Source organism: Apis laboriosa, unplaced genomic scaffold, assembly GCF_014066325.1.
Source record: "Apis laboriosa isolate Shangri-la unplaced genomic scaffold, ASM1406632v1 scaffold125_cov141, whole genome shotgun sequence".
NCBI lineage: Eukaryota > Metazoa > Arthropoda > Insecta > Hymenoptera > Apidae > Apis > Apis laboriosa.
In genome coordinates, this window is record NW_025221145.1 from 1377513 (window position 1) to 1657747 (window position 280235).

Here is a 280235-nt window from a genome sequence, read left to right on the forward strand (position 1 = left end):
GTAATCGAAATGATTTTTTTTAGTTTAATTAATGATAATTAATAAATAAAATGATAAATAAAATTTTTTATTAATTCTACTTATTTTTTAAAAATATTCAATAATATTAATTGTAGATTGATAATATTTTAAATATTATCAAAAAATATAAGAATTAGTAAAACAATTTTTACGATTAGTACCAGTATTATATATAATTAATATATATATAATTAAAAACAAAGTTTATTTTCAATTCAAATTAAATACTAATAAAGTAAATTTTCTTATAATATCTTGAGTATTTAGAAATTTTTCAAACATTTCTAAGATTTAAGTAAACTACTATGTGTAAAATATATCGAAACTTCGTAGCGCTCCCGTTGCATTACTTACACGTTTGTATGCATTCACCAGGTTCGTCGAACGTATATACTATCGTGTCCAGTGTATAGATAGGGTTAATTAGTCGGTCGGTGGTAGAGACTGAGCGAAAATTAGTTCGCGAGAAAAGCGTTGTGTCGCATGGCAACGTTTGCATTTTCCGCGTTGCCAGTAGCGCTGGTGAAACGACGATGCCGGTAGCTTTCGGGTGATTTCGGGCAGACGTGCAGCTTTCCGCTAGTAGTGGGGATAGTTACGCGGCGTACGACTTGAGTCGGGTGGGGCGACATCACGCCGGGACGGAGCAGCACGAGATTCTTGCAGTGTCGAATCCCGCCGGTTGTCTTGTTCTTTTCGTAATCGTCATTAACTTCCTTGATCATAAATCTCGAGCGTAAGTACGGCTCGTGTACATACGTGTCGTGTTAAAAAGTTTTCCCAATTTTCCCTTTACCGTGTGCGTATACATATATATGAACGTTTCATCTACTTGGCTCGATTTTCTTGCCTGTTCGACCACGTGATATTATAGTAAGTCCGAGTTTCAACGAGTTAAAAGTGTGAGTTCCAAGAGTATTCTGCTGTAAGAACATTCCGGAACCGTTTCTCAGTTCGAGAGTGAATCGATCGATCATCGCTTATTAACCTAGACTTCAGATACATTGCTCGCTTTTTTACGACAACACAAGAAGTGGTGAGATTATCAGCTTTCATTTTGCGAGATTATTATTTCTATCATGGAGGAAGTGAACCATAATGTTGAAAAGCAATTATCAGACCGAGAAACGGAAATGAAAATTGAGACAAAGGACGAGTCGACACCCAGAAAAGAAACAACGAACAGATCCGTCAATCTTGGCCAGGTTCTGCCTTTAATGCAGGTAAGCTTACGTAACTTGAAACTTGCATTTATGTGCAAATCATGCTGATTCATGTGTCGTTGGAGCTATTATATATATATATTATTCGATATAGTCTTTCGCACACGCGATTTCGAGCGTGCGCTGATGTCGTGGGTGTCATTAACCCAAAGAAAAAGGTTTAAAACGGAAGTCTCGAATCTTTTCGACAAGCGCGTACCTTCGATCGATTCCATCGAATTATGGCGAATTGACTAGTTCGTAGACAATTGTGTTATGAATCTAAATACCACGTGTAATGATGTCAATGTGCAAAATTTATTCGCAATAGAGTGTTCGGTAATGTAATGATTTTCAATACTCATTGTAATGTTGTAATGTAAAACTTGATCGATCATTGCCGATTTTGAAAATGTTGTGTTCTAATAAATGAACTATGTATGTTGGCTGTACCATAGTTGGTCAGTAAGAGTATAAAGTGCTTGTGATAAGCAGTGAATTTATACAAAATGATATATATTAAATTAGCATAACGGGTGTCCATATGTGATCTAGGGTGTTGGCCAATCACTATTCTGCAATATATTAATTTGCTGTATTTTTCCATTTAGAACGAAAGGTGTTTTCAAACATGTGATACATTTTTTTTCTTGAACACTATTACAACTCGTTGAATATTTCTAAAACAAATAACTGTTATTTCACCTTTATGTATTCGATATTCGCGAGCAATGTAATAAATTCATTTTTACAAAAGCTAATAAAAAAATATAATTAACAAGCATTGTATAAACAATATGTCATATAGAAGAATATTATATCTAAAAATATTATATCTTAAAGTCGATTTGTATATCGACTTGGAGATATTTCGTTGATTTTGAGTAAGATAGTAACAATATTAGTTGACTATGAAACATACTTCCTCTTTGAAGCTTTTTAATGCGCCCATGTTTCCATTATATACACCCACATGATAATTGTTCTCTTAATCTTATTTTGTTCGAAATGACGTCATTTTAACTGACCGTCTCGAATCAGAAGGATCACTTCCGGAGCAATGGCACGAGTATCGATTGGTCGACACGCCTGAGACAAGGTGCGGATTGTGTAGAATGCGACATTGTTCTCTCGATACCATGATGTACAAGGCTCGAATTCTGTTAGAATCTATTAGAATATGATATAAATACATAATTATATATGTATCTATGTTTGGCTTCGAATTTTAAATTGTTGGCATTGTGATATGACATCGAACATACGATAACTGTAAAAAACGAACTGTAAAAAAACAAACTGATATTGAACAAGTTATCTTTTTGTATTAAGTTTATGATAATATTAGTTGTTTATGACGTTAGAAATAATTTTCTTGATAATTGGCGAGTATGTGCAAAAGAAAGAAGATAATATCGCAAGTGTGTTTAACTTTTATTTTTACAATTTTTTTTTCCTTATTTCCTTTGCAATTTTTTTTAGCATTTATTAATCCACAATATTAAGAGATATTTATCTATATTGACAAATTGTTTTGTCAATGTTACATTTTTTTTCATGCATATAATGTTTATATTTTGAATTGATGGATATTCGATTTTAAATTTTCTAAATACTTACTTTTTGAATATATTTTTGATAACTAATTAATTGTGCGCAAAAGAAAATTTGTTTAAATACTATTGATAAGAAAATCACAATAAGGATTTTTTTTATAAATATCGAATAATATAATGACCTTTATCGAATAATATAATGAATTTTAATAAATAATAAATATGTATAATGTTGTATTATTTGTATATATGCAATTGTATACGTAATAATTGTATATATGTAATTGTATATGTAATTACATATATATCGATTATTCAAGAAAATGTAAGAAAAACTTACAAAGTCGATATCTTCATCTATATATTTATTATACACATTAATTTCTTTCTGGAAAAATTTCATATTGCAGCGTGTCAATATTTATTTTTGAAGTTATTTTTTAGTTTAGAGAAATTTTTTGCAATGTTTTGTACAATCATTGATCATTATGTTATGATCGCCTTAATTGTTCTAAATATTCAGAAACAGCATGTATGCGATGTTTATTGAAGTTAATACATCTTTACTTCAAATTATTGTATACATAGTGTTTCGAAATAAATAGTAATGAATAATAAAAAATATAAAAAAATGCAGGATTTGATTATTTTAAAATATAAATTTATTAAATATTTTAGTAAATGCTTAATGATTTTTTCAAGTTTAATAATATCATGCTAGTTTTTCTTTAAAAAAAACTTTATTTCATCATTAAGACAAAATTTCAATTGAGAAAACTTGAAAATATTATATTTTTTTTTATTATTTTTCCTATTATATATATTCCGAATAAAAATATATTTATTATTTTTAATTTTTTTATTATATAGTTGAATATATTTATATTATTTATCCTCTATAAAGTTGATTTGATTTATCATTATAAGATTTTTTAGATTGAAATATAAATTTGAAGTTATGAAGTTTATATTACTTATATTATATTACTTTTGATCACTTTTAACGATAAAAAAACAAAAGAAATTCATAAACATTCTGACTTATTTTTTCAAATAGGAAATTAAAAGAATGGAAATATAAAATGAAATTTTCAATAATAAATTTTATCCATAATAAAAATAACTTCAAAATGACATATTTTGATTTAAAAAATCTTATGATGATAAATTAAATTCGATTTTGTAAAAAAAAAAAAAGGGCAGTATTATACAGATAAAATTGATAAGAATATTATTAAGAAAAAAATTATTTTTTATATTTACTATTTTGTAAATATAGTAAAAAACGATATTTTATATTCATTTATTTTCTAAAGTGATTTTTAATTATTCAATGTTAAACATTCAATGTTAATATACAAAATATATAAGATAAATATTTATAAATAATAAATAATTCGTTTTTGTAAAAAAAAAGAGCAGTATTATATGATAAAGTTGATAAGAATATTAGAAAAAATTATTTTTTATATTTACTATTTCGTAAATATAATAAAAAATGATATTTTATAAATATTCATTTATTTCCTAAAGTGATTTTTACAGTTAATTATTCAATGTTAAACATTCAATGTTAATAAAATGTAAGATAAATGTTAATAAATAATAAATAATAATACTAGAATAATATTCTAATAAATATGATAAACAACAAACAAAGATATTTATATTCTATTATATTTATCATTATATTTATTCTATTATATTTATCATTAATATTTTCTTCATATTTATGGAAATATATTTTGTCATTTGAAAGTGCAAAAATTGTAAAAATATAATATTTTTTTCACCGATTGAAATCTTTTTTTAATAAAGATTTAAAAAAAAAAACTAGTGCGATATTAGGAGAAATTTTTTTATTAAATTAGAAATTATTAAATTTTATTAAATTTATTTATTAAATTAGAATTATCCACAATTTTTCAAAAAAATTAAAAATTATTTTTTAATTTTCAATTTAGATGCTGATTTAGAAAAATATTATTATATTTATTTTTTCTATCATAATATAATAAAAATGTAAGATTTTATCATGATTTTAATTTATATGTAGTAATATATGTAATACATATATTATATATATAGTACATGCTACATATATGTAATAAGATTTTTAATAGTAATTAAAAATTAAGTAAAATAAATATCAAAATAATCTTTTATAATAGTTGTGTTTTTTGTTTTTTATTATTATTTTTTTATTTAATAGATGTTTTATTTCTGCTGTGAAAGACATTTTTTGGATGTATATACTTCAATGAATTTAGTTTAAATTTTTTTGTAAATTTTACCTAAAGAATATATATTATTGTATAGTAATTATTATTTCAGAATAGTAATAGCGATTTAAATTATTTTGTATTTTTGATTATGATATATGATAGGAAATTATATATAATAATATAAAACGCTTGATATTTATTAATAAATAATTAAATAGATTTCAATTATTGGATTAGCCAAATATTAAAAAAAGAAATTTGCAATTTGAAACTATGAATCCAATACTTGTTTTAATTATGAGTTTTATTTATGAGTATGAATATTGCGATTCTGTAGAATGAAATTTTCATGATTATTAAAGAACAAATATTGTGAATATGTTGTAATATTTAAGAATTTTATGTTATTAAAAAATTTTATGTTATTGTTATTATTTATTAATAATTATATATATATTCATAATTTTATAATATAATTTCTCTATTATTCGAATTTCAAAATGTCTAATTTAAAAATAAAAAATATTTTAATTTAAAAACAATAAAAAATTTATATTTCTTATTTATAACATGTTTATGTAACATATTTTATTATAAAATTTTTTAAAGTTATTTGTTTGATTTATTTGTATATAGCTTTTTCAAAATTTCTAAATAAAGAAAACACAAAAACTATCTCATATTCTTTTTCTTTCTATTCAACTATAAATCGTTTCTATTAATTAATACTCGATAATTAAAAAATACCAAATAATTAAAAAAAAAAAAGATTATAAATTTTAATTTTTTTCTAAGAATATCAATTCACACATATTTTTTTATATGAAATGTTTAATAATGGAGAAAAATTCTTTTAAAAATCATCATTTTTTTATAGCAGGTACTTTTTAAACATATATGTATATCTATGATAATATATTCATGATAAGATATTTACAAGCGAGAGAACATAGTATTGAAAATATGTATATTTATGTAAACCGATAAAAACTTATTTACATTTAGGCATCATGTCGTTCGTATGTCTTGTTAGTTTACTTTCTAAATAATAGTTTCATTTATTTACCTAAAATTCAGAAGAAGGTTGCGATCGATATGTTTCACTACGGAAAAGGTTAAATTTTTTTTTTTATCTAAATATACTATACTACTTTTTTTATCTAATATACTTACTACTTATTATTTTCTGTGTGAAAATATAATCTCATAAAAAAATTTCATGAAATTTTTGGTCCGAGTTTCTTAATTTTTTAAATACTTCTCGTTTATTTTAAAATTTTATTAAAAATTTTTTAAACATTCATATTTTTTTGTATGCATTTAAAATTGATAATATAAAATTTGTTTATATCAAAACAACTTCTCTGTGTCATAGGTTATCAACAGCTTACATTGATCGATAGAAATAAAACTTCTTAAGTCAGCAAAAATATTATTTTCTGATTTATATTTATTCAAGAGAACATCAAAATATTCTTAATATAAAAAATATTTTTGAAATAAGCGAAATAATATTTGATTACGATACGATATTTTCTCTAAAAATTCTTTATTTATTTTTGAATCCATATCATTACTTAAAACTTATATTGTATGTCTTTTTATAATAATAAGCAAGAGACGTGTTTATTACGTCAAATTCTTAGAACAAATATTATAAAAAATAATTTTTATTCCAAGTCAAAAATGATATTCAAATCGCATATAGTTATACTTTTATTAAATACGCAAATAAAACGAAATAATATTAAAGAAAAAAAAATGTTTCTTTGTATTCGCAAACTTATATTCATAAATTCATAAATTCAATTTTTATATAATATTCTTTATATAATATTCATAATTTACCGAATGGTGAATTAAATCTCTTCTAATTTATATCATCTTCCAATTTATCAATAATTTGATTAATTCTGATAAATAACAACTCAGACGAACTCTCAAGGTGGATGTATCGGTTATAATTTATCACTAAACCGCTGCTAAAATGATCTTCACACATTTTCAATTACCGAGCAGAATACATAACACACACATGTTCATGTGTTTATTCAGAGAACAGCTGTTACGAACGATGCTTAACTAACTGGTCGTGTTTTTCGTGTTCATCGTATACTTATCAACTTTTATTAATAACGTTCGCGAATATTCCAACTTCTCTGAATCGTTGAATTAATTAACTTGAAACTACCGATCACGCCGTTGAACAATTACGTAACTGGCTTACTTTGAAATAACATTTTTATATCCTATACGATGTATGTATAACCTTTTATTGTTTTAACGTCTAAGAATATGTCATGTTCAGAGAACTTTACAAGATTATAATATTTTTCTGATTTTTCATCGAAGATTAACGAAGAATTTTTGATCGATTAATCGTTTTGCTCGATAGAATGAAATAATATGTTGTTTGTTACAATCTTCTATGTAATATATAGAAAAAAAGGAAAAGATAAATAATATTAATCGATTTCAATAACATATTTTATTATTTATTATTTACTTATTTTGTTATTTACTTTTTTCTGTATTCGTTAGGAATTATTTTTTTTTTATATAATATAATAAATTTAATTTTTTATGATTTTCTATGTTTTCAATCACGATAAAATTATAAAATATTTCATAATTATTTCCATCAAATTTCTTTTATTTTATTAGAAAGGTTCTGATTTTGCTTCTTTATAAATATATTTTTTTTATAAATAATATAAATCAAATTATATCAAAATGATAAAAAGACCAGATTTTCATAAAATTATTATAATTATACAGCTGCAAAAAAATAATTCAGATCTTACTGCGATTAAAAATTTTCCTCTTAAGACAAGTTATTTATATATGTTATTTATCTCGATTTACATTTATTACATGTAGTAATCAAAATTGCAAACAATTGCAAAAATATATCAATTCAGATGGTTTTTATTATGACTAAAAATTTTTATTCTACGTTAAAATAGATATTATATTTATTGGTACTGTCTATTTCGGGATAATACGTGTTATATCGCAATTTATCATTATATTGCAATAATTTCAAACTCGAATATTTATGCAAAAAAAATTATAATATATTTTTTATTAATTAATTAATAAAAGTATTTTCTTAAATTATTAAATTATTTAAAATTCGAAAATTATTAAAATTATTTAACTTCACCGCCACATTACATTCTATATTCTCTGTTAAACAAACTCTTTCGGATAAAGCAATAGTGAAATATCGAAATGCTAACAATTGTTGAACGATCCTGTTCAATCTGATGTTCAATGTACTGTATAGATTAATCACGCTACCGATAATTTGTCTTCCACGCATTAATTAATGTCCTGTCGTCCTCGACCACCGCCAATCGTTTATCACATATTACAAATTGTGTTCGTGCACTGTTTAAAACATCGAAAGTGCTTCGTTCTTTTGTTTAGTTTGCACTTGTTTAAAATTCCTCATGTACGTTGCACCGGAAACGCAAAGTTGGTCTTTCGATATATGCATACATTATACATTCAAGTAGAACGTACCGGTAAGAAAAAGTGTCACTGTGTTAACCGGAAGTTGAGAAGATCATCCAGTGAAAGCTTCTTCGATATTCCTTGCCTGATTACTATATAATTGGCATCGTGCATACAATAATGAGCGACTCCTGGTTAATGCTCGATTCTTCTTTCCGTAAGCCAAGATTGGAAAGAGACGTTCATTTTCTTGGCGTGAAAAAAAAGTAATGATTCGTCGAGGATGTTAGAGAAAGGATAAGTGACTATGAAAGGAAAAGAGAAACTTTATAATTATTATGGAATCAATATTTTCGTATTTAATTGAATATCTCGTTTAAATCTTGCGTAATATTTTTCTTAGCATACCTTTCTCATGTATATAAATGTATAATTTTTATAATTAAAAGTAAAGATAATCAAATAACAAGTAATCTGATTTTCGTTAAAGCGAATCATTCGTCTCATTTTGAATTTTTGTAATTATTTTTTTTATCGATTATCATATGATTATTAAATATTTTAAAAAATATTACCAGAATTGGATCAGATGAAAAAAATTCTAATAATCTATTTAATTATTTGATTATATTATATGTGTATAACTATAAGAAAGTCTACGGAATAAGAAAATTACAAAAGAATTACAAAATCAAATAAATAATAATACATTAAAGCTAAATTATTCTCAACATAAATATATTTTATATTTATATTCTTTTCTGTTCTTACATTTTCTAAAGAATGAAGAACGACTCTTTCTTTATAAAGTGATCGAAAGTTATCCATTTTTTTTTTTTTTAAACAACACATCTGTCACCTTTCTCTTCCATCCATCAATCGTTATCTTTACGAAGCGTTTATTTTAACAGGCACATTACGTCAATGCTTAATTCAACCACTTTGTTGCCACGTTGAAAAAACTTTTTTAAACCGCCCACGTGCAGACATTCTTCGATACAGTTACCCGTCTAGATCGATAACCGGACTGATCTTTAAATAGAATAACGTTTTGTCACCGAGAATGAGGGTCGGTGATCGTATGTGAAAGTAACGAGAATGAAGAAAAGGTTAAGCGAAAGGTAGAACCACTTTGGTTTACCTAAGCAACCACGACTCGCCGTTGCGAATTCAACGGGCTTTAAATGGAATTCAGCCTTATCAAGCGACGCGATTCCTTGGTATAATCCAACATCACAGTCTGTCCATTAATATCCACGATCGTTCCATCTTGTCGTTTCTCTTTCCCTGTTTCATTACTGTCGTATTCCTTTGATAGTCATGCCATGATAGCTTTGAATCATTAGTTTTAATTATCTGTTATACCGTCATTATTAGAGATCAATCAAAGAGTTTTCAGAAAAATGATTGTATTCCTGAAAATATCTAAAGGGTATCTTATTTAAATCTATAAATAAATACTTATTAATACTTATCGAATACTTATTAAATTATTGATAATATAAGAAAATATTTCAAATATTCAAAATTCAATATTTCAAGAGATACCCAATTTGATATAATTACTTTTTTGTGGATGGGATATACAAAGTATATTTTTATTTTTTCAAATTAAATAAATATTTTTGATTATTTATTTTTGATTATTGCTGTTGAATGTAGTCAACATTTTCTATAAAAAATATTGAAATCTTAGTATAAAACTATTTGATATTATTATTATTCAGGAATTATTTGGATCTGAATTTAAAATTATATTACTTTCTTAAAATAAATGTTCATATGTATATTCTTCAGCTTGGATATAGAGATTTATTCTATTTTTATTTTTAAACAATCAATTCTTTCTAATATTTTTGTGGAAATTTTTGTATTCTTAAGTGATCTTCTGTTTCAAATTTATTAAATATATATATTATACATTTTTTACATTTTATATTCTATATTTTTTAAATATTCATAAGAAAAAATATAAGATTGTCGGATCTGATAATCTTGGAGAAAATTCGATAGAATTTTTTCAAGAATTTCTTCTTATTCTGTAATTATAGCTATGTAAACTTGGAATTATATGATGATAATGAACGAATATACTATCATGATAATGAAATTACATAAATTACATTCATAATTTTGTTTAATAAATTTTGTTTAATATTTAAGGGAAATATTGGGAAATGTTACTAGATTTAAAATAATACATTTCTGTATCCAAACTGAAAAATATACATTTAAACATTAATTTCAATATATATATACAATATTGAAATTAAAATATCTTTTAAATTAATATTTTATAAATAAAATCTAAATTTATGTTATATATCAAGATCTTTTTCATAGAAATTGTCAAGCTGTATTCAACATAATAAGAAGAAATATAATTATATATATTTTATTATATATATATATATATATATATATATATATTTAATATATTTATAATATATATATATTATTATAAAGTTTAACAAAAACTTGTTCACAAAAAAATTATGTTAAATTATGCTTCTGAAATTATTAAACTTTTTGAAACATGTTTTTATATTATAAATAATTTGACAGATATTCGAGTGGATTGATTTAAATGAGACATTTCTGTTTAATTAATTATTTTTTTGTGATAAGATATATGAATCAACCAATTATTATATACATTTAAATGTAGGAGTTTTTTTAGATGAATTAAAATTTATTTGGCAAAATATATTAGTTTGATTTGAATCAATCTTTTTTCAAATCATAATCTTTCTCTTATATTAAAAATTATATCATATAAAAAAAAATAATATTATAATCATTATATAATTAATAATAACTTAAATATTGCGATGCATATTGAAATACATAGAAAAAAAATAAATTTTACAGATTATTATATTAATATAAGATTATGTTATATTTTGAAGAAGTAGCGTTATCAGCAATTTGTAATTGTAACATATGATTGTTATTGTAATGTAAACATTAAAATAGTGCTAAATAAAAAAATTTTCAAATTATGATATTAATATAAAATCATGCTGTGATATGCAAAATATTATTTCTTTTTTATAATATATCTTTATAGTATATCTTTTAATATATTTTTTTTCGCTTAATATATCTTTCTTTTAATAAATTCATTTACGAATAAAAATCATTCTATTTATATATTACTTTTTGTTAATTATTTTGGCATAATATATAAAGAATAGGAAAAAATAATATAATATTATATGGCAATCAGATTTTTCAATAACATTGAAAAAAAATTTTTTGCACGATATATGTATAATAAAAATTTAATAATTAATTACATTTCACAACAGGTTTTAAAAAATATAATTTAATTTATAAATAATATAAATTTATTTAATAATTATTTTTCTAGATTTTTATATGATTATTATTATATTAATACTTAATATTTTATATTAAGTTATATCATAAAATTTTATATTAATACTTAATATCTGTGTTTAATAATATTATATTTAAACTTATATATACCGTATAAAATTTTAGTATAGATATTCTATTTATAGGTTAAATAGATTTTCTTTTTTACTATTAAAGCGTAGAAAATTTAGTAATTCTAATGTTTTAATCTAGTGATTTTATAATTCTAAATTTCTAAATATTAGTGTCATGAATTTATATCTTTTTTACTGTTGTATGTTTTTTATGTGATATTTAAAACCATTGAGAAACATATATAATTGCTATAAAAAAGTACTTTATTGTTTTACAATCTTTTTCTATCTTTCTCATAAAGATAAAGTATGCAAAATTTTTGTGGTCCACTAAAATATATTTCGTAATCATTTTTTATTATATTAATATTGTCAAACATTCATCAGCTAATGTTGAAGCCAAATAATAATTTAAGAATGCAATATATGTATATCTAGAGAAAATGATAGGTACAATAATGTTTAATCAAAATTCATTAAAATTTAAATAATTTTATTTGTATATTTTGTGTATTTAATTTTCGATTTGCAAGATTTAGATATTATTACTTGTTTCTTTTAATCTATAATCTCTGTCCCAAATATAACAGCATATGTATGTCTAAATTAAAAATTTAATTAATAATATAAACAATTCAATATATAAAATTTTGTAAGATTTCGTGAAATAAACTTATGAAATGATCTAATATTAAAATTTGAAAAAAATTAATTTGTTTAAAAAAAATACATACATGTTGTATTATATGATTATGAAAACATTATTTTTTCTTAATTTTGATACATTTTGTTATTAACTTTTTTAATTAAGAACAATCACAAATTAATCCAATTAATCGTGTAAGAGAGCGATTAATGAAAAAAAATCTGTCCCAAATTGAAGTGAATCTTTATCAAACGCTTCATCTACGATTTGAATGAAGATTTGAATAAGTTAATTTCCTATTCCATTTCCATTGCATTTTCTTATACTATCCTTTTTAGCCTCATTCATTAATTAAATCATCGATTTTTATATTTTGAATTTATATTGAATCAATCATTAAACGGTCGATTTGTTTATCGTTCAATGACAACGCAATGAGAACGCCGATTTGCTTTCTAATTTTATCTTTTTAAGAAGAATGTCGAATCCAGTAGCGCTTTCACTTTCGTAGTTTGTTCGAAAATCGATCGAAATCGCCAAGTCGTTAAAGTGTCGACTCTCGTTTCTACAGTGGAATTAGTGTCGAGGAACGAGGCGATGCCACTCGTGTGACCGTTCGCGAAAATAGAAGCTCGCGGTCAAATGCGCGAAGAGGACCGCATAGAATAGCGCGTTAGTTAAGGTCAGGATATTTCTGGGCGTGGATGAAAGTAGTGTGCATCTCGCGAAAACGAGCATCGTTTCAAATGTTAATTGTGTTAGTAGGTGAAACTAATATCATTTTCGTGACGAACTTTCTTTCTTTCGATTCATTGCGATCGATTTCGTTAATTTGTTTCCGTCAAAAATCATAATTATTTTTAAAATCTTAATTTTAATTTTTCGCTTATTATATATGTGATTCTATTGCGATTTTATTCTTTTGATAATATCGAAATAGAAAAGACGCGATAAATTTTTTTTGTATATTTTATCCTTGATTTTTCTGTGTTAGTCGAATTGGAATATTATCGGAATTCTTTTTAATCATTCTATGTAAGACTTGTACTTGTAATTTCAGTGAAATTTGAACTGATTCGAGTATTTTTGATATTATATTTTATTAATATTAATATATTATGTTATTAAAATGATAATATTGCAATATTTTTGATATTGAAGAGCAAATTATAAAAAATAAATAAATAAAATAATTTTTTCAATAATTTAGAATAGTACAATAGAGAGTTGTTTATATCTAGAACAAATGATATTAATGATATTTATATAATTTATCATTTTATCTTTTAATCTTTCCACTTAAAACGTATATATATCATAAAATGATATATTTTATAAGGTAACTTTAAATATTTCATGAAATATATTAATTTTTCTCCTTTTTTCAATCTATTTTAAAACTGTTCAAATAATAGATTTACTATTTATAAATAATCTAGATCTAGATAGATAAATATGAGATCATATATACTAGATTGTAAATATATATAAATATAAAATTCTATAATTCATAATAAGTTCTAAACGTTTATTTAATTCATAAAATTATTTTAATGTAATGATACTTTAAAATATCTACAAAGCATAATTACCAATTATTTATATATATTATTATAAACTAATTAACAACTAATTTAAAAAAAGTATAAATATATAAATAAATAAATAATGATCTAATTATCAATATCCGAAATGATGAATAAATTTTTTTTTTTTACGGAAAATTTTTACATTATAGTTCATTTGAAATGCAAAATCTGCATTCTCATTTAAAGTAAAAAAAAAAAGTGATATTGTGCAATATCATTACATTATTTTTATTGCGATTCTTTTTATAAAATGTAGAAAATATAAAATATATGCTCATGAATAATAGATAGTTATAAAAAATTAAAAAGAAATAATTTGACCTTCTTTTTTTACAATGATTCCTCGTTACATAATTAATTTACGATTTACGTGCCACGAAGCACGGTTTCATTTATCGTGAAAAGATATCACGATAACCTTATTAATCGGTCATTTTATTATACCGGAAATGTGCTATTTAAAATTTTAATTCACCGATTTTATCTGATATTACAGTATTTTATAAATTCTATAAACAATTAAAAAGTACAACGGTGGTTTTTACATAAAGAATTCATGAATTGTCGTATAAGATAATTTTCATTTATTTTTACAAGAGAATGTAATAACGTGAAGCTTTTTTTTTTAAATATATAAAATTTTTTCTTTTCGTGAATTATAAAGAAATTATTTTTTGTAACTTAAAAATAGATTTAAAAAATGGAATTGCTTTTATAAAGAATTATTATTGGTTTCTATTTTTATGTCACAATTTATCAAATACTTCAATAAATACTTTATTTGTTTATTTATAGATATATTATTATAGATACATTTATTTTTATTTAAAATTAACGAGCTATATTCTCGAGTATAATTAAGATATATTTTTTTAGTTGTTTTACGTAACTTTATTGCGTAACCAAATAACTCTCTGATATAATTGAAACAAATCATCATTCCTGTTTAAAATTCAAAGAATTCTTTCGACGTTTTATGATTCAAAGATTATTAAGATTCAAAGATAATCATTATTAACGCTTTTAGTAAAATCTAAAATCTAGCATATAAAAAGCTAGCGCAAAATATTCATTCATTTATAAATTTATTTATAAATTATTTTTTGCTATTTCTTATGATATTTTCTTTTTAAATATATATCATTTTTTAAATATATGCCTAGAAGATATGTATTTGTATTATATTTATATCCGATGTTATATATGTTTACAGAAATATTTGTGATATATTTACATTAAAAATAACTTACTCGTTTTTCATTCGATTCCACAACAATTTGTTTTTAAAACAATTTGATTATTTAAGATGCATTATTCAGTTCGAATTATATATTTATATGAAAATAAAAACTTCATCATTTTATTTCATTTTACAATGGTATTCAATGTTATGCGATAATATTCAGCAAAATGATACAATTTTTAAAATATTTCCGATAATCTATAAAAAAAATTAATAAAAAAAATTGATTTATTTTGAACAACTACAAATTATAATAATTATTATAAAATTTTAAAAAAAATTTCTAGATATAAAAAATTAAAATTATCTTTTTTAAAATAACACGATATATTTTTGATTTTATAATTGCATGATTCCTAATTATATTCGTAGATGAGTTCGATCATCTATGATCTTAAAATAACATTAAATCTTAACGTAATTGATACATAGAAACATTAACATTTAGATTAACAGAATCAAATAATATTTGTGCTATCAATAAATTGTATAATAATAAAAATTATCAAAAATATTTAACAAAAAAATAAATCTTTATTTTTTTCATACAAAATTGTACATTAGACCTCTTATTTATGTATTTGTACTTATAATAAATATTTAAATTTTATGCCATTTTACTAAAAAGTTATAAAAAGCAATAAAAAGTTTCGCTTTTTTGAATAAATTTTAATATCTAGCAACAAATAAATTTTATGGATATTTTATAATGACTGTAAATAATTATTATTATAAAGATATAAATAAATTAATGAAGAGATAAAGATAATTTTATTTTCTTCTTGTTTGAAAGAAACAGCAAAAGTTTTTAGAGTTTTGAATATTTGAATTATTTTACGATCTTTTTACATCAAATTAATCACTTTTTCCCTCGATATGTTTTTTATTCAATTTTATTCAAATTAAAGCATAATTCACGTGAAATTGGAAGAACAAGCGAAAAGAAAGAGAAAGGAGAGATTAAGTCATTATTTTGTTGATTTCATATGAGTTTAAAAATTACAGGCTTTACTTCTTACCTCGAAAACTATTTCATTCCATTGATTTATTTTTCTTCCTTTTTTTCATTTTAACTAAAAAAAGAATAATCCTTTTAAATATATTTTTTTCATATAGTAAAATTATTTTTTTAATATTGAAAATTATAAATAAATTTTTATCTTTCAATTTTAAATCACGTTTTTAAAAAATCAAAAATAATACTATTATATATAAAAATAATATTATAAATAATAGTATATATATATATATATATATACTTAGTATATATATATATATATATATATACTATACTATATATATATATACTAATATATATATATATACACATATATATTCATATATTTATATATTATATGATAATATTATTATATACATACTTAATAATAATTTCTTTCCTACGAAATAGTTTAGTCTCATTTTGATAATTTGATAATTAATGAAATGTTTTATAAAAGTCTTCTAATCATTATTATTCTATATCTGCTGTTTTAGTACAATCTATAAAATTATATAGTTTTATTATCATTTCAATGTCATTTAAAATAAACGTGCAATTGTTTAAACTATTCGACATTGAAAAAAATGTTTCAAACAAAAATTACTTCATTTCAAAAGGAATATTGGTTCCTTAAAAAAAGTCATCTTAAAATCATGAGGGTATTCATTTAAATAAAATTTTTTATTACTACAAAATAATATCCCATAAAATGAGTTTATTTCAAATTATTTATTTTTTTCAATAATTTAGAAGATAATTATATAATTATAATTAATAATTGTATGATTAATTTCAAATGAGACATTTCGTATATTTATAGAAAAATTTTATTAAATCATTTTTAATTATTAATACATTTTAGTAATTAAATAATTAATGTTGTTTTTTTTATAACTGTCATTTATAAAATAAAATATCATTCAATGAAAACCGCAAAAAGGAAAAGAAAATATCAGAAAGCTGGACATGAATAGCAAAACTTCTGTAAATATTATGTTTTATTTTTTATTTAAATCTTTCTTTTAAATAAAAAATAAAAGATATGTTATATTCACAAGATATGTTTAAAATATTAAAAACTTACTTTTGAAAATAATTTTAATATTTATATTTTTTTTAAACAATCTAATAAATAGAATCAATTCTAAATTTACTTTTATTATTATATCATTCAAGCAAAGAAATTTCTTATTCCATCCTATTTTTTCAAGTACTATTCTTTCAGACTATACCATATTAAAATAATAAATGATATTCGAAGATATAATATTCGAAGAGTAGGTCGGTTGAAAATAAATATACTGTTTTGAATTTATTTCGTTTTAGTAGCATATAAGCGGGTATTATCATATCGTAAAATATCCATGAAATATAAATTTAGTGTAGACTATTATCATTAAATAATTCTCAGAAATTATTAGTATATTTCTATAGAAATAAAAGAACAAAATTACTAAATAAAAATATTCAATGTTTTCTCTTAAAAAAGATAAATTATTAAATAGAATAAAAATTGTATCAATGCTAATCAATATATAACATAAAATACACATAAAATAGAACATAAAATAGAAAATATGAAATCTTAAAATAGAAGATACTTGCAAAAAAGTATATAATACATCATCAGCATCATTTCTCAAGTATATAATTCATCATCTTTTTCTATCATGCGTATAAAACATAAATTATCTCCATTTCTATTATCAATGTAATGTTTAAATAATATAGGCCAAGATTTGCATCTAAAAATTCATGTAAAATCATTCGAGATGATTTTGAAGAACATGATAAATTTTTCGATCGATCTTAGTGTGATAAACGATATGTAAATTTGGAAAATGCAAATCGGAGTAATAGTTCACAAACTTAAAATCTGCAAATTAATTTCAAAAAAGAGTCTCATCTTCTGCTTAAGCAAATTTAAAAATCATGATTCTTGAAAGTTTATAATTTATTAGAATTATTGTACTTTTTTCTGTTTGTTTCATTGAGAAATTTTTTTTTTATTTTTGGAATTATTTGTGTAGAACTATTGTTTTCTTTTTTGATATTTTTTTCCTAACGAAATATTATAAAAATTTGATAATTTTAAAAGAAACTAAGTTTTTAAAAATTTTTCAAAATCATCGATTTTTTTTAAATAAAATTATGATTTTTTATTTATTATTTTCAGGTTAATAACTCAGGTCAAAACAAATCCAATTGTAATATTATAATATTATGATTTTCATATAACTTTGAATACAATTCATAAAACCCTTAATACAATTCATAAAAATAAAGTAATTGATGTATTAATGAAACAATTATTATGATGAAATTATTATTATGATTATTATGATTATTATTATGATAAAAAGATTATCTAAAGAAAAATTTATTTTAATAATAATAATTTATCTATAATTTTACTACATTTATTTATAGAAAATATTATAATAAACTATTATCTATTCTTAATATTAGTAAATACATTTCTTATAACCTCTATATAATGTTTCTTATAAATTGTAAACACTGACATAAATTTCGTTTCAAATTAAATATTCATTATAATTCGTTTGAATTAGATTGTATTATTTCTGTTAAACAATATTATTACATAATGAAACAGAAATAATTAAAATTAATTTGATTTGAATTTATCGTGATGCTATAAAGAATTCTGTATTCTATATACCATTATATTTAGAAAGATTCAGATTGTAAGAAAAATCATCTTCCTAAATAAAACTTTCAATGGTATAATTCGATAATTTTAAAATAGATAATATTAAGTCATTCAAAATAATCAAAATCAATTATTGAAGAAAATACAGAATGTATTGGAATCGATAAAAATTATTTTAAACATTTTTAAAATAAATTGTTTTCAATAATCTTTTTATTATAATTTGACCAATTTTTATGAATTTTCTTTTTACTCAAGATTATATTTTACATAAGTCATTGGATTCTGAATATTGCACTAATAAAAATATGTAATTCTATTTAAAAAATCATCAATGATTTTAAAAAGAATATTTTATCTATCATAATATTTGTTACTTCGAACCAAGTTTTTTTTTGACATTATTAAATATATATAGAAGCCGAAAGTTACATACAAATGGGCATAAGATAATTCTTTATGAAGAAATAAGAAAAAAATAAAATACAATTTTTTTGTCCGTTTGAAAAAAACCAAGTTTGAAAATTTTTTAAATACAAGCGAAATTGACTTTTCGATTGGAAACAAGTAAATTTCGATACAAAGTTATTATACACATAAAAAATAAGCAAAAAATATAAAATAAAATTTTATCGTTTAAATTATTATTTTTGAAAAAATTAAGATTGAACATATAGAGTCAAAGTTATATAATTTTATTAATATAAAATTCATATTTTTGAAAACTAATTTTTAAACATAATAAAATTAATTTTATATATAGTATAATCTCCTATTGATCATTCATTTATATCCAATTGAAAATTAGCCAATTTACAATTGAACAATTTTCAAATTCTATTTTTTCAAAAAATAGTGAATTTCTTTAGTGAAAAAATTTTATTCTATATTTTTTTCCTTCTATCATTTTACAAGAAATTATCTTTACATAACTTTACTCATCTCTGCTTACATAACTTTCGCCTCTATCCTGTATGTTCTGATAAAAACGCCGCCATAATTATTTACAAATACAAATTATCTATTGTATTAATGATATATAATCTTTGAAACATATCTATTGATCCGGAAACGTTTCTAGAATTTAATCAATATCTCCAATATCATTGTAGATCAATCGTTTTATTATTTCCTGTGTGTAAACGATTCATGTTGGTTATGGTATTCCATATTGTGAAAATTCAAATACATATGATTAAATTTTTATTTTTATATTTTTTTAATATAATATAATATTTTTAATTTCATACATAAATTTTTCTGTCAGTTAATTAATATAAATATTTAGAAATTTTTTTATATATAAAAAATTTATTATAGAAAAATATATATCATAGTTTTACTTAAAACTCATCATTAAATAAAAGTCTCAAAAATTTATTAAGCGTAAATCTTTCAAATAAAATCAATTAGACGTCATAAAAATTTATTTAATAAATGATTGTAAATTTTTATTTCTATATTATCTTTGTAGATTAAGATTGAATTTTACGTAAATTAGAAATGCGATCGAGATATATACGAATTAAAAAGGGATTTTCATATTTCACAATTTTATTTTACATGATTTTATTATATAGAAAAGGATGATTTCTCTCTCTCGTTGTTTGTGAAAAAAATCTTATTATTATTTATTATTTATTTCATGACAAGAATCAAGTAATACTTTCTATACCGGGTCATACAGTCCATACTATTTCCTGCTGACCAACACTGATGCTGTATTCATGGGGCAATGACCCATTGATCCCATGGGAGAGTTTGCATCGTCGTAACTCGCACATAGCTTAAACGGCATCGATTTGTGGAAATGATTAAGGGAGTTCGTGCGCTAGTTATTTCCATTTCCAGATAGAGAGTAATTAAATTCATAATGATAGACAAGAGTGTCGAAATTAATGATAAATATATATATATATATTTTTTTTTCTCTCATAAAGAGAGAATATAACCAAGATTTGTGCATAATATGTGAATAGAAATATGAATTAATTTAATATCTTCATGTTCAATTTTCTTTTGCTAAATTTTTTTGAAATATTATAATTTTTAATTTTTTTAATTATACATAAAAATAAAAGTAGATAAAATATTGTTGAAACATATAATGAATGGTATTATTTTTATAAATAAGTATTTAAAAGACTTTTAAATTATGTATTTAAAATATTTTAGTTTGATTGGAATGCAAACATGATCCTAATACTTGAAATGAAATTTTTCAACCTCGTGATTCTCAATTAACAGAAAATTCGTACGAAATTTGTGATAACTAAAAATATTTATAAAAAAAATAAAATGTATATAAACTAATTAAAAAAAGAAAAATTAGAATAAATTAGAATTTAAATTAATATATAATTAATATATTAATTAATATTTTTTAAATATCACAATATATTTTATATTTTAAATATTTTGCTTTTTTACATATGCATTCTATAGATTTTGATATATTTAAAATAAACACATAAATATCCGTGAATTTAATTGTTTTCCATTTTTCCAAAATTTATTAATTATATTTTTTGGAAATCTTCTTTAATTTTTTCACAAAGAATTTCAATATTATTAATAGCTATTTTCTATTCTGATATTGAATTTTGTTTCTAAAAAGCGAAATAAATTCAACTATTCTATTTTGTTCTAACATTGATTATAACTCGAAAACAAAATCAAATAAGACATGTATTCATATGAATTTTTTTTTATTGTTTTCATGTATAGAATTACTCACTGAAGTAATTCCTCGATCCGACAGAATATTTTATTTAATAATAGATTCAGAAATTGTTTTTAAATAATCTTGATTAATTTATAATTTTTCTTCATTTCTTCTTAGATAATAATGATAACAAATTATTCCAAAATGTTACAATCTCTATATGTAACAATATAACAATTTATTAAATATCTGCAAAAAATAATATTTTTTAGCACAAAAGATTTCAAAATTACCTTGCATACATCCATTAATTCTTGATTCTCACGGATGATCTGTAATCATCAAATCTAATTTTTCTAACATTAATCTTACCTCATAAAATTGTCTAGGAAGTAGAAAACTTAGTTTATAACTCAAACGCAAGAAGGAAAAACGTTTCTACCATTTAAGGGATCGTAACTGAACGCAATATTCACAGTTAATGATGTACCAACGAATAAAAACGAAAAGATGAAAAAAATCATAGATTTTATCCCATCGGAAAAAAGTGTGGAGAATAAGAGAGTGGAATAATATAAGCAGACTAGCCAGTTTTTTTTTTTTTTACAACCACTTAAGATTATGGATTGCAAACAAATTGTTGAATAAGCATGGTTCAGGTATAACGAGTGGATTTCATACAGGATGATTGGATAATAATTGGTTTACTTACCTAGTGGAACACATTGCTGAGGTTCGAGTCATTCGATATCCTGAAAGCATGTTTATTGGATGCAGTTAATAATGAAATCAGAGTGAAAGCGCGAAATAATTACATCACGATTCTTTCTTTTTTATATTTATAATTATATATATATATTTTCATTTTTTAAAATCCTTTCTCATCTTCGTGCGATTTACCTTTTTATAATATATGAGAAAATGTTATTTATATTATTTATATATATATATATATATATATATATATATATATATATATATATGGAAATAATATAAGGATAACATATTTTGAATAATGCATTACATGACTATTTTGTAATTTTGATATTAGTTATTCTATTTTTTAAAAATAATATTTCAAACGAAATGGAACTTATAATGTATATTTAAATAGATCTGGTTTCATTTATAAGTTTCTCTGGGAAAACGGGGCCTATGAACTTAAGGATGTTAAGCTACTTAAAAATCAGTCTTCATGGTAAATACTTTGCATAATTTAAGAAAGATGAAAATAGATGAAATTGTGAACTTTTAGTAAATACTGAGGAATTTTTTCTTCTTTACTGAAGATAATAAATATTTAAAGATAAAAAAAATCTTAATGTTCAGTAACTCGAAAAATTTAATAATTTTATTTATTCTTCTTTGCTCTGCTGTGAAAACATTTATAAATCAAAATATAGATTTTCTACAATTTTTTATTATGTATTTGAATGTATTATTTCATCTTTATAAATTGAATTCAGAGAAGCTCGACATCTATATATTTATTTCAATAATCGATTTATTTCAATAAATCAAATTTTTCTTATCAGTCTTTTTAAAACTTGTATTCTTTATAATTTCTTAATATTCGATATTCATTCTCTGTCTTTCAATTTTAGAATTGAAATTATTAGAGATTACTAGAATTATTAAAATTATTTCGATGTCTAAAAAAAAAATTTGTAAATTTAATTTGTAAATATTTGTAAATTTTTCTTTCTCTGAATTTTTACAGTTAAAAAAATATTAAATTATTATATATTATTAATATTATTAAAAATATTAAATTATACATAAATAATTATTATTAAATATTTCAATAACTTTCGTATGACAAATTTTTGTTTATTAAATTTGTAGAAAAGATAACATTTTTATAATTCAAAACTTTAAATATAGATTATATAATATAAATTTATATATTATTTTTATAAGATACATTTATATGATTAATTATAATCAGTTGCAAAAATATTTATATATGTATTTTTATAAGAAAAATTTAAAAAATAATTTAAAAAATCATTTAAATATATATTGATATATTTAAATATATATATATATTGAAAGATGTAATTTTAATAATAAAACTATTTATATATATAGAATAAATTATATGGATTATAGAATAATTTATTTTCTGTTGAAAAATTTCCTTAAATATATAAAATCAAATCTTAAATTTTTATATTTAATTTTTCATTTTTATTTTATTTTTTATTTTTTAATTTTTTTTTATATTTTATATATTTTTTCAACTGGAAATATTTTTATAGCAGGCTATTGAACATTAAAATTTATATAATTTATATATAATTTAATTTTATATTATTAATATTTATCTTGTATTACGAAATTATACTTAAAAAATGAAAATAATAGAATAAGCTGATACTTTAAAAATTGATTTTGTCTATTCAAAATGATATTTTATGAAATGAAGAAATATATATAGAAATATATATAGAAATATATAAGAAATTATGGTCTATAATCTATATATTTATAGTATTTTATGTAAACAGAATTATTATTGGTTTTGATTATAAAACTTGTTAATTGAGTTTACATGAAACGTATGAATACTTTTGCGATTATACAAGATGTTCCAAAAATATAAGAACTTTTGTTAAACTTTTGTTTGAAGATAATTTCAAACAACATTTTTTTTGTTACGATCTTGTTAACAAATTATTAAAAAAAACTCTAGCTAATTATAAAATGTGTAGTCGATTTAGTCAAAATGATGATAGCGTTGGCTACGTGCCATCGAGCGAACATGAACAAGTCAAAGCAATATGTCGAAAAAAATATATTGAATATTATAATTTATTTATTATTGGATATATAATTCGATATAATTTCTTTATCGATAAACAAATTCTTGTTATATTTATTTTTTTTTAACATACTTGGACTTGTTCATATTCGATCGGCGGTAACCAACATCACCGTCGTGATTAGGTGATTGATTATATATTCCATGATTGGCCAATGTTTTTTGTTAATAATTCAAACGTAGCGAAAGTTTTTGCAAAAGAAAATATTGCTTGAAAATTAAATTATTTCAAAAATCTTCAGTTAACACATTTTCCCACATTTTTTAAGGTAATTTATATGTATTATATATAATATAGATCTTAATATACATCTCTAATATACAGAAATGCAAGGATTAAGAATGTTATCTATTCGCATATATATGTATTATCATAAATCTTAAAATATAATATTATAATCTTTAAAATATAATAACAATAACCTATTATTGACCAAAAGCTTTTTTTATATATTATTATATTATATTATATTTTATATATTATATATTATTATGATATTAATTATATTTCTATAATGAAATATATTTTTAAAAAATGTAATTGTTATTTTCATGAATGTAATTTATAATTTTTATTAAACCATCCCATAAATATCATTTTGAAAGCCCAATTTTAATTGCAAAGAATTTATTATAAAATTTCAATTTAATTAACTTATCATTATTATTTTTATAGCAATTTATACTAAATTAAATTAGAAGATAAGATAAAACTTTAATAGATACATAAATGATTAACAATTTGTCAAAAATTTTTTTTTCATTATAATAATGCTCAATATTACATATAGTAAATATAATGACGGAATATAATAAATAATTAATTGATATTAATAATATTAATGTATTATCATTGTATTTTTGCAATCCAATTCTACCAATTTTTAATTGCGTAGCTTTTATAAATGAAAATCTTGTAAATTAACATTTAAAGCAGTATTTTTTAAATTAATATAAATATAAATAATTTTTTAAAAAAAATATTTATGAGAAAATATTAAGTAAATATTAAAATAAATTATATTAATAATAAATATAAGTAAATATTAATCAAATAAAATTTATTAATAAAATATTTTTTGAAAAAAAATAATATATAATTATATAATATAAATATATAATCTATAACTATATATCTGAAATACATTATATGTTAAAAATAAGTATAAATATTTATTATTTTTTTATTAAAATTAAATTCTAAAACAATATTATTCACAATATAACCCAATAAATTTAAAATTGAAAATAAAAATAAACATACGATTAATTTGCATATAATAATTGGATTTGTATTATTTTAGACTCATTGTAAATATTTTACCAAAAACTCCGTTTCCGTTGGAACTTGCTAAAGCGACTAATATTCCCTGTTTTGTCGACCTTGCTGGAGCCGGTTCGAGCCCATACTCATTATTTCCTGACTACAGATTTGCAAATATAGTTATCGTGATACAATAATGTTTCCAAACATCCAAATCACACGTGGCATACATTAGCATGAATCCTTATGTCGATGATTAAAATGAATATCTTATGAAATGAAAAATCTCATACAATTAACGCCTATGTCTTTTATCTTTGGAAGTATCTAGTATTTTTGTTATATTCATTTTTTTTATCTCTTTATTCTTTATCTCTATATCAAAGAATCAAGAAAACAATACATCCGATATTATTATTTATTTATGAAAAAAGATGATTTAGAATTATTTAATTTGTGAAAAACATTGTTTAACATTTATCAATTTAGCATTATCAAAGATTTTCAATAACAAATAATATTTTATCTTTATAAGAGATTATATCTAGAAACTATAATGATCTAGAAACTATAATATGTCTAGAAACTAGAATGACGCATTTTAATCTATAAATGAATTTTTTAAATTTTTCATTATCCGAAATATATTTTAAATGGAATTTAAAGAAAGAAATAATTTATTTTAAGAAAGAAATAACAAGTATTGCTTTTGCAAATAAGTGCATACCAAAAAGATCAAATTTTTTTTTTTTAATAGAATCATATATTTTTTAATTTATCTATCGATGTAAAAATATGTAAAATATTTATATTAACAAAATTATTTATTTATTTTAAAATTTATCGTATGAAAGATAAGAAAGATATTCTTGTATTTGTGGATTTTTGATTTTTTATAAGCTAAATTCTACAAAGTTAAAATATTTTAAACTAATAATTTTTTCACTTCTCTTTATATGATAGTCTCTTTTTATATGATATCTTTTTACAAAATTCATAGTTATATTTTTTAATACAATTAACACAAACACAACGTAACATAAACATTTTATTCACAATTTTGTTTATATTTTTTTATATATATTAAAAATACATGTTCTTATATGTATTTTCTTCACATGTTTTATTTATTTTAAATCTATTTTAAATATTCTTCTATTTTAAAAAAGATTGACAATGAATAAAATGTTAATGTTTTTTAAAAAAATTTTTTTTTTCATTTTTCGCATTATATTAACTTCTTTTTTATTTGTTTATTAAAACAAATAAAATATATTTATAAAACATTTTTTTCGAATGCATTCATTTTAAATTGATTTCTATTTAGTTTAACACAAATTTTGCTGTAAAAGAATTGTTATATGATTTTCTTTTACTTGATATGCTTTCACTATGTAAAAAAAGTATATAGTTAGTAGTATCGATTGATAAATTCAAATTATATGTGATTCTTTATTAAAAAATTTTTATATGTTTCTTACGCATATAATGTTTTTATTTATAAAAATAATTTATTTAAATTATTTATTTTTTGAAATAAAATAAATCTCATCTGAAGTATTTTTTTCGATATAATTATATATTATATGTATATTATAAATTAATCAGAAATTAAATTAATTAACTTTATTTATTTTTATATATTTATATATTTTTCATAATTTTTTTAATTTTTATCAAGATAAAAATGTTTTAAATGTATTTAGAAATTGAATGATTTAGCTTCTCATTACTTATTTATCATTTAAATTATCGATATTAAAATAGTTATCAGTAAAAATTATTTTATTATCGTGCCTCGGTTTTTAATCAAATTATATCATTATAAAAAAATGAATTTTTAATTATCAATTTAGCTTTCGTATTAATTATTTCTTGAATTAACAACAAAAATTATATTCTCATCATATTATATTATATTAATTATTTATAAAAATTATTCCATGTAGATTATTTTACAAATGAATTTTTAATTTAGATGAACAATATAATTAAATAATAAATATAATTAAAAAAAATCTTCAATATATTTAAGATAATTTTTTATAATTTTTTATTTTTATTATCAATTTATTTTATTTATATAAAACACAAAAAATGAGTATAACGCAGAAAATAAAGTTTTTTCAATTCATATTATGTTTTTATAACATAAAACATAAAACAATTCATTTTATAACATTTTAAAAAAAAATGTTTTGAAATTTTGAAAAGACAAAAATTATATGCATATTATTGATTATATAAATAATATTATATATTCTTAAACACGTTATTATATAATGTTTACTTGTATTTCATAAATAAATTAAATAATTATTATGGTTTAATTGATTACCATTAAAAGAAAAATTCGATCCATATATTCAAATAGTAAAAAGTGATTATGAAATAGTTAATAACAAATCGATCATTTTTTCATTTCACTTTCAAATTATACATGACTTCCAACTTTATTTTAAATGCACTTGTTCAATGATTCGATAATTTTCTTCTTCTTCACATTTTCACACTTTACCATTAACCAATATATATGCTCGATTGAACTCTATTCAGTTCATCATTTATTTAAATAGAAATTCATGACACAATATCGTGCAAATACAAAAGTGCAGTGACATCAGTGAAATCAAATATAATAATTAATAAATAAACTATTATGAAATAAAATGAATATATATGCTCTGTCGGTTGAAATTAATTTTAAAAGACGACATCAATATAGTTCATTAATATTATTCTTTTTTATTCATCACATCCTTTTTATCAATTTAATTCCTTTTTGATATCTATTAGAGATCTAATTTATCATCTTTTAATTATTTTGAATATTGAATAGGATATTATTTGAAATGTATATGTCTAATAATTTAATTAAATTAAATAATATATTTTAATAATAATAATAAATTAAATCGATATATAGAATTGATTAAATAATTTTGATGACTAGAAAATTATTTAAATATATAGCAATGTTTATTTATTAACCTTCGATATATTTATATAGTTAGAATTATCTATGAAAAGAAAATGTTATTCTTATCAGAAACTAATTATATAATAGAATTATAGACAAATTTTATTATAATATAAATTTAATATTTTATATATTAGTATGCATAATAAAAATTTATTAGTCAAAATCTATTTTTGTATACATCAAAACTTTTCATCAAAACTTTTTATATAAAATTTTTGTGACAAAAGAATTATTATTTTACAGTTTATCTATATTGAATTGCTCGTAATTTTTTTACACTTTCAGATTAATTTTAATATCGGAATATATGATCGGGATGTACATTCAATTCTTTTAAAAATCAATCGATTGAATCAATCAATTTTTCTTATATTTATCTCATTTATTCTCATTTTTATGTAAGTGCATTTTGCCATTAAATTCGTTTTTCTCTCAATCGTTTGATGTTACATAAGAATAACAGAGATCTTCGGTTTTCGTTTCGCATTATTATATAGTGTTACTATTTGTAGATCAAGGTTTTGTTCACGCGTTCCATAATGTCAACTTGATTTGTTGCCCTTGATAGACTCGTTAAAAATTTAGGCTCATAATTAACAAAGAATATATTATTTCCTACAATTATTGTTTTTTTCTGCAATTAATTAATAATTAAAAAAATAACGAAATATTGAAATATTATAATTTTTTATAAATAATCGGTAATTTAACAAAGATAAAAATTTATTAAATAAAAAAAAACATGTTTTCTTTTTTTAATATTTATATATAAGATATTGATAAGATATTTTTGAAGGATTCTAAAGACCAAAATAAATATAAAAATTGCTATACAAAAATATCGGTTAAGATTTTATTTATTGTATTATAAACTATTGAAGTTTGTATTAGATAAAGTAAAACACAAATAGTATGAATTCTTCGTTATACTCCGCCATCTTGTTATGTTAACCAACACTTATATATATATTAACTAATTAATCGATATTTTTATATTTGTTTTTAAAATCGATTTTCTAAAAATTTCATGAATATTCCATGAATATGTTAACATCGTATATATGATTTATATATGTACATATCTAATATAATTATATTAAATATATAAAAATATATATAATACATTTGTATAGAATGTTTACATATATATTCGTGCGACAACTTTGAAGTGTCGAAAACGAAGGTTGAAGGTTGTGGAAAAGTCAAAACAGACACAAAAGAACAATGTGATATTGAAACTTATGTATTAATTTATAGTTACAATTTAATAAAAATTCAATAAATTATGTAAGTAACTTAATTTTGCATTATAAAGCGTGATAAAATTATATGTATACACTATATATATTATATTATATTATATTAAATATATATAATACAATATATAAAGAATGTATAAAGGAAAAATAAAATATAGAAACAAATCCAATTTTATAACTTTTTCTGTAATGAATTATTTCTGTGAATTGTATTGTAATATACAAGTTTTATATTTCCTAATTTTTTTGATAAAAAACATTATTCAATTAAATTAAATAACAGTAAATAATTAAATTTGCACTGAATTTTATTTTAATATAAATTGAAAATATATTCCAAAGATTAAAAAATTATGTTTAATAATGTAAGGTTATTATATGTAATGAAAAGGTAATAATAATGTTTACTTATAATTTAATAATTTAAAAATGTTTTCGAAAGTTGCTATGAGGTTGTTTGAAAAGTTAATAAAAAGAAAAGGAAATAATGTTAACAGTGGAAATGTAAATGAAAGAGAATAAAAAAGTATTTAAAAGTAATTTACTGTATAAGAATAAATTAAATTAAATGAATGGTTATTAACAAATTAATAATATTTATTCTATAGGAATAAATTAAAAATAAATGAATGATAATAAATTAATAATAAATAATAGATAATAATTAAAAACTACTCAATAATAAATAACTACTCAATATAAAAATAATAATATAAAAATAATATAAATAATTATAATAATCTTTATTATTAATAAATAATATCTTTCAATGAATTGAATATATAAGAAGAAATATAGTAGATAATGCTAAAAAAAAAAATTTTTTTAAATTCTTTAAGTATAATCAAAACTTTTACTTTTATTATTCAAATTGAAATGAAAATTGATAATTCAATTTGATGATTAAATTTTATATATAAATATTATAAAATGATTAGATTCAAATCACTAAATTGACTCAATTTGCTGGAAAATGATTCTCAATGTAGAATTAGATAGTAATTATATATAAAAAATGATTCGAAAATCTTGAAAGTATACAAACGATTCAAGAAGTTCAAATTCCATGTTGAATATCGAAGATATTATTATATCTATCATAAATCATATGTCACTATTATTATGATTTCAGATTTTTTTTTTTTTTTTTATTAAATAGAAATTGATCATACATTTCAGTAAAATTTTCATTTCAGTGTAAATTTTTATCATTTCACTATTTATCATTATGATAAATCCTCATCAAAGTTTGATATATCGATATTGCGTAATCCGATATAAAGAACAATTTTATTGTTCATTATTTTTATCTTTTATTTGAAGAAACATTTGTTTTTCTAGAAGACACTGTTAATAATTTTTCATAAGTTAATAATTTTCAAATGACGAAAAGAGATGGATACATGAATGAAATTATAGAAAAATTTAAATTATTGTCAAATTATATTAATTCTTTATAATCGAAAAATGATTATCAGTTATCAATTAGTTTTTTACAGAAATTTGAATAAAAAATTAGAGTCAAAATTAATGCGTATACAGACTATTTTACGTAACAAGATCAAACCATAGTTTTAAAATTATATATTAAAATAGAATAAAATTTCATACAATAAAATTCAATTTCGAACAAGATTAAGAAAATTATAATTTAAAAAAAAATTAACATAAATATTTCTTTAAGCCATTTATAATATAATAATATTTTATAAATAAAGTTTTCTTTGATTTGAAATTACATACGTATATTTTAATAATAAATCATACAAATATTATTTTAAAATCATTAATTTCATTGAAATATAAGACAATGAAATTTTTAAATAATAAAGAAATAATGAAATTTGGATAACTTTCATTGAGAATCGAAATCGATTGATTAATCAAATATATGTATATAATCAAACATATGTATACACATATATCTAACAGAAGTTCAATAATAATCGCCTTATCGTATGCTTATCACTGTTCAATTAAAGCCAGTTTAATCACGACCAATGAAGCAAAGGTCAAACCGACGAATCTGATCGACATTTGGGGAACAAATATAAATTCACGTCACGTGTTAATTCGAAAACCATAAATAATTTAATTTTAACTAGTCAATGTTTTATTAAATAAAATTTTAATAAGTTAGTATATATGATTGTATTTATATTGACATATTTAGAATTTTATGATATTTATAATATAAAAGCAATGCATTAGACAAAAATATATTTACAAAATCATTTTATCTTGCTTTATTAAAGTTAAGTGAGTTAAATGAATTTAAACATGTAAATAATATATAATATATGAAATATATAAATAAGCTAATAAGTTTTTTAAAATCATCTTATAATCAATGAGATTAAAAAAATAACAACAAATGTAATGTTTGATATTTTCATAAATATAACTGATTTATCTTATTTAACAAATTTATTTTTATACAAATTTTTAAAAATTCTTTTTAAAATACTTTAAATTTTAATAATATCTTCATGATAAAGTTAATAAAACTAAAGAAAAATATTGAACATATGATATATGAATAATTAAGCATATTATAATTTCATTATGTTTTATCAATTTTTATTCTTCTAAAATCGAACTTTTCTTGGATTATGAAAAATGATTTTTTTCTTTTTTAAATTATTAAGAATAAAAAATATAATTTCAGATATATATATTTTTATTAAAGAAAAGATAGATTATTCAAAATGTATCTATCAAAAAGTTTCAAATAGATTCTTAAATCTTAAAACTTTTTATTATTTTTGAAATTTGAAACGTTTGAAAGTAAAAAATAATTTCTATAAATCTACAAAATGTTGTGTTTATAAAATTATTATTTTTTTCTAGATAATTCAATTATTGTAAGTTTAAGTTTTAAATTTTATTAAGTTTATTTTAATTATGATTTCATGAATTAAATTTTTTGTAAGCTAATAGTAATTATTATTATTAATTCATTATTTAGAAATTTTAGATTTTATTGAAGAAGAATAGGAAGGAAAAAATTTGTTAAAATTTTAATTCTTAACAAAATAAATAGATGTGATTTAGAAAAAACAAAACTATGATAAGAAAAAAAAAAGTATTCTGAGTTTCAAAAATTTTCAGAATTTTGAAACTTCACAAAATTTCGCAATCTAAAAATCAAATCTAAAAAAAAATCATTTCATCTCTATTACTTTAAACCAAACTTATAAAGAAAATCGGAAATTCAAAAAAGAGCATATATATAATATAAAATATGTACATATGTAATATAAAATATATAGTTTCTTTTTCTGCCAAGATTCATTATAAAGAAAAAATTATTGAAATCCTTGAAAATTCACTTTTCAATTTTATTTGGAACTTCCAAATTAATAAATAAAAAAATAAGTTTTATTTTATAATAAAAAAATTGTAAGATAAAAAATTATTTTTTCAAATTAATTATTATTAATTATTATAAATATCAAATGGTAAAAAACTAACAATTAAAAAATTAAAAGAAGTTATAAATAATAATAATAATTTATCGTAGAATTTATCTTTTTGAATGAAATCTTAATTAATTTGAAATAAATAAAAAATAGCATAATTCATTTGCTTTTAATATAAAAATTTGCTTTGATTAATAATTAAAGAATTTTTCTATCATATATATTATACATAAATTGTACAAAAAACAATAATCTTATAATATAATATATCATATTAGATTTTTATATATAATCTTATAATATATATTACTTTCTGATAACAAGAATTTAAATAATATATAATATAATAAAATATATGTAGAAATTATACATATATAACATATATAGAAATACATATAAAAATAAATTATGCCGTTATTATTAATTAATTTTTTGTACTTCGTCTAATTCTATTAATTCGATATTTATAATTTTACTATTATTTTAGAATATTTATGAAATTAATGTTCGTAGCAGTTTCGCTGATATTAATTATAATATTTTAAAGTAATGTAAGGAATTTAAATATAAAAAAATACATATTACATATAAAATATTAATATATTTGTGAAATAATTTTGAAGAATCGATTTTGAAACATAAAATTTGGTATAAGATTTATTTAATAAGTTATAAATAATTAAAAAATATGAAATATATAGAAATGAAAATATAATGAGAACGTTCTGTTTTCCATTTTATTGTTGTCAACAAACTGCAAACTTCAACTATTTGCTTATAAATGATTTAACAAATGAGCTTCGATCGACATTTTTTTCGACAATAACTTATATTTGATCATAGAATCGACTCTTCAAAGATATTTTATATCTTATACTTTAGATATATATTAACTCCATATTTATAATTTGTACTTACCTTATATAAAATATAGAATGTCACGTTTAAATAAATGGAAAACAGTGAAATATCTTGTAAAAAATTGAAATTATATATCTTATAAGATAAATATTCTTGCAACAGTTGTTTACTACAAAGTAATACATTATATGATAATAATAGTTTTTTTTGGATGTGTAGAGGTCATATGAAAGTTAGCGAACATCAAACTATGATACATCAAAATATGATTAACAAAAAATGAATTGATTTTCATGCGACTTTCATTCATATCTATAATAAAAATCGAATAATATTATTATTAATATCGAATAATATGTTTCTTTATACAAAATAATTTCTATAACATAATATTTTAACGAGTATGACTTCGATTTCATGTGAGATATTTCATACTTAAACAAAATATGAATTCTGTTTTACATAAGTCTCAAATTTCGAAATAATTTTCGAAATTTCTGTATTGAAAGGTTTCCCTTATTAGAAATTTTGAACTTATACATTACGTATATTTATTTCTCTGGAAAAGATATTTCGATTCATACAATCCGCTCGAAAATATCGTACGGGGACCTTTCAACCGGCAAATCGATCCGTCCAGGAATGGAAATGGCCGAGTGCAATGGTACTCGTTACGCCTGGAGGCTTTCGACGGCGAAATACCATGCAGAATTCCACGTGTCCCTTTCATCGAAGCTCCAATCATCTTCGTGTATGCGCGGACCGGTGTCGCGTGTAAAAGTGGACGCAAGAAAGCGGCGACGTTCTCTCTTCTTATTACTTCTCTTTTGTGTTATGTAACCGCGTTCGTTCGAACGTGGACAGAGGCTGGCATAATCTGACATCGCGAATAGATTAGGGGAATAGATTAGGGGACGGTGACATCGAGCGTTCGAATTGTTTATATATATATATACTGGCCAGAATTGTTTGCAAGTAGTGAAGTTATGAAGTGAAGTTGATGTTTGTATTTGAGGATTGTAGGGAAAAAAGACCAATAGAGAAAAAAAATTTTGTAAACTCTTAATATATATGTATGTAATTGATATATTATAGAATTCTGGTTTTTAGATACTAAATTTTGTAAGTATATTCTATAGGTTTTATTAAAAGGTTATATATATATATATATAAAAGAAACATGAAGAAATGATACTAATTAATTAACAATATTTACGTGTAATTTTTTATGTTTACTAGTTGTATTTAATATTATTTTTATTGTAAAAAATAACTTTCTATTTTAAAATGGCCATTGTTTTTGACAACATGAAATTGGTAATTAAAAATAAAATTTATTACTCTATGAAATATTGTATTTTATCTCAATGAATAAATTATTAACTTTTTCTATCAATTTATCAAAGATTACATTTTAATTACATTGTATTTATTCTTATTTAATATATTTTTTCTTTCAAAATTCTAGAAAAATATTAAACTCGCATAAATATATTTTCTATTTATTTTTATTACTTTTTAATAATTTTTAAACGACCTATGTTTATATAACATTTTTTTTTATTATTATTTAAACTTATACAGAATATACTGACATTTGACATTTAAAAAGTGATGATGAAATTTTGATTGATTATTCGAATCTAAAAGTGTTATTGAAGGAAACTAGGATAAAAGGGAAAGCGCGTAAAAAGAAGTATCATTATTTTTTGTAAGGTGCGATATGAAATTCGAATCAATTCCATAAATTCGTATAACATAAGTTTTCATTCGCGTGAATTTGTAAGAGAAATCGGAAACAATATCTTTGAGTTTAATTTTTATATTTAAATATATTACATAAGTATAATAGTTGATATTTCAATATAAGAAAAAAAGTGAAGATTTTATAATTGTAGTAAAATTTTGGATTTTTAAATAGTATAAGATAGGATAAGATAAGATAACGTAAGATAAGATCTTTTCTAATTGGGAGTAAAATATATATATTTTTTTTTTTTTTTTGAATAATGTTTTTATTAAATTTAAGATTTCCTTTTTTCTTTCTTTTCTTAATAAAATATCTATTGTATTTAATTTTCTTTTACTTTCCCTTAAATTTTATATTATATACATCTACAAAAATTTGTTTAATTATTGGTAACAATTCTTATATTTCTTCTATAATTCTTATATTTAGATATAAAAATTATATCCATTATTAAAATTGTTATGCAGATAATTATTCTTTATATTTTTATAAATTGATATAATTGAGAATATATTTTATATTTTTTACTTAATTTATTAAGCATTAAATAACTATGCTTGTAAAAAATTTTTCACATTTATAATATTTGATATTAGATATTTTGCATTTTAAAGAAAATGTTTCGTAATGTCATAGTGGAATCAACATAATTAGACTCATCTAATAGATTCATATAAATCAAATTTAATAAATAAAAAAGGATTAAAAAGTATTTATCGTAATTATTATTAATTATTAATATTACCATTTTATTAATAAAATTAATAAAGATATTGTAACAGTATCAAATAAAATTGTGAAACAGTAATTCTTTTATATCAGCATATCATAGCATGTACTTTTACCTAGCCATTGCGAAATGTATAACATGATTATAAGCAAGTTATAAGAAAATAACATGACTCACAAAACGTTTATGACACTTTGATCTTTGTTATCTTCAATCATCTAGACATTATTATTTCAACGGAAATCTAATGATTACAAAGAAATTATAAGAAAATATTGCAAAATAATAATTAGATTCCTTCTTTAAAATGCACTATCTATTTAAACATACTCTAAAATGAAAGAAGTAATATTTAGTTCGTTCATTTTTTACAAATTTTGTTTATCGTTAGCAAATAAATAAAAATTGGAAAAGAATTAAGAAACGTATCTCAGTATAAGTAAAAATTTAATCAGTAAATTCTAAATAGGAAGCTGGTTAAAAGATTCGCAAATATTCATGAACGACTCACGGAAGTCTATAATAGATTAGGATTCGAATGTGTAACGCGGTTGGAAGCCAGAGATCGACGACTCTGGAGGATTTCCAGACTCCGTTGGATTCATCATCGACTCGCACGTGGCAGCGTGTATAAGCCGCTTAGGCTCGTGAAAGGCCGCATGGATCGGTGGTTGGGTAATCGCAGACGATTTTTTCGCGCGACGGGTTTTGAAATAGGTAACGCCACGGGGCGAGCACAAAGAAAGCTGGCAAAAAAAAATCGAGGCCACAATCGAGATCCTTGTCTATCCTTCCTATTCGGGATCCTCTTGATCCTTTTGTTGAATTCTATATACTTTTTTTGTTTTTAACAAAAAAATTTGAAAATATTTTTATCGAAGTATATATTATCACGTGTCAGTTTAGATGTTCAATTATTAAATACAATATTGCCTAGGTTAACAGTATTGAAATATACATTATATTATCATAATTTCTTTCTTTAACTTTTCTTTCTTTAAGTGAATTCATGTAAATATAATAAATATATGCATAATAAATAAAATATCCAAAATTGATTTTGGAAAACCTAATATACATATAATAAGAAAATTGATATATGAAATTATTTTGTTCTTTTAATTTTTAAATCATATTACTTTGATCTAAAATACCGAGATCAGAAATCAAGATCAATAATAATTATGTTAAATAGGCATATAAATTTAAATGAGTTTTATAAATTATAAAAGTAAATTATAAAAGTATAATTATAAAAGTTATCTTGTAAATGTTTTCATGTTCAATTATTAAATAATTAAATAATAAATATATTTTATTAATTAGTAATTTATATTTAGTAATAGAATATATTATCTTATATTTACTAATATATTATTAAAATTATTGTAGTTTAATAAATTATTAAATAATAAATATATTTTTTTTAATGAAACAGATGTGGAATTTTAATACATTATATCTTCTTTAAAACATTGGAAAAAAATATAATATCTTTTATAAATGTATATCTAATTCTAAAAAAATTTAATTCTTTAAAAGATTTAAACAAACAAATTTAAGTATTTTTATAGAATAAATTTAGAATAAATTTATTGACTAGAAAAAATAATAAATATTGATATAATGATTTTAAATATTATTAAATGCTTTCATAGATTATTAGCATATTTTAGTAAAATAGCTTGATATTTATAATTGCATAATATACTAAATGTATTGGATAATATAAATAAATTTATCTATTTTTTAAAATTATTCTGCATAGTTTTTATGATTTTACATTTTTTTCCAATATTTTTTATCTTAAATTATTGACTTGTTTAAATGAGAATTGTGCATTCATGCATTTTATTTGAATTTAAAACAGCGTTAATCATTCATAAATCAAAATGTTTTAAGCAAATAAAATTCTTCGAAAAGATGATTGTTTAATAAATCAACTTATTTATTGATGTATATTATATTTCAAGAATTTATGAAAATATTTAATAATATAATAAAATTATATATATAAAATATATATATAATTAATATATAAACACTCTATTAAATGCTTTCATGTAATCATATTCATATTCGTATGTAATATTCGTATGTATATTCGAAAAAAGATTGACAGAAATTTTTCTCTCTTGGTACAAGATCGAGAAAGCGTTTTTTTATTATTGTAAGTGAATAACTTTATTTTTTATGTGAAAAATATCGTCAATGAAAAAGCAATGATTCCGTTAATGAAAAAATAAGTATGTTTCTTTTATGCTTTAAATTCATCCCACGTTTATGTCATATTCATATTTTATACAAGAAATAACGAGAAAAAAACTGGTTAATTTTTTTTTAATTTTATCAAGTTTAAATAATTTAATTTACTTCTATTAATAATCGTCACTTTTATTTAATAAATCTGGCATCTTTAATATATTAATATATTAAATATTTATCCATATTAAATGCAATTAAATGCATTTCTCAGTTTTACTTTTTATCTTTACAATGAAATGTTAGTTTATCAGATTATAAATGTTAGATAATTATTTATTGAAGCGATTATTGTTTCACGATTTTTTTAGAATCATATGAATCATATTTCTAGAATAAATAAAAACGATAAAAAAAGAAAGTTGTAAAAAAAAATTAACAAAAATTAATAAAGTCTTTGTTTTTAGAATTATATTAATCAATTATTAATCAATTTAAAATAAACACAATTCAAAATTTCTTTAATTTAAATCGTCTAAATAATACAATTTTCATAATCTCCATTAAATGTAGATCTATAGTCAATCATTTTATTTGTAAATTGGTTAATCGATGTGTTCATTATTTATTAATCTGAATAACGTATGGAATATTCTATATGAATATTCCAAATTCATCAGTATTTCGAATTACAACATTAAAACCAAAAATTTCGTATCACATTTTATATTCTCATGGGAACATTTGCAACATTCACATAAAATAATCATAAAATTGAAATGTAAATGAATAAATTAAATGATTTATTTTAAAATTTGAATTATATTTTTACTATGATTTTAATGATCAAATACTTGCTGAGAAACTTTTGGAAATTATTTTTTCTTCTTCTGTAAATCAAAAACATTAAAATTACAATTTTTACACAAATATCATTGATTAATAAATAATGTCATAATTAATAAATTGTTTGCTTTATTTATAATATTATAAAAAGTAATATTAATAGTTTAATATTATAATTAGATTTGATATTATCAAATTATCAACAGTATCTATGCCGCATTTTTCTTATAAAAAAAAATTAGTTTCACAATTTTAATTTTAATAATATTTCTTTAATACAAAAAAGACAATGCAGGAATGTGAAGAATTTCATTGTTGATCGTACAATTTAAAAGTATAAAATATTAAAGAATATTTGAGAATATTTGATTCTGTGTGATTCATAATCATCATAATTGATTATCGCTTACGCATTAATTTAAAAACTTTGTTGCTGATAAAATATCTTGTCCTACAACATATGGATCTGAAACGTTTTGTCAATCGGACAATTTATTTCTATCGATATTTTCATATAGATAAAACGGAAGAACTATTACTATTGTGTAAAAGTGGTAGAAAAGTGATATATATCGCGATCTTGTTTCTTGTGTACAATTTATGCATTCTTACAGTAAAAAAATTACTGTAAAATATTATAGATCATTTGATGTGTTTCTTTTTTATTTCTGAATTTATAATTGTTTTCTAAAAAATATTGATACATATATATATATTTAATAAGAATAATTTAAATAAAAATAATTTATAATATCAGAAAATAATTATACGGTACAATTTATTGAATTTATTGCTTGATTTTTTTACAGTTTATTTTTTTTTCCCTAACAATGAAAAAAAAAATATAATTGAACACGTTTCACGAATCGTGTAACTTATGATAAGTGTAACAAACATATTGCTTTATCATGTTCGATTCATGTTAACCTCATTTTTCTATAGTGAATTTTTATATTAAGTTTTCTTTTTTCCTTTTGCAATTACGTTAGATTTTTTTAATCGCTTCAAATTAATTTTATATATATAAATTCAATTTAATTTATTTTCAAAGCTTGTTTATCATTTTTTTTATTATTTTTGAAAAACATTTTTCTAAATTAATTTATTAACTGCAAATTTTTTTTATTTCAAAATTGTAATTAATAAATAAACTTCAAAAAATAAAATTTAAAGAATAGAATTAATCTTTATAAAATAATCAATATCTACAGTCAATATCGATATTATTAGATAAAATATCTAAATTTTTAAATTTGAATTTATATATCTTTTAAATTTTATAACGTTACGATTTTTTCAATCGTAAAGTTTTTTTTAATTATAGGTTTTATGTATCAAAAAGAGCAATTAATCTAAAAAACTCATTGTTGAGTTGTCACTATGGATATACAAATTTCCGCAGGCACGCACTCATGCGCACTGATCATTTCATTGCGTGCAGTATATTCACGTGCACTGCCGCGCATACTTAAACGCGTACGCTAACCGTAGAAAGGCAAGACCTTGATATTTCGTATAATATGCTTTGAAAATTATCCGCTGGGATTGGTGCAAGCCTGGTTTCAATTCTCTTTCTTTCTTTCTCATTCCTTCTTCTCAGTTTTTTTTTTTTCTCTATTTCATTGCAGTGGACAAATTCAAAGGCACATTCTGGCAGACAAAAGTATCACAATATAAGAAGCACTAGTATCCTGATTGAGACCGGACTCTACTAGTCGTGAAACAAGCGAATACAATGGACAAAAAATAGGACTAGCTCTGACGCAGCTAATTGTGTTCTTTCTCCGTGAAAAAGGAATATGTAAAAAAATATCGTATCTTACAGTTGACCAAATAATATTTCTAATTAATTTAGATTACCTTAATTTAGATTCATAGGAAATACTTATGTACTCACGGCGAGTTATTTGATCTTGAAATTTATCAAGATATCCTCGACCGTTCTGCTTTTCGAAGATTTTCTTATCGATTTCACGAGAATGGAGCGAAATCATTATTATTTGTTTCTTGGTTTAATTTCGATCGGGAGGATTACATTGTTTGTAAATGCTCGGTATTCGTATTTACGATGCTAGATTATTCGGATCCTAATTGTGTTAGATTATTTGGATTATTTCAATTTCCTTGTTAGATCTATTAATTAGATATTCTAAATTTTAGATTATCTAGATTCTCTCCATTATTACCAAGCGTAAAATTAATGTGAAAATGTTCGTTGCCAATGTTAATTGCATTTTTTATGCAACTTTTCTTTGAAAAATGCAGATAAAAATGTTTAATAATATTTATTTATATTTATGCGTAGATTGTTATGATTAATAGCATTTTAATTGAAGTTGTGTTTAATTCTACTTTCGGTAAATTTTAATTTTATGTATAAAAATTAATTTTGCAGAAAAATTGAAACTATTTCTATTTATGATTTGATTAATTAATTATATAACAATCTAACAGTAATATTTCATTTTTAACTGTTATGAATTATATACGTTTATTATAATCTAATTTCTACGATTAATCAGACACAATTTTCAATTTCATTTTGTTGTATCGTTTAACGATTACATTTATCAAATATATCATTAAAAAATTTTGCTATTGTCAAATCACTTTTTTATGAAAATATATTTTCTTTTTTCTTTTATGAAATGAATCTAATATTAATATTATTAATTGAAAAATAATTTATTTTTGTATATAAATATAATATATATATAATTAATTAATTACATTCGTTTTATAAGGATATTTGAAATTATAGATATAAAATTATTGAATAAAATAAAACATATAACAATAATTAAGATAATTATCGGGATACCTATTCTAGTCTGAAATGAATCAAATATAATTTTCTACATATTTTAAAATTTTTAATTATTCGTTCATAATTCGTAAGAAAAATTAGTATTTCCATACTATTTCCACACTATTTCTCACAAATATCCAATGTTCATTAACTTAGAATTTGAATGGATGAATTTCGCACGATTGCAGAAATATTTTTCTGATAAAGTACGATCCATTTGATAGAAATCGATCGCGAATAGTGGCCAGTTGAATTGGCTTGGTATCGACCACGATGGCGATTGAGCGGTTAAATCGAAAATCGCGTCGTTATGGCGGCCTTTTTCGAGATTCGGTCCAAATAGAGGCATAGTCGTGAACAGGGTGCACTTACGAGCGCGCACCCGCTCGACAAATTGATCATTGAACGGAATAACTTTGCTTGTCTCCACTCACTTACGCAACAAGGTGTCCACATGCGCTCGGTGAACCGATAAGTCGACGCACGCAACGACAGCTTCTTTTTTATTCCGTCTTTTTCGTCGATGTTTACTTAAATCTTACAGATAGAAGTTGCAAAAAAATTGGAGCAAAGACTAACGCTGGAAATTTTTTCTTTAAATTTTCGTTAAATTTCGTTAAAACGATAAAATTTTTAATTTTTATGTAATAAACCAGTATAAAAAATAGATATGATCTTGTGCGTCTTTTATAAACTATATATAAGATGATAATGATTTATGATTCTATAATGATTAATTACAAAAAAGTAAGTAAATTATTAAATAATCCGTTTGAGCATAGACATGGGCATTAAAGAGATTAAAAATAATGAATAAAGATTTGCATTATAAGAACAATTATTTTTTTTATCTTTAAAAATATAAATAATTTTTTTTCAGAAAGCGTTTCATTATTTATAGTACAATAATAGATATTCAAAAAAGATTTCTCAAAAAAGAAAGTCGAAAAAAAAATAAGTTTCATTTGAGACTTCGTTTTCGATTAAATCCAGTTTGAGAATTTTTCAAAATTAGCTATTTATATTTATCGTATGAATTATCGATAGATTATTATTTTGTATGTGAAAAAAAAAATCTAAAATAAAATTGCATGTTTAAGTACTTGTTTTTAAAAAACTCGAAATTGAATATACATTCAAGGAATTAAATAAATTCTGGGAATTTTTAAATTTAATTTTTTCGAAAATTAATTTTTAAATGAAAAAATTTATTATATTTTTTATATTTTTTCATATTTTTATATTTTTTTTATTATATTTTTTATTTATTTTCACTCATAAAATTATTTATTATTGATAATTCATTCGTACCTAATCGAGAAATAATCAATTTCATTTGAATTTGAAAATTAAAAATTTTTTTTTACTTATTTATTCAGAAATGAAATTTCAAATGAAAAAATTTGATTCTTTCAGTTCGATTTACTTTTTCATGAAGAATCATTTCTTGCTCTCAATTTGTATCATATTCGTCGAATATTGAAACATTCTCATTTGAAAAATATGTTAATTAACATCTTCTAATATTATATAGAATTAATTATATATTTAAAATTTTTAATTCTATTTAAAAAATAAAAAAAAGAAAAATGAAAATTTTATAATCAAAACTCGTTTTGTTTAGTAAATTTATAGTTTTTTGACAAATGTTATTTGCAAATAATATAGTGTTATATGTCAAATTAATGTAAATTATTTTATATATAATATTAATGTTAATTATAAATCATGAATATAATAAAAAATCTAAATAATTCAAATTAATAAAATTATATTCAGATATAACAAAATAAAAAAAATATATATATCAAAATCAATCAATATATTAATTAAAAACGAATATTATGTTATCATATTATGATATTATGTAATAACGAATATTATGTAAATCTGTTACAAAATTTTATATCAATATTTTATTGTGATGAAATCTAATGGGAGTTCTTTGCATAATTCCTGATTATTTGAAACATAAATCAGAAATGGAAAAAACGTATCTCGCGAACTATTTATCTGCTTTACAAATATTTTTCGAATCCACCGAATAAGTGATGAATGGTTGTTGGCGAATTCACGCATCGACTCCGCCCGATAAACGTTTGAAATCCCAAATTGCTCAGTTTTCGCGATTCGCAAGAAAATAAACGGTTGCGTCATTGCGAAAAATTTGCTTGTAAAACTTGACTATATTCGAGGAAAATTATTTTTACGTTCGTTTTTATCTCCCCTGCTCTTTTTTCTCTCTTTTTTTTTTTCTCTTTTTTTTATTCCTTTATTTTAGTTATAATATATTGTATGAATCATGCACATAACATTATTACATGATTTCGATATTACAGTTCGGTATTGTTAGTTTAGTGATGATGTAATGTATTTCTATGTAATATAAAAATAATGATTGAGATAAATATGTGCAAATTCATATGTGAGTTTTGAAGATTGCTTATAATTGCTTATAAATGATATTTAACTTTCATCAAGAATAATAGAAAATTAAAAATAAGAATTTCAGATACAATGATAAATTTTTTATTAAAAGCTTTCATTTTTAGTATCTTTATAATATTCTATATAAATGACTAAAATAAACTTAAATTAAAATTTTTTTTTTTTATGATTAAATTAATCTTAATTTTGTAGGATCTTCATTTTATACATATGTCTGCACTTATTTTTCTAATTTTTTATTTTTTATTTTAATATCAATTTAAAATATTTAAAAATGCTATGAGAAATGTTATTTTCAGATATTTTTCTTTGTAAATATTTCTGTAGAATAAAAATTAAATTAACTAAATTAAAAAAAAAAAAATTTTGGAATACAAAAAAGTTTTAATGCAGAATATTAAAATATTCGTGCAATACCTTTGGGGAATTGATTTTAGAGGCCAAAATAAAATTTAGTATACAAAAATATTAATTAAAACTTATTTATAATTAATATAATAATATAAGTAATTTAAGTTTATATTAATTGAGTTGAAACGGAAATGAAATAAGATCGATCCGATTTTATATTATTATGTCATTTTTATCTCTATCTTACTTTATCTAACGCAAAATTTTAAGCGATTTAAAATTTAATAAACAAGATTCAATTGACATTTTTTTTATATCTATTTAATGAATAGGAATATATCTATTTATTTATATTTTTTTATAATTTTGTTTTTTTAATTTTAAAAATTTTTTTATTCTCTGTGTGTTTGATACATTTAATCTTTTTTATATTCAACAATACTTTTTGAGATATAATCCAGAGATCGATATATAAATTCATATATATGATTTATCGATATATAAATTATTAAGTTGCATATGAAATATGATTTTAAAAGTGTTATATGATTTAGAATTCTATGAGTAAATATTATATAAATGTCGTATATATATAATGTCGATCAAACATTAATTGGAACATTCGTAAATAAAATATGAACTGTTTGTAGGTATTTCGATATAATTATAAAGATTTTAAATAAATTCGAATCTCTATTCATTCATTTATCCATTTAAAATTAATTTTCTTAATTATTTTGAAAATAAATATTGTAATTATCATAGGATATAATTATGTAATACATATTTAATTATATACATAATTAAATATAAGGTATACTTTTTCATTTTTTTAATTTTTTTTTTAAACATTCAATGAAATATATTTTTTTGATTTTCTTAATTCATTAACTACTTATAAAAAGTTTGATTTATTACAAATATTTATAAAATAATATTTATAAATTTTCAAAGTGTTCTAAAATTTTTTATTAGTCCGAATAATATAAACATAAATATAAGTCAAAATATAAACATGACCATAAATGAAAATATAATTTGCAAATCAATTCTTATTAATCATCAATTCTTATGAAATTAATCTTTTATATTGAATTTAATTTATATTTACATTTTGAACTTGATACTATCATTAATAATATAAGAAATATATAATTTTATTTCATGATATTATTTCCGAAAATTCAAAAATAAGAATATAATTTTGAACACATTATTTTATTCAGTCTTCAAAAATCACATTACATTTTTTAAATGGTAAATCTGGTATAAAAGCTATTTTGTTTCGTAAATAGTGATATTTTAATAACTCATCACGTACTTATATTTATAACAAAATATAAAACATAATTAATGATAAAATATATTAATAATTCATTCGTATTTGTAATTATTTATTTCTATTCTCTTTGTTATATTTTGATTGTAATAAATGAAACATAATATTAAACAATATCAAACAATTAAGTACAATAATATAATTAAACAAAATTGAACAAAATTCTAATCAAAGTAATAATTAAAGATTATGATTAATGTTAAATCACATTATTAATCGATAATTAATCAATAATCATTAATAAATAGGAAAAGTAATCAAGATAATTTGTAATAAAAAATCATAATTAATTTGATAATCATTCTTCATAAAATGATTATATTTTGATTATGATTTATATATATTGATACATATATTATATATATTGATTATTTTTTGATTTTTGAGTTTCATTTTTGATTGAATGAGTAATTTATTTGTAATAAATAATTATTGTATTGAATATATTTTTATCAATGAACTTTGATCGAGAACATTTAAAGTTTGTTTGTTCATGCATAAAATGCATGTAATATTGCTCATACATATTTTCAATTTTGCTTTATAAATATGATAGATAAACTTGTGGTTTGAATTGAGATATTCTTAAAATCGAAATCGTATGGAACAATTTTTTGTTATTTTGCAGAGTTTTGATTTGGAATTATTTCAACTATTATCTCCTCTTTGAGAAACTGCATTCGATATTCTTTCTTTTAATTTTATGTACATCATATGTAATAATTCTTCACTGCATATTTACTGATTAATAATTACAAATTATAAATTTTATGCATTATTATTAGATTTAATTCTCTCTGATGATTATTTAATTAATAATTATGATTATTAGAATTAATTTCACTAATCAAAATATAATCGTTTATTGCCAATAAATATAATCTATATAACAAATAAAATAAATATTAATAAAATTAAATAATTACAATAATGATTTTTTTTCAGGTGAGTGCAAGTGAATAAGTGGTAAATATCAGAATAGTGATCATCGATCTCAAGTTACGCTAAAAGTAAAAGTTGATTTTTTTTCACTAAAGGTAACAATAATAATTCACTAAAGGTATATAATAATAGTGCAATTTATTTATCAGATATATATTTATTTATTTGATGTATAAAATTTTATTATATACTAAAGTTCATATAGAGATTTAATTCAAATTCCAGTTTAATTTTAGAACTGTCGTAAATTTAATTTTTATGATTAATTGTAAAAACATAGATATTTTAACAAAATTAATTTTAACTTTTATTAGAATAGAAATATAATTACACATATATGTATATTCATCTATTTTCATTTTATATATATTACTTTATACCATTCTATTTAGATATAATTATCTATATATAATATATTTAGGCACATATTGCAGATAGGTAATTTTAGAATTAAATCTATTTCTATCAAGCAAACTATATGCAGGCATATAGTTATGATAAATTATAATTAATACATGTTGAGAAACAACAATTTATGCGTTTTTAAAATGAAATCCACATAAATTTATTTTCTTTCTATAGAATAATTTACAATTTATTTCGGAACTGAAAAAAATTTTAAAATATGAAAGAATATGATTTAACTTGATAACTTATAAAATAAAGAGGAAATAAAATATATTAAAAAAATTAATGCAAAATTTAAAATTTTTAATTTTACTATTTTTTTTAACATTATTTTTATTGGAATAAACATTTTTGTCTATCATTTTATTTTTTAATATATACAAAGTAAAATTTAATGTTTTTCTTATTAGTAATAGTAATAAAATATAATGATAATATTTCGCAAGTTTTTTTTTTCCTTCATATTTTATTATGTATAATAATATAATTAATAAAATAGTTATATAATGAAATAAATAAATAAATTTGATTTTCGTTATATTAAGTAATAAACAATCATGTGTATTGTTAATACAATTATGTTATTCATATAATAATATTTGTAATTTTATAATTCTATAGAATGTTTTTATTTTAGTTTTCTAATTGTGCTGAAAGTTATCATTAAAAGATTTATGTGAGATTCTGTCTTGTGTTTTTTTTTTTGTGAATAGCCTAATTTTTCCATCTTGAACAAAGGAATATGCACTTTATGGACTTGGTTATTTTTGACGTACTATGATGCATCTAATTCATTATTTTATTATTTTAATTTATAGAATGCGATTGGCTGTCATTCTCTACTAGATGCTAGACATTGATTTTGTTATGCTTTTTGTAGATTAATATATTTTTGTTTTTATTGAATTTAGATTTTCTAGAATTTTAGATTTATAAATTTGATTTTATAGATTGATTTTATAGATATATTATTTTTTTGTTTGATTGTTTGATGTATTGACTTCAAGTGAGTTTATTATTCGTATAATAATAATTTCTTGTGATAATAATGTTATGATTTAGCTTCAATTTACTTCTTTGCGAAGATATTTTTTATATAAAGATAATATATATTAATAGTTAATATATTTTCTTAATATTATTTTTTTTTTTTAACTTTATTGGATTCTAATCAGTTTTTAATGATACTTCCGTAAGTTATCTTTACTTATCTTGATATTTTCAAGTATTATATTATTGCGATATCATTTGCGAATGTTAACATTTGCATGTTTTGGTAGTTAAGAATATTGATTATATATATGATATAAAAAACACTTCCTTGTGCTACACCTGTTTCGATAAGATGGATATCAGATATGACGTTTTTAGCTTTTACGTAGAAGTATTTATTATTTATGTAAGATAAGATTAGCAGATGCAGTGAAGTGAACAAAATACATAGTTTATTATTTTTACTATTAATCTACTATTTTCTATTAGCAAATCCTATCAAAGATTTTTTTCATTAATAAAGAGTATAGAACAATATATATTTTCTTTTATTCTTTTCTTTTAATGTTCATAATATTTGTTCAATCATATGATGAATTTATTATTATTCATATTTGTTTATAATTAATAAATTAATTATAAATATAATAATTATATAAAAATTATATAAAAATTAATAATTAAAAATAATTTTACATAATAATAATTATATAAAAATTAGTGTGTGATCAGAACTTATTTCAAGGATTTCAGTAGTCTGAAAATTATTAGCATTAGATGATATTTAACAAATCGGATATTTTATTATGATTTAATAATTAATGAATCAAGCGAATTTTTCAATTGAAAGGATTATTAGTTGTATTTGTTATTAATTTGTTAGTTTTAAATTTTTACTGTTTATTATCCTTCAGTAATGATATTTGATATTAAAGTTTTCAGTTAAAAAAAATTATTCTCGAATAGATTGAAAAAATTATTGAATTCTTCTGCAGTTATTGAATAGTTATTGTTTAGCAGTTATTGTTTAAGAAGACAATATATTACTACTATAGTCCGTTTTTAATGTTTTAGTTTTATTTTTAGCTTATTTTTTATAGTTTTTTTTTGATTTGATGATATATGTGTCTACATTGTTTTTGATAAAAATTCCAATACCTTCATAATCTTTGCTACTATCGGATGGGGGACGTTGTAGTATATGTAATTTAGGATTTAAAATAACTAATTTATTTCATTTTCTACAAGATATTCATTCATTAATTCTGCAAGAAGAAAAATATCCGTTTTGTTCCTTGTTCCATTTTATTCTTAGGCATTCTTTGCTGAAATCATTGCAGTTCCATTCAGTGAATTTAAGATGATTATCATTTAAGTGATTAAATTTTATTATTTCATTGATTTTAAAGATATGAAAGGTTAATTTTTCTAATAAGTTTTAAAAAAATTTAGATTAGATTAGATTAGATTATTATTTTCTGTTACAATAATTTTTGATATGTGATTGACATCTCATGTACTATTTATATATTTTTCTGTTTTTATTTTCAGTGATTTTATAACTATTTTATATTACATGTTACATTGTTATTATATATTTGTTTGTTATTGCTGTTTTGTTTAATTCATTCAATTAAAAACATTGATAAGAAAGTTTTGACATTCCATTTTTTATTTATTTATTGTATTTATGATATCTAATAATTTTTTTTTTAAATCGTATTTTATTTTTTTTATATTTAATTTGGGATGTAATTATAATTACTTTGTATTCTCTATCGCTTTTTCCTAGAAAATGTATTAATTGACATTTTTTTTCTTTTGAATATTTATGAGTTTTTTATAATCTTCTGGATTAGTAATTTGTATTTTTTTTATATTTAGTTTTGATTATTTTTTAATATTTTGATGATATACATATAAATTTTGGTCCAATAACTACTAAAATAATTTTATTAATGGATTATTTGAGTGATTGAATATTGGTGGAAATTTGATTACTTTATTTGATGTTATTAATTCATAATTACGGTTTAATATTTCGTATGTTATTGTTGGAGTAGATTTTTCTAATCATTTTGTTTTCTTTTTTATTTTGTTTTTATTATTTAATTGATTTGTTGGATAATTTTTTTTTTTTTATTTCCAACTTCTTATTTGTATATAACTTGGATCTGTTTTGGTTCCATAAATGATTTTCTATTAAGTTCAAATGATGGATTTTACGTAATTTATTGTTGAGATTCCATTTGTGACTATTAATTTAGATTATATATATAAATTTAAAATTTTATATATAAATGAAGAAATAACTACAATTATCATTTCAGCAGCGAAAAACACAAATTATTAGTTTCTCTGGCTGATATTTAGTTGATGTGTCAACTAAATATATTATGTTTATCAATATATAACATCTTAGTTTTCGCTATCACACATCTGCAACGACAATTGTCGTTTCAATTGATACTTTGCAAGTGAAATATTTACAAAAAAACATTAACAATAACAAATAATAATGGAAAATGAATTTTATGAGCTAGTTAGTGTACTAAAAGACAAAAAACAAGTTATTGTGCATTAATTATTGCGTTATGGATACTATTTCTTATAAAAATTAAATATATATCACAAAGTTTTATATTTATTTCAATATCAAATAATTTTTCTCGAAAGATAAAGTAATTGACGATATTAGTATTAACGAAAAATTTGACTACTAATTATGTAATATGTAAATATATAATAAAAACAAAATTTTTAGTTCTAGTTATTAGATTATTTAAAAAAAAGATTTATTTCTAAATTACATGATTTTCAATAATTTAAATATATCTTGTATATACATAATATATACTTTTTATTTAATAAAAAACAAAAATTATTATATTTTATTTGAATGAATATTTTTTATTTGTTAGGCTTTTCTCAAGTTTTCTGAAAAGATTTATAGAAAAATTATATCAAATCTTGTATAATAAAATTTGAAAAATTGTTTTTGGAATTTAAAGAAAGATAAATTTAGATTTTTATTGGAATAAAAAATAAAATTTATTATTATTATTAACATTACATCGCATGAAAAAATAAGCCAGAATGATACAATCGATACAATCGATACAAATATCTTACTATTGATATTTTCTTTTCAATGAAAAATATCTCAGGATTTTCTAATTAATTTTTAGTAAGACTATAAAAAATTATAAATGAATTTCCTTTTTCAATTCATTATTCTATTTCCTATTCAAGAATCCAATTATAATAGAATAAAAAGTTGTGAAATTTAAAGATCAAGTTTCGTAATCGATTAATCATTAGTAAAGATATCATTATTATTTCGTTAATAATAGTGATCTGAACAAATAAAGTTTGTTCATCTATTGAAAAAAAACTGTTTCGTGAAAAATGACTCGCAGATAGGGTAATTCCTCGGCAATCGTTCTGTCAATAAATAATGGCAACACCATGGGTAAATAATGCAACGAAAGTTCACTAACTTAATTCAAATTAATTAAACGATAGGCTCGCAATAATTAGTTCATCGATAAGAAATATCGAAGTAATAATAACGTCCGAGCAAAAAGTTAGCAAATATATAATTAAATTTTTAGTTCTTGTCAATTATATCGGAATAATAAATAGATATATTTAATATCTAAATGTTCATATTAATCACAACAATATGGTAATTAATTAATTAAATTTATTTTAAATGTCCTTACAAAATTTATATAACTACTCTTCAAATAAATATGTTTTATATAGCTTTCAATATCATTTTAACGTGGATAAAACCGATATTTTCTAATTTTTTTTATTTGTTATTATTTTTTTCTATATACTTGTTTTATATAGGCTGCATGTATCTAATGGATTTTTTTTTTTATAACGTCTTAATATTACATTTTGAACTTTTTTTATCTCTTGAAATGCTTTTTTATAGATCATATCATGCACTTCTTATATAAGTTTTATCCATATTTTAAAAAAATAAAAGATATTAAAGAACGTGTTATCTTGACGAAATTCATACTATTTTTCATAAACGTAAACTATAAAAAAGTAAATAAATGAAGAGCATCGTTTACTTTTTTTAAATTTTATATTTTATTATTAAAAATTAAACATATTTATTTTTTTTAAAATTGTTTTTATATAAATTATATGTTAATTTACAAATGCATAATGCATGTATTAATTAAATAATAAATTATTTTTAAAAAAAAATAACACTTATGTAACTGAAATAAATATTTAAAAAATTTTTTCGAGTAAAAAAATTTAATGTCGACTAAAAAAATTTTTTTAGTTTTTAAATTTTTTCTAAACACATATAAATAAAATAATTGAAAAATAAATTTGAAAGTAAATTCAAATAGAAGATATAAATATAAACATTTTTTTTATTTATTTCATTCGAAGACGAATTAGTAAATGTGTTTTTTTTTTTTTGGTTTTGTATTGATCGTAATATACATTAAAAAAAAATCTTATAATTATAATATAAATCAAAAAAGTTGTAAATTTGTTGTAAATTTAAATTTGGAATTATGAAAAATATTATATTAATTATAAGTTTTCCTAATTAAATAATAAGATAAATTAGAAATATATTAACATTTATAGATAAATAAAACGTGTAGTATACAAACATATGTATAAAATAAAAGTATATAATAAAAGAAAAATATATTTGTATGTATATATTTGTATTTTATCATATCCTATCGCAATTTGAATTTTATAAATGATACAATGAATAAAAAAAAAAATGTTTAATATCCATCATTTAAATTGAGATTCAAATTTGTTCTTTATTTCAATTATTTTATTTGTACATATTTAGAAAAAAAACTCAAAAAATAAAAAAAAACAGGAAAAAATGAGTAAAGAATTTATATTTATTTTTGGAGTTATATAATGCCATTTTTTTAGCCAATATAAAATTTTCGACGAATAGTATTCATTTCAATTATTAAAAAATAGAGTTATATTTAATTTTCGAATGTTATTTTTTCTAAAACTCATTGATCATTGAAATTTAATGTTATTGCTTTGTAATATTTTTATTTTATATTTTTTCAATTTAAATTTTTTTTTTTTTGAAAAGCTCTTTTTAACTTGATATACATTGTTTTTTTGAATATATTAAATATGGATTAGCTATTAACTAAATTGCATAGAAAGATTATTCGTGCAAATTGTCAATTATCTTATAGATATGTTATCCAATTTTGATAATTTATTTTTCCCGAATAGAAGTAAATTTTTTTAAAAAAATATAAAAATTGTCACCAAGAAATTTTAAGCATTAAACATTTTTCAAAGCATTCAGTATAGAATTAAATTCATTTTAAAATGATTTAATTGTAATAAAAATTCCAAATACATCAAATATCTAATTTTATCTTATATTAAATTTTCATTATTAATATCAAAATCTCCTATGGAAAATTCTCTTTTTATTATTAATTTACAAAATTCTCAATTTCTTTCGTTCATATCTATATCAAAGTTCATTTAAAACTTGCTCGATCAATTTTTTCAATTCTAAATTGAAATATAATATACTATCTATAGTCTAATCACAATCTAATTTTTAAGCATGATATACACAATTAGCATTCTTTATTGTTGCTTCGTCTTATTTTTTGAGATAAAACAATTGTTTTTTTAATCCCTTTAACCAAAGATCCACAAATATATACATTTCACATGGATATATACATGAAAGAAATAGTGATTGAGATTAATTACAAAGAAACAATGTATACATACGGGCGTAGGGTTGGCCAGTGATTTGTGTCGTTAGTCGGAGGCGGAAACAAAATCATTGAGTGTTATCAGCTTCTTGAATAAGCGAACAAATAATTAGAACGAATTGTTTATCGAAAAGTCAATTGGATTATTACTGCGTAAAGAGTAATTATTGACAGATTCGAAATAATTGATTTTTGTTGCAATAAAATTGAATTTTATTTGTAAGGATTTAAATTTATTTTAAATCCTTGATTAGTTTATTGAGAATATTCTAATCAAATGTTATATATATATATATATATATATATGTAGTTATATATATATAACTATATATAGTATATAATATATAGTAGATTAAATAAACTATTCATATAACGGTTATTTAAATATAATATATTTTCAAATAATATGATAATATAATTTAATATTAAATTATAAAATATAATTTATTTGATGTAAAGATATTTAAACTATGATCAAGATAAAATTGATGAAGATAGTCTTTATTATTTTGATAATATTTGATAATTGATTGATAATTTTTTATTGTTATTTTAAAATCAATAGCTATTGTTTAAGAAATGATATATATTGGAAATTAAAAATACATATATAGTGATTGAATAAATATTTTATTGAAAATCACAATGAAAATTAGTTTAAATTATAATGATTCTTTTTCTTCAATTATATTCTTTTCCTACTGATTTTGTATGTATGGATACTTATGCACATAAATTAAATAAAACTAATAAATATTTATTGCTTTAAATAATTTAAAATATATTTTTATTTATAAACTGTTAATTAAATAAATAGATTTTGAAATTTTTTTTAAATTTAATGAAATTCTTTATTTCTTATAATTGTATGTTATTAATATATTATTAATATAATTAATATATTATTATATTATTATATATATATATTATATATTATTATATATATATTATTAATATATTATTAATATATTAATATATTATTAATGATTATGATATTATTATATGATATTAAATAATTATATTATAACTATATAATGTAGTTATTTAATGCATAATTGGAAATTCTATTTCTATTTCAGTGCAAAAATAAAAAAAAATAAAAAAAATATTATTTCTTTTGAAAAAAAGAAAAATCAAAAATCTATTTTTATTTACTTTTTTTCAGATTGACAAGAAAATATGTGTAATATATTTTTTATATCGTAAAATTTTAGTAATTTTTGTTCTGAAATAATGTGTCATGAAATAAAAAAATTGTTGGACAATTTTTATAACTAACTTTATGGTACACAATTTATTCAGTTTAATTATCATTAAAACTTTTTAAAAAAAATATTCCGCTTTTGAACAATGAAAACCATTCCTTTCTCTTCTCTAAATCCATATCTTGTTTAAAAAAATTAATTAATTAATTTCTGACAATGTATGTTGCAAAAAAATAGCAGTTCTAATGTTTTCTATCTTTTTTACATGTTTTATTTTGTGAATGCAAATAATTTACAATAATTTTTCTGTTAAAAGCAAATATTCTTTTAATTTTTTTGCATTAATTATATTTCAAAATGTCCCTTGAACTTGAGTAAACAATAAATAATCTAAAGTGAAAATTTTGTAGATATTTATCTCCGATTTTTTAATCGCGATCATTTTAAATTTTGCTTACACGATGATGGTCAAAAATAATGCTTGATAGATTATTTTGCTTGATAGATAATTACTTATTCATAATTAATGTTTGCATAATTGAATACACAATGGAATCTTTATATTCGTTATTAATCCATTCCTGAAAAATGAATATAGAATTAGGCGAATAACTTGATGTTAAACAATAAAAAAAAATTATATATTATATATTATATATTATAAATAAATATCAAAGATAAATATATTTTCTTGTCATGAAATTTAGATTGATAATCGAATCATTAATAGAATAGATTCCTTGCAAAACTTTGCAAATTTATAATATTCTTTCGTGAAAAACAGACTCTAGAAAGATCGTATATATTTGATACATGTATTGAAAATCTGTGAGAAAGAAAAAAAAAGATCATATTCGTTTTCAAGAAATAATATTGTGTTAGATCTAATTAGATAGATAAGTGAAGAATGTAAAAACCGTGTCGTGATAAGGGACAAATATAACTTTTTTCTCTTTTTTTTTCTTTTATCTTATTGACTGACACTTGTTGCTGAATGGAATAGTACAATAACCTTTGAATTACGCTTATTTATGCATCAAAAACTCTTTTGAATCCATTCCAAGTAAAAAAAATAGGTGCTTTTTTAAGCTAGTGAATCATACAGTAAATCATTCGAATATTTTGAATAATATTATATCACCATTTTAATCTATTTCCGATATTTATATAATTTTTATTGTTTGATTAATTATATATTTTTCTATTCAGATTTTTTGCTATTGGAACATTTTATTATTTGAACATTCTATTATCTCAATATATTATTTTTTAAAATTGAAAAAAAATATTTTATTAAAATTATTTTATTTAATATTTCTGTTGGAGTATATTACAAAATTAATATAGGAATAAAAAAAATGATTAAGAATAAATATATGATATCGTTTTATCTTTTGAAATATGATATCTTTTGATGAAAGATATTATTATTCAATTTTAAGTCATGTTTATTACGATATAATTTATTAAGATATAATACTTTCTTTTATTCGCAATCTTAATTTAAGAAATGATAAATTTAAATAAATGCATTACGTGACTATTTATCGATTAATCAAAAGTCAAATGATAAAATATGATAAAATAAAGTTTAAACAATATAAAATTATATTTAATTTTCTTATTTTTGAATTTAATTTTCTTTTTCTCTAGTATTTTTTTTTTTATTTTGATAATTAATTTTTTAAAGCCTTTGTCACGTTTAAAAATTAATCAGGAAATATGTAGCAATTATTATCTTATCAAGATTTCATTCAGATATAATATATACCAATAGTTTCTTTCTTATAATATACATTAAGTAATGAAGAATATATCTAATTGTGTAAATTAATTAAACTGATAATTTCAAAATATCAATATCAAAACATCTGAGAAATCTAAGATTTTATAATATTTTTTTGTCTTCTTACAAAACATTTAGTAAAATTTATATATATTTTACTATTACAGTGTAAGTCTAATAATCAGCTTAAATGAAAAATAAATAGCTAGAAATAATTAGGAATTGATTTTTTTTATACAAATTTTTTACTATAATTCATTTTTACATTTTGAATATTCATTTATAATTAAATTTAATATATATGCTACCATGATTGTCTAACAATTAGAGAGCAACAAACAGACAGAAATCTAATAAAAAAGAAAAATTAATTAAAATAAAAATAAAAGTTCGAAAGAAGAATATAAAATTGATACGAAGAGTACATTTAAAATAAAAATCTTGAAAACTATTATCAAGTTATTTTTCCATAATGAATTGTTAAGAACTTATGAAGCTATCGTAATCTGGCCTATGTTTTCAATATTTCGAGTACCGTCAATAGCCTGATAATAATTTATGAGCGGGCATGGTTTTCCTAACCTTTTCCAGATCTTTAATTTAAACAAAGGTGTCACAGCAACAGCCACTTCACGAGTTACATTTGCACGCCATGCAATGGATCACTATGGGAGTGAGCGCGAAGGTCCTGATCCCCATGCGCTGCGACGCGAGGGCCCATCCCTCGAGGCCGCCTTCCAGCACGACCATTGGTCCCTCCAACCGTCTCTCTATGTGTATTTTCCCAAAAGATAAGGATTGGAAAAACCAAGGGTCGCGACAGTCTTACGATAGAGTTGATATAAAAATAAAAACGAGAACAGATAGAATTCGATGACGATACAATGTATATCAAAATATAGTTAGAATCATCGCAGTTAACCGCAAAGAATTCGTTCATTACGAGCTCATAATATAAACGAATATAGAGTCCTACGATAGTAGGTTCTTCGAGCAGTAATATCAATTTAGGCACCCCATTTGCAATATTCAAAATCGTTCATCAGTTTTCGACTTTAATATGAATACTACATTATCATAAAACCATATTACATACGGATTAAAAATTATTATTGAATAATCATTCTCAATACAATTTTCTAACGAAAAATTTCTATAGCAACTTTCGAGAGTTTTATTTTCATATTCATACCTTAACCTTAAGAGAAGATATCGGATAATTCTCCATGATTAAAAAATTATTATTCGGATAATTTATTATTAATATTTTTATTAATATTTCATTACAGTTTATAATAAAATATTTTTGTTAGACTATAAGACAAATGAATCAAAGTATAATAATTTAATATATCATTTTATTATTTAATTTTCATATTTTCTATCCGTTTAAATGTCATGGAATTATTCCTATTAATTTCTATAATTCTATTTTTGAAACATTTATATATTTTTGGAAACATAAAATATATCGTAAAAAACATGAATACTATATTTATAAGAAATAGTTTTTTTTCTTTCTTCTTTCTTATGAACCAGTGAAACGAGCCAAGAAAAAATTAATATTAAATCTTAGAGCATCTATTTTTTAGACAATTGATAATTAATCAAATATTTAACACATTTATATAGGCTTTGTAATTTAATTTAACCTATAATAAATCATTCTAATTTTATTATATAAAATAGTGTTAATGTTATGAAATCTCAGAAATTCTTCCAAAAATTATCAAGCTTGAATTTGTTTCTAATATAAATTGTTCTAATATTAATTGAAAATGTTCGCTACACATTTGAGAAAATAGTTTTACATCTCTTATTCAAAAATATTTAATAATTTATTATTATATTTATCATTTATGATATGTAAATAACTTTTAATAGTATGTAAACTTCCATAATAATAAACTACATATTTAAGAATTATACAAAAAATTAAATGTATGGACATCTCTCAAACTCCATGACACTGGTTACGGTTAAAAAATAATATGAATATAGTTAAAAATACATATGAAACGTCAAATATTTCAATATATTTTGAAAAATAAAAAATCGTAGACAGAATATTTTGATTAAGATTTTAATTGAAATTATTAACAAAATAAATCTTTTTACTTTTGAAATATGATTTATATAATTACATGATATATTTATAAATACATTTATAAATAATATGGTTTACTAAAATAGAATCATCATATATAAATTTGAAAAAAAAAATTATAGAAAGATTATATAATAAATTTTATTGATACTCTTTTTTGATCTAATATTGCGAATATCTTTTTTTTCCATCACGAATAAAAATATATAATATAATGACATTATACTACGAAGCTTTTCCTTTGCAAAATCACGTTTATTAATAGACTATCAATTTTTATTTTCTACAAATATTTATCACGATATCTTTTCATTTATTTTTATCTTTAACTATACTATTTTAACGGAATAAAAATAGAAATCTTTATAGTATTTTTAAAATATTTATAAAAAATTTGCAAAAAAAAATTTATAATCAAAATATTGTATTTTTAGTTTTTAAAAAGAGTATTTTATTAAGAAAATTATTGTAGTGAGTAAAATCATTATATATTAATGCGAAAAATAATTATTATATCTATATATTAATGATTTTTGCTATTTATTTATTTGTATACTTAATTATTGATTATTGATATATTGATATAAAGTTGATTTGTATATACACTGTATAGATTATAATGATTGAAGAAATGAAAAATGATATATTAATTATATTAATGTTTTTGAATTATTTTATTTACATACATTTTAATTAATATTATTTTAAAGAATATAAATAATAAATATAGATAAAAGAATTCAATATAATAATGCAATATAATAATCAATTACATTTTAATTCTACTGACATATTTTCTTTTTATAATGTTCATATTAATATAATATTTTTATAATATTTTTTGATATTTTACGATATATTAATAAAAATACTGATTGCACTACTTTTTTAATTTATTGTATTTATTTTTTGTACATGGTATTTGTATTTACTTTTTTCTTTTTCATAATTGATCTTATTAAAAGTCAATTGATTCAGAAATTAAAATTTAATTTTTTGATCTTCAATTGTTGATATTGTAAAGATTAATAAATTTATCAGGAATTAATAAAAATATTAATAATAAAAGAATAAATTTATGATTATTTATATATATAATTTATGATATATGAGTTATTTTACTACTATATCTATTAAACTAACATAATTATATTAAAATAAAATTTTGAACGTATATGTTGAAGTAATGTATAATTGATTTTCAAACAACATAGAAATTAATAGTACAAATTTATATTTAGAAATCTAATCTATTTAAAAACTTTTTTATCTTCTAAAATCTTAATTATACAATAATTTATTGTTGATCAAAAGCTTTATTTTATATATATATATATATATGTTATATACATACTATGTATATATTATATTCCATATTTCTATAATAAAAAGAATTTAAAAAATTAATTATAAAATTAAAGTGATTTAATTTAATATAATTAAATATAATTTTAAACTTAATTATGAAATATTATTGCAATTTTAAATTTTCAATAGATATTTTTATTATTTTATCTTTAATAATAAAATTCAAAAGTAATAATATTAAACATATGCTTACACAATTTCTTATTTTATTTAAACAATTTATTTAAATAAAACGATTTCTTGTTTTATTTAAAGTCCTATCTATTTTAGAATCATTCAAATGAAATAAATTTTGTATATATTATATTCTATATAATTAATTTATTATAATTACAGATTTATTAAAATACAAAATTATTATTTTTAGCTTTTTTTTACATATTAATAGTTTATTAACAGTTTATATTATTAGATTTTTATAATATTAAAAGTTATTATAAAGGAAACATGATAAATGCATCTCAACGCCAAATGTATCTTTAATAGTTTTTTTATATTATGTGAATTATCAGATACGATTATTACATTTATAATATTGTCTTTATTTATCTTTCAATTTTTAACTATTTCAAGATATTGAAAAATGTGTCTTATATCTAATTGTTATACCAATTGTAATAGACATATATTGATCTATTCATTATAATAAATGAATTACTTTCATATAAAGCTTTTTACAAAGATTCCAAATATCTATCGTAGAAAGAAATCTTATTGAAAGTTGAAACTTAATCATATTTGATAACATTTTATATATTTCCTTTAATATATTAGTAAAACTTTTTTTATTTGATAATTTATGTAAAGAAATAATGACTTTTATGAATATTTTAAATTTCTCTATTTTGAAAAAACATTTTGTCCATTATAATCATAAATAGCAGTTTGTTATTTTTTCTTTTTTTTTATTATCTTTTAACTTCTTACCTTAGTAAAATTTTTGATTTTTAAAAAAAATCGTATCTAATCTGAATTATTTTTTGATATTTCATATAATATATCTGATGATATAGAAGATAAATAAGTAATTGATGTTATTGATAATGTTAAAAATGAGATTTTTTTGTTCCATAATTATCAAAATATTATCTTTTTTTTTATCTTCATTTTTTTTCTTTTTAATTTTAATATTAATTTATTATCGATAACATTAGTAACCAATTTTGGATATGATTGTTGAAGATGAAATTTTAAATTTATGATGTTATCATTATTATTATCATCTCTTGTTGATAAATTTTATATTTATCTTTAGAAATGCTTTTTGTTAGTTCTAAATTATTAAATAATTAAATAAATAATTGAAATATAACACTTAGAGAAAAGACAATTAGTTAAATATTTTAATAAGATATTTTAAATATTATAAATTATACAATAAATAATAAAAAAGAATATGTTAATGTGAAAGATATATTTATATTTGAATAATATGGTATAATTGGTATAATATGGTATATTTGAATAATATGATTATAAAAATAAAATTTATATGCATATTCTTGTGAAATATGTAGCAATTAAAACGGAAAAAGAGTATCAAAAGAATTAAATATTGATTAAAAAAAGTTTTACTTACATTAAACATATACCAATTTCACTCACATAAAATTGAAAATTGTAATAAAAATTAATTTAAAATCAATAAAAATATGGTTAAGAAATAAACTAATGAATAATTCATAACTATAAATTATATTTATTAATTATATAAATTAAATTATATAAAAAAATATAAATTATATAATTATAATATGTAATATTGATCTTTTACTAAAAAGTTAAATTTATTTTAATATGTATGAAATGTCAATTTACACAAAATTCTATATTCAATATGAAAATAAAAATAACTGTTATATTATTATTTTCTTAATTCTCATTTAAACAAATATTTATTAACTTAGATTCTGAAATAATAGATTAGGAAAAAAATTAATCGATGAAAAATTGTATAAGAAATTGACAATTTGTCCATTTATCTTATTATCTGTTACATTGTAACAAAGCTGAATTTCGAAATTTATGAATCAAATCTTCTAGAAATAATTTCAAGCAATATTTTCTTATGCAAAAACTTTTATTTTGTAAAAATAGTTTTCTTAAGTTGTTAACGAAAAACATTGACTAAGAAAGTGTGTTGAATATAATAAATATTTTTTTATCGATAAAAAATTATAAAAATTATAAAAATATATCGAGTTATATCGAATGATGAATAAACTATAATATTTACATTTTTATTCGATATATATTGCTTAAACTTGTTTGTACAGCCAATCTTCGCGGATTGAGTAGGTTCCGTGATTGGCCAATATTTTTTGTTAATAATTCGCTAGAAAAATCGAAGAACAAAAATTTTTGTAAAAAAAAATGTTGCTTGAAATTATTTCAAGAATCTGTAATTAACGGATAATCTCATATTTTTGGAATATCCTGTATATTATGATTCTGAAATCATAAATCTCAAAAAAAAAAAAAAAATTGTGTATCATTGAATTACATACTTGAAACTCATGTTGTTTGAACATTAATTGTTAACAAAAATTGTTTGTCCACGAGAAGATAGCAAGCAGAAAAATATGGATATTATTGTCTCACGAAATGTTTCTATTTCGCTTATTTCATATTAATTGAACACATTGAATCGTGATGATTTCAATAGTATATAGTTATTACACAAGCAAAGTATTAACTATTGACAAAATATATTTTCGTAGTTTATAAGAATCCTACATTCTATTATTATATCAATATGCTAATTTTAGTAGTGTACTCAGATAAAGATTTCCTGTTTCCTCTTTGCTTTTGCAGGTGATGCTTGTCGACGAACAATACATAAAATACGAACAGCATAAAATAATATAAGATATTTATTAAAAAAAGAGTAAAGAAAATTATGTTTTTCAGCAAATATAAATATATTGTTAAAATATATTTTATTAAATCATTCTGCTTATTTTCTCTTTGAACGATATTTATCTTTTAGAATACTTCGTAATTTTAAAATGATTTTTCTATAATTAGCTCATGATGTCATCCTTCTCAATGTTTTTGAGAATTCATTTTCTATGAATTTCAAAATAATTACATACTTTTTTTTTCCATATTATCTTTTTTAAATCTTCCAAATCAAATGTAATTTCATAATAAATTTTCAAGTCCTGTAATTTTTTATTTCAATTTAACATATTTTCTTAATTTTTATTATATATTCTTTTATTGCTAATAAATATTCTGTTCAATTTCTTTAAGATATTTTTTTTTTTTACTATAATAATTTTTTTCAAAATTTTTGGAAAATTTGTTTAATTACTATCATATTATCTTCTTTATATGATACAATAAAAAGCATGAATCTGTAATTTAATAATTTATAAAAATTTACACTTCGAATGTAAAATGTAAGAAAGTAATTATAAAAATTAAAATTTTTTCAATAAAGTTGTACTTCTACTTATGTTATTCTCGACTTACGTCATTTTTTATTTACATTTCTATTAGCAACATTTTTTTTACATTAGATTCATATCATCAGTAATTACGTGTATTTTTCTATTTAATCATATATTTATATATATTTTTTATGATTATATACAAAAGTTTTATTTATAAAATCATTTTTATTTATATATATATTTCACATTCTTTCTGATCATATTCACATCTTTTTTATTGCTTTAGAATTAATTAAAATATAGAAATACAATTGTATTTGTTTCAAAATTTAATTTCCAATTCAAATAATTTCAGTCTGAAGAGTAAAAAATATGACGTTCGTCTTACATGCTTGTTCAAAGAAAAGAATTTGCACATTTGCATCCTCTAAATGATAAAAGATAAAGAAGATATCTTTTTTTTTTTTCTTTTTTTTCATTACGAAATTTTTTTTTCAACGAAAATTTTGTTTAAAATTTTCGAGATGTTTCTTTAATCCGTAATCATTATTTTACCTATTTATTTACCTTTTATTTTTTTAATAAAAATTCTGTTAAAATTTTTTATGATATTTCTTTAATTACTGTCATATCTTTTTTTCTATCAATAGTAATTTTTTTCTATCATTTCATTTATAATCTTTAAAGTATTTCCTTAATTATTATCTTTTCTTTTCATTAATTTTCATTAATGAATATTCTATTTATAATTTTAAAAATGATTCGTGCCAATTCTCAAAAAATTGTCAAAGAAATTTTTTTCAAAAAAAATCAGAAGTTGTCTAATTTGAAAAAATATATATATATATATATATATATATATATTGATTGTAAATTCTAAACAGTATAGTGGTTCTAAAATACGAATAGTTCTTCTGATTTGATATATCGCGAACATATATAAATATATATATATAAATATAATAATATATATATATATAAATATATATTATATATTTATATAAATCTATATATAAATATAATAATACTTGACTTTTCTACCGTTACATCGATACAATATCGATCAAATTTTTCTTTTTATTTATGATTTTCAGCCCCTTCACATATGTCTATAATGAAAATCGCACGCATATTATCGGATTTTATCGTCTTTGAATAATTTCAATAGACTGAGAATTGAGCTAATGCTTTGTTGAATATTTTGAATCTAAAAATTAATATAACACTTCGAATTGATTTATTACAATTTATAATATTAGAAAAATGTTTATTAAAGTTTTATACGAATCAAATATGAAGGAAATGCATTGATTAGCTTAGTATAAATGTTTGTGAATATTATTATTCAAGATATTAAAAAATTCTATTTGAATATTGTTTGTAGGTATTTTCAATAATATTGCATATGTTTTACTATATATGTATGTATATATAGATATATATCTAATAATAGATAAATTGGTAATATTTTGTAAATTTTGGAAAAATTAATGCTACGATGATATTTAAGTGGGAAAAAAATAAATGCTATGGTAAAAAAATAAATTATCTCATGGAATTTAAAAAATAAAATTCTATTCATATCATATAGTATCTATTGTTATTTATCAATTGTTAAATACAAAAACAATTATATAATGTTAATAATAATTAATTATTCGTGTACTGTAATTATATTTTCTATCTGTACAAAATATTATATTATCTGATTGATAAATATGAAAAAAAACTTTTGCACATTTCATAAATTTTTATTCACAATTTGGAACTTTAGAATTGCTACATTCTATATAAATTAAAGATTTTAAAAAAATTTTAATAAAATTCTAAAATTATTAACACAATAATAAAATTAACGCAATATTCAATACATTCACAGCTATAAAATTTTTATTACATATTATTTAAGAAACAGACTTTTTAGCACATTATTTTGAAATCTTTTTCAATTCTGAAACAAATATAAATTGTTCTAAAATAGTTTTTAATCTTTTGTGGATAAGTTAGATATCAACTATTTTTTTTTTTTTACTGTTCGAATTGTAAGTTCTCACAAAATGTAAAAAAAATTCCTGGATATTTGTTGAAATATCTATTTCATTCTATAATTGTCCATTCAGACAAATGTTTAAAAAATTTATTACAAAAATAAATTAAAAATAAAAAAAATTTCTTCGAAGAGATTTAGAAATGAAAATTATGGACACAAACCATCTAAAGTTTGCTCATGAATGATTAAGATAATGCGAATACCGAAAATTAATGTGTATTAACATAATTTAGTTTTTTAATAATCCCTATTAATTTCGATTATATGATCGATTATAAAATTTATATAAAATAAAATAATTGGATTAAAAATCGATCTTAATATTTTATTAAATATTCTCTTTCATTCAAATATCTTTTAATTTTTGATGAAATAAATCTATTTGGAAATATTGAACGAATAAATTTTAATCAATGTTATCGAATCAAAATTCGATTAATTGCTATTATTGAATAAATATGCTATGTAATAATTGCATTTTTTTCTTCAAATTAATGAACTAAAAAAGATCCTACTATATTTTATAAAATGAAATTTATACAATGAGAAATAAAAATGCTTCATGCTTCATGCTGTCCTTCAAGAAAGTTTGATTAATCAAAAAATTGATTTTAATGAAAAATTGTGTATTAATATTGTGTATAAATTGTACATAAAGTATAAACAATTACATAATTTTTTAACATAATTTTTTTAACATAATTTTTTTTTTAGCACATTAGTATAAACAATTATACATAATTTTTTTAGCAATATTATTTAAAGAATAAAGAATATTATTTAAAATAATATTTTAAATATTTTTACTCGGGAATAATAGAAAACAAATATAAAATCTGAAGATTTTATATTTTAAAATTTTGCTTAATCTTATATCACTATACAGTTATAGCTTAAGTTTAAAAAATAAAAAAACAAAAAAATTATAAAAATTTATTTCATTAAAGCAATATTTAAAAAAAAATTGATTACAATATCTTTACTTATAAGCTATTATATATAAATTATATATACACTATATGTACACTTGGTTAAAAACAGAATTTTGATTTTGATAATAATAATTTGATAATTGTACTTGAATAAAGTGTATAAAAATTTTGTTTCTCATTATATATGATTATTATAAAAGAAAATAAATTGTGTGTGTATTTGACATTTGTGTGTTATTAAAACTTCATTAACATGTTTACACAATTTCCATAACTTATCTCTTTCAAAACAACATTGTCTTAAATTATTAAGCAATTCTTATTTATTCAATTTTGTCTTAATTTAAGAAAAAATATTTTCAACAAATAAGTTTCTTAAGAATTATATTTATTTATCATATATTTATTATATTTATAAGAATTTGATGAGAAATTTTCTAAAGATTGGTTTAATTTTTTAATTTATAATAATATATATTTTACTAAACTTTCTAGAACAAAAAATAAAAAAAATATGTATCTCATATTTTTTACTCTTCTTTACAATAACACATTATAAATGAATGTTTAGATTATTTGATCGTTGACATTTGTCATGCATTTTATTTTATGTTTATTTTTCTTGATTCTTTGTAGTAATTTTTATTTAACTTGCTAATTAGTTTCTTATTTACTCATTAAACATGGTACATCAATGTTCTTATCCATAAATATTGTGATCCACAATTCTAAATTTTATTTCATAATATAGGAACATGATTTAACAGATGTACTATTTATAAGAATGTGATTTTAGATTATATCGGAAAATATTTTGATTCAATATATATTTCAAGAAATCAGTGTGAGATTGTTATACTCTCAAATATTTAATCCAAACATTGTTCTTTCATATTTTTATTTTAATTAATAATCCAATAGTTTACTCTTTTGCTCAGAATCAATCATTTATTATATATGTTTCATGAAATAGAAAATGAAAAATTATTATTTGCTATTGAATGTAGTAACATATTTATTAAAAATATGAAATAAATTAAAAAATTGAATCTCTGAATTGAAAATGATAAAATTATGGATTGATTGAATATTGAGACAATGTATATTATGAATTTTTTATAACGAATTGTCACTCTGAGAGAATCGAAATCAATTTTTTAAATTTCAAAGTTTCTTTTTTTTTTTTTTTTCGTTTTCTTTTAAATATAACTTTGTAATGAGACAAAATATAACAATATTATTTAGATTTTAGTTTTCAAAACAAATTTTCTATTTTATCATATTGTTATAAAAAATATTGCTAAGTAAGATTGTATTGAAGATATAAAAGAATACTAAAACTTTGGGAATGAATTTCTTTAAAAAAAATTTTTTATCGAAAAAAAGATTATGTTCTATATAAACACAAATTTTTATTAATTTTTGGATGAAGTGATTTCTATAGATAAGATAAGTAAAATTTTTTTCAAATACTTTTACTTTTAAGTTAATACTACTAATTCTCACATGATCGTTTTAATCGTACTGATAATTGATACACAACTATCCTTATCTTTCTCTTATGACAAAGAAATCTCTTAATAATTCTGCTACCAATACTCGCTCTACAAAATTCTATCTCCGATACAAGTTCTCTAATACGAAAAATAAAAAAAACAATTATAATCTTTATCAATTTGCAAATTTTAATTTCTCGCCAAGGGCATCTACCAGGTAGCACCGTGTCTCTGTAAATATTTTTATCGATTGCGAGAATTTACCCAACAGCTTATTTACACGGGTAAATAGGAATAAAACTGATTTAATGTGTCGAAAACGCAGCCTGATGGAAAGTTGAAAAGTACGGAAGCAGTCATGGCGTGACCATGGACGACTAGATTGCAAACAAGGATTGGCATCGCGGCCAACAATACCCTCAATGTCAGCTTCCTCGACGCGGATGCTCGCCGATTAACCTTACCTCTTTGAAAGAAACTCGCGATTACAGGCCGTATCACCGGCCGTGTAATGCGTTACCGCATCGTGATACTCATTACGACGCCTCTCTCTTTTCCTCTCCTTTCTTCTCCGTTTTTCCTCTCTAATTTTATTTTTCTACTATTATTATTATTATTATTATTATTATTATTATTATTATTATTATTATTATTCAGTTTTCTTATCTTATATGTCAGTTTATATAATATGTCAGTTTAGTTCGAACAATGAATTATTAACAGAATTTGAATGACGGATTATGAAATATATGTCTAATGAACGAATAGGATTATTCGAATTTTTAATTTTTAAATTTAAATGAGAAACAGAGTAACTCATCAAACGAACAATCGAATACATATAGAATAGAAATAGAATACATATAGAATAAAATAGAAATTTCTAGTGAAAAATAAATTATTTGAATTTTTAATTTTTTAAATTTTAAATTTGATCGTGATATGATATTATCCTTTGTTTTTTTATGTTTTGATATTTTAGAAATGAAAACGGTATATATTGGTCTTCTAATTATAGAGATTATAGGAGCTTAAAATGATTGGAGTTTGTTTTGATTTAATCTTGGATCTTATGGAAGATTCCTGTTAATTTAACTATAATTATAAATTAACTATATCTTGTAATAATAAGTTAATGAGAATTAGTTATGAAATTTCTTACTTTTAGTCATTAAAATCTAGTGGAAAATTTGATTGCATATTCTGAATTAGATATAGAGATGAATGAGATAGATGGTTTCGATTTCTGTAAAATTTAAATGAAAAGAATTATATCTATTTAACGATATCATTTAGATATTGAATATACAATAGGATCTTGATTAATTAAACCTAATATGTACCAATTATAATTATCCTACAATTATTAGCCTCAAAAAGTAATGAATGGAACTAATGGAAAGAAATCTGATAGAAAAAGAAACTAATTATAGAAATAAAAGTTCAAGAGAAAGATACAATTAGAAAGCTTAATGTTAGTAAACAGAAAACGCTAACAGAGACTCTGAATTGTTAAGATCTTGGGTAATCATGATTTAGTTAGTTAATCGAATTGCAATAATATAAAATTTATAAAAATATCATCATTTAGTAAATTTTTATTTGAAATTTATAATAATTTTTAATTCGTTAAACAAAATTTTTTATTTTCTCTTTTCATCATTATAATTTGATATGAAAGTAACAAATAATTTAAATAATTAAGAATTTCAAAATCAAATAAAAAATATTTATCTGTAATATAATAATTATTTTATCAAATAAATAATATGATGGGATATATTTAACATTCTGAAAAGTTTTTAAATTTAAAGACAATTAAAAAAGTAAAAAAAAATTGGCATTCTGCTTATATTTGTTATTTTATTTAAAAATTAATTATATTTTAATAAAAAATTAAGAATAAACATTAGAAGTTTAAGATATCATCACAGAAAGTCTTTCCTGAATTATAAAAAATAAAAAATATTAAAGATTTTAAATTATTAAAATTATTAAAAATTAAACTATTAAAATTCACTATATAAATTCACTATAAGCTAATTATATTATTATGATTCATTAGTTATGGATTACTATAATTATAGCACTTTTATTTTCAATTAAAAATATTTTTTTTTTCTTTTCTATTATAGCATATAATTTCTTCCATATAATTATAGTTCATAACCGTGAGTAAAGATTAAAGAATCTTTCATTACGTTCATTCAAGTAAGTAATTCGCTCGAATAAAGTTACGACGTGACAATAAAAGTTAAATAAAACGATTCATGAATTATATAACATGAAGAATTTACACGATGAAAAGAGATAATTATAAAAGTCATTAATAATTTACCTCTTCTTTTTTCTCATTTTTTCTTATTGATTGTTGATATTATAAAAAAGATAAGAATCACGCGGAATGTTAACGAAAATGAAATACATAATAAAAGTCGGTTTAAATAAAATGCAAATATTAACTGGTTGGTTAATAAGGTCAAAGGCTTCATATCGATTGTGGAGGAACTTTAATATAACCCACCCACTCGTGAACTCTACTCAGATAGAGAATAAAAGGTCTTTAAAACATTTTTTATTGTGCTTATTATTTCTTCTTTTTATTACGATTTTTTGATATTTTTATCAAAAAAAGTAAAAAGTTACTCATTTTTAATTTTTTTTATTTAGGTATATAAATAATAAATTGATTAAAGAAGATATGATTGTATAAAAAAACATGATTATGTTATAAAAAAAAATTTATTATTATTCAAAAAATATTATATTTTGATATTATTTTTTTCATATATTATTATTTATTATTATTTATTATATACATTAGTAAGTAATAATTTGAATTATATTATAATACATTTCTTAAACCATTGTAACAAAAAGATAATGATTCCTATGTTGATCCTTGTGATCTATATGGATAGTGATTCCTAGTGGTGTTTTAATAATGAATATTAAGATAAAATTAAAATTTCCTATATTATAACACAAAATTTTCATCATCATTTTTCTCACACTATATTGCCACGAAACAAAAATTAAAATAAATAATAAAAATAAATAATAAAAATAGATAAAAAGATTCTTTAATCTCGTTCTAATCCTAAAATTTTATTGCTTTTTTCTACATTATATTATATTATACATGAAAGAATATATATATATAACAAAATAATAATTATAAGAATTTTTTTATTATTTCAATTTTAATTATTTTTTTATATAAGAAAAAACAAACTAAATAAAAATATACATTTTTAGATACTAATCTTACAGATATATCACATATGAAATTTATTACGGAACACTAAACCAACTGTATCTCCTCACCGACAAATTACACCATCTCGTATATCCATTTCCTGTGGTGAAAATAAAATAAAAATAAAAGTTTTTTTTTCATCTCGTACACCGATTCGAAACAACGTATTGTAAAATCACATGGATTCGTGTCATTCATATCGATTCATATCAATCTACTTTGCTATTCTCGTATTCGTGCCACCCTCTGTGCACAAATTGATCTCGATCATTGATGCCAGATGAAATCAGATGCCACGCGTCGTCTCGTCAGCTTGACAGGCTAATGACACGCTGATTATCAGAGGCACGGTATTTATGTGTGTATCTGGAGTGCACGTACACAACCATCGCCTCTGGCCACCCACAATCTCTCGTGTTGCACCCAAGCGAGCATCGTGATATACGGGCGCCGAGTTTCTGTGATGGAGAATTGATTGTTCATGGTGTGACAGTGATATATACATATACATACATATGTGTATACGTGATATATGTATATGTTGCGTAAAAGTTATTTTATTCGAAGAATTTTCAATTATTCTAACATTTATTGCATCACAGTTAACTTTAATTCGGACAATATATATATATATACATATATATCCAATGTAATTAATATGCTTTGACAAGTTAAAATTTTTTTCTATTTGAAGTTAGCTTGATTCGTTTCGAATAGTTTTACGTATATTTAACTTTGATATTGAATTCTCTTGATTATTAAATCAGAGATTTTCTATACAATATAATGTAATATACATATTTATATATTTACATTGTAAGATCCGATCAAATATATCAAAGATATAAAAAGTATAAAGATATAAAAAAGTAAGTATGAAGAGTATTAAATGTAATTCTACATTTTTGTATCTATGAATATTATTATTTTATCTGTAAATAAAATTGTATGCAAAAATGATTTTAAACTTGAAATTCACTATCAAAATTTTTATAATGTCATATCAGAAATGGCATATTTCCATTAAGAATCAGAATAATTTGAAAAATTGTTATATTAATGAATTAACAAATTATAAACTTCTAATGTATTGCAGTTTATACAAAGAGATTGTTAAATGAGGTAATTGGTTAATTCAATTTCATCAATTTCAAATTTAATGAATTAGTCATATAAGAATTGGCCAATTAAGATATATTTTAGTATTAAAATTACGAATTATTAAAAAAATAAAATTATTCTATATCTGAATATATCTGAATAATTAAATTAATAAAATTCATCACATTTGTATGAAAGAAAAATTTTTATAAATTGATAATTTGGATTTTTTGACATAAAATTTAAATCAGACAAAAAAAATTTTAGCTAAATTCTTTTGCTTTGATTAATTTTTACTTGTATTCCTTCTATTACTTCTCTTTGATCAATTTTAATTTATAATGTTTGATTAATTTCAATTCATATTATTTTATGTATTCTCAACTCACTTTGCTTCATATAATTTCAATTTATAAAATTTTGTTTCGACTAAGAGTTTTAATTCATGTTATTTCTTTTTGTACAACTTCAATTTGCATTTTTCAGGGGGTAAATATAGTTCTCCTTGCTTCGAATTTCGAATAACTTTATGAATAATTTCACGATATTCCGCTGTAACTAGTTTCAATTCGTTTTTAATTCTTTTGCTGTAACTAGATTCAACTCGTTATATTCCACTCCGAATGGATTCAACTTGTTTTTTGTTTCTCTCTCTGATCATTGTCAATTTTCTGTATTTCATTTCGGATATCTTCAATTTGCGATCTTCTGCTTTGTCCAGCTTTAATTAGTGATCTTCTCGTTTGTCCAGTTTCAACTTTCCACTCTCCATAGCTGTAAATTGTCTTCTGTTCTGTACTTTAACAACTTTCAATATTTCACGCTGGGCAACTTTCTCCAATTTTTGGTCTTCTGTTCTGTTATCAATTTGTAATATTTTTTCTGTAAGAAGTTTCCTAATTCGTTTTATTCTGTTTAGCTTTAATTCTTTTAACACGATTAAGCGTATCTATATCCTTTACATAATAATTTATATTATTGGATATGTTATAAACATATAAATAAAAACAATAGGATATGATAACATATACAATAACATTTGATACAATAATATTCTAATATTATTATTTATATGTCCGATATTCTGAAATATATTTATATTCCATATATTTTTTAAAATTATTTTCAAGTTTAATTTTATTGCATTTCATAAAATGTAAATATTTTTATTGTTTATGAATTATTATTATCTTTATTACATACAGTAATAATTTGTACAATAAAATAGAATAATAAATGTATTACTTATTTTACTTATTTTAATGCCATTATAATGTTTAATAAATAGGATATTGTCAAAATGCAATTTAAATTCAATTAAGATAAACGTAATATCGTATGATGAACAATAATGTTGCTCATAATATTATTCATAATATACAAGACATGTTTCACGCCATACTTATAAACAATATTATAATACAATATTTTCTATATTGATTCGTTACTTTATTCAGTACAAATATATTTTTATCTTGTTGTTCATAAAATATAGTTGAAATAAAAAATGACTTGAACTTATATCTTGTTGGGATAAAAATGAAATGATTACTGGGAGATATATTATCTAATCGTGATAAAAAAAAACAATTTACACAATAATTATAAATCTTAATTCCATTTAATATTATAATAGTCATATAATGATTAAAAAATAAAAATTATTTATTTATATCAGAAATACAATGTTGAAAGTAATTTGCAGCCTCAACTTGCTGCAACATTTCATTTTAAACAGTTTGTCATTTTTAACAGTTTTTTAAATTTTAAACAAATTGCAATTTGCTGTTCTATTATCAATTCATAATATTTCACTTTAAAAAGTTGTTTAATACATGTTCTTTTAATCTCGCAAAATACATGTTCTTCAACTCGCAACATGTCACATTAAACAATATCTCTATTCTTGTTTTTCAACTATGATCAACTTCATTTCGTAATTTATTCCATTTTGGAGTTTTAATTAGATAAACAAGATATTTAAAAAAAAACTATTCAAGATTCATATAACACGTAAAGCATACTATACTATTATGTAAAAATCTTACAATAAATATAGATCGAAAATTCAATGGAAATATTTTTGTATTGTTTTATATTAGCATTATAATTGATTATTAATTTCTACATATTACATGTGTTTACATATTGTTTTTTGAATATTCGCATTCAATTTTCATACATAGTTTAAAAGAACAAAAGAAATATGTCATTTCTTCATCGATAAAATGATTTTTAATAAAATCGAATTCAATATGTTCAAATAATTCGATAAAAATCTGGAATTTTCGTGAATCTTGAGTCAAAGATGTCAAGTTTATATGAAAATGAAATGGGGATATATGAAATATCTTTTGTAAATAATATCAATAATAAGTTAATTATGATGTTACAAAATAACAAAAAATATAAAATAAAAAATAATTATGTCTTGGAAACAATTGAATTTTGAATTTATTATTAAAGTCTTTTAATACCATTCAATATGATATTCTTGTTTTCAACATCTTGTATTACATTATTTTACTTTGAACAACGCCAATTCACATCTTCTCGTTTTATTAATTTACAACATTCTCCTGACAGTTTCAACTCTTCAATTCTCGTGTTCTTCTATATAGATATCATTAATTTACAACTCCTCTTTAAACTGTCTCAACTTGTGTTCTTGATTATTACTAATTCGATATATTTCTTCTTCTTCTAATTTGTGATATTTCATTCAAGATAACTTTAGTTCACGTTTTTCTGTTCTAATCAACTTTAAATCACATTAAACCATTCCAATAAATTCTAATTCTTATTGGATCTGTTTCAATCAATTGTAAGATCACATTATTCCGCTTCGATCACCTCTAATTTGCATTATTTCGTTTTGATTAACTTGAAATTATATTACATTATTTTAATTAATCTTGACTTAAATTATCCTCATATCGATTTCAATTGTATCACATTTCTATGATTACTTTTTACTTGTAATTACGATTTATATCGAAAAATAAATTGCGTTATGAAAACAAATAAATGAATAATATAATTATAATAATTTCAAATAATTCTAAAAAAAATGAAAAAAAATTTTAAATCATTTCAATCATTCAGAATTAATAAAATATTCAAGTTCTTTTATATCTTGAATAAATAAAATGATTTAATTAATTAAATGGAAAATCTATTACAGATTTGATAAATAAAATGAATACTTACAAAAAATTGAAGATTAATTTTAATTGAAATGTTATAATGAATTGAAAAAATATAAATAGAAATTCAATTAGTTTATTGAAATTTCTTGAAATTATTTATCGAATTAAATAAGAATTCATAAACTGCAATTAAACTAATTCTAAATAATCATAGAATAATAAAAAATATAACTTTGATAATAACTTTGTGCTACTTTGCTTATCAAATCACAGATTACTCAAGATTTTAATATTTTTTATTATTAATTATTTTATAGTAGATTATTTAAATTATAAAAAAGTTTTAATATTTATTACATTATTATTCGGAAAATATCTTGATTTATTGATTTTTAATTTTTAATGAAATATAAAGCAACGAAAATAAAGATTTTAGAAAAAAATAATCAAGAAACATGAATAATTAGAACAGTTTATTTCAATTTTGTAAAAATAATTATCTCATACTTATATTATATCGATAATACCCTTTTGTTAACAAATAATTGTATAATGATTTAATAATAATAATTGCACAGTTATAGATTTATAAAATATATTATATTTTTATAAAATATAATTCAATGATAGTAAACTGGAATAATAAAGATAAAAAATACGTAACTTAATATTTTTTTGTATACATATTTTGAAGATTAGAGAAAACTTTCAGTAAACAATATTAAACCAAACTATTCATACATTCTTTTAATTTATAAATTATCAAATCAATTTACTTTGTAATCTGTTCAAATCATCAAATCAGAAGCTTTACATTATTTCGAAATTCATTCTTGTTTTTTTTTTTTTNTTTTTTTTACTCATTCTATCTTTTTTAAATTCTCAAAATTATTTTTCTATTCAAAATCGAAAAATTAAAGAATATTATATTAAAAATATATATTCAAAAAAAGCTTCCATCCAGTAATATTCAGATTTAACAAGTAATAACAAGTAAATTTTATATTACATCTTTTGATTGCTAAAGTTACTTTTTTTATTTTAATGAAATATAAGTAAAATATTATATCTATTCATTCTTAAATCTTCAAAACTATTTAATTCAAAATATTATATTTATCTATTTAAATCTTTAAAATTGTTGCTTGATACAAATATTATATATAAATAATTTATTTATTCATTTTTAAATTTTCAAAGTTAAATCAAATAAAATATTTATTTGTTTTTAAATCTTTAAAATTATCATTTAGAATTTAGTTTTAAATTCTGATTCATTTATAACGAATATATCTTATTTGGTGAAATATGAAAGGATTATATTATATTATACGATTATACGATATCTATACTACGATTGTTTTATTATTATCAATAACTGCTATCAATTGATTTGCGAAAATGATGAATTTAAGAGAAAAAGACTATTACAAATTCTTTTTCTTTCTTTTTGATTATAAAATCTTATATAAAATAAAATATATATCATTCATCCTTGATGAAATCTATATATAAATGATTTTTCTAATCTGATTTTATTTATAATAATCATTTATTCGAATCGTTTTAACATCATTTTACCTTTAAAACAAATGCGAAGGAACATCGATGATTTCATTATAAAATCGTCATCTCTTTTTTATCATAGAATTCGAAAATTATTTGAAAGATGGGATAAATAATAAATATCATGAAAATAATGACTTATATTATAACAACTAACAATTTTATTTTTAGATAAATAGAAACTTTATTTTAAAAATAAAATCGAAAAAGCTTATATTATCTACCTCTTAAATTTTAAAAAGTCACTACTGATTTAACCATCATTTTAAAGTCTTTAAAATCATTGAAAAAAAAATTCTCGATACAAAGAAAAACAATCCTAAAAATAAATTATCACTCTCTATCCTTTAAAATCCTGTCAATTTCTTCATCTACTATCGCTCGATGGCAAAGTGGATTTCTCGTAATTGGTCGGTGTTCGTTCCCACACGAGTCGAATCACGGATACGGTTAGAGTTCGATCGCTTCTTCGACCGCATAATTGATTCAAAATTGAGGTAACATCCGAGTTTTAGAAGACCACCCATGGGGGATCGATACGAGTTATATTTCCCTGTGCAGCAAGGACGCGACACTTAGTCGTCGACGATTCTCTGATGATGCGTGGGAAGAGGTGAGGAAATAGTTGCCTGGCAACCGATTGACCCAGATCTATTGCCCTCTAGCGAGTTGCCCTCCGACCATCCGCTTAACGTTGCTCAGGGCGTCTAGTTGTCGCGATAGGGTGCGCGGTTGAAGGCTGAATAGAGTTAGGATTGGGATGGAAAACGACAAGAATGAGAAATAATGATGAATATTGATCCTTTGCAGTTTATCGAGTCACTATCCATGTTTTATACCTGACTGCTAGCGGATAAGTTGATTTCAAAGATCGTGGTTTGATTGCAATTTTTATACAGTAAAATGAATTAAAATTTTCATAAGAATATGATAAGATTTTTAATTTTCCAATCTCTATAAATCAAAATATAAATTTATTTTAATTGTAATTATTTGTATGTGTTATTTAATGTTTAACATGTTTAAACATTTTATTTTATATTTGCAACTTGAATAGAAAATTCAGCACGATTGAACTAAATTTTATTTTTACAAAACCATTATTAATTGACTATTCGCTGATTCTTTTATTTGAATTTGTTACAATTGTTTCATTTAATTTCTATTTTTTTTAATGTTTATATTCGCAAAAATAATTCGCATTATTAATCTTTTACAATGTTTTCATATCTCAATTTTTTCTTTTTTAAACTTTTCTAATTCGAAAACTTTGGTAAAACTTCATAATATAAAGATTCTTATTCTTTTTTATATTCTTTTTTCTTTTTAATTATTTTCATTAAACTATTAATTTATAAAAGTATTTACTTTGATATATTTTTATTAAACTAATCTATTCAAATTTGATTCATGAATAAGTCAATAATTTTAATTATGGAAGTGAACCATCGTTATTATACTGTGTTCCATGAATTATCATGAATATAAACCAGATTTTTATCGATTTCGTTTTTTCTAAATTTATAATTTTATCACTTTACGGTGGAAAATTGCTTTGAATTTATTATATCTATAAAAATATTAATTGAAGATTTACATATTTAAATATTTAATGAATTTAACTGATTTAAAACATGCTAGCAATTGATATGTTCATTATCTTGCATTATACATAAATTGTTCAAACAAAGTAGATAAAAAATTGAAAAAATGATTTTAGAAATCAAAACAAATGCGGAAATTAGCAAATATATCTGTTGGAATATTATTTTTTGATGTTATAACCATTTTTATATATATATTAATAAGTGAAACGAAGATAAATTATGACACATATTACCGTTTCACTCAATTATTTAATACTCTTATGATTAATAAAATTGCAAAATTAAATTGCTTATAACTTGAAAAATAAACTTCAACGAAATTTTTGCATTTTAATTTTTATGTTTGTTTTAGTTTCTACTTACTTTCTAAATTTGTTACCTTTTTAATTCGAAGACTCTATACTCCAATTCCTTTTCATACAATTCCTTTTCAATATCGGATATGCGAAATTGTCTTTCTAATTTTCAATTATTAGATATTATTAAATATACAAAATATCTGTTTTATCTAAATATCTATACAGTAAAATATCTTTTAAGAAAAAAATATTTCTATAAAAATTATTTATCATAAGAAAATATATTATACAATATTAATAGTTCTTCTAGAAAATATATTATACAATAATAGTTCTTCTATAGATTGATATTTATAAATATCATATAAAGGATAATTTTAATTTTTTGAATTAAATCTATAAAATCAAAATACTTTGTTAATTCCAATTAATGCATTCACATTGAATAAATATTAGTTTAGAAGATTTTCTAAATTTAATTTATAAAAAATAAGGAGAACAACAACAATAAAGTATCACGTGTTCCTTGTCTTTCACATGAAAAGAATTTCAAGTTAAAATATAAAAATGAATGATTTTTCGACATAAATAGCTTAGTTACTTTCTTTAAATAGCGATTTAATTGCATCAATTGGTGCATTAAAAATTAAATCATTTCATTTAAAAAAATGAAGATACGAAAATTTTTATGTGATTTCTATTCATTTATTTATAGAGAAATTATTAATACTACATAATATATATTAATATATATACAATATATATATCATATATCAATCTTAAGAATATTTTTTTTCTTAAGATTCTTTCTTTAAAATATATTTCACTATATTTAAATAAAATAAACATATATATATATATAATGCATGTATAATGAAAAAAATAAGAAAAATTAGCATTTAATCGTTTTAAAAAAATTATCATTTTTAAATTTTTTTGAATTTTTCAAAATTCGATTTTGCAAATAAAAATTCTATTAAAATTAAAAATAAAAAATATATTCAGACATATATCCCATAAAATAGAATGACTCTGATTTTTTTCATAATTTTATGTTCAATATATTCAATATAATGTAAAAAATAAATATATATTTGTATATTGTTATAAATTAAATTTCATCTTCTAACTAAATAAAATAAAAGTGAAGTTTCGCAGAAAAAGTTTTCTTTGAAGGATTTATCGTTTAATATATTCAATTTGACAGGAATATCTTTATCATTTTATTCTTATTATATCTTTTATTTGTATTCAAGAAATATGCTTTTGTATAGTATAAAGAGTATAATGAATTAAATTTAAATACATTTTTATTTAAAAAATTTTTTCACATTACCTAAACATTGTAATTATTATTGAAATATTTTATGATAATGGAATTTATCTGATCTGGAAGGGATGATAACAAAACTTTTAAGATAATAAATAATTCATAATATTATGTAATAAATGAATTTTATTACTATTTTGAATATACAAAGGAAAATATTTCAAATCCTTGAAAAATAAAATTAAACATTGTCTAATTCGATATAAAATCATAGAAAATCAAAGAAATTAATCTCTTAAGATACATTTTTTATAAAAGAAAAGAAAGTAGTAAACTAAAAAATCGACAAAAAAAAGATACTTAGAATAGAATGATTATTTTTTGAATAGAGATTAACATGAACATAAACATTTATAATTCTATTTATTGTTAAAAAGATGCATGTTTATTTATTTTTATTAAGATATTAAATTATATATATTAAAAATAATATGATGCCAATTTGTTTTCAGATTTCTGATACAGTTATATTTATAAATCGATATAAATTGATACTATAAATATTCGTTTTATCGCGTGAACAAATCTTCAGATATAGGATGAAACTGATCGTAACTGTGACACAACACTGTAATATCAATTCATCTTCATTCCTTTGATGAACTCAGCATCAATATTGATAATATTGCTATTATATATCGAATATTGATTGTACTTATATTCCTATCATTGATGTAATTAAAATTAACTGTGAATAGCAATAGATGAATATCTCCATTTTCAATTGAACAATGAACAATTTCATTTTCAATAAGAAATAAGTACTTGAAGAGTTATCGAAATCTATCGAATTATCAGCATCGGACATTCGTTATATTATATTCCTATATATTATATTTTTATTTTTGTTTTCAATATCGATAACTCTTAAAATTTGTATTTAACTATGAAAAAATAGTACATCAATAATTATTGACATATTAAAAATTCCACTTGAATTGTGAAACTTAGTTTACATAAAAATCAAAACGAGAAATATAGAAAAAAAAAAGAAAACGATACAAAAAATATTTGCATATTATATAATATTATATATATATTATATAATATTATACACTAATTATATTATTATATTAATTATTATTATTATTATATTATAATATAACATATTAATATATATTATATTAATTATATAATATTATACACTTATTTAGTCAAATATATTATATGTTGTATTATATGTTGTATTATTTATTATATAATTTTTAAATGAAATTGCTGATTAATTCTCTTTTTATATCGATTTTAATTAATTTGAAATATATTATAAAAAACATCACTATATTTGAGTATACCTTTTTCTTTTATGCATAACAAAAATTAGCTCCAATTTTCAAATTATAGTAAATTCTCTAGTCGTATCCTTGATTAAATAAATGAATCCATAATCATATTTGAAAATTATAAATAAAATAAAAATAGAAAAAATATATAATATTTCTTATTATAAAATCTAAATATAATCTAATATAATATTATTCTTATTATATATTAATAATATATAAAAATAATATTTAATGCAAGAAAACAGAATTTATTTTTATGACAATTGTTGACCGGTTAAAAAATAAAATCGATTAAATAAAAATTTTTGAAAAATTAAATTTTTTGTAAAAAACTTGTAAAAAATTTGTAAAAAACTATATTATATGTACCAAAAAATATATTATATATTTTTATACATATTATATTATATTATTATTAAGTTTTGCTTATGTATGCGTAACATATATAACAGTATACAGTTGCTATTTATTAATAGTTTATANAGCTAATACGTACAACAATGAATTAATATCATTATATTTAGTATCTATCTATATAACTTATATCTATATATCTATATAATATCTTATATCTATATAAAGATGCACACGTAAATAGAAAATTTATTGTAAAGATACTAACAATTCTTTACTTATATCTCAGATTAGATATAAGAAAAAACTCTTATCTTTTAAAATATATTGTTTATTAAAATCCGTGTAGTATATTGATAAGTTGATCTGAAAATAAAATATAAATTGTATATGAAAAATAAACATCTTATAAGAAAATAAAAGTTTTTGCAAATATCTTTTGTAGTCACGATGAAACAATACTTTCATCCATATAATATTATTTAGTATATTGGTTTATGCCTGATAAAACAAATATTATATATGTAAATTATATATAATAATACGTTAGAATAACGCATTACATCGATAATGTAATTGGATAGAAAATCACGTTTCAAAAGTATATTGAAAACAATACCTGATGTATAATTTGATAAATATGTAAAAGTTATTTGTTTTACAATGCTTTTTAACGTGGAAATATATTTTCTGAAAGAATGAATAACAAATAAATTTTTTTAAATGTAAAAATATAAAAAAAAATTGAAAGTAAAATATGTCGGAATTAAAATAATTATTTAGAAAACAGACTTATTTTGGATTTTATATTGATTTTCAAATAATTTATACAAATTAACATTTTGAACTTTTTCTTATATATGAAATAATCATTTGACTTTAATTTTCGGGATATTTGCAAAAAATTTTTATTTTGTTACTAATTATATTAAATTTTATTTATGTTAATATTTGCAACCATAATGCAATTACATAATTAATATTTTGTTCTTCGACGAATATGCACATATTTTCCATTAAAACTCTATACAATTATACACATCTTGAAATGTTTTTAAAAATTTTATTTCAATATCGATTTGATTTATTCAACATGTTATTATATTTTTCGAAATTACAAGATATTTTTGGACATTGGGATTCTTTTGATTTACAGAATGCAGAAATAAAAATAAAATAATTCATGGACAATCGAAATTATAATTAAGTTACTATGATACTAATATTATTATCATTGTAATTTCTATCAATTTCGATCATCCAAAAATTATTTTATATTTGTTTTATATTTTATTTTCGCATTTTACAGATCCAAAATATCCGTGAAATATTCATTATAGATATCAAATATGGTGACATTGATTCATTTATTATAGATATTGATTGCTGATTATGATATATTTATATAAATAACTATCATATATATATTTATATAAATAACTATCATATTACTAATATATTATATTTATATAAATAACTATCATGCGTATATCGAAAATTTTTTAAGAATAACTTGAAATCAAAACTGACTTCCATTTATGTTACAGGAAAAAGTTGTTTAAAATAATATTATATACATATTTCAAAAGCATTAAAATCAATGAAGAGAGAGCTAGAATGCTAATCGTTCACCTTAAAATTTTGCTCTATTTCATATTATTTTAAAAAAACGAAAAGAAACTTCAAGAGTTGATTTCAACTTGTCAGAATAAAAAGAAACTTCCAGAAGAAATTAAAAAGAAATTACTCTAATGTATTCCTTATTATATTTTATATATACTTATAAAATTTCAGTAAAATCAATAAAAAATTTCAATAAAATTTTTTTTAGTTTTAATAACACAATATTATCAAAGATCAATTCATACAAGATTATTTTATTAAAATAATTGAAACACAAATATTGAAACAATTTATAGAAAATTCGATGGAAAATTTTTTCAATAAAAAAAAATATCACTTGAAAATATCACTTGTTAAAACTGAAATACAAAGAATGGTCATTAATTTTTCGGAAAATGTTAAATTTTCCACTTGATTATGATGAAAAATTATTCATGCGAATAGATAAGATATATGTGCAACACTATTCTTCGGAAAACTATATGATAACATTAATTATTTGAGAGGAAAAACGTAAAAAGTGTAGAAGTTCAACATGTTCTGATATAGAAATATCGGTTTAGTGTATTTTGAAACGCAAACGATATCGAGGGTTTTTTGATAAATTTGTTTACATTTCGACATGATGGATGAATCTTGCGTATTTGAAAGGATATGATTATAAAAAGCAATTAGCGAGCTTAATTCGTTACTTATGGAAATCATTAATATCAAAAGTATTTGTGAAAATTAAGGTGATTGAAAATTATTAGAAATTTTCTTTATATTTTTAATGTGCACTGTGTAAATTTTCACCTATATATAGCTGTATTATTTTTAAAAAGTTAAATTTCCAATGTATATAATTGGTTAAATTCTCAGGAAAATATTCAAGTAAAAATAGGATTTAATTTTTAAATTTTTAGATTCTTATTATCCAATATTATTAGTTTTCAATCAATAACACTTAATTCTATAAAGAATTCATTAAGAAAATGTCTTTAATCCTTATCATCCGTTTTTATCCGAATTTAATTGGATATAATTCATTAAGAGAAAATTAATTAATAAATGAATAAAAATAAAAAATTAATATAACGAAGATATATATGATTAATCTTTTAAATTCAACAAACAAAAATTTCTATTGAAATTTCTAAAAATATATGTTAATTTTCTTTACGTATCGCAACTTGTCATATTGATGAAGGACAAAAAGTTAAAGTTAATAATCTAATTAATAATCATTACATTACAATAAAACTTCGTTTATCGTATTATAAATTTTAATTATTACTCAATTATTATTTAATGAACATTCATTAATTAAATGAATGTATATGAATGTGTAGAATGTAATTAGATACTAAAAAGAATTGATAGTTACTCCTATTATATGAATTTACTTATATAAATTTGCATGATTGAACAAACTGTTTCACCTTTTGCTAATTAAGATAAATGGAATTCCATCACAGAAGTTCGAAAATTCAATGAATCAACGATTCTACGTGTCCATCGATTAATTTGGATCCGATTTTATGGATCGTTTTAGTATCAGTCATTGTTATAACTGGCATGCCATTTACATATCACACGCACGGTTGTCATTGCGCCATTGTTATTGCGTGAATGGACGTTTATTGTCAATTTCTGGCTCGTCGGTTGGCTGCAAGGTCCGTCGGTCATTGCCATTGAATGGGCCAACTAATTCAGGCACATACTATGTCCATATTATGTCCTTCGTACTCTGATTCTAATCGTTCCAATTGATTACAATCATTAGGATTGATAAGACGTCAAATTCTTATGATTGATTGTCAATGATACGATTGACAGAATTACAAGATTTTAAATTCTTTCGGTTATTATTCAATTTTTTTATTCAATTTTTTTTTTTTAGGAATAGATCGAATTATGCCAAAGTTATATATAAATCAAATTTGTGATTTGTATCAATGAATGATAAGTACATAAGTAGACAAATTATAGAAATAAGATAACATATGGAATATATGTTATTCTGTGGAGTATCAAAAATATTCATCCAGGATCACAACAGGGTAGTTATATCACATACGCATTATAGAATATTTTCTATATATTTTATTCAATGTATATATCAGAACAACATTCAAAAAATTAAAAAAAAACAAGTCAAATAAAATATAATCTTTTACATTTATATAATTTCATTTTTTTTATTTCTATTTCCTTTAAAATAATCTCCATTGCTTATAATATATGTTTAATTAACATAAATTAAAAAAATTGCAATGTTTACAAAAAATTTATTGTCGACGTTTTTTTCTTTATATTAAAAACTATTCTGAAAATTCAATATTTGCAATGACATTTAATGAATTATTTTATCGCCTCAACAGATTTAAATTTTTCTCGCAGTGCTTATTTAATCGTGGAAATAAAAAAAAAAAAATCATATGGATTTTGGATGAGTATAGTGCTTATGTAATAAAATTTATTTTTATTTAATTTTTGGATGAGAAGTTGCAAATAAGTGTTGAAATATAAAGTGGATTATAATATTTATTATTATAATACAAAATTAAAACTAAAAATCACTAAAAATCATTCTTGTTGGGTAACTCTTTAACAAAAAATAAATGAAGTATACACATTGTACCGATCTAAAATAAGCAATATACAATGAAATATAACAATTGAATAGAACGAAAATAAATAACATAACGAAAATAATAACTTTGAAACTCTCTGTTTTCTTAAAGAAATCTTAGAACTTTTTGAATGAAATAATATAATATAATAAATATGAAATTGATATAATATAGTAGAAATAAAGAGTTAAAATATTATGTTTGAATATAATATAACTTATTTTGAATAATAAACCGTTATGCTTGAGAAATTAAGAGGTTATTTCGATGTTATATGTTGACACATTGACTTATTGGATTCGATAATTTAATTTAATCCTTTATTGCCTTTTTAGTTGCTTATTTAGTTTAATATAATTAATATTAAAATACTATATATCAGAAATTAAATTGAGATGATCTCTATCAAAACGTATAATACAAATAAAAAAGCTAATATTTTTTAAAAATCTATTTTTTACAAAAAATAATATAAAATTGTTTAATTATACAGATTATTATTATTATTTTAAATTAAAAAATTTCTATTGAAAATTATATTAAAATTCTATATTGAATTTTATTTTTATATGAATCTTTTTTTAGGATTTAATTTAAAAATAAAAATATATTTTGATCTATATATAATCTATTTTGATTCAATCCTATATTTATTGATAGTTTTATCAGTAAGATTTAAAATAGATCAAATATCAAATTAAATATATTAAGGCCATATTTCTGTATAGTCGTTTTCCTACACCAACAAATTTCATCAAAGGAGAGTTTCATAATATTTGCTTTATTGTGCTTTAATAGTATTTACAGTAGTTTCATAAATTAATATTACGGATAAATGATGAATAATATATGTCATAATATATGTCATATAAAAATGACTCGAAATAGGCTTTTGTGAGAAAATAAATAATAGTAATAGTTAATAATAGTTATATTTACGTATTTTAAATTTATTATTATTAAAACCTATTAATAAAGAAAATCCTATATATTCCTAAAATTTCTTAAAATTTTTAGATTTCTTGATATTAGCAAAAATATTTTTAATAGTATATAAATAATTATACAATTTGAAAAATTCAACTCCGATGATCTTAATATAAAAAAAATTTGCAGCAATAAAACGGCAGTTCCATATTTTTAAAAATTTCCTATTATAAACATTAATTCATATAAAAAAAATATAATTTTTCACTTAATGTAAAAAAAAAATTATTAGTTTCATGTAATAAATAGAGTAATTTTACAACAGATATGGTATGTTTAATATATTTCATATAAAGTTAAAGCAATCTTTTTTAAGAAATTTTCAAATCAGTCAAAATAATAAAGAAAAAAAGAAAATATAACCATAAATAAATATTTCATTATAAAATACAAATTGTTCTGTTGAGAGAAAGGAAAAAAGATTCAATATAGCGAGAATGTAGCTTTATTTAATTACTATAATTATTTAAATACTAATGAAAATAAAAATAAAATAAAAATAAAAATTCCTTACAATGATTAATCTAATCTTTAATCAGCTCGTATTATTAAAAATTGTAAAATATAAAGATATATTAGAGTTTAAAAAAAGAAATAATGTAATTTTATATAATAATAACTAAAATCAGACTTTAATCAATTTTATATTAATAGAAAACGAGTTATAAAGATGACTTCACATTAACATAAATATATAATTCTATTATTCTATTATATTACTTTCTTTAAAAAAAAAAATTGATTTATAAATACATTATCTATGTAGTAATAATTGCAATAACATTTATTTTTTTTAAATCTCTTTAGTAAATTATTATTAACTTGCTATTTTTTTTATTTATAAAGAATTTATAAACAATCATAAAGATAATATCAATAATTATAATTTAAAATTATATTATTATACAATAGTTTAAAATTATTATTCAATAATAGTTCAAAATTATTATTATTAATAAATTAAATAAATATAAAAATAAATTAATAAAATTAATTGACTTCAAAAGAATATTAGTTGATTCTAAATTTATAACATAATACTTATTTTATAATTTTAACATAGTACTTGATTTTTATTTGGTTTTTTGATTTACTTAAATTATACAAAAATAAATTTTGTTTCCTTATTGTTGCAAGTATTTCATATGTTGTACAGATTATTCTTCTAATTGACCTTAAAAAAATTTTAACTTTTGTTTATTATTTATTAAGCAAAATTATTAAAAAACATTTTAATAATATCATGTAGTTTTTTCTCACTTTATAAATTAAAATATTTGTTTAAATATATTCGATTTCGATACTTTAATTTTGACATTTGATGTTGCATTCTTATTTAGCCTAATTTATACTAATTCAGGAGGAAATTAAATTTTTATCTTAAGTCATCTTTTTATTGAATTATATAAATTATACTATGTATTATTGTATCCAATTTATGAATTATATTGAATTCAAATGTCAGAAATTTAATGTATGTTGTTAAAATATACTATTATAGGATGTACTATAAGCATAATCTAATAAAATTGCCTTGATTATATATCGATTTTTTAGTTTGATTTCAATTTCACAAATATTTGTAAACATATTTTCAAAATATATCATATATTCAACAATAAAATTTATTATATAGCTTTCATATTTTTGGAATACATTTGGATTAAGTTAAATTAATTATAAATAGCTGTAGACATACGTAAATATACGGAATGTTCTAAAAAAGTGAAAACATTCGTTAATTGAAAATTTCTGAAATAATTTCAGATAATATTTTCCTTTCCAAAAACTTTTGTTACTTTGTTAATACTTAACAAAAAAATATTAAATATTATAGTTTATTCATTTTTCATGATATAATTTGGTATAATTTTTATTAATAAAAAAAATATTTATTATATTTAACACACTTTCTTCGATATATATTTCTTATTCGTGCTTAGTTGGTGGAACGTAATCAACACAAATCGATTTGGCTATATGCTTCAGGATTGGTCAATGTTTTTTAATGACTTATTAACAAGTGAAAATTTTTGTAAAGAAAAATATTATTTAAAATTCGGAATTTTCAATTAACAAATATTCTCATTTTTGGAATATTATATAAGTACAATTATTTAGCATAGTGACTTTGACAACATATTTGAAGGTCATATAGAAATCAGCAAGACCGGCCTCTTTATAAATTAAGTTAACTTTATAAATTAAATTTCAATTATATACAATATACAATAAAATTGAATAAAAAGTTATACGAATTAAAAATAGAAATCAATCAATTTCAATTCTAAATTGAAATAAATTCACATAAATAAAGATAGAGGTATAATAATAAATATGTATTATTTAATTAATAATTTATCATGAAAAAATATATTTATTTATAATATTTGTAATTAAATTAAATATAATATTTGTAAAAAACTATCTTTAATGTTTCTTGAAATAGTAAATTTTCTAGAAAATATATCTAAAAATATTGACTAGATAAACGAATCGATAATCAATTTATAGCTTCCTTATGCTAATGAAACATTATGCAAGATAGTTGAAATCGCATTGTTATCGAATGATGTTATCGAATAATTATCGACAATATATGAATAATGCATTTCGTTGACTTTATGCGCATTGATGACTGACAGAAAATTGTAAGATTATGCAATTTCTTGATGATAGATCAAAGCATAGTTGTAATTTAAATTTTTTTATGTAATTAAGTTAATCATCGAAGTTTACGATATTTCTTTATATTAAGAAATATTTATTTAAAAAATATTAAATATATATTAGATTCTTTTTTTCTTCCTGAAAATACTATTTATTTCAATCCATAATATTCTATATTGAGTAAATTCTTCATTATATACCAAATGTTGCATAACTTTTTCGGAATTAAATTATAAATTAAAATTAACTTCGTTAATAACAAATTTCTTTTGAAAACAGATTCGAAAAAATTTTTCGAATAACAAATCTTTCAAAATTTATTCAATGATAATAAAATTTTATGCAAATAAATTTATGGAATTTTTTAAACTGAAATTGAATAAAATTTTTATTATTTAGAACTAAGTAAGAATAAATATAACGCTACATGACACTAATAATTAACTTAATTATATTATATAACTCATACGTTTAATCAAATAAATTAATCTCATTTTCATCAAGGTATATTGATATATTTAATTTTTAAAAATCAAATCAATCACTTATTTATTTTTGATTTTTCACCGAACTGAAATTGAAAACCACCATTATTTACTTATTCGTAAAAATTCATTCAAATAAAAAATTATTCATTATTTATGAAAAAATTTCATTCGTTCAAAATTTCTATCCGAAGATTATTTTTGGATAAAAATTTATTCAAATAACGCCATTCTATTCGAATATTATTTGAATAAAAAATTTTTTCTATTAAGGCCCAGATTTGTTTACAGTCTCGTCTCCAATTGGCGTCAACGCGAGTTTTTAACCTTCGTAACGGTATATTTCGTCACGAGCAATCCTCACCGTATTCGTCCACGTTCGATTCGCGTCCGAAAATATCTAATCGTCACTGATTCGAACACACGTGGTCGGAGTATAGCGTGCCTCTGTTACGCTCTTGACATTATATATCACATCATTATTCACAATATTATATATCGAACTGACGTATTGGCTCTATTTTTCTATCTGAATACTTCGAACGCGTTTTCGTAACGCGATAACGTAACGTATCGATGAAACTACATCAATTTCGTGGAAAGAATGCGAATATATTAGGCAATATAGAAAGCAGCGAATCGATATACTCGGAAGATCGTTTTCTCGCGATAAATCGTTCAATCGTGGCTCGTGGATCGGTTGTTAATTAATGTTGATATCTAAATCGATTCGCGCGATAAGATAGGTGCGATGTCTGTGAAAGTGCGGGTGAATTAGCCACTCACTTACTGATGATTTTTAAATATGTTGTAGAAATTTTTGAACAATTTTTTCTTCCAATGGAAATTATCGAATTCTCTTAATTTTTGATATATTTATAAAAAAAAAATTATTACTACTACTAACTGAATTTATATATTTGCATATTCATAATAACATACGATAGTACTCATGGATTTTGATAAGTTTGAAATATCTCAATTTTAACAGAAAACTTTGATCAATTGATCGTGGAATACGAAAATAAAATATAAAATAATTCTTGAACAGTCGAAATTATAATGAAATTATAACGATAATTATAATGCTTATATCATTTTAATTTTGATTGATTATTGTAATATTGATCGTATATTATTTTATATTCACATTCAAAAGATTGTCTGAGTTCGTTATGGATAAATAGATAATATGATAATATGATAATATCATACATGGATAATTATGATATTAGTTCACCCGTTATATATTTTAGATATAATGTGTTTACATAAACAATTGATAAGTAGCAATTATATAAACAAAATTCATTATAGTGGTAAAAATAGTTTTTTTTTTATGAATATTTCAAAAACTAAAAGAAATATTTTCGTGACAAGAAAATGTTTTTCAAAATATCTAAAAACTGTCGAAATCGATATAAGAATGATTAATCGATAGGTTAATCAAAAGAGATAATCGTTCTAAATGTGAATGTACGACATTTGTGATCGCAATTTTCTTTGATTAAAACATAATTAACTAAGATAAATTATGTTGCGAATTCCGGCAATTTAGGAATCGAGCGTGGCATCGACTTCCCGTTTGGTGAACGGGAAAGTGTAAAGTCTCTATGATTGGCCTTGATTCCAATGTTGAGATGATAGGAAGTGGAGAAGATCGATGTCACACAGATGGGGTCAAGGTTTACGAATATAAATTTTTTTTTTAATTGGTTTGACATTTTGCAAAGAAAAGTTGCAAATTGGTTCAAGGTTGAATGACATCACTGATGTCTTCTTTATGTTGCATATGTTACATATTTTATCAAGTAAAGTGCAAACTTTTTAAAAAAAATTTTTTAGATTCTTTATTCGAGGAGAAGATAATCTCGATAACAATCCTAATTAATTTCTACCTAGAATGTAATTATAATGTTAAGATATGTTGCTTTATTTAATTTAAATAAAATTTTTATTTAATCAGAAATTATTATAAATAAATTCGAATTCGAATTGTATGTTGATTATTTATTTCCGATTATTAACGAAATTGATAGTAATGTGGATCTTCTTTTTACGCAATATTTTTTTTATAAGATTAACTTTTTATACAGCTTTTTTAATATATTTTGTATAGTCGAATACAATTACCGGAATGCACACTAATTAGTTTGCACTAAATATTATGAAAATTATATTCTATATATACATACATGTATACATACATATTCTGTATAAAAAATATTTTAATTATCTTTTCTTCGAATAGTATTGTGCAGCTATATTTATTTCTCATATTTTATACGATTTTTTTTTTACTTTTTTGCACTTTTTTGCATGTCATTTATTAAGTTTGTAAAAAAACGTCTATGTATACTTAAAATAAAAAAAATGAAAGAATAAAGATTTACAAAAATAATAGAATAAATTGCCATTTAAGGATTAATTAAATAATAACAAGCTAGAATGAAAGCTTAAAAACAAAGCTTGAATAATGAAAGCTTGAAAACAAAGAAAATTCATAAAGAATCCTTGAATATTCTCTAATATAAATTTTCTGCCAACAGTTCATTATTATTATATATTATTATTATATTTTAAAAATTTTCCATATGAATTCTATACTGTTATAGATATATTTAATTTAAATAACGAGTAGTAATTACATTAGTAATACATTAAATTATTATCATCAATATTACAATTTGAAAAAAAAATTTAAAAAAACAAATTATCTTTTAGTTATAGATAGATAATAGAATTTTATATTTATGACAAAATGATAATACAATCTATAATTTTCAATTTTCCTTAACATTAATGTGTTAAACTTAAATTTTATATATGTTTTATAAATATTTCCAACAACATTCTTTTTTTTAATATTTTTTTCTACAAATTTGATCTGTTTATATGAAAAATGGATACAAAAATGATATTGTGGATAAAATACATCAATTAAATTTTCTTGTTTAAAAATGGAAAAATATGTTTTATACACAATCCGAATCTTATCTTTTCATGGAGTAATAATTAATTTTTCTATCCAAGAATAAAAAAAAAAATTCATAGAGAATTCTTTACTATTTTATAATACAAAATTCTTGCCAAAAATATTATTATATTATATAAAATAGTTTCGATTGGAAATAAATTTTCCAAAGAAGCGACTCGAGTGGATAAACTCGAGAGGCCTGTCAGGAAATGCGATAATATTTCCATTCCGTGGCACTTCCGGTTCAATCGATCAGGAAGCCGGTCATGCACGTGTAATGTTCGTAATTCGCGTCAGGTTGAAAATCAATCGGCACAATCCCAGCCTTATGTGTCCCAATGTATTGTTGAGGGCGTGCCTTGAAGAGGAATCGATCGGCGATATTCGTTTCATACGGACGGCCGCGCAATTGCATGGCCAGGTGACGGTCTACGATAAATCCCACGAGATGTGTCACTTAATTATTTAACAGCCTTTTATCGATCATTCTACGACCGATATGACAAGGCCACCAGCTGCTTTGTCCCTCTCGGTTCGCGACATTGCGACACACCGTTTCGCCCGCATTCTTTTATGGTTACCGGTGCCAACGTTCCTTTCGAACGGACCAATGACTTCTGTAAGTTTCACCTTCTTGCAATTCTCTTCCTTTTTTCTCTCTCTTTCTCTTTCCTTTTTCCCTTTCCTTTTTGGCGATGGTTGATCATTGTCCCTCTTTCCATGGTTATTTGGTAAAAGTGATAATTCAGCTTCAATGATTTAAAATTGGTAAAGATTTTGATTATATGAAAAGTATTTTTAATTCTTTATAATTATTCTTTTTTCTTTCTTTGTTTTTTTTCTTTTTCTTTTTCTTTTTTTTTTTTTTTTTGATAAGATAGTATAAATATGAAAGTTTAGACAAAGACAACAATTTTATAATATTATTTTAAATTTTTCGTTTTATACTTCGTTAATTGTTTTTTATTTATATCGTTAATTTCTTTTTCATATTATTTTGTAAAAATAAAAAGAAAATTTTATATCGAAAAGATTCTTTTCAGAAGATGTATTTTTTATAAATGTTTAAATGTTATTCTTTAATTTCTCTATATTTCTTTATTTTGTTCAAAGGAAATAAATATTTAAAAACATACTAATTGCCATGTTTTTTAATCACAATTATATAATATTTTTTTTATGAAATAAGAAAGAATCATAAAAAATAAAATGAGAAAAGCAGAATATTCTTCTTGCAATTCAAACTTCATCAAAAGTTCAAATTTGACCGGAATTTATTTAATTGTCAAATATTAATTTCCTTTTACATAATAATGAATTAATATCATTCGAATTAATACAGTAAGTCTATTTTTAAATAAAATTATTATTGAAGCTATTTTTTTTTATCAAATTGTTTTTATTGTTAAGCGGAAATTTAGACGCAGATTTCCGTTACTGATTAAAAACAACATGTATATCTATTTAGCGATGTGAAATATTTTTTAATCTATTTCTTTTCTCTTTATTCGTATAAATCTATAAATAAAGTATTTCATTTTAACACGTTTTCAATTACTTTTAATTTGAAAAATAAATGAAATATAAGATATTGAAGAATATTTAAGATTAAAAAATATCTTTTTTCTCTTTTGTATTATACATATTAAAAGATTGATAAAGGTTATTTTTCTATAAAAATTTTATAAGTACAAAAGATAATAATTATAAACTTTATAAGTACGTAAAATCTATACTTATTTAGAAAATTATCAATATGTTGTTAAAAGAAAACCTGAATAATCGAAACTGTCATTAATCAAGGTTATATGCATACATAATATCTTATAATCTCACTATATGTATATTTTGCATTTTAAAATTTAATCTCTCAAGAATTACTATTTATTATTAAAGATGCATTATGATTATTATATAATATTATATATTTCATTTTTATATCTAATTTTGTATTCTTATTATATTATATTATATTATTTCGATCATGTACTACAGAATATTAATATATTTATAGAATATTTTTATACAAAGCAAAACAAATATAAAAATTTGTATTAAACGAAATGAAATACAGATAAACAATTATATCTTTGCCTCGATTTATCTAAATTAATTTTTAATTTAAATTTTTTAAATAATCTTATAATAAATAACCAACATTCTTAACCAACATTCTTAACCAACATTCTTATGTACCAATTTTTATTTTTGTTTTAAACTTTAAAGTTTTTCATAAAATTTTAGCAAAACTTTCAAATAAAATATTTCAATATTTCAATATTTTTTTTCTTAATTTTTCATATATTTTAAAATTAAAAGTATCTATAACCTAATGTAATAATATAATATTATATATATGTGCATATATAAATATAATACATGCTATATATGCTATATACATATATTACATATAAATTACTATTTATGTTCACTTCTTGATAATTTTGTATTATAATTCAGATTATGTAATGAAAACAAATAAATACTATAAATATATCATCATAATTTATTCTAATTTATACTAATTCATAATTTATTTATAAAAAACTTATTTATAAAAAACTTTTGCAAACTTTTAATAATTGTAAAAATAAAGAGTGTAAAACCGATCAATTTGACCAGTAATAGTATTAACACATAATTTATAATGAAATAAAGATCGAATCATGAAAAAAGTTTCGTAAAATCATTTCGACGATTCGATATATATTTCATTGATCGAATTCGCCTTTCGATAGTGAAACGAGGACAATTTTAAGACTTGTTTCTTTAACAATTCGTTCGAGTGAGTAGATAATGGCGCCAACGTGAATGTAGTCAACCTTGTGCGTTACCTACCACACCCTGCGTAATGTTCGATGTAAAACTCGAGAGGTCGGTTTTCACCAGTTTCAAAGTGTTGGAAGGTCGCAAGTGACAGGAAAATTGATTTTTTCCCCTTCATTTTGCTACCGGTTTCGTTATCATTTTTTTTTTTCTTTTACCACCAATTCGATTTTTTTTCTTTTTATTTAAACGGAACTTATTTCGACCTATATATACGTATAATAGGAAGTATCAAATCAAATTTGACAATTCTTTAATTAGATACAGGTGAATTTGGTTGATTCCTGAGTGGATACAATAGATAAAATAGAAAATAAATAAAAGATGTAAAATAAAATTTTAACATTTATATTTTGTTTTTGAGAAAATCATTGAAAATATATAATCAAGAAGTGAACATAAATTTTTAAATTCGATTTCGAAAATTAGTTTTTAAATGAATGAATTTTATTTCAGCTTTTTCGCTTATTTTTACATGTAAAATAATCTCTATCGATTTTATTCGTTATTTTATTGGAAAATGAAATTCACATATATTTGACACAATTTTTAAACTTAATTTTCATTAAAATTAAAAAAAAAAATTACTACTTTTTGTATCGACTCATTTTTGCATATATATAAAATTATAATAAAATTCGATTTGATTTTTCTTGTTTATGCAAATGTGTTTCCAAGATCACGATTCAAGATATGAAAGTTTTATCGCGGAATAAAATAGTAATAAATAAAGGCCAAGGCAAGAATCCCATATTGTGTTTAATTAGCAAGTTTATATGTTCGATTAAAATCTTCTATTAATTCTTTTCTATTATTTTTTCTCTTTATTTCCTTTAAAATAATTTGAGAATTAACTTTTAAGAAGATAATTCTTTCGTATATTAAATATAATTAAAAACTATAATTTTTTAATATTATTTGATTAGCTAGTGTTAATTAATAATTATATTATAAGTAATTATATTACTATTTTTATTTTTATTTAAATTGAAAATATTTTTCTTTACAATTAGTTAATGTAATCTATAGATTACAATATGGAAATAACAGTACAATTACATTGGAATGAAATGGAAGTCACAAATCTATTCTGAGAAAACTTGAAAGTAATAATAATATTACATATTATATGTATTTAAATCCAGTAGTGAATATTTTTATTGATTTACAATTTTTATTGATTACAATTTTTTTGAATAATAAAAATTAATTTTTATTTAAACACTTTTGTTGTTTTGTTAAAAGGTTACATATTTGAATTTTCATTTTTCTCATATTTCATACTTTTAATTTTAAATTTCAGATGTAGTTGAACTCTTCAAATAATTAACATTATCTTTTATTTTTTAAATATTCGGAATAATATAATATATATATATATATAATATAGATTAGATATATATATATATATAATAATATAATATAGATATAATTTCTGAAAATATTATTACATCTAATTGCAATTGCAATTGCAATTGTAATCTTAAAACAATAATTCTCAATTTGTGGATTATAAAATATTTTTCAAAGTTAGTTAAGGATTTTTAGTGTTTATTTTAATATAATTATATTAATTAATTACACTATGATTACATCATATTAATTATATTATATTCTCACATATAGTCATTATTCTTAACAAAAAATTTTTGATAGAATATACACGCGAAATTTTTTAAAATTTCATATTATAAATAATTTTAATGATAATTTTAATATTATAAATAATTTTTGAAATGTAAAATGTTATTATATCAACTGTATTAAATATAATAATATAAGAGTGTTAAGTCGACGTAATAGAAAGTAAATAAAGTAATAAAAATAAATAAATAATAAAAATATTATAATAAATATAAAAATATATAATAAATAAGTAAGTAAAAAAAAATATTTATATCATGGAAAAGAAAACAATAAAAAAGCAAAATGATAATTAGAAAAAGATATTTGACCGGAAAAATTCTAGGAAAAAATATTCATTATTATAAATTCATAAAGAAATAATTATAATTTTTTTTAAATATCTCCTATCTAATATTTCATGACATTTCTTTACCCATGTATAAAATGCTGTTAAAACATATAATTAAAATTATTCTCTGTGTCCAAATATTTATTATTTTTATTATTTTCTCTTTATTGATTTACAAACAAAAGTTTAAATCATTTCTTATATTATTTACTTGATATCAAATTGATTCAATATTTCTATATTTTATTAATTTTTTATCATTTTATTATATAGAAAATTATATTATGTTAATAAATTTTATTATTATTAAGATTTTAATCAAAGAATTTAATAAAAAAAAACTTTTTGCATATTTAACTCGAAGGAATTAAACTTCAATTCTCTACTATATAGCAATTAAACTATATTAATTTTCCTTTATATATATTATATAATTATATATAATATAGGAAAAAATTATTTTATTACATAAGAAAAGTTGTAATTCAAAAACTTGAAAACCACTGAAACAGAAAAATTATTAACGTGTGCTTACATGTTAATAAATGATGGTCTTTCAATGCTTGCAAGCGCATCATAATTTTGGCACAATGAGTGAATCGAATCATACTAACTATTAGCGAGATTCTATATGCACTGAAATGGAGGATGCACTCGTTACGTGACATATGTCTCGCAAAAAGGAATCTAAGCAAGAAAATATATGTATAAAAGACTTCACGATAGGATGTGTTGTGGCATACATTTTTGGTCATGAGCCGACATACTGGTTGGATACGCTTCAAGATTCACAAAGTTTCGTATTATGACATGTAGTCGGCGCGACATGTCAGATTGGGACATTTTAAAAAAATTAAATTTCAAATTTGTCCTTTGTTATACAATAGTAATTTGATATTTTGTTTTAGAACATTTTTTAACAAAAATATATTTTTAATGTTTAACTGAAGTGTTTAATTGTAATATGAATCGATAGAGAATATGGTAAATAACGCAATTCAATGAAATTAAATAATCAAAATTAAAAATAATAAAATGAAAATTAGAAATAATGATAATAATAAATGATAATAATTTTTTTTATATTAAATAAACAAAAATTACATATAGATGGTATTATTTAATGGTATTATATTAAAATAAACACAAATATAAAAATGAAAATTAGAAATTCAAATTTTTTTGTCGATCCAAAGTTTGAAATCACTAATATATTCCATAGAATACAAAAATTTAAAAAAAGTTAGATTAAAGTATTTTCATTTTTTTTTTATAAAAAATTTATTAAAGTAAATTTTATTATTATTATTTAATATTATTATTGTTATTTATAATTAATTTCAAATTATTAATAAAATTAAAAAAAAATCGGTATAGCTAAATTTAGAAAGTTAATTCCAAATTTTGGATCGAGAATATATATATATATATATATATATATATATATATATATATTTAATATGATTATTTTAATTTATTTTTTTATTTTTTAAAAATAAAATTTTAACAAAACTTGTGTGTAATATTTAAATGTTCAATATTTTGTTTATTTTTTTCATAGGCAATTTTTACGTAATTATAAATATAATTATGTTAAAATATGTACATAATTGATAAATGATAGATTTTATTTGATTCATTTTCTATCTGAATATTTAAATATTTATATCTGAATATTTACTTGAATTATTTTAGTATTGGTTGTAAGTTGCAGAATTGGCGCTTTATTCTTTTTCTTTAATTGCATTATAATTATTGAAGAATATACTATTAAAAAGAATTGAAAACTATTGACTTAAAAATTATTCCACAAAAACATGTATTATCTAGTTATTTATTTCTACTTAAAAATAATATTTACAAAATAGCGATAGTAAGAAAAGTTTTTTTCTTTTATCTACAGAGGAAATTTGCTACAATTACATTATAACTAAAAAATCTACCATAACAAGCGTTATCTTTTAACATGGTTGAACTGCACTTGTTTTGAACTTCTGATAAGAAATTATAATTTTAATATAGGTTATATTTGTCACGCATAATTTTATTTTTTATATTTCTTTATATTTTATTAAATTTTTTTTTATTAAATAATAAAATATATATTTGAGTATTTTTATTATTAATTATTAATTATTTAATATAATTATTAGATATAAAATGTAAAACCTAATCTTTATTTTTAAGTAAAGCAGCCTATTAGTAGCAATTAGAATTTATAATAAAAACGTCCAATAAATAGTCGGCAGTAAAAAGAATGAATTCATAAAATAAATAATTTTTATAAAATTTTCTATAGCATTTTGTTTTTGCACAATATCCTCAATGTATCGTTTCTTAATATTTAAAATCATATATCAATTTGTCTTATATGTAAATTTTTTTATTTATATATAGTTTATTTTTATTTTTATTTATATATAGTTTATTATCTCTATTTTTTTATCAATTAATAATGGAAATTTTAATTTTTATTTTTAATTTTAATTTTAATTTTTAAAAATAACTTCATAGTATGATTTTATAGATTTCGCCTTACATATAATTTCGTCTTGAAATATTTGAAATATATTATTCAAAAATATGAAAATATAATTTAATTTAATTTTAAAATAATTTCAAACAACTGTTTGTTTTGCAAAAATTTTTATTTTGATTTTGTTAATGAGTTATTAATAAATAAACATTGATTAATTAGAGATATAGATGTGACGAGCTATTAAATATTATATATTTTTTTGTTTATTGTCTATTGAACTTTTGAAAAAAATAATAATTAAAAAATATAGTCTTTAAAATTAAATAAATTATATAATTATATGTATTATATAATTATTTATATATTACATCAGATATTAAGATTTATGAAAATGAGATATATTAGATGTTCCAAATGATATCATAAGTTATTTATATCTACATTATAAATAAAAAAAATTTTAAGCAATTTCTGAATAAATTCATGATTTGATTCACATATGTACATAATTTTATAAATAAAAAATTATTTTATAAAAACATATTTATACATATAAAGCGCATAAATATAAATTTATTACTAAAACTAAGGAGATAAAATTATAATATATTTTTTTTTAAAAATTCAAAATATATTTTTGTTCTTTTATGTATACACTTTTTACTTTATCTCTATACACTTTGTCTTTTACTTTGTCTTTTATAAAACATTAATTACAGATTTTTATTATTAAGCTTTTTAAAATAAGATATTATTTTTCAAATTAAAATTGGTTCTGAATGCTAAAGAAATTCACGATAAATGAAATTTGGATTTTTAGTTCTATTATATTCATTATTGACAAAAATAATATTTATTTATAAATAGTTATATTTGAAATATAAAATGATTTTAAAATATAATTGTTTTTTCAAATATTTATTAAAATTATATAATTTAATAAATCGCTATATAATTTAATAACAAGATAACATTTTTTTCTTTCTCTCTCAAAAATTTATAAGAAATTGATTTTACGATTTATGAACCGATTTCATTGCAAATTGATTCTTCAGTCATAATATATATCCAATTAATTGAATTAATAATCATCATTAATAACAACAAAACATATACTCAATCAAAAAAACTCTTTTAAACATATTATTAATCACATCGAGAAAATAAAATCTTTAACTTTTCAATATTGTTTTCTTTTTTCTTTTCTTATATAATATAACTTTTTAACTATCCGAAATAAAGAAAAATATGAAATAATATTTAAAATGGAATAACATATGAAATGTTCAAATTTAAGTTCAAGTTCCATTACTTTTATTTCTACAAAATATTCTTGGACGAAATTATATTCAAAATATGAAAAAAATTGAAGAAAAAATAAATAAAATTGAAATAATCAATTTCACGTATTTAAAATAATAAAAATATAAATAATTATTACTTATTATAACTTATATTTTATATATACACAAATTTTTATCAAAATCAGAATTTTTGAATTAGTTAAACTTCTTTCTAAGATGAAATATGAATGTTTTTGTAATCTACCGTACATAGCATATCTGATAAAACGAAAATCGGAAATTCATGCGTTTCATTTCGCAAAAACGAAGATAAACGATAACTATGTAACTCTGCTATTTAATTTATCGGACGACGAGTCATAGGCGAGCATGTCGCGTGCTGCTCGCTCAGCGAAAGTTGCAACTGTGTTAGCAACAGGTGCCATATAAAATCACTAGACAAGTAAAGTTGATTTCTTCCCATTAGTAAGTTCGTTTCTTCGCTTTTCGAAATTCGTAAGCTCGATGTAAACGAAATTCTACTCTTTTCTTATTGTTATTGTTCGCAATAGAAACAAAACATTATTAAACAGAAATAGCGAAGTGTATAGCGAAAAAATAATTTTCGTTGCTATTATTATTTTCGTCGATTGTTGTGATAATCATAATATAAAAATGTAAATATTCTATCTTCTTCATATATTTCGGTCAGAATCAGAAATGTTTGTTATATTTAAAAATTAAAGGAAAAATAATTAATAGATATTGATTTGAAAATATAAGATATTAACAATTAGATATTAACAATTTTATTAAACTTAATTTAATTATTCATAATATATGTATTTTTATCATGATATAATACCGATTAATTGAATCTAGGAAGGAATCTTATATTAATCGGAAAAGAAGCGAAGAAGAATTTTGTATTAATCGAAAGAGAAATTCTAGAATAGCAATTGTTACAACGGTAATCTTTGATTCCTGTCTCGGAATAGAAATGTTTAATGTCGTTCGTACAACTAATTCAGTCAATTAAGTCGGCATCGTTTAATATAATCACGAGAGTCCAACTAATTTAAACTTTTAGCTATTTCAATATGATAATCGTTGTTAGTGGAAGGAAGTTAATACCACAGGAAACGTTTCGATATATCATAAGAGTATATACATTTTTTTAATCTGGTTTGACGGACGATAAAACAATTTAACTTTGTGCATTTATTCTCAATTTATGAATATTTAGTCTCTTAGTTAGTTAGTTTATGGATATGATAATAATAAAATTTTAATGATTTACATTGTGAACTAAATATTTATACGTATACATATTTATTTAATATGTTTGTTTCAAAAATAACTAAAATAAAAAAATTCATCGATCATATAAAAAATCATATAAATAAATTTTTTAGTATTTTATTGATTTCATATAATATTTTTATGTTCACATTCATATTTTTTATATAAATCAAATAAATGAAGTTTGAAATTTTTTCAAATATAAATGAAATTAGCTAAATTGAATACAAATGAATTATATTGAATGAATATAACTGAATAATGATTAATATCGATAAGTAGTTATTTTATTTTTATTATATTGAAATAAACAATAAATGTGGAATAAAATTTTATGTCCTTATTTTTTTGAAATGAAATATTTACGGTCAAGAAATTATGATGATATTTCAAATTCAAATCATTTTGTCGAAAATTAATTTTTAAGTGAATAAAATTTATTATATTTTTTTTTTACGTATTTTCACATATAGAATTAAATTAACCTAATCATGAAATTAACCAATTTCATTTATTCTTGAAAATTTTTCAGTCTTGATTTATTCGAAAATTAAATTTCAAATAAAAAAAATTTTATTCTTTTTATTTATTTTTTGATGAGGAATTTGATGAGAAATTATTTAGTTGTTTATATCGTGATTTTTGAAATATGCTATTATATTGCTATTATATTATATTATATTATATATGCTATTATGATGAATTATTTTCATTGTATTACTTTAATTAATAATCATTTTTGTAATAATCACTATCTAAAGAAAAATCATAGAATATTTTATAAAATCCAAAAAAAAAAGTATTGTTGAAACAATTTTTTTTATGCAAAAATAAAATTATTATTGATAGTTATAATATTAATTTCGAATTAATAACAGAAATTAACAGAAAATTGTCTATTTAAATATATATATTTACATTATACATAAAATAGCATTTCTACTCTTAATTTCATGCATATATATATAATAATTAATTTATATTTATATGTATAATATTTATATGTATAATAATTAATTTATATTTATACAGATTAAATCTGGTTTATATTTCATCTATAATGAAACAAATAAATTGAACGAGAATGAATTAAATTTATCGAAAATTTTAATGTTAAACCTATTTTATGCGATATCGATATCGAACATCATATCAAACTAATCATAAACTGCATCGAGTATTCCATTCCCCTTTCCTTATCTCTCGCTATCTCTATCGTGTGCCCTTTGAACGCATAATATCACGCTAATCAATGTTGGGCTTGAGATACAAGTATGAATACAAGATATTAGAGAACGATCGAAAATCATGTAAATGTAAATGTATTTTTAAAATTTGCCAGATTTAAAAGATTCTTTTGTAGAAATCAATAATAAGTTACACATTTGAAATGAAACAGATTAAATAGCAACTAAGTTATTTTTACAAACAATGTTATCTTTATCCTGTGATGTGATGAAAATGATAAAAATATTTGAATTTAAAATGTTTTTTTTTTAAGATTTTTTTATTTTAAAATTTATATTTTTTTCTTCACATGAATTAATTTTGATTTAATGATTTCATGTAATTGATTATAAGAGTGTGATAAAGTTAATTAGAGATTAAAAGCTAATGTTAAAGGCTCTATTTTTATAAGCATTAATAAAGGAATTATTTAGAAATTAAAATGATCGATTTAACAATTTTTTTTTTGATTAGATTATGTAAAATAAATTAAAAAAAATATATTGAAAATTTCAAAAATTAAATGTAATCAAATTAATTCAAAAATTAATTCAGCATCATCATAAGTGATGATGATCATGTTTTTTCTATTTGATAAAAATATTAGATTCAAGAAATCAAATTAATTTTCATTGATTTAATATCATTGTAAATATATATAATCATTATAAATATATAAAAATTGTTTAATTTTTTAATTAAAGACTAAAATTGAATTTTAAAATATATGAAATATTTAATCAAATACTTTTTGTAAAAAAATATATATATGTATATTTAATTTAAATATTTTTAAAAACGAAAACAAAATTTTATTTTACAATTTTATTATTTTCAAATGATTTTGAAATAATAAATTTTTACCGATAATTCACATATATTTAATTAGGAATTGGCCAATTTCATTGCATTTGAAATATTTTTGAATTCATTTACGTAAAAGCAGAAAGAGAAATTTTATTAATTATTATATTATTATCTATCAGTTTGTTTCATTTCTTTTATGATATCTAGTACAAAATATATAAATATATATAATAAATATCTTATATAAATATATTAATAATAGTCAAAATATATTAATTTATCTTCATGGCAATCATTAAGAATCTTGTAGCAAAAGAGAATAGATTCATTTGTTATTTTTAAGTTATTTCACGAAATATATTAATTTATAATAAATTTTATATATTTTTCATATTACAAATTTTATACAGATCAGATAAAAAATAAACAATTTACACAAATTTCTGTTTTATATAATATAAAATAATATTATTTTTTTGCGTATTTAAAAATATATTCTTTTTGTTTTTAAATTTATGAAACTTAAAAATTTACCAAAAATTGAATTAAAAAAAAAATTTATCAATTTAATAAATACTTTTTATCTACAAAAATTATACATATTATAACAAGATAAAAAGAAACTATCAAATTTTTTAGAATAAAAATCGAACAATACCTTGTGAAGATTTCAAAATTATAATCACAATATAGCAGATAATTTAATAATTGATCATATACGACTGATATAATAAAGTAAAACAATCGACCGTTCATAAGATGAGAGAGTATGAAGTAATACTATTGGACGTCTGGCAATTCTGAAGAAAACAAGAATTATTTGAACGCCTATCTTCAATAAAGAATTCAATAGAGAGAGGATTCAAAGATTCAATAAAGAGGATTGTTGAAAAATTCGTCTATCGAGAAGAAAGAACGAATTACATACTAATAATAACACTAATAATTACATACTAATAAGTTAAAAAATTAATTAATTAAAATTTCAAATAAAGTTACTTTAGATAATAAATTTATTTAAAATGTTCGAATTTATAAACATATAATTAATTAGTCTTCGTATAATCTCAATTGTTCGTTAATGATTAATTGTGTTCTTGATGTTTAACTTGATGTTTTGAATAATAAATTATTTTAATAACTTATTGAAATAATTTTATTCTTAATTTCAACCGTTAAAATTTGGCTATTTCTAAGGTGGATTTCCTGATTTGAGAATGTTTGAGCAAGACGAAAAAGAAGAAGAAAAGATATTGATTATGTAAATCTGGATAATATATTTTGTTGTCAATAAAATTTTTGAAAAATTGAGAAAATTGAACGTTCGATAAAACTTTTTCATTGATTTTTTAATATCAAAGATTCTTTGCCATTAGAAAAAGTTATCACAAAAAATTATTAAGACTATTCACTATATTCAGAAATTTAATAAAAAATATAATTTTCAGTTTTTCATTACATTATTCTTGAGAAAATCCTTAAATATACACAATATCCCATTATCGAATATCTATCGAATTATTGATAATATAAAAAAATGTTTTAAATAAAAATTGAATAGTTTCATACAATTTGATGTAATTAATTTTGGGGGGGATGTATAAAAAAACATATGAAGAATAATTTTTTTTTCAAATTGAATCACGTATTTTTTACTACACTATTGATGAGAGTTTGATATTTTTATTATAAACATTATCTCATATATTTCTGTAAAAATTTATCAATTATCTTGAATGATTTTTTCTTTCATATTGTTATATAATTTATATTCCAATTGTTAAATAGAAAACGATTCTATTGAATTTCTGTCAAAATCATCTAATCTAATGCTCTTAGATTTTTTCTTGTGGAAGTATTTAAAAAATACAAGAACGTATATAATAGAATACACAACATCAACAATTTGAAACAGAATTATTTAGAAATATCAATAAATTTCTATAGAAATGTTAAAAAAAGTTTATAGTTTATTTAGAAATAAGATAATAGATTTGTATCTCGAGATTGAAGAACATATATTTGAACATTGATTTTAAGAAAATATATGACTTTACGCATTATTTGAATTCAAATCTTCTGGACTAATAGTTTTATAAAAATTTTAATACTATTTCAGGAAATATCTAATTGCATTCAATAACGTGATATAATTTATATATTCATTCACAAAAAATTAATTATATTAAATTATTCCTCTAAAATTATATTTTTATTTGAAACATTTTTTATCATAAATAATTTAATAATATTCTATTTAAATGAAGTACATTTTTGATTATGTTTAATGATATTAAATTAAAGCAATGCAATAAAGTTAATTTGTAATCCAGGACTGAAAGTATTTTATTTATGAATTTGTGAAATAATTTTTTTTTTTGAAACTTCTACAAATTCAATTGAACAAAAGAAAGAAGATGAAAGTAAATTAGATAAAAAATCATTTTTAAAAATTAATGAGGATAATAAAACAGTAAAACGAGCACTTTTATAAATATATAATAGCACTTATATAGATTTTTATATATATTTTATATAGATATTTTATAATAGAGTTAGTCTCTTCTTTTTGAAAAAGTTTTCAAAAAGTTTTACTATGTCCAAGACACGCATAAATCGAAAAACAACTGTTCCGCATACCATTTTGTTTATTCCATGATTGGCAACATCAATTCTCACTTTGACCACAAATATCATAAGTAATACGTTTTCCTTAACTGTTCCATTGTTCGATTGACCACCGATATTGTCAATTTTACTAACAGTTATGAGCTGAATGGAACCGCAATCGCCAATCTGTTGCGCCACGTATAGAATTCTTATTTTTATATGCGTGTCCACTTCAACGTAAAAAAGAGAATTAATCTTTCTTACTAAACGCTATCCCTTTCATCTTTCTGCACGGAATTCTAAGATTTTTCCCTCTTGTCTACTAATCATTATCGTTCTGCTGTGTGTTACGCAGGAATTTTTGTTGTCGACATATTTGTAGAGAATGGGTAGAATTTCTAGGAGAGATGCCACGTATATACTAGATCTGAGATATGTAAGACATGCAAGTAAATTCCTATTTCTATTAATTATTAAATTAGTTCTTTTTTCAATTGCTGATAAATCGTGATGGATTAACAAAACCCGTTGATGAAATATGATTGAAGTAAAAATTATCTATTTTAATTATCATTTGAAAAATGTTATAAAATATATTATTATTTATTGATTAATATTTTATTTTGTTATTTAATAATTCCTATTAAATTATGATGGGTATTTTATTTATAATTCATATTTATTTATTTATATTCATTATTTATAATTTATAATTGCTGATTTAATTATTTATTAATTTATGATATGTCATTATTCATATTTTATCATTTATAATTTATAATCGTAAAAACTATGAGTAGTAAATAATTGCTTTTTCTTTTTATTTATTCAATATATAATGTTCATAGTGTTATGATTAGATATTAGTAAAAGTTTCACGCAATAAGAAATATTTATTTTATGTTTTGAAGTAAAACGGAATTAAATACAGGTATATTTAAGATACATGATGTGTACGTACCGTGTCCCTCAAGGGTATAATAATAATATTATACAGAAAATGCAATTAAAATGAACATATAAATTTTAATTAACATATATAAGAATATAAAATTTATAAGTATTTGATTTATAATCGCAAATTTTCTTACTTAAAATTAAATATTGCATTATGCATCGTAATTTATAATTACAATACAATAGATATTAGTACGAAATGTGATAATTTATTGAAATAAAATTATATATTCTAATTAATACATAAAAATAAAAAAAATATAAAATGTAAAATTCTCTTCTATTTAATTTACAATTCCAAAGTATATTTCTTTTTTAAACATCAATTTACAAGTAATAAAGATTTAAATCTTACTTAATAACCGATATTTATGACAGCATTAACAATATTAAGTGATGTATAGAATCAAGAAATGATATACTTATTATAAGAAACTTGATCTCAAGATCGAAATTATATTACCTCATTTGCTTTTCTGATCATAAATGTATCTGATTTACATGTTACGTGTTATATATCCGAAATGATAAGATCGAAGAAAAAGTAAGTGAAAAATCTCGAAGAGAATGCTTTCAAGGCTGTGACATTATTAGTATGAAGGAACAACCAAATTTCGTTTACCAAATTACTGGCCAAGTTTACCGTAAAATGTTAAAATCGTGTCAATTTATTTTTTAATGAGAACGTGATTAACCAAGTTGCCACTATAGAAAGTGAATTAACATTCACGCGAGATCGGTTGGTCGAGATACCATCGTTATTTTTAACAAGGCCGAATTTCCAGCGGACAGTAGTCTCTTTTGATTGAAAAAAAGTGCTCTCTGATACAAGAAACAACGAAGATCTGTTCGATTGTATCTTTTCAATAATGATGATTTAATTTTTGCGAATTATGAAGCTACAATTTATATTTAATAATTCCTTTTAGAGACTTCCTTTTAGAAAAATAATCTATTTTAAACGAATTTAAAAATTTTTTCCTTTTGTATATATTAATAAATGATAAATAGACTTCTATGAATAAATATAAAATTTTAAATATTTTCTTCTTCAATATTTCAATTTATTAATAATTTAAAATATATATAGTATGGATAGTTTTAGTACATAGTTAGTTCATAGTATATAGTTTTAAGTTTATTTTCCAAAGTTACATATTAAAAGTTATATAGTTTATAATTCTTAATTCTTTTAATAACTGAAAATAGTAAAAACTATTTACAAAATTGAAGAATTCTTTCTTTAAAAAAATAATAAAGTGATCTTTATGAGAGAATACAAAATTATAGACATTTTCGTCTCTAACGTTTTAGTTTATTGACGACAGAAAGTATGTGCAAAGTTCTATTTCGATTCGTAGGATATTTTTAGAGGCACTTTACAATTGTACTATATTTTAATAGTTTTCTAACTAATAATAAACTAATAACTTTTAATGAACTTCAAAGAAAGTTTGAAGTTTCAACTGAATTTTTAATTCGTATGAAAGATATATTTTATTATTATTATTATAAAATATATTTATTATATATATTTATATATTTATATTTATATTTATTATATATTATATATTTATATATTTATTATTATAAAATATTTAATTACAAACTTTTAAAACTTATGAAACACAGATAGTTGGATAATTTTTATCAGAAATGTTTTTGAAGAAAGTAAATACTAGCAACTATTTACTAATAGAATAGTTCAAGTTAATTGGTAAATAATTCAGTCACAGATTGTTAATAGTGTAGAACAGCTTTAGATAATTAAACATCCTTAAGATGCGAAGCATAAGAATTAATTAGAATTCTGTCTTAATTAATGAGATACTAATGAAAAGGTAAAGGTCTACATTCTCAGTTTGACATTAGGTGGCATTGATAATATATATTCCAGTCTTGGTCCAAATGAAAATTAAAAAAAACTAATCAAAAAAAAAAAAAAGGATAGAATGTTAAATATAACTTTGATATCAATGTTATTTGCATTTCTATTTTTTAATTCTTTTATTTAGAATCTAATTCTTCTAAAATTTGTGATTTATATATATATAGCTTTATAGCTTTATCAGAAAGAAACATTAATATTTCTTTAATTCATAAATTTGTTCACAATTATAAATACTATGTATGCCAAAAACTTTTAGGTATTGTGATATGATATGTGTTTTGCAATAAATTGAATATAGTATACATCTATTACGTACAATATGTTTTTAAAATTCTCGATATAAAAAAATCTTTTTTTCTTTTTGAAAAGAATTGTTTTTAACAAGATTTATTTATTTTCTCTTTAAGACAAGCAAAGTTGAAAGTTACAATAGTTAAAAATTATGTACTTTAGTGAAAATAGTAATATTCTTCTAAATTATTAATCTTTTAAGAGCATTAAAAAAATTGCCAAAAGAATATTTTTCTTATTTTATTATTTTATTTTATTATATAAATTTTTACAAGATAAAAATTTTTTCTATAATAATAAATTATATTCACGTAATCCAATTATATAATATTACATAATCTCAACATCCATATTTTTTTATTCATAAAATAAAATATAAAAGAATATTTTTCTATTTCAATATTCAAAATTCTTTAATTATCTTTCTATATTTTTATTTTTAATAGTAGATTATTTCTTTTATAAAAATAATTTTTTTATTTTATCATTTATAATAATAGATTATATTTATCATAAATGTAATTAATACGAAAGTGTATCTCAAAAACTTAAATCGATTACAATTCAATCGGATTTTTCCTGTTTAACGAACAAACGTGCAATTTATCTCCAATTATACTCTCTCACTCAATCGTCCAAGATTTGTCGCATTTCTCTTTTTATATCGAATCTCATTGTTATTTCCGTTATTACTAACGTATGTATTGGATTATGCAAGAGCTAAGCGAACATCTGTTTCACGATAACGACGATTCGACAAAAAGATAAATATAAAGAAAAAGTTCCAGTATAATTTCCTAACGATATATAATATGGTTGAAAATACGCAGTCACAGAGACACAGACGCACATATACATACGCAAACACTGGTTGGCCTCTTATCACCGATTAAATTCTTGCGAATAGTATGCGGCAAGAGCATGGTTACGCAAGATTAGATCGAGCCATACCGTAACACTTGCGGACCTTTAACTTGCGCAAGTCATCATATTTTCGAATTAAAATTTTAGCAAAGATAGTTTTCTTATAGCTGAAACTTTTTAATCTCCATGAATTAATCGATCGATCACTACGGTCACTTAGAGTTCGTTAAATAACTGTTTATTGTTTGTAAAGTTCGTTAAATAATAGTAGTTGTTTGTGGGATTTAATTTATTTATTTGCATTTATCGTAGCGTAATAATTCTTTCATTGATCGATATTGAATATACACGGTTTAACTTAATTGATTTTTTAATTGCTCCACCTATACTTTTCCTCAAGCACCCGGTTCGAATTATAACCACGATTATACTTGTAAAAGAGAGATCAGGTTATGAACAATAAAAGGATATGGCTGTGGATGCATAGATAAAAGTGTCTTTGTTACGATAGAACGAAGAAGGAGAAACGATGTAGATCCCACGATGGTGAAACACATTCGATCAACTATAACGCAGGTCATTGATTTACCCGGTCTTGCATCTATATCCGTGTATAACCGCACAAGCTACCATAGTTATACATTATGCAAAACTTTTTTCCAATCCGCTGTATCGTTAGTCAGTGGGTGAGGAAAGAAAAAATTCCTCTCTCTCTTTCTTTGGTATACGTGTATATGTATTATAAATGCCTTTGTTGTTTGTCTTCGACGAATGCAAGAATAGTGTCATGTAAATAGGAGAGAAGACTTTGGATTCGATCCCAAACGATAGATTAATTATAAGCAATTATTACTGAGAATCCTACTAAGTCTAATTTATCGGTGATTTGTCAGTTATTTGCTATTTATTGCTAATAAATGGATTGGAAATTTTATGGTTTTAATCAAAAGAACATCCATGCAATTTTTCGTTTTAAGTTATTGAGATCTTTGAGATATAAAATTGATTTTGAAAAATGGATATATTCAATTATTTTTCTTCCAAATTGACTATACTCTTTTGAATTATAAAATCGTATATGTACATATATTTTAAGATATTTTTTATCATTTTTAAAAATTATTTTTGATTTTAAATCAAATAGAAGAATAATTAAAACATTAAATATAGTGAAATAAATATAATAAGATATAATATATATCTTAATAATATAGTAAGATATAATCAAAATAATTTATATCATTTTTTAATTCTGTTTCAATAATGTATCAATAAAATATTTTCAAAGATGAATAACATAAACAAATATATACGTATCCAATGCAATACTAATATCTGGGGATAATCAGATCGCGGATTATTTCTGATCAATGAGAGAAAATTACTCCGTTTTCCTATGTAATCTATAGCAGTTATTAAATTTTAGCTTTTAAATAACATTAGAATGGTGGATTTTTTTATGATCATACAATTAAACACTGGTTGGTGGCAGACATGTTCGCGCGCGCATTGTTACGCGCAAGAAACCGCGACGCATATTGTGTTACAATTTCAAGCGATTCGCTTGATGAAAGGGATCGGTTTTTCGTATTATTAAAGGCTTGCTCGCGGCTTTGATCGATAACCCGATGGCCTTGAATAGACACCGGACTTTCCTAACGAAGTAAAAGTTGACTCCGGTGAGACCGGCTTCGTAAGGATTTTGAGATTGCACGTCGCCGAAGGCATGTTCGATCGTACATATTTATTTGTGCACGATCAATCGGAATACTTTCTAATATACCGCATTACATTTGCCGCTATTAATTAAATCATTAATTGAAAAATTTACTACACATGTTCTTGTAAAGAGGAAAACGCAACGAAATAAATCATCGTCAATATTGTGACAGAAAAGATATCAATATAAGAATATCAATAAAAATCATAACGTTATTATAAATAAAATGATTAATTTAACAATATAGGGAAAAAAGTAAAGGATTAAAATAGCTTTTTTATATTCATAATTTAACAATAAATATTTAATCAAATTGAAAATTTCCATTAATTTCCCAACCGTGAAATAACCTCCCATCACACATAATTCCGCATTATATTTTAAAATCTTATTATATCTTATTATATTACATTATATTTTTTTTCTGTATTTTTTAAAACTGAAATTGTCAAAGATTAAAATAATATAATAAGATTAAAATATGTAAAATATGAATTGTAAAAAAATAAATGCTTTAATTGCAGTTACATCATCAGCCAGAAATATGATTACTAGACATAAGGGGACAACTCGTTCATTGGTAAAAACGCTCGATTCATTTGGTTAAGAGACGGAAACGTGTTTCAAAACGTATCATGGAAATACCCTGGAAAACGAGCGCAATCTCGCTCCGCCCTGTACTTCGGCCGCAATATATCCAAGGCCGCTCGAGGCCGATCGAGTAGCTCGAATTCGTCGATTCGCGGGTGCAGCAGACAGAAGGCACTCTTTCACTATCTATCCATCTTGTTTTTCCTTTCGTGCGGCTATTCCTACTCTCTGTCGTTATTCCTTCTCTCAGTCACTAGTCTAGTATTTAGTCTCTGTTTGGCATCGTTGCTTTCTCTATCTCTTCGTTTCTCTCTTACGCTTGTTCATTCAATCACTCTCCCTCTTACTCGTTCGCGTAATATACACGATAGTAGACAGTACACTTGCAGTAGTCTGATCACATCTCTCTCCCACGCATGTATATTTTATTTAACTCGTTCCTTTCTTTCTCGTTAGTATATCTAATTAATTTAATTTCTTTTTTTTTTTTTTTTTTGGTTTTATTGTTTCTATTTACTAGATTTTTTCATTTAATTTACTAATTTGTACAGCATTTCTTTCACAAGTTGATTTACGAAATTTTTAATAGAATGTGTGAAAGGTTTTTAAAATAGGAATTTGTGAAAGGATAAAAGTTATTTTCAAGCAATATTATAAATTTTTATTTTATTGAAAATAAAATGATATTAAGTTATATAGCGATATGGTCTATGGATCATGATTCGCACAAATAGCTGTACATCGATTACGATGGACGTAGTCTAAGAAAAAAGATCTAAAACTTTTACAACTATCTATTTCCTAAAACATAACCAGTACGTTTCTTTCCCAGATATTTATGTAATATTCCTATAAAACCTTACCATCTTTAGTTTCCAACATCAAAATCAAACTTATCAAGTTAAAAAGATTTTTTATTCTAATTTATTCTATAATATTTTGTCATTCTTAATTAATTTTCTAAAATATACATTTTTGAGATAATTTAATTTGCAAATATTAAATTGAAAAATAAATTGTATTTTTCAATCGTGTCATTTAATTTATACGACAAAAGATTAATATTTTTCTTGCACACGATAAAATCATTCATCTGATTTGCTATTTTACTATGTTTGAGAGCAATGTTAAATTTATGTAATTATATTAATGTAATTATATCATTGGAAAATATTGGATCAAGTAACTTTCTAAATTATTTCAATAAATATATTCAAGTAATATATCATAACTATTTTATAATTTCAAATATTTTGAATTATTTGAGCAATTCTCAACTATTGTTTTTTATCTCTATTCAATGTTTAGCCACAGCGTACTGAACATAAACGTCCTTGACGGTCGCCGTGGCGACTGCGCAACACGACAGCGCAGCGTTGCGCGCCGTTGCGCTTGCGCGAGCTCGATGCACTCGCTCCCCACTTTGCCTATTTGTGTGACAACCGGCCCTCCACTATGCGGCCCACCTTTACCATCACGAGCAACCCCACTTCTCTATTGCTATATATTGGCGGTTGCGCATATTACGTCATCAACACCTTCACTCGCCCCTGTTGGCCGAGCACGATGCTCTGCCATTCGTTGCTCTTTCATTGTGTTGGCACGTTGCTTATACGTCCTCTCGCAACATATTGTTGCTGTTTCAAGCGAAAATCTTTTTCTGAAGTTTTATTTTATATTTCGATTAAAATTTTTATTTTGCTATTTTTGTTATTACGTTTTTTTTCTCATTTAATCTGGAAAATTAAAGTTAATAATCATTGATGTACATTGATTTTGAAATGAGTTAATTATTATTTATAATTGAATTATTGAATGAAGAATTAATATTTATGAAGAATTAATAAAGAATTATTATTTATAATTGAGAATTTAGGCATAAGATAAAACATGAATATGTTAATCAATTAATTATTAATTAGTTATTTGAGATTTTACGATAATTCTATTATTTTTGTTATTCCATTCTCAGTAGAATCATATATATATATATATATGATATTATTTCAAATTATTAATTTTTAATTACATTATCTCATAAAAATATATAGAAAAATTATATATAAATTATATTATATTGAGGTAATATAAAACTTCGTTTATTTAAAAAATGAAAAAAATTTCCAACAAAAAAAATGAATTTCGAGTTATAAACAAATATAAATAACTATAAACAAATATAAATAATTGCATGCATCAAACATAAATATCCACAATTCATCAAGTTATAAATCTTTATAACTTCTTTTTTTTCTTTATTATTGAAAAGACACATGAATATAATATAATTCGATACGAATAACTTGTTCACTGCTGGAATTACAATTAGTTTCATTAAAAATTTACATGAACATTCCAATGAATGATATATAAATGTATTTGCATTCGTTAAGCTTTGAAAAGCATTAGGAAGATATCTATTATTAATCTTGATATTATTCGATCTATCGATTAAAAATTCAAATAAAATCTGAGAAGTAACTAAGTTCTTAAAATTGAACCACGTATATTGTTTTAATTAAAATTTTTATCCTAAACAGAAATTTGAATACAATTTAAGAAACGAATAACAATTATCAACTTAAAAATGAAAAAGTACATTCGTTATTTTAATAGATTTATAATTGCAATAAATTATTAAGAAAATAATATTTAAGAAAATAATACATAAAATGCATAAAATAAAATTATTTAATTAATTTTTTGCAAAATTTTTTGAAAATTGCTTCTATAGATTATTTATAATATTTATTTTATAACATGCCTGCTTTTTATTAACTTACGACAGAAATAATTGAATTTAAATAATTTATTAATTTCCTTTAGATGATAAATTTATGGTAAAAAAACACAAAATAATTACAATTTAAATCAGATGATTATTTTCAAAAATTATATATTAAGTTTTCTATCTTGATAACAAAATATTTAAATTATTTTATATATATATTAAAATATTTAAATATTTCTAAACGAATTTTATCTATTGCCATATTTACAATTTTTAATTAATGATTCAAAATCTAATTTCAATGTTTAAAAAATTTGACTTTTTAATTTTTTAGCTAAAGTTAGTAAATATAAATACAAAAATATTTTTCATCTGATATAATGTTAAAATTGATAAAATTAAATAATTCAATTGTATAATTACAAAAGAAATTATAAGACAAAAGAATAAAGATTATAATAAATATAGTTTGAATTAATCATGAAATTAATAATAATAACAAACTAATGAAAATATTAGAAAAAAAATTATTTTTTCTTTTTTTTTTATTTTTATTTTTCTCTTATTTGGTTGCAAAAGTTGAGGTATTCAAAACACGCGAATTCTTATGCGAACATCGATGAATGACATGTAGCGCATCCGAGAATAGATAAACCGCAACTTCCATTTAAAAGCACTGTAGACTAATACTATGACGTGAAAGTAACGATCTAAAGCAAAGTCAATAACCTGTGATAACTGTTTGACCTAAAAGTGCCTTTGGAACTTCGTCAATTCACTTTTTTTTTTTTCCTTTATATTATCATCAAAAACTCAAATATACAGAAATTAGCGAGTATCTTCTATATTAATTTTATGGATCTCAATTGAGAATTACTGATTCTTTGTCTTTACGCAATAATAGCTTATTAATGTCATTAATAATAATATTTATTAATAAGTATTATTACAATTAATAAATTAATGTATAAGTAAGCCAAAGGAATGTCTTTTTCATGAAAATTTTTATTCAAATTTTTGTTCAATATTTTTATGTATAATAATATTCATTAATAATAAAAATAAACAGTAATTACTTGATTTGATCTTCTCTTCTATTATAAAAAATATATTTATAAAATTATAATTTTTTTGAGTACACAAAATTTTTTAAGTACAAAACCCGATGTCTATAAAAATTGTATAAACTTCTGTAAATTTGTGTAAAACTATTACTAACTGAAATTATAAACCTCACTATTCGATTCCGATTGCGAGGCACGTCGATTTCACCTAATTCCCGTGCCAACTAATTAAACGCAATGGTGAATACTCTCACGTTATTATTATTTTTTTTCATTTTCCCTTCTCTCTATATTTCATACCACTGTGATAGTGAAATTGCAAGGAACACGCGTAGGTTTAAATTCTGATAAACGGTTTCTGATATCGTATATCATGCATAGATATTACGAAAATATATTATGCATGCATTGCGCGAAAAATATATGTACATATAGCATTACGAGGGAATTAGAACGTTCGCTGATCCTGTTGCCGCCAATCTAATTCGTGCGTATGCAATATTATTGCAAAAGTATATTATGTTATATTGTATATGTAACAGTATATAGAAGAGAATGTCGAATGTTGTCTCTTCTTCCATGTTGTATCTTAATTGTATTAATTATCGTCTTCCTTTTCCGGTATCGCCTTGTTGGATTTCTTTCTATATGAACGATATTAACAATAACGGAAGCGATAGAAACAGCAGCTGGTAGAAAATTCCTAACCAGGTAGGAATCGAGGGGAAAAGTAGGGCAACAACTCTTCAAAAGTTTCATCGTCGATGTGGAAATATTCAACTGTAGTAGGACGATCCCGTGCTCTACTGTGTGTTGGTATATAGGCGTCTATAAAGCACGGTAAGCTGATTCTAGAAGTCGTTGGAAATGTTCAATGTATGTATGCGTGCGTGAATATATAGACGAGCACCGGAAACTGATCGTCGGTGGATAGAAAATATCGCAAGAATTTTTTGCGAACAAAAAATAATATCGAGCAGATGTATTTATTCTATTTTATCGCTGAAAATCGTTGGCGTTATTATGCAATTATGGTGACAATCACAACTAGATAAGAATTGTGCAATTTATAATATATAAGTATGTCCGTTCATGTTTGAAGCGTGCGACGCTCTCTTCAACGTAATATATTTATAGAATCGAAATCTCTTGTGTAATGTATAAAACGTATCATTTTGTTTATTCTTTGGATATACTAAATGAATAATATAAATTATTTAGAATTTTTATATTTTTATCTATTTTTTTAAAACAAATATTTGATAATTATAATATATTAATAATAAATCTTTTATTTTGATTAATTTTTTGAATTTAATGAAAAATATAAAAATGTGATCCAAATAATGAAAAATTCTAATAGAATATTAATAAATATTAATTTCAATTCAATATATTATGTTGTAAAATAATTTATAGGCACAGAAATCAAAAATTGAAAGAAAATTGAAGTCTAAATAATGAATTATATTTACAATATGTGATATTTGAAAAAATAAATCTGGTACGAAGAAAAGATATATATATATATCATCAAATATATTTTTTATATATATATAAAAATTTGTGTACTTTCATGAGCTTAAAAATATAGTGACATGTCTTATGTAAACTGTCATTTCGCCGGCCGGCATTCTTTAGGCTTTTTATTATGCACGTAACGCGTGTGCATACGTCAAAATCCGAGTTGAATCGTTACTCAAGAGTGTGTGGAAGCGCTGTTTCGAAGGGAAGAGCAGTATGGACGTTTACGAACAATACAAGATAGAGCGCGGTTAGATGTGGAGGGGATAGGTATCTATAGTTAGAGAGTAGATGAGAAGAGTGGGGGAAAGTAGAGTGCGTGCGCGCTCGAGTTGAACGCGGTTGTCAGTGTCAATTGGTTCGCCGCGGCGACTTAAGGTGTCGTCGACGTGTAACCCGACGTTATACTCGAAAGTTTTTCCTCGCGTTCCGTCATAGTTGGAAACAATACGTTTGTCATTCGTATCATCCCACGTTTATTCTTGTGTGTTTACCATTTCTGCTGCAAAAGCAAACGACAAAACGTTATTATAACGGTGGTTCGGAAGATCGGAATCGATCAGAAACAGGAACTTCGATTTTAACTCGTTCTCAATTTTTTGTTCGTCTGTCTGCCCGTCAACGACGACGGGCAGCCACGTTTCATCGATCGAGCAAACAAGTTCTTTTTTTTTGGTGATCCCGCTGAAATATCGTAAAAGCAGCGCGTCTATTGGTGACGATCCACACAGTGTGTACGATCGGTCGAACGTGAGACTAATCACGAGAAACTTCATAAGCTCACTTTTTGTCGTTTCTGTTCTGTACGTTGGTACGTTATTGTCGATTAAAAACGTCACGTGTGGTGCCGGACAACGAGAATATATGCGAGAGTACTCAGAAACGCATCGTATCCCTGCACGCTAAGTGGACGGGAGAACGCTCAGATCGGATACATGTTAGCGTGCTTTGATATCGGTGAACATCAGTGAGACGTGCTGTGTCACTGCGCCCCGACGACACACGAAGAGGCTCTTACAAGATGTAAGTACTGTTCTAATATAGAATATATAATATAGCTTGTTCGTAGCTCCATATGGTAGCATACGAAAACAATTTATTCCATTCGAACGTATCGATCATGAAGCCTGGTGATCCAATTCAAATACGACATTCAGGTTACCGTCATCAACCTAACCTGATTCGAGAGCGGAAAATAACGAGAATTTGTAAATAGTATCTGATTCTTAAGTGTCGCGCGATCGACGATTCTAGAAAATTGCGCTGTTGGCGGTATTTCGATGGCGTGTAGTCGTCGTGTTGATGTCGAGTTCATGGAATTTTGAACGAGTCCCGCTCTTTGCCTGCTTTTTTTTTTTTGCCTCGACGGTTGACGTATCACATGTCTACTTTACCGACTGTGTTTTGAAAACAGTCGTACATGTCCATGAACGCGGATATACGAACAGCCGCGCTCTTTCCAGCATACATTGCACGCGCAGGCGCGTGACCTTTCCTAAGTCCTTTTCTTCCTTTCGCTACGACCGTAGATAGATTTTTTTTCTTACCGCTCGTCATTCCATAGAACGAAACAAGGAGTGTCGAACACTGACTTCTACTGGGGTCAAACGATATACTCGACTTTTCATCGCTTCATGTCAATATTTATGTCAGAAATTATACTTGTTTTCATTATACATATTATGAAACTTGTTCTCGTCACTGATTGTATATAAGTAATTCCTATTACATTATTAATTACTTTTATGACAAATCTTTTAACAAAATCTCTTACCGTAAATTTTAAAAATGATAATTTTCATTAATATAAAAATAAAAAATGAATACTATTATAAATCGATAGAATTCAATTTCACTTAAACTTTATTTAAGTTAAATTTCACTTAATTTTTATGTTATAATAGATTATTGATTATTAATTAATAAATTATTTTTTTCTTCAATCGAAATTATTATTCATGATTATATGTGTTTGTATTTGTATAATTTGTATTCAAGCAATTTTCAAATTAACCAAGGTCAAGGATTGCTCGATCTTCTTGTAAGTGAAAAGTACCAGTGTGTGGGTATAATTCGCGATGACTAGTCCAAATGCAATTACACATGGAATAGTATAAGAGGCGTGTCGAATAAAATCTTTCGTGATAATAGGATCGATTATCTTGCATATTAAATCTTACTGCATCCTGTTTATCATATGTTTCGCCATATTGTAAGCATGTATGCATATATATAATTTTTAATTTTGTATACAAAACATCCTATATAAATGAATTAAATCTTAAATTTAAAATTATAAAGAATAAACAAAATGATGTATTCAGATACATAGTTTACGTAATGAGAAGATGTTTTGAAAAATTTGAAGGTGACTTTTTTTTTACTAGAGAAAATTATATGTATAAAAATAGCTATATAATTCTTATAATTTTTTACAATTTTAAAATATAATAAACTTTACAAAATTAGAATTAAATTCTTTTTCGAGCTGATTTTTTTTGGATATTATAATATTTTTATAGATTATAAAAAGTAAATACGAATTGTCGCGTAAGAATTTATAATTGAATAAAAATACAAAAAACAAAAGTGAATTTTTTGAATTATTTTCCACTTTTGAAATATTATTTTTGTATCAATTGCATAATAAAATTTTCTTTCTGTTTTTTATTATTTTAAAAATATAATTTTACATATTTTTACTTTTTTCGTTATATGCAATCTTTTATAATTATAATTAATATATGTTATCTTAAATAATTATTAATTAGTTGCATAATTTATCATTATTCGACAATTGAATAACAGATAAAAACATTTAATTGATTGCTTTTAAGCATGATATAGTAATAATAAAAAGCAATATTGAAATATTTAAAAACGAACAAAAAGCAATTGAATGATTGAAGTAGTTAAAAATATAAAATTCAATTACAGATCGAGATTCAAAATTTTTACTTTCTAGTTTTCTAATTTTATATAAGTCATTATTTCAATTTTGATGATCTTGGCTTTAAATATCTATCAATTTAATTTATGTAATTGTGATTATATTATGTATGAGACTAATATCGATTAATTAATTACCATCGTTTCTAATCGTAATTTCAATTCTAACAATAAAATCGTCAACGTCATTAATGATTAAACAAATTAAATATATATGATTGATTTATTTAAATAAAAAATTATGAATTATATCGTATAGTTTATATTAAAACGAATTTGTTTAAAATTTGTTTAAAAGAATGAAATATTTAGATAAAATAATTAAATAAGAGAAAAAAATTCAATTAATTATCTTAAAAATTATCTTAAAAATTATTAACGATATTTCAATTTTTTGAAAAAGAATTTATATAAAGTATAAATAAATATAAATATAATTTTATATAAAAATAAAATATATATATAAATTCTTTTTTAGTAAACTTTTTAATTTTTTAATGCTAAAAGTTTAAAATAAAAATATAATCATAATATACAAACAAAATAATAATATATAATAATAATATGTAATATTAATATAATATATAATGTGTAATATATATGTACAATAATATAATTAGAAACAAAAATATAAATATTATATAATATAATATAATATAAATTATCTATATCTATATCTATATATTATATATGTATATATATTTTTAATGAATCGATAATCTAAAATGCAAAAGAAATAATCAATGTATATTTTCGATTGATAAATTTGCATATTAATATAATTTAAAATAGCATCATACTAGTCATCCTCTTCGTTCATCTGCAAAATAAATTTACAAGAAAGGCGTAGGAATTCGCATTACGTTGGCATCTTTAAAATAATTGTCGATTTTAAAATTCATTGAAATAAATTATTAAATCATTATTTTAGATCCGTTTTAAAATAACTTGTAATAAAATGAAAAAACTCCATTAAATAGATTTTAAAGATTTTAAGTATTTCACATTATAAAAAATAAAAATTTTCAAAAATAAATGAAAGTAATTTCAATTGATTTAATACGCAACTTTTTCTTTAGATTTACTAGATTTTCAAAAAAAAAAAATTAATATTAAAAATTCATATCATATAAAACATGATATATGTTATTATTATATTATTTTATTTTTATTTAAAATAAATTTCAAGAAATTTTTTAATAATAATATATATTTATATAATATATATTGTGTATAATATATATTGCAATGAACTAAATTATCATCAAAGCTTATTTTATTGGTTTATTGATTAATCAGATAAAGAAATTAATAATATTAATTTTTGGTTATCTAATCGATGAAGAATTTTTTATATGATTTTCATCTTTTCCTGCAAGTTTCACGAACCGTGCAATGAGTTCTATATTCAATCTAACGTGAAAGTATATACGTACGTCCTTGGCGTAATAAACGCTACTTTCAGCTGGAACAAAGAGTGCCACGCAATAAAACGTCGAGTGGTACTCGCTCCGCACTCACTTCCCCGTTTATCCCCACTATTCATTTTATTAACTTTAAAGTGACGAATTTGTGCAAGCTGAATAGTGATTCATACGAATCTATTTTTAATAGGGAATCTAATCTTAGAGAAAATAGAACATCTTATTCTATAATAATGTTTCCTGAAAGACTTTTAATTTTATAAAGAATAAGAAATATGTTTATTAAATTTTTATGAAAAATTATGAAAAAGATTAAGAATTTTTAACTTTTCTATTTATTAAAATATATTATGTTGATTAGGAAGTTATATTACTGGATTTTATTTAGATTTATATATTTAAAGATTTACTTAAGGCTTCTCTTATATCGTAGATAATTTTAATGTATTATATTTGTATAATGTAATATATTTTTAATTATTGAAATATAAACTGCGTAAATTTTGTGATAATTTATAAATATGTTATAAATATAATTTATAAATATGTTATAAATATGTTAAAAAAAATACTATTTTAGATATTATTCGTAATTCTTTTTAAATAATATAGTGAATTATGAATTTTTTATCCGATAAAAAATTTAAAATAAAAAGATTATTCGATACAGAGAATATCGAAAGAATAATTTTAATAATAGGAATTACAAATTCCAAAACAATGAAATAAATTCATTATTACGTATACATAATTATATAATATAACTTTAAAAAAGATATATTATAAAATAATTGATAGAAATTACAATAAAAATAATTTTTTTTTTTTAAGGAAAGAAATGACAGATTTTTTTTATCAATTTAATAGTATATTTATTTTAATCTTATATATACATAATATATTTATTAATATATTTTAATAATAAAATTTTTAATGATAAAAATTTTAATAATTTTATAATAGATGTATAATAATAGCATTCTTTCCATTACTCTATCACAATTTTATTCTAATATATATATAATTTTTAAATTTAATTTACAAAACTTCTATTGTTATATATATGAAACCTATTATCAAATATTATTTCAATTATAAATTACAATATACATTTCATTGTTAGTCATAAGAATAATTGCAATGTATATACATATTCTGAATTAAATTATCAGAATGTAAACTTTGCTTATTTAAGCGAAAAATATCTATTATATATGTATAGATATTAATTGGTAACAAAAATGCATATTTTTTTCGATTATTTGTATTGTTACTTATATGTATTTTCATTTGAACATCTGAATATCATTAATTTGCAACAAAAACAACGTTAATTTGTAATTAAAAATTATTATGCATTGTTAAACTATAATTAATAATGAGTGGTTTATGAAACTTTTTAGAATACATATAAGCACACAAATAATATAAGTTGTTTCTTATTTAAAATATATTTGTGCGAAAAATATAATTTTAATATTTTGATATTATGGAAAGAATTAATCTTTTTCCTATTGCGCTATTTTAGATTCATCGATTGCATTTGCAAATTGCAGTACAATTTTTCCTATATTTTGCGAAATGATTTTTGAAAAATTATTTTATTTGCGATTATTTTTATTTATGATTATTTATATAAAAAATTTTATCACTTATTTATTTCAATATCTATAAAAATAAGATAAATTATATTGATCGTTAAATACTAAAAAAATATTAAAGATTGATAAACTAAAAATTATAATAATATATAATATAATATTTTATATTTATATTTACAATTTATCCCCTAAAAATGAAATTTTATTATTTTTATTTTATTAAATATATTTTTTATTAGGAAGAACAACATTTTAATTTATTTGATTATTATAAAAAAATATGTTTTTAAAAGAGTTAAAAAATATTAGTGTAATATTACATATTATTTTATAACCAATATTGTAATAAATTATTATGAATGTTCTATAAATTATTAATTCAATTATGATAATACTGTAAAATGATAATATAATATAATATATGAATTTGCATTATTTGTAGCTTAAAATTGATATTTATGAAAATTAAAAAATACAAAAGAGCTTTCATAATATGCAAATGATAAAATTATATCTATAGTCACATCAAGATAAAATATTTTCTGCGATTAAATTGTTTTTTTATTCATTCCAAATCTTTTTTTTCTCTCTCTCTCTCTTTATATAGATTTTACTTGTGTAAAATTCCAGTAGTCGTTAAGTAATATACATACATTTATTATACATTAGTTGGACAAATAGGATGTTACCAATATTAGAGAATCTCGCAGAATGCAATAGTGGAAGACAAGAAAATGGTGTTTTTTTAATCTCAAGCTTTTTAATTTTGACCACGCAACTCGCCATGAAGATAAGATTATTTAATTTGTATCGTTCGTTCGATCGGAACAAGAAGCAGAATATTAAGCGGATTTCTCGTTTTTAAGGCGCAACATGTCGTAAAGCGAGTTGTGGCACGTTACTTTAATTACGCAGTCAATAAATTATTTCCACGGGTAAATAACGGTCAAATTGCAATTAGGCTAATCGTTAAGATTTTGAAGTTTAAATTTAAACGATAATGTGAAACATTTCACTTTTGTTTTTTATGAGAATGAATCACTTCAAAATTCTTTAAAATTTAAAACATTTTTTATTCTTCTATTTATCTATCTATATTCTATAGAAAAAAGAAAAGAAAAGAAATTTTCGAAATTTGGATTTCGAAAATTTTAAATTTCGTGAAATTAATAATTCAATCTTGTTATAATTTTACATTAAAAATTCTCTCTTAAAAATATTATTTCCTAAAAAATATTTATTCAGAATTCATTAAGCTTTAAACATTGATTGAAATAAGGATTTCTCTTGATAATCACAATAATATTATTGGCGTTCAAGTTAGCATGAAGACAAGGTTTTAAATTTTCATTAATATTTATAATTGATTAAAAAATATCTTGAATCGTATCATTATAATTATGTAAGGTTCAAATTACCTTGTACTACAAAGTATTTAACATTAATTTTTAAAGAATATTTAAGAAGAAATTCTAGAAAACTTTTAATCATATCACAAATATTTTGATGTAAAAATACCATGTTAAATAAAATAAATAGTTTATCTCATTGTGTAACGCAACTGAATTATGTTACATTTTCATATTATAAATATATTTGTAGCTGTTTATGCATTTGTAAAAATTTTAAATGTAATAAAATGTATAAGATTCAATAATATGTATATTTGTATATGTAATATATATATATGTATATATATATATGTATATTATATATGTATATGTAATATATATATTTAAAATATATAAAATAATATGCAAAAATATGTAAAATATTCAAAATGTTTATTTTGCTTTTATTTTTTTAACTATATTCAAAAAGCACGAATTTCTATAAATATATTATTAATATATTTTTTCATTTATATTATTATATATAAATTATTTACAAAAATATTTACAAATAATCGTTTTATATAATGCAATAATAATAATAATAAAATAATAATATACTTCAAGGGATATCTAAATATATATATCTAAAAAATAAAAAATAAATATATTTAGCTTAACTATTATAAATTAAAAACAAGATTCTTAGAAATAAAATAATTTCATAATTTTTATTATAATAAATATGAAATTATGAAATTATCTTAAACACATTATAACAATCATCTTCAATTGAAGAAATAAAAAAAATGATACAAAATAATGTAAAAAAATTTATTATTAAGAAAATTATCCTAAAAAAATATTCAAATTATTATAAAGAAATAAATACGTTTGAAATCCGTCTATTTCTAATCTTATCTTTTTTTCTTTTTCTGCAAATATGTTTTATTGTAAAATCACGGATATGTAATATTGATTTTATTGGAATATTTCAATTCATCGACAAGATTTCACATTATCACTTTTTCTTCTATATTTATATGTACATTGCTTAAAATAATAATGAAAATAAATCAAAAATCTGCAATATATTTCTCATTTTTCAAATCCGGTTTGCATGAAACTTATTACTTAAATTATATATACACATTATTTTTACACATATTAATAATTAAAAAACAGTCAAAAATATCCCCCTCTTTTTGCAAATTTCAAGTTTAAATTTAAATTTTAATTTTAAATTTTGCCTCTGGTCTGATGCAGCACAATCGATGGGATAGTATTGTTAGGATAATTACGAAATTCCGTTCGAGAATACCATGTTAAAGCAATGCGACCTGGGATAATAGCGAGGCACACAGTGCAACAGGCTGTTTTTCTACGTTAGCATAATCTCATGGGTGCACTTTTGCGCTTTCGCCTGTCGCTGCTATGAAATCGCATTATTCTCGTTTCGGTATTTAACTTTAACTCGGGTTCTCGTGTTTCCAACATTGTCGTCATTGAAGGTTACAAGCTGTGACGCTTTATTTTAATCCTTTGACAATCTTCGTCTAAGTCTTCGGACTTCCGTTTGACATCCATGTATATATATTAATGATATTTTTATACTAAGCAATGATTTCATGCAATTTTTTTTATTACCAAGAAAACAATCGATTGAGTTTTTAGGAGTTGAAATTATTTTATTTAATATCTGTTATTAGTCTAACCGGAAAGCTAAATTATAAATTTTTTTTGTCTATTTAGAGGTTAGAATCGATATTTATTTTTCAAAATGATATTTTTCGTCGAATGAATATTTCATTGTTTAGATTTAAATTCAGATTTAGATTTAAATAGAAATCTAATTCAGATTTGAACTTAAAGTGAATCCCAAATTTAAATAAATCTAATTATAGACTTAAATTTAAACCTATTTTAATTTTAAATTTGAATATAATCTTAATTTAATTTCATCTTCTTTTTTTCATATCAAAAAAATTTTTATGAACTCCCTATTTGACAAAAAAAAAATACAGAGGATTATCGAACTTTTTTTAACAAAAATCTCTATAATAATAAATTTTTCAAACAAAAAGTTTAAGCCATTTTATTATTTTGTTTTACAAGTGAGTTTATTATTTTATTTTATAAATGTATTTGTTTATTTAATGAACTGAAACTTCAAATTTTCGATATTTATTATATGCTAATTTAGAAGTTTTTAGAATTTTCATCGATATTTTCAGGAAATTAAAGAGAAATATAAAACATAAAAAACAGTTCAGCAAGTCGATCGATCTTTCATGTAAATACGAAATAATGTTTATACATTGTTATGCATATTTTTATTTCTTGATAAAGTTTTTTTCAATCTTTTTACCTGCATTATTAAACTAAATTAATAGTAGATAAGTGTTTTTATACAACAGATGTAAATATGATGACTGGAGATTTACTCAATTGATAATATCTTAATACTTAATATTCACATACAAGTCAAGCATATTTAACATTATCTTTGCTATATCTTTCTTAGCATCATTAAACCAAGTCAATTATAAAACTTTATAATATGAATACTTCATAAAAAACTTTATAAACTTCATTTTATTTATATTTATATTATTATTTTTAAAAATTTTAAATAATTCGGAAAAATAATGATAAATTTATAAATTTTATTTTCAATTCGTTGAGATACCAATTTTTCACTTAATCAAGAATCCGTGAAATTTTTCACAAAAATCTTAAACGTATAATTATCTATTGTTCGCTAGTTTATAACTATAATTTATAATATATAATTTATTTTGTATAAATATATGTATCATTATGTAGGTATATTCTTTATGCAGGTATATTCTTTAAAAAATTAATTAACAAATTAAATTGATTAAGAAAGACAGAAAAAAATATGTAATACATTTATATTAATAATGTATTGAAAGGAAAAATATTATTAATGCATAGAAATTTTTCAAAAAAAATCTATATAAATCAAATATAATCAAACATATGTTGTTCGAAATTCAAATGTATAAAATTATATTATTTGGCAAATTATAGTATTTGAGCAAGACAAAGAATAATAATAAAAGTCCAATTGATGAAAAATGGAACTGCTATAATTTCACATTGTTTTAATTAATTGGTAAGATATATTAGTTACAAATATGAAGCTAACAAAGCGTAATATTGAAACTAAAAAAGATAAAAATATACGAAGAAAATTATTTTTTTCTTAAATGTTAACTTATAAATATGAATTTTTCTTTTTTGACTTACAATTATTATAAATTATCTTGTTAATTTTTGATTCATACCATTATGATTCAAAGTTTCCTCATATTTCAAACAATTTGCAGCAGTCGAGCAATTCGAGCAACTTTCATTTCGCGACCTGATATTTTTTATTAAAAAATTTAATTAAATATAATACAATTTAAGTTGAAAAATGTTGCTCTAAGCAATAGATTATTAAAAATCGAAATTAATCGATAATTAAACTAAATAATATAAAATATGATTAAAATATAATAACATTCTCAATTTTTTTTCATTACTGAAAATGCAAAACTCATTATTCTCTACAAAAACAAATTAAAACAATGATTGCAATGCACGTACATTAACTATCCGAGATTCGTAATCTCTAAGTGACTAAATTTTCCAGTCACGCCTTTCACTCGTCTCGATACTTCCTCCTTTCTCATTTATTTCTTGATAATTCGCTTCTTATTATGGCATATCGCACATCATTGTTGTCCATACACTTTATCTTTGACTTTTTCCTCTCGAGAAACCCTCTCGTACATCGCAAACGAGACTACAGTTCTTCTTTTCCAATTCTTCTAATTTTCCCTTTCACTGAACGAAGAACTTCCACTTCCTCCTTTCGTCACAGCCGAAGAGCATTCGTTGTTTGAAGACCAACGAATTATTGTTGCGCCACAATATGCTATCAATTTAGTTCGGGGATCATTTTTATCGTGCGTTACGATCGTGCGGACATCGAACCACAATATTACTATGCAGATGGTCAATTTCGCGAGCCTTTCACTTGTCTTGAACTTCCTCCTTTCGTTGACTTTGTTAGCCGGGCAGCCGACAATTTTGTTCGAGAGGATACGAAAGAAAATTCCTTTAAGCGTGACGGGATTGGAATTCGTGGGATATCAAATCTTTCCAATTATCGGTGCACAAAGAACACAAAAGATCTTTGCGAAGATAGATCTAAATTGCAGAATGATAATGATGATAATTGCTTCAATGATAATTAACATATAGTTTTTCTTTTTCCATTTAACTTTTACATTTTTATTCACGATTATTATTACAAATTATTATTACAAGTTTTAAAGTTTCAGATCGTTGTTATTTGGTACATTTGTTATCGTTTCATATTCAAAATAGAGAATTGCTAAAATATTTTTATTAAAAAAATGCTAAAATTGGAAATCGAATTATTTGATACAAGGATTATGATTGTTTGAAATTTTTTTTGAATTTTGATGTTCGTGTTATTTTTACAAACAGAAGATTTTTTATTTTTCGAAAAAGAAATTTTTTTCAATTATGATTTAGAAAATGCATATTACACACAATTAAAAATATTGAGTTCAAAAGTATAAATTGAAGAGAAAATAAATAAAATAGACAATTTTATAGAAAAAATTTAAAAAAATTCTATATGAAAATAATCAAGAAACGAAAGATAAATGAAAAAAATAATATAAATATGTACAGTAAAGAAAATATTTGTATATCTAATATAATTTTTCTGTAATAACTTAACACTAATGAACAAATAATATATAAAATAAAAACTATTTTGATTAATAATTTATTATTTTCAAATATAATATAAATTAAATTTTCTTTTTTTATTATATATTATTAAAAATTTTTATTTTGTATATTTGTAAATAGTAAATTATTGAGCAAAATATTTTTATTTATGTATTATTTATTTCTATTTATATGATATTTTTCTTATCCATTATACTAAAAGAAAAATTTTAACCATATATAAATCAATCATAAAAATAAATAATCTTGATTGTGTACAATTCATAGTAATATAATTTACATTAATTTTTATAAAACTTGATATTTGATATCAATGTTCGTTTAAACGAAATTTTATAAGCTTTAAGAAAATATCACATGAACGCATTTACTTCAAAAACATTTTATGATAAGCTGTTATATTTTTAAAATAATTAAGATAAATTATATCGATTATCAAGATTATGTAAGCTAAAGTACGTATGTACATTTTTTATATTTTATTTATAATGATTTGAAACTAATGACTTGTAATTTCTTCTTGTTATGTAAATGTTATTTAAAATTTAATGATCATGACTTTTCTTAGATTTATGACGAAAGAATATTGAAATAAGTAATAAATATTGTGATAGGTAAAAAATGTATTGTAGTTCAATCTATGAACTTTTAACATAGAAAATGTTACTATATGTTTTACGATAAAAACATTGTATTGTATATAATTCTATTATTATTATTATTGCTGATTTATATTATTATTATAATTATAGTCTTATTATCAATAGATATTATATATATTATTTAATGAATATTGATTTTTTAATAATATTTCAATATTTTATTTGATAATTATATTAAATATATCAACTATTTATTGCATTTCTTTATCCTAATTTGCCTTTAGAGCATAAATTTTTCAAACACAAATTATTTATTACGTGCAAAAAATGCATTTAAGTTTGCACTTATGCTCGTTATGTTCATGCTTCATGAATCGCTTAATGATATTTAAAGTGCAAACGGCGCCAGTCGATTTTAATTCATAATATACGCCTCATCATAACTGTAATTATTAGCTCATTGTAGTAGCGAGCATGCTACGAGTCTTTGAACGTGATACGTTATACCTGAATCATTCATATGTAGAGCACGTGATGTTGTTGCGTTGCTAAAACGACGATGACTATGTGACAAAGAATCAGGGATTATGAAATTTGAAATTTCATTTCAAATTATTACATTGAACAACAATTAAACTACGAATCTCGAGAGATAGATTTTAAAAATTTTCCACGAAATATTAATTCAATTTTTATTTTATTTGTATAATTTTTTAGTTAATATGTTTTCTATTAAAAAAAAAAATAATAAAAATGGATTTTTTAAAAAACTTCTTGTTTCGAAAAATCTTAGCATGATTTAACTCTTACTTGTTCAATTCAATTTATTTTTTCTTTTTTTTTTCTTAAATCGAAAATATAATAAAGAATCTCTAAATAAATTTTCTCTAAACAAAACAAAGAAGAATGAAATTTCACATGGTTTGAAAATCATCACAAAGAGATGCAAAAAAAAATTAAAAATTAAAAAATTTTTTAAAATTAAAAAATTCTTGTACGAAATCCTTCTTGTAGATTTATTCGCTCGCTATCAAATTTCCATTTTCAAAACCGATTTATATCCCGTTATTTTCGTTTCCTCTCATTTTTCGCCTGACCAATCGAACAAACGAAACAGCATAAAAAAAGAAAATACTTTTTCTCCCGAAGGAAATTGATTTCACATTCGACTAAACATATAATCGATTCTTCAGAAAGAGTCGGTTTACTCGTGGCGCAGGATATTACGCAACCGGTCGTTTTTCAACGCGAAATCATGATTCGCAACTTGACATTGGCCCGGACATTCACGGGCATAATATTTCACATAAGAGGCGCACGTGTCCGCCTTTCACCGATAACATACGATTTAATTAAATTTCACGCGGCCGTCGATTCCTGTGGTAGCGGCTTCGAAATCGAAGCAATCGCTCGGTCGTTGACGCTTGGATGATGATGAAATTGATGATCGGCCAACTCGTCGTATCTCGTAATCGATGCAAAAATCTCTTCCCCTCTTATTTTATCCTCTTGCGACCGATTTTGCAATTATTAGTGACCGTTGCGTTTTTATTCCCTTTCCTTTCTATTTTTAGGATTTGATTACGTTGTCTACATTGAATGCATGGAATGAAAAAAGGTATGGTAGATTAAGTTAGGATTGAGGAGAGAGAAATCAGAATTTGAAAGTTTGTGAAATATTTTCATGGAATCTATTTATAATATGAAATTTAAATCTGCTACGTTCCTTAATTTTTTAATTTTACATAAAAAGCTCTCAGGACAAAAATGTTCTGCATATTTAAAAGTTTAATTTTCTTATGATTTTCTTATAATGGAGAGTAGGACTTCTTATGATGTAATCCAAATTTTACGTTCTACATTTTAATTTTACAAGAAAAGAATATTATACAGTAAATGAAAATTTAATTTTTAATATTAATAATAGAAATAAAAATTATTTCGTCTTTTCTATATTATTATTATTTATTTTTTATATTGTATTTACATACCAACAAATTATATTTTTAATTAATTAAATACTCAAGCATGGATAAAAATCTTTACAGAGCCATAGACATTTTTTATAACGAATAACGTAATCAAGAACATTTAACTTTTAAATAATTATATATTGGAAACTAATCTCCAAAAATTATTTAAACAAATTATATTCAAAATGAGCTGAGTTAAAAAAATTTTTTCTCTCAAAAATTATAAATTATAAGAATAGACAAAAAGAATTTCTTGAAAATAAAACAATAATATCGTATCGTCAATATACAATTTCAAGATTATCTCAATAAAAACTCCACGATATTTCACAAAAGCACAACACCTACCTTCTCACTCCACCCTGTTGCATATGTAAATGAACGAGTATATCCGGAATGAAAGGGTGAAAGGGTAAATCGTTTCTGATCTAATAGGGTTGCCATGTGAAACAATGGCAATCCACCAACAAAACGGGTCAAACTCGTTACTGCACGACTGCGTGGGTGTAATGGGTTATGCGCTTCTCGAAAATATCGCCGTTGCTATCTGTTGTGTAATGCTCCTATTACGTTCGCGACACGATCATCAAGCTGCGCGATCTCTAAGATCGATCTCGAGGATAAGAAGATGGTCGAAGGAACGTCATGGAATCGATATTTACCGATTTGTAAATCTCATTAGAAGGAAGGAAGAATAGATTGAAAGGATGTATTATGCGCGAGATGTTTATGATTATTAAAATTAATAGTGAATATTTTTTTATTGGTATAAAAAATTTTTATTGTTCTTTGTGAAACAATTTGAGAAAATTGATATACGTTTAAGTCGTCTTGAACGTGGAAATTAAAAGAGATTTGTTGATAATTATAATATTATTACAACTGGAAGAATAATTGTTAAAATTTCTGAATTTTTTACGATTTAGTAATTTCATGGAATTTTATTGTAAAATGAGATGAAATAATAATGGTTTATTTTATGGGTTGAATTGTTAATAGAATTCAAAATATTTTTGGTGAAGTATGAAATTCATATCTTCTACGAGTTCTATTTACAAATTGTATTATTAAAACAATAATAATTAATTAATGAATTATATATAAAATCGTTTTTAAATTAAAATAAATATTAAAAAATATGATTTAATTTAGTAGAAGTTATGCAAATTTTCAAATTTCTTTTTTTCTCACAATTGATCAATTATTCGAATTTAAAATTGTGTCTTGGATATAAAGGTTTCTATTATAAAATTGTCAACAAAATAGAAATATTTATTATAGAATATCATACTGATATTCGAATTTCTATATTATTTTTCCAGATTTAATGTATCTCAATAAATCAGTGTTCAAACATGGATCACACATCGTGAATGCCACTAAACTAGATTATTCAATGACGTAGAAAAACGTACAAAATAGTTACTCATACGCGCCATTATTTATACATAATATTAGAAACGCTGATAAATTCAATGCTATATGAATAAATATTTGAATTTTGATCCAACATATCTGTAATATTTAACAACAACAAATTTGATTGAAATTTTTGATCACATTTCTAAATTTCTTCTAATTAGTTTTTCTTTCATTAATCAACTTTTGAATTTTATTCAGTTTATTGAATTTTATTCAGTTTACATTAAAAAAATTACAGTCTTAATTAAAATCAGTTTCTAACATGTTTCAGTTTTGAAACATTCAACTTTAATAAAAAATTTAATATCTCTTAATATTATTGTGGCATAGCTCTCTTTTATATTAATTCTTGTAATTTCTCTATACGTTACTTCAAGATTTAAATTAGTTTTGAAATTATGAGGATAATTTTGATTTCAAATTACTTACAGTTTATATTTTTCTATCGTGTACACAGATTATTCTTGGAAATCGTCTTATCGATATTTATTGACACGATACAATGTATAAGTAACCAGCATAATAAAGTTCATCAAAGTAATAATTCCAGGGGAATTAATTCTTCCTTATTCGTGATAACTGTTTACATCCGATTGTAAGTTATTCAGCAAAAAGAATTTTTCTTACGTAGTTTATACACAACGATCATCCTTTATTCTTCAAATTGACGGTTAATTTGAATAATTGATCGGTTGAATGTTTCTACAGTATATATTCCTGTGTTGTTATTACAGCGAATGTATATACGTAGAAATAATTTCTTTAACATTTTTTATTTTATTACTTAAAAATAGAAATCATGAAATTTTAAATTTTATGTATTTTAATTTTACGTATAATATTTATATTATTAATTTCTATAATCTAAAATTTTTCTACGAATCATGTTATTATATTTATACATATTATCTAGACTTATAAGATTTATTATTTTTAAATAATAAAATTTTATCATCTATTTAATCTTCAATATTCAGATCAATTCCAAAAAATCCTCTAAATTTCAAATTTCAAATCAAAATATCTTTTAAAAAATATTTTAAAACTTTCAAAAAAAGTTTCAAATTTTTCGAAGAATTTTCCTTTTTTTTGGGGGAGCGTACGATCGTTTTAAAAAATTTTCTCAAAAGTTTTTCAAAAATCCATCAACAATAAAAACAATCGAAGAAACAAAGGACAAGATCAAATTAATTTCACTTTAATTTAATGTCAAAAAACTGCCAAAACAAAAAATAACTGCGTCTACTTTCGCATAATTCATCCGTCATATCCCTTGACGCTTCATCTTGTACGCACCTGTATCAAGATGATCCTGAAACAAGTAACCTTCGCACGTGCGTATTATAACATGTCGGAGAATTGGTCGAGGAGGTTTCGCGTAGGAGGCGCGCAGGGGTTAATCTGCTGGAGGTCATGCAAGTGGCAGCCTGGTAAAGGATACGCCAGTTAACCCACACATTCGTATTGTTGCAAAAGCAACTTGTTGTGAGCGCTCCTCCCTTGACATTAAAACACACGCTTACGACGCGAGTTCCATCGCAAAAGCGTAATATATGCCCGCGCCTACTACTGATTTCCCCCCCCCCCCCTCTCTCTTTTTCACATTCCATCGTTATTCTTTCCTTTCTCTCTCTCTCTTTCTCTATATGTATAGTTTTCTTTTCGCTTTCCACGCGTTTTCGTATTTTTATCTTTTTTCTTTTCTTCGATTCGCTGCACACGTCTCATGGGTCAAGTGCATAATTCCATCGACTCGTTTTTCCCTCCCTATTTCGCCACAACATCTTGTCTCTTTTTTTTCTCTCTTTCTATCAAACACAGTTTTCTTTTTTTTTTTTTTTTTTTGGTGTAACATCTGCGTTTGTGCTCATCTTGAGAATATGTATTAGCATTGCTTGTCTTGCATTTCTGGCAATGTTTAGAATAGACTGAACGATATATGAGAACGTTTGAATACGTTTAATTTGGAAAGAAAATCACTCTTTCTTTTTTCTTCTTCTTTGAATGTTAGATTTTGATGATTGAGAATTTTCTAAAAATTCTTTAATGAAAATTTAATCTTTTTAATTGTTTTTTTTCAAATTAAACGCTTATTTTAGCATCCTTGTAAAGAACTTGTTATCTAAGGTATATCACATTAAATAGTTTATGTAAAATATTATAAAATATTTATTTATAAAAAATTTAAAGTATGAAAGTTATTTTTTTGATATGATATTAAAGTGACGAATTTCAAGAGATAAAATCTTATAAATTATATAAATTTTATAAATAATATCTAATAAATTTTATTTTTCAATTGAAACAAAAAGAAATAATTTAGATTTTTTTCATTTTTTATAATATCAATAACATATTCGAATTAACCGAGAATTTAAAGATAGACTTTGTTTTTCTAAGACTTTTCCTTGCCTAATGACCTAATTTTGTGAGATTTTATAAAATACTCTTCTCTCTCTTGAATTCTCTCCAAAAAAGAATAAGATTTATTGCACAGATGGTTTTTCAATTATCTCTAACATTTTAAATTAAATTATCATTTGTTAAAAAATTATTTTATGTTTAAATAGACATTCTAACAAAACTTAAAACAATTATATGATGAAATCATTAATTTTGAAATTTAAAAAATCTAGGAAAAAGTAAATTTTTTAATTTATATATTTATATACATATACAATTTTCTCGCATTCCTATAATATTTCATTTAAATTGAGATCTTATAAAAAAATGATTCGCTCTTTTCATCAATCATATTTAAAAAATCATATTTATCATATTTTTAGAAAAAATTAAAATTTTCTGGAAAATTTGCTATTTCTATTTCGGTTATAATTTAGATCAGTTCCACGAGTAGATCCTTTCTATTTCAGAAAAAAAAAATATGAGTCACGTATCACTTATCAACTTGTCCTGTAACATATGATTTTTTTTTTTTTAATATTTCTTTTTATCCATTGCTATCATATTGTTTTTTTATCGATAATATGTTTGAACAATTTCCACGACAATATCTAATAATATCTAATAATAGATTTTAATTTATTTCTTTTGTTATTATCTGTATTTTTATTTTTAATAGACTTACTTTTTTCTTTAATTACCTTATCAGTTTCTTTCTTCTATGCATGAGAAAAGTCAAGTATGCGATATATTCTTTTCTTTTTCTCTTTCTTCTCGATCGACCTTATTGTAATTATGATTTTTTGAATTTGGAGATATTTTATATTATATTTAAAGAATTATATTACAATTCTTTAAATTTATATTAATAAATGATAATTTTTCAATTTTTTTATTTACTTTTCGATTAATTTTAATATTGGAGCTATATAATTTCGTTTCGATTATAAATTCTATTAAATAATTTTGTAAAAAATTTTGATATGTTGAGAGAGTTATTCTAAATTTTATATTTATTTTCAACGTATGAAAAATGAGGTCATCATATTTTTCAAGCTATATTTAATTTTTAATAATAATCATTTATTTGAAACTATATTTTATATTATTTTGCATTGATTCGTATAAAAAAAAAATCTAGAAGAAATAATGATAGATTTAATAATTAAGAGGACTGCAGCAATTTTATCTCTTTCTGTCCATCGACCAGGAAAAATCTCATTGAGAAATATTACATTTCTCTGATATTAGTCATTGTATATACCAATGTAAATCAATGTAAATCAAAATCATGTAAAACATGATTTCAAATAAATGATTATCGTTAAAAGTTAAGTAACTTGAATGCATTTGATTATTTGCGGTTTAATATCATTTTATATTCTTCCATATTTCGAAAACAAAGACGAATTGGTATATATAACATTTTCTATTTAGAGTGACTTTCCATATGTTGACAAAATATGTTGATTCTTATCTGGAATATTCTGTATGATAAAATTCTCTATATACGTATATCGATATATCGAATAACGAATTATGATAAATAATTTAATAGAATTATTTTTCTCTATTGTCTTAATTCCCGAAAATATTTTTTTTTTCTATAAATAATTGGGGAAAATAAGAAGAAGAAAATCATTTACGATTTCTAGAATTTTCAAATATTGAAGTGTTAGAAATAATGGATAAAGTTACCATTACCGACAAAGATTAGAAAAAGAGCTCCACCGCCAATTAACACAAAGAGCTTCCGATCGATTCTTCCTCCCGGAAATCAATTTCCTTTAAGAAATGTGAACAAAAGAATACTAGTACTCTTCTAAAAATAATAGATAAAACAGTTATGGGAAACTTATCAAAGCTACTAACTTATTAAGTTAATTAAAACTTCTTCGAATATCATTTTCTTTCATACTGAACCTTTCATATCGAAGAATGGATATTATCTCAGATTGCTCAATTATCTGCTATCTAATCACTTTGATATTCAATTCTTTATCAATTCGTGGTCAATGTTAATTAAAAAAGAAATTTATAAATATCAATTGTGTAGAGAATATACATGTATATTAATAAATATAATGATCGTTAAATTTTTCATCATCATAAAATTATCAATTTACGTTTATGGAAAATATTAATTACTTACTACTGGAATTATGTTAATTTAGTTACGTAGCGCTGATCATTATATTAAGCTTTGCAAATATAATTCAACAATCAATTATAAACATGTATATAAACATTTATAAATATATATTTATTTCATATATTTTTTTTTCTTTTTTTACTCGAATTATCAAAATTCTATTGCATCCTGAAGAAAAAAAATTTTTCAAAATTTTCACCTATCTTTACAAACGTAAGGTATCATTCGATTATCTGATTTGGAGCACAATGATCTCATAACGATTAGTGGTAACATGATTCGCGATGAAACGAGTTCCATCCAACTCTTCGAAGATTAATTTCATCGACGAAAAGTCACGCAGTTTAATAGCCATTCCGATGCTATACGACGAAGTCGATAGGTGCACAATACTTGTTACCTGTTGCGTTACCATAATATAATCAACATCTCATGCTATGAAATGCGGGGAACATTATATAATAGTAATAAAATGAATTTATTTAGCGTGAGCTCAGGTGCAATATACTTTTTGAAAGAAGAAACCGAGATTGTATCGAACTAACGGACACGTAACAAAGCATTTTTACGAGCTCGAAGATAAATCTTTTTAATGACATTCAATCACAAATAATTTACTAAAACGTAAATTCTACAAAAGTTGTTTTTATACAAGTACAACTTAAAAAACTTTCGTTAGATGTTGTGTGTTAGAATGTCATGTAACCTCATCATCGTTGTTTATTTACAGGATATTTCATTTAAATAGATCTTTCTTGAATATTTTTGAAAATATTGCTAATAAATATTGGAGAATGTTTCAAATATATTATAATAGTAATATTCGTGCAATTAAATCTTGAAAGTTAAACCGTAAAAATAAGCGAAAATATTTTAATGTTTAAATTTGATCGTGGTAATGTTTATAATACTTGTGAGATTTTTCGAAATTAATGAATTTATTTAAAACGTAATTTAAGTCTAATTTAATCCAATTTCGGGATAGATCGGAAAAGTTCGGGCAGATTCGGATAAAACCGTACATTCTCGTATCGCTTTTAAATTTTCAAGTATATACATAGATATTTCTAAATTTTTCTTATTTCTTCCTAAATTAAACCCTGTCTTATAATATATTTGCAATGTTATATTAATAAATTATATTAATAAAATTATATTATAAAATATATTAATAAAATTTATATTAATAAAGTACGTGTATACTTCTGACTAAAAATTGTTTAATATTTATTATAATAGGAATAATAATAAATCATAAAAATAAATAAAATATCCTGGAATATTTTATCTTGAAACATTCGTAATATTCACAAATCTAACTTTCATCAAACTAAACACGATATTATTTGTTAATACAAACGTATTAACTGAACTCCATTGCGATGTGTATATGCAATGTTGATCATATCTGACCTCTAATTTCTACCACTATGGTATATACTCAATCTTGTAACTGCTTAAAATTGCAAATTTTCTTTATTAACATTGTTGCATCGTTTCTGCAATTTGTATCCTACGAATGGCAAACAAATTTTACTCGTGCAATTTCTATAATAATACTCCTTCTAGTAGTCCGTTTCTATGGCCAATTGTAAAATAGAAAACCGTATACCACTTTATTCGGCTTTCACGAGAAAATCATGCGTATATGTGGAAATGACAGAAATTATTGTGACTTATAATCTAAAGTCGCTTTATATAGAAAGTCGTCTGTTCAATATATTTTCTTATTTATAATTCGTCCAATAATTTTATTTTCTCAGATTAATAACCCATTTGGAAACTACGAATTATTATTTGCTATAATATATATAATGATTTTCTTGGAATAGCATAAACTTGTTGCACGAGATCGTACATTCTTTTTTAATCATTTCGACATGTACTAATCAAGTTTCGTAGAAAAAAAAAGTCCTTCTTTAATTCTATTATACATATATGAATTTAATAATTTCGAAAGAATTAACATTTAACATCCACGAAATATTCCAATAAAACAAATTTCATAACTATTCTGTGATAAAATTCAATTCTCCATCTAATTTTAATTCTAATATTTTACAATTTTGAAAAATTTGTATCATAACGTAAATATTCTATCTATAAACTTCAATTTTTTCTCGTTTATCCAAGAATACGTAAAAAATTAAATTTACCCTCAAAAAATTACGTTGATCAACATTCGTCACAATTTATACATGGTTCATTTGTATAACAATTTCGAAATTCGAAATTCTTACGACGCGCCTAAAAATGGTCCGCTTGTCCGCTAACCTTCGAAATCCTAGAAAGCTACGGATGAATTTTTCGAACGGTGTCTCCTGGCACGGTGTCAAGTATACATAGTGGCACGATCGGCCATAGATTTAGAGCGTTCGAGAGCGAAGTAAGACGTAAAGGCGTGCGCGTGCACGAGCCTCTCGAGTTCGAAGCAGGTGACTACCGTTTACGGTAAGAGCGCATAATTAATCGGCCGTCTAAATACGGTTTACGAGGCGAAAGACTTACCTTCTCGACTTGGCTCGGCCAATTAAAGAACGACGAATATCGGCCAGCATAGGAAACCACCTCGATGATAGATATTCTGCTGTTCTGCACGCGTTCGAACCACTTTCTTCTTCTATTTTGCGTATTCTTCTGTTTCTGCTCCATCTTTTTCTTTTTTTTCGATTATCATTATCATATGGCTCGATGGTTCCATTCGGTTATTTCCTCATCTCAATTTTATATTTAATCTTTATAATAGTAAAACTCGATGTTATTATTAACCTAGATGTTCTTTTATTTATAAGATCGTGCTCAAAATTTATTGTCTTTTCTTCCAATTGAATCTTCATTATTCGCTATATCTTTTAATGATTTAAACTAAGATTATAATCATAATTGGATTAAACGTGATCAATAAATTCAAAGTTATCTAATTTTTATTATATAATTATCATTAATCACTTAGTCAAAAGGTATCTAGTCCTTGGATAATTTATTTTTAGACGATTCTTGTCCTTCACGTATCTCTTATTATTGTAAATTTTTCACTTGCAGATTTTCGAATATTTTCTTCAAACTTTTATATACCAAGTGAATTAGTATAAATTATAATATTTATAAAGTGAGAAAAAATTAAGTAGAAAATAATAAAAATATATTTAAAAATTAATAACTATTATTAAAAAAAATACTAAAAAAATATATTCATAATTCTACGTTATAAAATTTCGTTCCTTATTCAATATCTTTTTTTATATAATCTGCTTTATTCCGTATAACCCGTTTGTGATTATAAGTTCGATTAAAGGAATTTTATTATTAGTTAGACTTCTTGTAAGTTTCTAAGTAAGTGTATTGAGCACATTAAGCTTTCTATTCATACTAAATTATGTGAGAGGTTTATCAAAGATCAGCTATATGTGTACATAGTATCTCGACCGTGGTTGATGTCATAACTTGTACGTTACTTCTAAGTAGATTTAACAATGTCACACGATATGAATTCCATATATATATATACATAAAAATGTACACTATTTCCTGAGTAATTTCATACAATTTGTAACATCGAATTTTGCAAAATAACCATTTATTGATATTTAATATTCATTAAATCTTTAAAAAATAACTTACACAAAAATCGTACCAGCTTTCTTATTCTTTCGAGTATGAATTTATTTTTACTAGTGATCGTAAATTCCAGAAGAAATCATTATTTTTACTAGTGATCGTGAATTCTAATTCCAGAATCACTTGTTTTACTTGTTTACAAGTTAGCGTTTTATCGGTCATCTGCAAAGTTCAATTCGCGAAATTGAAGAAAAATAATTTTTGTTAGTATTTAATTAGATTATATATAATTCTATATGAATTGAATGTGATATATATTTTTCTTGTTGAAATTTAATTCGATTTGGATCACAAATTAGTCATTTGTGATGATCAATTAATCATCATCATCCAGGAATGAGTTGTATATCAACCATAGAAATTGGATCCCATGTGATCCATAGTTTGGATAAAGTTTTTGATTTAAAAATTCAATGAAAGAATGTATTTAGATAAATAAAAAAAACTGAACTCCATACAAAATTAAAATTAAAAAAGTATATTTTTATACATTTTTAATATATAAAATTTTCGGAATCTTAATTCTTTGCGGATGAATAAATATAAAAATAAAAAAATATATAGTTGTTTGGTGAAAATTTTATTACTAGAAATTAAACTATATTAAAACTATTAAATTATATATATTAGAGTTTAATTTTACTCGTAACTTTGATAGCAGCATTTACAAACGGTTAAAATCCCTTTCAATTGAAATTCAAGATAAAAAATCTAACAAATAAAAAGTAAACCATTCCACTTAGAAAATCTTCGTGTTACATTCGAACAATACTTTCTTGGGTAAACGCAATTCATTTCTTTGAAAATTGAACACTTTTATCGGTTTTCACGATATCTGCTTCGTGAAATGATCTCTTTAAATCAGAAAGTATCTTGCAAAGTGTCGAACTTTTCGCCAGTTGATCGTGTAACGCTCGTTTTCTATCTGCTATACGTTTTATGCGAGAACGCTACAGTTCAGCCCTGTAAAAGGAATGTCGCCGATGTTTCAAGGTTCGCAAGTACGTACCAGGGTGTGGTATGCACTTGGAAATCCGACTAACCGATCTCGTTATGATTGATAAATTGTTTCTCGTCTGCCGGTCATTTATTTTGCATGTTAAATTATTTTGTCGTTTTCTTTTTTATTTTTCTTCTGATGTCTATATTTTATTTTTTCCATCGTTTTTTTTTATCATTTGTTCAATTTTATCGACAGATTACGTAAAGTAAAAAATTTAAAAAATGAGTATTAATTCTGTTATATCTTTCAATTTGATTGTCCATAAAAAATTCTCAACACAAAAATACTTAAAAGTTCAATTTTCTTTTTATATATTTAATATTCTAAAACAAGTTGAAAGATTCAAAGTGCTAGTGAAAAATATATTTTACAATTATTTATATTACATACATACATGTATATTTTTTACAAATTCATATATTTATACTTTTATATTTGTTACTTTTTTCTATGTATCAATAAATCTATATCAATAAATACATTTTTCTTTTTTTTTTTTTTTTTGAATTCAGTGTAGTCAGTAGTCAGTAATAGGAATAATTTCTTTTTTTGTATCAGTATTGTGTATACTTTTTATTATTGAATTATTAATGTTCATGACAAATATTTTCTGAATATATGTTCTTATAAATTTTCTAAATTCTTGAAAATTAATTTCGTTTTTTTAAATCCGTTTTTGTGAACAAAATATGCATTGAATACTAATATATCATTTGTATTCAAAATCACTACATAATTTTGTTCATTTAAATTATCACATTCGTAGTGGGATAAAAATATCCATAGAATCTTTTATGCAATCTTTTTTATAATCGATAAACAATGTAGTTGACAATTAACTTTTAAATATCATATTGCAAAATTTCATTTACATACATTAAAAATTTACATTATATTAAAGTTAATACAATATAGAAACAAAAATGTTCCCAAACACAAGTTTTGAATAATTCTGATTATAATTTTTTCGTTGAAAAAGTAATTCTTTCATTTCAGAATTATTTAAGAGATATAAGATATATATAATTTTGTATAATTAATTCTTGGTGAGAGTGATGTTATTCATACTACCGTAGAAATAGGAGAATTAATAAAAAATGAAATTTTGATTTCCATATTACATCTAATTATTATGCAACTAATTAATCAGATAATAATAGAAGAATTTTCCATGTTCTTAAATTACTTCAAATATTCCGTCTCTTTCAACCATCTTGGCAAGCAATTTCAAATCTTCCAACATATAATTCTCGCCAAGTCCAGTTACTCATAATACATTTCTTACGCTAATTATGTCGTAGAGGAATACCAGAATTTCGAAAAACGAATTACAAACGGGATGAGATATTTCAACGGTACTTCATACACTATTAACCTAAGCAAACCGAAAGAAATAACAACAAAAAGATCACATAAAAAAAACTCACTAATCTAACCAAGTAAAATTTTATAAACAAGAAAATTAAAAAAATGGTTTAAACCAATTTTTTAAATCAACAATTTTTAATGCTTTCTTTTTTATCTAAAATTATATCGTTTTTTTTTACGGCAAAGACACAAATTCAAAGATGTAAATTCTTTGTTTAAATAAAGACGTGACATTATTTTTTTTATATTTAACTTTAGTTGACGATAATAAAATAATATTTTATAATCAAATTAAATTCTGTAAATACTAATGTTAATTTCGATAATTGTTTTCATATATTTTTTTCATTTAAAGAGTACTTTTATAAGTTATAAAATTATACAGTGTGCCTCTAGTATAAAAGAGAGGATATATATAATATTTTTTTAACAATTTGACAAAAAAATATAAATCTTTTATAACAAAATATTTTTCTTCTATTTTTTTCAGTATATATATATACGTATTATATATTATACGAATGATGCATTCTATGAACTTGATCGTTATTTACATGATATTTTTAACTCAAATTATAACATAGTAGATGTGTTCCATGCAAAAAAGGATCGTGTAAAAAACAGGAAACAAATATAGCTACAATATATGCATTGAACAGTATATTGAAAAAAAAGATAGATTTAAAATATTCATACAGGATATGCATAATTTTCATTAAATTTTCTACGAACTAATTAGTAAACTAATTAGTAATTATTATTTTTATTATTATCGATGTTATCTATCTATTAAATCGATGTTTAAAATGTTTAAAACCTATATTTATCTATCTACTAACCAGTTTGCACTCGAAAAGCAATTATTTTTTGCTAGTTACAGAATGTAATTATAAGAATTTAAATGAAGATTAATAGATAAAATTAACACATAATATATTTTTTTTATTATTTAAATTTTAGGTAAAATTTTAAATAAAATTTTAAGTAAAATTTTAAATAAAATTTTAAGTAAAATTTTAAATAAAATTTTAAGTAAAATTTGCAAAATCGTAACGTGTTTTTCTTATTTTTATAAAACTTTTTTAAAAATATTTTATAAAACTTTCAACAAAGTTTTAATGAAATATCATAGTAACATTTGTAAATTGAAATATCATAGTAACATTAATATAATAGACCATAGAACTTATGTTTATATTTTTACAGTTTCAAAAAATTTCATTACGCTTGTGGCCACGAACTTTGAAAGAATTTAAAAATGCAAAAAATTAAAAGAAAATATAAACATAATAAAAGTAAACAAATAAAATATCAAAAAATATGTAAAAATGAATTATTTAAGAGAGACTTTAATGTATCAAAAAATTTAAAACACGGATATGGATTTTTCCTAGCTAGCAGAAAATCTGTTTTTGATGTTGTTTTAAAGTATCAACCTCCATTTTTTCGATCTTTCCAACATTATATTGCAAGAACGTTACGCTAGTAGGCACGGCTGCGTGTCTCGTTTGGTGTCGAAATGTACGACTCGACGAGCATCTGGGAAATTCGTTTGAATCGGATTAGCTGTGGCGTAGAGAAATCATATATATGCGATTCACGATCGCGTACTACGTACTACATTAGTACACGACACCTTGTTGTCGTGTCTTGGTCATTCGTGGGAGGAGTCGTCTCTGTCAAGGTCTTTTCGCATATATTCTTATCGACAAGGCGATGCAAGTAGCGTGTCCCACATCGCCGGATACTCGAGGTCGCGATTGTCTTCCAGAGTGATACGAAGGTTTCTCTTTAAAATTTTCCAGCGGATGAATTTGAGAATTGGGAAAATTTGTAGAAAAGAATTTTTATACGAGTTTATACGAATTTTTTTATAGAATCTGTGAAAGATTTTTTTTCTAACAAAATATCAAAGGACAAAGAAACGAGATTGGAAATCTGGATTATCTAAGAATGAAATTTATTGTTAAAAAAAAAAATGTTTGGTTATCAATTGAAATAAGATATTTCAAATATTATTAAAAAATTGTTATTCTCTTTTATAGATAAGATTTTAAAGAATATTTATATGATAAAATTTAATGTTTATCAATTAATTTTATTAAGTTAGTATTAAATTTTTTTATGATAAAAGTAAAAAATAAATTTTAATTTTCGAAATATGTAAAAATAAATTCTTGTATGCCAATCGTCATGTTTATATGTACATTGTTTATATAATACATTATTTATATTATATAAACAATTGATAAATAGCATTCGCAATTCGAATCGAAGTTCTGTAATAGTAGCAACTTTTTTCTTTCCAAATATATAAAAAGTTACGAGCGAATGGCTTATACATATAAAGATATTCAAAATTTTCTATAATATTTAAAAATCATCGAAATCGATCTTCTTTTCTATGTAATTAATTAAAAATAAATATATTCTCCTCTAATGTTTCCAATTAAAAAGAAATGAAACCCATAACTCGTGCTTTGATTATTTAATCATCGATATATTCCCCTAATAGGTTTCACAATTTTTTTAGAACATCAATCATACGATGAAACAAACATAACAAACTAAATAACCATACTATCAAATCTGCATATTCGTTGCTCTCAATAGATCAAAACGATTTAATACGCCAAGCTATAAAATGCAATATATTTACGACCCTATAACGTACACGATCTCCTTTATCGAGAACCGTCATACGATTCGCAATACTTAATTCTTTTACGCTTTTATAATCGATCGATATGAATAAAAAAAAAATTTATAAAAGAAAAAAACTTATTATTCGAGAGGAAACAAATTGACATCTTTGCCTTGTTTATCGTAATGCCGAGCCATTGTTGGCGCGATGGAACGACAACGATAAACGAGTAACGCGTGCTGGGCTTGATAGGGAAGAAGAAGTGGGCCACGGAACGATAAAACGGCGATTTCGCCTGCCCGTTCCAGGGAACTCGTGGGCGTAGGCCAGTTGGTCGCGTGCTCGTGAATACGTTAGTGTTTCGTGTCCTATTATAGACATGCGGTTGCCTCATTCACGCTTTGATATAACAGTCTACTAGATATAACCGAGTTCTACATTTAAAGCGTCAAGTAAAGATTAATTAATGTCATGACATCGAAAGTTGCATACGGCGTTCTATCCTTTTCAGCGAACACTGGACGTAGATTAGAATATGTTTGTGAGAATATATCTTGGTGAAATTTCTAAGTTTTTTTAATTTCTAAGTCGATTTGATAATGGAATAATATAGAGACTTTGATGAATGATTTCTACATTATTGATTAAGATTGATTTTTTGTGAAAATGAATCGATTTGATATATGATGATATCTTAAATTCGATAATTTAGATTTTATTATTATAGTAGATTTTTGACGTATGAAAACTGTTCAAATATTGTTTAGATAATTATTAGATCGGGAGTTAAGTAAATATGCAAAAAAGAAGTAATAAAGAAAAAAGTAGAAAGAAGTAATAAAGAAAGAAGTAGAAAGAAACTTGAGGAAGAATTTCAGTAATACGAAAATAGCTGTATACGTAATACACAAAGGAATACTATAAATTCAAATAGTATGATACCTAAGCTACTGTTTCAGTAGTATTAAAGAAAGCAGTGCAAGGACAATTGAAAATGAGATACCATCAATAAGATAATAAAAATGACCAAAAATGAAATTTTTAATTATAAAAAAAGAACAGCACAAGGGCATTAAGTAGGAATTTAAACAATAAAAGTAAAACGCTGCAAGGCACTAAAAATATGAAAATTCCAATAATAAAAAAAGAATTAGAATATAAAAAAAAATATAAGAGAAAAATAAGGTATTATTACAAATAAAAATATAATACGAATAATATATAATAATAAATATATAAGAATGAAATGAATTTTAAATGTTTAAACAATTTTAATATTTTTAGAATTTTATATAATTTGTTTGACTTAATACTTCAATGACTTTAGATGAAATAAAATTGTTGCATAAAATGTTAATATATGCAATGTATGAATACTATGTACAAAAAGACCTAGTCATAGGTGTAGTTTCAAAACAATAGAAAAGTAAAATAGAATTTCATAGAACAAAGTTCAATGATTTCGAGTGATCTAGTTGGAGCATATGCTTAATCCAGAAATGAAAAAGTTTCAAAGATTTCAAGGTTATTTTTCTTTTAAGTAAAATTATATATTTTTTATACACCATATATAAATAAAATTATTTTTTTATTCTTTATAAAAATATTTATATTGATAATTAAAGATATTTTAGCTTTAATTTTACTTACTAATACTTAAAAAAAAATGAGAAAATCATAAGTTTATATTTTCTTTTTTTTCTTGTCTTTCACATGGTAAAATTTGTAAATTAAAATAAAATATCTTTTAAATTGATTCATTTTCGATATAAATAATACATTTTTATATAATAAAAAAAATTAATAAAATATTCTTTATATACATCAATTTTATACTAATATATAAAACTATATACATATTTCCGAGTATCGATTATATATATATATCATTCAAAATTACTTAATATTATATAATTTTATTTTATCTTGAACCACTTAAGTTATAATTAGACCTAATTATAATCTTTTTAAAACATTATACTAATATATATAAACAAGATGAAACGAATAATATAATTATAATCGCGGCGAAAGAGCTTTTTCAAGTTTTTTTGCTTGTTATGCAATCATGCGATCCGCGAAGCGGCATAAAAGCGCCGCGCAAAACTTCACAACTCCCATCCATCGACTAAATTATCCAACTGACATGGTAACTACGTAGCAAGAAAACTGAGATATTTTGTTACATTTATCTTTTTATCTTTTTTTATTTATCGTGTCTAACAGAATTCAAAATATTTTGAATTGATGATAATGCATTATATTTTTGAATATCTTCCTTTTTCATAAAAAATATTATGTATATATTCATATTCATATATTCATGTATTCATAAATTCAATAAATATTTGTAATATTTTTTAATTTTTATATTTTTAGATTTTAATTTCTTGAAACTTTTTAAAGATATTAACGTAAATAAAATTACAATATTAATTCTTTTACATTTGACGTTATGTATATAATATAATAGTAATATGATATTTCTATTGAATAACGAAATGAAAAAAAAGTAAAAATATTTTTTTAAATAAAAAAAGATGCTAAATTCTTCTATATTATTAGATTTCTTTAAAAATATCGTAAAAAAATTTTTTTCCATCGTTATTAAAAAAGTATATTTTTATAAGTTAAAAAGTCTATATAATATAATTTTGAAAAACTATTTTGAATTATAAAAATATTTTATATCATTGCATAACAGAGCTCTTTAATTCTATAATTATAAACATTTTAAAGTTTTTTAAAATTTGATCAAGAAAGAAATTGAATTATATATATATAATAATTTTTAGGATAATATCTATTATAAGAATTATTATTTTCGTTATATCGATGTAAATGTTAAAAAGTGATTAAATATAAAATAAAATATGTTTTACATTTTGATACTTGTAATCGGAATTACAAACTCAATATTTAAAGTTTAATATTAAAAGAATATATTGTCTTTTTATAGTCAAACTATTAAAATTTATTTCAAATTTATTTTAGATTTGAAATAAATTTTTTTATTAATTTCATTCATAATTTTTTAAAAGTAAATTTGTCAATATATGTATATGATCAAATATTAATTACAATTATATTAAAATAAAACTTAAAATTATTATGAAAAATATATAATTAATAATAAGTTAATAATATAAAAATATATTTCATAATAAAAAAGATATCATTTAGAACATAGTAAGGAATAAAACTAATTCGTAAACCAAAGAATAAAAAAATTCTTTTAAAGAGTTTAAAAATATTTTCGTCCCTCACTGTATCCATTTTTTATTTTATTTTCACTTCTATCGTCAATCAAATCATTCGTTTAATACGTATGCGTACGCACATAGCATATATGTATATATTTAATAATTTTTAATATTTAACTAATATTTATATCTTTTTTTTTAATAATATAATATCAAAAAATATAATAATTAATAAGAATAAAATTTATCAATTTAATAATAATTTCACATATTATATAAATATGTAGGTACATCAATAAAAGGATATTATATATATATTTTTTGATCAATAACTCGCTGAAAGATAAAGATTTTATATGTCAAACATTGTTTATATTAATTTGAGATAACGATAAATTGCGTGCAATTGACATCTTATTGATTTTTTCCTATCCAATAAGAGCTGCCAAGCGAATTATTATTACGCGAATTAAGAAAATATTTTGTCTACTGCTCTTCGTGTAATGTAAAACAAATTTTTCTATTTCTATTTATACTTTATAGAAGAAAAAAAAATAAAGAATTAATTCATTCCTTTATTATTAATTTTACGTTTTATCATTTATCATTATACCACGGACAAATATTACTATCTAAAAGACATTTGGAAAAGTATGAAAATTCATTTCTTTAATGAATTCTTTTTAATAGAAATGGGATTTTGAATTTTAAACTTTTAAATTTTCCATTTTCAAATTTTAATATAAAACTCTTAAATATTTTTCATATTTTCATATTTTCAAAGTTTTAAATTTTTCCATTTTCATATTAAATTTAAATTTCCAAATTTTTTATTTTTATATTTCAAAATTTTTAATTTATTTTTAATTTTATTTTCAAAATTTTTAATTTTATTTTCACACTTCGAAATTGGTAAACATTAAATTTCCATAAATTATTATATTATTAAATTGTTGAATTTTAAAATCTAAATATTTAAATTCTCAATTTTCAATTCTCAAATCTTCCATTGAAAGATCGTAAGATTTTTCCATTCGACCGAATAAAATTCGAATTTAATATAGTTTCTTCGAATCGAAATCATCGCGAAGATTTTCATTGAAACTTTGCTCGTTAAATTCCTATGCTCGTTTCATCGAATTCTCCATCATTACGTGAAATTTGCATACCAGTTTTACGTAGCGGAAACGAATTTCCAGAAAAAGCATGTAATTCGTTGTACGATATTCTTCTTTTAAAACTCTTTTCACATAATGTGCGAAAGCGTTTCACGAAAAAACTGGTCGAAGATGCAGTTGCGATCCAATTTTATCTCGTTTCGTATCTAGAGATTTTTCGAAATTATGTTCATCGGGTTTCTTGAGGTCTTCTCGTTTTCCTCGAGGATTCAGGACGTCGCGTCGTTGGGGGAAGAGAAAACCGGCCGCTTGTCCTGACAGATGTTACGTGAACGTTCCCGAGGATAGGTTGCTTGTGAAAGTAATTGAATCGCTGTTGAAGACCGTGGAAAAGATTGAATGATAATATTACAGAGAAATTTTATGTATGAATGTATCGTTGGAAATTTGAATATTTTAATTTTTTCAATTTTTCTTTATTTTATGTATCATATTTTGATTTTTTAATACATTTTACAATTTATTTTTATATATAAATAAAATTATGCAACAATATAGTTCATAAAATTTATATGGAAATTCATCTAATTCTGATTTTCATGAATGATTTCAATGAAAAATTATATACATAATACTTTTACTCTAATACTTTTCTTGAAATCAGCCTTTAAAATTTCAATACCGTTTTACAATCTTGATTATGAATTTGTTTAGGATAGTAGGATAATGGAGTATTAAATGATTCTGAATATTCTGAATATTCTCTAATTTAAAATTTGCTCTATCTATGTATCATTATGAAATTATATTTAAATAAGGAAAAACTTTCATTTAACTACAAAACTTACATTAAAAAATAAAAAGATAATTAAATACTTTTATAAGTCTTTATATATGAAATCCATTAAAAATAATTATATTTTTTAAGATATAAAAAGATATAAATATCGAATATATAAAAATGTTAAATTAATCTGATTAAGTAAATATAAAAAATAATAATTAATATTTTTCTTTTTTTGGATATGATATAACTGTATGATATAATTGAATATACTTATATAAAATTTACGATACAAAACAAAAACATATATCTTAATAATTTTTTTTTATAATTTTTTAATTTTTCTAAAAATCTTGAATTTTGATTCAATTAAATGAATTTTTATTCAGAACTCTACTATAAATATATTTGTCAAGTTCTATACTATGTTCAATTGAATATCTATTACTTATTTTAATGTTACTTATTCTAATTTGTTTTAATAAAGCATAAAATATTTTATTGATTATTATAACAATAATTTTAAATATATTAAATATAATATAATTTAAAATAAAGATACTTTTTAAAACTATTTTATACTTTTATGTGAGATATTACGTAAAATTATATATAATCCATTGTATATGTAATATAATATATGTGATAAAGACATTTGTCTCTATCTACTTCGTTCTTTTCCAATTGAAATCATATAGTTTTCTTTTTTATAATATGTGATTATTATGACATATACTATATATCTATCTTTCATCTTTTCATATAAGAATAATAATGAAATCTTTCCACAAAAACATCACTTCTCTTCTTTAAAGATTCTTTGACTTTTCTTTTAGTTTTGACAATCCATAGTTCTCGCTTATTGTATCAAAGTATTTTATTTTTTAATAATAGACATTCTGTTATATTTATCTTGCAAAGAATCAAGAAAAGGATGTAAAATGGATAATATAATCTATTGTAATTTTTTATCTTCACCCGAATATATTTTAAAATATATATCTTGCAAGTGTCTCACTTTCATAAGGCATCCTCATTAAAATCCTATATATTATTATTTTTGTCAGATTATATATTTTGAAATTAATATCGTAGAAGTATTATTTCATTGAGTAATAATTTTTTTAATATATATAAAAATTTAAATTTTGAGATCCAAAAGAGATTTTGTGAAATCAGTTTTTGTTACATATTGCTTGTAAATTATTACTCAAAAAAAAATAGAAAAAAGTATTTGTTTAAATCTCTTTTAATAGAGATATAGTTTTGAAATATACGATTTAAATAAAAGATTAGTATCTTTATCATTAGTATCATTTTGGTTTCTTCGTTTGTCCCATCAACATAATTAAACTGAAAAATTTCTTTATATTGTATCTTTATGAATAATATTCGTAAAGAAGTTTTAATATTTTTCCATTTGATTTAATATAATTAGATTTAAGAAATAATCAAATCGAAGAAATCATTATGGAAAAAAATAAATTCATATACTTCGAATTTTCAAATTAAACAATTATGCTTAAAATATTTGTATTTATTTCTTTTTTAAAGTCATTTTCAATTAGATATTATCATATTTCTCTTTTACTTTTGTAAATTGATATTCTAATGATAAATTCATTTTTGTTGCTAAAATATTATCTTCCAGTTGATGATTAAAATCATTTAGCCAATCAAATAAAGTGTGTGTAAATAATTCACTCAAAAGTTTTTCACTTTTCATTCTTTTTGAAATTTTTACTATAATAAAAGAATAAGAAAAATAAAAATTATTATATGTCATATCTCTGAAAATAGTAACTTAACTTTAAAAAATACACTTAGCAAAGAGGAATTCATAATTAAGATGGCCGAAATAACAGCTGAACACTGAAACGGATCGTTTTATCTAGTGCTTATAATCTGAGTCTAATTAAAATAACTAACAATAACTAATAATAAAAAAAATAATCTATTTTTTTTTAATTCATTGTTTTTAAATCTAAAAATTGTATAAAGTTATCTAAATACATATTTAAGTTCCCTCTTGACGTTGGAATGGAATTAACTCATGACTCGGTCAGCAAAATGTTCATATTTTTATGCGTTCTATATTTCAGAAATTAAAGTATTTTTAACCTCTTCGATATGATTGTCGACTTCACTCGACAGCCAAGAAATGAATACACGATCGTCAACTTTAGTTAGCATATACAGCAGGTAAGTATCGTGACAAAGAGGTTAATGAATTTCATATTGCGTTTAGCCGAAAAATTTTTGCTGGAAATAGCAAACATTTGAGAAAACGTCAGAAACTATTAATAAAGAATTATTATTTTATCACGTGATTTAAATAAAAATTTTGTTAAATGAGTTTTGAAAAATTGCACTATTATATTTTTATATAAAATAAAGGATTAATAAAATTTTATAATATTTATAGAATTTTACTCGCTTATTGAATTTAAGAAAATATATTTTGTTTATGAAAAATTGAAATATAGAAATTGATTATTATTTATAGGAAATGAAATACTTATCAAAAATTAACATGTACGCATTATTTGAATTTTGAAGAAACTTATCTCACAGGAGCAATAAGATATTTTAAAGTGAATTCGTTGGCCAGTATAATTTCCCCGAGGAATATCGTCAACTATTCGTCGTATTTTACATAAATGAATGAATGAAAAAACGCGTAGAAAAAAAAACAGAAGAAAAAAATTATCCTCTCCAAGAATCGTTTAAAATTGTTCAACATTAATCTTCTTAACGAATCGTCTTTCATTTATCATATTCTCACATCAAAAGCTTCTGAATATATTTTCTACAAAAAAATATTTAAAATCATTACTCAAAAAGCATTCAAGAAACAACAAAAACATTCCCTATAGAAAATGGAATTTATTCTTATATCTTTAGCCTTGAAAAATTTTAGAAACACCAGATGATATTTATATTTGTATATAATATATCACGAGGCTGAAAAGTAATAAACTTTTGTTTGTATTTCTGGACAAAACAAAATAAGATTTTTTTTACATGAGCATTTTATTCATAGCTACGTCTTTTCTTTATATATCTTTATAAATATATCAAGTATAGATTTACTCTACTAGTTTCGAATAATATTATTTTAACCAAGATTCGAAATGAATGCGATATGAACGATGCCTCGGTTACACGTTTCTCGATGCTCTTATGAGTTTGTTTAAAATCGTTCCGTATCCATTTTACAGCGAGATCTTCAGATTTTCATTTCTTTCAAAAGAGAATACTCAAAGATATTCGTTTTCAATCGGACGAATGAAATCGTGACTTTATCAAAAGTAGATTCAGCAGAATTTTTCGAGATGAAAATACTTGCCACATGTTAAGAAAAATGCATAGAAATCGATAAATCGAAAAATAAATATAAAACAAATTTTTAACTATATATATATAGACAACATATAATATAATAATAAAAGATTTTTAATATTAATATCTCGTAAACTAATAAACTAAAAAATAGCCGCAGTTAAAATTTTGTATTTAAAAACTTGTCTCTATTTCCTTAAAATTCACAGTTTCGAGACTTTGTGTATAATAACGATAAAAAAAACAATATTAATAAGCATCATTAAAAATCCAAAAGTAGAAACTTTTGAACTGTCAAAGATGGAATCAAGCAAAGCGAATCGGATACTATTTACCATCCTGCTGGCCATCTTCTCATATCTGCACAAGGCTTCTCATTATGACAAAACCTTGGTGTATCAAAGCAGAAAAAGAAGAATAAAAAACGAACTCGACGTAATCCAACGAGGAACGTTATTCCATAAGCAAGCAGGGACAGTTTTGCATAAAGCGTTGCATAAAGAGGCCACTTCCCGGTTGCGTTGGAACGTTCACTTTCTTTGTATTCATCCGAGAGACAGAACGAACTCGGCCCAGTTGGAAAAGGATAAAGCAACGGGTGAAGTCGTGTTCGTGTCCATTACAAGCTCATCCCGTGAAAGTATCAGTAGAGGATATACTCCATGGAACAATCTCTTGTAGATCTTCTTCGCTCCTGTTTTACGGGAATTAAGTTTGAATGACGTCCAAGCTAAGTTGGCAAGCTTGAGAAAGAATATGAAGACCGTGAAAGAGTTACGTTAGCGCGAGAATTAACATCTGCCGGAATGAATTTGTTAAGGGTGGAAAGAGCATTTCTTATTTTTCTGAAATGAATAACGTAAGTGCTTACGTAAGTGTAATTAAACGTTGAAATTAATTATATTATATTTCATGTAATTAGAAATATTTTTAGGTTAGGAATAATTTTTATTAAATCTTAAGGAACTTTAAATATTTTTTCCTGGGATAAATAATATAGATATATAATATCTATATTATTATATAGAAATATATAGATATATAATAAATAGTCATTGAAATGTTGAAATTAAGTATTTCAACTTTGTATAAAAATATTTTATACAAAGTGGGAAGCTAGATGGATAATCTATTCGAGTCTATGTATAAAAATAAATAAATAAAAAAAATTAATTTTTTTCGTTTAAAAAGATGAATTTGAATTTGTATTAAATATACATATAATTTAACTAATTCCTAATTAGATATTTGTGAATTTTGAAGAACATAGAAAATTTTTATCTATATAAATATTATATTTTATATTAATTATTTATTTTTATATGTAAAATAATCTTTTATTAAAAATTATTCTTTTTTTCAACTTCTTTTTGCGTATACAATCATTTTTTTCTATTGGTTACTAGTTAGTTAACTTGGTAACTACTAGTTAGTTAATTTTATTTATTAATATACTTTAATTATCTTAATAGAACTCTTAAGTACAAAGATGGAAAAACGAAACAAATAAATTTTATCATGAAATGCATATTCAGTGTTCTCATTACATTGATATGAATAATTCATTCATCTGTAAAGTGCCGCTGTTTAAAAAAAAAATCAGTATCTATTTCATCTGACTCATCTTATCTTATTGACATATCAAACATTGTTTGAAAAAAGTTTTATTATATTCATTATTATATTATATTCATTATTATATTCATTTATCTCTACTAATCTTTAACAAATCTTCAACAAAAAATCTCAATTATTTAAATGTCAAGTATATTTTTATTATAGTTCAAAATTTATAATCTTCTTAAAAAACAAATTAGAAACAAGAAACTAAAACATAACAAAGACAAACTAAACAAAATAACTTTTATAAAAAATTATGTTGAAATTCTCTTTCATTTGAATATTATTTGACTAACAATTCTATTTTGAAATTTAATGTCGTTTTAATCCATTTATCGATTGTTTTATTTAACATTACAAATATGAATGAAATAAAATAAAAATAAAAATTAAAATTAAAAGAAAAAAGAAAAGGAAAGAAAGAAATAAATTGAACATTTTATTTTTATTAATTATCAATAATAAAAATATTTTTTTTAATAATGAATTAAACATTTAATTATTTAATAATTTTTCAACCTTATCACATTTTTTTGTATTATATTTCTATTAAACAATGATATTCGATTATCTTTACTATTTGTACTTAGAGTTACATTGAAAATACCATTGTTAACATTTAAATAATTAAAACTAATGAAAGATTAATTACGATTAGAAAATAAGTTTCTCAAATTTCATATTTCGTATCCCTTTTGATTTTTCTTCAATTTAAACGTAATTTCTGAAAACATACAATGAAAATTATTCCAATAAAAATTATCGACAATGATAAATTTCGAATATATTCTTCAAATTACGAAAGATTAAACTTTAAAATCTCTAGCCAACCTTTATCCACTATCTACGTACCGGCCTCGCCATCGTCATTATCTATCGTTGTCCTTGTTCAAACACTGTCTAAGCTAAGTTAGCCACCTCATCCGGCGAACATGACCTTTATCTGGTATTTAGGATGGATCGAGGTATTTGCAGGCGTTGAGACTGGCGATCGTATTGCGCAGTCCGCGAAATCAATCTTCTCCATGCTTCTCTCAGTGTTAACGATGTCGATGACAGTGACGTTTATTGTTACACTGTGAAACTTTGGACGATGCGCTTGCCACGCGTCACGGTGACTCGTCTTCTTTAAAACGACACGGTCTCGTGTTCTCTACGAGGTGGAAAACTTTCGAGAGGCTCTAGGAGCTGTTTACGAACTTTCTCTTCCCGGGGTTATTCAGGGGTGGTTGACTTCCGTTGAGATAGGTTAGGGCTCGAGGTGCACAAATCTCTTTGGGTGCAGTGAACTTCGCAAAGTGGCTTTCGTCGTCGAGAGGCTATTTTATTAGGCCATTTCTGAAGAGATTTATAAAAGGTTGTATTTGCTCTTTTCTTGAACTTACGAGCATTGAAATAGGAGCGAAGTCATATAAGAACGATTTAAAATTATTCAGAACTAGGAATTATTTTTTTGAAGAGAGAAAAATATCGTATTCGATAAAATATTTTTAGAATTATTAATTCAACTATTTTTCTTATATATTTTATATTTCTTTAGTATATTCATTTTATATATTATTTATTATTTCATATATATATTATATAGATATCTACAAATTTCTCTGGTTTTAGATAATTTTTAGATAATTTGTAATATAGATTTTAAATATAGATAGAGAAAGAACTAAAAAATTTTATTTTCATTTAAATAAAAAATTTAAAAACGATATATATATATATATTATATTATATTATACGATAAGAATATATATTTTTATGAAACAACAGAAAGAGGAAATCTTTATTTATTATTATTACATATTTATTTTTTTCATACAATCACCAATATTTGCCAACGTTGCATTAGTTTTTGTAATCTGTTGATGAAAATATCAATATCTTTCTTTCTATACTATTTTTTCATTTCTTGATCATAACTGAAATATCCATTTCAAAAATAGATGAAAATCATAAAGTGTTAAGTCTCGATTATATAGTTTCGAGAAAAAGACATTGACTTCTTTACGAATAAATTACATGTATTAAATCAAATTACAAAGATAGTAATTATGGAAACTTATTATTAAGAAGTATATAATTTTAAAAATGCAAAATAAAAGTTTTTTTTATTGTTGTTTCATAAAAATAATTTTTTTCGTTCATTTCTTTACTTAAGTGAAAGCAAAAAAATTTTCATCTTCGTTTCATATTTTATATATTATAGCTGGAAAAATTAAATATATAAATTTAAATTAATTTAATAAAAATGTGTTATTTTATAAATGATTTCATTTTTATTTATCATTTTCAATTATCTAAAACTGTCATAACTCATTCAACAATTTAGCACTTAGCACTAGTTTATATTTTACAAATCGAGAAACACAATTTGAGAACGGCAAGGTAGAGGGAATTAAGTGGATGAGGAAAGTACAGGTTAGTCGGAATATTACTCCAGTACGTCTGACCATAAGAGTAATGAAACTACTCGCCTTGATCAAGCTGCACTGTATCAACTGTAATTAACTTGTAGCTTCAGCTACATAGATTTAATCACTACCTTTATCATTATCTTTCTTACAAAATATCGTATTTAATTAAAATACTCGGAATTTCTCATTTTTCTGCCAATATTTTCTATAATTCAACATGTTTTTGAAACTGCTCTACTTTGTTTGTAAATCTAATTTATTTATAAATTTCGAATTGTTCTTTTATTATTATATAAAAATTGCGAAAATTTATTTAAATTTATCGGTCATAATTTTTATGTTTTTATTTTGACAAAGATTTATTATCAAAATATTTGTATGAATGAATTTTTTTCAAATTTAAGATAGCTTATAATTATTCTTGCATTGCAATTAAACTTTATAATTTTGCTAATTTAATAATCTAATTATTAGATTATATAAGAATTGAGAATTGCTTGATTTTCTCGAATTAAAACTTTTTAAGCTTGAAATTTTTTTTAAAAAAACTTGAAAATTATTTTTTCGATATTCATTAAAATGTTTTTTTAATATAAAATATATAAATATTAATAATACTAATATTTATTCTTAAATATTCTAATAATTAATTAACGCTATTTTTATCATAAAATTTTTTTGTATTTATAATTTAACATTAATAATTTATTATTAATATATTTGATTCAAATTTTAAATTTCATATTTTTCCTTCATTTATACATATTTTCTTCATAGATATACTTTCATTTATGTATACGTATATTACGTATCTAATTATAATTCTATAGAATTCCTTTTTATATTTTTATACTTTAATTTTCATATTTCATATTATTATATATTAATAATTTTTATTTTTTATTTTTTATTTAATTTTTATTTTTTATTCTAAAATATATTTAACTATTTTTAACAAATTAATCCTATAATTAATTACACACAAATATTAAAAAAAATTATTTACAAATTTAAATCAATTATATATTTTTTTTGCATAATATTTTATTTAAATTTACTTTAAGAATCATCAAAAGAATTAACAATCATCTTTAATAAACAAATATTCAAAAAACTGTTCTAGAATCTAAATAGTATTTAAATTTCACCTTCCTAAGTCAGCAAGAAGTAAATCTAATTAAAATACTTATCCGTATATATATCGAAAAATGTCATCTCATTAATTGCAAAAAAACATCAATTTTTTAAAACTCTTAATTCTTTGTAAGAAAAACATATGTACAAATACCTCGAACAACTTAAAAAATATAAAGATACAAGAATCACGGGATTATAGCGCCACGAAGAATGTAAGAAATATAGGAAAAATATTTCTATACAATGCCAATTCTCGATACACGGAAACGAAACCATGGATAAATAAATCTATGACGCGAAACAAATATGTATAAATATATATATATATATATAAAATACCTGTTACGCGTGAGATTCGCGAGATTCTTTATGGCTTGTCTGCTTTTCTCTTTGTGCAACCGCCACGTAACTCGCCTAATTGCCTCTGAATTTCTCGAATGTATCGAGCTTCATTTGGTTATGTGAACTGGTCTTTTTCAATGATTAAGCCGTAAAATAGCCGCGAGTCGAGAATTGAAGGCATTAATTGCAGAGATTACACGTTTCGAGATTAGTTTCCCCGTTTCCCTCGAATTCTTATGTGAATTTTTGAGGAATCGCATTCCTTACTGATGATTGTTAACGAGTATAACTTGTGAAAGTATATTTGGGTGTTCACAAGAGGTAAAATAATAAATCTTTAGAGTATTTTTCTATTTGCAATAAAATTGTAATAATTTATCAATAAATAATAGTAAAATAATTTAGCAATAATTTATTAAAATTGTGATAATTTAATAGAATTAAATTTCGAAGTATATTCTATTCTAAAATGATTTATTACTTCATAGAAAATATTTAACATAGCTGAATAATTTTTTAATGAACTTTAAGTGATGTAGTTATAGTTAAATGAGTGGTAATGATGAGTATTTAAATTTTCTATAGATAATTTTTCTATAGATAATTTTAAATTTTTAAATTTGTAAATAGCATGGAATGTAAATATAATAATAAATAGAAGGAAATTAATTATTTGATATGATTTTATTAGAAAATATAGTTCTTGAGAATCAAACAATATTGATCATACAATTATCTTTATATTCTTTCCAGATATATAACATATTCCAGATTTTTAACGTATATATATATACGTATATATAATTAAATGTATTACAATATAAATAATACTTTATCTAAATATCTAAAAGTATAAAAAAATTTTCTATGATTATATAAATATACTAGAAAATAATAGAACTTTCGATATATTTTAACGTTTTTTCTAAATATATTTACATATAATGCTTATAACATCAATAATTTTATAAAACAGTCAACAGGAAGTACTATAAAACTTTTAGTAATTTATAAAAAATTTATTTTGTTTATTTTCCAAAGTGAATATAATATGAAATTGAATTTTTCTTTTGTCATTGTTTGATTCGATAAAATATTGCAAACTTAATAAATGTCAAACTAAAATATTCATATATTATTTTATATTCGTATATATATTCATTTAATTATTAAAATAATTCTTTGATATTTATTTTAAAAAGAAGAAGAAATTACAAATATTTTCATACTTTATTTTATGTTTATCTACTTATAATATCTATTTATATAAAAAAATATTGTAAAAAAAATTCATATAACTTTACCACATAAAATTAGCAATTGAAATTTGTAAATATTTTTACATCTCATGTTATTATATTAATTTCAACATACAATAATAAAATAATAAATATAAATATAATAAAATTTATTTTTAAAGTTTATTTAAAATTTTCATTTTATGAATTTTTTGTTATGTTATAAAATATATATAGAATTTAGCATGTTTCTTTAATTTATTGATATATTTATTTATTTTATATAACATGTCATATATAATATTGCATTATATTTAAATAAAAATTTAATTTAAAAAAACCCTTCAAACAAAATAAAATCATAACTAATTTTCTAATTTTTTAGTTCGCTAAAATATCTCGAAAAGAAATTATTTAAAGCAAAGTCAGCATACTTATTTTACAAAATGACAAGACATATCCTGCTCGTCATAAACGACACGAGCGAAACGAAAGCAAGCTTTCCTTTCACAATACATTGAATACTATGCTGGAACAAGTAACACTTTTGCTTTGATACGATGTTTATGGCTATGCTAGTCTTTCCTTCTGTATTTCTTTTTTGCTATTATATATTCACGACAATGTGTTAATGGTACGCTTCAATGAAGTCTCGGTTCATTCGCAAATTAGTAATTGCTTACAGAAATGTATTTTCCTGTAGATAGTATTGTAATTGAAAGGCACATTTCTTTCTTACTGAAATTTTATACTTGAATTATTTCTTTTTCTTTCTTGTTAATATTAATTATTTGCAAACAGAGGAAGAAAAAAGAGCATAAATAGAAATATATTCTATGTTAAAGATTTAATTATTTTGAGTAACGAACAACATAATAATATTAATAGTATTGAATTTTTATAAAAACTATATATGTATATATCATCAATGTCTAGATATATTTTTGATATTACACATTTCGTTAATAAAAGTGTGAAGTAATTTTCGAAAAAAAAGAAAAGAGTTCTATTGGTACTTTAAGAACCATTTTATTAAAATCGAAAGGTGAACGATTTTGGATATTGCACAAATATGGTGTCTAAATTAATGCTAATGTTCGAAGAATCACTTTCACAAACCCTGTCCTTACAATTACAATATAATTATTTTTTTATATCTATTCGAATAGTAAAATATATTTGAAATAAATAAAACTAAAAAACAATTCTTATAAATTCAATTTAAATTATATAAATTCTTTCAAAAAATTCTTTATTTTTAAAATATTTTAGTTTTCACAAGTAAAATGTTTTAGTTTAATTGTTCTTGAATTATTTTTGATTTAATTATACACGCATCTTTTTCTTAACAATTTTTTTATTGTACCTATGAATCATAAATTACATTTCTTACAAATGTATATAATATTTTTTCATCGTATACATGTTTATTATATAAATGGATCCATACTTTCTTTTCGTGTTTTCTTTAATCACTTTTTCTAATTTTTTTCACGCTTATTTTATTACAAGAATATGTAAATGATACAACAATAAATATAATAGGAATATGCTATACACCAAACATATATTAATAAATAAATTAAAAATGATTTACCAGAAAAGTTAATTTTCAATTATAATTTTTCATCCTCGACTCTTCTCCTTCTACCTCGAAGGATTAATTTTAATTATTTCCTCTTTGTAAAAACAAACGAATTCCCAAGACACAATTCCACCAAACACAATACCACTCGCTACATTCAATTTTTCACGAATCTTGAATCAAATGAAAAGGTACAGATCCCAATATAGTCCCAGCGGAAAATAAATTTTTTCCTTCTTCTCGTTCCGGAAACTGAGGCAGAATGAGTTTCCGACCAACTAGAAATAGAGAAAATATCGAGAATATCGAACAAAACACGATGCGGATAGTGTAATGAGTTATAGTGAGTTTCTGACAAGAGAACGAAAAAGCTGTCGACAAACTGGCCTATTCTATCACGACCTTTATTTTATGTCTTTTTCTCTATCCCACTCTGTCGTGTTTCGAAGCACGTAGGCTAATATTCCGGTTGCAGTATTGCGTGATAAATAAAAGGGAGTTGCGACAGAATCTCCCATTGCATGTTAAAGACGTCATCGACATTCGTCCTTCGAACGACTGGTCTGTCTGCACTTGAGTGTCGAGCTGTTTATTCGTGAATAGTTTAGAACACCATTTCTATCGCACGACAAGAAAACAATTCTGATAGATTCAATGGAATGTGGTTAAATATTTTAGATTTATCGTTAGAAATTGATAGAATTTTTATATTAATAGAATTTAACTGTAATAATTAAAAATTAGTGACAATATAATTTTCTTTCGGTTCTCTACGATGTTCATTTTATTTATATTTATTATTACTTTTTTTTAAGAAAAAATTCATAGATAAAGAATTGTAAAAAAAAACTTCGAAGTTATGTTTCAGTTTGTTTCGATGTTTCTCGATTATTAAAAAGTATCTAAGAAAATTAATGGATGACGTACGTAGATTCTTAAGAAAAGGATAAATCATAAATTTTCAATTTCCTAATATTTTTAGATTTATTATTCAGAAAAGTATATTTTAAAATTCAATGTGATATGACATACGCGATAGTTTGTATGAAATGCGATAAATCAGCTTCTTTTCGTTCTTTTGAAAAATTTCAAGTTTCAAATTTATTTTATTATTATTACATTCTTTTGTATTACATATTATTTGTCCTACATTAAATAAAAAAAATTAAAAAGATAAAAAAAATTAAAAAAATAAAAAAAATTAAAAAGATCAAGAATAGGTATTATATTATTATAAAAAATTTATTTTTTTCGTTTTTTATTATTTAAGTCAAATCAAAATCTGTAATAGAAAATATATTTTTTTTTATTTTAAATATTATTTAAATAAAATTTTTATTTTAAATATTTCTCTCATTTATAATAATTCTTTTTTAAAATATTGTATAAAATATAAGTCAGTAATTTTCTGCAGCCTTCCTAGTAGTTTATTTTTTAACGAAATAAGCCTTGAATTTCACGAATCATACATTTGAATCATACATTCAAGTGTTCAAACATTTATACAATCTTCTTCAAGCGCCAAAATTTATTTTTTCACAAACTTTTACATTCAATGACGATCTATCTAATATTTTTTTTCTAAATTTTGTTAGCATATTGTGGATATTTTTAAAATATATATGTATATATATTTTAAAAATATTTATAATTTTCTTCTTTCATACAATTCTTAAATCATTCATAATAAACAAAATCTCACAAAAATTTTATATGTATCTATAAAAATGTACAGATATTTATATAATACATATATTTATATAATACACTAAAAAGCTAAAATTTTAAAAGATTAAAAGATTTTTTCAATTATTAACAATAAAATATAATAAAATATGTTTGTTGAAATTTGTTATCAAGCTTAACATTTTGAATAATGTTTTTCTATATTGATACATTTTTAGTTTTAAATATTAGTTAGAAATATTTGTATAAATATAGTCGTTTAAATTTTAATAATATGATGTTTAATATTTGAAATAGTTTTAAGTCAAATTTAAATTAAATTTAGATTAAATTAAATATCAGGTTATTTAAGTTATTCAAATGTGAAATTTTTGTTTGTGTCCAAATAAACAAGATATTATAAAAAATCAATTACCATCCATTACTGTCATTTTACAAATTTTCAATCAAGAAATAAGATTTTTAGTGAAGAAGTAACACACATTTTAAAAATTGAAAAATGAGTCTCAAATTCCGAAAATCTACGAGAAGATTCGCTGGAGTATCCCATTCAGATTCAAATATTTTTCTAAAATTCATAAAAAATGTAAATTATAAAATAAATTCAATTATAAAGAAACCAATTCTATCCTTAAAATCACCAAAAATTAAATACATCTTGCAAATCCTCTTATATTTTTCATTTTTATAAAAATTTCATATATACTTTATATCTTTCAATCTCCTCCCAAACAGATCTATCACATTTGTTTAGAAGTCTGATAATTGCGTGAATGACGTTCGTAGACAATATACGATTACATATTCGCGTGACATGCATATACGTAAAGTTACGTAATATTTGCGCTCAGTAAAGGCCGATAACTACGAGGCTTCGGTTAAATCGATAATCGAATGAATATAATACGTTAGATATGACGAACGTTCGAACGAATAAGCGGCTGAACTTGAATACGATACGCATGTTCGCAATTTAAATTTTTCAGTTTCCTTGTTTTTTTATTCCCGATGATTTTTCAAATTCAAATTGATAAATTAAATAATAGAATAGAAAAAGAAAGAGCAGTTTTTCAAACATTTCTTATTAGCATAGATTATTGATATAGAACGAAACGCAACGAGTATCGTGAATCATCTAAAAACTTTAATAAAAATTCAAAGAAAGATGTCATATGAAAAAAGATTCTTATTATATGTATAGATAATAAAAATTATAAAATATATAATTACATAAATATATATTATTATGCTATATATATAATATATATATTATGCTATATATATATTGTTATATAGATATTGTATAAATATATATGTATAAAATATGCTAATGTGTTAATAAAATATATGTTTAACAAATTATTTATTTAAAAAAATTTATTTATTATAAAGATTTACAAAAGAAAAATAAATTTTGTTCTTACTTTTAAAGGTAAAAATAGTAATTAAAAAACTTTTATTTAAATGGAAATCTTGATTATATTGTACAATAAACAATAATTACGAAATTAGAAAATAGAAAATTTATTTATAGAATATTTAAATATAAAAAATAATATTTTTCTGCAAATATAATTACTTTTAAATCTTTAAGTTTATAAATTTGGAAAATGTTGTATTAATATATAATTATTTTTTATTGAACGTTACGTAGAATTGTATATATATATATATATATATACATATATTCTTCAAAGCGATTAAATCGTTTTGCATTTTTCTGAAGAATTCATTTCAGATTTGAATTCTAATATATCGCAAGTTATTTGGATAACGTGATGAATAATTTATTTAAAGGATTTGTTGTATTTTTAGAATATTTAATATATATATATGTATATTTTATTATATCTATATCATATATGTATTTTGAAATATAGTAAAAAAATAGGCAAGTAGAGAAGTTTCGTAAACTTTAAGAAATATCTTTTAAAAAACTAATGAATTTATTTTTGTTATAATAAGATTCCATAGAGTTAAAATATAGTTTTGCACAGTAAAAGATTCCAAGAATTTTTAAGATTCTTTTGAAATTTTCTTGTCCCTTATTTATCAGTAAAGATTGCATAAAATTTTCAAAATATTCTAAGAGATGACATAAAAATCTTTAATTTATTTTTACGTTATTTTTTAGATTAAAATTTTCTAATAATTTTCATTTTTTTAAATATAGTAAAAAAATAAAAGATATCGATGTATATAAAAAGAAAAAATTATGTCATCGATGAATTTATTTAATAAAAAATAAGATGATAATTCTTATGAAATTATATTTATCAATGTAGAATATTTTAAGCTCCGTTATTTTTTATAATGATAAAGAAATTAACAAGATAATTAAGATGTGACATGAATACATTTATACATTTAAATCTTGAATGATAAACAAAAGATTTTTTGGTTATTTGTCGTTTTCTTTTCATAAAAAAAATAAACGATGTATTTTTAGGACTAACATTCATTTTTATATTATTATTAAGAATATAAAACTATTTTAATTCTTTAGATTCTTGGGATCGATTTGATATTCGATTATTTTTATAAATGATATTCGATAGAACTCATATTTAAAATTAAAATATTATGAAGTGTAATTATAGATTTAACTTGTTCAATATTGATTCAATATTTCTTATATTGTATCGAGATTATTTGTAAAAACAATTTAATGTTTTTGTCGATTTTTTTTACACTATAATCATTTATAAATGTAATTTTTTTAAAATTATTTAAAAAAAAATGTTTGTATAGCAATTGCTTATATAATCTTTAAAAATATATTTGTTTTCAAATAGTTTCTTTCTGTGAATTTCAATAAAGGGAAATTTTGTTTTTAAGTATAATGTATAATAATTAACATAATAATAAATGTTTTCGTGAATTCTATATTTATTTTAGCATTGACCTAAATGTTATACTTAGTTCAGGAGGACAAAAAACAATAAAAATAAAGAAAAAAACAAAATTAAATAAAAAAAGATATTAAAGAGAAAAAAAATGCAAAAAGAAATACAAAAGGAATTTTTTCTTTCAAAATAACTAATTTTCAATTAATCAAAAAAAAGAATAATTTCTATTTTTTACATTAAAAATTTCATGATTTTCTTTTTCTAAAATTAAATATTTATCAAAATTTTTTTCCACTCGAAATAAAAAAAAATAAGTAAAAAAATATAGAACTAAAAGAAGCAAGATATAAAGAAGGGAAATGAAATGAAAAACGAGAATGAGAAAGAAATAACAATATGACGAATTCTACAAACGAATCATGTGATATGTTAAGGAGAATCAACGTCAAAGAGAATCGTTGAATGGGAATCGATTAGCGGTCTCTGAATAATCGTCGCATTAGCGTAACCTCTCGTATATAATGCGTTTCAACATTTATAACATAGTACTACCAGAGTTGCATGTTCTCTTCCGTTTATCAAGTCCGCTCGCATTCACGAGATAAACGATCGATCGCAAATACGTGCCGGAAATAACGAGCCAAATAACACGCTTACTTGATTCGATGTGTCATTTTAAACTTGACAGGAAAAGCGATCACCGCTTTCATTCGATAATTCAATTATTCGATTCGAATTTGAATTATTATTCAAAAAAAATTTTGATTAAAATAATACGAAATTTTTTAAAATTATTATTTTCTTTTTACAGATGTGAAATGTTATGGTATAAATATAAAACAAAATTTTTTTTTAAAAAATTATAGCTTGAATGTGAAATTTTCCATTACGATTTACGATCGGTATAAATGAAATTAATGATATAAGAATTTAGAATTATTTGTAAAAATTTTATGAAAATATGGGTCTAAATAGATCGAGTACAAAAATAAGATATGATACTGGATCGAAAATGTTTCGTTCGCGATCAGTTTTCTTTTAAGGAATGTCCTTAATTTTTCTTTCTCTCGATACATTTTCTATTTATGGAAATAGGAAAGGAGTTATTATATTTGTTAAATATTATCGTGTTTTTCTCGATATTACGCGCCTTCACGACAACATTCAGTTTCATTTATATTTAATAATATAATATCAACATAATTACAAGTAATAAATTAATTCAATAATATTAAAATAAATAAATTACTATTTCAATCTCTCTCTCTCTCTCTCTCTCTCTCTCTCTCTCTCTCTCTCTCTCTCTCTCTCTGATTATCAATTTTTATTATTGAATTGTCTCTCCATATTCATTCGTATTTAATAATACTCTGTTATACGTACATACGCGGCAAGTTTAATTTAAATTTTAAAATTGTTACAGAAATATAAATCAAAAATGTTTCATCATCCTGTTAAATCAACCTGATACAAAATGAATAAAAAAAAATTATTGAAATTTTTGTTTGTTAATTAAGCGCGACGCATTTTTAAAAGTTATTAAGAGCAATTTAACTCTAGGAAACTAGTTCTATTTTATTTTTGAACGATTTATAACAGATATTTTAATTACGTGCGGCTAAAAATAATATAAATGAAGATGTGTAGATATTGATAATTAGTTGATTCATATAATTATTGAGAATTATATTTAGATTTGTTTAGAATTAGAGATTTTTGAGAAAACAAATATATAATAATTATCTAAATGAATAATCTAAAAATCTGGTTATAAAGTAAAGAAGATGAAAATACTTCCTAATAAAAGAAATTGTTCCTCTAGAAGAAACTATTGCTAGAACGGAATTAATCACTTTTTTTGAAATTGGCTCATCCGGTATTTATTTCTGACACGTTTATTTATCAAAGAGAAAGCAGTGAAAATGTGAAACTTAATATATAATAGTTAATAATTTCGCTGCTACTATAAAATATATACATGAAATACCCTGAAATATTACAATAAAAAAAATATTACATTAAAAAATTATATTTTTGCAAATTTATAATAATAAATATTTTCGAAACATTTGCTGTTTAAATACTTTTTTGAACTACCATTTTCTTTTTTTATTATATTCTCTTTTATAATATACAAAAGTTTAAATTATTTCTATTTATTTTATATTGAATTAATTTAATCTATTTTCTTTCTTGTTTTAAATTTATAATATAATATTTTATACCAAAAAATTATAGAATTTCTAATAAAGTTATAAATAACTTTTATATTTATTATCAAAAATGTTGTTCTGAATAACTTTCCCTTAATTTAATCACTTACATATTTCAATATATTTGAAAAAAAGAAAATGCATCAACTATTTGTATAAACACATTTTGTTTACATTATAGTGATTGATACCCAAAATATAACAAGCTAATATCATTGTATTTAATAGATTCGTAATATGTCCAAACTTGCTATAGATTGAAGTTGAAATATTTCAAATCCAATAAAATCCACAAAGAAACTTTTTGCTTGTCTATTATATAGTTCATCTGTTATTCCTTTTTTGGATATTAATCATTGTATTGTGTTTGTGATAAATAAACAGCATATGTTGATATACGCGTTATCATCACACACATATATACATAAAATTTAATATTGTTATAATAATTATTTTTTGCAAAGTAAAAATTCTATAAAAGTAATATCTCTATATTCGTTATATTTTTGAATGCTTCGATCAAAAAATTCAATATTTTATCGTCAAAGTTTCTTATTGCATGATTTCTATTTTCTAGTATCTTAATTTTTCAAATTAATTTTCTTCTTAAAATTTTTATTTATTTATTTGAGTAAGATTGGATTCGAAACCGAGAATCGATTATTTTTTCTATCGATATCTTTTTTTTTCGTTAATTGTTAATCTAATGAAAAAATATTGTATATATGTCTAATTCAATATTCTGTTCTTCAATTAATTAATGACAATAAGTGATTGTATAATTGTAAACTGTAATTGTAAAAAATTTTAAATTAAAAGAAAAAGTTAATTGAGACAATATTCTTGACAATATATATCAAAATGATCAGAGTTGTCTTTTGTATAATGTATAAATATTGAATTTTCTATTTTTACATTTGACTAAATTATTTCTCAGATATATAATAATATAGTATATTTTTAGCTAAAATGTAAAATCTATCTATTTATCTTTTAATTTTATTGCATTGAATTCAAGTTATATAAATTAAATTGAAACATTTTAAATTCTTTCTTTCAATTTAAATGATACAAAATATTATGTAATTGCATTGTAAGAATTTAAAATTCTATTTAATTTATTTTTTCTAATAGAAAGAAAAGAATGTTTAAAAAAATTATAAAAATTTAATTATATTATATTCTGAATGCTAAATAAGAAATTTTAACTAAGAAGAACAATACTGTTGACAATCGTAAATTGATATTTGTAAAATATTTTTATTTTTTTGTTTATGTGAAAACAAAAAAGTTGAATTAAGTAGAAAAGAAAAGAAATTATTGTCATTAGATTGGATAAATATTTGAACTTTTACGAGTTTGAATTTATTTACTTGGTAAATAATGTTTTTCTGATTTTAATTATCTTTTTTTATAGTTAGACTTTATTTTCAATGCGAATTAAAATTGAATAATTTTGAAAGTAATAAATTGGTGATAAAAATAATCATAATTCTATATAAACAATTTGATCATAATCTTCTTTAAAAATGTATTTTTAAATATACTGTACGATAAATTTAAATAAAAATGATTGAAAATAATGAATAAAAGCAATAATCAAAAAAAAAAAAATAAATTGTCATTTATGATCTTTAAGATTAAATATTAAATTACTATCGTTCTAAAGTATGATTTTATAAATTGACAACGTATTATAAAACTATAAAATGAACCTGTTCTCTCTTCATCGATTTTAAATTCGAAATATATCATAAAAGATATTTCGAACAATTTTTTTTTCACACATAATTAATAGTTAATCTTAGTTTTCGAATTATTCAAACTTTCGATATTATTGCATTAAATTTTATTTATATATATATATTCGTATAAAATATTTGCAACTATATAACATCACTTCTTAACTTTTTGAATAAACTTTTTGCAATATAATGAGTGAACGAATATCATTGCATCATTATACATCTATCTATAATCTTCTGATAATAAAAAAATAAAATATAAAATAATTTCTGAGCAATCAAAATTATAATTGATTTTCTGTTGTATATGTATATAGCACAAAAAAAATCCAGGAAATAAATTTTCGACAAGCTCATTTATTATATGTGTATATGTTTGCCAGTTGCTCTCAAATAATGGACTCATATTGATGCATGAGAATTAAAAATAGAATGAAAAATTTTATGCGAATTTAATTCGAAAATTAAAGTTAATAATATTGTTATGTGTGTAAAGAAAAAAGTTATTCAAAAAAAAAAAAAAAAAATTCTTAACATATTCCAAATTCATTAATATTACTGAAAAAGAGATTAATTATATTCAATTTAATCATTAAAAAATTTATAAAGTTTAGAAAAAATATGAAGGGAATATATTTATATGATTATTTCTCAACTGTTACTCAACTTTATATCTATTAAAACTTTATTTAAAAGCTTAAAAATTTTTGTTTGTTTATTATTAAAGCAAAAATGAAATTGGAAAATAAATTTTAAGATTTGAATGAGATTGCTAGCAAGATTGAAATGATGTTTCTCTACATCGTATACAATTTCTAATTCTCTTCTGATAAAAACATGTAATAGAACAAAAAGCGGTCGATGATCCGCAAATACGCACGCTGACGTTCCTTTTACCGTAATGTCAATGTCTATTACGAAATGACGGCTCGCACGATAACGTCCTGTTCGCACTAAACCAGCTTTCGTGAGCATTCCTCTTTTGAAACCTGTTGTCTTTACAACATACGCTATTGAGTGTTTGCATTGAATACTAGGAGAAACTAATAGTTACAGCATTGTAATTTTTTCTTTATTCCTTCCTTTTTTATTGTTATTAATTTTTCTTTCTTTATAATTTTCAATTTCAATTTATACACTATTATAAGTTTCAACTTGCGAAATATTAATATCCCTCACCGAATATACAATCAGAAAGTATAGTTTTTGATTCATGATTTTCATTAACAACAAAAAATTTTCTTTTTCATAATTATGTATACATTATAAATTAGATTATTTTATTTTTAGAGATAAATTAGAAATTAAAATTATATTAAAAATTTATGATAGTTACTATGAAATAAATTTAATTAATATGATATATGATTATATGAATGTTCAATAAGTTCATTCTAAAAGATAAATCATTTAAATTTATTATATTTTCATTTCGGATAACTATATAACTATATTAAATGAAATAAATTTGAAAAATTATAAAAATTTTCATTATAGAATTTCTTATATAAATAATTTTTATATAAATAATTATCTTATATAGATAATTATACTCAATTTGAAAATTATGATCACTAAAAATTATTTTGTTATTTTATTCAATAGTTAATATTTGAAATAATTTACATTTAAAAACAAAACGAATCATTTTATTACTTATAACAAAAAATTTTAATTCATAACAAATATATTCTTTGTATACACTTAAAAAATTAATTCGTAATTTTATTATTAATTATTTTGAAAATACATAATACAGAATATTCGAAAAATATAATATAAATGGTTAAATAGTGATTCTATATGCAAAAATAAGTTGAAAAAAAAGAATATTTTTTCGTATAAAGCTTTCTTTCTTAAATTTATAAAAAAATTTTAAAAAGCGAAATTAATTATTTTCTGATTAAATATGAATAAATTATCGATAAGAAATAATTCTATATAAAATCTCTATATAAAAAGTAATAAGTAAAATAAACCAAAAATATAGAATAAATTTTTTGATTAATTGAAAAAATTAGATTTAAAAATGCTGACTATATGATTCGATTATATTCGATATTATCTCATCTATCACGAATGCTATTTAATAAATTTATAAGATATAATAAATTTATAAGATATTATGTCAGCAAAATTCTCATTTTATGTCGGTGAACTCAATCTTCGACGACATAATTAATGCGAAGAGGTTAATTAATTGGTTGCACATTACATCATGCAACAAACACAAGCCATCACATAGACACTTTGATTATGATATATCGAAATCACTTGATCTTGATTGCAATGATTTTCAAAAGTTTAATACATAATCTAGATCTTGCATCGCTTTTTTCATGGTGAATCGATGGTACTTAAGTTATAATATTAAATCGTTAATATTTTTACAATAAATATTCGAAATAACAAATAAAATAAATAATGAATAAAATATGTTTCAGAATAAATTCTGAAAAGTTATTTCTGAAGAATTTTATTTTATTGTTACATTATTATTACATTAAGAATGTAAGTTATCAAATAATCAGTTTCTCAACATATCAATTGATAAAATAATTTTCAACAATTTTATTCTTAATCTTAAATATTTTAATTCAAAGATATTTAATATTTTTTTATACTTAGAAGAATTTTATCTCGATTTATTTTCAATGATTTATTTTCAATTTTAAGTTATATCACATTAATTATTTATTATTATTTTATTTTATTTATTTTATTTATTTATGAAAAAAATAATTATTATAATTCGCTATATATATATATATGAATTTAATACAATATTTATATATATTTATTTATGTCCTAAAAATCGATTTGATAATTTCAAGTAAGTGTTTGTTTTACAGAAATTTTCTTTTTAGCTTTGTTAACAAATAATTAACAAACATTAGCCAATCATAGAATGTGTAAATCTGTTATGATAGCGGACATGTACTGCCAACTAGTCGTCGAACTTGATCAATAATGGAAGCAACATGTGTCAAAATATCATTATGATGCGATAAATCCTATAATCCTAAATCCTAAGCTTCGCGATTGGCTAATATTTTCCATTAATTATTCGTTAACAAAACCCAAGCACAAAGAAAAAAATTATTATTTTGTTAATTGCTTGAAATCATCTGAAGAATTATTAAACTATGTTGATCGGCTTTAGAGATATTCTATATATAATATATGCGTAAAATGATGATATATGATATATTTGCATTATAAATGTGATATATTATAATTATATACATTAAAATCGTTATTAAGTTAAATAAAATTTTTTTATAATTTTTTAATTCTATACAAAAGAAGAATTCTATACAAAAGAAAGAATAATAATTCTATATAAAAGTATTACAAATTAGAGAATATTTATGGAATAATAGAATGATAAAATATGATTTTATTTTAATGAATCGATGCTTCAAATTCATAGAAATTTGTTCTTTTTGATTTTTCAGAATTTGTAATATATTATCTCTACTTATAAATCACACGTATGATTCATCTTTTTCTTCTTTCTTTTCTTTCATTTATATAATTATTTAAAAATTATAATTTATCATATGTAATTATTGCTAATAAAAATTATTGCTAATAAAACAATTAAATTTTTAATATTTTTAATAAATTTAAGTTTTATTAAAAATAATATTAATCATTATTCAATAAATTTATTATATCTCGTATATCTAAAAACAAAATTAAAATTATTACATATAAAATTTTTAAATGATTATCATTAATAATTTGACGATTCATTTTTTATATTTATAATTGCTGATTTTTTAAAATAAATTTTTGTTTTTTCTTTAATTTAATTCTTTTTGAAATGTTTTATTAAATTCTAATTTAATTTTAATTTATTAAATTTTTTTATTTTATTTTAGTATTGAATTTTTAATTTTTATATTTTAATTTTTATATTGAATTTTAAATTTATATCAAACTTGTATAAAAAAAATAATTAATTTGATCATTGAATTAATTTGGCATTTCAATTGACATTGAAATATTGTTTATTATATAATATATAATTTGTTTTTTTTATGATAAAATATTTGTTAAACTATTATCATAATCGTATTCAGTTAATCTCAAGTCTTATATTTATAAAATCATTCATTTCATATATAACAATTTAATAAAATATATTCACATATAATAAAATATAATATGGAGTGTTTTAAGTTATAAAATTAATACAAGATAATAGTATTTTAATTTCGATTTTAATAAAGATTCTGTTGTTGGTCGACATCAGTGAATTTATCTCTGTATTAATAGCATTTAATCAACGTACACGCCTATATCATTTAGCATTACGCTAAATATTTAATTACTATGATAATAAGCATATGGAGATTGTATTTTTAGTACAAACACTTTCATTCGATGCTTTTGTTGTTATTTTAGTCCTCGACATTGTCTCTCAATTGAAAGTCTTATTTAAAACTTAAATAATTACTTCTTGAAGAAACTAGATAATATTTCTTTCACCAATGACAACTTTAATTACTCTCAACGGTGTACTTTATCATTATATCATGAAAAGTTATCTAAAGAGTAATCTAAAAAAAAGTTATCTAAGACAAAAAAAACAAAAGAAAAAGAATAGTAAATATTTGCATACGTTTAATTTTAAAAAATATTTTTCAAGTTTTCTTTTGTTTTATAAAGAAATTAATTTATTCTTATGAAAAAATTTGAAACTTTTGTATATAAAATATAGTTTAAAAATATGGTGCAATGTAATTAAATATAATAATGAATTAATGTAAAATTTAATTCAGAATTCTATATATTAATATAAATTAATAAATAATGAAATATAAAATTTTTTAAATAAACTTTTAATGAAAATATTATAAATGTTGAAAAAATTGTATAAGAAATAATAAATAATTTCTTTTTTAATTGTTATAATTTACAAAAAAAATACATGTTATAAATAATAATTTAAAAATAATTTAAAATAAAAAATAATTTATAAAAAAATATATATTATTAAAATAATTTATATAATTACTTATTATTTTCATATCACATATTAATTTGATTAAATTTTAATGACAAAATCTTTATTAAAATTATCCTGTTATATTTCTAAATTTATCTTAACTTTTTAAATTTATTAATTTTAATAATGTTATATTATATTTTTTTTATATTATACATTATATATTATATTTTTTTTTATATTACAATGAAAAATTAATTTATTAGATACACAATATAATAAATTTACTTTTAATAATTAAATTAAATAAAGTTAATTTTCCAAATTATCGAATTGATTACGGATTCATTGTAAAATAAAAAAAAATCGGAATTACGAAATTTGTGCAATTTCAACATATCAATCGTTCGAACGATTTATAGTACGAATATATTTTATTTATAGTCGGTTAAATGACAATACGTGATGTATTGTAAAATCAAGAAGAATCGATTACTTTCTTTTCGTCGTGCGTCAGTCAGTGTCACGTGATTATTTGGTCACATGATTACTGGATCGCGAGCATCATACTAGATAGAGGAATCGAAAGTGACCCTCTTGGCAGTGTTTTCTGATTTGTGTTACGTAATTCGGTTTAGAAAATGGAATTCAAAGTCTTCGCTCGATACGTGGAAAATTAAGATTTCAAACGCATTTTAAAGATATCGAAAAATTAATTTCATTTTTTCCATAATAGAAACGTGATTTTTAGATTTAAAAATTCGAATATAGATATTGTTATAAGCTATAAATATAAATATAAAATCCTAAATATAAAATCTCTAATTTTATGAGTATAATTTTATTATTAAAATCCAAAATATTAATTTTTTTTTTATTTGAAGTCTTAATAAATTTTCATTTCTGAAATTTTTTAAATTCAAATCGCTCAATAAAATAAAAATAATATATGAGACTAAGACTGATATCAAAATTATCAATCGATAATATACATATAATCATTTTTTTTTTAAATATTAGATTTTTGTCTTTGAATTTGAAAACTTTTAAATTTTGTGAATTCCAAAAAATTTTAACATTTCAAGATTTCAATTATTCTAATCTTTTTACTAATATTTTATATTAGATTATTATGATTTCATAAGTCTAATATAATTTTGTATAATTATAAAAGTTATATAATTAAATTTCATTTAATATTGAAAGAATAATTTTGTTTTGGAAAAATAAATTTTAATTTATAATTTTTTTTTCAAAGAATTTTTTTTTTAACTATATGATATAAATTATCGACAAAAATTGCTTCGATTTTGATTTGAAAACTATATAACATTCATTGATATAAATTCGATATACTGATCTACTAATCAGTAAGACAACAAAACGTTCAAGTTGCTTGATCATGAATGAAGTCTATTCATTATATACTTGTGGAATAATCAATAAACTTGTTCACAAGATATGCATCGACAGTGAAATCAGACGTCAATATACATAATAAAAAGGCGATGATTAAAATAATAATCAATGGCACTGGCCATTGTATAAATTTGTCTTTAATGAAAGTATTATTTTTCTTTTTTTTCTCAATAAATATACTCGTTATAAAATATATTAAATAAGGTCTCTTCAATTCTAATATTTAGAAATTCATGTTTTAATTTTCATTCCTATTATTATAATTATTATTTCAATTGTTTCAGGTTATTACATTGTCATAATATTATTTTAATTAATATTAAATAGAATAAAATAGAAAAAATTTACAGAAAAATATAATTTTTTGATTTTTAATAAAAAAAATTAAAATTCAATTATTTATTTTTATGATTGTATCAGTTTGATATTAAGAGGCAAATTATTGCATGAAAATTAAATAGTATAATATATAAATTGAAACAAATTAATAAAAAAATTAAAAAATTGAAAAAGTTAATTCTATAGAGATTTTTTTTTTATTTTCATTCATTATTTATCAACATGATTTATCTTTCTTTTTCATCTTAATTGTCTATTTATTATTTAATTCTTTATACGTTTATGTAATTTATCCATTATGTAATTCTAAATAATTTTTAACAATTATTATATATTATATTATATTTTATATATTTTTTTATTTATCGAATTTGTAGAAAAAAAATTAAATTTACTTTTTGTCAGTTTTAGTGTAACTACTTGTCAATTTCGTTGTAATAATCTTCATTTAACATCTCATTATTAGAAATAGATTTTATATATTGTACATAGACTACTTTTTTCGCATGACGATAAAATTTTAATCAAATTAATTTCAGAATATAAAATTAATAAAAATCACGACAGAAGTAATATACGTCTTTTAAAAATTAATAATAACATCTGATAGAATAATGTACAATAATGTACATAATGTACAATAATGTAAAAGATAATTTCTTATAAAAAAATAGAAAAAAAACGAATAAAATTTTTTTAATATTTTTTGAAAATCTAATTTTGAAAAAAATTAAATTTAACAATTTTTAAGTATTTTTTAAATATAAATGAAATTGATTAATTTTAATATAACATTACTGAATAATTTTGTGAACTATTGCACATATCAAACTTCAAAGTTAAACAATGAAGCCAATAAAACTTTATCTATAACCTCGAGAAGGTCATTGCGTTTTCTCTGTGTCATCGTCACTGGTTTGTTTCTGAGGTTTCCTTCTCCTATATACGATTCTTTGCAGTTCATCCCCTTCGCTTTCGCTCTTTCTTTTCACTCTCGCTAAGTTCACGTGTGGATGAATTCTATGATTTAGTTATGTTGGCAGGCTCTCGTGTTTCATCGTCAGAAAATTGGTGGGCGTCTCGATGCTTCGACGCCACATAATCGCTGATCTAACGATCAATTGCCTGTTCCTGTGGCGACGGAATGACGGGATGACTGGTTATGGCAATTTCGATAGTTTCTTTAGAATCAATGATTTGGAACAATGAATTTATGCATTTTTTAATGAAAATATGTATTTTAAAATTGAAATTTTAATAATGAATTTAACAATTGTAATAATTCTAAATTTAAAGAATTTTGTTTTTAAATTTTACGAATATGTACAATAGCTTGTATAAAGCAATTGTTTTTAGGAGAATATCACTTTAAAAGGATGAAAATAATCCTTGAAAATTTCAATAGTTTTTTTTTTTTTATAATATCTTCGTCAATAAGAAATGTGAAATCGAGCAAAATTTTACATTTACATATAATGTTCAGACTTTAATTCTTTCTAGAAAATATTTCTAATCAATATAATTATTTTCAATAATTGTATTGAAAATATGAAAAAAATTCTAAAACTTTGAAACTTTGTATACTCTAATAGAAATTTTAATTGTAATCACAACAAATTTTCATTAAAATTAAAATCTTCGGATACAGATGAATTTTCTTGTAAAATAATATAAAATAAGCACTTATCTTTCCAAAACTAAAATTATTTAATTTCTATAAAAATAAATATATAATTTATATCTATATTTTGACATCAAATTAAAAAAAGAAAGTGAAATTGATTAGTTTTACTTTCAATATTGCAAAACTGTTACATTCTTTGTTTATTTCACTTTTCAAATCTTTTCACTCAGTTCAAATGAATTGCGCAAATATTTTCAAGATTCAAACGGTTACGTTTACTCAAAACTTTGTATAACCAGTTCCTTTCATTCCAGAATTTTAAACGCTTGATCTTTTCACAGTAACATTCGAATCTCAACAGTCATCATCTATAATAAACAATTTCATTGAAATACCATTCTTTTTTTTGATTTTCTATAACCTCAAATTTATTTTTTATTTTCCTAATTTAATTTATCTTATATTTTTTACTGCCGCTATTTGCTTCGCTATTTTTTCAAAATTATCTTCAATATCATTTTAATAATATAAAAAATAATATAAAAATGTATAAAATATCAATTTTATAATGTTTAAATAATTTATTACATTATTTTTCTTAAATGAATAAACATCCGGGAGAAGAAGAAAAAGTGAAAATCAATTACCAATAAGTTTCACATATTTTTAAAATTATTTTTAAAATTTTAAATATTATAAATTACTAATAGTTTTTGTTTCGCTTATTTTGGTGAATATATAGAAAATATATCGATTGAAAATTCGATCTCACAAATTCTTTCAGGATTAGTACGCTATGATGAAACAGAGATAACATTCTACGCGCTTAAAATTTAAATCTGATAAAAAGTTTTATCGCAAATTTATAGGAAAAATTAAAACGAAGTGTTCTTTTATCTTCTTTGTTCATAATAAAAAGGAAATTAAAAAACAAATCTTTAAATCGATAAAAATATTAATAAAAGATATAAAATATTAAAAGCAAAAAAAAGAATCATTTGAAATAGATAGTATACGATTCATTTGCTCTCGAATCATTTGATGAAGATCAATGACCAGTGAGTGATGTCATAACTACCGACCATGTGCATTGGATCATGTATGTAAATGCCGTGCGTGTATCATAGTGCCAGGATTATTCGTACGCGATTTACATGCGTAGATCGATGTAGAGAAAGCGAAAGAAGACAAGTTCAAGGATTATCTGAAACTTGTAGAACGTTGAACTGCGATGCTATTTCAATAACTTGATTTTTAAGTTATTTTTTAATCTATGTAAGATTATTTTTTAAGAAAAACGAGTTTATTTGTGTCAATAATTTTCTTATTTATGGATTCTTTTATTTTTGTATATTTATAAATATTATTATTTATAATCATATACTATAACTGAAATAGATTTATCTAAATCTTCATTTTGATTTTTGATTTCATAATTATTAAAAATTTTTATTAATATTCTTTAAAAGATAAAAGATATGTAATATATCGAATAATATAATAAACAAATTAATGTATTTCAATTTATCAAAAAGAATATCCTTTCTACATCCTTATACATATAAAATATTCCAAGTAGGGAAAAGACGTTCAATGAATTTATGACGTCTGTTTCTCAGAGATAATCATTTCACGCTTTCGTATTGTCTCTTTTTCTTCCTCCGTTCCTCTCTCTGCTTTCTTTGTTTCTATTGTTTTGTTCAGTTTTTACGTCAGAAAAGCAAGTTTCAAGGATGCGTAAGAGCAACGCGAAGGTGCAGTAGGATTGTTTCCATATCATGCTCCGATTAACTCTTTGAAACAAGGTGAAATTAATTCATTCAGAGTGGAAAAAATTTCTAGCATAAAAATTAAAAGTTCGAATATGTAATATATATCTATATATTATTTATTTATTTTTCATATTTATTATTTTTTTATAATAATATATACGAATAATAAAATAATTAAATAAATATTATTAATTATATATAAAATGGAAGAAAAATAAAAGAAATCAAGGAAAATCGATTTCTTTTGATTTTTTTTGATTTTGTGTCCTCTTTGTTCTTGAATTTTTATCTTTTTAAATTAGATTTTTAAAGACTAGAAATAATACACATACATACACATATTATATATTTAATAAATATATATATATATATTATATTTCAAATTTTTGATTAAAATGTTTTTAAAACATTTTACACAAATTGTGCAGAATTTTAACAAAAATATTGTAAATGTTATAAAAGAAAAGTATCATTGTCATTATTAAAAATACATCAAAGTAGTGACATATAATATAAATAGAAAAAATTTTCAATATCTAGAGTAATAATAATTGTTGGAATATTATAAGAATTTTGTAAAATAATGAATGCATATAACTACAATAATAATCGTTTTGACATTTATTTGTATCTCTGAATTTATTTCCAATAACTTACAATTTTCGGTCAATCACTTTTTGGACATCATCAAAGTAGAATCTTTACAGTTTGTATGTAAATTATATATACATATGATGTACATATGATGTACATTAATTTTGTCTTATTTAAGCAAATAGAAGTGAAACTTTTTATATTATGAATTAATTAATTTCTTTGTTTTCTCTTTTTCTAAAACTCTTTTAAGGATAAGAAAAAATTTTCTTTTATCAATTATTAGAAAAGATAGTAATATATCTTTTTGTAATTTCATTTCTTATAAAAAATAGAATGTACTAAGATTTATTTTTTAAAAAATATATGTACCATTTATTTATTTAATAATTAATTAAAATTAGTACTATCATAGATAACATTGAACATGATAGATTTAAATGAAAAGTTAAATACTTCTCTATACATTCTATACTATCCACTCTATACTACACTCCTCTATGCATATAATTTAAAATAATGATAATCTATATTACGACACTTTCTCATCCCTATCCCATGTTCCAACCATAGCTTCCATTGCTTCTTTTTATATCCAGTCTTCAATTATCGATTCCTCTGGAATCCTCCATTTCCTTCCATAAACAAGAATCAAAGTATCCATGAAGGAGAGAAGTTAATCATTGTTTCGAGTATCATGTAACGAGCGATCGTTAGACCGGTTCTATGGGGGACTTTGAGGTTATTATTTCGATATTGAAAAAGTTGATTGCGTATCCGTGCATTATCGGATAGTCGGATAGCCGCGTATTTCACTCGAAGAGTTTGCGATTGTGGATCGAGGAAACGGCAAGATATCATTTTTCTCAAAGATGTAATAAGCTGATATTATATTGAATCACATTCGACCATTTCAGGAGAAACGTTAATGAAAAAAATATCGGCATCGTTTGATAAAAATTATTAAAATGCGTGTTGATGTTTAAAGACCGGTTCCGATTATAATGTGGCAGAAAAATTTTAGTTAAATTTGTACAGAATATTAATATATTTATAAACGATCTTTAATTATTCGAATTGATTCTAAATATCGAAATAAATATAGAAATTGATATATATAAATATCAGTTAATCATTATAATTATCTTATTTATTAAATTATTATTATTAAATAATTTAATTTTGCAGTACATAAAGCAAAATAGAAATAATTATTTATATAAATAAGTCTCTACTCAATCATAATACATGTACATTTACTGTACTATTATATAATTTAAAAATTATTTTTACTCAATTTCTCAATATTTTCTAAAATATACTTGTTTCTTTTCCAGATATACTTGTTTTTCTTCCAAATGCCTTATTTTCATATCTCTATTGATCTAATTCAAATTTTTTATATTTTTTAACATGTTAAATGTCAGATTATGGAATTAAATTAATAATAAATTACAGATGTGAAAATTGGAAAAATAATTTTTAATCAATAAAAATTAAAAATCTTATTTGTTTTTAACAAAATTTTACAATTTTTTATGCAATGATCGATATATTATTGTATTATATGTAAAAAAAAGTATTAAAACATTGTATTGTATGTAAAAAAAGTATTAAAATATATAAATAGAAAATTAATTAATTTAAAAATTATGATTTTTGTTCCAAATATTCATATATTTTAAACAGAGTGATTTCATTCTATTTCTCGTTTCCTCTAATGCAATTGATTAATGCGTTGCTTCTTCCTTTTTATTCCGTATTTCATTTATGTAATTAGAAGAAAGAATTTGAAAGAGATGCTGCATTTTGAAATTGCAGTTCAAATCAATATAAAGTGACATAAGTTTAACCAGGTTTTATGTATATCTTAAAATTTTAAGAATTTTAAAATTATATGATATAAATTCGATATAAAATATTTTCATGCATTTTTATAAATTAATTTACTATTTCAAGCTAACAATAAAATAGCTGTATAAATACGTAAGGGATAAGTAAAAAAGTATAAAATATCTGTTCCACGATTAAAGTAAATTCTATCTATTATCAATAAGTTACAAAAAATATTTGAAAAAGAAATAATAAGAATATAAAGCTTTAAGAATGAAAATAAAAAATATTTGAATGAACATAAATCTTAAAAAATAGAAAAACAACTTTTGTTATTGAAACTAAATTTTTAGTAAATTAAATTAATTCTAGGAAGAAAGTTTCATTATCTTTCTAAAATTGCTAAAAATTTCTAAAAGTGAATTTTTTAAATTAATTTTCTTAAATTAATATTTCTTGTTTTTTTCCATTATTTTATATTTAAATAGAAATATTTCAAAATTTTCTTTTATGAAAGTACAATATATCGAATATTTTACATAATTAAAGAGATGCATTAAAAAATAGATGTGCTTGAGAAACAATTATTATAAAGAATAAAAAATTATAAATTTTTATTACTATTATTTATTTATTTTTCATCCATAACATTTATATTAAAAGAATACTTGAATAAAATTGACAAATTATAAGAAAAAAAACATTAAATTACTACTTAAAATTTGTGTAAATTAAAATTTATTATACTTATATCAATATCTAATATTTATTATTCAATATTTAATGTATAGATTACAAATTAAATATTTAAATATTAATCAACTTTAAATTAAAATCGATGGTAAATATTGACGATTCACTTAAATTTTAATATTTGAAAATCTTTTGATTGAAAAATAATTTATAACAAATAAAAAAAATATCTAAATTCCTGAATAATAACGTAAAAGTTAAACATTCTTTAAATTTTTTGTTGCTTTCACTTAATAGATAAATTCTATAAATTCTAAATGAATTAGTGTGCAAGAATATCGATCGAGACAATTGAGTTAATAATAAGTTTTATTTATTTCAATATATATTAAAAAGTAAAAATCTATTGATTTATTATAAATCCAAGAAAAATGTAATTTTAATTTGTTAGAAAATTCGGACATATTGCAAATATATATTATCGAACTAAGATAATAAGTTTCACATACTTGCATACATAATCTTGTGCAATGAATTAAATTATCAAATTTAAAAAACAACTATATAAAATATAAAAAATAAAAAACAATAATATTTAAATATATAACATGTCTAAATAAAAGTGTCTAAAATGAATAAAACATCAAATTCGTTATTAATAAAAAATAATTTTGCTTAACATATTATCAAAAGGATATATAAATTATACTTAATTCTGATAAAAAATTGGCATTTTAGTTTTTTTAATTTAAGTTTATTATGTATTATATAATATTTTTTTATGTAAAATTAAATTTTATCATTATTTAATTTATCGCTAACAAATTAAAAATATTACATTAAATAAATAAAATTCATATTGCAACTAACTAACAATCTTTTTAATATAATAAAAGATAATGAAATTGTAAGAAACAAATATATAACAACATATATATATATATAATATATATATATATATATATATAGAACAATATTCTCTAGTAAACTATAATATCTAAATTGTTATGTACGCATGAAAATAATTAACATTAATATTTAACATTAATCGCTTTATTCTAATCCTTAAACTTAGCACTATTTCTTATAATTACCTCTATATTATATATGTTACATATTATACACATGTATATTGTTAGGCATCATATTCTCTTCCCTCTACATATCTTCTACTCATATTTACATTCATTAAGCTTCATTCACATTGTTATATGAATATGTTAATTCGAATCAAAGGTATATTTTTCGATATAATGTCAAAGACATCATTTATTACTAATAAAGATTAATATTTTATATATTAGATATAATATATTAGATTAATATTATAAGATTAATATAATATTTATTACTAATAAAATTATCTAACAACATTCTTTACTTTTAATCTATTCTTAGATAATTACTTATATAAGCACAATAAAAAAATATTGGATAATTGCATGGAATTGGTAAAAACTTGCCACATGTTACGCGAAACGAGTAATAAATATTTATTTTGATTTTCCGTCCTTTTTTTCCTTTCGCTCACTGTTCCTTTCTATATATATTACTATATATTCATTAAAATACAAGTGCAAATTGAATTAAAAATTAGAACAAATTAGAAATCAATTCCATCAATTTCAATTAATATTATTTCATGATTATTGATTTTTGAGCACCTATTCAATTTTTACTATAAATAATGCAACAGGCAATCGAAGGTTAGACGACACTTCCGACAAGCGGAAAAAGATCGTGAAAGGAAGCGCGAAAATCGAAACGATCGCGTGGCCGATGACTCGGTCGGCGTAACTGGAAAACGGGGTCGTCGTATACGCTGGTAAAGACGTCGTTGAACAGTCGAGGATGTCCCAGTTTCGTGTCGGTCGGGTCGTTGCACCCGGCATCACTCAGAGCCAGCTCAGCTTAGCGCACCAAAGGAGTTTCGATTTCGCGATCGCGCGCATCCGGGATACATAATTCCCTTACCTTGCTTCGGGAAACGGAATCGCGGATGAAACAATTAGCTGATTCGAAATAAGAACGAAACTATGCCGAAAAGACCATCCTTTCCATGTTTTTTGTATTATATTGATCTGTTTTAGAAATGGATTATTTTTACTTTTACTTTAAAAATTAATGGTAATATCATGGGCTAATGTATTCAAGAGATCTTTTGCTTGCTTCTAATATTAGAAATGAATTGAATTTCTAAAATGTTTTGTTTGTCATATTTTTTATTGAATGTGATGATTTTGAGATGAATATGAATACAATAATAATGAATAGAATATAGTGATGTAAATGTACAATATGATTCTTTACTTTTAATTTAGAAACTCTAGTAATATTGTTATAAATTAAATATATTTGAATATAATATTTGAAATAAATATATAATAATAAGAATGTGCGCTTGAATCTAAAGGTTTTTGTTAATGCTTTAAATTGATTCATATTTTGATATATTTTATATTAATTAATATTCGTTGAGAAAAAATATTATTTTTAAAATATAGAAAATGTTAATGTATATATATATTCGTAGAATATTTTTGAATTTTTAACTCTAAAATCATTTTTAATAAATGCCAAAACAAACATAAAAATATTAATTAAAACTTTTTTATTAAATTAGACAATTTAAATTTAAATGTAAATGAAACGAATAGAATGAGAAAAAAATCCAAAATCCGAAGTCTAAAAATTGAAAATTTTTACAATACATTAATGAATAAAGTATAATATTTAATATATAAAATTCTATTATATATTTACACTAATTCAAATATAAAAATTAAAGCTAAAATTTGAATGTAAATTTTAAATCATTTTTCATTTGCTATAAATTTGTTCATTTAAAATAATTTTTATAAATTGATACCTTCAAAATTAGATAAAAAAATTTTATACAATAACAATTCTAATTTTTTTATTTTACCAATATTTATAAATTTAATTTAAATTTATAGAAAAAAAATAAAATAAAAAATATTTCCAAACAAAAAATTAAACTTTACATTAATGTTTATTTTAAACCGTTTATTTTAAAATAATTAAAATTAATATTAAGATATTCAATGGAGATATAGCGTCCATCCTTTCTGTATTGTGCAATATAAATATATATATAATAAAAAGATAAATAAATAACAAAGTTTACGTTCATATATGCGATTTTTCAAACATTTCAATTCAAATGATGAAAAATTTTCAAATACAAATTGATCAATAATCAATTAAATCTTTTTATTTAATCCGTTACTTTTACTTAAAATGAAACTTGATCATTTGAGATATGTTAAAATATAATCACCTGATGCGTAATAATCACATATAAAAATAAATTATAATCTTGGACAATCTTTTTATATTAATAATTTTTTTAATCTTATAAATTCATATTCATATTCATATATAGTCATAATTCATATTTTATACGCTTACAAAAAATGCAATAACAAGGTCATAATCTACAATGTACGCGACCAAAACTGAAAATAATAGCATGTTGTAAATAATGGCGGTTCAACGTGTCAAATATTTTTCACACGTTCATATTTTTCATTCGTTCGATAAATCGTAGTATCATCCGGTAATAAGTGAGTCAACAAAAATAGAATTTCTAAAAAAAAACAGAGTATGCAATTTTTAATACTGATCCATATTAATCAGAATTGTTTGCGATCAGTTTTGTTAATATCATTATTGCAATTTCATACTTTATCAAATATCAGAATTCTGTTGTTAAAGTTTGATACAGATCAATATTGCTATGGAATCAAATAAGGTCGAATTAGAATTCATAGATCGAAACAAGCGGGGATATCGATTCAGAAATACGCTGTTTTTATCATTCTATCGGATGCGGTTAATGCACTTTGCTCTTTGCTACTACCACTACATATTACCTTGTTCATTTCGATGCTGACGCAATTGGCCGGCGCAACCGTAGGATTTCATATGTTCGCGTAACGATCGCGAGGTAATTAATGTGAATCTGCTTCCTTTTCTTTTATATTATCGTGATAACTTCGAATTTAATTAAGTGCAATTAAGATCAACCGACTCTTTCAGCGGCCTCGTTTTCATTTCATTTTTTTACTATTTCTTTTTTTTTTTATTTATTCGTAATATTGGAATCAATTGAAAATAAATTAATATATTTTACAATATTTTTTACAATATAGTCAAATATAATATTTGTTCTTTTATCTTCACTTTTTTATTTATTTATTAATGATATTTTGTATATTTTTTTAATCCGCGATTTTAGAAATAATCATACATATCCAATTAATAAAATTAATTGTAATTATACCGTTGTAATTAAGTATTACATTATTGAAATTCGATGCTTCTCTTTGGAAGAGAAATAAAAACTTATTGTGTTAAAGTAGAACATATAGAATTAATAATAAGTAATCGATAATTTGAAATTAATATTTCAATCTTCTTTAGGAAATTAGAATATAACAAGCAATATTTGTATAATCATGTATCTTGGCTCCCTTGACAAATTAATTGCTTACTAAATCTCACAACTAAGCATTCCAACTTATATGACAAATTAAAGGCAAAATATATTTATAAATTTCTCATTCCATCATAATAATATTGATATACCCGTTTTAAATAAGTTTACCAAATATTCAAATAATGAATATAAACATACATATTAGATTGACATACAATTTAATAAAATTAATTTTTACAAAATAAGTTTTTATAGAATAGTAAAGATTATTAGATAATAAGATAGCAATAGATAATATAAAAAATTATAATATCAAAATATAAATAATTAATAAATTATTAATATTTATTAATAATATTAATAATAAATTATATGAATTATATAAAAAATTTAAATAGTAATAGTAAATCTAAATCTAAAATCTAAAATCTAAATCTCTCAAGTATTATTCACTTTATTTAAATAAACTTCATTATATCTTTCACTATCAATTTACTATAACATTTTTTTTCGTTTTTAATTGTATAATTACTAATTCATATATTTTTTGATATTTTTTTTCTCTTTTTTTTATTTTTTATCTTGTCGATTATTAATTCAAATTAATAAAATAATTATTATATATTTTCAAGACGAAACGGTTCGCAGAACGAGGAGGACGATATTCATGGATAGAATTGGGACCCTTTCCCCAGCTATTCGTCTTTTTCATTACAATGCAGGACGCACGCGTGCACGAACGCTTTCATTTTCTGTACACCGTTACACGAGGATGGAGGACGTGTCGCGTATTTTCGCCTTCTCCCTTTTCGTATCCGAGCTCCCGTTTTCTCTTTCTGATTTTGTTTCACCGCGAACAGTAAAAGCGATCGAAGGATCGATAAAGTGCATTTCATCAATTTTTTAAACGAATCTTTATTTTAGAAAAAATTTTTAACTTCATTTGGAAATATTTTTTAAACAAATCTTTTTTAGATTTGAATTCTGGAAATACACTCGACAATAGATGGAAATTTATTTCGAAACAATTTTTGAAATTTGCATTATAACGAATTTAGAATTTATTTAAAATTTTTTCAATTCTTAAATAAATATTATATACATGTAATAAAAAAATATAAATATTTTGTCTTTATTTCGCATAAGGAATATTTTTATTCCAAAATAAACTTACTTTAATGGAATGTATTTTTATGTAATACTAAATTTTCATCGATTCAGATATTTCTATCAAGTATCTTTATATATATATAAATTTGAACACTGTTTATTTATATAATCAAACCCATCGTAAATTTTGTTTAGTTTAGGATGTGTACTTGTAATTTTTGTTGTTTTTTTATAATTGTAGCTATAAAAAAGTTTCATTTCTTATAAAGTAATTAAAATATTTTTTTAAAAAAATATATTGAATTATGATATATCTATTAATCTTTCTAATTATAAAATTTATTAGAAAATTGATAAAAAAACAATTTAAAATATGATAAACAATTATAAACATAAAAGTGCAATGAGGAATTGAAATAAATAAAAATCTTGGCGATATTGATTTAGTTTTATATTTATATAATGGTATATTTTAATTTTCATCAATAAATAATCAATATCAAGGGTATATTTTTCATCTCTCTCAATTTAATTAAATTTATATATTATATGTTCAAACATACAAATATATAATCATACAAAGAATCATACAAAATATATAAAAATATTGTAATTTTTTTTTAGATTTTATATTATTAAAAAAATATAAATATTCTACTAATCATTATCTGTTTCTGCTTTGATAATTCTTTTATATAATAAAATAAAAATATAACAATGATATATTAATAAATATAATAAAAAAAAGGAATAAAAATAATCACATAAATAATATAAAAAAATATAAAAAATTTTAAAATCACCAAAAGACATTATAAAAATAAGTTCTCTTCTTTGATTAATGAAAGATTACTGGAATAAATAACAAAAGTTGACAAAAGATTCTTAATACGTATCATTGTTTATTGATTTCATAAGAAAAGATAATATCAGAAATACATATGTATATGTATGTTCTTAGAAAAAGATATTATAATTATGATTTATAAATATAAGCAATATAAATGTAAGCAATCTTTAAAACAGTTATCGTATAAACAATGCTCGCAACAGTCACGGACTTGTGTAGAATTGATATATCACGTATGTATGAGCTTTAAAGGGTTAAATATGAGCTTGATATCATCGTAACTTCGATTATTTGTAATTTCGATCCAAACAGGAACAGTACGCTATCTCTGCTATCATTAAAAATGATTTCAATTTCTATCAAATGAATTTCTATATGATGTCACCATTATTCGCCATTAGACAAAAGCATATCATGTAACATGATGCGACGTGTAGCTTTGGTGGAAGCCTGATCACATCTCTAATTTAATAAATAATTGCAATAGAAATAATATGATGTCACGTATGCTTTTCTTGCAAAAATTCGTCACAAAAGAATTAAGCTACTTTTAATGGCAGAGGAAATATTATATTGCTTCCGTTTGATAAATCCATCACAATTTATGAAAAAGTAATTTTGACTTTCATCCGTTGTACGTCTTATTAATTACTTGCCGTTGTTATGTATTTATATTAACAGAAGATAAATGATAGTAGGATGTTTATACATACGTTTTCACAAAATCCAAATATATAGCGTACAAGAATAGATAAAATTCAAAAGTAATAGTAGCAATCATTTTTTATAAAATGTAAAATAAAGATTGACTGCCGGTTATATTCATAGAAAGAAGTTATTTAGAATCTCTTTGTAATATATTTATTAAAAGTCGGAATCGATGAGACATGTAACTTTTCTATTTTTGTTATTCTAATTTTTGTTTTCTTCTTTTTTCATTGAAAGTTTTTAAAAAATAACTAAAAAATTTGTTTTAAATTTATTTCAATTTTTAATATTTATTTTTGATGTTAACTAACAATTTATTTGAAAATGATTTTATTTCTTTTTCCATTCCTAAAGCATGAAAGATTTTTAAAAATAATTAAAAATTTGGTTCAAAATAATTTTTTAAAATTTTAATTATGAAAGATGATGTGAATTTGTCGAAGAGAAATTTTTTTTTATTTAAATTGTAGAAAATTTATGACAACAAAATATTTAGTAAAAATAAAAACGATTAAAAAAATATAACAATAGCAAAATAATTTGAAAAGAAAATCATGTGATTTTAATGTCTTGCGAAAAAATTATTTATTTTTTATGAAGCTTATGTCTTCAGAAACTATTAAAAATATAAATAAAACATAAACTGAATAATTAATCCATTATCTGATAAAATTAAAATTCACGTGAAAAAAAAATGTAAATTGATTTAAGATCATTATTTCTCTTAGAAACTTATCAATAATATTAAGCATAAATAATTTTTAAAAGATAACAAATTACTTACTTTCTAGTGTTTTTCCATAAACTTGATTCATTGTATGCAGCAACTGTGCTCCAACGAAGAAAATTGAAATTCCGTATTGTATTATCTATATTAATTTCAGATGGAATTTGAAAAGAAACATAATAGCATCTGATAACTGAGTAAAAGAAAAAAAAAAATATAGTATTAATATTTTATTAATATATTTCAAAGTTATTAAATTATACAAAATATTTTCTATTTTTTTTTTTATTATTGTTTCATATTAATTTAAAGATTGTAAATACAGTATTAAATATTATGTTTGTAATATGAATTAAAAGTTAAATAAATTAAATTTAACTGATCAATCTCGAGTGAATTTCAAAATAATATATTCCATAATTTATAATATTAATTCCAATTTCTTTAAATTTCATGAAAAAAAATTCCACTAGTATTAATGTCTTTTTATATAAAAAAATATTAAAACAAATCAATATTAATAATTGACATATTAGTAAAAAAAAAAAAAAAATATCCATAAAATAAATTTTGAAATAAATCGATCCCTGATAACGATTATTAATTTGTTATTCAACCTATTCAATGATAATTGTAAAAGTTAGAATGTTATGAATTCATAGCTAGAAGTTAACTTGTATGATTGTATGATTGATCATATGCAATTCAATTATGCTGCGATGAATATTGCATCTGTTTTTTTTTTTTTTTTTGTAACCGCAGCCTTAAAACTGTTATGTTATGTTGTGTTAATTGAATATATGGTAATTGATGTGGAATTGAAATGTTATATACTATGTTATATAATTACATGCTTGCATATCTTGCATGTCTTGCAATTATAACATATGTACAGATAAAACAACAAAAAAATGTGTAACACAAAGGTTAAGTTCATTCGATTAACGATATGGAATGTAACCTTAGTAAAAAAGATATAAACAAATATAATTTATTGTTTCGTTTCTAGTGAAACAATGTTGTTACAAAAAATATATACATTATTACATTATACATATACATTTAATAACATTAATATCCATTACTGATGATTGTTTCGTATCATTTAATAATTCAATGATATAATTTAAAAAAAATTTTTTTATTTCTTTATTTTTATTTAATATTTAATAATTAATTTTGTTTATTTTCGAACATCAATCAATCAATTTTTTAACAAATTTTTTTCGATCGATATACAAAAATTTCGATAATAATTCATAGTTAATTTTTAATTTCAATAAATAATAATAATAAATGTTTAAAAAAATATTTATTATTTAAAATTTTAAATTTCCTTAGTCACAATTTTTAAAATCTATTTTTTAGAAAATTTTTTTTTTTATATATCTAAAACGTATATTTCATTTAATATGAAACTTGACAATATCTTGTTCCAATCTCGACACTCCCGATCTTAAATCCTCGCTTTTGCTAATCCTAGGCTAATCCAAACCGATTACAACCATCGTGATTACAGTTGAGATGATTTCAGTCGTCGTTCCGATTTCCTTCGACCTCGAATCGAATTATCTTGTCGAATTGTAACTTGATTTCCGGGTGTATAGACTTTTGTCGATCGATGATTATGACAAGTTACGATCCAGCATCGGAAAATATTTTTCATTCTGTTGCGCGATATTCGATTAAAAAATTACAAGGAAAATATCAACGATGCTGATAAAATTTGCTTTTTTAATACCGAATTAAATTTTTCTTATGAATTAAATGTAGTGAAAACTGGTTATAATTCTATGAAATTTTAATTCGTATAATATTGTTTCAATGTTTGATAATATCGATAATTATCTTCATTTTAATATAATGAATTTGATATTGATGAAATCTAATGATAAAATGAAATTCTACAAAAAAGCTTACTAAGCTTCTAGTTTTATATTTTATATTTTATATAATTGTTTTAAATATTTAAACATAATGAGGCTTTAAAATATGAAATGAAATGGAAAATCTCATATATAAAATTTTAATTAATTATAAATTTAATAGTAATAATTCTTTTACATTAAAATTACTGGATAGAATATCAAAAATAAATATCGAAATATTTTAAATCTTGTATTAAGAAAATTTAACATTTTTTTTTTTTTTTAAGAAGGCCTTGATCATCATCTTCTTCGTTGATTTTTGCTTCTTTTTCATTCAAAATGATTCTATGACAAATTAAAGCATTATTTAATTCAATAGGAAAAATTGTCTAAGTCCAAATTGGATTTAATTCTTCATAAATCATAATTCTTAATAATTTAACGCATAATTTAAAATGAAAATTATTGATCCAAAAAATATGGATTAGAAGATATTTAAATCATTTTTTTGATATATTATTTTTAGAACTAATGCAAAGTACATTCAACAGAATAAAAAGAAGTTGAATAAAAAGGATATGAAAAATATGGAGCTATTAAGGAAAAGAAAATATGAACAAGAAAAAAAAATAGAAAAATAAAAAAGTAAATGAAATGAAACATAATTTATTACTACAAAAATATAATTATTTATATAATTAATGGGTACAAAGTGATTATTTAAATGTTAAAAATGATATATAAGTATATTTATGACTATTGTGAATAAATATTATAAATAATATGAATATATAATTTAAATTTAAATTTATTTACATTTTGGACATATTTATTTCAATTTAAAAATATGTTATGTTTTTCAATACTTTTTTTTTTTCGATTATTTTATGTGAGTTATCCATACTTAAATCACACTTCTAAAAGAAAATTTTTCTTTTATTTTAAATACATAATGTGCAACATATATTGCTTTTATTTAATTTTTTTAATTCCATAATATAAAATAAATGTTTTTTTTATTTACATTAAAGTACATTATATTTTAAAAATTTTCGTAATATTTATAAATTCGTAAAAATAAAAACTTGTAAAATGAAAATCTACATATGAAATTATTACGGTTAATAATGCACATATTGATTTAAAATAAAATATAAATTTTTAACGAGAAAAAATAATGATATGAATAAAATAATAATAACAAAATCGATAATGAGTAAAAATTTTCGCAACGAAATAAGAAAATTTTCTATAAATCATTCATGAAACAGAGTGAAATAATATTCTCTAGATAGTAAAGAATGTAGGCCAACAAATGGCGCTTTATACAACGGCTTCGTGACCGCGTAGGTATATCTGTGATGAACGGTTTAAATTCTTCAACGCGTCGATCCGCGTCAATTATTTATTAATCATTTACAAGCTTTTTATCTATATACCGGACATAAGAGCGTGCAAACCTCTCCTCTTGTCTTTTGTGTAAGTTTATCGATTTCTCATACTTTAACACGATTTACCTTATTGTTATTGTCGAAGTGCTCATATATGTTTGTGATAGAATTTTCTCAATCTTATTATCATATAATAAAATTTCAAATGTCAAAGTCAAAATGATTTATATAATATGATCATGAATTCTGATCATCCTATTTAAATCGATCTACTTGAATATCTGATAATTAACAATCCAAAAAAATATTTCAAATAAAAATTAAATAATTTTAGAGGATAATAATTTAACACGATTAGTTTTCTTACTTGTGAACGTATAGAAATTATATAAAAGACAGTTTTAATTTTTTAATAGAATCATATAATTTTTATTGCGCGTAAAAAAATAAATTCCTAAAAAAAATATTAACCTTTATATTAAAAAATATTTATTTTAAAAAATATTTTAATTCGAAATTTGAAACTTATATAAAAGATAAGGAACACGTGATATTTTATTATATAATTTTTTTATTTTTCATTTAAATATTTTCGAAATCTGAATTTTAGATTTTTTAATGTTTTAGAGATGATGATGATATTTAAATATGATATGATACGATTAAAATATTTTTTAAATATATATTTGAAATTTAAATTTTAGGTTTTTTTTAACGTATTTTAAATATGATAAGAGAAAAAAGAAAATACAATATCTATTTATTTTAGGAGATATTAAATTGAAATATTTTAATTCTAAGAAATATTTTAACTTTAAAAGAAATTTCAGTTTCAAAAATTTTTCTAATTTCTAATTTTCTAATTTTTAATTTTCTGAGAAAATTTTGATTTTAATAATCTTTAAATAATAAATTAAATAATATTATTAAATAATTTAAATAATAAATTAATAAAAAAAACATCTAAGAAATTCTAATTTTAAGAATCTTTAAAACAAAATAAATAAAAATTTGAGAGATCTTAGAATTAAGAATCTTTGAATTACTTTAAAAAAATTTTGAATTTCAAAATTTTTCAATATATTATAAATATATTGCAAGAAAAATAAATATTTAAGCTTTCTAAAAAAATTTTGATTCTTAAAAATTTCTTCAATCAAAAATTCTTAAATTTTTTATTTCTAAAATTCTATTTCGTAAGTTTTAAAAAAGCTTTTTGTTTACAAAATTTATTTAAAAAAATCTTCATTTTTTTATTCTTCAAATTTCAAAAAAAATTTTTTAAGCTGTCAAAAATCTTAATTTAAAAATCCCACCAAATATAAGAAATTCCAATATTACAAAACAAAAAATTTTAAAATTAATTTTTAAATTAATTAAAGCTATCTATCTGAAATTCTGAAATTCTTATTTCAGAGATTATTCAGTATTACGAAAATCTTTCTATATCAATCAATAATAACCATCTTGCGATGCTTCTCGATAAATCTCTAATCGCGTGAAAGTAATCCTCTAAATCTCTTCAGATGGAATCAAATCGAATTCCCTCAAGAAGAATCATTCAATGCTTCTATCATTCCCTTGACAAATCTTCTTCCCATCAATCGAGGACGATTTTCGAATGAAAAAAAAGAAATAAAAGCATTATAATTTAAAACTGGAATAGGAAATGAATTTCCGCGAATCATTGAATGTGGTTTCTTTGAAAATCGCAAGATGCATCGGCTATATGTAAACAGTATACTGTTAAACGGGAATTATAACCGCAATAAACCGTTGCTAGCTTCTCTATAACCATTTTTTTTACCCATTTTTTTTTTAAATATTTTTTGAAATATGAAAATATTGAGATTTTATTTATTTTTTACTATAAAGAACAATGTTTTTCTTTTTATATTTGTGTAAGAGAACTTCAAAATTATATATTAAATTTTTATTCAAATAAAATTTGTATTTTATTTTTTATTTATATGTTTTACTTTTAAAATAAAATAGTAATAAAATATTTGAAAAATAAATAATATTTTAATATTTATTATTTTATTTTTTATATTTATATTTGTTTAATTTAATTATATCGTTATTTTCATCTTTTTATTGTTTTTTTATGATTTTTTAAAAACAGATAAAAATTTTCATTTTTAAAAATCAGTTTTCTTTTTTTTTTCACATCATTATCATATCTTTTTTTACGAATTTATATTTCTTGTCAGTTGAATTCTGTATTTTTTATATACAAAAAACTTTTTTATTATTTATAAAGTTATACACAAAATTTATTATTCTTATTATGTTATAATTTCTATTTTATTACTTTTTCTTATATTCTTCTTTTTTCTTATTTTTTTTCTTATTTCTTCTTTTCTATTATTATTTGAAATAATAAAATATTTCATTTTATATTCATAAATCATAGAGATATATTTCTCAAATAAAATTCAATTTTTATTTCAAATAAATTTATTTTTTATTTTAAAATAATTATTTTTTTTTTAATTTTTATTCAATTAATTTATCATTATTTTATGTAACTTTATATTCCTGTTTTTTCTGATATTTATAAATATTTAGAACAGTAATGAATTGTTTGTTAATAGATGAATGGTAGGTTAAAGGTTAAAGGAAGAAAATCTGATCTTATCTAGCACTGACAGATTCTATCTATAAAAAGATCCTCAGAGAAGTTTTTATAAATACATTTGGATTTCTTTTTACATTTAGAGATACATTTAATGAAAAAAAGTATTATATAAATACAGTGAAATAAACTATATAATATATTGAAAAAAATAAATATAAAATTCATACAGAAAATGCATGACTTATATATTAATATACTTTTTGCTTTTATTATTATATTTGTATTTTAACCATGTTAAATATACAAAGTATTATTAATTAAAAAAAATATATATTTATTTTATAAATATATATAAATATATATATTTTCAAATATTTACATTAGATATTCAATATTTTATTAAAATTATATATTAGTAAAAAAAAACGATTCGTTGTTAAGTTTTTATATATTTATTTACTATTTATCATTTCATTTTATCAAATCGTTTTATTATTTAAGAAGAAAATATGCTCATGATTCCAAAAGATTACCAATCGATGCGAAAAGATAGTAGAGGACTGGAAATAAACCATAAATCTAAAGTTTTATCTAAAGAATATTTATTAGTTTAGAATAAGATAAAACTTTCAATACTATACATTGAAAGTTCTATGTGTACAAATTAATATCAACATATGCTGTTTATTCTGATATTACTAATAATTAACAATCTTTATTGTAATTCTCGACATCATCGAATATCGAATAGTTAGTTATATCTGGTTATATATCAATATTTATAATATATTCTAATTTCACTAAAAAATATTTGATTTATTAAATGCCAAACATTCAAGTATGAGCAGGAATAGAAAAAAATTGCAATTGATATGTAGATATAACAATTGCTGTTATTTTGATCACGCTTCAAACAGAAATGATTTTACACAAATGAATATTGAATTAAAATAGTATTTAATATTTGTGACTTTTTATAGAAATATTGAAAAATTTGAAGATAGACTTTTTACGTAGGACATCTTATAAATATTAAAATTAAAATTATTAGATACTTAACGACAATAACCTTTGTTGCGAATGCAGTTGAATTAATTATATCTGTATAGAAAGAATTCAATACATAATATTGAAATATTTTTTAATTAATATCTTAGAAACTAATAAATAACCGAAATTAAATTTTTAAATTTGAAATTTTATTTCCACATCATCCTTAAAAATTTCATATCGATCGATTATCTCTTCGAAATTTTATCCAAAATAAAATATATATTTAAGAAATAATTATATGTTAAAAATTAAGTATGAAGTATCAAGGAAATATGAGAATTCAAGAATTCAGGTATATTAAGATCAATTTTTGTTTTCATTACGCAGCAAGCTAATGAAAGTATCATTCTCAAATTAATTATTATTCACTAATTCATTTTTATTAATATAAAATTTGAAAAACCAATATCATTTTTTGGAAATCGAAAATTGATGTCAACAATTTTATGGATGCAGTAAACAGGAAATTGCGAATATAAAACAATGTAAACTCGAAAAAATTTTGTTTTTTATATAATACCTTTCTGTAAATCATTGCAGTATTTATTAATCATATATATATAATTAACTAAAATTTTTTTACATTAATGTTACATTGCTAGACAGCAACTAAACAGTTCAATTATCGGCATTATATTTTTTTTTAACAATGTATAGAAAAAACTATGTAATCATGAAATCAATTATGAAAAAATAAGTTAAAAATGATCTAAAAATATATCACTTTGAAAATAACTTGTTTCTCAAATATTATAAGATTTTGGAATTTATTTGCGAATATTTTTATTTCAAATCAATTCATTTGAAGTAAGTAATTCATTTAAAAAATATAAATGAAATGTTCAATATTCTATAATTTCATGTTCAAAATATTATTTTTCAAACGCGTTTTTATTTTCCAAAAATGAATATAAAAAACCGAAGATTATAATGTGTGAAAAATAAAAGTATAATGAAAATAAAATAAGAAAGAAAACTTCTGAGAGAAGCAACAAAAAGTCAAAAAACCGTGCAACGGTAGACAGTAATCAGACATCGATGAAAATTATACGTTTCAGTTTACGAATGTTCTCATTTCTTTGTAAATCATAGAGCATGACATGAAAGCAAATCGCAAGCGAAAATTGCGAAGTTTTTGTTTTTTTTCTCGTCCAAATCAAACGAATCTTTTATTTGATAATTAGAAAAAAATCAATATCATTTTTTGGAAATTAATATTCGTAACTAATTTTGACTATTTTTCTAAATTTTATTAAATTCTCGAATATTATGATTCATTATTGAAGATACATTCTACATTGGCACAAGTTTTTCATTGTTATTATTATATTGTATTATATTATTATTATTATATTCAGACATTAAATAAAATCATTTATATTTTGACATTTTTTGAAAAGGTCAAATTCTTCATTTTATATATTTAGTAGTAATATATTCAAATTGTTTGCATTAATAATATATTTTTTATTTTAATTTCAATTTAGAATATTTATAGATTTTATATAAATTTTTTCAGACTTTTTTAAAGATTTTTACGTAAGTGCTAAAAAACATGACTTTCATTTTAGGTAATCGTAAAAATAATTTATAAAGTAAGAATTAATTCTTCATCTTTATTATATTAACTTTATATTTTTATTATATTACATTATTTTGATATATACATTGATTATATAAAATTTCTATAATACGTATATCATATATGTATATGTACTCAAAAAATAATTCAGAAAATATTCTAACATTATATCTTATAAGAAATATATTTAAAATTTATATTAATAAATTATATAAAAAATTTATATAAATAATAATTATATAAAATATTTAAAATTTATATTATATTTAAAATTTTAATATTAATAAAAATTTATATGTATATAAAATATAATGAGTTATATTTATAGAGCAATTTCTTTTTGATAGAAAATCTCTTTGAGAAGATGAAACATATCCTCAAAGAATTTTCAATATTTTTTCATATTTTGAATATAATTTCGTCTAGAATATTTTACAACAAAAAAGTACATAAATATTTTTTATATTTATTAAAATTTTATTTTCTTTCGTATTATTACAAAATTAAAAAGAAAAGAAAAAGAACATTAACAAAACAATAATAATATTTCGAAATTATTTGTTTAACCGCACAGAGTGATATCCTGCTAAAAAAGAATTTCATATAAAAACTCATATAATCTCTATATTTATATTTCATAGTAATTAATCGAACTTTAGTGTAATATTTTAATTTTTAAATATTTCATTCATAAGAAACATTAATATAAATAAATTATATGATAAATAAATTTATGGTCATTATATGTAATTTATATTATAAAATAATTTTGATTAGATATAAATATGTGTATATATACATTTATATATAAATTTTATTTATACATAAATTTATTTATTTATATATAAATCAAATATGCATATGATTTGTTTTTCTTTTGTTATTTTCATAATTTTTTTTAATTTTGAAATTTGAAAATTTTTCTAAATTAAACATAATTAAATTTTAATATTTTTTGTTTATCTATTAATAAAATATTTATAAAATCAATAAAAATTAAAAAGTGTTTTAATTAATAATGGACAATTAATTTCATTAATTGATTAAATCAATCTTAATTTTTCACGACTAATTTTGTTTTATTATAAGTATGATAATTAATGAATCGATTGAATTAAAACTTTATTATTACTTAATAGTCATTGTTAAAAAATACACATTTTGATTTTTGAAATAAAAGTGAATTTTTTGAAATAAAAAGAAAATTAACTAAAATTCAGAAAAATATTGAATTACAAATTCTCAGAATATTATCTATTATATTTGATAAAATTTTATTATGTGCTTGTTTTTTTATTGTCACTCATAAATTCATTAATCATCAAGATAATTTTATTTTATTAAATTATATAATTTATTTTATTAAATCATCATTTATTCCTTAAAATTCTAATCACATTCGCAATCTTGTGATATTATCATAATAATTATCATAATTTATATAATTATATATTTCAAATATTTTAATTATTATTTAATTTTTATTAATAATTTTTATGAAAAATGTTTACAATTGAAATTGAACTTATTTTAAAAAAAATGAAAATAAATTTAGTTTTATTCTAAATTTTAATTGTATTCATTTTCTTTTTTCAAAATTATATTTTTATTAAATATGCGTACTCTATATTTCATGATTTTAATTGCAAATATCACTATATTCAAATTAATTCAATTATTTTAACAAATTTTTTTAACAAAAGTATATAAATAATAATTTATATTAAAAATAAAGAAAATTAAATCGTTGCGTTTGATTGTTTGAAAAAAAGCATATGTAATTAAAGCATATATAAATAAATAAGATCGTGAAAAGAACAAAGTATCAGGAAAATAATCGAAATTCGTAAAATCATAATATTTCAATAGACATAACTATGAAAATCGTAGAAAAAAGTATAACTTTTTTTAAAATAATAACAATATTTTTATTTTTTTTTGTATATTATCTTTTACATATCGTAATTATTTTTTAAAATAATCATTATCTCGACTTAAATACTCATTATATCGAGTTTTTACATATTTTCGACATACGTCTATCGATAATTTATTATATAATAATATATATATAATATAATATATTTATTATTGCAATGCAATATTCTTTAAATCGTCATTTTGTGAAATATATATTATCCTCTCTTTCTTAAAATTTTGCAAACAGATAATAATCATTCGAAATCAAGTCCAAACTGTAAGCAAAATATTTAAATATCTCCCATTTAAAGTGTTAAAAGTTTTTGATCTTCAAAATGGATTATAATCCATCGACATAATCGACAAAATTTTAAATTTTCATTTTAAGTGAAAAAAATCGTTAACAAAAATAATTTAAAAATAAAATTTGCAACGATTGTTGTCAATACATGAGTGAAGGTAGCCTGACCTCTTATGAATATTGCGTTGTTTTATATGAATGCTAGACATAAACATGTATTATTTAAAATATATGATATTTATAATAATTTGCAGAGAGTAAACTTTGCAACAAATTTGGTACTACAATTTGGTATTTTGCTAATTTGTTAAAGTATAAATTATATTTTATACATTTTAAAATGTGATTATTAACGATATAACGTCATTTATAAAACATAAAGCATAATGTTAATGCATAATTTATTAGTAAAAATTTTTAAATTAATTGTATAGACATGAAAAATATAATAATTAATTTATTATTATTTCTAGATTAATTATTTCAAATATTAGATTCTGTTCAAACTGTTTTTTTTTTTTTATTTGTATGATTAAAATCAAGATTTGAGAAATAAATTTATTAAAATATTTAATTTTTTTATAATTTCGTAAAAAGACGTATATTAATTTTTTCAGAATTAAACATTTTATAACGTATGGAAAAAATTTTCTATTATTAATTATAGAAAAAGATAGAAATATATACAATATATGATTCTTTATATTCTATAATATAGTATTTTTTTATAATATTTTTTTTATTTTTTTGATCTAAGGATTCTCAGAATAATTATAAAGATCAAACAAGTTAATTAATAAAAAATCTCATATTAGAAGCATTACATAAGCATAAATAAATATTTTAAACTTAAACTAAAAAAATTATGAATTTTTTATTTCTTTTAAATTCAGACAAAATCGGATAAAGTAGTATGTAAAAATATAAAACAATATAATATTTAAAAGATACGAATTATGCAATTATATTAAAATGTTTATAAATATATTTTAATGAAGTCTTAAATAATTACTCACAATTTATTTTGTTTTTAATGATCACATATATGTAAATTTCATTTTGGATAATAATCAATAAGTATGATTGAATTCTCAGATTTCAACTTTAAATAATTTAGATTTTTTAGTTTATTTAATTTTTTTTTTAAGTTTGTTTTTGGTACTTAAATAAGTAATTGAAAATGATCAATAAATAATATAAAAGTTTAACATTTAAATGTTTCATATTATTACTAATTAATCATTTTATTTCTGGTCATTATATAAAATCGTTTTCAAATACTTATTAATATTTTCTATAATATTTGTACAATCATTTTCATTCATTAATTGCTTGAAAATGACAGAATAAATTGCAATAAATTCCATTTAGATATGCATATATAAAAACTTCCTGTGACGGAAACAAGAAATTCATTAAACAAAAATAAATTAATAAACGACGATAACTGTTGTAAAAGATGTTATGTAATGTTCACTTTATTTAAATTTTAATTATTATTGCAGTATTTTGAATAAATAGAAATATTAAAATATTTTAATCATTACTTAAGTATTTAATTATTATCTCATTACTATATACAAACTTAAATACTTGAATATATATCTTATATTTTTACTCTATCTTATATATAATCTTATATAATCTATATATAATCTTATATTTTTACTCTATCTGATATTTTACTATTTTTTCCCTATTTTTTTTATATTAATAATAAAAATATATTTTTTCAAGATTTTAATGAAAAAAGTATAATAAATTAAAATAAAATATGTTATAATTTTGAAAACAAATACATTTATCTTCTTAATCTAGTTAGTTAATTAAGATAAATATAGGATAATTATTTACAAATTTGATGATTCCCTTATAAAAAAAAAATCTCTGACATTAAAATATAAATTTATAAATTTGATAAACAAAAAATAAAGTCGCGTTCAGTTATAATTTGTGCAGTTTTATTTTTGAAAGCAATTTTCGCAATCTAATCTTTCGAATAAACGATTTGTAATAACGATTTGTAATAGTTTACAATGGTATCTGAATTGATAGAAATAAAATTCCATGCTTTACTAATCGTATGTCCAAATATTAAAGTTGAAAATTTAATAAAAAAAAGAGAGATATATCTCATTCATCAAAAATAAATATTTAAATTATTTTATTCTTATTTTAATCATCTAAAATTCTTATAAAATATAGAAAATAAAAATTCATTAGAGATTATTTATTATTCATTGATTCGTTATTACCAAAATCTTAGTTTAAATTTTTTAAATATCAATCTCTATTAAACGTAGATCACATACATTCAAATTTTTTCAACTATCCTACATAATGAGAAATTTCATTGAAATCATTCATGCAGCACAATTGCTACATACATTATCATTTAAAATTTCAATATAATATCTATACTGTACTGATATTGATTAACCTGATAAATTTACAAAAATTTCATTTTATATTTTTTAATACAATTTTGATACAAGTAAAAGAATAATTTAATTAATTTAAATTTAAATATTGAACGATTATTATTTGTAAAATTGTTTTCTAATTTATTATACATTTTTGACGAAATAAAATCTTCTCATATGAATCCATCTATCCCTCTAACAAGTTTATATAAACAAAGTTTTATAATTTAATTTTTCAATATTTATAATTAGAAATTTCATTTGAATCTTCGTTTCTTTCTTTTTAAATCATTTATTTTCTTAATAAAACAAAAATAATAATATATATAAAAATAAATATAAAAATATATAATATTTTATATATAATATATATAAAAAATAATAATAATAATAAAATAAAAAAAATAATAATAATGAAATTAAATGAATGAGATTAATTGGATTAAAACTTAATTGAATTCAATGTTTTGAATAGCATTGCACTTTCATCACAAGAAAAATTCACTTCTGTGACTCGTTTGAAATCACCTTTTAATAAAACGTTAAAAATGCGCAATATCAACGGGGAATTTTTGTTCGTATATAAATAATTGATGTTACGCAACCGTGATGAGTTGATAGTTCGTAGAAACGTGTAATATGATATCCATCGGTGCTAATTGTCAAGTCAGAATGATTAACGTAAATTATTCGTTGAAAAAAAAATATTTATTACGAGTTGGACTGTTGTCGAAAAAAGTGTTTTCTATTTTTGATTGAAGCATGAAACTGTATTCTTGTTTAATTTCCGACAAAAAATGTACATGGATTTGAAAAACAAATTGGATTGATTCGATTTTTTTTTTTTCTTTGTTAAAAAGAAACCACGATTAGAAAGTTTCAAAGTAATTGAAACATTTGTTATGGACGTGATTTTGTTACATTAAAAAAAAAACAATAGGAGATAAATAAAAGGTGACAATCTTTTTATTGAGAATATCTCGCTATATTTAATCGATCATCATGACATTTTTTGTTTTCTAAAAGCGACTTATCAACAGTGAAAAAGAGAAAGAAATAGACAAGAAAGAAATGCATAAAAATCTTTTTAACTGCTTGCGATGTACAATAGTGTTTTCATACAGAAGATATAATTCTATTTTCATTAATTGCAATTCATTATTTTCAGGAAACAGAGAAACGATCACCTCAGAATCAATAAATATTCTTTTGCTGGCATAAATAAATAATTAATTTAAAAAAATATTGAATTTCTATAATTTTGATTTTTCTTTTATAAAAATATATTCATATTTATGTGATTAGAAATAAAATACAATATAATAATAATAATAATAAAATAATTAATATAGTTAAAATGATTTTAAATTGATAATAATATTATGAATTCGCTCGTTCTTGTGATCTTTGTTCATTCATTATCGCTTGTTCTCACGTTCTTGTTCATTTTTTTTCTTTATCATCGTCGAAACTTTATCGCCAAATTTTAAAAGCGAATGATTAAGTTACCAAAAATTAAACAAAATCATAAAACTATGTTTCATTGATTAAGAATCATATGATAGATAAGGCTCATTGTATCCACATGCCGATCGATTTTTCGGCTGATATAAAAAAAAATTATATCGAAACTGGGAATAGAGATAACAATTAAATTTCAGTTGTCATTAACCTATCGAATATTATTAAGATATTCTTAATATTGCTTATATTATATCTATTGCTTAAGATTGTTTTTCTAAAATTTATAGTATTATAGTTTTCTAAAATTCATTTTTAACAATTTTTGTTCCCGATTCAGTGCTTCACATTCTATACAAATTTTTGAATTTGTTGTTATATCTATATTTCAGATTAAGTTCGTTGATATTGTTCAAAAAAAAAAAAAGAAAAATCAAATTTTTCAAAATCACCTGTATTGTAAATTTTTTTGTTGCGTAAATTGACATATATCTAATCAAATTTTTTAATTATTTCCTTTATTTTTGCAATTACTATAAATGCGATTGTTTTAACAAGCGCCATTATCACTTCATTGAATATTCATTTCGTTACTGATGACGTAATAGAGATTACAAATATTGGCGAATATAATATATGATATAATTATCTATTGTTACAATTTCGATCATTGTAATTTCGAAGGTTGCCAAAGTTTTTATTTTTGCATCCAAAGGAATGCTCAAATTCGCTATGGATAAATACAATTTGCTAATCCGTTATATATTTTGGATGTCAGCCACCATCATGTGTTTATAGAAACAGTTGAAAAGTTACATACCATTGTATGTATAAATAAATCGTGATTATGCTCGTCATTTATAATAATTAAATTTTGTAAATTAATTAAAATAAAACGAATATCATCGATTATAAAAATTTGATATGGTTGATATATTTTAGAATTTATATAGTGCATAGATATTAAATTTTTGTCTTCACGCGATAATTTTCATTATGATTATCAAAAATAACTGAACGTATCATGGGATCAAGGTAATCACGGTGACTATTGATATAAATTTGCTATTGATAAAAAATATAATTTAATTTAATCATCTTACTTGATATTTTATTATTAGAAAACTGAGAATTATGAAGATTTATAAAATAAATATGACGTTCAATTATTTATTAATTATGAATGACATAAATAACTAACACTGACATAATCAATAAATAAATTTTTAAATTAATCGTGAGATAAAAAATTTGTTGAAAAAAATTATGATTGTGCTCCAATTTTAGGATTATTTTTTAAATAAAAAATTCAAAATTCAAAAACTATCAATTTTAAAAAATTTTGACAATTAAATTTTCTAATTCTTATTAATAATTATTATTATAAAATATATAAAATATAAAATATTTTTAATTTCTTCGTCACACGAAATCTATTACAAAATAAACATTCTCTCAAATTTATTACAAATAAACATTAAAAACTAACATAGCATAATATAACATAGCAAACATAGCAAATATATTTAATATAAGTTTCATTATACTTATTCAAAAATTTTTTAAATCTTTACTTTATTTAATTTTCTAAGACACATCCTCAACTACATTTTCTTAAATATATACATTTTAAAAATACATCATCTCGCAAAAAATATTCTATTTATTCAAATGCTCCTCCAAGAGAACGTATTTTTTTTTTTTTTTTTTCTTAAATGCGGAAGCAACACATCTTCACATAACAAAGTTAAATCTTATCTAAATGACTCATTCCTAATTCTTTGCGACCATCTTTGCTATTCTCGTAAAGATATTTCATACTTTTGCGTCGTTCGTCGTATCGCCGAATACGATGACGTAGAAATAAAAGAGCCACGATTTAACGTGGGTTGATGACTGGAAGCATCCTCGAGATCGATACTGTTGTCGACCATCTCGTTGGACCATTTCTTTCTCCCTCTTTCTTTCTCTCTCTTTCTTGCCCTGACCTGCGTGGGTGCTATTATACATATACGTCATCCAAACTCGATGAAACACAGACAAATGCATTTAAATGTGTGTTCGTGGATGAGCGAATGGGGGAATAGCGTAACAGCTAGAGGTCGGTGTATTCATTCACCGACACCCACGCGCTCTTTGGCGTGACGTCATTCAAGATATTACTATAGGGTGAGATAGGGAAAGGATTTGGGAAGGAAGGATCTAGGGCAATACATTTTACCCCATGCCTTATCTTTTCTCGGTTTGTTCATTTTTTTTTTTCATGTATTCATTCGTTCGTTTCATAGTAATTGTTTAGCTTTAGTTATAATTGAAATTATGTATAAAATTCTTTCTTATTTTGTAAAAATTATATAAAAAGTATTAAATATTAAATAAGAATAATATTTTATTTAATTTTCTCGATTCAAGTATTTTTTTAATATCGAAATAAAACATTTTAAAAGAAGAATATAATAGTATTGTTAATATTGAAAAAATTACTTAGACATTTATATTCATTTTATTTTTTATATATTTTTTATATATATATTTTGGATATTTATCTTGGATTTAGCTTTTTATATATTCTATATTTGTTTGTTTTTTGTTTTTTTTTTTTTATCTATTTCTTTATTTTATCCGATGCTACTTGTTGATTTCTCTTTGCTGACATTCTATCTCCACTTTATTTTATCTTTGTTTCATATACCCTTTGGATAACCTTGTACTATTCATTTTTTCTTTTATTAAATAATTTTTATCCATTTATTTAGATTTTACCATGCTTTTAAATTATTTTTAAGCTCTTTATATCTTAATTTTTTTTTTATTCACTGCATTCTGTTTGTTTTCCCTCGTATTTTCATGTTTTTGCTCGCACTATTTTTCTCTTTCCTGTCTCTATTCATTTTCTTTACGCCGGTACGTTCAATTTATCTCTTTACTTTTTCTTTCTTTTTTTTTTATCCTTTATCCTTGTTCCTCTCTCCGAATATTCTCATGAAATGGTTAATGGTCGATCAGAGTCGAACGTCGCAGCGATTCAACGAGCCACATCATTTTTCCAGTTGATTTCATCTAAGCTACTATTATTCTCGATGAACAACGAAGAAGAACGAGCGATTGACAAGGGTTGCTCATCTACTTTGTCTTCTCTTTATGGTTGTTTTGTTGTAATGGTATTGTATGGGAAAATTGATTTTTAGAAGATTTCGATTCCTTCGATTGTCAATAGATGAAAAAATTGAGTTATGACGTGAGAATGGTAACATAACGATAACAAAAATGAATGATCATTCAAGAAATTGTTTCATTATAGAAACATTATTTTTTTTTTTAATTTTAAGAAAAGATAATAATAGTATAGAATAAAGTAAATGAATAAAAACAAAATTAGAATAGAATTATAATGTTAAATGAAATTAATTTTAGAAAAATAAAAATTAAGAGAAAATAAATTCTGGAAATAAAATTTTATTTTCAGAAATTAGAAAGAATTAAAAAGCAAATAATAAAAATTAGCTTAATACATCATTGCTATTAAATTATATTATTACATTTAGAGATAATAATATTAACAATAAATTTTTATTAACGAGGTTTTATATTAGTTAAATAAAAAATTGTTACAATTTATTGCACATTTTTTAATTGATAATATGCAATAAAGATAAATAATCAAAATTATTTATAAAAATTACGTATAAAATATGTCCATAATTATATCGTAATTAAATAATGTATATATATACAAGCATAAAATTGATTTTTTGAAAAAAAAAAAACAGAATAAAATTTTTTCCAAGACTTAATTTTCGAGATAATCGAATTCAAAAATCTATTTCATATATATTGAAATGGTTTGTAATTATAATTACATTTGTGAACAATGTTTATATGATATTCATGAATTATTAGATTCAAGAAAGAACAAAAAGATATTTTTCACGATTACATTCGATAAATTCTAATTTAATTATAATTATATATGCACAAAGTTTATTTTTTAACGATTGTATAAAAAATGAAGCAATAAAATAAAATTTAAGAGTTTATTCTATAATTTTTATAAATTTCTTTCACAAAGAATCATCTAATACCCATTTGTACATGTTATTCAATAACAATTCTTTATATAATCCTTTATATAATAATTACAATAATTTACTTTCAAAATGATTTTTTGAATTATTTTTATATATTCATTATAATTTGTAAATAAATTTATAAATAATTTATAAATAAGTTATTTTTCTATAATTGAATTTCAATAACAATTTTTTATATAGTAAATATTTCTCGAATAAATTTTAATTTTTGTATTGTATTGTTCAATGAATGATAAATAATATACCATGTTTCAATTCAAAATATTTTTTCCAAATAAAATGTGTTTATAAATATTTAGAATTTATTATAAAGTTTGGAACAGAATACATAATTTTTTAAACTTGAAATATATAGTATAATCCAGATTTAAAATTTCAATATATTTTATGAATTTAAATAAATAAAAAATGTTAAACAAACAAAGGTTGATGCATTATTAAAAAGTTATAAACAAAAATATGAAATAAGAAGGAAATATTTATATTCGTTATATTATAAATAGTTTTATATAAACTGTGTTTACTGTACATTATGATTATTAAATTAATACTAATTTTTATTTAATATTAATTATTATTATTGGCATTAATTTTAATATTAAATCTATAATTGTAATTAGTATTCCATTTTAAAATGATCTCTATTCTTCGCAATACAATATTGATAACGGTTCAAAATTAAATTTATTGCATAATTTATTTGTATTTTGTTTTATCATAATAAATGAATCATTAATTTTTTATATCAATTCATCATACGTATTTATTCTTTTAAAATTTTTCAAATAAAAATTAAATGTGCAAAATGTAAGATCGGATATCCTTCTTGGAAAAAAATGTATACTTAATGTTTAAATGATAATCTTTGTCCTTCCTTAAATTATAATTTTTATTATCGCGAAAAAGGAAGCGTATCTCGATTTACGCGACAGCATAACGAAACGAGTGAATAATAGCACAATTATAACCTTGAGATTGATTAAACGTTCAAAACAGGATTCAATTTTGGATTACATAATTTCAAAGGAAAGAAGTAAAAAAATATCGAACAATCCGGGATAGAAATATCGAGAAAATAATGGAACAACTCTTGGCGCATAGGGAAATTTTCCAAGTAATAGTATTGAAATTATATCGAGAAAGTTTCCTGGAAGTGACAGAGATTCAAATGGATTGTTGATTGCCCATCGATATCTCCAGCCGGGAACCTTGAAAACGTTTACAATGGTGGATTATGCGTTAGAAGATTTCAGTCTCGGAATAGAAAGATAAAGAGAATTTTTATCGAGAAATATGTAAACATTGAGAAGTTAAGTTATATATTTTTGCAATTAATTGATTGTCTGCAATATTCACTATCTGTTAATATAAAAGTTAATATAAAATTTACATTTTATATTATATCTATAATATTTGTCTGCAATATTCACTATCTATTAATATAAAAGTTAATACAAAATTTACATTTTCACACTTCTTGATTCACACTTAAAGATATGTTATTGAATGATGTACTTATCCAAAAATATATTTTTATATATAATTTTACAAAAAGAGAGAAGAATCGTTACTTATTTGGTTATTATGAAATAAGCAGGTACGTGTTTCAAAAAAAAAAAAGTTGAAAAGACCGTGCACAATGATCAGATTTACACGAAGCCAGAGCTCAACGTCGATAGCGGCTTGCTAGCTTTGTATCGCCCCTCTCTCTCTCTCTCTTTGGTACACTAAGGACATCGCTATCGCTGCTATTGATGGAGGTATCGCCGCCGCCGCCGCCGTTACCGCCACCGCCATCGCCACCGCCACCACCACCGCCACCGCCACCGCCACCGCCACCGCCACCGCCACCGCCACCGCCACCGCCATCGCCACCGTCACCGTCACCGTCACCGTCACTGCCGCCAGTCTTCCTCGTACGCCTTTCACCGCGCTGGTCTCAGTTCGCTGTTGCCTCTCATCAGCTGTGGATCTGCTCGGATCAAGTGGACCGTTTGCAAATTCTGAATTTCGCGCGCGAACGTTTTATATAAAATATTCTTCGCGTTCATACGTTCGTTCATCGTATTTCTAAAGAGTTTGATTGAACAAGTTTAATCCAATTTATCGAAACTGAAAAAAGTGATCAACTTCTTAATTGAGAGTAAAGTTCTCAACGTGATCAAGCCTGTGATATACCAAAGCTGAAGCGTATAAAGTTAAAAACACGGCATCGAGTGATTGTTCTTCATGGTAAGGGATTGAATTCATCGAAGAAACTGGTGGAGAAACGCCTAACGCGAGATCCACAGGTGGTTCGATTATTTCGTGATCGTTTTGCGAAAAGTTAAACTAGAAGAATATATCCTGGTCGAGTGAAAGTAACTCGAACTGGTTAATCGGCTAATTCGTGGCCGTGGTGAATCCCGGTGGCTCTTAATATAATCGCGATAATACGTAATGTAATAATTGTGGATGGATTAAATATTCAGTTTGTGCGACGGAGAGAAAATCCTACAGTTTCGTGCAAGTTTGAATATTGAATTGGTGGAGAAAATATAAGGTGATGACATGTACAAAATATATATGTCGAATTATTAATAATTTTTGTTTCTTTGACGATGGAAAATTTAATGGGATGAAAGTTTAATGGAATATATTCTTCGTTATTCATTCTGGTTTTTCCCAATATTGCATCACATATTAATTCGAACATAATTCCATAATTTAGAGAATTCTTTAAAGAAGTAGTGAAATATCATCACAGAAAAGGTATTTTTCGAGTGTTGATTATCCGTTTAAAAAGAATTAATTTGAATCGAAATGTAACATAATGTAATCATTATCGTCTTTAATAGGAAAAAAGCGATAATGATATCTGGCAAGTTAACAGCCATTCTTATCAGCTTTTTATCCTGAACAAAAAATGATTCCAACTCGACTAACTCGTATTATCGAATTCATATTCGTGTTTTTATTCTTACAACAATCGGAATATATTCTCAAATCCTTCTCTTTTTTCCCTCTTTTCATCTGAAAAATAACAATTTATCAAAACTTATTCTCACACGAAAGATGGGAATAAACGTGTGGTAAATATCCCAGATATGAAACATCGTGCGAAATAGATCGAAAAGTGTGACGCAACGGATCTGGTAATCGAGCGTGGGGCAATTAGCTAACGAAGTTATATACTACTACATGATTAAGTGCTGGTTGTTCCCAAGTGCATGGTGAGAGAATGATCGCGGAAAAGAGAGCGGGAATAGATTGCAGTGGCGGATTCTGATGTACGCTTGTTGAAGAATTTCAATTTAACGACCGGTTTTATCGCCCAGTTATCCCGATTAATATTGAAGCTGCGTGAGCTCGATAAGCTTAACGGTGACTCTTAGCCACTGATCGACCATATCTTTTCTCGTTATCTACTAATGAAATAACGATAATTAAACGCCGTGTCGCGGCCGTGAACGAGTCGAGAAGAGTTAACTCCGACTAGCCCCTGTTGCACTTCGAATCGGGTTCCTTTCGCTTGCATACAAGTTCGCTTCGGTGTTTACTTTCAACAGCTGACTTCCAGAGATCCGTCCAATGGCATCGACCTTTTGGATCATATTGTAATCCAATTTTTTTTTTTTTTTTTTTTTAGAATTTTGAGAATTTGATTTGGATTACTTTTAAGGGATTTATATTATAGATCAAAGATTTAAAATGTAAATCATTTTTCTTTTTTTTTTTATATTAAATATTCTATTAATTTTTAATTTATTTTGTATATGTAATCAATGCTATAGATATCAATAGTTATTATAATTTTGATAATCATAAAGAAAAAGATATATCTGATCGATTTCAATGATTTTTATATATATAATAGAGAACAAGATTGTGAACTATTTTTTCCTATACATGTAAACATCGTTCGATCTTAATTTTCCAGATATTTGAAAAAGATAATTGTTATTACAACATTGAATTTCGTTTATGCATCCATGACAACTGCCATAGCCACTTATCTACCGTTTGTATAAATACATAACAGCGATAAACAACTAGAATTGTATAACGGATGAACTATTTCCTCGTGAATTTTTATGAATTTGAAATATCTAATTCTCAATATCTTACATCAAGTTTGGACATTCTATAGAATATCTCAAATACGGAATGCGAAAGAATAAAATAATAAAATAAAGAATAAAATAATCCTTGAGTGACTAAAATTACAATGACCGAAATCACGATGAAATCAGCTTTTTACTTAATATTTATTGTTATAACATCAGTGCATTCTCCGAACGAAAATATAATAATATTAGTTCATCCATTATATGTTTGGAATCGCTACCACACACTGTGATATGTTTATATAAATAGTTGATAAATGACATGTTGACACACATACATTCATGATACATACAGGTGAAATTCAATAATAGCAACTATTTTTTTTTTTTTTTTTTTTTTTTTTTTTTACGAATATCTTGAAAATATTGATTCTTCAAAATTCTTCATAAGATATTTCATTTTAGATAAGAAATTTTTAAAGATAATAAAATTCTAATTTCAGTTTTTCTTACATTCTTAGTTTCTAAGAATCAATTAAGTTTTTTCTAATTTTTTTTTAAGCAAGGATTTTAATTATGTAAAATTTTTAGATATTTTTTGCGATGAAAATAGAGTTTTCCAAATTTTCTAAATGGTTTTTAATTTTGCACTTTTAAGAAATTATTTAAATTAATTATTTATTGCTTTTTTTTATATTATTAAAAGAAGTTTTAAAAGTCGAAGAAATTTTATAGAGAAAATATATAAAAAATATATTAAATATATATACAAAAAAATATTAAAATATTTTTCTATTGAAATATTTTAAAATAATAAAGAATTTTTTTACATACTAAAAAGTATTTTGGAATATTAAGAAAATTCTTAGAAATTAAATAAAAGTCAAATATTTCTTAAAATTTGTTGACACAATCTAAGGAATTTTACGAATTTTAAAAATATTGAAAAATTATTTAAAAAAATTTTGAAATTCCAAGAAATTTTGAAATACCAAATAATATGTTACGATACCAAAAAATATTTTGAAATATTTCGCAGTCTTTTGAAATAAATGATTTTCCTTCGTAATATTTTGAATCGCTATAGAATTTTTCAATACATGAAAAAAATCTTTTGAAGTATCAAAAAAGTATTATATTCAACAACTCTATTTCATATCTTTTTATTTTTACTTTAATTTGAAACTTTCAATGAAAGAAAATCACTTAAAAAAAAAAACAAAATCAATTAAATATCTATGAAATATCAGATTTTTTGCAAAAATAAATAATAAATAAAAAATAAATAAATAAGAACTATTTTATTTTATTTTACAAAGCACAAAGATCGAACGATTGACAAAGAATGAGAAGTTCTTATAAATACATTATTCGAATGTAATCTCATGATATTTCTAAACATGTACATTTGAATCATAAACATGTACTTACTAGATATTCTCGAAGGATGCGTTGGTAGCACATAGAATGTTAAACTTCTCACTGTGTTTATTCTCGAAACTGTTTATCTATTTGCAATACGATTACATTAATCACATCATCACTTTATTACCATTCTTTACTCACTTTAATGTCATAATTTTCATGACAATCATCAATTAATATCATCTACAGAATTAAGGAACATTGAGACGATAACTTCTTTTTTCTAACTTTGTTCTATTCTTTCAATTATTGTTCTGATTTTTTTATCATTATATATTTTGTTTTTTAACTGACACTTTATCATTGTAATATTTTTATACAGAAAAGTTTGAAAAATAAATTTGGAATTTTTAAAAAATTTACCTAAATTTTTATTATTTTTAGAGCAGTAGAAAATTTTTAGAAAAGAATAATAAAATTAAATATAAATATAAAAAAATGATTAAATGATTAAAATATTTATTTATATTTATATTTTATATTATATTCTATATTTGTATACGTAAATATTTGTATATAGTATGTTATATAGTTGTAAAACATATGTAGTTAAAATGTTTCACACTTTAAATAAATTAAATAATTGTCAATTTAAATAATTTTTCAATTTTTTTCTTAAATTTCTTAAATAATCAAATTTTGTTTAATGAAATAATAAAAACATATAATAAAATAATAAATAAATATATGCTAAAGATTAACATAATAAATTGGTTTTTTTTATTGATATAATTTTTCATGCAATATTATATATAATTTTTTATAATCTATATTTATAAAATATATCAAATATTTAATTTAATTGGATATTTTTGGAAACAACCATAAAAATATTACTTCATAAAATAAATTATATTTTTCAAATACTTTATTTCTATCTACATTCAACGTGTAATATCCATTCCAACAATATCCATTTGAGAACATGGCGTAGCTTAATACGTTTTATCGAAGGCGGAAATGATACAGTTAATAACATCTCCCATTTCGTTTCCATTATAGTGTGGCTCCCTGGAGATCGGCGAGGAACGCCAACGTCGGGTCGCTATGATGGAGTCCCTGTGCCAGGTGAGCGGCACCAAAAACATTGGCGGCAACGGAGGCAACGACAACAATGCGAACACCAATGGCAACAATAACAACAATCCGAATTGTCCGGATCCCCAGCAAAGGCTGGCGGTACTCAGTTTCGATCAAGTTAAACGATTGAACGATGTCATGAACGAAGTGGTATGCATCCACGGACGTGGAAATTTTCCCACTTTGGAGGTCAGATTGAGAGATCTGGTCAATGTGGTCCGTAGTAAATTGGAATCTGATCCGAGTAATGGTGGTGCCGGAATGAGGGTACGTGATATAAGATTGAACGGTGGTGCCGCTTCTCACGTTTTGGCCACTGAATCACAACCGTACAACGATCTGGATCTGATCTTTGCCGTGGAGCTTTCGAGCGGACGAAATTATGACAAGGTGAAGGCCGCGGTACTCGGCTCGCTGTTCGACCTGCTACCAGAAGGTGTCAGTCGTAAACGTATCACTACTTGTAGCCTGAAAGAGGCTTATGTGAGCAAAATGGTGAAAGTGAATAACGAAGGTGACCGGTGGTCCCTAATCTCCCTCGGGAATTCACGAGGTCACAGGAATGTCGAGCTGAAATTTGTTGATTCGATGAGGCGGCAGTTTGAGTTTTCGGTCGATTCGTTCCAGATTGTGCTCGATTCGCTCCTCTTGTTCTACGAATGCAGCAAACTACCTATTGGCGAAAATTTCTATCCGACGGTAGTAGGTGAATCAGTATATGGTGACTTCCAAGAAGCGTTATATCATCTTCACAAGAAATTGATCTCGACAAGGAGTCCGGAAGAGATTCGCGGAGGTGGTCTGCTCAAGTATTGCAATCTTTTGGTTAAGATGTACAAACCCTCGCAACCCGAATACATAAAGACTCTCGAGCGATACATGTGCTCGAGATTCTTTATCGATTTTCCCGATATTAGCCAACAACGCGCCAAACTTGAGAACTATCTGTGGAATCACTTCGTCGGTCCTGAAGAGGAGACCCTTAAGTATCAGTACCTGATGTTACTCCATAATGTAGTGGAAGAATCTACTGTATGTCTCATGGGCCACGAGAGACGACAGACTCTCGCTTTGATCGAAAATCTTGCCTACCAGGTATTGTGCCAAGAGCAACAACAACGATTGACGAATCATCAGCAAGCTCCACCTGGACCACCTGCCACCTATGTATACGCGAACGGTTATTATTATGCTCCAGTGATACCTGCGTGTTATACATGCACCTGCAACTCGTGGATGGCGTGCTCGTCGTGATGCGACATCGACACTAATGCCATCGTCGCCACTAGTACCGCCATCACTACCGCTACGACAACTACCGGCACGGTCATCGACGTCCGCGACATCTCTGCGATCATTACCGATTATAAAACCATTGATGTGACTCTGCTTACCGACCACGGAGGCGAACATCTACTATCAGGATATAATCGACGAGATTGGGATCATCATGATCCTTGTTTATTCAAAAATATCGAGAATGATGATGATCGATCATTGATTGTTCACGGGCCAAAGGAGTATTGTTTAGTTCTCAGTTGACGCTTGGACATGCATCAAACATCACACATTGACCAATTCAGAGTGTGACATAAACGAATAGTATTCTCGTTGAAATGAAAGCAACAGAAAATGAGTTCGCCGTGATCGATTCGATGATGGATCGTAAAGATTTGAACAGATCGGTGATGATGAACATAGATTCAGGGAAGACTGAAGAGACTAAAGAACCAAGAAGATCCAAAGCGAGAATGGGAATATTCGATTTGTTACATTATACGTTTTCGTCTATTCATGTATCTTTCTATTTCTCCTGGACATGTTTATCCAACTGCAATAGACGAATCAGTTGTCGTGGGGGAAAGACCAAAACACGATGGTATTTGTTGTAATACGGTCGTAGGGGATCAACTGAGAGACTACAAGACTCCGAACGAAACAAAATAAAAAAAAAAAAAAAAGAATGATAATAAACAAAGCGAAACAGATAAAAAAAATAACAGAAAATGTGTTGTGCCTAACGAATTCAAACGAATAGTGGAGAGAAATGTAATCTGTTTGCGTACGCGCGGTAAATGATAGACGACTTTTAACGTTACATTCTTATTTGTGCGCGCGTCGATAGAACGAAATAGACGCATATAACTCGCAATAGTGGCGCGAGAAAAACGGAGACTGTGCGTGCATCGAAAAAAACATATGTTTCAAAGTCCCTGGGGAACAGTAGCGCTGCCATTCAGTGGTATCAGCTCGCCAAGATTCCGAATAATAGCGATAAAAAAAAATCAATTGTGAGGCGGAGAAGCGACGACGAATCGAGAAATGTATGGGAGAAGAATATTGAGAAATTCGAAAGACCGACGACGAGAAAAAAAAAAAATACAAAAGGATAGAGAGCGCCTGGAATTGAATTAGAAAATAACAGAAACAATTGTTAGCGCATATGGAAGCGTCCGTTAGCGTTCCACGGTCGCTCTTTCTTTTCTTTTTTCCCAGACAAAAAAAAAATGAAAAAAAATAAAAAATAAAAAAATAAAAAAAAATATATAACGAATGAACATAATGTTTCGAAAATACTATACTAAAGGTAGTGGTAATACACAGATTTCACAAAAAAAGAGCAACAACAAAAAAATAAATTTAAAGCAAACAGCAGGCTACGAAACATTAATGGGTGTGGCGTTTGCTAAAAGATTAATTATAAATATATAAATAAATATATATATTTAAAAATATATATAAATACATGTATAAAATCTGTGTATAAATATTAATGTGTGGCTGTGAACACATTTCATTTAGATACTACTGTAACGTGATATATAAGAATTGAAAAAAAATTGAGGATGAGCGGCGCGATCCATGTGACAACATGAGGACGAGAGTTTGTATGCGGAGATAGAGAGTGTGAGAGTGGAAAAGAGAATAAAAGAGCAAAAGAGATAAAGAAAGAAGAAAATCAACCAGGGGTGAAAGACGATTCCATTCGTTTTTATCTTTTTCTAATTTTTGCATGAACCAGCGCTGTCATGTCGCAAATAAACAAAATGAAAACATAGCAAACACACACATATTCGTACATGTTGCGAATCATATTGCGAATCATAAAAAGTAAACAAAGATGAAGGTTAATCCAGGTAAAAAAAAAACAAACCATGATTTACTAAAAACACATATATAGAACATGAGACGCTAAAATAATAAAAACAGCTATTTTTTTCTTCTTTCAATTATATTATTTCAGAAAAAGCTCAAGAAAGAAACCATCAAAAAACGTGTCGAATGAGATTCAAATAAATTAGAAAACAAATTTCTCCTCCCTATACGTGAAATTACATACATGATCACATAAATGAATACATATATTTTATATATATATTTACATATATGTGAACTTAAATACACACACGTTTGTGTGATTGAGTAGTCCTTTGATCAAGCGGCGACAGTCAACAATCAGCTCTGCTTGCATAACTTTTTTTTCTTTTTAGATACCGATAATTATTTAATGCTATATCCTGAGATCTGTTGATAGTGTGATCACAAAGAAAGAAAGAGAGGAAGAGAGAAAAAGAGAAATAAAATATACGCGTGTTCGCGTGCCTATGTTTCTCTGCCCATGATAAAACGTATTTGCATAATAAAACATAATAGTACTCAGTGCGACGAACTTGTAAATTGTATATCGTTCTGCGAATCGCTGTGTTATACACACAAACGAGCACGCATGTGTGTGTATCCACGTGTGTATAATCCATTCTATATATGCACAAAGAATACACCACCAGCCACAGATCTTTGAGCGTCACGCGTCTGCAGATGTCTCTGTCTTTCTATCATGTTTCTGTTCTATCCTTGTCTTTCTCTCTTTCTTTCTCTGTATAAACACGTAATATACGTCATGTACATATACACATACGGTAGCGTTAATATATAGGGCTGAGGGAAAGAGGGGATGAGTGTTCGCGACTTGGCGTCTCTCTTTTATGTGCGTGTTCGTATCGACTGGTGACCCCGTTAGTCAACTCAGTCAGTCACTTTGCTCGCTCGCTCGTTCACCAGCTAAGCTGCTTCTAGCCAGGCGCGTTTGCTCGCTCACTCACTCTTCCTTTCAGTTTGCAAGCGAAAGTAAAGGCCTAATAAAAAGCCCGCAAACTGGTTTTTCAGGTATATCGCGTGTTAATGCTAAGGAGAGCCAGGCCGACTAGCGATGTTGTATGCACCCGGTGTACACTTCTAGCCGCCTGTTCCCTGTTTCCTTCGATATCATCACTACATTTTCTACCACCTATTAGTGATTCTTGTAGTAGTTGTTTCCCTCGCGAAATTCGATTGATTTTCTTACGTTTCTGCAATATATTTTGCAGAGACAACTAAAAATGTTATTTTTTTCATTGTTGATTTACATAATCTGGTTGAAGATACGCAGAAAATTCGCGGTAAAAAAAGATATTCATAGAAAAAAGATGATAGTATTATAGTGATTGGTAATTCTGAAAGCGTTTTGTAAACGTTATTTTTGAATTAGATTACTCAATTAAGAATATAGAATTGAACTATTTTCTTCTTTGATATGAAGCTTTGGTAATTTTTTTTTTTTCTTTTTGAGTTTGATGCGTATATATTGTTTGTGATTAGCATCAGTGATCTTACATTTTTTAGGTTTATTACAATAGGATTTTGAATGTTAGAGTAATTCGAGTTGAAAATAGCAATTTGGATCGATATTAAGTTTATCTTGAAAAAATCAGAATAGATAAGTTAAAATCTTATCTTAAGTTCATTTTCAAATATCTCCAGAATGTGTTCCCATTTAATAGATTTTAAGATATTTAGAATTTGGAATTAGAAATGAAGTATAGTTTAACATTTAAAGCGGAAGTTTGTTTTATAAGTTCGATAATTAATAAATAAAGAGCTCGAGTTCAGAGTCTTTATTTACTTGATTCTGTTTTTTTTTCTTTTTTTTTTTTTTTTTTTTCGTTTGCCATCTTACTCAAAAGGATCGAGATTTCTTTGGTTTAGCGAGATTTTTCGGATTTTTATTTTTGATAAAAAATTTTTTGATCACGTTATTTAATTCTTGAAAGCTTTAAATCCTTATTATGGATTATCTTAATCTATCTATTTCTCGATCCAGATATTGTTCTTTCTTTTTAACATAGGTGACAGAATTAAAATATATTCGTTTGTATTAAAAAACAAATAACAAAAAGAAGAAAAGAAAATACCTAAAATACCTATATATATATATATATATATATATATAACTTTATAAATTAGTTAAAAATTATAAAAAAAAAAAAAAGAAAAAAACTCGTATCTTTTTATCACATTCGTTTTTACTCAATATCGTATATATCTTATCATTGTATGAATTTTTTTAAATATATTTTATAAATACATTCGAAGAATTCAATCGTTTATGATTGGCATAATTTTCCTTTTGAAAGATTTAACTAGATGGCTCAATCTCTAAGAATTCCATATTTTTTCTTTTTTAACATATTTCTTCTCTCTGGATCATTATTTAACATGAAGGAAAATTCGATTTTATTTAGATACAGTTTACTTTTCATTGATAAAACAAGAATTTTAAAAAAACAAACGCGCAGAGAATGCACACCATATTTTATACGATTGTTCTTCTAAGCATTTTTAACAAAAATGCTTTAAAAATCACGTTTTTTTTATATTATTTCTTTAGATTTTCTTGAAGGTTTCATTTGTTGTTCTTTCTTTAAAAATTGATCCATTCTTCAGCGATCGATTATAACATACAAAAATGATGAGATTGATTCTCTGATCTTTGATCAATGAATCTTTTTTATAAAATTTTCATGCTTTTTTTGATAAAAAGATCGAATCGTTCTCTTCCAAATTAATACTTTCAGAGTGATTGAAGTGATACGAGTTAATATTAAAATTTCGATAAATAATTATTGAAAGAATTTAATATATTGAATTTGAATAGAACATTCAAAATTCTTCATTTGAAAAATAATAATTATAGTTCAATATTTATGTCAAGCAAAATTGTAAGATTCAAAGTAATTAATTAAAATTAATATTTTTTTGTTTTAGAATTATTATTTCTTCTTTAATCTTATTTTTCGAAATGAATCTCTTATGTGAATAATCAGGATTGCATGAATAAATAAATGATCAATTTTCAATCGCGTATCATAAATAATATAGATGAAGAATTTAGAACTTAATATAAGAACAAAATATCACATAAGTGTACATAAAAATTGAAAATATCGAGAAAGTAATTTATAAATTTTATTTTATAAAATATATATTAGATTTAATTAAAAAAAAAAAAAAAAAAAAAAAGAAAGTCCAAAAAATAAAATAAATAGACCGAAAATGAATATTTTTGAGTATTTTTTTTAATAAATTTAATTTAAAAAAATAGAACTTGATAACGAATCTTCTTATGATAGTTTATCTTTATTTAAGCCTTTATATATTGAAATAAATAAAAAATTAATAATTACGAAATAAAAATGTATCGAAACGATACTTTGAAAGGGAGAGTGCGTGAAATTTTAATCAACGATCGGAGAATTAACAGACAGAAATCAGAAATCGTAGCTGTAAGAATGAAGAAAAAAAATATACGAGTTAAATTAATATAAAAAAAAAGAGAGCACAAAATTATTTCAAAATATAAATTAATAAAAAGAAATATAAAGATAAGGATAGTTTTAATCAAAGCGAGTTAAAGAAAAAAGAGAAAAAAATAAGATAATTCATCTGCGTTTCGTAAAAATTTTTGTAAACGAATTATATAATTATAATTATAATTTGGTATTATTATTTTTAATAATACATACGTGTATCGAACGAGCGTGCATAATTCCTGCTAAAGGAAGAATCATGTATAAAGACATCGAAATATATCTCGCTTGTAAGCAAAGAAATAACGAAAGAATGAAAATTTTCAAGAAAAGAGAAAAAAACATCATTGTTTTGCAAAAAGACGTTTTTTTTTTATATATATATATATACTTTATCTTTTTCTTTTTTCTTCTTTTTCTTTCGTTCTTTTTCTATCGATCGCAATATTTTTCTATCGAACATGAATAATAACCATTTTGTAGGATTATTCCACGTTGTACTCCGATATTAATTATACAATACATATATAAATGTACATATACATATACATGCATACATAAAAATATTTTATTGATTTTTTTATATTTGAAAAAGAAAAAAAAATAAAATGCATTTATCTGATACATCACTATATATGGTTATTATTCAAGGGATAAAAAACAAGACACAAAAATAATATCCTATTACCTCTATGCGAATATTGAAACTCGACGAGATTACGTTGATCACGTTACGATTATTATGACGTATACATTGACGATAATTATGAACATAAGAATAAAAAAAAAAAGAAGGAGGGGAAATAAAATAAGAGATCGAAAGAATGGAAAAAAAGGTTAGAGAAACGTATATATAATGATACAAGTGTTTTATATCTATTTGTACAGATATTAAAATATTGCGTTTAAAAGATTAATGAATATATTGATTCTTTGATAAAGATTCTTATTTTTCTCTTTGATTTTTTCTTTTAAATAATTACATATTTTGTTACTTAAATTTCACACCACCTCCTTTTTTCTTTGATTCTTTCATATAATTGATATTTATACGATTAGGAAATATATTCTTATAAAAATTAAATATTTAATTTGATTCAACTGAAAAAAGACAAAAAATCGGGACTTAAAAATTAATGGAAAAAAAAATAATAAAATAAATAAATATTAATAAAAAAAAATTAAAAATTTTAAAAAATTAAAGAAATTACGACAGCGCTGGAAGAATTATTAATTTAAAATTATAATGAACCAAAACAATTAGTATATTATTATAAATCAAATTTCTTGCATCCATTTTTTATTTGCTTATGATTTATAAAAATCGTCTTAAAACCCCTTAAGGTTTTATTATAAAAAAAAAAAAAAAAAGAAAAAAGAAAAAAGAAAAAAAATTGTCTTTCGTCATCGATTCACTGATCATTTTGACCATTCGAATCGTACAGAATAAAAACAACGAGGAATAAGATACACGCGTGTGTATGCGATAAAATCGTTCAATTTTAACACGAAATGAGTGAGATAACATTAATGATCTCGTCCTGATTGATAAGATACGAAAATGCGGCAATTAGTTTGATTCAAAGGATAAAAACCGAGTCCTAGATTCTCTGGAGGTCTTTGATAGAACGAATGAAAAGAAGAGGAGGACCGAAACGAGAGACCGAGCTGAAAATGCGAAAGGAAAAATGGCGTCGAAATTGAATTGGGTGAGAGTTCATCGAAAAATCGTTCACGTGTTCCTGTTTTCGAGGAATATTAGACAATTTCCCATCTCTTTAACAAATCGTCGAGATATAACGAGATATTTATTCAAAAATGAAAATTGAATCCTGATTAAAATGGAAAGTAAAGTAATTTTAAGTATACCTAATAATTTTTAAGGACGAATAATTCCGTAATATTTGTGATTAAGAATATAAATTTAATAAATGTATAATAGCATGAAAAAGGAGTGGATTTTACGTCTACGTGTATTAACAGAGAAACGCGTATCCTAAGATATAATTTACAAGTTTCAACGAAGTGGCGTATCTATGCGAGGAGGAGTGATATAGCAATTAATAATCGTTGTTACTTTCTTTCTTTTTTAAACCATCGTGAGATAAGGATATGAATATCAGTTTACTTGTACGAGTATTCAAATGGAAAATTTAATATAAAAAGTTTATTAAAGACTATGATTTATATATATATATATATATATATATATATGTTTCTTATTACGAGCGAATTAACGCTATGATGGTTTAATATCGCACATAATGATTTAATATTTCTTTTTTATTTGAATGAGACAAATTATCATATTTTTAAAACATAAAAAAAATTTTTCATAAACTATTGAAAATCGTTGAAAAAAACAATTTCTCTATTTTTCATTTTCCTCGCATAGATGCGAAATTCATTAGTTCCTGAAAGAAAAAAAGATAAATATGTAATCGCAACTTTCGTCCAGCATACGTCCAAGAAATCATAATCGATTAAAAACGTAATGTAAGTAAGTGGAAAATCTTATAGCATACGCGTTGAATCTCACCCAAGCCTGAATTTATTGTAACGATTTATAAAGAAACACGAGCAAGCCTTAATCATTTAGATATTTTATTCGTATTATTATGGTATTATTACGGTAATTAATTAAATCGCGAGAAAAAAGAGAGAGAAAAAGACGCGTTGATGGATAGAACGTGTATAATTTTCGCGACTGAATGATGGAAAAAATCTTCGAGACTAGCTTTTATCGATGACATACACTTTTTATTCAGTATTTCAATTTATATTTTAACCACTTAACGCATGTATCCGTGATATTATTCGCAAACAGTTCTTTTATATTAATCATTAATTTTTATTCAAAAATTTAAAATATTCACTTTTAATTGCTTTTTATTATGAAAAAAAATTATAAATTTTTGCGTTAAAAGGTTAAATTTAATCACTGTTCATTTTAAAATTTCCTAAAATTCCTTTTCCATTTTTAAAAAAAATTATTCGATATTTAATGAAAAATTTAGAAGAAAAGTGTAGTACAAATGTAATACAAATAGTACTATTAATGTAAAATAAGTCTGTGAATAAGTAGTAAATTTTGATAGGAATACCACATCAAAAATTTAGAAATTCATCACAAAATTCATAATGCATCACTTATATTTATTTTTATCATTTATTTAAAAAATACATTTGTACCACTTTTCTACTAAATTTCACAAATAATACAATTATTTATAAAAAAATTTTATCAAAAGATCAAAATTAAAATATTCGAAATTTACATAGATTTTTAATAAAAAAAAAATATATCTATATCACTTTTTAACAAAAGAAAATAATATTTTGTCTTAATGTCTTCAATTACTAATTGTATAATTAATGTGGTAATTAAATAACTGAAGAAAAAGAATCGAACGAAAAACGAATTTTTTTATGTAAAAAAAGAAAGAAAAAAATCGAAGAAAAATGTTCATTCAAAAAGTCGCGCAAATTACTAGTGTTAGCCGATATCGAGCAGACTGATCGCAGATATATATTCGATAAGCTGTACAAACGCGATGTTCTTAATTAGGTTAAGTTATATAAATAACAGAGATCCCATGTTAAAAATTTTCATGAATTTAAAACACTAGAAGTAAGCTTTGTAGAAAGGTCGTCTAGAGCATACCAATCGATCAATCATATGATATTGTTTATAATCTATTCGTATGAAATATAAATTTCGAAATAGCTGCACACCTATCTAAACGAAATTGTAAATATAATGTATTAATATTAACAAAAATATCAAAGTCTAAGTCAATTGTATATTCGATTAAAATCTTCGTTTAGATAAGTTTCTCAGCAAAATTATAATTAAATAACTAACATCGGACTTCAAACGTCGATACTTAACCTTTACATGGTGACGTCAAAACAGCGCCGTACGATTGTGAATATTTCTTCTTAAATTCAATTATTCTTTGTGATTATTGTATTAATTTTTGAATTAAACAAAGAAATCTATAAAAATTATGTTCATTTTATTGAATTTTTATTTATTATTTTTTATTCTAATTGATACTTTTATAAATTTTTGACGAACTTTCTGACATAACTATTGTTTGATAAAATTTTTTAATACACTGCTGTAAACTTGAAAACAATAAAGGACTAGTAATTTAATGTTATAATGCCAAATATTATTTTATTTAAAATGAAAACTTAAAATTTTTTTTTGTCGTTAAAAGATTTTCAAGTCTAAATTTTGTTTACATTATAATTTACAATCTAAAATTAAGATTTTAATTTCAAGAAATAAATGAATTCAGATTCTGGACCATTATTGAGTGGTATAAAAAATTTGGATATTGACTTAATAATAATAAAATGAGAATAATATTAAAATAATATTAACATTAAAATAATTTTCAAAATTCTTAAATCGATATTAGCGATATTGGAAAGTAACGTCACCAGTTTGAGGTTAAGTTTAATAATGTATAATTATGAAAAATAAAATTTGTTTCTATATCGAAATTATTTGCTCGTGAAATTAAATTTCGAACAAGTAAATCATTATGAATAATCATTAAAAAATAATCGATATTTGCATATCGATTCTCGTTTTCGTTTAATTTCTTCGACGCTTAAAAAGCTCGGTAGGATCTCTCGCTCTCCTCCGCAGCGCCATCAAGATTGAGAACTCTCTCATACGAATTTTGATCGCAAGAAAATATCTCCACGGCCACGTTTTCTTCTACCTTGTACGTACTTTTTTTGATATTAAATAGTAGAATACCAGGCGCTCCCTTAGAATTCTTGTGTATCTTGAAAAAAGCATACATAATACAATGAAATAATGAAATAAAAGATGTAAGATACATCTTTATGGTATGAATTATCTCGTGTCGGTAGATGTGGTTAACACTTTCAGGACGATGTGATATTTGTTGGATGTGACATTTAGGTAAGAATAGTGGAATCATAATATTATTTTATCATTTTTGAAAAAGAAAATCGTGTATGTATATTAAATAGAATGAAAATATTAAAAAATTCAAAAATTAACCCTTTCGTTCAAAGATCGACATATTTCTAGATAACCAATATTGTATTGCTATTAACATTGTATTCGATGTTAATGAGAATTTTTCATATTGTAAAACATAAAAATAAATAGATACACGTATTCTCTAGAAATAATCGAACTGAAAATCTTTATGATGTCATCAAAGGGTTGATAATTTTCGTAGAATCAAATCATTTAATGCCATCCTGATCGTGTTAAGTAATAATTAAACAAATATAAATGAAAAAAAATCTAAGAAATAATCAGGTGATAATACGGGAGGAATAATAATAACGAGAGCGCAAAAAATTAATTAATCAAAAGAATGGAGTGAAAGACAATCGAAGAAAAGGATAAACGAGATTGTAACCACCGATATAATTCGATGAGGTAATATTGATTCACGATTTAGCTCGATGAAAGCGAACGAATTTTGCGAAGAAAAAATAATACGTGATCCGTAGCATAAGTAGGGACGGTGTGAACACAAAAATAAGACATTCGTGTCGATACTCCAACTTGTATGCTTGGATGAGTGGATGTTGTGTAATAGAAGAAACCGGGATTTCGATGAAAAACTCGATCGAACTAAATTAATAGTTCATTTGAGTTGATCTTTGATGATTTAACAAATGATATTCAAGCCATGATTTTTTTAAAATTTTGCATTCTTGTAAAATTTTTTAAATGTATTTAAAAAATTATATGTAGACATCTTTTCTACAGAGATATGATTTAATTTCTTTCGAATTTTGTTTTATTTTATTTAGAAATTTTTAAATGTATTCAATATAATTAAATAAAAATTAAATAGAATCTTTTATACAAAATATTTAAGTGTAGAAATTGTAATTTTTATTTGCAAAAAGATGGCCTAAAAATTTTTTACATGATAAAGGTGGATGCATTTAATTTTGATATTTTATATAAATTTTTATTTTTTATTTTTTATTTAGTATCAAAATAATTCAATAATTAATCCAATAATCCATAATTAGACCAAAGAATAATTTTCATGTCTGCACTACTTTGAGAAATTTAAATTGAAATTATTCGAGAAAGAACAGACGATAATTTATCTGTTAATTAACTAAAATTTCAATCCAGATTGTATTTAATAATAAAAAATACAATATAATTCTTATGAAAATTAATTGAAAAAATTTTAAATCAAGATTAATTAAAAATAAAATGAATAGAGAATATTTATTGCAATCGATTTATTAAAATTTAAATTGAGATTATATTCAAAAATAGAATTAAAATAGTTATTTCACTAATTAGAAAATATTTTTTATCAATATTATTTGAAAATAAAAAAATATAAAATATAATTTTTGTTGTTGCACAAAAGAAGAATAATAATCCGATTTTATACAAGAAAATAAAAAAGAAGATAGAAAATAACGCGCATCCTTCGTTTATTTTATTGCTTTTCTTTCGAATTACGATAATAAGCTAGTTTTTTCAATAGAAACAATATATTCAATGTTGAACATTTGAATTTCGATTTTAATGAAATAGTCGATCGCAAAGGAGATACTCGCGAAATCCCGGCTCGCGCCACGATCCTTGTGTGTTTTAAATAATTGCGCAGATTTTATTCAATAAGATTAATTAGCGTTGCTTGATTCTCTCATGTCTAAATCATTTTTGAGGAATCATAATTCCTCGAAATTCATATGTTTTTTGCCTCATGATTTATAAAAGTAAAGAAAAAAAAGAGAATGAATACAAGATTAAATGTATATATATTCGATATTGAAAATAAAAAGAAAATATACCGCGCATTTCATCGAAATATCAACAGAAGTCTCGTTTATTTGCATAAGAATAAATTTCGATCTAGAAAGTTGCTGAAGTTTATCAAGCATTTTATATATATATATTTCATATTTTGAAGTATTTTGAGATAGTTTCGTGATATCGTGCTTTTTCTTTTTATTTAGAATTTCAATGAGAACAGGAGAGAAATTATTTAAAAATTCTCGGATAATCGGTATCGTAATTGTCTTCTTTTATTTTTTAAAATTTCGATAAAAAAATGCAAATCAAATTTATTATTGTAAATTATCTACAAACAAAGAAAAAGAAAAATTAATAATCGAGGCGAAAGAGCATCTAAAAAAAGAATTTAAATAACAATTTTCAAGGATTCGAGACACGAGAGACATGCAACGCGCATTTTACCACTTACAATTAGCATCGAATCATTTAGTTTTCATTCCTTCGTTGAATCCTCGGTGATGCCAGATTTTCCCTCAATTTCTTTTTTTACCAGGCGATCAGCCGTTTTAAGAACAACTTGAAAAATCGTTGCGAAAAAACGATCGAACGAAAAAAAAAGAAAATACAGTCTTCTCGGATGTATTGTTCGGAAGAAAATTAACAAAATGGAAAAAAAAAAGCATAAAAGAAGAGAAATGTAGAAGAATTTTTTTCTCGGATGTTTACACAATGAGGGAAAGAGCGTACGAAAGAAAGCATTTTTCAATCTGGCATCATTCGACGAGGAGATAGATCGAGGAAACGCGGCGATTCTGCCCGTTTCCGGTCGCTGCTCCACTGTGAATAACCATCGTTCTGTCGCTCTTTCGAACGAGCATCGCCTAAATATGTATGAACAAGATGAAAAATTGCAAGGAAAAGAAGATTCGCGTGAAAAATCGATCGAATCTGTCCGTGTTCGCATATATATTATAGGAACGATTTTCTTTCTCTGAAAGATGTCCTTAAAGAATGCGATATTTCTCGCTGTTTCCAAAGAATACGATATTTCTGGTTGTTTGCAAAAATATTAATTAACATAATAATTCGCATTACTTTTTTTGAAATATATATATATTTTTTTTCTTTAAAAGGAAAACGTTTTGATACATATTTCACGCAGATCGTTATTGTAGATAGGTTTAAAATCATGTTTGATTCAACCCATTGAGAACGTTAATTTATTGATTTCGATATAATACGCAATAATAATTGTTTTTTCTCTTTTTTTTTTCCTTTTTTTATTTTTTCTTGAAAAAACAATAATATCGATAACGATTGTTTTTATGGAATGTACAATATATTATTTTTTAAATTATAAATTGTTTCATATTTCATGAGAAAACAAAAATTTGTTATTCATGTGATCGAATAAAAGTTCGGATCAGATGTTTTACGTTGTTTTAATTTAAGGATCTCGATGGGTTGTTCGTTTTAACATTGAGTTTCTTTATACATGATATTGAGATTGTTTATTTTATTTGCGTGTTTTATTATGCGAATATAGACGTGGATTTTCTTTCCAAAATAATAAAACACATAATTTGATTTTATTTTAAATTAATTAATAATTAATGAAAAAAAGAATCAAGAAGGAAAAATATTAAATATAAATAGAGACAAATGAAAAATTAATGAAGAAATCTAATTGAATTTTACAATAATGATATCAATATAAATCGATTAATAAAAAAGAAAAAAGGCGAAAGGAAAAAAATAAAACATGAAAAATATAAAAAAAGGATTGTGTAAACAAAATAAAAATAAATATTTGAATTCAATAACCGATTTAAATGGAAAAATTAATAATTCGAGATTTAAAATAAAGTATGCAATGTAAATGTTCAATTTTTCATGGTCCGTTTCCATTTTTTACGTAATGGGAGCCCGATTTAATAAATTTTCTTGTAACTACGAGGTAACTAGGCAACAGAAATGCAAATAATATTTTTAATAGCAATGCTGCATCCGACGTAATCTGAAACAGAAATCTTTTTTAACCTATTTAAAAAAAGAGAGAATTTGATTATACATATTATAATGGATTGAACACTCTTTCAAAATTTATTTCTATGTTTCATTCTTTCGCTGCAAAATATACCATCTAATCTGACTACCGATTTAAATTTCTCGAAAATCGCAATCGTACGATTCAATAAACGATTTTCATGATAACAAAATTCCATAAAAAGTCATCAATTATTCGACATACTAGATTAATTACAATATTTAAATTAAATAAAAATATTTCAATACTTTTATCATTATAATATAAAAAACTAAATGTATCATAAATTAAAAAATTTTATTAAAAATTATTAAAACTTATCAACTATTAATATATTTTTTCTAAATTATTATATAATTTTATAGATTTTTTAATTTATAAAATTTTCTAATGCATTTAAAAAATAATATCGATTTGAAGATTAACTTTGTGAAATTTATATAAATTTTCTTTTCAAACTTTCAAACAAAGATAATTAATGGGTTTAAAATTCGATGTCTGTTCAGATTATGAAGAATGCACGAATGAAAGGATGAGAGAAAGCAAGAATTGACAACTAAAATCATGAGATTATGGTGGAAACCAAGATTTAATATTAACAGACTAAAGTTAACATTAGATCGAAAGTACTTACGATTCTTCATCAATATATCGAGATCGTCGATTTCCGTTATGAATGACGATCCATTCTTTTTTTCTCTCTTCTTAGATGATACTCCGTTTTTTTTTTCGAAAGAAAAATGATTATTTTTCCTCGAAACATGGGAATTCGATTTCAAAATGGCTGATTAAACTGTACAATTTGTTTCTCGAATACATGTTAGAGAAGAATAAGAAAGAAAGAAAAAGGAGAAAGAAAAATATACATATAAAGAATAACGAGATAAAGATTGATGGAGAAAGAAGCGAGACAACGACACACGCACATGCGAGGCGTATGGAAATTAGTATACATGATGATTGCTATTGTTAATAGATCATCGATAATTCTCAATGGTAATAAAAAATTATGATGATAATTAAATAAGGAAGTTTAATATTACCCGTTTGTATGATAAGGAGAAAATTTACAAAAAAAGATATATATATATAAATGGAAAAAATAAGCGACAGGAATGAAAGAGAGAGAGAGAAAGAGAAAGAAATATTATATATCTATATACATGTAATATTTATATGTAAAATATAAATATTATATGTGCATAGGTGATATAAGTAATGTAGAACGTGTGTGAGAGAGAAAGAGAGAGCTATTTTATAAGATGAGTTCGAAGAGTGCGTGAGTGGGCGGCGATTAATTTCTTTTTTTATTTTTCTGACTTGCCCATGAATATATATCCCATATGTAAGAAATGTTATAAGGATTACCTATAAAACATGAAAATAAATATCATGTAAACACCGAGAATATATTTGTGTCTTTTTAATAACCATCAATCTTTCCTCTCCATTTAATCAATAAATTAATTAATTAACAATGTCATATATTAATAAATCATAATTTCTATAAAAAAAATTTATATATATTATATTATATAAATATATATATATATATATATTATTTATATATATATTATATATTCGTATTTTATTTCATTCATAACGATATTTATATTTCATTACCTCGATATATTATCCATTTTTTTAATTAAATATATAACATAATAATTACACAATAACAACATTTTTATTTTAAAAGTTTCAAAGTATAATAAACTTATAGTAAAACTTCCAATTTTCATTTCTTAAATACATATTTTGAATTGAACTTTTACGTTTTCGTTGTTAAATTAAATTATAAAAAATATAAAATATTAAATTATAAAATAAACAAAAAAATTTCCATTAAATCTGATAAAATTCTAATTTAATTAAAATTTTAATCTTCTTGATTTTATTATATTTTTAACTTTTGATTTATACATATATATTATTTTTCTTGAGAAAAAATAATATAATAACTCTAATTTAATTAAAACTTTAATCTTCTCGATTTTATTTTCAACTTTTTGATTTATATATGTATTTTTCTTGAGAAAATAAAATATAATTATTTTTTTTTTTAATTTTAATAATAAATTTATTCTTAAATAGATTAAATATTGTGTAAGTCTATATTTTATTACTCTTTTGCAACGTGAAACGTTTTTCATATTTCTTTAAAAATATCTATAAAAAAAATTTTCATTATTTTCTATAATATTTTTTAATATTATATTTCTAAAAAATTTATATGATGTATATTATTTAAAAATTAATAATCCAGAATAATTTTTTATTCAATAATATAAAATATTCTGTTTTGATATATTTTTCTTTAAATCTTTACATTTTTTATTATTAATTAATTTAATTCATTTACAATCTTCATTTATTTGAATATAACATAAATAATTAATATGTATAAATTATAAATAAATATATTAATTTATATCTACATAAATGTGTATAATTAATTGATATTTACAGCATTCAATATATTAAGTTATCTATTTTTAGGTCTGAACATTTGACGTGATTATTTAAAGATATTTTTATGACATTAGATGATAGATAATAGTTACATCTTAAAAATTTTTAGCAACATTTAAAATGTTATGAATTTCAAATTAAAAATTTGTCATCGATTTTGAAATACAATTATTATTTATTAGATTACTTTCAAACAACATGCAATATCTTAAAAATTTCAAATCTAATTTAGATTGTCTTATTTCAGACATTTGACACTTTATAAACCGGTTAATTTCATATTATTTATCAATTTTTTATGAAATTAAGAAAAAATTATGAAGATTGAATCAATATATACACAATATGTAAAAACACATCATCCTATAAGCCTGCGTACGATATCTTCTGCATTATATTATCATGATTTGGATATATAAATTCACTAAACTTTCAAAAGATTCATTTTTATTATATTTATTCAATCGATATTTTCAATTTCATTTCATTATCAATTTCTTATCTTTTATATCTATTTATTATATCTTTTCAAATATATAGAAAAGAATCTTTTCTTTTAAGATAATGAAACGTACATGATCTTCTATATTGTTTTTCTTTATTATTATTGAAAATATCAAGTAAATTATCAGCATTCTCTTTTTAAATATATTTCTAAGTTTTCAATTTCCATTTTTGATAATTAATGCTATAAAACACAATAATAATTTTGATAATTAATATAATAAAATAATTAAGAATTGAAAAATAATTGAAGTTATATCAATAAAGTATTGAAAGTTTTTTTTTTAATAAAAAAAAATCGTTGAATAACAGACGAATTTTATTTAAATCGATGATCTAAACAATAATTTTCCTTGTATTGAAAATATATAATTGACTTGATCTTAGACACTTATTCCTCGATATAAAGTTTCTTTAAAGTAGAGACCACAACTACTATAACTAAAATTTAAAGAGAAGTCATAGAATAACAATTATTTTTTTCGTTGCCGATAATCATTATTGACAGTAAATCGAAGGTAAATTCGTTTCAGTTGCTTAGTTAGTTATTGATGATAACAATATTGTTTTGATCGCAATGATGGAACATAAATTACAAAATCGAAAATTATAATTGCTCATAATAATTATCAGTGAAAAAAATATATTTCGATTGTAACAGTTATCGATGAGAGATATTTTTTTTGATTGCTCATAAATATGAGATATTGTATTTCGATTGTATGTAATAATCATCAAAAAAAAAATTATATTTCGTTAATAATAATTATCAATAATGAAAATATTATTTTGGTTGGTTTTCGACCAATCAATTTTTCCATTATTGTAATAAATAATATATATTATTCTATATCTCTATTCGCTATATATAATTTATGTTAAAGTAACTTGTTTTAATCTACTTTTGCACCACGATTTGTTTACGTCATTGATATTGGTTATCGATAATTTGAAACAGAAATTGCATTATTCATAAGATATAAATTAATCGAAAATTTAATTGGTTGAATACAACCGAAACAACATTTTCATCATTGATAACTATAATAAAGGATATAATTTCCCTCATTAACAATAATTATTAGAAAAAATTCGGTCATTTATAATTGTTATTTATAATTAAAAATATTTTAATTAAAAAAATAATTGTTATCCTATGATCTATCATGTGTTTTTCTGAAAAATTTTCTTTATATTTTATAATTATTATTATCTTAAATAACAAAAAAATTTTTTGTTTATGATTCCTTTCATAAAAATTTTAAAGATAACTATTTTTAATTTCTGCTTTAAAATATATGTTAGAATAAAATTTATTCGTCCGAATACTATAAACAAAGTGTATTAAAAATTTTTTAAAAATTCTAAAGGAAAAATTAAGAAATCTATATTTATAGTAAAAATCTATAGTTATACTTTCTCTATTTCTTTTATAATAATTTTCATATTGTAATTAAAATATTGTATTTTTCTTTTGTAGTTTTAATCCAGATAAATTGGATAAATTATTTAGTGCTTTGTTTATTATTTTAAAAACTAAAGATTAATAAGAATTTTATAAATACTATTTTATATTTTTTACATTCTATTTATAATATTTTATATTTTTTTTAAATATAACTTTATTAATATTTTAATAATTATATACCTTTAATTAATATTTTTTAAATTATAAAACATCAAATTTAATTTCTATATTTTAAAAAACAAAATGTTAAAACTTATAATAAAAGTACAAACAATTATGTTAATGAGAAGAATATTGAACAATTCTTTGAATTGTATTATATTATATTTATTATATTAATTGTATTATATTATATTATATTTAGAAGGGAAAAGAAAGAAATTTTTCAATAATTTAAATATATCGAAATATTTATAATAATATAATATTTAATAATATATTTTTATTAATTTTTTGTTAATATTGAAAATTATATTATCACTATTTAATATAGCATTGTTTCAATTCAAAATGACTATTAAAATTATTAAATCATTAAATTAAAATTAATTATCATTATTAAATTTTGATCGAAAAATTGTCAATCTTTGAACTATTATAATTATTTTTAAAATGTTTTAGAAATGTTTAGAATATCTATAATTCTATGAAAATTTTTTCTTTATTCTTTTCATAATAAATTTGTAGGGAGAAGTTATCCTTTTTCAACAATCACCTTCAACAGTCATATAATTTTTTTTATTGTTTTATTACATATTAAACAAAAAATAAGCTATCACATTAAAAATAATCATCAAAACATATCATCAACAAGTTGGATATTATTACAATTAAACTAGTGTCACATATGTCTCATGTATATTGTTAAACTTTAAGATCGATCTTTTAAAATTGTTGTAGTGGATATTATATTTAAAACAATGCCATCGAGATATATGAGATATCTCTAAGAGACTTAGTAAAATTCTAATATAATGTGCAAAAAACACTCATTCTATTTGCAAAAAATTAAAAAGAATTATTTGAAACATTATTTTGAAACAGCTCGAGAAATTAAAAACTTTCAACTTTTGTGCTTTTGATTACTATAGCACTTTTAGAAAAAAATTTATAATAAAACTGAGTTTTTCGTTAACTTGATTCGAGTTCGGTAAACAAAAGTTTTTTAATAGCTCCGATTTTAATTTCCTGCGTAATTTTTCAAATAAATATGTTTAATAACATAATAACTGCAATTGTTAATGGATAATTATTTAATATGTATTTAGTTTAATATATATTCCGTATATGTTTAAAATATATATTCAACTTGTATTTATATTATATAAATTATATTCTTATAATTATATTTAGAAATTAATATGAAATTAATACATTGAATACACAATAGACATACACAATATACATAAATATATATAAGATAAATTTGATGTAAACTCTTAATTTCTAATAACATTTTAGATTATACTAATAGCTCATTTTTCATTTAAAATTCGATAAACTGATAACAAAAAATTGCAAGGTAATTTTTATAAAGGAGATATTTTCCTGTATAAATTCGTTGTGAAACGAATTACAAGAAAAAATTTATTAAATTCTACGGAATTATGTAAATTAATAAAATATTTATATAATAATTTTGAGAAAAAAACAATTTCAACTTTTCATTGTATTTTCTAATATGAAAGAACATTTTCTTCAAGAAAATTCAATCAAAATTCAAATAAAAATTTTCTTTTTAAAATAAGTCCAGATTAATTATTATATCTCTGATTATGATATCTTTTTTTGAATTTATAGCAGTTTAATAATTTAATCATTTTTTAGTCAAATTTTAAAGATTCTTTAATTTTATGCAGAAATATAACAAAAATGAAAGATTAATGTAATAATGTTTGAATATAATAATAACATACAATGTATAATATATTATATTATGATTATTATATTTTATATTATACAATATATAATATAAAATATAATAATAACATACAATATATAATATATTATATTATGATTATTATATTTTATATTATACAATATATAAATAATAATATATAAATATAATATTTTTAAAAGAGAAAATAAAATCTCGTGCAGCCGAGAAATTTTGTCTACATACACAATGTTAGACATTGTCGCAGATAATATCGTTCGATTGTCATAAACAATATACATATATACACTATTCACAAATAATATTATATTTTTATATTTAACATCTTTTTTATTTTTAACATTTTTATATTTAATATCTTTAGTCATGTCTTTGCATGATTCTGTAAAGAGGATCGTACGGTTTTTTTAGCATCTTATAGATGTTTGAATAAGGTGTATAGATTATAAATTATATTGTATCAAAAATAGTTCGCTTTAATGTGATACCATAAAGAATGAACTAAGCCTGGAACTAAGCTTCTGATCGTTAGATGTTACATTCATAGGATAGTAGTTTGTAGATTTCCTTACTAATATAGGAAATAGAAGTATTATGCATGATAAGGAATTAGTCTGATATTCATGGAGGTCAAGGTTCAGACACATAATACATATCTTTGAATGAAATTATTATCATGTTTTATAGAACATTTACTATTTTTCAATTTTTATTAAATTTACGATTATGAAAACATAAATTTTTAGTCAAAATTTATCGATAAAAATATTTTTTTAGAGAGAATTAAGAGCAGTTTAGATATCAACTCTAAATTTTAATTAAATTTAGAAATTTTATGAAAATATCTAAAAATAATTTCGAATTCTATTGCAAAAAATTGATCTAAAAATAAAAATATATTAACATTCATGCAACAATTTCTGCTTTTATAAGATTATAAGCTATAATATTAAAATATCTAGTTTCAGGAGATTTATTTAGTTTAATTTATGTTTTATTTGCACATTTCTTCATTGCTTCATTTGTTTGCAAATATTTTTCTTTTATTTTCCATTCCAATTGAAAACTTAGCTATGGATTATCCACAAACTTATCTCGGATTTGTATTCTATTATTTGCGGATCATTTACAAAATATATGGATTGCTTGCAGACACTTGCATGTCTTCAAACATCTTGAAAACTTGAAGAAGAGGTAATTTTAAAACTATTTTTAAAACGTTTTTCTATTATCTATTAAGTAATTTCTATTAATTATTAAAAAATGATTTCATTCAACTTATATTCAAATAACTGTATTTAACTAATTTTATAATTATTAAATACCATGCAAATTGTAATATGTCTAGTATGTGGAGCCTTAATAAAATTTTAATAATTCTAAATTTTTAATAAAACAAAATATTAAATAATATGGTCAATATAGATTGTATTTTTATTAATAATTTATCTCGCTTATTAATCACTGTACATATTATATATTCTCACATATGCATATTCTTGATGATTTTTCGAAAAATATTAAAAATAAAAATGAATATTTATTATTATATTTATGCATTATATAAATTTCAGAAATTATAATAATTTTTATTTTATTTATTTTGATAAATATATTTTTTTTCATAAAAAAAAGAAGTTAAAATATATTGTAAAAAAAATTGTGGATTTTTAAATGTAAAATATAAAAATATAAAAAATTATACAAAAAAAGATATTTTATTGCAAATATTGTTTTTTAATTTTATTTTTATTTCAAATATTTTAATATAGTAAGTTGTATAATAAATTATAACTCTGTAAAATATATTTTTTTAATAAAAAATATTAATAATATAATAATTATAAAATTTAAATTTAAAAATTATAAAATATTAATAATTATAAAATTTTTCTAATAAAAATATTTAATAGTTCCATAAAAAATGTTTACTTCATATTGCCATTATTTATTTAAATTTTTTTTAATCAATTATAATTATTTTATTTTAATCCATTTAAAGAATTTAATTACAAACAATTACATACAATTACATCTTATGGATATTTCTTTTTTTTATTTTTTATTTTTTAGAATTTGAACAAACGAAGAAAAAAGAGAGAAAACTAATAGTTAACTAGGAACAATCGAGGCTGAAGGCGATGAATAAATTTCTCCTAGCGATTTCCCAAATGCCAGCTTCGGATCGAAGTTACGCAAGGTCGCCGCAAAACTTCGAATGCAATTCTGTTGCAACTCCACCATCGGATTGCTCTAGTTGTTAGAGCGGCCGCACACGTTTCAGGAATTTTCCCGTTTCAATGCTAGACACCGTTTTGTTAATTTTCGCTTAACCTTCCAACTTGTCTCCAACGCGGATTCAATCGAACCATGCGTCAATTTCATTGATCGTTTTATCGATAATGAATAAGTTTAAATCGTTTCGAACTCGATTTTTCTTCACTGTCAAAGAAATGAAGAATTTCGTAAAAGAAAATATATTATATTATTATGTATATTATTCATTTTTTAAATATTTTTATTCTTAATGGAATGCATTTTATAAATATATTGATTAATAATAATTAGAATTTTTTATTGATTGACGTCCATAATTGTAAATAAATTATAGAATTTTTTTGTTATTTATCAAATTCTTAAATTTCTGATTATTGAATAATATATCATTAAAAGCAACTAATTATTTATATATATATTGTATCTACTTTATCTGTCAATAGTAAAATCTTGAAAAATATAAATGATATAAAAAAATTTTTCAGACAAAAGTTGTTTAATAATAATATTAAATAATAATATATTATTATTAATAATTTTTCTATAAATTGAGAGATGATATAAAAATTAACTTTAAATGATAATTTAATTTTTTAAATGAAACTCTATGATTTTTATTACATTTTAATCGATACAATTCATTATTTTTTATAAAAAAAAAATACAAACCTATTTATTTTGAAAAATTTTTAGTTTAGGAGATATTGTTATTTGAAATTCATATTTAAAACTCATTAAGAAAAATAAGGAAATTTTTAATAATAATTATTATATAATAATAATATATAATAATAATAATTTTTAAATTACAATATCTTTTAAATTAAAGATTTTTCGATATAAATAACTTAATACTTTTTCCATAATGAATATAAAATCGATAATATAAAAATTATTATATATTTGTCATAATTCTAATTAAAAAATTAAAGTTCATAATTTTTATATATCTATTTATAGAGAAACTATTAATACTGCATGATATAATATAATATAATATCTCTTTATATCAAAAATTTTTTCGTATCATTTATATTTTTCAAAATATTTTCTTATTCACAAATAAACCAAACATAATATATCTTTTGGTATTAGAAATCTAAGTCTAATTAAAATATTCAAAATATGTATTCATTAAATGTTTGACTTACGTATATAATTAAAAATTCGAAATTAAAAATTCTTTAATACATTAAATTGAAAATTATTGATGTGAAAAATGTGAAAGTCTTAACGATTCGAAAGCAAATTGATGAAAAATTTCATACTATTTATGCTTCAATTAAAATTCTTTTCACTTACAATATATCATAATTTATTCAAGTAATCTAATATTTAAGTCATACTATCACCGAATTTACATAACTCCAGTTACTCCAAATATATAACACATTATTTAAATAAAAATATTATATTTGTAAAAAAATATACGATAAAAATTTCAAGTGTAAATGGAAAATTCCAATCAAGCAGGAATCACAATATGTAATCAGCTGTGTGAAAGATAGTTATATGTTCTAAAACATTAAATATTTTTAATGCGATTTGTACATATTATTATATACCTATTGAAGTATAATGGTTTGGTAAAAAAAAAATTTCATGCAAAATTTAGACCGTATAAAACCGTATTGCAATTTGGACATTTTCCGAGTGTTGCAGCTCGTTTCTTCGTGATTTATGTATTGGTTTTTATTTACCAGATAGAGCTATTCGATCAATTAAGGTTTAAATTTGTGCCCGCCGCTATGCCGATTATGAGCATGTGATAATTTTCGCATTCATCGCCTTATTATATAAAATCCAATATATTATATTGTTTTCTTTTTTGTAAGTTTTTTCTATTTAATTGATAATCATTGCAATGTAGAAATATAAATAAAATGTAGAATATAAATAAAAATGCAGAATGGATATGCATAATTTCAAATTATGTAGTATTAGGAGATTATTATTTATAATGAAATAGCTGTATATATATTTTAAGTATTTTTTCTGTTAATTTTATTTTTTTTTTATTTTAATAATTTTTTATATTTATGGATATTTCAATTTAAGAATATAAAGATTTTATGATAAAATTTCGAAAAAATTAGACAAGAAAATTATATATAGGTACATAATAATATGTACAAATCGCATTAAAAATATTTAATGTTTTAGAACATGTAACTATCTTTCATACAGCTGATTACATTTTAAAAAATTGAAAAAAAACTAAAAATTTAGAAATTAAAATTAAAAAGTAGAAAATCAAAAATTTTAAAATTTCTTAATGAAATAAATTAAATTTTAAATTATTTTTAAACTTTTTTCATTTTTTCATTTTTGAAGTTTTTGAAAATTCTACAATGCGAAAATTCTAAAATATAAAAAAATAAAACTTTTTAAATTTTTTAATTAATCTTAAATATTTCTATCAATAGTAAAAAATAGATTATTTATCCATTACAATATTAGAAATAAACTCAAAAAATCTTAGAACACAATTCAATTTCCCAATATTCTCCGTACGTTCTTTCATTTCAAAGATTCTTTTTTTTGTTCATCGATTACTCGTATCAGATCTTACATTTCAAAGAGTACCGAATCGCAACTTCTTACTGCATCGAAGTATATTTTAAGTATCAGGTTAGAATTTTCGAATGTGACCGCGTTTCTTACGACCGAATCAAGTTAAACAGTTCGATCGTCTCGGTCAGTTGACCCATGGAATGCATTCGAACGCGTTGGTGGTCACGATTGAAACTCGTAAAATTCACTTTTCACGCATATATTTGCATGCTAATAATCACCATTTGACTGAATTTCCTATTACCCATAAAACGAATCAGGGAACCTGTTTCTTCGTCTGGCTTTCAATATGACAAACCAAATTCAATTCTTTTAGAGAGCGTCTGAGTAAAGCTCGAAAATCTCATTAAGATAGATATTTGTAATTTTTAATAGAAGACCGACAACAGAATATATACTTTTATCTATAAGTCATTAAATATTTATTAATTTCAAAACATAAGTTAATTTTATTAATATATTAATTTATTAATAATTAGTATTATTTTATTATTAATTTATGAATTGTCTTTTAAAATTATAGTTAAAAATAATTAAGAATTTGTCTAACATTTTTTTTAATTTTTTTATTTCTAATTGTAATTCGTATAATCTTATAAAATTTGAAACAATGAAAATTTATAATATTGCATTATTATATATATTATAAAATATTTATAACATTATGATAAATTATATTTTTTTCAAACTTATATAATAAATTAAAATTGTGTAGTGCATTATCTATTATTCTAATATAATATTTTGTTACTTTGATATAATAATATGTAAATTATTCTATTTATTATTTTCAATAGTGTTATGCAATTATTATTTATTTAATGCTTAATAAATTAAAGTAAATTTATATTAAGATTAAAACATAATATTTCTTTGCAATATAAAATTAATTAATATTATAAATGATTAATGTTAAGATTATATAACAATTATCAAATTTATTTATCTGTATTTTTGTAAATATATTGTTAAGAATTATGTATGTAATCTTTTGAATGAAATATATGAATTTGAAAATGTTAGAATTTTCTATATTTATATCTATAATATCTAATCGAAATTTTTTACAAATATTTTTATGATAAAACATTTATCTTTAGTTCTTTAATTTTCTAGTTCTTTAATTCTCTAATTGAATGATTCTATAATAGCCAACACATGGTAAAAATATTTGAATTGTCATCATAAAGGTTAATGATATCAAGAAATTAACATTTGAATTTTTTATTAGCAATGATATTAAGCATTATCAAATAATTTATAATAACAATTATACATAATCAAATATAACCAAATTAAATTATTCATCATTATTTAATTAAATTTATTAAATAAAATTGTAATAAAATTATAATTAAAATTAAAATTTAATAAAAGAAATAATTTAATACAAATATATATAATGCATTTCAGAATATGAATTGTTCAAAAATACTTTTGTTATCTTTGATTATTTAAAATATTGAACTTTCTAATATACTCGAGAATTTTTTAAAATTTAATTCATACATTTTTATGATTAACAGATTTTTTAGAAATCTTTATTAATCAAATTTTTATTAATTTCTTAAAGATACTTCCAAAATATTTTAATTTAATGTTTTTTAATTTTTTTTTAAATATTCAAAAATATTTCGAGTATTTTTTTAAAAATTCTAATATTTATATACTCGATTTTTAATCTTAATTAAATTGTTAACGCAGCTTTCTTGTTTAAAGCAATTTTACAGAATTTTTATTACTATTTAATTTAACTATTTAGCGAGTTAAACTTGTAGTTTAACTTTCATGATTCGATTAATTTTCGCTCCTTAAATAAAGTACTAAGAAATTTTGTTTATTGAATAAAACATTTTATTGTATCTTTCAAAATAATTCGTTTAATGTCTTTTTAATATTTTCTTCTTTTTCTCCTGTCAAACAAAGTTGGTGAGATTCAAGTACTTTGTGCAAGTGGAACTATGGAGTAAAAAAGATTGTAAAAATCAATTTCAATATCCAAGTTAATGACGTGAAATATATTAATTTTTATTGAAAATTATATTAAAAATTTCTTATATTCAGGATTATCAGAATTTTATAAAATGATAAATTAAATTATATTATTAGTTATATTACGTAAAAATATAAGCAAGTTGTCTTATACAAAACAGCATTTTATATTTTAGACAATAAAATATTAAGATTAAAATATATGTTACTAAAATTATATATAACAAAAAATTTATTTCACTTCTTAACATCATTTTTTTATTAAATAAAAATAATTTAGGAAGCTTTTTTAGATTATTTTTTAGATTTCTAAAAGATTATTAAAATTATTTTTTAGAAAAATGACAAATTATATGATTTTTCTTCAAAATTTTATTATAATTTTATAACTTTGTTCATATTTATATCATAATTTTTTAAAAAAGTTTCAAATAATTTTCATTTATATAATATTCTTTTTCTTATATATAATATTCTTTTTTATACTGTATATATAAAATATATTGACAATGGTCAAAAAAACCTTGAACGTATTTCGCGCAATACTTAAATACATATAAAATATAAAAAAAATTAAATGTCACATTGAAATGAACATTTTGACACGAAGTTATTAAAATATACAACATTCATATCTCCTTGTAAGTTAATTATCTTTATTGAGAAATCGTGCAAGAAATTAAAAGCGAACAATCAAATTCAATCCAAGGTTTCAATAATTCGAGACCTTGATATTATACTTACTTTCGTTTTACGAAAGTCGATACGTGTTGTAATGTCATAAACATCATAGAATACATTAAATTCAGGATTTCGATTGGTCATCATTTCGATATCTAATTTTATATGTAATCATATTAATTAATTCGATTAACTGTATCATCGATATATATCGTTTTTTTTTTATCAAACGGTGAAAAATAACAAATCAATTTTAGAAAAAAAAATTAGAACGCGAGAAAATTCTTATTAATAAGCAAAATGCGAGTAATTATCATTTTTCTGAAGCCTTAATTATCGATCGATAAAATAAACATGTTCATTTTCTGTCATAAATTTTAAATAATTGAAAAGATATATTTTTCACATAATAATTTTATTATTAATAATTAGTTTTTGTTAAAAATAATCGATAAAACTCACTCGATCTATTATTTTATTAATAAAAAATGATATTTTTTTATTAGTTGCAAAAGAGTGTTTGAATTTACTTATTGTATAAAATAGTAATAATATGTATCATTGTTGCACAAAACAGTCCAATATTGTACTAAATTACTTTCAATATTTAGCTTAAATTCAATATCTAATTTATACCATAGAATTTTTCAATTTAAAACATTAAACTTTATTAATATAATATAATATAATAAATATAGTATAATTCTATGGTATATAATTAGTAAAATCATAAAAATTTAAAACGAACAAAAAAAAATTTCAACAAATATTTGATTCAATTATATTAATTCTTTAATCTTTAATCTTCTTAATAGATCAGATCAGCTTTGAATACTAAAAGTATTATATATTACATATTGAATCTACAAAATAAGTTTAATGAAAAAAAGATAGGTTTATATAATTATATCTATATAATAAAATTACATATTAAAATGAAGTAATTTTAAAATTACATCTCGTGTAATAATTAATTAAAAATTCTTTGCGAGAATTAATTATAATATTCTTACTATTAAAAAAAAAGAATACTATACAATATAATACAGAATTTTTTTAGATATATCATTTAAAATAATTAAAAAATAATGCTTCTTGGTATGATCAATTACTCAATTCAATATAAGTGAAATATGCAATAAAATTAATTTGTCTAAATTCATAATTCAGTTCCATTTTCCTTTTATTTTTATGAAATAGATACATTTTATTAATTAACATATTAATAAAATTTAATATATTTAATTAAATTCAAGCAATTAAATTAAACATAATTAAATTTATGCTTATTTTAAAATTATGCATATTATATCATTATATCGCATAAATTTGCACATTGCATATATATATCTATACATGCATTATACATGTATATAAGTGTATTTGTTTATTATTACGCCATAAATATCGCAAAAAGAAATAGAGAATAGTGAACATGACTTTAACTTGTTAATCTTTTCTGTCAAGGAGGTAAACTTCATTGAGAAACAATGAGGTACGACATCAGTTTTACCTTGAGAAAGGAGAGGAAAATAAACTTGAAAAAAACGAAAAGAATTTTCTTCTGAGTAAAAAAAAACAAAGAAAATTAAAAAAAATTTAATGGAAAAAATGAAAGAAAAGAAAATAATAAAAGGAATGTTAAAATAAGTTTTTCAAAAAGACAATCATTGATCTTTTTTCAACTTAAAAAACTTTTGGATATAAAATTGTGATAAAATCAATATGATTCAAAAATTAAAAATGTTTAAAATGTTGCAAAGTTTAAAATGAGTTCAAAATGAATTAAAAAATGAATTAATTAAACTTATTTAATAGATTATAATATGTGTTATGTAATGGATTAGAAATTATATTGGTACTTTATCGTTAAATAATGAGATAAATTTGGATCATATTTCATTGGTGATATAAGTATCTTTTTAAAAAAACAATAAAATTAAACAAAAAAAAATCAAATTTTCATATCTAACATGTATTCTTGAAATAAAAAGAATCACCAATAATAATTATCAGTTAATTTTTAAATCTTCTCCAAAAATATTTATAAAATAATTTTAAATGCAAGAAAATGGATAATATATTTAATTTTATTAATAAATAATTAATAATTCATTATATGAAATTTATGATTATTGTTATTAAAAGGAAAAAAAAATAAAATTGATTAAAACTTATAATAAGGAAAACAAAAAATAAAACCTTTGTTTCGTTAGTTAACATAATAATCGATACAAGTGAGGAATTCAAATTAACATAATATTTCGTTTAACAAAATTCAACCAATCTAGCAGATTATGAAGGCAATCTAGTTCCGTGAATGGATTCGCGTACTTCTATGAATATATGAATCAAGGACGATGAAATGCGTATTTTATATTGAAATTTAATTTGTATCTCAAAATAGAACCGTGATAAAATAGAGGTCACAAATTTTGATCATCGATGGTCACTTCTTCAATTGTCCATAATACTAATAATACAAATTGTATCAAAGAAAAATTTTGCGTAACTTTAAATGTAAATTATATCAAGAAGATTTGCATAAAATTGAATGTCAATTTATATTCTTTCGCTTCCCACTTATTTAAAATAGTGTTGGAAGTAATTTCTTTGGAATTTATAATATATAAATTCATATAAGTTTAAATTTAGCAGTTGCATAAAATTAATAAAATCATACAATAAAAATCATATAATATAATCATATTATATTCATATTTATATTAATTGTATAATAATTATTATTGCATTAATATAATTGTATTAATTACATTAATTAATAATTATTTACGTCAAATGTAATGAAAAATTCATTTTAATGAATTATATATTTTTTTTGGTTTTAGTAAAAAATAATAATAAACTTATATTAATTCAAAGGTCATATAGATTTTAAAATTAAAAATAATATATACTATTTGAATAATTAAAAATTTTTTAATATTAAATGAAAATTTGGTAATATTTATAAAAAAATAATTAATTTAAAAAATATCAATTGCACCAAAAAATATCAATAATACTTTAGATTCAATCAGAATTGCAATTTTTCTTTTAGAAATTTCTTTGGAAATATTTTTAGAATAGAAAAAATTATTAGCTTCTTCAGTTCTATTATAATAAAAATAATATATAATAAAATTTTATAATAAAAAAAATATTTTAAATTATTTTAATTTAAAGTAAAAATAATAGTAATTTAGCTATTATCATTTTAAAAAATATGAAAAATTTTGTTTATTATTTTTTTTTTTATTCTTTTTATATTTAAAATTTCTGATATAAAATAGTTTTTTGTTATTAATTAAACACATATTTCATTATTGAAATTTTTTTTCACTTTTGAATGGCAATTCATAACAGATGATTGACACATTTTTGAACTAACATAAAATAAAATGACAATTCTGATAAATATCATTATTCTATGTTAATTTATGATTTTGTAATTATCAAATAATTATTATATAAAAATATCATTATATAAAAAAGCCTTTTACATACTTAAGATTTAGATATAAGTTTTAAATTTCATCAAACTTATGATTTCTTTAATTTAAAATTCTTTAATATTAAATAATATTTAAAAAGTTTATAATTTTATTTATATATTATTATAAAATTTTTTATTTTATTATATTATTTATTATATTTTATTTTATTATAAGAAAAAGTAATTCATTTTAAAATTATCTATTGCATCAAAAATCATCAACAATGTTAGTATGTCTCTAGATTTTAATTTAGAAACTTAAAAAAAATCAATTTATTGTTTATGATTTACAATTTATGATATTATTATCTTATAACATATTATAATCCATATACTATTCATTCATATTCACTACTTTCTTTTCTTCTTAAGAAAGTTCTTTTCTTCTTTTCTTCTATTAATCCTATTATATTTCGCAATTTGATTATATGTCAAAGATCCACTAAATATAAAAATCAAGACAAAAATATCTTTTATGTTTAAAAATTTAATTTTATTGTTATGATGGTATAGAATGCTTGTAAGTACAATTATTGAATCTAAATAAATTTAAAAATTTTAAAATTGAAAAATCTAAATTTTATGTTTCACATTATACAATATATATATATAATAAAATAAAAATAATAAAATAAAGATTATTTCATCCCTTTTACACTACATTAATATCTATATTTGTATATATAAATCACTCTAAAATTATGATTTTGATTAAATAATCGAGTTAATAATCGAGTAATGGGATAAAAATTTATAAGATGTTTCATAACATTTTTTATAATATGTAAATAATTTAATTAAAGACAACCAACTTTTAAATAAAACTTATATTTAAAAACTTAATCATATATTACTTTAACAAAACAAATGTATTTACGTATCCGAAAAATAAACAATTTATATTAAAATCAATTCATGAAAAATCTTTCGAATAATATAAATAATAAAACGATTACATCTTAAAAATTCTTAACATTGTAACTCTTTTATGTTTAAAGTAAAAAATTCTTAACATAGTAACTCTTTTTCGAATTGATTTTAAATAATAAAAACTTATAATCTCCAACTTTGAAACAAGTTTACATGTGTACAATAACATGTGCCACAATCTGAAATCCCGGAGGTGGTAATTTCCAGGAATCCCGGATCTCTGAGCGCGGCCTCGTCCGCGCTTTCTTCGCGGATGCGTGCGTCAGTTTCCAGCTCGTAAACATACGGGAGTCCGCTTCGATTGCCTTCACCTTCGCGGCTCGGCCACGCTCTGTTGTAGAAAAATATCGTTGGATCCGGTCGGACAGGTACCTGTCGCGCACTACCTCCGCTCGAGCTCTGATCCTTTCGTCTCTCTTTGCTATCGCTCGTTCCAAGTATATCAGGTATATCAGGAGGGGGTCTCCTGTTCGAATTGACGTTGATCACCGATCGAGACTGCGTTTACGCAATCCATGTCGGCTGGAACAACCACTAATTTCGCTCAATATTTTTTTTTTTTTTTTTTTTGTTTTGCAAATGTAACAAGTGACGCCCACGTTCAAAGGACTTCGGTGAATGGAGCTTTAGTTTGATTTCATTGGAGATATTGTTTACATTGGCGCTGTATCGATATTATTGTTTATGCAAGATGTAAAATTGTATAAAATGTAAATTTATATTTCGATTTTATTTTTGTATTTATATTTATAAAAATATTTGAATTTTCATAATTATATTGCTTAAGCTGCTCAAGGATATTTTCAATTACTAATACCATAACTGAAAAAAGCTGCAAGTGCGATTTTTTATTTATGATATCATCTTATTTTGATTTGAAAAATCATGATCTATAGATTAAGACGAAGCTAAAAACTTTTTATAACCATATACAAGATAGTATTATATTACATTATATTATAATACAAGATAGAAATTTTGTCTTTTTTTGATAATATTAAAAAATATTTTAGAAGATAAAACCTAGATATAGAATATAAAAATGAAAATATTTTTTTAAATAAAATGATATTTTTTATTTTTCATTTACAGAATGTCATTTTCTATAAAATATTATTTAAATAAAAATATTTAATTATTTTTTAACTTATAAATTAATATTTTTAATTTTTTATAAATTAATTTTTTTTTATAAAGCTTTATATTTTTATCAATATATTGATATTTTATCAATTAAAAATGCATTAAAAAACTATTCTATATAAGGAAATAAAGTTGATTTTCATAAATCTTTTATATTTTTAATTACAAAAAATTAATAATATTAAATAATGTTAAATTAGTATCGTATAGGTATTTTTTTTTTTAATTGCTTTTTTCAAAGTTTTCAGAATTATTGATGTTTTTTTTTTCTCAAATAATTATATATTTCTTTCTATTGTATCATTTAATTCAAATATTTGAAAAAATTCAAATATATTCAAATATATAAATGAAAGTTAAATTTAAAATTTGTATCTGAGAAAAACATAGATTTACAAGAAATATAAATTTCATAATATCTATAAATCCGTAAAAAATATTTTTAATGTAAAAGACATGCAAATAATTTAACATGAAATTTGCAAATTTCTAAATATATTAAAAATTATATTAAAAATTATTCACAGATTAAAGTTTACTTTTATTTATTATTGCAATTAAATATAAATGAAAAAGAAATCTTTAATATTTATATCTATATTGCAAAGTATAACACTTTGATAAAATTCAATTGTCTTAAATTATTTATATTCGAGATATCTTAGAAAACATATTATAAATAATATTACATATAAATACTATCATCATCAAATTGCATCCTGATCAATACAATATTTATTCTATTCAAAATTTTTACCAGAAAAATGAATCCGATTAAAAATAAGAGAAACATTTCGTCGACTAAAATGTACATAAGTCCTACAAACGAGACGCGCATCTTCTAATTCTCTGTGCTTCTTCAATTTATCTCCATTACGTAGCCGATCAATTTAATTCATTGCGCTATCCCGTTCATTGACTTCTCAATTCACTGATGCATCGCTTTAAGGGTTTCAAAGTTGCAATTCGCTGCAATGTAGTTGTACGCAATTCGCGATTCTAACTATTCTAACTAATGACAATAGAATGGTTCGATTCTATCTTTTTAATTATTTATCAAATTTAATTATTTATCAATAAATACAAGATTTTAGAAAATAGTTTATCATATTTTTTATATATACATCTTAATACTTTAAATGTGTATTTTAATATTTTAAATTTCTTTCATTCACTTTAAACAAATTACACAAATATTTTTAGAATATTTTTAAAATATTCTGTACATCCCAATCCTAATATCTTTTACTCTCAATAAATAATTTCATCAAAATATTATTTCTTCATAAATACTTACATATTATTACATATATTATTATATATATTATTATTACATAGATAATTATATATATAAATTGAATGAAATATTTTTAATTTATATTTAGGAATATTAAAATATGAATGATTGTGTTATTTAAACTGTTAATACATAAATACAACGTATTTATAATTTATATCAAACAAAATTTTAAAAAATTTCAATTTAATTTCAATTTTCATTTATTCCAATCTTCAGCAATCATTTTTTCATACAATCCTTGAATCCCAATCACACAATATATATCTTTTAAAATCTTAAAACTTGAAAGTAAAAATAATGCAATATAAATAAATAAATAAAAATAATTATAAATAATAAAAATAAATAATAAATAAATATATAAAAACAAAACTTTAAATTAAAAATTGAATGAAATAATTTATCGAAACTACTTCTATTATTAGAATATAAATAGATTAGCGAATCTTGACAGAAGTTCATAAACATTTTGCCCCAAATTTTTGTATTTGATTTTAAATACTTATATATATACTTATATATATATAATATTTTAAAAAAATTCTTCAAAAAGAAATTGACAAAGTCTTTTCATATATCAGCATGAATTAAACATTAATTCATAGAAAATATTAGAATATAAAAAATATTCATATATAGATATTATGCATTATGCATAAAATAATTTTCCTAATAGCAATGCATACATAATTATTTTATCTTTATTTTAGTATAAAAAAAAAGGAATATTATTTTTCTTTATAAATCAATTAACATTTATCAGAAGAGACAAAAACATAATACATTATTGATAAAAATATTAATGATTAACAAATAATTAATAAAAATTATTGATAATACATTTTATAATTAAAAATTAGAAATGAAAATTAGATTATTAATTTTTTTTCTTGTAAATTTTATTAAAATTTCTTGTAAATTTTATAAAAATTGATATTGATATTTATAACAGTAATTTCTAAATAACAAAATTAACAGAAAATTCTATATGTTTAAAACTAAGAAATTAATTTCAAACTTTTAGTCGATGGTACGCTTTGAGTAATTAGTTTATGTGTTTGTATATTAGTTTATATATATGAAACGAAAAGGATTGAAAATAGTTGAATCAGAATAAAAGTAAATTATTCATCTTGATGAACTGATAGATCCAGCTCATATCGAATTAACGATTCCATACAATTGTAGATACAATTAATTTATCACCAACATATCTCTTCCAATTAATAAATCCAATTACAAATCAATGAATCTTACATATTGTTGGATTTAACAAGAATAATAAACGATAACGAAGATTGCAAACCAGTAAGCAGTTTGACGCGGACTTTAACAGACGTTACCGTGAGAAAAATGTCTTAGACAAGAAGAGAAAAAGATGGTGAAGGTGAAAGAAGCAAAAGTAAAAGCGGCCTCTATGCATCTATGCATCTTGAGTGGAATGGATAGAGTCGACATATGGCAAACAAAGAGACTGATTGCGTTCTGGTAAAAACCAGAATCCAATCTGTGTATATATTATATACATAGTGTATATATTATATACATAAGCAGTGAATTACGCGTGTTATTTAATGCCTAGCGATGCAATCCACTAGGATATACCATTATTCCTTTGTATTATGTCATTTGTGTCACGAATTATGGCAATTAAATGAGAAGATTTCTTATAAGATTTCTATAGATTTAAATTTTTTTATGAATTATTTTAGATCACATAAAAGTTTTTGTAATTTGCATAATGTTTTTAATGAAAATAATTAATGTTTTAGAAATACAACAGATGAATAAGATTTTGGGAATTTCGCACATATCACGAGTCATTTAGTAATGTAATCATTAGAATATAACGTTATTATAATGGTATATGCTACTATTATAATCGTGAATTATGGGTAACAAGTAAAAAGAGTTTTTTTATGGATTTTGGATCATATAAGAATTTTTGTAATTTTTGTAATATATTTATAACGAAAGTAATTAAGATTTTAGAAATAAAAAAGAGACAAATAAAATTTTGGACAAATAAAATTATATATATTTTAATGTAACTTCTAAAACATGCAGTTATTCGTATACTATCATTATAATCGTATTATTGCGATCAAATAAGAAAAGTTTTTTTTATGGATTTTGGATTTATAATTTATAACTTTATAATGAGATTCGTAATTAATAATTCAAGAGAAATGAATGAAATCTAATCCTTTAGTGATGCAATCACTATAATCAAGCGTTGAAGATGCGATTTCAAAATAAAATTTTCAAAAATTGCTTTCGAGATTCTCTTAAATGAATACTATGTTGAGAGAAAAATGTCCAAGTAAAGCTATTTCTGTAATAACATTCATTTGCAGAAAGTATTATCTATAATATTTTCAACTTTAAATCATTACATTTTAATCATATTATGTTTTTATTACACTTTTACACTTATTATTTTGTTCTTTCATTCTCCTAAATTTTTCTAAAAAAATCTTGAAATCTTCCACAACACTGTGGACATTTTTTATTTTTGAGCTTTATCTTATTCATGATTATATTGAATTTAATAGTATTAATTTATAAATTACTGTATCAAAATCATTTTTTCTATATATTTAATAATATATATTATATTTACTTATAATATTTCTTCTATATATATTTTTATGATTTCTAGATTTTATAAATTCATATCTGCAATTAAGAATTAATTAAATTATATTAAGAATTTTATAAAACTGAATTTTTGTTAAAATCGAACATGTATTCTTATTAACATCTTATATTATATATTATATATTTTACTTAATATATAATATATTTAATATATTTAATATATTTTATTTAAATTATTTAATATATTTTATAATATTATATAATATTATAATATTATATTATATATTTTATGATACATATAAAAAATATATTTAAAACATTTAAACCTCATAATCCTTATTTTTAAAAAAATTGCATTCTAACTTAACTTTTATTAACAATTCGATTTTTAAGCTTCTCAAACATAGGAAACAAATTTAATTTCTGTGTAGGTGTATTAATAATCTTAATAAGCTTGTAATAATAATCAAGGATTGTTTATTAAACGTCATTAATTGTAATAAAAAGTCAATAATTCATGCGTTTATATTGAAGAAATTTAATGAAATATATTTAGTCGAGCTAGATTTATACTTGTTACCATTCTATCACGGTCTATTAATTAAATCCTACGATTCGAACAAGATGAAGCGTTGTTTCTTCAATCGCGAACTTATCATGTTTACATTATTTCGATTTACTGTTTGAATCATGGTATCCAGACAGTTATTAATTGTATAAGTTGCGTTTTAATTAACTGGTTGTGTTATGTATATTCGCACATTTTTCATTTACACGATAAAAAATAATATTCTTGAATAATGAATAGAATCTGTTCGTCATGTATCGTTTGTCATATATAAAATAAAACAAATAAAATTTTTAATTATGGATAAAATTGATTTCAGAATTTCATATTGAGACGGTAACTTACTTTGTTAACTATAATTATATTAATAAAATAATTAAAAATTGTATTAATAAAATAAAGAATATGCATCAAGATTTGTAAAATAAAATGATATTTTTTTAGAATTTTGAAATATTAATTTTTTTATTTTTATTAATTAATATTTTTAAATGATTACATTTTAAGCTTAATTTAGAGATAATTAAATATTTAATTAAAATTTTTTGTTTTAGAATTCTAATTCAATTTTTTTTATTTTAAAGTTTCAAATAATTTATAGTAAATTTTTAAAATATAGCTTGAGAATTAATAATCATGCACAATTGATTTTTTAAACTTAAATTTGATTTATTATTTAATTATTATATTATAAAAATATTATTTATCTTATTAATATATCCGAATTAAGTTTTTAATTTTTCATTATAATCAACTAACATTTATGTATTTATATATAAATATTTTATTAATCCGGAAGAATGGATACATTTCAATAATTTAATCGATGGTCTAGCGAATATATAATATTTCTTGGATTGATATCACACATTGATTTGATATTTTAAAAATAATGAGATTTAAAAAAGTATGTATTTTTTTTTCAAAAAAAGATAAAAATCATTTGTGAGCTTATAAGCCATTATTTAAAGATTATATTTAATAATAAATGATTAATAAAAATTTTCCTCCCCTTAAAACACCAAGCAAATGTATAATATCAATCATTAAATAAAATTAGCTTAATAAGATTATTTATATAATTTAAAAAAATAATTTTGACTTTGATATATATATAGCATGTTCTGTAGCTGTTGTTTTGTATAACCGACTACTATAACATGGCCGACTATTAATTCTATATAAAAAAATAAATAAGAAAACATTGGATTTTTTTATTTGAGGCTTCATTTTCAAGTAAAATATATTCAAAAAATTTTCAAATATAAATAACTATTATATACGAATAAATTATCGATAAGTTCTATGTTAAAATAAAAAAAGTAGAAACAATTTTTTTATTTAAAAATTAGTTTTCGAAAAAATTGAATTTGAAAATCTGTCATTTATAAGATTCCTTAACTCGATTTTCAATCTCAGAGAATTTAAGCAAAAATTTTCATTCAAAATCTTTTCATTCAAAAATCACATAAAATATATTATAGATGTCACTAACTTTCAGAAAATTTTAATCAGTGTTCGTTATTTAATAGAAAGTTTTATTAAGAAATGAAATTTGAAAAATACAATATTTATTTTCAATGAATAGAATAATGAATATTTTAATTTATATAATTGATATTAACTTATAGTAACAATCATGTATTAAATAATATTAATGAAATATTTTTTGTTAATAATTTTTTAATGAATAATAAATAACATCTAAAATCTTCTGAAAATTATTAAAAGATTCTAATAAAATATATTATAAATAAACTATAATTTACTATAAATTATAAATACTACTATAAAATCTCTACAATATATTAAGGTCAAGATAATTATTGAAATTGATCAAATTAAGTTAGATTAAATCAATTATTAAAAATTCAATAAAATGTATTAACGAAATTACATAATTTAATAATAGCTTTTATATGATCTAAGGATTAATTTCTTTAAATGATTAAAAAAATCGATTTTTCTTCTGAAATCTAAATATTACAGCATGTAAATCGTATTTTTAAAAAATGCTATCTTCTATAAAAAAGAAAATACATAATACACGATAACATGATAATCCTTACATTCATAAAATTTAAAAAATGTCCATCTATATTGAATATAAAATATTCAAATATTTCAAACAAATCTTTTAAACTCTTCAAATCTATTAAACTTCCTGGATTCCAAGAAAATATGTATATTTAATCATTTATATCTCTGAATATTCTAACAGGCAAAGTCACAAAACAGCATAAACTCCGTCTTCTCCGTATATCCTCGATACCATCGAAAACATCTAATTTCATGGAATATTCAGACTATTTCCAAACCACGTGGGATTGAATCGTTCGTAAATTTACAATCATGACCGACGTTACGTCGGACACGTGTCTTGCTTCAAAAATAGACGCAACATCGATCAGTTTGCTCGTAAACGAACCTGTTGCACGATCGCTGGAGAATTCGTAACGATGGTGTTTCTTTGACCGTGAAGTCACCAAGAAAAGAAAAAGGTTCTGAGGTGAGTTCGCTTCACCCTTTCTCATTCGGACAAATATCTCGCGATGCCAAGGATTGTGTCAAGGATTATTTGTTTCCAATGATCCTGGTCCCGATTTCGAATTCAGTGGGAATTTAAAAATTGTCTTTTTTGGCAAATTGTAAATATATGAATCCAGATATTAAGATTACACATATATATATAAAAATATATAAAATAATTATATAAAATTATTCGAAGACTACAAAAGATTTTTTAATAAATTCATTTTTATTAATTTTTCATTTTTTGAAATTCAAATATTATAACAAAAGGAAAGCTGAAAGGAAATTCTTTTAAGGATTAATATTAAAGAAAAAATTTGATTAATAAGTTCCAAAATATATAATGATTTAACAATATGTGTCTAATTTTAAATTTGTGTCATATAAAGATTAAAGAGAATATCTTATCATATTTTTCTTTGATCTCTATATAAAAATCATATAAAATGAATATTTTTCCTATAAAAATGAAATTTAATATAAATGATTATTTTAAAAAAAGAATTATTTCTTTTCAAAAATAACATTAAACAAATAAGATACAAACAAAATATTTTTTGAAACTAAAAGTCTATATTTTTTATATTCCAGCTTATTGTTTCTCAATATGGCGTATGTACATCAGAAAAGCAATTTAAATGTTTTAAAGAGTAATTAAAAAATAGTGTTAGAATAATCATACTAATTTGAATTTTATTTATTGAAATTGAGTTCGATACATTGCACAAATATATTTTATAATATAATTATATGTATTATAATTAAAAAATATTATATTCATTAAAAAAAATTAAGTTAAAAATTTATGTTTTTTTCTTTTCTATATACATTCTTTTCTTTTAAATTAATTATTCGTATTATATTTTTTCAAAATCTAGTTAAAGGAAGTATAAAAATAAAGCATTTAAAAAAAGCATGATTTAAAAGAAATTGGAAAATATTGCATTAACTAAATAATTAATAATATGAATAATAAGTACAATAATAATAAGTATAAATAATAAGTATATGAATTAAATAAATACATAACTTATCAAATAAATATAATTAGTCATCATATAGAATTAAAGATAATTGGAATATAGAAAAAAATTCCACCAAAAAATTCACATTAAAATATAATTTTATCTAATTATTTTTACCAAATACTTTTTGATCTGAATTTCACAAGCTTGATATTTGATACATATATCTAATATAGATAACATTATTAATATTATTATAATAATATTATAATATTATCTATAATAAATTTTGTAAATTTAAGACAAAATTTCTCCTTTTTTTTTTCTACTTCTTTTTTTTTTTTATTTTATTACACCGCAAGTATTATTATAGGAAAATATAATAATACTTTCATTTAAATGACATTTATTAAAATATACAAATTTCTAGTATAATTTGTTTGTTGGAAAATATTACAGATTACAGATTACGTAAGATTAAACTATTTTAGGGAAGTATGATATATGTACTAACCTTCCTTAACTCGTATATTTCTCTCTAAATGTAAAATTTTAAAACAATAATTCTAACAATATTTAATTTAAAATGAAAGCAATAATAATTGACACCTATATTGAGTGTATTTTCATGTAAAATTAATATTTCATAAAAATCAATATACACTAATAAAAACTTTATATAAATAAAGTAAAAATTTATATTTTTTAACACAAAAATATATTTCCTTAATAAAATACATTGTGACATTGATGTTTATGACAAACTTTTTCATTCCTGAACATATATTTTTATGGTTAGATTTTCGAAAAATAATCTCCTTTTTCTATTAATATCCCGATAATTAATTAAAATCTATTTTTGTGAATATATAATATATGCATTAACTGCTATCTGTATATACATAATCATTACAAATTATGATTTTTATTTAAATTGTTGTGAAAAAAAATATCCGCAAAATTTTATCTATATATATTATGAAAAATTAAAAAATTTATATTGAAATCAATTCATGATGAACAAAAATATATCGAGAAATGTAATTTTCCATTTAAATCGCAAAATATTTCGTTGTTGAATGCAAAGAGATTAATATTTTTACAGTTCCGTTTTATGATAAATTATCGTATTGTTCATCTTTCTCAATGAGTTTTGTGAAAAAGATTAATGTCAGATTGAACGATTAGCCGGTTGATGAAGCGATAGGAAGAACTACTGACGCTTGAATAATTTCCTTGACTCGCAAGCGGGAAGAAGATCGCGATAATCGGTACGTTGAACTACCCTGTTGTCTTCTTTTTAGGAAACTTGTAAATCCTGTATCGAGCGTGTGTTCCTTGCAGAAGGAACGAGAGTGAGAAATATTGAGATCGAAATTTTATTCGTCTATTTGGATTGTCGTTAAAAATAATATTGTAAATCTTATCGTTTTATTTCTGTTTTAGACAATTGTTATATAATATTTGTTAATGTTTATTTATATATTTGTTAAAATTTAAATTATAAAGTAAACATTGATATATGATACAATATTTTATATACATTAATATGTACAAATTATCGATGGTATACGATAATAAAATTATTAATTGATATTAAAATTATTTCAATGAAATAATTTTTGAAATATTTTTATTTTATAGACAGAAATATTTTTAGCTTAATAAGTTTTAATTTTTTATAAAATTTCATGTTTCATTAAATAATCTAACTTAAAATTTATTAGTATTAATATTAAATCTTTAATTATTTTTCATTTACTAAACAATATTCAATTTATAATAAATAGATACATAAATGTTATTAATAATTTTTAAAATTCTAAAGATGCTCTTAACATAAAAAAGTAATATTTAGTTTTTTTTATTATCATATGAAATGTAAAAAATATATTAAAATATTATAATAAAATAAATAATTATATAATATATTATGCTAGTATTATAATAATATAATTATAATATATATTTACTATATATATAACATTATATATTAAAACTATATACTATATACAGGATGTCTCAAAAATATGGAAAAATGTTGAATATTATAATTTATTCATTGTTCATGATATAATTCGATATAATTTTAAATATTTGTTATATTCAACACATTTTCTTCGATATATGTTACTTGGACTTGTTCGTGTTAGGTCGATGGCCAGCACTATCGTTGCAACCTGACTGGTTACGCGTTCTGTGATTGGTCAATGTTTTTTTATTAATAACTCGTTAACAAAGCCATAACGAAAATTTTTACAAAGGAAAATATTGTTTGAAATTATTTCAGGAATCTCTAGTTAGCGAATATTCCCATAATTTTGTATATACATATATTATAATTGTAATATTAAACAAATATTTATTAATCAATTAAATATTATTAATAAAATATTTATTAATATGAAATATAAAAAACATAATATTAAAAAAAAATCAATATTAAAAATTATTCATTTGTTATTATAAATATTAAGATAGATTTATATGTGATTAATTATTAAACTTGAACGAATGAAGCAATGCGTAATAGTATCACGATCACCTTTATCAATGTAAAGACACTCTTGTATTTCACAGAGGAAACCACGACTTGTACTTTTTCACTATCGTTATCATTATCCTTTGGAACCCAATACTCCTACCCAATACTACCCAATACTCACCTTTTTTTTCATGTTTATTATGGACACATAGATGAATATCGTGACCGATAATGAACGATATTATTTCTTCATTCACACGTTTCATTTTATAAATGAATTTTAATAATCATCTAGAACGAACGCAACGTTCTCAACAGCGATCAATAGATAAATTTATTTTAACTTATTTCAAATTAATATGCTGCCACATGTATATAATTTTACTTTCCGCATAATATTACAATGTATATAAATAAAAAATGCATAAAAATTTAAAAAATTTATTTAATATGATATTTTGAAAGTTTAAAAATATAATTAAAAATATGCTATAATATTTTGATATTATATTTTTTATTAAAATATATATAATATTAAAATATATATAAAATATATTTTTTTCTTATTTTTAATAAATAGATTTAAACAATTTAATTTAAATAATAAAAAATATATGTTTTTATATTATATTATTTTATATTATATTTCGAAATTTTATTAAATAGTGAAAGAATTAACATTTTTTTATTATTATCACCAGAAAATCTCATATGCGATAAACCATAAACATGAAAAAAATAATTTCAATTCACATTTCTCGTTACTAAAAAATAAAAAAATATTATCTGTTATCAACAATATTTAAAAGATATAAAAAATATATCGATTCATGTCTCCTAACGTCAAAATACAATAGTTTTCTTATGTTGAATACTTGTTATACAAACAGAAAGTGATTTCTATTTTTCAATTTTATTTTTTTAGATTAATATTAATAATATTATATTATATTTAGATTTTATAATTAAAAAACATTATTTCTATATATAAATTAGAATATATATATTTTTAATAAGAATCGAGTATCAAAATTTCATAGCTTTCCAAAAAGTTTCGAATTCTCGAATCTTAAAACTTTTTTTTAATTTTGTAATTTATCAAAATAAAGAATAATTTGCATAAAAATTAAATTTTTCAAAAAAATAACTAATAAATACTGTTACTATTGACTAATTATAATTTCAAGTTTAAAGAATTCTAAAAATCAAAATTGATACTCTTGGTAAAATAAATATTTTTCTTTAGAAAAAAAGAAAAAAAAATAAGCATTTTGGAAAATTTTGACTTCTATAAATTTTGAGAATTTCGAAACTTCCTAAAGTTTCTATTGATTTATGTTATTTTTAAGTTTCGCAAATCTAAAAATTTTTATGGATACATTACGTCAAGTAAAACGTAACTATTATTATAATATTATAAATAAAAATAATTCCAACAATAGATAAAAAAATCATACATATACAAATATGAATTATTGGTTTATTTGAAATTTATCATGATCTATCTTAAATTCTTAGATATTATTATTTTATTATTAAACGATAAAATATATTAGAAGAATAAAATGCATATATTGTTAGATAAAGTATTAGTATATATCGAACAGCTGTTAGAGAATGCTTATTCAAAGTCTCCAAAATGTCCAGACCTAGAGTGAGATGCCTCGAGCCACGTAACAGCCTACATTTTATTTCTGTGCACTTTTACTTTGCGACTGTGCACGCAGTTCGGCCTTGCTGCGACCTGAATACCTCAGTTTACCATCGTTGGAATCCTTCGTGTCGTTGCTCGATTTTGATAGATTAGGGAGTAGTGATCTATCTGTCTTCCGCATGATAGATCAATAAGATCAATAAGAAAGCAACAATTTAATTCACAACAAAATATAAAAGTTTCAAGGGAAATAATATAATAATAAAAGATTAAAATTATGTAAAATTGAAGAAATCGAACAAAATAACAAAACAAAAATATAATTCAAAATTAAGTTAAAAAAATTCCAATTAAAACAGTATATATAATAAAACAGTATTATATAGAATAATATATAGAATATATTATATAGAATATATATAGAATAAAATTCTTCTATGAAATTAAAAAAATTATCAAAAAATAGATTTATAAAGATGAAACGATTATTATTTATTACGATAGATAATAAAATTCACTTAAGCATGACACGGAAAAAAATTTAACTTGAAAAGAAAAAAATATATGAGAATTACAAATTAATTTAATTTTATTGTTTCATGAAAATTCATTGAGTCATATGCAAAGACAAATAATAACTTTTATTAGTGATTCTTCAAATAATTTCTGTATGCATAAAGGATGAAGTATACTTACTAAAAATAGTATTTCAATTTTCTGATAAACACTTAAAATGTGTATGCATAATATTAAACATAATATTATTGAAAATTTTAAATAAATTCTAATGCTATTTTATTTATTTATCGACTGATTTAATTTCTTTTAATCGTGATATTGTTCATGCAAATTCGTATTTCCAAAATTTACAAAAATCGAAGAAAAATAACTTTTTAATTCTTTTTTCATGTTATTTAATTTCTTTTTTTATTTTTGCTGTTATAAGTTTATCAAAAATCTTTTTATAACTTTTAATATGTCTAGATATCTAGATATCGATTTCGATAGATTAAAAGATACTTGTATATTTTTATTGTTTTTACTTACTACAACTTACAATTTAACAATGACAAATTGATTTGCTAATAAAAGATCAATTATAGTATTGATCTCTCTTTCAAAATCTACTTTATTTGAATCGAATGATAATATCAAAGCAATTAATATATGTAAGTATCTTAAATTATTATAGTTACTAATTATTTTAGTAATTTTTACAACTAGAAAGTGGGTTTCGAATATTTAACATATAAATTTCAATTAACAAAATCACAAATCACATGTTTCGAAAAATTTGGAATTTTATTAAAAATAAATTATTGAATAATCATAAATATTATTTATTTAAGATTTCCTATTATTTACTACTTAACATTATTAAAAAATTATACAGAAAAAATTAGTATTTGATTATATTTTGTTTATATTTACAAATATTTATTTATTTTTACTTGTAAATTATATTTTGAATTATATAATTGATATATTATATATTAGATTTATTACATATTAGACTGTACAGTTGAAAATTACATTTTAGAAATAGATCATATATGTAGATAATTTCAATCTTTTCAAATGATGTAAACTAATATAATATGTAAGCATAATTAAAGCTAATGATCGAATTAAATAACTTGCGTGAACTTTAAATAGTTTCTTTAATAATTAAAATTAAACTAAATATAACTATGAAGATTTTCATATTAAATACCAATTATCAATAAATAAAAAAATAAAAATTACTATAAAAAATTACTATTTAAATTAAACAATCAATAAATCAATAAATCTTTGTAAAAGAAAATAAACTTGATATAACGTAAGTGAAATTTCCACAAGGCAACAAGTTTGTTTAAAAAAAAAATACTAATAACTTGTAATTTATCATGTTATATTATTAATTTCACGATATGCATCTTTATTATTGCCCTCTTATTAGATCTAATTATTACTCGCCACCCACATTCCCGTTTATTTTATGAGATAATTTATACCGCGATGCAATAGCTCGTATATTGGAATGTAATTATATGAAGTATGCATTAACATTACTATGCGAAACGTTCAATCGAGCTTCGCATACCACGATTAATTCAGATAATGAGGATTTCGCTATACAGAAACAGTTCGTACATCAGTTCAAATATATCTTTATATGACATCAATTTAATATATCAAATTATAAATATTTCAACGCCTCTGTATCGCTATAATATCGTTTCCAATGTTGATGAAATGCAATGTAAACGGTATTAATTTAAAAGATTAGATTCAAGCTCGATCAAGCTTGTTTAAATATAAAATGTTTCGATGAAATAATTATTACCATTTATTATCCACTATGATGCAAATTATTATCCACTATGATGAAAATATTGATTTTTTAAAGTTACAATTTTTGTACTTGAAATTAAATATTTTAATTTATTAAAAATAATTCCGATTTAATTTTGTAAATTTTTTAAAAAATTCTGAAGTTTTAAAAGAATAAAAGAAAATCATAGTTAATATCTCTATGATTTGTAATTATTTTTGCAATATTAAAAATCTTTTTATTTGCTAAAATGAGAAGAAAATATAGAAAAAAAAAAAATAAAATATAAAAAGCTGAAAATTACAGAAAAATTAAAAGAAGATTCTTCAAAGTAAAACGATATTCATAATTTAAATTTTGTAAAATAATATTTAAAATTTCTAAATATCATAAAATTTTATTTTCTCAATTTCTTATCACATTCACACTAAAAAACAAAAATCTAAGATTAAAATAAAAATAATGATATAATGATTATTAATATCAATATAAAACTGTAAAACTCCAAGTTCATCAAAACTCATTATATGTCAGCTTAATTATTTGATTAAAAAACAAAAACAAATGAAAGAAAAAAAAAGAAACTCGTATGAAAAAATTAATTTCAAGACTTTACTATTATGCCACTGCGTATTAATTTATTAGAAAAAAAAAAAGCACAACAAATCTGAATAACCTTTAACTCAAACTTTTGCAATGACACACGATCAAGTGGCGAAATTCAATAACATGCAAATGTCACATCACGTTGCCAAAGTTTGCGGAAAATTTGCTCGTCGGCCACGCTCGGCCACTCCCTGTTTATATTATACGCGCGTGCGTGTGCATTCGAGACGCTTTGCATACGGCCATAGGAACGGATAAAGGACGACTCCCGTGGTCAGGTCTCGCGAGATGCGGCCGAGGAATCGAGTTCAAGGACCTCGCTTTTCCGGAATAGAACGCAATCCGAGCGAACTGTTTATATATATTACCGAGAAGTTGGATGCGCCATACTGTTAACGGCTCGAATTCGCGCTTCAGGAAATGCATTTCTGAATAATTTCTTGGATATCGTCAATGTGGGAAAAGTCTCTCTCTTGATGAGATTCGAAAGTTTTATGAGCGCGGAAAATTGAGACAATTCTTGAAAGGATTTGAAGACACGTTGCGTTTGAATATAATATTATGTACGGAATGTTGCTTTGGATTATTTTTTTTGGAGGATATTTTGTTCTTGGAAGATATTCATCGAAGTTAAAAATTTTTTTTATGATTTTTAAAGATTTTTATATGATTTAAGAAAGTTTTGTAATTTTTGTAATTTTATAATCATTTTTGAAAGAAATTAGATACACGTTTCATATTTCTATTTATTAAGATGTTTTAATTATTAATAATAGGCTCACAGATCGATAATTTTTATTTATTTTTAGAGAATAGTTGATCAATATAAGAACATAGAAAGTTTTTTAAAATTATTTTTGCAAGTTCTAGAAAATAGGTTTTATAAAATGTGAAATTCTTATATTTTGATAATAATTATTGATTATTTTTATAGATTTAAAGATTGATTTCTCCGTTTCTTTTTTTTTTTTTTGAAAAATTTAATTTAATAACATAAAAAAAATTTTTTAATAATTCTTAAGAATTTCTATGATATATGAAAGTTTTATAGTAATTTTTAAGAACTAATATATATTATGATATATTTATTGAGATATTTTTATTAATTATTTTTTATTGATTACAAAAATTAATAATTTTTTTCTTGTAAAATATTTAGTTGATTTAAGAATTCAAAGTGATTTAAGATATAAAAATTTTAAATAGTATATAATACTAATTAAATAAATTTTTTAAATAATAATATGAAATAATGATGACTGATTTTTTTAAACATCTCTTATAAAATAAAATTTAAAGAATAAATTTTAAAATATAAAATATAAATTCAAGATACTTTAATCAATTTAATTTTTTCAAGATTCACAAATCGAAATAAATTCAAATCTAATTAATGTTATTTAGAAATTTAGAAATTTCTATTTAGAAATTTTTTATTTTGAAAATTTTTATTCAATTTCTACTCAAATCAAAATATAAAATAATTAAAATATGACCAAATGTAATATGATATCTCTAAAAAAAATTAAATCGAAAAGTTATCACAGATCATCAATTTTCTTAAACTTCCACAATCCATGGAAATATCGCTCGTTTCCCATAAAAACTCGATTTTCATAGGAAATTCATGTACAAAACGAGCGCGCAGAAATTTATCTATTCACCGATCTCGATGAGTTCGTTGGTGAAAACGTTGGGAGAATCTCGCGCGTTAAAGTCTGAAAGTCTCTTCCGTGACTTGTTCTCGTCGAGTCGAAAACTCGCATAAACTATTGCATAATTTCGCGTGATTACCTGCGAAACCGTTGGAATGACGCTTGTGCACAATTATTAATCTCTCTCAAACCGTTATTGGACGAAAAATATCAATCCCAGAGATTACGTATTTTCTCGATTGTCAAGAATAATCTAAAATAATCGAATATGAATATTTATTATTCTGAAAGACGTGAGAACGCTGTGGAATCCTATCGGATTGAGGGATAATTGAATTCAGTTATTCTCGAAATTACATGGATAATTTGTAGGAAATTTTACGAAAGCAATTGAAGAAACAAATATTTGGAAAACTGAATTTCTGAATATCGCCTTTTCTGAAAACAATAAAAATTCTATGAATGCTACAATGCTGCATACAATTCATTGAGTATGAATTTTATGACATTTTATATTATTATTCTTTTGCATACTTATGATTATCTAATAAAATAAAATATTTCTTTATGTTGTTATGTTTAATTAACAAATTTTATTATCAAAACCAATAATTATTCTGTTTCATGTAAAATATTGTGAGTATGCAGATCATAATAAATTCTATATAAAATAATCTTAGCTATTAGCTATTATTAATATCACTTCGAGAAAATGAAATTAATCATTAAAGTTTCAATATTACTTTCATTTTTTTTTTTAAATATAACTTCAATGATAAGATAGAACAAGATTTTGAACTATAAAATATTTAAATTTCAATATTCTATTATTTTGTTATCAAAAAATGTTTTCAGACGAAATTGTATATAAAACATAAAAAAAATAAAAAAAACATTTCAGAATCCATTTTATATATTCAAAGAAATTTTTTGTCAAAAAATAAATTGCTCTATGCTCTATTATATAATCTACATACATATAAATTTTTCGAAGTAGATAAATTTCTTTGCAAGATAGTGAATGAAAATTTTTGTGATTAATTATAGATTTTTTTTTATTTATTATATGAAGACATATATTTTGTTTATGTATGCATGCGTTAGACAGTTGATTAAAAAAAATGAACAATGAATATCGACATAATAAAATTTCACTTGTGTCCAAAAATAATGAAATAACATTCAAATAACGATAATCGCATCAAGCTGTGAAAATAAAATCTGTGAAATCGTTTAGAAACCTATATAATAATTAAAAATAAAAATTGACAACGGAGTATAATTAGTTATATAACAATGGAAAAATACATATGAATACATATGAAATGAAATGTGGAAAATGTTCGATTCTTGTGATCACAAGTTCGAGAATCATGTGTTTTAATTAATATATAAATCGAAAATCAAATGTCAATATGAATTTTATAACTGTAATTATACAAGTTATACAAATAATAATTAAAAATATCACACTTCTTTATTCGAGAGAATGTGATAAAAATTAATTTATTAATATGGCTAATTTTTAAGAATATATAAAAGTCAAATCAAATTTTTATTGTTATTTTTTTATAATTTTCGAACACTTAATATTTTTAACGCTATATTATTTTAAATAAATGTTCAAATATCTTGTATTTTATATTTATTAAAGTTTCATTGGAAAGAAGATCATCAGAAAAATATGAGCTAATGAGGATATTATAAAAAGAATTAATTTTTTTTTAGAGATTGGGAATATACTTTCTTTATGGATATTATAGATAAATACTGAAAACTTAATATCTCTATAACATACAAAACTTCATTGAATTTGACGGAAAAATGCTTATCGATCGATATTCTCGAAAAAGCTATAATTATATAAAATATTAGAATATATATAGAATATATAGAATATAATATTCAAAATGTCAAAATGCATAAGAATTGACATTGTGTTGTCGATATTTTTATAAAGCATTTGATTTCATTAAAATTTAAAAAAAATTTAACTTAATCCAAACAACTCTCTCAAACAGTTTCAACTTTAAATTGAACTCTAAATTATTTTAATTCATAGACTTGAATAGATTTTGGATAAATAACTCTAATTTACTTTAACTTATATTTTAATTAAAAATATCATAATTGATCACATCACCACTTATATTAAACTTGTAATATAATTCAATATTTTTAAAAACAATTAAAAATGAATTAAAAATGAATTAAAAATTTACTTTACTCTTCTCGCGTGAATTCCATTCAATCTCGTTTCTGCTAATCTAAATTCTCTATAACTCAATTTAACTTGAACTATATGTAGTTTAATTTATCTCAACTGTGTATTTCAGGAGACATATTGAAATAATCGAATATTTAACAAAACAATATTTTGTTATTATATTATCATTTATATTATTCAAGTTTATATTATTTGTTAAAATCTAAGTATTATTTTAAAATGAACGATATCAATAAATATATGTTGTTTTAATTAAAATAAAGCCATATTGAAAAAAGATACTTATATAACTAATCAAAAATATATTTTTTAATTATTACTCATATTATTGAATTATTGTTGAATCACGCATAATTTTATATAAAATTTTGTGAAAGAAAAAAATATGTATTGATAAAGAAAAGAAATTAAGCCCACCAAAAGAATCGGTTGATTATATTTAGATTATATTTAGATTATGGTAAGAAAGGATATATGAATATAATTAGAAAACAATATAAAATAAGAAAGTCACATAAGAACTTTTTTATGAATATAAACAAAATAAATTATATTGTAAATTGTCAAGAAATTTATTTAAAAAATATCAGTATTAATATTGAATTGTTTCAATTGTTTCATTATTAAAATTTCTTGACTTTTTAATCAAACATTAACTTATTATAGTCATTATATACAAATATATATATATATACTTAAAAAATAGTTAATAAATTATTTATATAATCCATAATTCTTTTTGCATTTTTTGTTTTATATTTTAAGAAATAATATTTATTAAACACGTAAGAACATCAATAAAAAAAAGGCCTTAAAAAAATCTCTATCCAGGAAAATAACAAGATATGATCTTGAATAACCATGATATTTCAATTGTTACGTGTTACGTGTATTTAAAACTTTAACGAAAGTGAATAAATATATTTTCGGAAAACGATTCCAGCAACCATGACAAAATGATCAAAAAAAAACATATAATTATTATTTTCATGTAATAGTAATAATAATAATAATATATACAAGTTTCGATTAAGAAATAATAATTCGCATATAAATACTGCGCACGATTTCACTGCATATATAATAATTAGTTAATATAATCGGTAATAATTAATTAGAGTTAATAAACAGAAATAAATACGCACTTACAATATGTATGATATATTTCATCATATGTAATTTTTTTTTTATAATTTCTTTTCATTATTTTAAATTTTATTGATTTTTTGCACAAAGTGGAAGTGCAAAAATATAGTTATAAATAAATTAGTAAAATATCAAAATATTTTATACTTTAATATAAAAATTAAAAACTATATATTATTTTTCAATAATTAATTATTTATCAATATCAGCATATCCAAAAAAAATTTTTTATTTTATTTAAATTTAATTTAAACTTTATATCAATTTAAAATTTATCAAAATTAATCTTAAATTCCTCGGATGATCAAAAGATTTTTCAATAATATTTTATATATTTTTTTTAAATAATAAAATTTCAATATGTTTTTTCAATTACTGTTATAAAAAAATTTTTTACAGCTTTTTGGATTATTGAAAACGATATTTTTATTTTGTATAGAAGTTTTCTTTTTATTGATAAATTTGATTAACAAAATATAATTTATTATTATTAGACTGCTTTAAGGTATTTATACAAAATTTTTATATGACTAAAGAAATAAAACTAAAATTTGTCTTATTTTTCAAATAATGTATTTACTATATTTTAAATATATGTTTTTCTATATATAATATATATTATTATTTTCTGTATATAATATATATTCTATAAGTATTTGTATATTATATTTGTATATTATTATATTTGTATATTAAAATTTTTATAAATAAATAAACATTCAACTCTAATTATTATATTCAAAAAAAATATTCTTATTTCACTAAAAATAAATATTTCAAATTGTATCACTCTCGAAGTAAGGATGCAATATTCTCCATATTATTTAGAAATTGACAGGAATTATTTTTATCTTTTTTTGATTAGATCTCCAATGAAAAATTGAATGGAAACATCGATGTAAATTCATAGCCTATTGATCCAGCAGATGTATCAAAGATATATGTATATATATATGTACATCTGTAATTTTACAGATATATCAGAATGGTCAATTTTTTTATAAATTTACGCTCACAAAAAAAAAAAAATTATTCCCTTTTATCGTCCGATTACTGGATAAAACAGGACAACAATGTAATCTGTTGCTGGACAAAGAACGGCGACTTTATGTCCATCTACTTCGTAAAACGTAATAGTTAAGTGGTATGCAGATACGATCAACATCGACTAGAAAATGCACAGGAATCAAGTTGAAGCGATTGTTATGATTCGCGTATTTTTTTGAGTGTGCACATGAAAATTGCACAGTCTGTTTTCCTTTAACGATTTTATTTATCAAAAAGGTGACTTCGAACAGACTCTTTAAGCTTTGATATTTTATTGAGCTCCAAAAGGACTGAAGATACAGAATGGACTGCAATAATGCCGAGATTCTAGATACTTGTTTTTGTTAATAGGCTTTCGTAGGTAAATATTAACGTTTAACCTATTATTTAATCTAAACTAAGTTTTTTTCAATAATTTATACTCATAAAAACAATTGATTATTAATTCAGTAAATTGTTATATGTTACAATAATAATTATATACATTATAATATTATATAATAATAATTATAATAATTATAATAATTTTCAATAATTATAATAATTTTATTATTTTATTGAGTTACAAAAAAGCTGAGCATAGATATACTATAGATGAACTATAAAAACGTTCAATAAAATTTAAAATAATTGTAGATTATAGAATTTATTTATAGAATTTCAAAGATATTGATCTTTGGCTCATTTGAAATTGAGATTTACAGAATGTTTCAAAAGTTAATTAAGTTTAAATGGCGATTTTTGAAATGATTTCAAATAATTTTTTCTTTTACGAAAATTTTTGTTAATGAAAAATATTAATCAATCGTAGAACGCATAGATAGCGTCACATTGATAGCGTAACATAGTATTAGTATTATTATATAAATATTATTTAAAGAGTTGTCCGATACTCCGATGGTAGAAGTAACATATGACGAATTTATTAATTGTTTGTAAATAAGTATAATCCGATATAACTTTTTCTCAATAATTATTCAGTACATTTGTTTTAAATATTATTAATATTATTAACTTAACTGTTTTAAATATGTTTCATATGTTTCATTGTTTGTTCAAGCCGGCGATGTATATCCAATATTATTTACTACTTCGAAACATTATAGCTTTATATGTTCTGTGATTAACTAATGTTTTTCGTAATAATAATAATAATAATAATTTTTTAACATAAATTTCATAATAATAATATAATAATTAATATAATAAATTTTTTATTATTATTAATTTTTGATATAATATATTATTATAATTAATTTATTAATATTTTATTATAATTAATTTTTGATATAAAAGAAAATTTTCGCAAAGAAAAAAGTTGCTTAAAATCATCCTAAGAATTACTAGTTAAGTTTTTTTTCGAGATTCTGTAGCTTATTTAGATAACAATAGCTTGTCTAGAAAAAAATGTGTTATCAATTAAATAATTAATCATTTCTATATAATTATATATAATTTATCATTTTGATAATATACATTGTAATGTTTTGTTATTTTATTAACCTATAAAAGAGTTAAAAATAGATTAAAAATGGATCGTAAAAATATCAAATGAAATTCCGGATACTTTTTATTATATCAAAAATAGATATATTTTTTTGCAAATTATGAAAATTATTTCCCGAATTTTTTGAAAGATTTATGAGAAAAATTTATAATGATTAAAAAAATAATATTCAAATGATGAATACTTATATGTATATATATGTATTATATGTATGTATTCATATCTGAAAACATCAAATGAGAAAAAAAATATTAGGAACAAATATTCGAAACAATTAGATATATGACTTTCACACCTTATTTTCTCATAAAGAATGCATTGATTTACCTCTCTCAACAAAGGAAATTTTTGTTTCACTAATATACTAGCAACAATAACACATTATACGATCAAGTGGTGATTCGTGAAAGGCTCTAGCATCTTCTCAAATGCCATATACACAACAGGATTAATCAAAACGAAGATGAAAATTAGAGAACCGCCCTTTTATATCTTATATTCTTTTTCATCATTTCGCTATAATAAAAAATATAATAAAAGTTATTAGTTGTAATACATTGAGAATAATTTTTTGTTTTTCTTCTAAAATTTCAATTAATAATTATTAATTAATTCTGAACTTTAAGATCAATTATGTTATAAGATAAAAAATCTTTTTTTAATAATTCGAATAGATTAAAATTTATATATTATAAAATAAATAAATATAAATATATGCATTTATTAAACTACAATTTTATTTTTTCTTTTCTTAATTAAATTATTTCTAGGCAATTTTTTACAATTAAATTTTAAAATTTTATATCAACAAATATTCATAAAACTGAAAAATAATTAATTAACATAAGATTAATAGAAAAAAAAATCAAATCCTTAGAAAATTTAATAGAAAAGAGAGATTAATAGAAAAAAAAATCGAATCCTTAGAAAATTTAAAACAGAAGAAAGAAACGAAAGAATATCAAAGGAGATTTGCGGGTGCGCAACATTCACCAGGTCGAGCAAGGAGGAAGGTACATGGTGGGGAGGGCCTTCTGGTTACTAAGGGGACTCTCGTCCTGACTCCTGGTTACAAGAAAGAGGAGGAAGAGAAGGGATATAAACGATTGCGCAACAATGCACTGCCACCTGCACTCATTTCGTCACA

The 280235-nt window shown here is 21.8% G+C and overlaps 1 protein-coding gene across 6 annotated transcripts; it reads left to right on the forward strand.

The window, feature by feature from the left end:
- The first annotated feature begins 656 nt into the window (after positions 1–656).
- Positions 657–224730, forward strand: LOC122720305 (terminal nucleotidyltransferase 5C). Of its 6 annotated transcripts, none has more exons than XM_043946920.1 (2): positions 657–1244; positions 221519–224730. In XM_043946920.1, the coding sequence occupies exons 1-2, from the start codon at positions 1101–1103 to the stop codon at positions 222848–222850; spliced, it is 1476 nt and encodes a 491-aa protein (XP_043802855.1). In that variant the 5' UTR covers positions 657–1100; the 3' UTR covers positions 222851–224730. The 6 variants fall into 6 exon arrangements, 4 of the variants coding, with proteins under 4 accessions (XP_043802855.1, XP_043802857.1, XP_043802856.1 ...); XR_006347745.1 differs by lacking the exon at positions 221519–224730 and adding an exon at positions 1339–2843 and having other exon boundaries at positions 1104–1244; XR_006347744.1 differs by lacking the exon at positions 221519–224730 and adding an exon at positions 41505–42121 and having other exon boundaries at positions 1115–1244.
- Positions 224731–280235: the final 55505 nt, after the last annotated feature.

Bases quoted from the DNA above. Each gene is read 5' to 3' on its own strand.
- LOC122720305 (XM_043946920.1), top strand. From the start codon at position 1,101: ATGGAGGAAGTGAACCATAATGTTGAAAAGCAATTATCAGACCGAGAA. The intron at 1,245-221,518 runs GTAAGCTTACGT...TTTCCATTATAG, and splicing joins AGGTTCTGCCTTTAATGCAG to TGTGGCTCCCTGGAGATCGG.